The sequence below is a fragment of the Mustela putorius genome, unplaced genomic scaffold, assembly GCF_011764305.1.
Source record: "Mustela putorius furo isolate JIRA1106 unplaced genomic scaffold, ASM1176430v1.1 tig00537227_pilon_pilon_pilon, whole genome shotgun sequence".
NCBI lineage: Eukaryota > Metazoa > Chordata > Mammalia > Carnivora > Mustelidae > Mustela > Mustela putorius.
The window spans coordinates 15663296-15951653 of record NW_025422368.1 but is presented as its reverse complement, the minus strand read 5'-3'; the positions used below and the strand labels follow the sequence as shown (position 1 = coordinate 15951653).

At 36.4% G+C, this 288358-nt stretch overlaps 1 protein-coding gene across 2 annotated transcripts; it reads right to left on the bottom strand.

Annotated features, from left to right (window-relative positions):
- Positions 1-55107: 55107 nt before the first annotated feature.
- Positions 55108-272652, bottom strand: CPNE8 (copine 8). Of its 2 annotated transcripts, XM_004771828.3 has the most exons (20): positions 272497-272652; positions 246495-246535; positions 245147-245193; positions 221361-221464; positions 210795-210834; positions 193590-193666; positions 170907-170970; positions 164554-164657; positions 153828-153932; positions 152460-152501; positions 129849-129924; positions 126194-126247; positions 124885-124946; positions 96942-96988; positions 89536-89717; positions 82690-82817; positions 71832-71934; positions 70242-70299; positions 65059-65132; positions 55108-55591 (listed from the first exon to the last, which is right to left on the bottom strand). In XM_004771828.3, the coding sequence occupies exons 1-20, from the start codon at positions 272631-272633 to the stop codon at positions 55403-55405; spliced, it is 1734 nt and encodes a 577-aa protein (XP_004771885.1). In that variant the 5' UTR covers positions 272634-272652; the 3' UTR covers positions 55108-55402. The 2 variants fall into 2 exon arrangements, with proteins under 2 accessions (XP_004771885.1, XP_004771886.1); XM_004771829.3 differs by lacking the exon at positions 126194-126247.
- Positions 272653-288358: the final 15706 nt, after the last annotated feature.

Sequence of the window (288358 nt, the reverse complement as noted above, 5' to 3'; positions counted from 1 at the left end):
TCAGGGTCCTGGGATCGAGGCCCGCATCGGGCTCTCTGCTCAGCAGGGAGCCTGCTTCCTCCTCTCTCTCTCTGCCTGCCTCTCTGCCTGCTTGTGATCTCTCTCTGTCAAATAAATAAATAAATCTTTAAAAAAATAAAATAAAAAAAAAATAAATTAGGCTCCACATCCAGTGCAGGGCTCAAATTCACAACCCTGAGATCAAGACTTGAGCTGAGACTGAGTCAGCTGTTTAAACCACTCAGGTGCCCCCTCATAAACATTTTCTTATAAAAAATATTGCATTATATTATTTTTATGCATTCTGTGGAAAAAAAATCAAAGGATATACATAAAATAACACCAAAGCTAAAAAGAGCAGAAGGTTCTAAAAGTAACTAATAATAGTCAAGTAAAGAGTTAGTAAATGTGAGAGTACCAGAGTTTTTCTTTCTTTGTAGCAATGTTTTAGGTATATCAAAAGGGTTTGCGTTTGCTTCTTTTTTGTTTGTTTGAAATAGGTTCTTAGTTTGGTTTTGACAACTATGAATGTCCCAGAAAATTAAAAAATCTGGCGATGAGCAAACCAAATTTCTTTGCTGGCACTGTATCTTCAATGAGACCTCTATGCTCTCAGAAAAACACTAATGTGATTCGAACAGATGTCACTTTCTCTTTTACTTGCTGCCATCTTTCTTTTTTGAGGTGTCTAGGGGATAGTAACATATTACACCCTGAAAAACAACACCTTATCAGTCTTAAAGGAGTGTAGCAACTATGATTAGGTTACCTCAGCTGAAACTATAGTAAGCTTTTTGGAACTAATCCCCCAAAGTGGCCCTAATACCATAAAAGTTACAGTTGCTTATCAGACTGAAGCAATCTAGAATTCTTTAAAGCTTCCAGAACTATGTTCCTTCTCAAAGCAATATATTTACATTGAACTGAATAAACAGAGAGATATGCTAAAATGTTACAGAACAGAATTAAATATTTAACCCACTGAACCACCCAGATGCCCCAGAATAAAATATTTTTAAAAAAATAAAACAATAAACTAACTGCAAGGAAGAACACAACACATAAAACCTAACAATATACAAATTTCAAGACAGAAATTGCTAAAAGAGACAAATGAGGGGAGCAATTAGTTTCCTAATCCTAATTTTCCTAGAAAAAAAGGTCAATGATATTCATTACAAAATAAGTCCATTATCTTTATAATAAAGGTTTGTTGTTTGGATTTTTTTTGTTTTTTTTCCTAAGCTGATAGTAAACCCTATTTTTTTGGCCCTAATTTTGTATTTTTTTTTTGCCCCCTACTTTTTAATAGTATTTTCCTTTTGCTCATTGTGATCTATAGAGAAGAGATATTTTAATATATTTTAAGTTGCAGATAATGTATCTTATTTTTTTTATTTGAAAGTCTTATTTTTACTCCCACAGATAATGGAAAGCTAAACTTCCTTATTAATTGACTGACCATCCCACAAAATATTTTTCCTATTTATCTCCACGTTTACTTATGTTCCTCTTAGGGTTACATGAAATGCAGCAGTACTTAATTCGGGTACATATATAATCAAATCAAGGAGAACTGGTCAATAAAGCTCAGATAGTTTAAGTTGCTTGAGTGACAGTCAAGACTGTAGACTGTTCTCCTAGGTTATTTAGGTCCTCATGAGGGAGATAAATCCTGAGTAATTTTGAAACACTAGAGAATATAATTTTAAAAGGAAAACAGAGCATCTTAAAAGGAAGAACTAAAATTTAACACCTCTTCAAAGTCAAGAATTTTTTTTATGTATAATATACAGGGGAAATAACTTTTGCCTAAAGAAAGAAAAAAAAAGCAGAACAAAAGAGACAAGAACAATCTTCTAATCTACAAAATATGTATGTATTTGCATAATCTTAAATTTATAAAAAAGTGTTGGGTATTAAATATTAAATAGAGCTCTTCAATAGGAATATCTGGAAAAAACATGGTAGAAATTTGTAAGTATTATTGGAAGTATGTAGGAGTTGTGTTAATTTCCTATAGATTCTATACCTCTGGAGAAGATGGTAGAGAACTCTAAGCTTACTTGGTCCCATGGATACAACTAGATAACAGCAAAAAGTGTAAGTAATCGATAAAATGACCCAAAGGCTGACAGAATAGACTCCAGGGCTAACAGGAAATGTGGCTGTCTTTCCTAACACATAGAAGCAGACACAGGAGTTAGACAAAATGAGAAGACAAAAGAATATGTCCCAAATGAAATCACAGTAAGAGATCTAAATGAATATAAATAAGTAATAGGCCCAATAAAGAATTTAAAGTAATGATCATATAGATACTCACTGAACTTAAGAAAAGAATGGAGGACCTTTATAAGACCCTTAACAAAGAGACAGAAAGCATAAAAACCAATAAGAGGTGAAGAACTCAATAACTGAAATTAAAAATAGACTAATTAGAATAAATAGTAGAGCAGACAGAGCAGAAGAATGGATCAGTGACCTGGAGTACAAAATAATGGGATACAATCAAGCTGAACAGGAAAGAGAGAAAAGAAAACATGAAAAGACACTTAGGGAACTCAGTGACACCAACAAGTATAATAACATTCACATTATAGGGATCCCAGGAGGTGAAGAGAATGAAAAAGGGGCAGAAATTTTACTTGAAGAAATAATAGCTGAAAACTCCACAAATCTGGGGAAAAAACAGAAATCTAGATCCAGGAATCATGGAGAGCACCCAATAAAATCAACCTAGAAAGTTTACACCAAGACATACTGTAATTAAAATGGCAAAAAAAAAAAAGTGATAAAGAGTATTTTAAAAGCAGCAAGAGAAAAGAAAACCATTACATACAAGAGAAACCCCAAACACCTATTAGCTGATTTTTCAGCAGAAACTTTTCAGGCCAGAAGAAAATGGCATGATATATTCAAAATGCTGAAAGAAAAAAAAAATCTTCTAGCCAAGAAAACTCTATCCAGCAAGGCTATCAATAAGAATAGAAGGAAAACGTTTCTTAGAAAAACAAAAGTTAAAGGAATTCATGACCACTGAACCAGATCTACCAAAAAAAGTTAAAAGGGACACTCAGTAGAAAGGAAACACCATTAACAGGAGTAAAGAAAGTGGGAAGTACTGAAACAGTAAAAAAAGTATCTCTGTAAAAACCAGTTAAAGGACTTACAAAATAAAAGGATGTAAATTATGATCCCATATACCTAAAATTTGGGGAGGAGAAGAGTAAAGAATGTGTTCAAATTTAAGCATCTGGGATGCCTGGATGGCTCAGTCAGTTAAGAATCTGCCTTTGGGCGCCTGGGTGGCTCAGTGGGTTAAGCCGCTGCCTTCGGCTCAGGTCATGATCTCAGGGTCCTGGGATCGAGTCCCGCATCGGGCTCTCTGCTCAGCAGGGAGTCTGCTTCCTCCTCTCTCTCTCTCTGCCTGCCTCTCTGCCTACTTGTGATCTCTCTCTGTCAAATAAATAAATAAAATCTTTAAAAAAAAAAAAAAAAGAATCTGCCTTTGGTTCAGGTCAGGATCCTGGCATCCTGGGATCAACTCCTGCACCAGGCTCCTTGGCTCCTTGCTCAGCAAGGAGTCTGCTTCTCCCTTTGCCTCTGCCTACCCCTCCCCTTGCTTGTACTCTCTCACTGTCTCTCTGGAAAATAAGTAAGAAATAAAATCTATAAATAAAACAAAACAAACTTAAGCAACCATCACCTTAATATAGACTATTCTATACAGATGTTAAATACAAATCAAATGGCAACCACAAATAAAAAAATACTAATAGATATGCAATAAATAGAGAAAGGAATCCAAGTATATTACTGAAGAAAATAACTAATTATGAGAAAAGAGAGCTAGTGAAGAAAGGAATGGAGAAAAACCACAAAAAGAAATATAAAACAAGTAACAAAATGGCAGCAAGTACATACCTATCTGTAATTACTTTGAATGTAAATGGACTAAATGCTCCTATCAAAAGACATAGGGAGATAGAATGGATTTAAAAACAAACAAACAAATAAACAAACAAGACCCATCTATATGCTGCTTATCAGAAATTCATTTCAGACCTAAAGACATCTGCAGATTGAAAGAGAAGGGATGGAGAAACATCTATTGTGCAAATGATGTGAAAAGAACTGGGGTAGCTATAGTTATATTGGAAAAATGGACTTTAAAACAAAGTGTACCAAGAGGTAAAGAAGGACATTATATAATCATTAAGGGTACCAAGCAACAAGAAGATATAACAATTGTAAATATTTATGCAGTCAATGTGGAGCACCTAGATAATTAAAGTAATTAATAAAATATGTACAAAAAGCAATAGATAGTAAATCAATAATAACAGGGGACTTTAACACCCCACTTACATCTGGATGGATAGATCATCCAAACAATATCAACAAGGGAACAATGTCTTTGAAAGATACACTGGACCAGATAGACCTAAAAGATATACTCCAAACATCCCATTCTAAAACAACAGAATACACATTCTTTTCAAGTGAACATGGAATATTCTCCAGGATAGATCACAAAACAAGTCTCAACAAATATAAATAGATCAAAGTCATACAATGCTTCTTTTCTGACCACAATACTATGAAACTAGAACTCAACCACAGGAAAAAGTCTGAAAAGAAAACAAATACACAGAAGTTAAAGAACATGCCACTAAACAATAAATGGGTAAATCAATAACTCAAAGAGGAAATTAAAAATTCATGGAGACAAATGAAAATGAAAACACAATAGTCCAAAACCTTTGGCTTGCAGCAAAAGCTGTTCTTTGAGAAAAATGTATATCAATACAAGTCTACCTCAAGAAGCAAGAAAAATCTCAAATAAACAATTTATCCCTAAATGTAAAGGAGCTATTTAAAGTAGAACAACAAAACCCAAACCCAGTAGAAGGAAGTAAATAATAAACAGAAATAAATGAAAAAGAAACTAAAAAACGCTAGAACAGATTAATTAAACCAGATGCTGCTTCTTTAAAAAGATAAACTGAGAAGGCTAAAGGCCAGACTCATCAAAAAAGAGAAAGAGAAGATTTAGAAAAATAGAAATGAAGCAGAAAAAATAATAACGGACATCACAGAAATACAAAGGATTAGAAGAGAATATTTTGGAAAATTATGTCAATAAATTGGACAATCTAGAAGAAATGGATAAGTCCTAGAAACAATAACTTCCTGAAACTGATTCAGAAGACATAGAAAATTTGAATGAACAGACTATCACCAAGAAAATTGAATCAATAATCAAAAAATTCCCAACAAACAAAAGTGCAGGGCCAAATGGCTTCACAAATGAATTCTACCAAATATTTTAAAAAGAGTTAATACTTATTCTTCTCAAACTTTTCCAAAAAATAGAAGAGGAAGGAGAACTTCAAACTCATTCTGTGAGTTAGCATTGTCCTGTTACCAAAACCAGATAGACACTACAAAAAAAGAAAACAACAGACCAATATCTCTGATGAACACAAATGCTAAAATTCTCAAAAAATACTAGCAAACCAAATTCAACAATACATTAAAAAATTGTTTACCACGGGGAGCCTGGGTGGCTCAATGGGTTAAGCATCTGCCTTCATCTCTGGTCATGATCTCAGGGTTCTGGGATCAAGCCCCACATCGGACTCTCTGCTCAGCAGGGAGCCTGCTTCCTCCCGCTCTGTCTGCCTGCCTCTCTGCCTACTTGTGATCTCTGTCTGTCAAATAAGTAAATAAAATCTAAAAAATAAATAAATAAAAATTGCTCACCACAATCAAGTGGGATTTATTCCCAGGATCCAAGCATGGTTCAACATTTGCAAATCAAACATTGTGATACATCACATCAATAAAAGAAAGGATGAAAACCATATTATCATCTCAATAGATAAAGAAAAAATATTCAACAAAGTACATCATTTATGATAAAACCCTCAAAAAGTAGATTTAAAGGAAGCATACCTCAATGCAATAAAGTCCATATATGAAAAACTAATACCATCCTCACTGAGGAAAAACTGAGAGCTTTTCCCCTCAAGACAGGAAGACAAAGATGTCCACTCACCACTTTTATTCAGCATAGTAATAGAAGTTCAAGCCCCAATAGATCACAAAAAGGAGTAAAAAAGTATTCAAATAAGTAATGAAGAAGTAAAACTTTACTATTTGCAGATAACATGATACTATACACAGAAAACTCTGAAGATTCCAACAAAAAATGATGAATGAATTCAATAACATCAAAGTATACAAAATCAATATACAGAAATTCATTCCATTTCTACAGAGCAATAATGAAGTAGCAGAAAGAGAAATTAAGAAAATAATCTCATTACAACTACATCAAAGATATTAAAATATGTAGGAATAAATTTAACCAAAGAGATGGAAAATCTGTAGACTGAAAACTATAAAACACTGATGAAATAAATTGAAGATGCCACAAACAAATGGAAAGATTTCATGATCAAAATTAGAAGAATACTGTTAAAATATCCATACTACACAATCTCTAGATTCAATGCAATCCCTAGCAAAATACCAATAGCATTTTTCACAAAACTAAAACAAATAATCCTAACTTTCGATGGAACTACAAAAGACCCTGAATAGCCAAGGCAATCTTAAAAAATGAACAAAACTGGGGGTATCACAATCCATAGTAATCAAAACAGTATAAAAACAGACACTAGATCAATAGAACAGAATAGAGAGCCCAGAAATAAACCTATGACTATATTGTCAATTAATCTCTGACAAAGGATGGGGGGGAATATGCAATGGAAGAAAACAGTCTCTTGAACAAACGGTGTTGGGAAAAATGGACAGCTACATGCAAAAGAATGAAACTGAACCACTTTCTTACACAATACACAATAATAAACTCAAAATGGATTAAAATCTAAATGTGAGAACTGAAACTATAAAAATCCTAGATTAGAGCACAGATAGTAATCTCTCTGACATCAGTTATAGCAACTTTTTTCTAGATATGTCTCCTGAAGCAAGGGAAACAAAAACAAAAATAACTATTGGGAGTAAATTTTTTAAAAAAGCTTCTACACAGCAAGGAAACAACCCACAAAACTAAAAGACAACATACTGAATGGGAGAAGATATTTGCAAATGACTTACCTGATAAAGGGCTAATATGTTAAGAACTAATACAACTAAACCATTTAGGTTTGATGCAGAAGAAGAATTGGGAAACCTTTCAATTATGTATTTATTCATTTATATAGTTTCTACTTGATGGGCACTGCTCTGAGTGTCTTGCAAATACTAACATATTTACCTTTCATAAAGCCATATGAAGTAGGTACCATCATTTCCATTTTACAAATAAGACAACTAAGGCAGAGGAAATGACCAAGGCCAACTTTTGAATCCAGATAGTCTAATTGAAATGATCAAAACCACTATTTTTTTGCTCCTTCCTTTGGTGATCCAGGGGACATAAAATAATTTATTATTTGGGGTGCATGGGTGGCTCAGTCAGTTGAGTGTCTGACTCTAGGTTTTGGCTCAGGTCATGATCTCAGGGTCATGAAATAGAGCCCCATGACAGTTTCCATGCCCAGTGTGGATTCTTTCTCTCCCTTTGCCCTTTATCTCCCCTGCTCATGCACATGTACACATTCTCCCCCAAAAAATATTTTTCAATCTATTGAGATACTTAAAGTATCTATGCTATTTTAAACATTTATCCCATAAAATTGTTCTGTATAGAATTTTTTCTCTAAGCATGTTCTAACATAATTACCTTGGATATTGGTTAAAATGTTGACTCCTGGACCACATGCCAAATCAACAGAATGAGTGTCAAAATCTGGAGTCTCAGAGACTGAATAATGACTTTTTAATAAACATATTAATCTGCTCTAATGTTTTCTGAAGTTTGAGATTCCATACTGTCTGGGATGGAATAATTTACCATTATCCTGAAAACTTCACAATCTCCTAAAATGTACTAGTAAGGATATAAAGTTTAGGTCAATAACAATGTCATAGATTCATTGTAGACTTAGTTTAAGCACACCTAGAGAACTGAATTCAAGGCTACACACCATCCTTTAAGCAAAAACAATTAAGCAATATCATAGAAATTTCTGAAAGTGGTCCCCAGGATTATGATAGCTTGAACACTGTACCATATTTGTATTCCTCCTTGTTACTAATATAATAGAAAGACTTCTGGTATTAAGTGTAAAATCTCATCATTAATTTACGCATTCACTTATTCATTCAATTAAGTTTATTGAGTGCTAAGTGCTGGGGATAAATCAGGACATAAATCAAAGTCTCTGCTCTCTGAAGTTAAACTCCTAGTGGGTTGACTATGATTGAATCAGATGTCTTGTACATTAGTTAGCATCAGATTCAGTAGATATTGTCATATACCCTCAATAACAATGGTTTAAGCAACAATGAAGATTATTTTTATCTCACATAAACATTCCAAAAGTTGGTCCAAATAGGTTATGGTTTCAAGGATCCATTATCTTTTATGTTGTTAAAACTGTGCATAGCCTTGACTTCATGGCCCATGATGCGACATCAGTAATTGAAGAAACAGGAGGAAGAAAGAAATGAAGAATAGTGGGTAAAGGGAACACATGCTCTTTCCTTAGGGAAAACACTTACACCTGTGCATCACAGGTTGCATGCCGATACTTAGACAAAAGGGAAACTATGAAACATAGTCTTTAATTTTAATTTTAAGAAACCACAGTTAAAAATTAGAAATTCTAGGAACAAAAGTTAGATAATGAATATTGAGGGACTAATGTTAGATTCTGAAACAATCAGCCTCCTTGCACTCCAAAATACTCAGCAGTACTCCCTCCTTACATAACAGAATAACTTCTTCCTCAATCAAACAAGACGTCTCAATGTCCCACCTTCTCACTGCATCTACCTCCAAACCCAGGATTTGGGGTGATGTACAATTCTCTCTATTTAATTCAATAGTATCTCTTTCTGGCCATCCTTTAAGTTATACTTTGCCTTTTACTTGATATATTAAAGCAGCACAGAAAAGGGCAATAAAAAATTTCATATGGAAAAGAGAAGAATGGGGAATGCATGAAGTCACTAATTCTTAACTGACATTATCAAATTTCTATGGGCAGGCATTACAAAAACTTCCGTCCATGAGGAATAAGCTCCTTGGAGAGCCCATTTAAGAGCTTCTGGCTCATGCTCTGGGTTTAGATTCTTGTTTCTCCATTGACTCCCATAGTCCTTGGACTCGCCTCTGGAAGTTTCTTTGAGATATGCATCCTTTCACCACCCAGTGGTGTTTGGATAGTTGAGGCTTAAGGGATTGCTTTAGGAGTTAACCGACTACTCCAGACCAAAGTTGGATTTCTTTAGCAAAAGAATTCTCTCAAAGAGATAGTAAATAACTGATTTCTTTGTTCCTGTGTGAGTAACTAAATCCAAAGATTCTCCTTAGACATCATTTTTTTAGTCTGGAAATTCTAGCCTCTTACTTGCCAACCACTGGGTTCTGCCCAGTCCCTTCTCTCTCACTTAAGTTGAGCCTATCTTGAGGCCATCTGAAACCACAGATTTGAGCAGGAAGTTTAAATCTTTAATTCACTTTTTTCTTCTTCCATTTTTGGCCAAGAATTAGAGGAAACTACTTTAAAAAGTTGCTTCAGTCTTTATCACCTATTAAAAATTTTCTACCACCACTCTTAACTACTTCAATTTGGAATACAAAGTAGTTGGCTTTTTTAATGGTACACACCCTCAAGTTACAGACTCTCCCTCAACTTAAATGTAGGTCATAGGTAGAAAATGCCTGTTTAGCAAAGCTGTTTTTTCTTTCATCCTTACTTGGTTGAGATCAGAAGAATCCAAGGTAGATGACATATTAAATTTTTCCAATATTTTTCAGTGGGTATGTGGACTGCCTTTCAGGACATTAACAACAACAGTTCACTTTTTTTTTTTTTTTTTTTTTTTTGCCAACTTTCTACTCTGCAATGTCTGTACCTTTCCTTTTTAGTACCTGACAGAACCAATGCCAAATATTTTAGGTTCTGTTGTGTGCTTCAACCCACCTTGTAGTTTGAAGTTGTTGGTTTTGGTTTTTGTTTTAGAATTAAGGTTATACGTGGCAAATAAAAATCAAAATAACATGGAACATATATAATATAGTTTATTTCTCTTCTACATAAAATATCTGGAAGATAATCTAAGACTAATATGGCTCCTCAAGACATCACAGACACCTTACTATCAAGTTACACTTACATACATAGCTTCAATCTCACATACCTATATTCTAGGGAGCAAAATACAGGTTGATTCCAAAAGAAGAGGCAAAAAAAATCAACCTGTAGTCTTTTAAGGGTATATATCTTCACATTTTTGCCTATACACCTTTTGCCAGATCTTGGTTACATGATTATACAAAGCCTGAAGAGATTGAAAATATCAACTTTTGCTTAGGGGGAGACATATCTTCACCTAAAAATCAAAGATTCTACTAACATAGCAAAAGAAGAGGAATATATGCTAAGATTAAATTAGCTATCTGTACCACATGTTCTAAGACCATTAAACTAAGGGTATATGATTTAAAATGCACTCTTTCTTCTGAAAAGATTACTGGATCAAGATTATCAAACACAGGCTAATAATTGTTACTTACTTGGGCCACTCATTCTTTCGGCCAGTTAATAAGTATTATTCACATCCAACCTTATGCTGTTATTTAAAAGAAAATTTAAAAGACAAATACTGACTCAGAAAAAAAAATTAACTTACAGTTTGATTAATAGTATAAGAGAGCTACATAGTTATTAAGGAAACTTAAAGAAAATGTATTTTATCATGAGATTCTGTGGTATATACTCTCAGTTGTAGGAGTCTGAAGAAGTAGGAGATCACAGACTCCAATTTTGGCCATGATTGCATTTGAGAAAATTCTGAAAGTACTCCTACTGTGAAAGAACCCAGAACCCAACTCCCGAGAGCCTGATATGATATGTTTGGGGTCACATATGGACATTGGAATTAAAAAGTAAACAAACATAAAAAAACTCATCAATGATTCTATTGTGCAGCCATTATTAAGAACCATGACTTTTTTCATTACTGAAGACTTTGTTGAGGAAGTATAACTACATCCAACCTATCAAAGATGGATAGAGTTTGAACTGGTAGGTAGCAGAATGGCAGAGTAGTAAGTTAGGCATTTCAGATCAGTACCAGGAAAGTGTCCGTGTCTTTAATGTTTCCTTGTAAAAAGTCATGCCCACTATCCAGGGGTTTAGGAAAAACTATGCCTATTTCATTACCAACACTTCATTTTCATCTTTGACCTTGTTTAGATTTCTTGCTTTCATCTGATGGCTTATATGCAGATTCTCCCTCTTTTTAAGACTTTTTTTAATGGGACAGCCATCTGGACTTCTATTTGATTTCTCCCTGCATCTGTCACAGTGTCTCATATTACACAGACACACACACAAACACAGTCACACACTTACACAGTCAATCCCAAATATTATTAACTTCTGTATCCATCTTACATCCCCATGCTGCTATGACCAGCATCTACCATCCATCTGAATCCAGGAAAATGGAATAGCACAGAAAAAGCTTTCTCAAAAAGAAAAAATCATCCAAAACATGAAGTTCTAATTATAGATTGTGAATCTCCAACTCTGAATCTAATTCAGTTTAAGTACAGATTTTTAAAAATTCCTTTTTGATTCTATTTTGTGGTTCCCCTTCTCCTTAGACATTATTTCACCCTTATCCAGATGACCAATCTCCATACTTTCTGAAGGGTCAGCTCCAAATTCTGCTTCTCAGATAACTAATATAGTGCATGGAGAGCTGATTGGGAGGATGCCAAATTTGACAGAGCAGCACTGTCGATAAACTCTCTAGTTCCCTGGTTGTCACTCAGAAGCATCCTTTCATTCATAGTCTCTTATTTAAGCTCAAAATGACCCCATGACAACACCTACTATTTTCTAAAAGTATTTGGAATTTAGTGAACTACTTATTTGAAGTAACTTGTTTTCAAAATTACCTTTCTAGTAGATTCAGGTCATTTTATATTTATTATTTTCCAAATAAGGTCTACATTAACTCTGAAATCTCTCCTCCAGAGCTTGGCCATATAATTATGTTGATTGCATTCCCACTTCTTTATTTCCAAAGTGTACCAGGTAATTGTAGAAGTGCAGCAGAGTCTATACTAGGTTCAGATTCATTTACTGTGCTAATAGAAGGTTTAACCCTTTGGTATTGGCAGCTTAGTAGCTCTCCGCATATATGTTTAAATTTTGTAGCATAAAAAAAAATCCCCATCATGAGGAACTAAATTAATAATCAAAGCATAATTATTGATGGCATTTTTTAAAGAATAAGTTGTTCAAATTTACTATTGCCTTCTTGTTTGCCACCAGAGATGCAATCATCAAAACAGAAAATAGGTTATTTTATAGGACCTACCAAACACAAAGAAAGTCTCATTTCAAATGCAGAAACTTCTAGAGTCTACTAGAAATGGTAACTATGACACTGAATTTAAGCAAGAAGCTCTTGCAAATTAACCATAGTTAGAAGTGCTGAATACCAGGAGTTATTAAGAAACTAGGCTATGAACTATTTGAACTTTTACATATATGTGCTGTGCCCCTGGAAGCAGATTCAATATACAGATAGGTGTTCACATGATTTAAGGTTTATATTATCATAAGTTTTAGCCAAAGAAGATACAACTCTTTCTGTACTTTATTGGCAGAATCATTCAAAAGTGTGGAAGACAGAAGCTTCAGTATAACCCTTTGCTTCACAAACAACAAATGACAAGTATTACAAAAGAGGCAAATATAGGCATAGAATTTTTGGATTTGCTTCTAGATGCAATCTGCCATTCAGAATCTCAAACTTCTTTTTCTTCTTTTTTTGCAACCATCACATGAGATTTATTTTGTTTAATTGTATCACATTTTAGAACTTTCAAAAGAAGGAATGCATACAGAAAAGTACACATGTAAGTAAAGGGCTTGAATATTGTTCACCCTGTGAGCATAACCATTCAACAAGGACACACATTATCAGCACACTAGATGTTCACATGTTAAATAAATATTTGTTTAAAAAATAAGTGAATGAGTAAAATAAGGATATATGTGTCTAGTAGAACTAATTTTAATACCTATACATATTCAAGCAAAAAGAAATCAAATTCATCTCTGGGATGAATGTCCTTGTTAGTAGGAAAGCCACACTAATGTTTTTATATGTCACTTAGGGGTAAAAAGACAGAGCACCTTATTCTCAAGTAGTCCGGAGGGAAACAAACAAACAAACAAAGCACATTCTTTGTTCTTCCAACTATTCTTCAAACTACTTTCATATGTTTGAGATTATTTTTTTCATTTTAAGTTTTCGTTTAAATTCTAATTAGTTAATGGGGCACCTTAGGGGCTCAGTGGGTTAAGCCTCTGCCTTTGGCTCGGGTCATGATCTCAGAGGTCCTGGGATTGAGCCTTGCATCCTGCTCTCTGCTCAGCAGGGAGCCTGCTTCCCATCCCCCTACCTGCCTACTCAAGATCTCTGTCAAATAAATAAATAAAATCTTTTTAAAAAATTTAAAAATTCTAGTTAGTTAACATACAGTGTAATATTAGTTTCAGGTATTCAATGTAGTAATTCAACACTTCCATAAAACACTTAGTGCTCATTCCAATTGCACTCCTTAACTCCATCAGCTATTTAACCCAGACCCCTACCCACACCCCCTCTGGTAACCATCAATTTTTCCTCTATACTTAAGATTCTCTTTCTTGGTTTGCCTCCCTCTTTTTTTTTTTTTCTCCCTTTGCTCATTTGTTTTGTTTATTAAATTCCATGAGTGAATTTATATGGTATTTGTCTTTCTCTAACTGACTTATTTCACTTGGCATAATACTCTCTAGCTCCATCTGTCATTGTAAATGGCAAGGTTTCATTTTTAGGGCTGAGTAATATTTCATTGTATACTTATACCACATCTTCTTTATACATTCATCAGCCAATGAATATTTGGGCTGTTTCCATAATCTGGCTGTTGTGGATAATGCTGCTATAAACATTAGAATATATATATATATATATATATATATATATATATATATATCCCTTTTTAAAAATTTTATTTATTTATTTGAAACAGAATGAGAGTCAGAGAGAGAGAGAGCACAAGCATGGAGAGCAGCAGGCAGAGGGAGAAGCCAACTATCTGCCAAGCAGGGAGCCTGATGCAGAGCTTGATCCCAGGATCCTGGGACCATGACTTGAGATGAAGGCAAATGCTTAACTGACTGAACCACCCAGGTGCCCCTATATATATCCCTTTGAATTAGTAATTTTATATTCTTTGGATAAATACCTACTAATGCAACTGCTGGGTCATGGTGTAGTTCTATTCTTAACTTTTTAAGGAAAGTCCATACTGTTTTCCAAAGTGGCTGCACCAGTTTGTATGCTCATCAACAGTGCAAGAGGGTTCCCCTTTCTCCACATCTTTACCAACTCCTGTTGTTTCTTGTACTGTTGATTTTCACCATTCTGACAGGTGTGAGGTGATATCTCATTATAGTTTTGATTTGTATTTCCCTGATGATGAGTGATGTTGAGCATATTTTCATGTGTTTGTTGGTCATCTGTATCTCTTCTTTGGGAAAGCACCTATTCATGTCTTCTTTCCATTTTTAATTGGATTATTCATTTTGGGGGTGTTGACTTTGACACTAACCTCTTATTAGCTATGTCATTTACAAATATCTTGTCCCATTCCATGGTTGCCTTTTAGTTCTGTTGATTGTTTCCCTTGCTGTTCTGAAGATTTTTATTTTGATGAAGTCCCAATAGTTTAGTTTTGCTTTTGTTTCTCTTGTCTCTGGAAACATATATAGAAATAAGTTCCTATGACCCTGTCAAAGACAGTATTGCCTTTATTCTCCTCCAGGATTTTTATGGTTTTAAGGCTCACATTTAGGTCTTTAATCCATTTTGAATTTACTTTTGTGTATGGTGTAAGAAAGTGGTCCAGTTTTATTCTTTCACATGTAGACATCCAGTTTGTTGAGGATATTGTTTTTTTCCCATTGGATAGTATTTCCTTTGTTATGGAAGATTGGCTGGCCATATAGTTCCACAACATTCTGTCTATTGATCTATTTGTCTATTTTTGTGCTGTACCATACTGTTTTGATGACTACACCTTTGCTCACGTGAAGTCTGGAATTATGATGCTTCCAGCTTTGATTTTCCTTTTCAAGGTTGCTTAGCCTATGGCATGCCTGAGTGGCTCTGCATTTGGCTCAGGTCATGATCTTGGGGTCCTGGGATCAAGCCCCGCATCTGGCTCTCTGCTCAGCAGGGAGCCTGCTTCCCCCTCTCTCTCTGCCTTCCTCTCTGCCTACTTGTGATCTCTCTGTCTGTCAAATAAATAAATAAAATATTTTTTTTAAAAAAAGATTGCTTAGTCTATTTGGTAGTTTCATACAAATTTTAGGATTGTTTGTTCTAGCTTTGTGAAAAATGCTGTTGGTATTTTGATAGGGATTGCATTAAATGTGTATATTGCTCTGGGAAATATAGACATTTTGACAATATTTGTTCTTCCAATCCATGAGCATGGGATGTTTTTCCATTTTTTGATTCATCTTCAATTTCACTCATTAAGATTTTATAGTTTTCAAAGAACAGCTCTTCACCTTTTTAATTAGGTTTATTTATAGGTATCTTATTTTGGGGGTACACTTTAAATGGGATTGATTCCTTCATTTCTTTTTCCATAGCTTCAGCTTTTAGTATATATTAATGCATTATATATATTTAGTATATATTAATGTATTATATAATCATAAAGTGGACAACCTAACAAGAAGAAGTAACAATTGACAATATTTATGCACTCAACATGGGAGGACCCAGATATATAAAACAATTAATACAACATAAGGGAACTAATTGGCAATAACAGTAAGAATAGGGGACTTTAACACCGTACTCACATCAATAGATAGATAATCTTAACAGAAAATAAACAAGGAAACAATGGCTTTGAATGACACACTGAACCAGATGGACTTAACAGATAAATTCAGAATATTCCATCCTAAAGGAGCAGAATACACATTGGATAATCTCTAAAGTAGATTGCATATTAGGGGGGGAAAAAAAGCTTCAACAAATACAAAAAGATTGAAATCATACTATCCACATTTTCTGACCATAGCACTATGAAACCAGAAGTCAACCTCAAGAAAAAACTTGGAAATGCATGGAGGTGAACAACATGATACTAAACAATGAATAGGTCAACTAGGTAATCAAAGAACAAATAAAGGAAAACATGCAAACAAATGAAAATGAAACATGACAGGGGCGCCTGGGTGGTTCAGTGGGTTGAGCCTCTGCCTTTGACTCAGGTTATGATCCCAGGGTCCTGGGATTGAGCCCCCCATTGGGCTCTCTGCTCAGCAGGGAGCCTGCTTCCCCTCCCCTCTCTTTCTCTGCCTGCCTCTCTGCCTACTTGCAATCTTTCTCTCTGTCAAATAAATAAATAAAATCTTAAAAAAAAAAGAAAATGAAACATGACAGTCTAAAACCTTTGGGATTCAGCAAAATGGTCCTAAGAGGGAAGTATATAGCAATAGAAGTGTACCTCAAAAAGCAAGAAAAATCTCAAATGACCTATAACATTAGACACCTAAAGGAACTACAAAAGAATAACAATTAAAGCTCAAATCCCGAAGAAAAAAGGAAATAATAAAGATTAGAACAGAAATATATGATACAGAACTAAAAAAAGAAAAAAGATCGATGAAACCAAGACCTGTTTTTTTGAAAAAAATAAAATAAAATTAATAAACCTATAGTAAGACTTATCAAAAGAAAAGAGAAAGGATCCAAATAAATAAAATTACAAATAAGAGAGGAGAAATAACCAACACCACAGAAAACAAGCAATTATAAGAAAATGTTATGAAAAACTATATGACAACAAGTTGGACAACCTAGAAAAGTGGATAAATTCCTACAAACACATAAACTACTGAAACTTAAGCAAGAAGAAATAGAAAACTTAAAGGACCATTAACCAGCAAAGAAAGTGAGTAAGTAATCACACACACAAAAAAACCAAAACCAAAACCAAAACCAACAACCAAAAGTCCAAAGCCAAATGGCTTCCCAAGGGAATTCTACCAAACATTTATTTTTTTAAAATATTTTCTTTATTTATTTGACAAAGAGAGAGACAAAACACAAACAGGGGCAGTGGAAGAAGGAGAAACAGACTCCCATGAGCTGAAGGTAGATGGTCAACTGACTGAGCCACCCAGGTGCCCCCTACCAAACATTTAAAGAACAGTCAATAACTTATTCTCAACTTATTTCAAAAAATAGAAAAGGAAGGAAACTTCCAAATTCATTCCATGAGGCCAGCATTATGCTGGCACCAAAACCAGATAAAAACTCCACTAAGAAAGAGAACTACAGGCCAACATCTCTAATGAACGTGGATGCAAAAATTCTCAATAAAATACTAGCAAACCAAATCCAACAATACATTTAAAAAAAATCATTCACCATGATCAAGCGGAATTTATCCCTGGGTTGCCATAGTGGTTCACTATTCACAAATCAATCAACATGATACAACACATTAATAAAAGAAAAGATGGAAATAGATGCAGAAAAAGCATGTGACAAAGTACAACATCCATTCATGATAAAAATCCTCAATGAAGTAGGCATAAAGGGAACATACCTCAACATAATAAAGGCCATATATGAAAAACCTACCATGAATATCATCCTCAATGGGGAAAAACTGAAAGTTTTTCCTCTATGGTCAAAAATATGACAGGAATATCCACAGTAACCACTGTTATTTAGTACCAGAAGTCCTGGCTTCAGCAATCAGAAAACATAAAGAAATAAAAGGCATCCAGATTGGTAAGGAAGAAGTCAAACTTTCACTCTTTGCAGGTGACACGAAATTCTATGAGAAAACCCAAAAGACTCCACCAAAAAACTGCTTGAACTAACTGATAAGTGAATTCAGTAAAGTAGCAGGACAGAAATTAATGTACAGAAATCGGTCACATTTCTATACATCAATAATGGAGTCTCAAACTATAAAAAAGTCCATCTAATGATTCAGTATCAAGATGTCCTATCTTTAACCTTATTTTTTCTATATCAATATTATTTTATGTATTTTTCTTTCTTTTCTGCTTTTTATTGGAGCATAGTTGCTATACAATATTGCATTAGTTTCAGGTGTATAACATAGTGATTCAACAATTCTATGTACTATGCAATGCTCAACACTGTACCTGTGTTACCATCTGTCACCACAGGAAGTTATTACAATGTTATTGACTATATTCCCTATGCTGTACTTTTTTTATTCCCACAAATTTTTTTAATTAAAAAAGAGAAAGAAAAAATGGAATAAAGGTGGAGTGCAATCATTCAAGATACTTGCTCATATTAAAATGCCTCTTCAATTAAAAAGATCAGTACTCATGTAAGGAAATACAGAGAGGAGATAACCAGGAATAGGACTAAAGATACTGTGTATGAAATTTAGTATATAAATGTCAGTTGGAAAAGAAGAAGCTTTCAGTAAATGTTGTTGGGACAAATAGCTAGCTAGTAAATAAACCTAGCTCCTTTTGTCATCTATTAGATCAAAATAAATTTTTACATGGATCAAATATTTAAATCTTAAAAATAAAATAAAGGACTAGAGAAAGCAAAAGCAAAAAAGAAACTGAAGCTATACAGTAAAGGAATAACAATTTTTTACACATATAGTTTTATAGCCAAATACCATGAAGAAAAAAAATTTAATCTAGATAAATTATTTGCAATGTATGTAGACAAAGCACAACTTCACTGCATGTGTAAAGAACTCTTCAAATTAACATAAGTCTACCATTTCAAGTCTAGAGGTTTTTTTATTACATTATGATATAGCCAAGAAAATCTCATATAGGCAAATAAAGTATGGTTCAATAGCAATAAGTAAATAAATAAATAAACTATTTATTTCTATGTGTAGATTAGATGCTCCATATATTCATTAACAAAAGCAAGTTTCAGAACAAGTATAAAATAATCAAATGTGTGTATGTGGAAAGAGAGAATATCATACTTACAGAACAGATTTTGTGAATTGATATGAAAGAAACTACATGTAGTGATTACTCTTGAGGAGTGATACAGGAGAGAGAGATGTATTTTTACTTTAACCTACTTAAACTATTTAATTTTATGCAAATAAAAAGGAATTGAACAACACCAGAAAGCAAATCAACATAATTATCTTTTGCTCTTGTCCAATGCTTCATGCTCAGATATTTTACTTATATCATCCCCCTTAGTTGATAATTTTCTTTGGATTTGGAAATGCTTATAAATTGCATCAATAAAACATGTTTTTGTAGATGCTAACCCTGACTTTTTAAACTCCATTTTTACCTTAATAACTGCAGTCCATACAAACTAATCCAATAGCCCGAGATGAAGGTGACCACAGAGTGAGGCAATTAATTCTTGGCAAGAACAGGTGAATTTACCCTAAGTGCTCAGTACAAGCTACCATTTGCCAAGCATATTACTACTGCCAAAGCTTTGCATGGGCTGCAGATGACAGACTTATTCAGGGATTTCTGTGCCCTTAGCCAAACCAATAGCTTCTTGGTTAGCACCTTCTTGGCTGACATTCAGAATTACAAAATGTTAGACCTGGAAGAAACCTTAAAAATAATTTTGGTCCAGCCCATTCATCTGGTAAATTAGGAGTCCAAGACTCAGTGATAGTCTGCTCACCAAGCAGGGTGAAAGAGAGCTGAAATTAATGTTTCCTAACTCCTAGTTAAATGCTATTAACAACGGGTACAGTGGTATTAGAAATCCAATAATTTTCAAAGATTTCGACAGATAACTATTCTACCTCCTCCTTTTTCAGGTCTTTACTAACAATCTAACTAAATTGTTTGGATAAAATTTTTATTTCACATGATGACTCAACAACTGCATAAGCCCCATGCTTTCAAAGAGCCCACAGATATACGTTCTCTTTGGCAAGGTTTCTTTTGAGGCATAATGGTCGAGAGCAAGTCTTCTAGGATCACAATGTCTAATTTGAATCCTAGTGCCATAACATACCAGCTGTATAAACTCGGGTGTATTACTTAGTCTCTGGGTATCTCAATATCATCATATACAAAATGAGAAAAAAATAATAATATCAAATTCATACGGTGGTTATGATAATTATGTAAAATGATACAGGTAAGGATTTGAAAGGTACCTACTGCATGAAAAATACTCAGTAACTACTAGCTCTTTATACACACTAATACTCTTATTATTACTTGTTCTTAGAATGTTATCTATTCTATTGTAAGTGATCCCGTGTAAAAGTTTTAAAGATATTCACATTTCAGGTTCTTTAGTTATAAAAACTTACATGTCTTTTCATTTAACTTTATTCATTGTGTTTAGATTTGGTGGGTCTTCAGATACTGTACAGTAATTCTAAAATGGTACCATATTTGTTTAGGTAAATTGAACATTTTATAACCTTTTCAATGGTGTCGGAAGCTAATGGTAGCACTGAAAACTCTGGAGAGATGAACCATGAGACTATGGATTCTCAGGAAACAAACTGAGGGGGGTGCGCTTGTGATGAGCACTGGGTGTTATGCGTAACTGATGATGGTGAACACTACATCAAAACTAATGATGAACAATACAGTGGCTAACTGAACATAATAAAAAAATAGAGAAAGAAATTAAAATTTTAAAAAATAGGGATCTAGTCTTCTTTAGTCCAGAACATCCTTCTTGGTACCAGATGTGTGATATGAATGGCCTACTGCACGTGGAGATAAGACAGGTATTTCAAAGTTAGCAATGAAATTCTTGCTTTACCTTCTCCACCCTCTGTCCTGCACCCCCACAAGCAAAAATGTGGATGCCTCTCATGTGCTTTCTTCTCACCCATCTCGAAAACTTGGTCCCAAATTCCTTCCTGATCTCTTTCAAAATTGTTGTCTTCTCCCTCTCAACAATCATTATTCTCATCAGGCCTTTAGGCACTCTTCACTTCTCCTCTGGACAAACACAATGATCTCCCCCCAAATCTCTCTGCCTTTAGATTCATCCCACTTGAGTCTCCAAAAGAAAGCTCATCTCCACAGCTACCAAAAGAAAACATCTAAAATATAAACCTGATCCTTTTGCTTTACTGTTCAAAATCCTTAGTCGTCCTCCCAAAGCTTTAAGATAAATTCAAATTCCTCAATCTTCAGATGTAAGATCTTTCATAAATTTCCTTCCATCTACCTTTTCCGATTTATTCCTGCTTCCTTAAATATGTCCTTTGCTCCGTCCATACGTAAGTACTTGTATTTCCTTGGGTGCTGTGCTGTTTCCTGCCTCTGAATCTCTTTGTTTGAAATGCCTGGATCCTTCTCCCTGCCCTATCTTCCTCATTTGCTTAACTCCTTCCTACACATTTTTAGAAAGTAGCCTCATTTATCCCTCCATCTCTAGGAACCCTTGACATACCTAACTAAAAGATGTTCTGTGCTCTATTAACCCTTCTGTGGATACCCAGTTATAACATGTATCACAGGTGTTTGTTTGTTCGTTTGTTTAATTATCATCCCACTTCTTTCTATCTCCCTCAGGAATACAAGCTCCTTGAGGCTACAAGAGGCCATACAACATTTACGTTTGTACTCTCTAAAGTGTTCACAGTGTCTGACATTTAGTCTGGGAGAAAATCCTAAGTTTAGTATGGTGGTGGCAACAAGACTTAGGGAGTAATTCCCAAAGGAAAGAGAAATATGAGCATTCCTCCAAATTCAGGATGATCTGGACATGACTATTTGAAGGAAAGTAGGGATTTTCCTTATATTGACACTTGTCTCCGTAAATAGACACTCAAGAAATACACGTTGAACGCATGCATTCATGAATGAACGAATAAATGACGAGTGGGAGTTCTACTGGAAAAGCTTCACATCTCTTGCAATAGACCAGCCCTTTCCAGGCTGCATATTTTCAGATTCTGTAAGAAGAAGGACATCCCAGAGGAAGTGTGCAATTCTATATCCATCCTAATGCAGGCTACTGCATCTGTTCATGGCATGTGGAATCAGGTGATTCTAATTACCCATATGGGTACTTCAGAGGCTGCTGAATTGTGAATAGTTTCCTTAGACAATTGTGAGTGAAAAACACTGGATCCTATTGCAATATCAAAGGGAAATGACATTTGTTTTGCAAGAAGATACCGTTTTGTTGAGAGTCTGCTTGTTCTGTGTCAGTGCTTACCTTCCCACACATAGAAAATATCAAAACATGAAAGTTTAAAGATTTTTCTCATTCACCTGAGTTAAATGTGTCCTATTTTTATCCACCTCAGAGGCTTAGGAATGTAAGAGTGCTTTTATAGCTATTACCTAAGCCTTGCTTTAGCACAGAGAGTGGCCCATGGGAAGGAGAAAAAAATTCCAGCTGAGTATTGCATCATAGATTTGCGATACTGGTACTGGTTTCAAAAAGACTTTCGTTTTATGTACATAGATCTCCTCATGTTTGGGAACATGAAGCACTATAACTATTTTGTTCATTCATTTAAAGGAAAAGTAATCTATGTAAAATTTTTGTTACAATGTTAATTCAGAAACGATGTTCTGTTGGACAGATCAAAAGAAAGGTTAAGCCCCTTTAATGTTAAAAATCTATAGCTCCCAAATAAAAGATATTAAGGACATGTTTGCATTTTCCCAGACACTTCTGCTGAATACTCCCAAAAATATCTTAATGAAATTATGCTCATTTAATCTTGCCTGCTTGGACTATGTAATCTATTTCAAAAGACAATCTAAAACCACAACTGTTTAGATATTAGCATATGTAGCACTAGGTGTATTCTGTTTGCTCTCTTATCTATTTACCCTTATTGGATGGGGTAAATAATGGTATAATACCTGTTTAGCTCTTTTGGGTGGGTTGTTCCTTGTCCTCTCCACACCTACACTTTTTATTGAAAAGGGTGCCGTTCATTCACTTCACAAACATTTAAGGAGAACCTACTATTTGCATGAAGCTGTACAAGAAAATGGGACTCCAGCAGTGAACAAAATAACATGCTCCTGCTCTCATGGAACTCGCTTCTTAGTGGGAATGACACAGAACAATAATTAAGTTTAGAAAACTAGTCCCTGACTTGATCCATTCCAAAATATTAGTTGCATATATAGTCATTCCTGCTTGTATAATTAGATTGTCAGAAATGAAGGAATAAACTAGACCAATTTGGAAGGTAAGGAGGAGAGCAAATTTTAAGGAGCTTACCCAGACATACCCATAGCCTTAAAACCTTTTATTTGGGAGCTGTCTGGGATAATATATTTAATGAAAAACCAGGAGCAAGGAATACTTTCCAACAATGGTTTGTGAGATAAAGTGTTCATTTTCGAATGTACCATGGTCTCCAATTCAGTAGGTCTTTGCTGACCAACTACCATGCATGAAGCTAAGTGAGAGCAGAGCCAGGGGAGAGCAACAAAAATGATCATCTATCCTAGCAGTGAGAGCCTCCATTTTTGATTGCACCTCATTAATAGCTTTTTTTATTTCAACTTGGTTAGATTTTAGTTCTTTTATTTCTCCAGAAAGGGCTTTTATATCTCTTGAGAGGGTTTCTCTAATATCTTCCATGCCTTTTTCGAGCCCGGCTAGAACCTTGAGAATTGTCATGAGGAAGTGGTGTTGCAACATGGGGGCTCAAGTGGGTACGAGAAGAATAAATGAAAGAAGATGCGATTGGGAGGGAGACAAACCATAAGTGACTCTTAATCTCACAAAACAAACTGAGGGTTGCTGGGGGGAGGGGTTTTGGGAGAAGGGGGTGGTATTATGGACATTGGGGAGGGTATGTGCTTTGGTGAGTGCTGTGAAGTGTGTAAACCTGGTGATTCACAGACCTGTACCACTGGGGATAAAAATACATGTTTATAAAAAATAAAAAATTATATTAAAAAAAAAAAACTTCCAGTTTAAAAAAAAAAAAAAATGATCATCTACCCATCCCTTCAAGGAGGTTTTTGTTCACCTTCGTTGGATCACCTTTCTTCCCTTAAATTGAAAATGTCTGTTATTTTCTTTTCTTTCTAATTCAACTTTGTCTGGCATATGAAGATGATGCAGGACTTTCTGAAGTCATTCCAGAACTTTATATATTTTTGACTTCTGTGATCAGGACATTATTTAGATAGATCATCATATTTGGAACACTTCCTAAGCAGACTGCATGATATATATGAAAAGTCTGATAGCAAATTGAATTTTAAACTAAAAATATTTAAAGCAGAACTTTTTCTTGAGTGATGGATGTCAGATGTTAATGGAAGTTCTTGTTGATTTCTTCCTCCACAGTAATTTAGGAGTAAGTTTTCTAGATGTGCAGATGAAAAAGTCAGTGCCATGTGACTATAGAGGAGATAAATTTAATTGTTCTATTGGATTCAGGGCACTGTATAAACTATGCCTCATTATGACAAGTCATCTAACCTATATGAATTCTGAACCTTGAATAGAATCAGTTTTAAAATTTCATAGTGACTTGCTGAGTACCTAAGTCAGGACCTGAATTGGGCTCAGTACCTCAGTTAAAGAAAGAAAGAGTGAAAGAGAGAAAGAGAGGGAGGGAGAGAAGGAGAGAGGGAAGAAGGAAGGAAGGAATATTACATTACAATGTAGCAGAGTACTTTGGGAGTATCTAACCAGGTATGGGGTCCAGGGAGATTTCCCAAGAGCAAATATCTGAAAAAGAATAGCCAGGCAAAGGAAGGGGAGATCAAACTGTCACGTTCAAAGAAGTGAAGGTTGAGCGCAGTGCATGTAGCCCATGTGTATCTACGTGTGTCTGAAAAGGAATCAGGGAAGAGAGGAAGGGTACGAAAGATATCAAGCTGGACATGTCAAATGAAACACAAAGGCCATGATAATAAATGCAGACTTTCCCCTAATGGTAATAGAGAACTCTTCATAGATTAATGAGGGAGAGCAATGTCATCAGATTGGTGATGACCCCAGGCTGTGGTGGGAGAAAGTCTTATAACAATTGATACAGAAGGAAGGGGAGCAAGTTAGATGGTTGTTATAGTCATTCAAGTCAGAACAGTGGATTCATATAGAATGCAGGCAGTGGAAAATGACAAAACTGGTGGATTTAAGAGATATTTAAGGTATCATAGTACAGACAAGATAGACAGAGGAGAGAAAGGTTTGAAAGTGATTTCTGGGTTTCTGGCTTGAATATGGGTGTCACTATTTACAGAGCTAGCTAGTAATTATTTCCTTGATTTTTGGCAATGGCAAGAACTGACATTATTGCAACTCCAAAGTCATAGCTAGGCCTTACCCAGAGGGAAGAATGAGCACAAGCAGAGCAGTTTCAGAATATGCCCTTGCCTCTTTTACTAAATTGTCATTCCTGGATAGACAGCACTTCAGAACAGTGCTAGAGTAGGACAAATAGATAATCCGTATTTTGAACAAATAAACCTATGGTAAGATATGTATGAAGAAGTGGAGATGACTAAAACATTAAAAATCAAAGAAGAACATGGGGTGCCTGGGTGGCTCAGTTGGCTAACCATCTGACTCCTGGTTCCCACTCAGGTTGTGATCTCAGGTCTATGAGAATGAGTCCCATGTAGGGCTCCCTGCTCAGTTGGGAGTCTGCTTCTCTCTCTCTCTCTCTCTGTCTCTCTCTGTCTCTCTCTCCCTGTCCCTCTGCCCCTCCCAACCCTGCCTGCATGCTTTCTCTCTTTCTAAAACAAAAATAAATAAATCTTTTAAAATGTCAAAAAAGAACAAAGGAAATTTTGGTGCAAATGCTTTTATAAATAGCTTCTGATTTAACTATGTATTTCAAACTAAAAATGTCTTTGGGGAATCCTTTAAAAAATAAAAATTACATGACTTTGTATAAACTGATGCTTCAGCATCCTTTGTCTGTCTTAGTACCTCAATAAATAATAAAATGAAGTGTTGGCTTGGCACATAACTATTTAACAACTTTTAGTTTACTCAAGGATTCTACAGTTTGAATATTGAGTTTAAAACTAAAACAAAAATTTTCTATGCCTGATAAGAAAGGAGGATATATAAGAGGAAGAAGATTTGAGCTATTGTAATTAGGGAGAGAATGACTAGAGCTATGAAGGCATATGCAAAATGCAGATTTAGTTCATGCCATTAGAATTATTTTCTATGGCTTTAGAATGATTGTCAATATTTTCATCCCATACAATAGCTGATAAACTGTATTTTTATTGTGTTCATGACAGTACATATTCCTTATTAATTCATTCGTTCATTTATCTGACAAACATCCATTGAATACTCAACATGAAGAAACATTGCTAGAATCTGGGGTTTAAAGATGAATAATACTTGGAATTTTCTCTCAAGAAACAGAAGTTTTCTTCTTCTTTTTTTTTAAGATTTTATTTATTTGAGAGAGAGAGAGAGAGAAAGATAGCAAGAGACCATGAGTGGGGAGGAGAGGGAGAAGCAGGCTCTCCGCTGAGCAGGGAGCACAATATGGGGCCCATTCCCAGGACCCTGAGATCATGACCTCAGCGGAAGGCAGATGCTTAACGGACTGAGCCACCCAGGTGCCCCAAAACAGGTTTTTTAAGAAGAGGACAGCCATTAAGTCCACAATGACAGCACTGTGTCGTGAATACTGTGATCAAGAATATATAGAAGAATGGCAGGAACGAAGGCTATATTTTGGTAATAATTAGATGAAGAAGGGAGGCAGTGAGAACAATGAAATTCTAAAGTGAGACAACTGCAGGCCTATAAGCATGGCGACTGAGGGAACTACAGAAAGTTCCAAATGATGAAAACAAAGGTTGTGTGCAGACAATAATGGGCAATGAGCCCGAAGTAGCAGACAGCATGTTATTAAGAGTTCTGCATGCCATGCAAAGGGGTTTGGATTTAGGCCTGAAGGCTTTGGGGAATTATTGAAGGATTTTAACCCAAGCAGTGACACAATCCAATTGGCATTATATTACAAAAGTGGGTGATCAGACACCAACTGTCAGCAGCCAGTTTTGAGAAGATGGAGAATTTTACTTATAAAGATCTATCAAATATAATATGTGGGGGGTCACATTTGATGAATGACAAACCTTAACTAAAGTGAAGAGTATACAAAGCACCAGTAGAATCATTCTGACAGTGGAGCAGATCGCTACTCAGAAGAGGAAAGAAGAGTCTTAGCAATGGGAAAACAAAATGTAAAATATATAAATATAAATATACGTATATAAATATAGTATATAAATGAACATTCTTTGGACTACATCCTAGGGTGTAATAAGTAGTTGATGTAAATGATTTGGAACAGATTTGGCCAGAAATTGCTATTAGATTTTAATCCCCAGCAAGTGCCCTGTGGTCTTATTCATTCCAGATACTGAGAAAAAAATAACTAAAGGTGTATTGATGTTTTACTGGGTCGTTCCAATTAAATTGCCTGTGTGGAACACTTCCAGACATGATTACTTTCTACTATAGCAGTCTCATAACACAAATACCCAAAGTGGTGAGTCCTCAGTTTCATATCTGATCTAGCCAGGAGATAATGACCCTTTAGTAATCACAGAGGAACTTGTGTATTGAAATGATGCTAATCACCTTCATTATAGGTTATATGCTTATTCAAACAATGTTCTTTAGTAATTGCATGCATTTACTCAAACAAATGAAAAATTTAATATTTTATGGAAACATTCTCAAACAACTATAGCAGGAAAATTGACTGAAATGGAATTAGAACAGATAAGGAAATATATGAAAAATTTGTAAGCCCCGTATCTTCTCTTTTATTATTTTTCTTCATTTCATTGTTTTCTATTTAAAAAAAAAAAAAAACAAAAAAAAGAAAAAACAAAGGGACACACTTAAGTTGTTTAAGAAACAAATGAAAAGTCATAAAGAATTACAAAAGGACTGAAATTCCCTGGAGCTAACAACATACCAGTACTGGAAAAATAGTCACCAAGGATGCTCACTGTGGACCAAGCAACAATCCAACTCACTTATGTCAATACACGTTTTAGCATATGTTGTAACTTAATAAATGCTTACCAATATTGTTATGAATTCCACCTTATTCCCTAATTCCTTCTGCTCCTGAACACAGGCCAGCATACAGCTCTCTTTCCCATGGTCCTGCCAAAATACCCCGGCCAATGCTCCTTTTTACAGACTTGTCATAAATTCATCCCATGATTACCCAATTACAAATTGAAGAGGGAGTTTGGTGAGCTTCTATACCTTTTACAAATTTAGTTACCAAAAATTTGTTCTTGAAAGTACTGTGAAAGTGGTCAGGAGCAGATTAGGTGAAGTGTGACTTCTGCAATGACTGGTGTTTTATATCATCTAAAACAATTGAGACTGAATGCAGGCCAAAAAATAAACAAGCAAACAAATAAATAAATAAATAAATAAGGCAATTCTTTTAGAGTAATGACTCTTCAAATGTTGGCTCCTGTCATAATAGGAGATTTTTTTCTGGGCCTTTAAAGAAATAGTTTTGTTGAATTATAATTTATATGCCACGAATTTAACCCATTGTAAATATAAAATTCAGTGATTTTAATAAACGTACAGAGTTGTGTGGCTACCACTATGATCCAGTTTTAGAATATTATCATGTTTTCTTAAGTTCATTATTTAGCAAAATCAATTGTTTTTAGGCCTTTAGTAGCTAGAATAAAGTAAAAGTATATCAGATTATGCCTAGCCAGATCTACCACTGGGCCCAAACAATCTGAAGTTATCTGGTGAATGGGGACACTGAACCACCAAAGTCTAGTTACAGGAGATCTGGTATCTTCTTGGGGAAAATTGCTCTGAGGGAAGAAACAACTAGAAGTAACCGGATTTACCATGCAACAATGTATTAACCAGCATGGGGATCCATGATTCTGATTCCAACCTAGCGCATGTTGCTAGAGATTTGTTGCCTCATCCACTCTTATATTTAGTTCATGCTCAGTAGCTTTTTGCTTGGTGTACATTAAGCTACAGATATTTGTTGACTAAAATATTTATTGAATGAGATCATTTTATTTTTAGGGAGGGACTCAAAGAGCAGGTTTTGAAACAATAGAGAGTGTCACACAATTGAATAAACTACACCATAATAAGGGAAGTGGGCCTTTTTATCCACTCTGCAACAGGACACTGAGATATGACAGTTCCATTAATTGGCTATAGTATGAAACCAGATTACCCACAAAGAGAGTAGTACATGTGGACAAATTTGAACCCAGGTGATGGGGGTTGGTGAAGGATTATAGAGGAGATAAAGAGAATATGACAAAAATTTTTCTGAACATAGCATATGCATGAGGAGTCTCCAAAACTTATGGAGAATAAGAAACCCTGGTCTCCTCCACCTCATTCTGTACTACCCCTGCCCTTGCTTGCTAAGCTTTTGCCACAGTGGCTCTCTTTCTAATCTTCTACCATGACAAACTGTTTCCTCCTCAGGGCCTCTTTGTAGATTGTTCTTTTCTCCCAGATCTTGCGGCTGATTCTTTACCATCAGATTTCAGTTGACCCACTGACTCCTCAATCTAAAATAAGCACTCAAACACTATCACATCACTTGGTTTGTTTTCTTCATTGCACCTAGTATACAGATATATAGATAATATCTATATCTACAGATATATAGATAGTATAAATATATACATATATATGTATATATGTATAATGACTTGAGAGAAATAATAAGAAAGGAACTATATTTGGATTAAAACTTTAAGGTTATCTTATAAAAACTTGTAGGAAAACTTTCTATGACTTCTTCAAGAGGTTGTCTAGCTCTGCTTTTAAAAAGTAGTAATAGAAGATTTTCTTCTAGTTTCAGCCACTTTGTAGTTGAAAGATTCTAATTAAAAAAAAAATTCTCATACTTATATGAAATATGCTTTCTTGTAACTTCATAACTAATCCTATTTTGTTCCCTTTGGAGCTATATAAAACCAATCTACATACCATATTTATACATTAGTTTTTCCCAATATTTGATGTAATATAAGTCATTACAAATTCAATCTTTATTTTTTTAAAGATTTTATTTATTTATTCATGAGAGGCAGAGAGAGAAGTAGGCAGAGGCAGAGGGAGAAGCAGGCTCCCATGGGGCAGGGAGCCCGATGTGGGACTCAATCCCAGAACTGTGGGATCATGACCTGAGCCAAAGGCAGACACTTAACAAACTGAGACACCCAGGTGACCCCAAATTCAACCTTTAAGCAAGAATGAGAACACCATAATATTCTGAAGAGATGGGTTTTTGGGGGGAGTTTATTAAAATATCTAGGAAACAGTAACCAAAGTAATGACATTATAAGACAAAGAGCAAACAAGAATTTACTGAAGTCATTACCACTGTAGGTTGGTCCTTCATATTGCTATCATGGAAAGGGAGAAAAAAGCCTTCAGCCTAAGTCAGTGCAGATGTAAGCTCAAGAAGGTATGTTTGGTCACTGGTAGACAAAAGTGTTCATCTTATAGTTGATTTTAACCAGACAGTGAAGAAACATCAACCACTGAAAACAGTGTGAGGCTTTCAAAGCTATTTTTCTTTGACCTATAATGATACTTTGTGTAAAAAAAAAAAAATTGTTTTACTGGCTTGCCACTTTTCATTGGAATTGGAAGAATGATTCCCATTATATGATAGGGAAAAGAAATAAACTGTGAAGCTATTTGCTATACTAATTATATCAAAAAAAGGTCAGAATAGTATGAAAATCTGGAAAAGTCCATAGCCGATTAAATAATTAAATTAAATTAAAAATTAAGTTAAATTAAATTAAAAATTTCCCTTCTAGTTAAATTCCATGAAAGTGGTTCTGGACTATTTTTATAGTCTCAACCCACTGGTTATTCAATTTGGTTTAGTGTGTATTTATTAAATACTGAATATACATCAGGCCTTGTGCTGGCTATAAATAAAGCAAGGATGAAGTCCCTTTCCTCAGGAAGCTCACAGTTTGGTGAGGAAAATAGATCTGTAAATGAGAAAATATGGGTGTCAAAACTCCAGTGTTGGATAGGAGTACTGAGTACTGGAACCTGTAGAGTAGTCTATGAAGAACAAAATGAACAGATTTTTCTAGAAATTCTATAATGTTTTCAGACACATTTCAGGTATTAAATAAAAATTAATAGATAAACCAAGAAATAGGACAAGAGACAAAACAAAAAATACAAATAGATCCACCAACTTGCCAGATATTGGTTATCAAACATATAATTTAAAATAACTATGGTTAGGGGGTGCCTGGGTAACACAGTTAAATGTCTGATTCTTCATTTTAGCTCAGGTCATGATCTCATTGGGCATTGGGCTCTGTGCTCAGCATGGAGTCTGCTGAAGACTCTCTCTGTTCTTCTCCCTCTGCCCCTCCCCTGTGCCCAATCTCTCTAAAATAAATAAAATAAATCTTTTTAAAAATAAAGTAAAATAACTATGGTTAATATGCTGAAAAAGTAGAAAAGATGATGGCAATTTTCACTAACGAACTAAAATTTATAAAATTAATCAAATGGATATAAGGAACAAAATAATTAAAAATGAGAATTTAATAGATGAGTTTAGCAGTAGATTGGACTCAAGAGAAGATTAGTCAAAGAGAAAAGAGGTTAATGGACAATATCCAGCTGAAGCACATAAAGAAGGACAGATGGGATATACTTTAAAAGTATATAATAATTTATAGGGCCTGTAACTAAAATCCTAGAAGGGGAGAACAAAAGAATGATTGAAGCAATGAGCACTAGATGTTATATGTAACTAATGAATCACTAAAATCTACCTTTAAAACTAATAAGACAGTATATGTTAAATTGAATTTAAATAGAAAAATTTTAAAATTAAATTTAAAAGTTGGATATACTATACCTTGGCTAATTGAATTTAAATAAATAAATAAAGTTGATGAAGTACCCACCCAGGGTTTAAAAAAAAAAAAAAGCAGTATTTAAAAGGATAATAAAGGATAATTTTTCAAAATTATGAAAATAACAATTCACAATTTCAAGAAGCTCTAATAAAGACAAAAACAAGGAAAAGTACATCATAGTAAAAATTGCTGAATACCAAAAACAAAAGATACCTTTTTGTGAGGAGAGAAAGGCACATTATCTTTAAGGATAAACTACAGTCCTACAGTTAATAATGGATGGGAGAAGATAAGGGAATTATAACTTTAAGGCATAGAACAAAAAGTAAATGTCAACCTAAAACTCTTGCACAGAGGAACTATCTTTCAAAAGTGAATGCTAGACAAAGACCCTGCCAGTAAGACAAAAATTGAAAGAATTTGTCACCAGTAGACTCTTAATACAAGGAAAAATAGAGTTTTTAAGTCAAAAGGAAAATTATCTCAGATGGAAATACTGAAATGCAAGATGTAATGAAGAAAAATGGAAAAAAGATGTAAGTATAAATTAGCAAACAATCATGTAGATTAAGATGTACTCCAACAAAATTACAAAATTTCAAAGTGAAAGAGTTTATGATCCTAGCATTTTGGGATGTGGTACAAATATTACTTTCCCTAGAATTTAATAAATTAGGACATACTATAATCTCTAGTAACTCTAAAGGAATAGTAAGAGAATATGTAACTAGGAGGCTAATAGATTGGTAGTTTTATTATGAAATTAAAAAGTCTTGGTTAATAAAAAACAAGAAGAAAAAAAGCAACATAATGGTAAGATGCCTGATATTAACCTAAATGTATCGATAATTACATCAACTGCTAATAGACAAAATACTTATATATGATCATCAGAATGAATGTACCAAAGTTTGCCAGATTTAGCAAGTAAAAATACAGATACCCACTTAAGTAATTTCAGATAAACAATGAATAATGCTTTATTGTGAGTATGTCCCATGCAATATTTAGAATCTACCTAACACTAAAATATTATTCATTGTATACCTTAAATTTAAGTTTAACTGAACATGATGTATTTATCTGGCAACTCTGACTGTACCCTTAGCACTAGCAGAGTCATCAGCCCCATGCTGAGGAATGCAAATTCTGGCAGAAGGGCTCCCTAATATGAAGTCTCAGAATTACACTGATTCACCCATCTACAAGCGCTACCCCCGGGAGGCCTACCCACTGAAAATTCAAAGCCTCTTCCTGGAGAAGCAGAAATACAAACCCAAGTAAATGTTGCTATCAGAAGGGAAATCTTAAACATAAGAATAAAAAAGATTGAAAGTAATATGCTGCAAAAAACAAAAACAAAATATACAATAAAAAACCCACAAAACATACATCAGGAGAATACTAAGCTAAAAAAGCCTATCTTAGCTATACTAGCTTCAGCTCAAATGAACTCTAAGGCAGGAAACATTTCTAGATATATATGCAATAGAAATAGATACACATTTGTGTCAAAAGCCATGTATGATTTTAATCATAAAGCTTTTAAAATACTATTCTTAAACTTAAAATAACATTAAATTCCATTAATAAAGAGATCTAAATTGTGTACACAATGGAATACTATAGGGAATTGAAAAAATTTGCTATGCATAAGTACTTGGATAAATCTCATAAAGGGGTTATTGGATGAAAGAAATTAGACAAAGAATAGAAATTGCATAATTCTGATTATATAAAATTTTGGGGGAAAAAGCCAAAATAACCAAAAGTGGTAAAAGTCAAGATACTGGTTACTTTGAGGAGGAGTTTATGTTTTTAATGGGACCCAGGGAGGGCTACTGGCAATATTTTTTATCTACCTGGGGTTACATAGTTGTGTTCATCTTGGGGAAAACTCATTAAGCAATGTGCTTCGAATTTTTGCATTTTTATCAGATATTATGTTTCAACAAAATAGTTACATTAAATAAGCAAGGTATTTAATGTGCTAAATAACAGGTATTACTACAGTATCGGGAAATAATATAAAGGAAGGAAAGATGAACTTATGTAGAAATACCTAAGTAGAGCTTTGGGAGATGAGTAGGCGTGAGAACATCAAAGCCTCAGCACAGGGAAAAAGCAAGGAGTATGGAATGGAAGGGCGTATTTTTAGAACTGCAGGCACTTTAGTACTAGTTGTCTTTTGAGCAGGCAGGAGCTGGCGGCAGAGTGTGAACATGCAAATACAGGTAATGACTGCTCAAGGTTGAATCTGGAAGGCCCAGTGATTCATGTGCCTTTGATGACCCCATTCTCTTAGCCACGCTTCTAATTTCAGCTGTGGCAGGCTTGATGCAGGCTCCTCACTTTGTATAGACCATGTCTGACCTTAAACCTATACTCCAGGTCTTTGACTTTTCACCCTGGAGAGGCTCCGGGGTCATAGATGCCAGAGGATCCATTTCTCAAGCCTGTGTGAGCATCTCAGAAGTTCAGGCTACTCCAATCAATAGGGAACAGGAGCTTACAGATAAAGCATTCTTCTGGTCGGTCCTTAGGTGGGTGATTTCTGAAAAGCAATCTATGTGATCCTTAGAAGTTTGGAGGCAGGAAGGAGCCTTGCAGCCTTCAGTGACTTTGATAACATACCCAAATAATGGGTATGTTTCCATTCCTCTTTCTATCCCTTTCTTAAATCTCTCACCACCACTCTGGGAGATGACCTCACTAATACACTGCATGCACCCCAATATTTTGGCTGGCTTTCTGCCTCAGGAGAAAACACGAACCAAGAATTGTGGATTCTATCCTGCAAGGTAGGGGGATCCCCAGTCAAGAGTGGCTGCGTAGAGCCATGCAGGAGATTGAGTAATAATGCTGGCAGGGAACTTAATGGGAGACTGTTGGGGTCTTTGAGAGACTGGATAAATCACCCCCTTCTTCTCTGAAGCAGAGAGAAATACAACAAAGAAGTAAAACAGATGGGAGGTAAAGATTCCCTTTATCTCCGACAAAGATCATATTGGAGAATGTGACTCACATCTTTAGGCAGATGGCCTTTCTGTTAAAGAGCTTCAGACTTAGACTGACACCCTAGAGTGTTAGGGCAGTAAGACCTCCCCACTGCAATCAGAGCCTGCCCCTAGAGAGGCAGAGCAGAGTATCTATATACAGGCTGGAGCTAGGGCGGCATTGATTCCTAGGAATCTAGGGAATGCAGAACAGCGTTGGTGAAAAGCAACGTTTGAGCTGAGGCTCTGTGGGTAAGCAGAGTTTTGACAGGTGTGGACAGAGGCTGCATATGAGATAGTGCTATGTAAGTGATTAAATGCTAAACCAAATTCATTACTATGGCTTAGGAAATAGATTATTTAACAGAGGATGCAAGTAGGATTTTGAGTAGTTATTCGTTTCTTCTTAGAAAGTTAAATAGAATTCAATCTTATCGAATGGTGGGTGGAATTCTGAGCTAAGATGCCAATATGTAATAACTATAGTCCGCATTCCTTCCTGACAGCCAAATTCATATTCATTAAGCCCTTTTCCCTTGTTGCTAAGCAGAGGATGCAAGAATACATTACAAATCATAAATATTAGCACAGTAGGATTTGCAAGTCAACCTGTCCTATTATGAATGCAGTTGCAAAGTTCTAACCTTCTGTGCTCTTGTCCACATTCTGTACAGGCTGGGGATACTTCCCCCAGGATAGATAATCAGCACCAGGGAAGGCAGTAAATGCTTGTAAAGCATTGTCATTTTTTTCTATAACAAATGCCCTTGTCTAGGGCCCTCGCATTTACTGTTGCCTACACATATATGCAGATACAAACACGACTGAAGGCATATATTCACAAACATGCATAATCGACTTAGAAATACACAAAGCACAGATAAAATGCAAAAGTGATGATACGGTATAGTTTTCTAACATCTAAAATATAAATTCTTGCCACTTCCATTTTTAAGGTAAGATGTGGGCTTAAAAGTGTCTTTCATTTTGTTTTGTCATCATTTAGCATGCTTGGTCAAAGCAGAAATAATACAGGATCCTGGCATTTTATGAATACCTTCTCCCCAGACTCTCCTGAGTCAGGACCTGTGGCTATCAGATTGTGTCAAAGCTTCATTTATCTCTTCCCTCCTGCTGCCTGCCTGTCTGCCTTTTGACCATTTCCCTGCTAATTAAGCCCGAGAGCAGATGGAGAGAGAGAAGCTGTTAATCTCTATTTATTCCCTTCCACAGGTCAGGTTTAGAGGAGGGATAAATAAATATGGGAAAAGTAAGGTTGGGTGCTGTTTTCAGATTTTTACTGCTCTCTCTCTCTCTCTCTCTGTCTGGATACACTGTGATTCAGGCTTTTCTTAAAATACCAAGTTACTAATGTGACATTCTTAGTGGTCATTCATTTGATTGAATTCACTTGAGTAATTCAGTTGATATCCTACTAAGAGCTAGGCCCTATGTTATATGTGAGGCAAAGAAGAGTGAACAAGACTTACCTGTTTTCTGCTATTATGGAGTTCACAGACGAATCTGAAATAGACCACAAACAAGTAACCGAAAATGTGGTCAATGGCAGGAGATCAGAGCAGGGACCCCGGCATGAGGGCTCATGCACATCAACTGAAAGACATTCACAGAGCAGTGGTACTTAAGCTTTTTCTCTCATCTTTCCTATATACTCCAGATTCCCAGGCAAAGGGAATGGTGAAAAGATGTGACTGACTTAGGTTAATGGTTAAGCTAATTGCCTGTCCTTTTAAATAAGCTGAGCTTTCTTACTTGATGATCAATCTCATCAGAAGACTCTTTGAGAGCTCATTATAGATCAGGTCCATTCAATAAAATCCTCCCATCAGGCTCTTAAAGGGTCAGGTTTCAGGGTGCTCTCCAATTAAAATAACTTCCGTTATTGACAGAACCATGGGAAAGTGCTTTAAGGACCCTTGGAAATATCACATTATATGAATGATACAAATTAAGATTAGATATTTAAGTGATATTTTTCTAAATTCAGATAGCTGAGATAGAAATCCAGATCTTTTGTCTCTAATAGATGGTATGGTAATGAGTTATACTCCTTTTTTTTTTTTAAAGATTTTATTCATTTATTTGACAGAGATCACAAGTAGGCAGAGAGGCAGGCAGAGAGAGAGAGAGGTGGAAGCAGGCTCCCTGCTGAGCAGAGAGCCTGATGCAGGGCTCGGTCCCAGGACCCTGGGATCATGATCTGAGCTGAAGGCAGAGGCTTTAACCTACTGAGCCACCCAGGCGCCCCGACTTATGCTCATTCTGATGAAGCTTCTAACAATTTTTTAAAAGATTTTATTTATTTATTTATCAGAAAGAGAGAGGGAGAGAGAGCACAAGCAGGGGGCAGCAGGCAGAGGGAAAAGCACGGCCCTCCCAGAGCAGGGAGCCTGATGTGGAGCTCAGTCCTAGGACCCTGGGGATCATGACCTAAGCTGAAGGCAGATACTTAACCCACTGAGCCACCCAGGTCTCCTGCTTCTAGCAATTTTATAACAAGCCTAGAGAAGAGGCCAAACACATATATAATTTTTTGGATTTAGATTTCAAATAATTTAAAACTACTATGCAGCCTCAGAAAATAAATGAAAAAGTACAACTAGCTATAATTCCTCAGCTTCTCAGACTGCCATTTGATGATCTAACTCAGGATTTGAAAACGGTATCAGATTTTTAGTTGTTACTGTTATGCCCACATAATTTTAGGGACTTGAAAGTTAATTCTTAATAAAATCAAAGGGGGTTCTAGTAATTGCTGCTTGATTTTCTCAGGGTTCCTGCATTTTCTTTTAAATCTTATGAGACAGAATTTGTGCATGCCAAATTGTCTGTCTCTTTTTTAAATTTTTTTTATTGACATATAATGTATTATGAGCCCCAGGGGTACAGGTCTGTGAATCACCAGGTTTACACACTTCACAGCACTCACCATAGCACATACCTTCCCCAATGTTCATAATCCCACCTCACTCTCCTTACCCCCCTCCACCTGGCAACCCTCAGTTTGTTTTGTGAGATTAAGAGTCTCTTATGGTTTGTTTCCCTCCCAATCCCATCTTGTTTCATTTTTTTCTTTTTCTACCCCCAGCCCCCACTACGTTGCCTCTCAGCTTTCTCTGATTGACTTATTTCGCTAAGCATAATACCCTCTAGTTCCATCCACGTCATCGCAAATGGCAAGATTTCATTTCTTTTGATGCTGCATAGTATTCCATTGTATGTGTATACCACATGTTCTTTTTTTTTTTTTTTCAAAGATTTTATTTATTTATTTGTCAGAGAGAGAGCGAGCGAGAGCGAGCATAGGCAGACAGAGTGGAAGGCAGAGTCAGAGGGAGAAGCAGGCTCCCTACGGAGCAAGGAGCCCGATGTGGGACTCGATCCCAGGACGCTGGGATCATGACCTGAGCCGAAGGCAGCTGCTTAACCAACTGAGCCACCCAGGCGTCCCTACCACATGTTCTTTATCCATTCATCTGTTGATGGACATCTATGTTCTTTCCATAGTTTAAATTGCCCATCTCTTAATTATAGAATATCCCTTTTGTTATTGTTGAAAGTGAAATAGTAAAATAGTTTTGTTAATTTTAGATAAATGCAGATTTAAATAGTTTTTTCAAAAGATTCAATCGATGCCTTATTTAGTGTTTCTTGTCAGCATTATCTTATGGAAATTGTGGGAGTTATCAGACGGGTTCTTTGCTGTCATATTACTAAGCCAGTTTTTTATAACTTCTATTAACTTATTTTGTAAGGGGAGGACAATCTCTGACAGAGGAGTTGTTTTTAAGCCAGCCTTAGCCTTAGCATATTCCTTCCTTCCTCTTTCCTCCTAAGTTCTGAGGTCAATGATATCCACCTCTTTCACTAATAGGAAATCCTATCTGTATGAAATCAGCTCATCTAACTATATTAGAAATGTCCAGCAGTCCTGTTTCATGGAAATTAAATGAGTGAATAACTTTATGATAAGAGTCACAAGGTCATGGCCACTGTTGCTTTAAAACTAAATGAGCAAGGGGCGCCTGAGTGGTTCAGTCATTAAGCTTCTGTCTTCGACTCAGGTCATGATTCTGGGGTCCTAGGATCGAACCCTGAATCAGGCTCCCTGCTCAGCAGGAACCTGCTTCTCCCTCTCTCACTTCTCCTGCTTGTGTTCCCTCTCTCTCTGTCTCTCTCTCTCTCTCAGATAAATACGTCTTTAAAAAAAAAAAAAAGAAAAGAAACTAAACTAAATGAGCAAAAGGGAGGAACAAGATAATGGAGGAGTAGGAGACCTAAACTTCATCTGGTCCCAGGAATTCAACTAGATATCAAACCATTCCAAACATCTACAGACTCAACAGAAGATGGAAGAGGAGAGCAGCAATTCTATGAAAAGAAAAGCGACCACTTTCTGGAAGGTAGGACAGGCAGAGAAGTGAATCTGAGCCATATACCGGCCAATAGACTGCTCTACTGGCAAGCAGTAGAGTAGTGGAACACAAAATCGGAACACAAAAACTTTTAGAAGTCTGCTCCACTGAGGGATGTTGCTCTAGAGGCTAAGCGGGGGGCGGAGTACTCGCAGTGACAGTGTGGTCTCAGGACCTACAGGGTCACAGAAAAACCAGGGGTTTTGGCAGAGCTCGCAGGTATGAGAGCAGGGAAGCCGGCTGCAGAGACAGAGCTGAGAAGGGGAACCTCAGCTTGGGGTTACCTTAAACAATGATCCAAGGCACAGTGGGACCACTGCACCTCGAGCAAGGATGCCACAAGTGGCAGATCCAGGGAAACTCACCTTCCTCCTTTGGGAGAAGTGGCTCAGGAGTGCTGAGTTTGGAGACTCTAAACAGGGCTGGCACCAGAGATAGAAATGCTGGGTCACAGGCCAGGTGAGCACGGAGTACAGCTAGAGACTAGGAAGACAGGTGTGATTGACTGCTTTTCTCTGAGAGTGCACAGCAGAGTGGGGCTGTGAGCTCTCAGCTCCCCTAGCCGGAGATTGGGAGGCTGCCATTTTCATTCCCGTCCTCCAAAGCTGTAAGGAAAGCATTCAGGGAACAAAAGCTACTGAGAACAAAATGGCACAGATTACTTAGCCTGGCCCATGGCAAGGGTGGTGCAATTCCATCTTGGGCAAAAACATTTGAGAATCACTGCAATGGGCCCCTCCCCCAGAAGATCAACAAGAACATCCAGCCAAGACCAAGTTCACCTATCAAAGAGAACTACAAAACTTCAGAACTATGCAAATACAGTACATGGAATTCATGGCTTTTTCCCTATGGTTCCTTAGTCTTTCAAGGTTAAATTTTCAATATTTTCATTATTTTTTCTTTTTCTATTTTTAAAAATTTTTCCTCTTTCCTATTTTAACCTACTTTAACTTTTTTATCTTATCAATTTTTTTAAATAATCTGTTTAAATTTTCATTTATCATTTTCAAAACCTTTAATAAATTTATTCTTTGTACAAAAAAGACAGTTTAAGTATATTATATAGAATTTACAACTTGTTAAAGCTACAGTTCACATCTTGGGAATATTGACTTGTATCATATGACAACAACTATTGGTTAAGTGGAACCAAAATAAATAAAAAGTATTAGAATGCAATTGGTTTTTAATTGAAAATTGTCCTCTGCAAATGTTCACTGAGGACCCCAAAAGATGCCCAGCTTATGTAGCTTACATTCGAGAGTGTGGTTATCTCAGAATGCCACAAATATGTTGCTTTGGTAAGGCATTTCTGCTTACTACTGCATTAGGAAATGTTATTTATTTTGACAATCATTTTCTCAAAGGTCAGTCTCAAATTATTATGTTTTTCTTTTTAAAAATTTTTAATTGAAGTGTAATTGACATTTAATATTATGTTAGTTTCAGGTGTACAATTATATACATCTAAAATACCATGATAAGTGTGATTACTGTCTGTCACCATACAAAGTTACTACAGTATTATCAACTATATTCCCTATGCTGTACATTTCATCCTTTGATTTATGTATTTTTTAATTTATTTTTTAAATTAACATATAATGTATTATTTGCCCCAGGGGTACAGGTCTGTGAATCATCAGTCTTACACAATTCACAGCCCTACATAGCACATGTCCTTCACCCAGCCACCCCATTCCCTACCCCCTAACAGCCCTGTTTTTATCCTGAGATTAAGAGTATCTCTCTCTTTTTTTTTTAATATAATTTTTTATTTTTTATAAACATGTATTTTTATCCCCAGTGGTACAGGTCTGTGAATCACCAGGTTTACACACTTCACAGCACTCACCAAAGCACATACCCTCCCCAATGTCCATAATACCACCCCCTTCTCCCAGACCCCCTCCCCCCAGCAACCCTCAGTTTGTTTTGTGAGATTAAGAGTCACTTATGGTTTGTCTCCCTCCCAATCCCATCTTCTTTCATTTATTCTTCTCGTACCCACTTAAGCCCCCATGTTGCAACACCACTTCCTCATATCAGGGAGATCATATGATAGTTGTCTTTCTCCGCCTGACTTATTTCACTAAGCATGATACGCTCTAGTTCCATCCATGTTGTCGCAAATGGCAAGATTTCATTTCTTTTGATGGCTGCATAGTATTCCATTGTGTATATATACCACATCTTCTTGATCCATTCATCTGTTGATGGACATCTAGGTTCTTTCCATAGTTTGGCTATTGTGGACATTGCTGCTATAAACATTCGAGTACACGTGCCCCTTTGGATCACTACATTTGTATCTTTAGGGTAAATACCCAATAGTGCAATTGCTGGGTCATAGGGCAGTTCTATTTTCAACATTTTGAGGAACCTCCATGCTGTTTTCCAGAGAGGTTGCACCAGCTTGCATTCCCACCAACAGTGGAGGAGGGTTCCCCTTTCTCCGCATCCTCGCCAGCATCTGTCATTTCCTGACTTGTTGATTTTAGCCATTCTGACTGGTGTGAGGAGATATCGCATTGTGGTTTTGATTTGTATTTCCCTGATGCCGAGTGATATGGAGCACTTTTTCATGTGTCTGTTGGCCATCTGGATGTCTTCTTTGCAGAAATGTCTGTTCATGTCCTCTGCCCATTTCTTGATTGGATTATTTGTTTTTTGGGTGTTGAGTTTGCTAAGCTCTTTATAGATTCTGGACACTAGTCCTTTATCTGATATGTCGTTTGCAAATATCTTCTCCCATTCTGTCAGTTGTCTTTTGATTTTGTTAACTGTTTCCTTTGCTGTGCAAAAGCTTTTGATCTTGATGAAGTCCCAATAGTTCATTTTTGCCCTTGCTTCCCTTGCCTTTTGCGTTGTTCCTAGGAAGATGTTGCTGCGGCTGAGGTCGAAGAGGTTGCTGCCTGTGTTCTCCTCAAGGATTTTGATGGATTCCTTTTGCACATTGAGGTCCTTCATCCATTTTGAGTCTATTTTTGTGTGTGGTGGAAGGAAATGGTCCAATTTCATTTTTCTGCATGTGGCTGTCCAATTTTCCCAGCACCATTTATTGAAGAGGCTGTTTTTTTTCCATTGGACATTCTTTCCTGCTTTGTCGAAGATTAGCTGACCATAGAGTTGAGAGTCTATTTCTGGGCTCTCTATTCTGTTCCATTGATCTATGGGTCTGTTTTTGTGCCAGTACCATGCTGTCTTGATGATGACAACTTTGTAATAGAGCTTGAAGTCCGGGATTGTGATGCCACCAACGTTGGCTTTCTTTTTCAATATCCCTTGGCTATTCGAGGTCTTTTCTGGTTCCATATAAATTTTAGAATTATTTGTTCCATTTCTTTGAAAAAGATGGATGGTACTTTGATAGGAATTGCATTAAATGTGTAGATTGCTTTAGGTAGCATAGACATTTTCACAATATTTATTCTTCCAATCCATGAGCATGGAACATTTTTCCATTTATTTGTGTCTTCCTCAATTTCTTTCATGAGTACTTTATAGTTTTCTGAGTATAGATTCTGTGTCTCTTTGGTTAGGTTTATTCCTAGGTATCTTATGGTTTTGGGTGCAATTGTAAATGGGATTGACTCCTTAATTTCCCTTTCTTCTGTCTTGCTGTTGGTGTAGAGAAATGCAACTGATTTCTGTGCATTGATTTTATATCCTGACACTTTACTGAATTCCTGTATAAGTTCTAGCAGTTTTGGAGTGGAGTCTTTTGGGTTTTCCACATATAGTATCCTATCATCTGCGAAGAGTGATAATTTGACTTCTTCTTTGCCGATTTGGATGCCTTTAATTTCCTTTTGTTGTCTGATTGCTGAGGCTAGGACCTCTAGTACTATGTTGAATAGCAGTGGTGATAATGGACATCCCTGCCGTGTTCCTGACCTTAGCAGAAAAGCTTTCAGTTTTTCTCCATTGAGAATGATATTTGTGGTGGGTTTTTCATAGATGGCTTTGATGATATTGAGGTATGTGCCCTCTATCCCTACACTTTGAAGAGTTTTGATCAGGAAGGGATGCTGTACTTTGTCAAATGCTTTTTCAGCATCTATTGAGAGTATCATATGGTTCTTGTTCTTTCTTTTATTGATGTGTTGTATCACATTGACTGATTTGCGGATGTTGAACCAACCTTGCAGCCCCGGAATAAATCCCACTTGGTCGTGGTGAATAATCTTTTTCTCTTTTATTTTAAGATTTTATTTATTTATTTGACAGACAGAGATTACAAGTAGGCAGAGAGGCAGACAGAGAGATTGAGTGGGAAGCAGGCTCCCTGCTGAGCAGGGCTCAATCCCAGGACCCTGGGAGCATCACCTGAGCCAGAGGCAGAGTCTTTAACCCACTGAGCCACCCAGGTGCCCTGAGATTAAGAGTATTTTATGGTAATTTTGGGATACAATTTCTTCTAACAGACCAAAATATACCCTAAACCTAGCATATGGCTTTGTTTTAGTCACAAGTCTGATCACATTCTCTTCTATTTTTTTTCTTTTTTCAACCAACTTCTTATCTTATCCATTTCTTTTTTTAAAATCTTTTTAAATTTTCATCTTTACAGTCATATTCTCTCTCTTCTTCGTGTTTACATATTTATATATATATAGTTTGTTTGTTTGTTTTTGTTTCTTACAAACATAGACTTTATTAAATGCTGTTCAATCTCCTAATGGAGATCTTTCATTACAAAACAGTTATCCACACAACTGCAAGTAAAGAGATTGGAATGGTACTCATAACAAAAGTTGTTAGAAATACTTGACCAAGTGAAAACATACAAGACCTTTCTATAGTCAAGGACTCTACAGGGAAAGCCTACTGCATTTCCTTTAAATAAAGCCAGGCAGTGACAGTGAGTCCTCTCCATTACCACTTTGTGGGACTCAAAGCCTCCTTCCCTGGGCCAGGAGGGACTGAAGGAAGGGCAGGTTGTGAGGACTGGAAATGTCCTGCCTTCAGCCTTTGGGAGGAAGAAGAGGAAATAACTGAGAGGCAGGCTCAGTGTTGACCTGTGCTGCTTCTCTGAATCTGGGTTCATCACTCTGGGAAGTTGCAGATGAAGGGGGATATTCATGAGAAACAATCTAAAGAATTTGGTTTATTTTCCCAGCTTTTATTTATATTTTCTGCTTTAAAAAATTTGGAGATACAAGTTTCTGATCAAATTCCAAAGTGCAGTAATATCTTTAATGTATGTGTGTGTGTGTGTGTGTGTGTGTATGTATATATATATACATATATATATATATATATATATATATATATATATATATATATGTATATATATTATGTCTTTAAAATTTTGGGAGCCACTTTGTTCTAACAGACCAAAATACACCCAAAATCAAATATGTGGCTCTCTTCTATTCACCAGCCTAATCCTATTTTTTCTCTCTTTTTTTCCTATTGTCCCCCTGGTTTAGGGTCTCTTCTGATTTGATTAGTATATATTTTTCTGGGGTTGTTGTTACCCTTTTAACATTTTATTCTCTCATTCGTCTATTCTTCTCTGCACAAATGACAAGGCAGAAAAACACACACACGTACACACACAAAAGAACAAGAGGCAGTACTGACTGCTGGGGACCTAATCAATACGGCATTAGTAATGTGTCAAAACTGGAGTTCAGAATGACGATTATCAATGTGCTAGCTTAGCTTGAAAAAAGCATAGAAGATACTAGAGAATTCCTTTCTGGAGAAATAAAAGAACTAAACTATAACAAAGTTGAAATTAAAAAAAAAACTGTTAATGAGATGCAATAAAAAATGGAGGCTCTTACTGCTAGGATGAATGAGGCAAAAGAGAGAATTAGTGATATAGAAGACCAAATGATGGAGAATAAAGAAGCCGAGAAAAAGAGAGATAAATAATCACTGGATCATGAGGGGAGAATTAAAGAGATAAGACAAAACAATATTAGAATAATTGGGATCCCAGAAGAAGAAGAGAGAGAGGGGGGTGGAAGGTATATTGGAGCAAATTATAGCAGAGAACTTCCCTAATTTGGGGAAGGAACCAAGCCTCAAAGTCCAGGAGACACAGAAAATCCCCCTCAAAATCAATAAAAATAAGTCAGCACCCCATCATATAATAGTAAAATTTACAAGTCTTAGAGACAAAGAGAAAAGCCTGAAAGCAGTTCTAGACAAGAGTTCTGTAACTTAAAAATATTAGAAAAATTAGAATGGTAGCAGATCTATCCACAGAGACCTGGCAGGCCAGAAAGGACTAGCATGGTATATTCAGAGCACTAAATGAGAAAAATATGCAGCCAAGAATATTATATCCAGCTAGGCTGTCATTGAAAATTGAAGGACAGATAAAAAGTTACCAGGACAAACAAAAACTAAAAGAATTTGCAAACACCAAACCAGCCCTACAGGAAATATTAAAATGGGTCCTCTAAGTGAAGAGAGAGCCAAAAAGTAACAGACCACAAAGGAAAAGAGAAAATGTACAGTAACAGTCTCCTTACAGTCAATACAATGGCACTAAATTCATATCTTTGAATATGTGAATGTAAATGGGCCAAATGCCCCATTCAAAAGACAAAGCATATCAGAATGGATTAAAAAGAAAAAAAAAGACTCATTGATATGCTGTCTGGAAGAAACTCATTTTAGACCAAAAGACATGTCAAAATTTAAAGTGAGGGGGTGGAAAATAATTTACTGTGCTATTGGAGATCAATAGGAAGCTGTGGTGCCAATCCTTATATGAGAAAAATTAGATTTTAAGCCATAGACTACAATAAGAGATGAGGAAAGATACTATATCATACTTAAAGGGTCTGTCCAAAAAGAAGATCTAACAATTTTAAATATCTTGTCCCTAATATGGGAGCAGACAACGATATAAACCAATTGAAAACAACATCAAAGAAACACATCAACAATAATACAATAATAATAGGAGACATTAATACCCTCCTCACTGAAATGGACAGATCATCTAAGGAAAAGATAAACAAGGAATAAAGCTTTTTAGTGACACACTGGAACAGATGGCCACCACAGATATATTCAGAATATTCTATCCCAAAACAACACAATGCACATTCTTTTCTAGAGCACATGGAACATTCTCCAGAATAGATCACATTCTGGGTCACAAATCGGGTCTTGGCCAATACCAAAAGACTGGGATCATTCCTTGCATATTTTTAGACCACAATGCTTTGAAACCAGAACTCAACCACAAGAGGAAAGATGGAAAGAACTCAAATACATGGAGGCTAAAGACCATTTTACTTAAGAATGAATGGGTCAACCAGGAAATTAAAGAAGAATTTTAAAAATTCATGGAAACAAATGAAAATGAAAACACAACTGTTCAAAATCTTTGGGATGCAGCAAAGTTGGTCCTGAGAGGAAAGTATATAACAATACAAGCCTTTCCTAAGAAACAAGCAAAGTCTCGAATACACAACCTAACCCTAAATCCAAAGGAGCTGGAGAAAGAATAGCAAAGAAAGCCTAAACCCAGCATGAGAAGAGAAATCATGAAGTTCAGAACATAAATAAATGAAATAGAAACCAAAAGAATGATAGAACAGATCAAAGAAACTAGAAGCTGGTTCTTTGAAAGAATTAATGAGATTGATAAACCCCTGGCCAGACTTATCAAAAAGAAAAGAGAAAGGACCCAAATAAATAAAATCATGAATGAAAGAGGAGAGATCACAACCAACACCAAAGAATAGTAAACAATTATAAGAACATCTTATGAGCAACTATATGCCAGCAAATTTGACAATCTGGAAGAAATGGATGCATTCCTGGAGACATATTAGCTACCAAAACTGAACCAGGAAGAAATAGAAAGCAGACTGAACAGACTCATAAATAGTAAGGAAATTGTAGCAGGAATAAAAAAATCTCCCAACAAACAGGAGCCCAAGGCCAGGTGGCTTTCCAGGGGAATTCTACCAAACATTTAAAAAAGAATTAATTCTATTTTTCTTAAACTGTTCCAAAAAATAGAAATGGAAGGAAAACTTCCAAACTCATTTTATGAGGTCAGCATTACCTTGATCCCCAAACCAGACCAAACCCCATCAAAAATGAGAATTACAGACCAATATCCCTGATGAACATGGATGCGAAAAATTCTCACCAAAATGCTAGCCAATAGGATCCAACAGTACACTAAAAGGATTATGCACAACAAAGTGAGATTTATTCCTGGGCTGGAAACCTGGTTCAACATCCGGAAATCAGCCAATGTGATAATAATACATTAATAAAAGAAGAACAAGAACCATATGATACTCTCAGTAGATGTTGAAAGAACATTTGACAAAGTATAGCATCCTTTCTTGTTCAAAACTCTTCACAGTGTAGTGGCAAAAGGCATATGCCTCAATATCATAAAAACCATCTATGAAAAACCCACAGCAAATATCATTCTCAATGGGAATAACTGAGATCTTTTTTCCTAAGGTCAGGAACATGGCAGGATGTCCACTATCACCACTACTGTGCAACATAGGACTGGAAGTCCTATCCTCAGCAATCAGACAAAAAAAGAATAAAAGGAGGCATCCGAATCAGCAAAGAAGAAGTCCAACTCTCACTCTTTGCAGATGATATGATACTTTATGTAGAAAACCCAAAAGACTTCACTCTAAAACTGCTAGAACTCATACAAGAATTCAGTAAAGTGTCAGTATATAAAATCAATACACAGAAATCTGTTACATTTATATACACCACCAACAAGACAGAAGAAAAAGAATTAAAGAGCTGATCCCGTTTACAATTGTGCCCCAAACCATAAGATACCTAGGAATAAATCTAACTAAAGAGGCAAAGATTCTGTACTCAGAAAACTATAGAGTACTCACAAAAGAAATTGAGGAAGACACAGAGGAATGGAAAGATGTTCCATGCTCATGGATTGGAAGAACAAATATTGTGAAAATGTTTACACTACCTAGAGCAATCTACACATTTATTGCAATCCCCATTATAATACCAACAACTTTTTTCAAAGAAATGGAACAAATAATCCTAAAACTTATATGGAACCAGAAAAGACCCCAAATAGCAGAGGAATGTTTAAAAAGAAAACTAAAGTTAGTATCATAATTCCAGACTTCAAGCTCTATTATAAAGCTGTAATCATGGTAACTGGCACAAAAACAGACACATAGAGCAATAGGACAGAATAAAGATCCCAGAAATGGACCCTCAGCTCTATGGTCAACTAATCTTTGATGAAGCAGGAAAGAATGTCCAATGGAAAAAAGACAATCTCTTCAACAAATGGTGTTGGGAAAATTGGACAGCCACATGCAGAAGAATGAAACTGGACCATTTCCTTACACCATACACAAAAACAGACACAAAAATGGATGAAGGACCTCAATATGGAGACAGGAATCCATCCAAACTTGAGAAGAACACAGGGAGCAACCTCTTCAACCTCGGTTGCAGCAAATTCTTCCTAGGAACATTGCCAAAGGCAAGGGAAGCAAGGGCAAATTGGGACTTCATTAAGATTAAAGCTTTTATACAGCAAAGGGAAGAGTCAACAAAATTAAAAGACAACCGACAGAATGGGAGAAGATACTTGCAAATGACATATCAGATAAAGGGTTATAATCCAAAATCTGTAAAAAACTTATCAAACTCAACACCCAAAGAACGAATGATCCAATCAAAAAATGGGCAGAAGACCTGAACAGACATTTTGGCAAAGAAGACATCCAAATGGCCAACAGACACATGAAAAAGTGTTTGACATCACTCAGCATCAGGGAAATACAAATCAAAACCACAGTGAGATACCACCTCACACCAGTCAGAATGGCTGAAATTAACCACTCAGGAAACGACAGGTGTTGGTGACGATGCAGAGAAAAAGGAACCCTCCTACACTGTTGGTGTGAATACAAGCTGGTGCAGCCACCCTGGAAAACAGTTTTCCTCAAAAAGTCGAAAATAGAGCTACCCTATGTCCCAGCAATTGCCCTGCTGGGTATTTACCCTAAAGATACAAATGTAATGATCCAAAAGGGCATGTGCACCCGAATGTTTATATACCCAAACTATGGAAAGAGCCTTGATCTTGATCTCCATCAACAGATGAATGGATATGAAGAAGTGAGATATATAGATATATCTATATAGCTATATATCGATATATATATATAGATATATATAGATATAGATTATAGATATATAGATCTCTATATATCTCTATATATCGATATATAACTCTAGATATACATATATCTATATATCTCTATATAGATATATAATATATATATTTTTTATTTATATAAAATGCAGCCATCAAAAACCCCAAAATCTTGCCATTTGCAACAATGTGGATGAAACTTGAGGGTATCATGCTAAGCTGAATAAGTCAGAGAAAGACAATTATTATATGATATCAATGATATGAGGAATTTGAGGAACAAGACAGAGGATCATGGGGGAAGGGAGGGAAAAATGAAAGAAGATGTAAACCAGAGAAAAACAAAGCATAAGAGACTCTTAATCTCAGGAACAAACAGGGTTGCTGGAGGGGAGAGGGTGGGAGGGATGGAGTGGCTGGGGGATGGACACTGGGGAGGGTCTGTGCTATGGTGAGTGCTGTGAATTTTGTAAGACTGATGATTCACAGACCTGTACCCCTGAAAACAAATAATTGACTATATGTTAATTAAAAAAATAACTAAATGCGCAAATCTTGGGAACAATTTGCTTTTGTTCTTTCCATGGTAAGAGCTTAGTGGTCATCTTTCTCTTAGATTTTGACCTTCAGAGTATCTCCAAGGCCCAGGCAGTAAGAGTAACAGCAGATGATGGGATTGGGGGTGGTTTGATAAAGTATTAAATAAGCAACAACCCTGCCTTATGACATTTGAAAATGGTTCCTCTAAAAAAACTTCTGAAAGTCTGTTAGGAACCAGAAGTAGTATGCCATCAAGAAATAATCTTAGCAGAATCATTATGTTTGGAGACATCTCTGTATAATGCTATTATGTTGTTTTTATTACAAATAAATATTTCCAAACATTTTAAATAGTGGTTGAGTGTCACATTAACATAAAGAAAAGTGATTTCATTATGGGGCATTTTCTCTACTATCTATAGGGCAAATATTTCTATTTGGTGGCTCCTTACTCTGGTTGGTGAAGCTTGAAATCTTTACTGTGAATGTTGTCAGGATCATCACCGATGAAATAATGATAAACAGAGCCCAGGCTTGTATTGTGGGTTCTCTCATTTCCCCTTTCACATCTTCAAAGAAACCCTTTCAGCATTTGTATGTTCATGATATACCAAGACTTTCCTCATCAAAATCATATCATAAAATCTGATGAAGCCTTTCAGAAAAAAAATCTTGGTACAATTAGGTCAGTACATTTATAAAAAAAGATGTGTTTATTCTCAAAGTTTCCTTGTCTTTCATCTCAGTTATCTTCCTATCTTTTGTGGAATGAATGAAAGGCTTTCCTATTGTTCAATGACTTCTAGGATCTTCAGAGCAAATGGAAGTATGGTGGGATGGTGGGGTGAGGAGCATGGCAATGGTCAGGAGGAGGGGGAGTCAGCTAGAATTTATTCTAAGGGGAAAAAAAACCCAACAATGTTGAATCCCTTTAATTTTATGCTTTGAAGTTTTGTGAGCCATATAATAACACACAGGTTTAGGAACCCACTCTTTGTGTGAGCGGTAGACTGCTTATGCAGTAGATGATTGATAAGGCAAGAAAGTTGTCTTGGAAATTCTATAATTCGGTGTAGAACAAAGTACATGATAAATGTAAACTTGAGAGTCTCATAAGGGCACTCATAGCTTATTTGAGAAATAATCTCTATAATGCAGAGCTTTTCTGTCTTTTTCAGTCAAGATATATTTATTTTTAAAAAGAAGATTTATAAAATATCCTGAGGTTAGCCAGTAAGTATGCTGGAGCCTGGGAGTCCCAATTATCCTAAGCTGTATACCCACACATGTAGCCCATCTGCATGGCATGCACCTGTAAGCTATCTGTGACTCACTGATGGGAAAGCTCTGCACAGTATTAACTTTTTACAAGTAAATTTCCATCCTTTCGATCTTTATTAAGTGATACCACTTGCACTCAAAGGAAATCAATTTGATCGTCAGCTCTGTTTCTTTATTAGGAAGTGTATCTGATTTGTACTAATGATAGAAATTCGTCTTCAAGTGAGTTTTTATTAAGTGCCTTGCCATTTTGTGTCAATTACAGATCCAAGTAACACAGAGATGGAAAATAGTTAAAACACACATAAGCTAAAAGGAAAAAGCATGTTCTGCAGTAAAATGTTTGGTAGTTACAGGTTCTCTAAGAAACAACCACAGCCATCTCATCTTGTGAGAGAAATCTCTTTATGTCCTAAGCAGATGATAAGCTACCCTAATAATAACAAAAAAGTACATGAGCTCACCTACTTATCTTCACTCATTCTGAACAAAACAGCTATCCTCCACCCCTACTTCCAGCTGCCCTCTCCCCTACACATACCGCCATTCAAAGTTGCATCCACCTTTTCTTTTCTCCTCATATTACACGTAGAGAGAATTTTGAAAGTAGTGATTGAGCCATCTGATGTCCTTTGATTGCAGCAGTTACACAACCTAGTTACAGATTACAGTAAACTTGGAAGCTTTTAGAATTTACCTTTATCTGGGTGCCATAAAATCATAGTCTTATGTGTCGGGGAGATGTCAAGATGAACCAAAGTAAAATAGTATATAAATAATGAGGCAATGGATATGCTAAAATGCAATGCATATTTGATTGACAGAAGGTACTGATTACTGTTAGCTGAAGTTTTAAAAAACATGGTTAAGAAGAGTTGGGCCTTGGGCTAGAAGATACAGAGTATTTTAGGTGGAGGCCTCAGGAGACAGCCTGATGGAAGGAAAGAGTAGGAACCATGCCTGAGACTCCAGATGAATCTAGCTTGGTTGGGAAAAGTAATGAGACAAATCTGGATGATTTCAATATTCATTCGGGAAGCAATGGAGTTGATATAACTGGGTGAGAACAGTGTTGGAGATGCTTGAATAGAAGTCTGAGGGTTCATCCTGGAATTAAAATGATTCTCATCAGAAAGGAAAGGAATGGGATTAGAGAACACAATATCCAGAGCCTTTGGTAATAGTCTGCTTTCTGTAGCAAGGTTGATGATTTAGAGCTATCACTCTTCTCTCAATCTATACCTTTCTTTTTTTTTAATTAAGATTTTATTTATTTACTTTGACAGAGAGAGATCACAAGTAGGCAGAGACAGGCAGTGGTGGTGGCGGGGGGGGGGGGAGAGCAGGCTCCTGCTGAGCAAAGAGCCTGATAAAGGGCTTGATTCCAGGACCCTGAGATCATGACCTGAGCTGAAGGCAGAGGCTTAACCCACTGAGCCACCCAGGTGCCCCAATATATACCTTTCTTTTCTCTCATTACCAAATGTTTGCATATCCCTCATACCCAGTGTGTATGAGCAACTATTGGTATGCATTTGCATTTACAGATAATATTTCTGGGATTTTTCATTACAAAGCCTCTTATGGCAGTTCAAAAAATTCAAGTGGTTATTTTTGCAGTGGTATAACCAGCTCTGTTGTAGTTACACAGACTTGGATAAATCACTCAATCCCTTCAGACTTGGTTTCTTCCTTTATGCAGAAATAAGACATGACTGGGTATTTTCTAAAACAAAATATAGAACTAACATCGGAACACCTGGGAGGCTCAGTCGGTTAAGCATCTGACTCTCGATTTGGGCTCAGGTCATGATCACAAGGTTGTTGGATTGAGCCCTGCATTGGGTTCTGTGCTCAGTGCACACTCTGCTTGAGATTCTTTCTCTCCCTTTTCTTTTGCCCTCTCCCTGCTCCCATGCTCTTGAAAGAAAGGAAGGAAGGAAGGAAGGGAGAGAGGGAGGAAGAAGAAACGGAGGGATGGAGGGAGGAAATCTTAGGAAAAAAAAAGGAACTGATATCACATGCATTTCTGATATCACATGACCACTCTGCCGTACAAAGGGCATGGTTTATAACCAAAGATGATTTCTTAGTCATCTGCCCCCACTAGGAGTGGGCACATTATTACATAGATAAGAAAGTGTACATCCTTCATCTTCTCTAATTAGTTCTAAGCAAAATAAATAGTATTTGACAGGGAAGAAAATACCGACCTCATTCACTTTTATTTCTTTGGACTGAATACTGAAGGTAAATTTTAGAAAAATCAGTTGGGTATTAACTATACTGGTGGAAATATTTAAGATCAGTAAGGGAAATCATCACACTCCATTTCACCCACACATAACATAGAGCAAGTAGTTATCCTTTTAAAGATTTTAATACATACTTAAAAATGGACAGTTTGTTATTACATAATTGTATCACATTGATACTGTTATAGATATGTGGGTGTATATATTTTTCTTTTCAATAAAATAGTTTCATGCTTATAAAAGTCACCCTAAGTCAACTTGGACAAAGAGAACATCATACAGTAGAAATAAACCAAGTAGTAAATAGGATATAAGTAAGGAAAAATATTATAAAGCAGTTACATTGTTGACACAAAGGAAAAGAAAATACACTTTTCTATTATTCGAAGGCAATTCACAATCATTTCCAGGAATTCTGTGAGAATTTAAGGCCATTTGTTCTAAAGAAATGCTTTAATTTAGACACAACGTCACAAAACTGTAATTTCTGTAAAAACTGTATGTACATGCAAAAACTCTTTACAAGTCATTGTGGACAGGCAGTTCAGTATGTAGGATTAGGTTATCTCACAAATGTGTTGTGCACTAAGTCACGTGGTTTTGTGTATTTAACTGGGAATTTCACAAAAATCTTCCAGCCTGTGCACCTCGCACGGCAACATGAAAAGGTGATAACAAGAAGTCCAAATCAGGAGAGCCAGTATCCCTTTGAATTAAAATATCTAGACAAGGTATAATGGAGTAAAAAGTTTAAAACTTCTGCTACATGGTTCACAGTTAAATATTCTGGGTTTTAGTCTCTCTAAATAGCATTATAATATAAAGATGCTACTTCGTGCACAAAGTATTTTCTGTGCATTTTACAGTTCACAATGTTTGACTTTTTATTATTTCTACTGAGAATTACAGAACATAAACTGACTGCAGTCTAAATTTAGAACCCAAGCTCCATGAAAAATGCATGTTCCTACAGACTACACATCTGCTAAGCTTAAACCCCCATACCAGGCAAACAGCAGAGGAATCATTACTAAGCAGATGCGGCCTCGTAAGACCATTCACTTACTGAGAAATATGAAAGCATCTCTCCTTTCTCTTATTTGCAATTGTATTTGTCCAGACAGTCATTCAAAGAGATATTGCTCTTGCGATTATAGCTATTGCAATTTAGAAGACAGAGGATTCAATATTCAAAACTCTTATTCTTAAGAACAGTTATAAAAGTATTGAAATTTAAAAAGTAGTAACGTGTAAACATTGATACAGAGAGACTGCTTTCCTATACACACAGCAGTCGAGGACAATATTTGAGTTAAAAACAGTTTGTGCTTTTCCCAACAATACATTGGAAATTAGCTGTTTCTGTCCAAAAAAAAAAAAAAAAAAAAAAAAGAAAGAAAGAAAGAAAGATAGATTCAGAGAAGACATCCATATTTTGCTTCAAGCATTTAAACAATTTTTCTGTTGCTCATGCAACAACCATATTTACAGTTTTGGTTTAGAAAGAGAATTAATTTTGGATCCAAGAAAGCATATTAACCAGGACTGCTGAAATCAAACCGAGAAGAGTATCTCATTCCCTGGTTCGCGACAGAGCACCAGGAGCAAAGCGTTGACTCAGCAGTTCTTCGTGATGGGTAGTTCACGGGGACGGTTGCGAGCACGGTCATATCTGAGTCTGTAACACGTGTGTAGGCGGGGTGTAGGGGGGCGGCGCGGGGGATGGCTTGATTCCGCGGGCCCGCATGTAGGAGAGGAACTGCTCCGGGATCTCAGCGAGGACGTCTTTAGCCAATCTGGCCATGCTCAGTATGTGGTTTCCGCTTCTGTCAATATAATCCCGGAACGGCACGAACTGAAACAGAGGTAGGAGAGTTATTCCAGAGACTTCAGTATGCTGTTTAACAGACACAAAAACCAACACATGGAAACATGTGCTGGAGAATCAGAGCAGCCTGGAGGACTGGTTAGATAGATAAGCATTACTATGCATCTTCAAGAGATTTGATTCATTAGCAACAGCAAGCTACTATAGTGACCGAAACTTTCTATTGTATATGCTTTATCTAAAAAGGGATGCAATTGTTCTCTATTTTTTTTTTTTCTCCCAATAACTTCTGTCTCCTGGTCCCGAAAGGTCCATCATGTTGCTACAGGTATTCTGTGGTTTTGAGTTCTAGATCTCACCTGACTACCAATAGGATAGAGCGTTTACCTCTTCAGGGCTCGGTTTCCTGCCGGTGGAGTTAATACCTGCATAAATCAGCTTTCAGTGCAGAAAGAGTATCCAGCACAGGGGAAAAAGGAAAGTGCATATTGTTGAAGAAGCCTAAACACATGTGAAGTGTTTTTATTTATTACGAAAATATCAAATCACATATCCCCCAATTTTTTTTTTAATCGGTTGTTTGGAATGGAAAAAAAATTATTCAGCCTAAGAATTGATAATACTTCATATTGAAATATCATCATTCTTGTTTTTATGTCATATAAAAATAATTGCTCTGTCTTTACATAAGCAATTATGTGAGAGCCATTATCAGCTGAACATTAAATATTCTGGCAATAAATTGCCTGATTCTATCTTTGCTTACAGTGGTTACTTAAGTTAATAAACATGTGCTATCTGAGGGCACTAGTTCAATTTCCCTTCAGAGATATGATGATTCTTGAAGCAACCTGGAAATGCTTGGAACCATTAATGTTGTGAACCCAGTAATTTAGGTCTTAGAGAAAAGGCACAGTGAAGACATTTGAGAATGTTGAACAATTTCTAAGTGTAAAATTAGGAGTTTGAATTAAATCAATTTTTCCTCCTCTAGAGAGACAGCACCTTCCCATCTCCTACTATACCATAATTGTGTTAAATTTATTTTGAAAAAGTGACTTTTGATTTAAGTAGCTACACAAGATGTGCTTTCAGAAAAAAACTATAATGAGGAAGTAGGCTTTAAGATGGTCAGATTGTTACAGATAAACCAATTTAAAATTTTAAGAAATCAAATAGCAAGTGTAATACTTCTCCTATAGTGAACACAGTCTCTTTTAAGGAAGAGGAGAAAATGACTCTTCTTTTTAAAATACTGTAGGCAGAGGCAACCTATATGACTATAATTTTACCTGTCCTGCTAACCAGGAGGGAAACTCAACGGAGCTTTTAGAAAAAAGTGTAGTAGAAAGGTGACAAAGCTTTCTCTTACACCTGAAGGTAGCTACGCAAGGGTAAGAAAAACTAATAGAGCAAATATAACCTTCAACTGAGAAGAGAGCTAAGGGGACGTGAACTTGTGTGAAGTCAAGTTATCTAACTTTGAACAAGACTTGACATTCTTAACAAAAAATCAGAGGTGCAAAAAAGTTAGGGTTTATTGTTTTTCACTGAAACTATAATTAGAAAAGTGAGAAAACAGGAATCGACAAGACTGAGGATTAATGAGAAAAAGACATCTGACTGCTATAGCTTACTTCATTCTTTTAAAAGACATAGCATGTTAAAAGTAAACATTTAGAATGCTTAGTATACAGCAGTTATCCCTTAAACTTTTTTTTTTTTTTAAGAGTTCAGTTTTTCCGAACTCTGTAGCTAACACATCCATGGAGGGAAGGGATAGCACCTCTGGCAATCAGTTGATCTCACCACCCATTCTGTGTTTACCCCAACTTTGCTCTTGTATTTTTCTTTCCCTCTTTACCTTTCCTTCCACACCATGGACATTAATCTCATTTATCTTTTTACCGCCTATTCTCCCAAACCCTGGAATTAGACTGCCCAGGTTCAAAGGCTGATTCTCCAACTTATTAGCTGCATGATCTTAGACAAATGATTTCCCACTCATTCCGTTTACTCTTCTATAAATAAGGAGGATAATAATATTTATAATACCTGCTTTATTAGGTTGCTATATTAAGTAAGTTAATATGTAAAGTACTTAAAACAGTATTCGACTCATAATATGTATTATATGTGGTAATTGTTGTAATCATCACTACTATTACTATTCAACTTATACAGGTATATATTTCAATATAACCATGAAATTATATTCTTTTTATTATTTTTAAATTTTTTTTTAGTTTACTTTTTGGGTATGTTCCAAAATTCATTGTTTATGCACCACACCCAGTGCTCCATGCAATACGTGCCCTCCTTAATACCCACCATCAGGCCCCTCCCAATCCCGCACCCCCTCCTCTCCAAACCCTGTTTGTTTCTCAAAGTCCACAGTTTCTCATGGTTCCTCTCCCCCTCCAATTTCCCCCAACTCATTTTCCTTCTCCACTTCCCCATGTCCTCTGTGTTATTCCTTATGCTCCATAAGTAAGTGAAACCATATGATAATTGACTCTCTCTGCTTGACTTATTTCACTCAGCATAATCTCTTCCAGTCCCGTCCATGTTGCTACAAAAGTTGGGTATTCATCCTTTCTGATGGAGGTGTAAAACTCCATCGTATATATGTACCACATCTTTATCCATTTGTCTGTTGAAGGGCATCTTGGTTCTTTCCACAGTTTAGCGACTGTGGCCACTGCTGCTATGAACATTTGGGTACAGATGGCCCTTCTTTTCACTACATCTGTATCTTTGGCGTAAATACCCAGCAGTGCAATTGCAGGTCATAGGGTGGCTCTATTTTTAATTTCTTAAGGAATCTCCACACTGTTCTCCAAAGTGGTTGCACCAACTTGCATTCCCACCAACAGTGTAAGAGGGTTCCCCTTTCTCCACATCCTCTCCAACACTTGTTTACTGTCTATGAAACTATATTCTTTTTAAAAAAATTTTTATTACTTTTTTAATTTTTTATTTTTTTTATTAACATATATTGTATTATTAGCCCCCAGGGTACAGGTCTGTGAATCGCCAGGTTTACACACTTCACAGCACTCACCATAGCACATACCTTCCCCAATGTCCATAACCCCACCTCCCTCTCCCTACCTGCCCCCAGCCCCTGACAACCCTCTGTTTTGTGAGATTAAGAGTCTCTTATGGTTTGTCTCTCTCCCGATCCCATCTTGTGAAACTATATTCTTAATAGTTTTCTAGCTACATTCACATCAAAGATTAAATACAAGGAATATCCTTCTTCATTTAGCTCAAACTTAAGAACAGTATCAGTGTTGTCTGCGAAGTAATTCATTTTCATGATTTTTCATTATTTTATAACACCCATTGCTTCATCTTTCCAGAAAATGCTAGGAGATATGCTATTTTTTTTTTTAACTGAAGTAAATTAAAACTCATCTTTAAGAATGCTATGATGCTCTGGGATGTCAAAACTTAGATTCACAACCACCCTTCTCATAATACATGCAGATCTACTCATATTTAAAACATTTTCATAAATAACGGGTAAGAAAGAAATCTTAGTTTTCAACTGAAGAGGAAAGTATATATCACATTTAACATAGGCTTGTTCAGTGGGGCAACAGATTCTGCCTGCCCTTTGAATACTGGGGGACCTTGCCTATAACTTGCCTTGCCTTACCTCTCATTAACATAGAGAGTTCTTGTTATCAACAGAAGTATACCTTATCCCACCTGTGTGCTGGGAGTAGATGAAAAATGTTGAGAACTTTCTAATCACTAACTGAAATTACCTAAACCTTTCCCAAAGGGACATTCAGCTCTTCAATCAGTCACAAGGTACTGTCCTAAGTGAGAGATGAAAATGACAAGTGACTCTTCATTTCCTTTACTTCTTCATGTCATATCTTACAGTTGTCAGGACCTAATGTGCCCTCTGTAACACTGTTGCTCATATCCTCCTACAATCAATTTCCCACTCAACTTCTCAGACTACTCTGATTTTTGTCTTTTTCTTTTTTTAAAATCATTCATTTCTGATCACTGTACCTGGGGACTGCCTGTTCAAAATAATGCTCGCACATTTGTGGATGAGTGTCTTATGGTTTGTCTCCCTGGGTGTGGAGCCTGCCCCCACAAATGAACTCGGACCCTTCAAGTGTTGAGTCGAGAGGAATAAATCAGTTTTAACTTTGCACGAATTTATCACATTCATTCCCCCACAAAAAACCAATAAATGCATTCCATTCTGTAAAAATATACTATATCATTGATACTCTCTATATTTTTTTTTCAGCATCCATCCAGTACAAGGAAAATGTTCCACATGGCTGCTCTAATGGCTGGCTTTGCCTATTTGTGAAAACAAGTTTTGAATCAGTTTGGGCAAATGGACTTTTAGTTGCTGTTCTGCTCAATTTTACTTGATTGTTCCTACTGTGCAGAGCTCCATTAGTGATTTTCAAGTCTACGCCTTCAAGGTTATTATTCTCCTTTTAATGGAAAATATGATTTAAACATAATTTTTAAGGAAATGATAGGCCAACCAACAGCTGTGTGCAGCCAGAAGAAATGACTCTGCATTATACACAATGGCCAATTCATAGCACAAACAAATAGGAAGCCTTTACATATACTGACTTAAGAAAATAACTCTTTGAAGTTTTAGAATAACAACAATAGGATCTCATCTTGCTTACTGTTTGTACTAGAGTCACGAAATTCAATCTTAAGGCAATGAATATAATTACACATAAGGCTGACTACAGTGTCCCTTGTCAAGGTATAGCTACTATGAAATACTGACATAAAAATGAATTTGCACTGGACTATGCCACAGACCATCTAAACACAATAACTAACATTGGCACTAACTAATGCATTTGTTGAGCAACTGGTAGGTAACAGGCCATCTGCTAAAATATTTATACAGTATCTCATTACATTTTTATAAGCATGTTACCCATATTTTGAATTTACAGAAGAGGAAACTGAAACTTGGAAAGTTTAATTAACTTAGATGAGATACTTACCAGTATCAATCATTATTTGAACCTAAATTGATCTAACTCTGAGACATGAACCACTTCAGTAATATGAAAGGGGAATTAGATCCTAATAATCTTCACTAGAATATTGGTTTTTATGAAAGTAGGTGTGTTATAACAGAAAGAACAAAGGTTTTGGAATCAGAACTCTGTTGGAAATTTGGATCTATCAATTTATGACTTAAATAATTTTGTACACGTTGCTACCTGGGTCTCAGTTTTTTTATTCATAAATTACTACAAGGCAAAAAGTGGCCAGTATTTTTAGGAAGATATAAAGTGGTATGTGAATAAATTGATGAAGTGGGGAAGTTAGTTCAGGTGTGCAGAGAGGGCTTTGTGCAAGGCTATATCATGGAACTTCCAAAATGTAAGATATTAATCAGCACAGATAAAGAAGAGTATTCCTGGTGAAATAAGAGGAAATAAAAACAAGAACAATGGAAATGTGTGATGGAAATACAGCTGGTAGTCCTATTTGTCTAGACAAAGTAGTGTGTATGTGTGTGCTCAGCTAAAGAGGAAGATTGGGGTCAAGTCACAGAGATGCTTAAATGCTATGTTTAGGTTTTAAATCAGTGTTATACATGATTTTTGCTAAGAATTTTAGAATCAGACATTTTAAGGTTAAATCTTCACTCTATTTCTTACCAGCTACATGACTGTAGACAAGAAGAATTAAACGTAATTTCTTTTTCTTTCTTTCTTTCTTTTTTTTTTAGGGTAAAAGGTGTTTATTTCCTTTTTGCTTCTTCTTTTTTTTTTTTTTTTTAATTTTTTATTTTTTATAAACATGTTTTTATCCCCGGGGTACAGGTCTGTGAATCACCAGGTTTACACACTTCACAGCACTCACCAAAGCACATACCCTCCCCAATGTCCATAATCCCACCCCCTTCTCCCAAACCCCCTCCCCCCAGCAACCCTCAGTTTGTTTTATGAGATTAAGAGTCACTTATGGTTTGTCTCCCTCCCAATCCCATCTTGTTTCATTGATTCTTCTCCTACCCACTTAAGCCCCCATGTTGCACTAATCAAAATACCTGCATAAGGTCAATTAAAGATTAAGTGAAGCAATACTATAGCTCTTAGTCTTCCCAGCATACAAAAGGAGTTAATAAATGACTCAGTTATTATTATTATATGAAGAAGTTGGAAGCCACTTAAGATTTGACACAGTAATGAGAACTCCATCTTCTATCCTCAACTTTCTGCTAAATCTTGGCTACCTTTGGCTTTTGTTATTATTTGCAGCCTTAAGCTTCTGTTTACCCACTTAAAAAATTTGGGTTCCATTTACAGTGCATTAACCTGCTTTGCTTCAACATATAAGAAATTGGAAGTAATGAAAAGGTAGGAAAGCCTAAATGGATCCTATTTTCTGATAATATTTTAACCAGCAGTATTTACAGCTTCACTTGTGATGGCTTAGATATTTTCTGATGATGGAGATTGACGGTGTTATCCTTCAGGACGGTGGACTCCTGTGACACCACTATTCTAAATATTCAAGAGTATTTCTATTCTTGAAAATAGCTCATTTTAAAAACATTCTAATCGATGGTGGAACCTGGAAAACTGTGATGGCGGAATATTTTTATTTTTATTTCTTTTAGAGTGGGGAGGGGTAGAGGGAAAGAGAGAATCCTAAGCAGGCTCCACACCCAGTGCAGAGTCCAACTTGGGGTTTGGTCTCACCACCCTGAGATCATGACCTAAGCTGAAATCAAGACTTAGATGCTTAACCAACTGAAGCCAGCCTGCGCCCATTGGTGATAGTCGAATGTTTTTAAAACCTCACTTGAAGTGAGAGAGAATGCTAATTCTCCTTCAACACAATGTACTATGTAAACGGTTACCTTGCTTACTATTGTTAAAAGACCAATCACCATTTAGGAACTTCTCCATGAAATTGGAAAAGGGTCTACCAAATCCCCTTAAATGAATGTAGGCATGTAAGTCAAAATGTCACAGTTATTCCAGAGGCTACTAATTCTCTGGGGACGGCTCAGTGGGTTGGAGCCTCTGCCTTCGGCTTGGGTCATAACCCCAGGGTCTGGGATTGATCCCCGGGGGGCTCTCCCATCAGCAGGGAGCCTGCTTCTCCTCCAACCCTCTCTCTGCCTGCCTCTCTGCCTACTTGTGATCTCTGTCTGTCAAAGAAATAAAATCTTTAAAAACAAAAAACATTTTAATTTCCTATTCGGTTATCTATAAGATCCAACAACTCTTTCAGTTCAACTTTATGTGGTAGAATCCCTTGAGTATTTAGCTATATCCACAGGTGTCTTCAGGATTTTGGGGGATCCCAGTGTTACTGTACGGTGGGAGACTGGTCTCAAGGACTCTGACTTTCAAGGAGAAGGAACATGTTATATGAATATATACCTTATACTGAATATATACCTTATACCACTTCATGTGGTACTCCTCTGAGACTCACAACATCATGAAAAGAGCAGAGATGAAAGAATTTAAAGTTCAGAAATAATGAAATGAAGGCTCAAAGAGAGAGCAGAGTGACAATATTATAATTTCACAGATCTGGGTCCAATCTCAATATTCTGCCCAATGTAGTTATCTGCTGAGAGACTAAATACTTTCACAATCAAGGACATTTTTATTTTACAAATGCTAATAGACATGACTGTTGCTTGTCACTAACATAATGGATCATTCCTCTTAAAGGAAACTGTAACGATATGGGCAACTTTAATTATCCCTACAGAAGAAAACAGTAACAAGTTTCCTGTAAGCATTATGATGAAGCTATGAGATATGAGGTTGCCTCTACTGCTTCTATAAAAATGCATTACAAGAGCAACACAACACATTCCAAAGAACTTCAAATTCATGCTTCCCTTCCGTAATTTGATTTTTTGGAAACTGTGAGTCAGACATTATGAAGAGCTTTTAGATAAAGTGTAATTACTTAGACCTATAATTATGCTAATAAGGTTAAGGTGAATAATCATGTGTCTAATTATGAAAACAAAACACCATGGTATACTTAAATAAATGACCACATCATCATGTTCCTTTTCTCAGCTGCTTTTAATCTAATCATTCATGTGTGTGTGCTTTTTACTCTACCAAGAACGTAAGGTTAAAAAGTTTAAATCATACTTAATACTTTTAATTTTTTTCTTTTAAAAAACTGTCATACAGATGTTTCTATTTTAAAATTTAATGTTGCTGCCAAAAAGAACAATGCTTTTTAAAATCTTATTATAGTTATTTACAGATTATTTTATATTTCTCCTGCAAAGTATTTTAATCATTTTTTTGTAGTCTTTTACTGAGTTCTGTTTCAAAAATGTATTTTATCTACATGATCTTACTTAATCTCTACAACAAAGCCAGAGCACAGAAATTTAGAAAGCTCATTCAAGTTTTATCATGGTGAATAATTCAGGATTTGAACTAAATTCTGTAGCATTCCGAATTCTGTGGGATTCTCTTAATGACTTTGGATGAATGTATGGGTTGTTATTAAGAAGATAATACTGAAATCTATTGTTTGCTCCTTTAAAACGTTGATAGCATGTGCTGAGACCTTTGCTTCCCCATTTAAAAAGGTGCACTTCACAGCTGCTTTACCCTTGTAAAAACCTTAAAGATATGGAAACTCTAATATGTAGCCAATTAGTTTCATTAACTGCTTGAACTATACTGATTGTGATAAATTTGAACTATACTGATTGCTGATTTTTTCTCTTCTATTCTCTCTAAGAATAGTAGGTTTTAGTTATGTATTTTTCTCGATTTGAACAAGTATAAATCATATACACATACATTGTTATTATTTTATGTTATTACATATAAAATATTGTAAGTATTATATATCATCTCTATATAATTACATTTAAAGTTATATGTAACTTATATTTTTATATAAATTTCTGTATGTATATATCATTTTAAGATCTATTTCTCCACCTTTGTAACCATAATCTAGGAAGAAATATATAAATATCTAGTTTTGGTTTGTTACCACTGAATTTAATTACATTGAAATGTAATCAGTTGTCTTTCTTTTTCAATTTTTATTTATTTTAAAATTTCTTTTCAGTGTTCCAGAATTCACTGTTGTAATCAGGTGTCTTAAAAATATATTTAGTCTTTGTTGAGGGCTAAACAAAGAATAGATAAGCATCATTAAAAAGTCTGCTATGTTTCTAGCTTCTGATTTTACCAAAGACCTCAATGATATTTTCTGGTAATATTAAAGTAGGAAAAGACATATATTAACATTTCTATTTTATATATAGTGCACCTGAGATACAAGAGAGTCACTGGGTACTTATTCTAGGTCCTACTTGCCATGCATCTCATAGACAATCAACTGACTAAATTAAGGAGAACCCGGGGGTCCTGCTTTCAATGTAATTTGTTTATTTTCAAATCAGAGCTGACAGGTTCCTCACAATGAACTAAACAAATAGTTTCCATTAAATTTCTTACCTGTACAATGTCTCTTTCAGCATATTTTCCCCTGGAGGAAACTCTTACATCATCTCCATCCAATTCAACCATCGCTTGAAAATAAAGTAAGACCATTTATCCAGTGCATTTCAACCATGTACTTAAACACCGTAGGCAATAGGAAATCAAGATGTATGAAGTAGCAACGTGTCCTGTGTCAAGGCAGAAAGCTTGTTGATTCCCCATTCTGCCACAAAACTTAACTGAGTGTAAATTTTATAACTGAAGAAAGCTAGCCAAACTCCCATGTGATCCTTTGAAAGACATGAGCCAGTGTGGGTATAGCTCCCCATCCTAGAGGTTCTCAGTTCTGGTTATGTGCTTATGTGACTGACTGGGCAAGTGATGCTAATCCATTAAATTCTCTTTGTCTTCTCATTTAAGAATCTTGGCGCACTAATCACAGAATTTCCAGTAACAATTTGAACTTTATTCTCATTGAAACTACAACAAAGCTATGTATTCATATCACCCAACTTCTACCTTATTAATGGATTTTAAATCAGAGAGGGATTTGCTCTGCCCTACGTTGTTTGGATAAAGTATGACTTCTTGAACTGTGATTTTTTGTGTGTATAGGTTGAGCAATAATTTCAACATTATATAGACTGATATTTGTGAATGCTGTGATACAAATGGACAGCTGGTAATAAAGTAATGTTATGTTGCAGTTAAGAACATTTTCCAGAGTTTATTAAGTTTTCAGTGAGAATTCTCTAAATAATTAATTACATGAGAAATGCTAATTTGTGTTTAAAGTATAATTCTATTACTGATAATTCATTTTGTATGCACATGACATTCACCAGACTCCAGAGGGCCACTTGCAATTATAATGTTTGCCTCTTTACCCTCCAAAAACTACTGCTCAGTCGGAACACAATCCTCACATTTTCATTGGTTTCTTCATTTGGGTTAAAAAAATTGTTTTAAATTTTACTTTTCTACACATATTCATGAGCCAATGTCTGGGTTGAAATAAGTGCTCATAAATGGTAAAGCCAGCAGTCAATAATTTGCTTAGATATACAAGCCATAATCTAATAAATGTGTATATTATCAATAACAAGGAAATTAACTTATTTAAAATACAAAAGATCCACAAATAAGCAAAGGGGAAAAAAGAGAAAGCGACAAAGCAAGAAACAGACTTTTAATGAAAGAGAACCACCTGATGGTTACCAGAAGGGAGATGGGTGGAGGGTGGGGTGAAATGGGTGATGGGGATTAAGGAGTGCACCTGTCCAGATGAGCATCAGGTGTAACAGGCAAGTTCAATCCCTATATGGTACATCTGAAACTAACAGTACACCTTATCTGAACTACCTGGAATTAAGAGGAAGAGGAGGAAGAGGAAGAGGAGGAACAAGAAGGAAGAGGAGGAGGAAGGGAAGAAGAAGAAGAAAATTACAAAAGATCTGTTCTTCCACACTTATTAGGAATGCAAATAAGGAATGTCATTATGATCAAATACTTTCAATAGTTCATTCCTTCCTTTGGTTTTGTTTTGCTTTCAAAATTTTCACATGATTTAGACATAAATATACAGCAACAGTGAAAAGCCAGCAAGTTCTCCTTTCCTGCAGGAAATTCTCCTTCACTCTAACAGAAAACAAAAATTTGTTGATTATCTGGGTCTCACCTTCCACAATCCCCTATGATCTCCATCAGTCTCTGTGAATGTTTCATTCCAATTAAGAAAAATGACAGTTACCCAGGCAATAATGTATCTGGATATGACCCTATAAAATATGGTCCACTTTTCAGCATGTCCTTTGGGTTAAAAAGTTGCAGGGAGCAAGAATTGGAGGCTAAACTTTTGAAACCACGGAAAAAAGACACGATGTGGAAATGGTGGAAGGGTGAAAAAAAACAAACCATTTATAAGAGAGAGAATTGCACTTCTGTCTATCTGTGGGAGACACCATAAAATTAGAACCTCTTCTCTTTCTCACCTTCTACTAACTCAGATCAATGCAGGTAACCTGATGCTGCTTTGATTTTTTGCCTTTTATGGATAAAGAAATTCTGCCTTGAGAAACCTTTCTTCTCAATGAAAGTGCTTTACGGAGGAGTGACAAATCACTGGGGAAAAATTACACAGAAAGTTTTAAGTTGTTCTTATTAAAATACAGTAACAAGACATCTGAATACTCACTAATCTGTTTATTCCAAATTCCTCTACCTTCAAAGAACGGATGACAAGTCTGCCTTTCTTGCCCAGGCATACAATGTCTTTCTTGTTAAAAGTGTGCAGATGTTGGATTTAGGTGGTTAACTGATAAAATATGCAAGTTTTATCTCAGTCTTTCCTTATGTCGGTTTCTGTGTGTGATATATAAACTTCCTCTATGGTAGATTTGGAAGTACCAAGAGAAAGGCTCTTCTTGACAGAAAAGCACAATCTGAATTTAAGTAACAGATCTTCTACATGAAACATGAGTATTCTGTCCTTTTCTTATTAGCAATGGAGAGAAGAGAGGTATTTTGAGAGGAGAGAGAGAAAAATAGAGAAGCATCTATGTTTCCTCGTGGAACAGTCTACTTTTCTAATACTGTTGTGGAAGAGTTTCCATTCTATTAAAAACTTTAGTCATGGTGAAAACTGAAGGCAGCTGTCGCAGGACCCTAATTCCTTGTCCCCATGTTTGCCAGAGGGAAGTGCCACTCTAATTCTCAGGAAGGGATTCTACTGGGAAGGCAACTTCCCTCTTTGTCTACAATCTTCACTCTCTTTTCCATGTGGAAAAATGACTCATTGATGGGAATACTAAAATGAGAAGGAACTGACTTTGAAATCCCTCTCATTAGGAGCAGCTGATCCTCAGTTTGAACGGAATATTACTCAGCCATCAGAAAGCATGAACACCTAACTTTTGCATCACCACGGATAGGACTGGAGGAGATTATGCTAGTGAAATAAGTTGAGCAGAGAGAGTCAATTACCATACGGTTTCACTTATTTGTGGAACATAAGGAATAGCATGGAGGACATTAGGAGAAGAAAGGGAAAAATGAAGGAGGAGGGAAACCATAGTAGGACATGAACCATGAGAGACTATGGACTCTGGGAAACAAACTGAGCGTTTTAGAGGGGAGGGGGTAAGAGGATGGGTAAGCCTGGGGATTGGTACTGAGGAGGACATGTGTTGCATGGAGCACTGGGTGTTATATGCAAACAATGAACCATGGAACGCTACATCAAAAACAAACGATGTACTGTATGGTTTCTCACATAACAATAATAAATAAATTAATTAATTTAAAAAAATAAATAAATTATCTACCCATAGGAAAAAAAGATGAATGTTAATTTCTCCCTGTGCCATGATTAATAGCCCAGGCTCTGCCCTTGTAGGGAAGAGGCCTGGCGATAAAGCTGATCTCATTCAACTTTGGCAGAGAAATAGTGACAAGTTTGATTCTGTGCAGAGGTTAACTCAAACTCTCAAACACTGCATTGTTAGTAATAACAAGCTTACTGTGGTCTTTGAGTGATTCTTACATATTTTTTTTTTTCCAGTTTGGGAAGTCAGAGAGGAAAAATGATGAATTATACCTTAAACCCCTAGTAAATACTGGGAACCAAAGAAATGAAGAGAATAAATGGCTTTGACAGTTGGATAAGGGTAGTGCCTGCTGCTCTGAATAGAAATATACGAGCAGAAATAGACGCCAGGAAGGGTCAGTGGCTCTGTATTCCTACATGATGTGTGCAGGCTTGAGGAATGAGTGACAGGTTAGGTCATATATCTAACCACAGACTTCCAGGATTTGTGGAGACTAGGAAATACCTAGTGAGAGGTGCATCCTGAGGCAAAAGCAAATTAGTAACCGAAGAAGAAGGCATGAGTCAGTTTACCCTAGCCATCAGTGAAGTTCCAGAATCACGGTCTGTCACTGATCAATGCAGATGATCAAGTACACAAAGCATTAACAAGAAAGATGTCTCTTAGCTTTCCTGACTCCAGAGAGGTTGTCTCAAATCCATGCCTGAAGTACAATGTGAACAATTTGAATATTCAGAGGCTGAGAAAATATTAGCAGAAACAGCAGTAGTCAGTGCTAAATGACTTTTGCTTTAGACATGGGAAGATTCTAATGGTGCAAAGCATGACCAACCAAGCATGGAAGCGAAGGAGAGGATTTCCAGGGTCAGCAATGTAACAATGTAACAACTATGTAACAACTGTCCCTGTGGTGCTGAGATTGGCAGATCTACACTATCCTTATGGAAGAGGAGCTGGTGGTTCAATGAGAATGATCCCAGTGATGATTGTAGTATAATTAACATGTATGTGCCTAAATTAACCTCTAATGTACCAAAGGTTGTTCCAAATATTCTAAAGTTATTCTCATTTCCAAAGCCCCAAGCTAAACGAACTGTCATTGTTAAAGTCAAAACACCTGAAGCAGGTGAATGCTAGGTGATCATGAAGTCACCACAGAGTTCTCTCTTACAGGAATTCACCAGGTGACTGGGAACAGATTATCCTTAAAGAAGTTTACCCAGATCACTAGCTACACAAACACCTGTCACTTAATTGGCATCTGAACGAGGCCTAAGCCCAAACTCAGAACTACCTAGTCACTCAATTTAGCATAATTTTATAAAGTGTCATTAAATCTCAGATGGTCAGTTCCATTTTCATTTTACTTTGCTCTTTCATTTTACAGAACTTATATATTTATAAAGCTAATGTCTATCAACTAGCCAGTGTCTGAAAAACCATTAAAGTAGCACATTATGCTTGTGTGTTAACACCTCTCTTCACAACCTAATGGTTTATAAATTTAGGGTTCATTCTCAAAGGTTTTTAGTGAACCCAGAGTGTACTCTGCCTTGTGAACAACTCAATCTATCACGCTGTCAGCCATAAAACATATTATTTTGAGATGCAAACTATCACAAATGGAACAGAAAGCTACATGTTGAATTAATCTATACCAGATAGATAATGTCCTTGTCAGAAGACAGTATTTTCATTTGCTCAACTTAATAGACTTCATCATGAGATACCTATGTCTATAGGTACATGGACATTATATACATATCCACGTTCATATTCACACTTATATACAAGAAAGAGTGATAGGAATCTTAGAGCATAATGAATCAGAATAAATAAACCAAGGAATACTACTGAAAATCTATTACTCACCATCAAATTCTGCTGGTCCGACACCTACTATAATTATTGACATTGGAAGTTTTGAAGCCTTCAAAGAGAATATACAATTAGTTCACAATTAAGAAATTGAGTTAAGAAATGAGGTTTGAGAAGAAAATAATATACTGCTTTGATATTTTTTCAAGATGTTCACTAAAACAGGTTTGAACATATTTAAAATGTACATAGAATATGCTCGACTCTACTCATTCTTTTTGAACTCTCTAGACACGCTTATTCAGTGGGATGTTCTCCAGGAATGACCAGTCTTGGACAACATAAAAAATAAAAAAGTATTGCTCATTTGCCTTCACTTGCTATTCTCAGCCAACATCTTCCTAAGCTGACTTTGGCTATCTTTGGCCACTTTATTCATGTACTTACTCCTCTCAAAAATCTTTCAGTTGCTAAATGGGGCAAAAAAGGCACTCCAGTTGTGAAACAGTAGTACCCTACTCTATCTCATTTATACCCAATGGTAGGAAAAGCAAAAATTCATAATAAATGAGTGAATACAAATAATAATTACAGGAAGTTATTATTATAATAATTAATTTGTTTTATTAACTAGCCACAAGATTGTGAGGGATAACGAATATTTGATGTAATAGCATGTTTTCCCATCATATCACTCACCCTATGGAATAATTTTAAATAATTTAAAGGTCCGAATGTGAGATCTGGCAATAGAGAGATGGACGGCTGGCATGGCCCCATCTACAGCTATGAAGGCCATCAAATTATGAATCATGGTTCCTTACTACATTATGTCCTACTAGTTTAAGCCTAAATTGTTAAGTTCCTACTTTAAAGTGCACACCAATGCCACTGACCAGAACACAAAGAAAACCAAGATGAATTCTACCCATGTGTCTAGTTAAAAAATAACAAACAAATGAATGTGTAAGCCTTTGGCGCTACTACTTTTTATGCATAGTTTTTCTAAGAATATGTCTATGATTTTTTTTCCACACGCAACTTTTCTCCTCCACCAAACAGCTAATTATATCTTCTCTATGCTATTAATAATAAGATGTGATAAGTAATTCATTCATGCATCCCATTTTCACTAAATGCCAACTTAGTGCCAAACATTGCTAAACTTGGAATAGCAAGATATGCTATAATTCTATAGAGTCTAATATAGATTTTATAGATTAAAGTCTTATAAAGAAGACAAATCAATTAAATAATCTTAAAATAAATAATTAGGAATTCTGACAAGAAGAATGGTTTGTGCGTCTAGTCCAGTCCCTTTCAGTTCTATAGAAAAAAGTTCTATGGAGACAGTTCCATTGGAAAAAAAAAAAACCAGTCAGTACAGTTCTGTAACTAAAATGTAAATATTAAGAAAAACTCTGTACAAATTGTACAATCATCCACACCCCTCAGCTTAGTCCTTAAGGATTAATGGTACATATGTATATGAGTTGTCTGGATACAGTTAAGAATGCAATCAGCTTCAAAGGCATGGGCATATTGTTTCACTATTAAATCAACCTAAGTAAACTCTGCTTATTCAACCTAAAAAAGCACCATGCTGTCACTTAGCCAGCCCCAAACTCAATGACCCCTACTCACATTGACTATGGACTCCTTGGTTTGAGCCATATCCGAGATAACACCATCCGTCACAATCAGGAGCACAAAATACTGGGAACCGTCTTTTACAGAAGAGGCGTATCTAAAGCAATGAAACGATAAAGAATACCACAGAAAATAAAACAGTTCCTCTGTATGCGATGTTTGCTACATATAATCCCAACAGTCAACAAACCTTTAATCTCAAGAAAATATTGAAACGTATGTTAGGAGTCTATATTATCCAAGCTCTCAAATAATGCATTTTTTTTTAAATAGCACACTAGAACAACAGCAACATAGGCGCATGCCAGCACACGGACATGCCTACCTGCCTTAGAAATTCATTCCCTACTAATAGGCAAGCTGGATGCAGGTACATTTAACACAAAAGAATGGATATAGCTTGCAGAAACAGAAATCCTGGCTAAGCAACATTATGTGTATGATCTTCAGTAAATTACTTAAGCTATCTAAATGTTATTTCCTTGCCTTTAAGATCAAGATCACAGCCTTTGTATTGTTCATAAAGAAATTGCACACAGGCTACTCCATCTGTAATACAGTTTATGAATGGTAGCAATAATCATTAAGTGGTTTTTGTTTTGAAATAGACACAGGTGATGGTTGTATAACACTGTGAATGTGCGCAATGTCACTTCAACGTGGTCACTTTTGTTATGTGAATTTCACGTGAATAGAACAAATGCAACATATCCATAGTTCAAGTTCCTAATATTTGTTAAACTGATGAAAGATGGAAAAAAGGACACCAAATAAAGACAAAAATTAGGTATATAACAAGAATATATTCTAGTACTTGAAGTTTATCAGAGTTCTCACCAAATAAAACTCAATAATTTATAGGAGAATTTTATGAATATTATATTTTATTTTATCTATTTTTCCCCATTGTGTTCTACTTCTGAGTACCTAGATTATATTATCAACAATATTATTGTTGTATATAATAATATCTATGTATAATGTATATAATTATATTGTTATATTATCAACAATAATAATTTTGGGGGCACCTGGGTGGCTCAACATTAGCAGCCTTTGGCTGGGGTTGTGATCCCAGGGTCCTGGGATCAAGCCTGGCATCAGGCTCTCTGCTCAGCAGGAAGCCTGCTTCCCCCTCTCTTTGCCTGCCTCTCTGCCTACTTGTGATCTCTGTCTGCCAAATAAATAAATAAAATCTTTAAAAAATAATAATTTTTATGACTTTTAATATATATTAGTATGCAGGTCATATCTAGAAATAAGTAAGCATTATGGTACTCTTAGGAGATAGTAATCAAGACGACTTTGGTTTACTTCTGTAAAAATCATTGAGTATTTATAGATGTATGTATACCTATGTATCTATATCTATATATATCTGTATCTATGTATCATAGAATCATAAAAAATTAGCATCACAGAAAAATTGGGTGCAAGAACAAGTCTACTGATTACCAATAATACTTCTTCATAACCTAAAGTACCCAAAGGGATCAAGTTTGTACAGATCAGGGCAGATCAATAGCATAATATGTCAGGGCAAAACTTAACTTCTTGAAGAGCAGAATTAACACCATAATGGACAAGAAAAATATATACAACTCTGCCATATTAGAGAAACTAATAATTGCTCATGAAGCTAATAAAATTGTGATTTTATAGACTGATCAAGAGAATAGAGTAAGTGGCATGCTCACACCCTACAAAGATAGCATGGCACTGGTTCCACAATGTATAGCCAAAAATACACCCACTACATTCAATAACTGATCTTCAATATCAAGGACTTAAGTTTAATGGTAACACAATCAATGAAAAACAATCCCAACCAGATCTGAGACTATTCTATTTCCTGATTAACTTTTTTTCTTAATAAAAGAACTCAGATAATCTCCTTCAGGTATTCATTTTTAATTTTTAAGTACCCATTTTTTTTTTAAAAGCATTTCTTACTATGCTTCAGAAATACGGGTTTTATATTTCATGTGAATAATGGCAGGCTATAAATAGTAGTGAGCAAAGCTTCTACGAGTACTAGAGTGTGGTTTTTCTGCTTTTCTTACCAAATGATTCTCTTAAAATGGCAAATTTTTACTAGATTTAAAAACAGTACAAAAAGTTTAACATTACACATATTTATTTATAAATATCTCTTCAAGTGGCTTAACTCTCTGGTTTTCTTTGGTGGCGATATTTACTTATTCTCTTTCAACACTTCTGATCATCCATAAAGAAAGTCTCAGTTATTAGTATATTTTTTTCTAGCTTTATTGAGATAAAATTGGTACACCAAAAAACCCACAACTATATAACTGATATATACAGTTTGATGAGTTCAGACATATGTATAAATTCATGTTACCATTAAAACAATCAAGGTAATAAATATACCACTTCCAAATTTTGTGTCCCTTTGTATGTGTGCACATGGTAAAACACACACACACACACACACATACACAACTAAACATGAAATCTATCTTCTTAACAAATTTTTAAGTGCACAGTATCTTATCATTACGCATGGACATATCTTGGCTGTTGTGAATAATGCTGTAGACATCTCTTTGAGATCTGATTTCAATTTTTTTTGGATGTATGCTCAGAAGAGGGATTTTTGGTTGCTTTATTTTTATTTTTTGAGGAATCTCTATGGTTTTTTTTTTTTTTAATAGTGGCTGCACCAATTTAAGATTCCCACCAATTATGCACAAGGGTTCCAATTTCTTCACACTCTGGGCAGCACTTATCTTTTTGACTTTTTAATAATAGCCATGCTAACAAGTGTGCAGTGATAATGATAGTTCGCTGTGGTTTTGATTTGCATTTCCCTGATGATTAGCAATGTTAAGCATTTTGTATATACCTGTTGGCCATCTGTATGCCTTCTTTGAAGAAATGTCTGTGCCAGTCCTTTGCTCATTTTAAAAATCAGATCAGTTGTATGTTTGCGATTGAGTTGTAGGAGTTCCTTATATATTCCGGAAATTAACCCCTTATCAAATACAGTTTCAAATATTTTCTCCCACTTCAAGGTTGCCTTTTCATCTTGCTGATGGTTTCTTTTGCTGTGTAGGAACTTTATAGTTTGATGTAATCCCACTTGTCTATTTTTGCTTTTGCTGCTTGTGCTTCTGGCGTCATACCCAAGAAATCATTGCCAAGACCAATGTCAAGGTTTTCTCTCTGTTTTATTCTAGGAGGTTTATCAGTTTTGGTCTTATGTTTAACCAACTTTGAATTAACTTTTTTGAGTGGTAATTTAAGGATCCAATTTCATTCTTTTTCATGTATATATCCAGTTTTCCCAACACCATTTATTAAAGAGATTATCCTTTCCCTACTGTGCCTACCTAGCACCCTTGTCAAAGGTCAGTTGGCCACATACCTGCAGGCTTTTCTCTGGGCCTGTCTATGCTGTTCTATTAGTATATATACTTGTATTTTATATCAGTGCCTTGCTGTTTTAAGAAATACCATCAAGATTTTGGTAGGGATTGCACCAAATCTGTAGAACACTTTGGGTAGTATGGACATTTAAGCAATATTAATTTTTCAATCCATAAACATGGGATGTCTTTCCATCTGTCTGTGTGCTTTAATTTCTTTCATTGATGTTTCATATTTTTCACTAGAAAAGGCTTTCACTTCCTTGCTTACGTCTATTCTTAAATGTTTTATCTTATTTATTGGTGCTATTATAAATGGGATTCTTAAGTTTCTTTTCAGATAGTTTACTGTTAGTTTATAGAATGCAACTTTTTAATAGGCTGATTATGTGTCCTACAAATACTGAGTTCATTTATCAGTTCTAATAATAATACTTTTTCTCATCCCTTCATTTCTGGTAGATGTCCTTAAATCTAAGTTGAGTCTCTTGCAGACTGCATAGAGTTAGGTTTTGTGATTTTATCCATTCAGCCACTCCATGTCTTTTGATTGCTGTACATTTACATTTTGGTTTTCTTTTGATTCACCAGAAAGTATACTTAAGAGAGAGGAGAATATCCTCATACTGCCGAAAGAGTGGAATAGAGCCTGAAGCAGGTATAGTAAACTTGGAATTATCTCTTAAGTTTGTTTTTTTTTATCTTAAAAATTCTTGAGTTTTATATTTTATTTTATAAAAAATATATTTGTATTAATGCTTTATATTTCTTAACTTTAAATGCCATAGAAAGATACATGAGTTTATTGTGTGACTCTCTCTACATGAATTTGAAAATAAATTTCATTTTAGTCTTTATCCTCAGAAGCACCAAAAATTAATCTTTTAAGACTTTTCATGGTTTCTAGGGCTTTGCAGTATGCACTGGCATATTGTTGCCCTTTGCAAACAAATCTAAGTTTATAACAAAATCATATTTGGGGCGCCTGGGTGGCTCAGTGGGTTAAGCCGCTGCCTTCGGCTCAGGTCATGATCTCAGGGTCCTGGGATTGAGTTCCGCATTGGGCTCTCTGCTCAGTGGGGAGCCTGCTTCCCTCTCTCTTTCTCTGCCTGCCTCTCCGTCAACTTGTGATTTCTCTCTGTCAAATAAATAAATAAAATCTTAAAAAAATCATATTTTATGCTACCACTTCTTCTAATTAAGTCTATTTTAAAGTACTATATATCTGTACTAAAGTAATTAAAATGCTACAGAAATGTGTTAAATAGAAAGTAGAGGCTGATCACATCTCAATCCATCTTCAAGGAGGTAACACTGATATGTAATCTTCAGATTCAAATTATATTTTAAATGTATTAAAGAACCTTGCTGCTTAAAGGGACCTGAGGATGAATCTTTTTGTAACTTGCATAATTAAAACTCTTATTATTAAAAGCCTGTTAAATGTCTTTTGTCAAATATAGGCAATCTATAATTTATATTTTAATATTACTATGGTAAATCTGCGAGAGAGGTGAACTGTTGCAGGGTTTTGGAATTCAAATGCGTTCCCCTGGAGGTCTCGTCAAGGAACTTTCTGGGATGGTGTTTATAAGATTCCTAATAGGTTGGTTCAGATTTGTGGAATATTCTCTCAGCTTATTATTAGTTCATAGGAATAGAGAGGGAAACAAGACAAGGTAGGAAACTGACTCGGGAGTTTTTTATTTGAGTAGTTTAATTTTGATATACATAATGAATTAAATCCTAATACTAAATAAAGGGATACATTTAAATATTCCAATACAACATAACATAGTGATTTTTCTGTTACTAAGCTGTTACCCAAACTACTTTGGACAGTTTAATGAAGTGACTGACTATATCCGCAATCATATGTAGTTTCCTTGCACTTTCTTTTATGTGTGTTTACCTCTGGAATTGAGATAAAAGGGTGTAAGTCTGTAAGGCATCATAACATAGTTACTCCGAGTAAGATTATTCTGCTTGGAATTTTAGCTCCAACACAAATAGCCACTCTTACATATCCATTTTGTCATCAGGAAAATACGAATAATAACACCACTGACACCTCTTAGAGCTGTTGTGAAGATTAAAAGAAATAGTCCAGATGACATCACTGAGCACATTGCCTGGGATGGATTATGGACTCAAAAATAAAACTTAATTTTAGTTGGTTATCTGGGTCTAGCTATGTAGATACAAAAATCTAGTCAATAGGTAGCAACTGATAGAATCCTCTTAAAAAACTGAAATGTGATGGCCTTAAAATAAGTAACTGGTTAGGCACAAGAAACAAATGACTAGTAGTTAGGAAACAAAATATATTATTTAAGTCAAGTGAAGAAAATAGTAAACTTTTCACGACACCTTGAAAGATCATTGATATTTTCATTGGTATATTAGATTATTTTGAAGTAATAAGCTGGTAAAATATACCAATAAAAATATATTGCAAATATGTTTTGAATGACTTGAAGTTACTGAGGTAGAATTCCAGATGAAGAAAAACCTTTGAAAAAGTGATTTAAACAGGAATGTGAAAATAGTAATTGCCGTATCCGAGAGGGCACTGAGGTTAGTCGGGGTTGAGTAAAGCCCACTTTATTACAACCACGTCTATATAAACACATGGTTTCCTTAACATGTTTCTTCCTACCATTATTAATTAATGAGATTTAAGCATAGTGTTATAGACATTAGCTCTCTTAATAAATTCATAGATGGAAAGAATTTCTCTGATTTTAAATTTGTTTTCAATGTATAACATAATGGTGATACCTAGCTTTTGATAGATATGATAGTCTTATGTGTCAACTTGGCTAAGCTATGGCAGCCAGTTGTTTAGTCAAACCCTAATTAAGGTACTCCTGTGAAGGTATTTTGAAGATACAGTTAATATCTACAATTGGATAATTTTACATAAATGAGATTATCCTCAAAAATGTGGGTAGGCCTCATCCAATCAGTTGAAGGCCTTAATTAAAAACTGCCCCCCCAAAAAGGAATTCTTTTTTTTTTTTTAAAGATTTTATTAATTTATTTGACAGGCAGAGACCACAAGTAGGCAGAGAGGCAAGCAGAGAGAGAAAGGGAAGCAGGCTCCCTGCTGAGAAGACAGCTTAATACGGGGCTCGATCCCAAGACCCTGAGATCATGACCTGAGCCGAAGGCAGAGTCTTGAACCCACTGAGCCACCCAGATGCCCCAGAAAAGGAATTCTGACTCAATACTGGAAGGATATAACATCCTTCCTGCGTTTCCACCCTACCAGCTTGCCCTACAAATTTCTGATTTGCCAGTGTCTGCCACTTCATGAGCCAATTCTTTAAAATAAATTTATCTATATATCTATACTTATATATCTTATTCTGTTTCTCCTGAGGACCCTTATTGATACAGTAGTTATCAATCACAATGACATTTTCTATAGGTCATTAACATTGACTAAGCATTATCCTTAATAGCTCCTTTAGATCTCCTCTTATAAACTTACTTATTTTATTTTATTTTTTTTAGAGAGAGAATGCATGCAAATGGCAGTGGATGGACAAAGGTATGAGAGAGAATCTTAAGCAGGCTCCATGCTATCATGGGGCTCAATCTCAACCCTGAGATCATGACCTGAGCTGAAATCAAGAGTTGGGACACTTTACTTAACTAATGGAGCCAAGAGCCCCATTAAAATGTAGTCATAATGCATGGCATACATAAGTTCAATTAAATTAACATGTGGATTTACCAGTGAGTGTGAAGTACTGGGCTTCACGTTGGCTTAAAACATATGTATTATACGTTATATTTTTATCATATTATTACAAATATTAAATATAATTTATAATCTAGTTTAAGTGTAAATTGTAACACTTACATATATAAATTTAGATACTTATATATTTAATTAAGTCATAATCCCTGTCCTTGGTGGGGAATAGATCTACATGCAACAATTGAGTCAGATCAAATTAGTGTTTTTGTTTGTTTGTTTTTGTTTTATTTATCAGAGAGAGAGGGCGAGAGAGCAAGCACAGGCAGACAGAATGGCAGGCAGAGGCAGGGGGAGAAGCAGGCTCCCCGCGGAGCAAGGAGCCTGATGCGGGACTTGATCCCAGGACGCTGGGATCATGACCTGAGCCGAAGGCAGCTGCTTAACCAACTGAGCCACCCAGGCGTCCCCAAATTAGTGTTTTGATAGAGGTATTCATGTACGACAATTCAGAAACCAGATGTAATGACTCTATGACCAGAGTACAGCACATCCAGGAGAATGTGGAGGGAAATGACATTGGATGGGTGGTGGTAGTTGGATATTAAAAGTTCTTAAATACCAAGCTAAAGTGTTTGAACTGAAATTTGTGACAGGGCATCAATGGATATTGAGTGGGATTTTTACGTCTTCTGAAAGGCTGTTCCCCAGACAACTCTATGAAAGAAAACCGGTCGGACAGGAAATTAGAGGCAGGGGGCTGGAAAACCTCAAAATAGCACATAAAACTTTCAAGTGTCCCAAACATGCTGCTTTGGGTCTTAACTAACAGTACTGTTATTTCAATATTATCTTAAAAGTCAATAGTCTTTTTTTTTTTTTTAAAGATTTTATTTATCCATTTGACAGAGAGAGATCACAAGTAGGCAAAGAGGCAGGCAGAGAGAGAGAGGAGGAAGCAGGCTCCCTGCTGAGCAGAGAGCCGGATGCGGGACTCGATCCCAGGACCCTGAGATCATGACCTGAGCCGAAGGCAGTGGCTTAACCCACCGAGCCACCCAGGCGCCCAAAAGTCAATAGTCTTATCACATAGATCTTATCACATAGATTCCAGTTCTAAAATAAGCGTAATTATTATTCTATTTTAATAAAGATTTTTCTTTCTTTATTTATTTGAGAGAGAAACGGGTGAGAGAGCAAGAGAGAGAAACGGGTGAGGGAGCGAGAGAGAGAGCACACGCACATGAGTGGGGAGAAGGGGCAGAAGGAGAGAGACAAACAGAACCCCGCTGAGCAAGAAGCCCGATGTGGGGCTCGATCCCAGGACCCTGGGATCATGACCTGAGCCGAAGGCAAATACTTAACCGACTGAGCCACCCAGGTGTTGGCTTATTATTATTATTATTATTATTGTTAAAAAGAAGAAGAAGCATTCTTTGAAACTTTTATAGAAAACTATTATAAATAACTAAACCTTTATCAACACAGAAAGCACACTTTTTAAGAAGAAAAAAATCAAGCAAATAAAAAAGCAAGGCAATACATTTGTTTTTGACTTTATAAAAATATTTTTTCAATGACCACTATCTTAACATATACGGAATTCATTTATTAGATATTTGTTAAGTACTTACCTCCTATATGATGTGCAGGGTGAAACACTGATAAAATGCATTTAAAAGTAACAAAATGATCAAGGAGTTTTATTTAAACAGGGGTCATACATACTACACTTCTCATGATTTAGAAAAAAACCAATAGCTTGTCTTTTAATAGATAAATATTTTGGATGGTAACTTTGGGTCAGAAAAAAATCACTGGTCTTAATAAAAACCTTAAAAAATAAAGTAAACATTATTCTCAAAGATAAAGTAAAAGAGAAAAGCACTTCTTATAAAGCTTCATAATAAGAGTAGATACATAGAACTTCAGATCATATTGGAAGGAAAGATGATTCCCCAAAAGCTGTATCTTATGTGTTTCTTATTTTTTCTCATTAAAAAATAACAATGAAGAATTATTAGATTACAGATTATTGTCAGAGTCTGAAAGTATTAGCTGGCAACTACCATTATATTTGAGAATTTTTTTTAAATGCTGGACAAGAGATGAAAAACGGTAATCGGACAATGTTGAGCCTATAGTTTTGGATGGTATATAGAAAAGCACCTAGAAATTTTACATCCTGAAGTTTAACTGTAGAGATATCCAGGGTAAAAGGTATAAAATTTACCAGTAAGCACTCATGAAAACATTTATAATAACCAGCATGAGTTTGCACAAAATAAATCCTATCATTTTTCCTCTATCTTTTTATAAAAGACAGTGATCTGTATGGTAGTGTGTGAGAGAAAATGAGAGTCAACTATAATTTATTTTGTGATAATATTATTTTTTAATATTGCTTCATCTGACAACCCTCAAAAAACTAGGAAATAGAATACAAATAAGACTATTTATATAGGCTAATACAATTAGCTAGGATGTGGTTTTCAAATTATAGGTAATGACCCATTAGTGGATTTTGAAATCAATTTTGTGGGTCGAGACCTGTATTAAAAAAAAAAAAAAAAAGTAACAGAAAAGAATTGGACAGCATAGAAATGAAGAGAAAATAAAGATAAGCATAGTTTTACTTCATAAATAATCCTTTTTTTAAGTTGTGTGTGTCCAGGGATGAGACATGAAATTCATAACTTAAAATAGACTGTCGGTGAAAAGGTTTCAAAAACCTGAGACATAGGGTCATACTGAGAGAATGGTCATCACTGTATCACTGTCAACCTGAGATGGACTTCCATGGAAGAGTTCAACTGGGGTCAGCCCTGGGTACAGGGGTATTTTAGTATAATGTCTATGTTCCAGATAATGTAAAGTAGAACACATTTAAGCCACTCGTGATGTCCAATATGGAGATGATATAGTACCAGAAACATTTAAACAGAGGACTGAGGTTTCTTATCTCCTTTAGGCACTGATCAACTTATCCAAACTGAAGTTATCCAAATCAACTTATCCAAAGTATACTTTCAAGTTCTGACTACATATTGGGAAAGATACAAAAGCTACACATTTTTCATTTTCTAAACATAAGGCAGTGTTTCAAAGGATCTGCAACTGGGTCAAACTTTTTAGGGATTTTAAAAGTAGTGTCTAATTTATTTATTTATACACTGGTGAAAAAAAAGATAAGCAAATGTGTATAGATTATTACATTTAAAAACTCTTTCCAGAACATGTAACTGGCGTCATAAGCAATTATATTCTGATCTCAATACTATGTACTATATACAGGTAGAGCTCTGGGAATTTTTAAAATTAGCTATTATATTAATTTCAGTGAGGTTAAAATAATGTGCCCTATATATCACTAAAAGGCTTTAGTTGTCTTCGTAGGTCTCTTATTACTTCCATGCTACTATGGAATGTGATATTAGATTGAAAGATTCACACTGTTGAGATGATAATCGATCTTGTTATTGCTCTCATGGCTGCCTTTTCAAAGAATAAAACTCTTCTTGGTTGAACAAATACAGAGCCTGATATAACTCAGTGTGTATTTTTCACTTGAGATTTTGATGTCAAGTTCTTAGCAACGTGAGCTCAGTGGCGACTCTCTACTGTATCTTTTCCCTCACTTTCTTGGAGGTAAATGAGAAGAAAACACCTTTGATTTGTGGAGTTACAGTAACAATATTACTGTAATTTCACTGCAGTCTGACACACTGGCATAAATCCCTTGTCTACTTCTACTTACCTTGCTACATGATTAATTACAGGAGCAAAGTTGGTTGGCCCATACAGTTGTACAGATTTCAGACTCCGATAATAAGCCTCCATGACCCCCTCAATGCCATCACAGTAGGGGTTTTGAGGGTTCCCATTCTGTAGAATTGACAGGCAAAAAAGGAGTAAAAATTAGCAGTGTCTGTAAAGATCAACTGAAAAAGAGAAAAGATAGGTTGACACTCAAAGATGTTTTGGAAGAATGGTCGTTTACATAAGAATAAAAAATAATAAATTACATGTTCAACAATAGATGACAATGTATTATAAAAATTGTGATATGATGAATCTAATATATAAGCATTAAAAATTGATACCCTCCCGAAGAAGAACCACAGAATACTCTAAATAATCTTGAGAAGCTGAATATCACAACATTCTATAATTAATGTGTTCATTATACACATGTCTATGCACATGTAGAGATGAATGTATAAAAACCCCGATAAGAAACAAATAAAATATTAACAGTGGTTAAATCAGGATGGCTCCATATAACTGGTGACTTTCATTTCATTTTTTAAACTGTTCAATATTTCCCAAGTTTTCTGTAGTGACATCTATTAAAATCAAGAAAAAAAATCACTATCCATTCAGTTCTAAATTATAGATGGAAAATACAAAATATCTGCCACATGCATATTTTCGGGTCACAACTGATAACCCCAAGGAGAGAAGGGGTCTGAGGGAATGTAATTTGGTGTGAAAATTATCAAAACAAGGTAAAAGGAAAAGAATCAAAGAAACATTCATGTTGTCCAAGGCAACTGGAGCTTGCCACTAAGTTCTCATTCTGGAGATGGCACATTGAAGAGCAACTTCATACTTGGAAACCTACACTAGCTTTTTCATACCTCGAATGCTTTATTATTATTGGGTTCAATTCTCCTAGTCCAGATTTTGCAAATTACACAAATAAGATAGTAATTAGTTATCTATTACTTTGTAGCAAATTACCACTAAAGTCAGTGGCTTGAAACAGTAATTATTTATTATCTCAAACATTTTTTTGGTGTCAGCAGCAGCTTAGGAGGTGGTTCTCGAAGCATTTCTCATGAATTTTCAGCCAGTACAACCTGGGCATCTCAGAGCTTGATCAGAGTTACAGGATCTGCTTCCAGGAAGGTTCACCTTATATGACTACTAGCAGAAGGTCAACGTGGTCTCTCTAGAGGGCTGCCAGATTGTTCTTACAACCTGGCAGCTAACGTCCTCAGAATGAATAATCCAAGAAAAACAGCAAAAAAGGAAGCCCCAACAGCTTTTATAAGCTAGTCCCATAAGATGTATACCAAATACTCCTACTTTAAACTCTTTGCTAGAAAGTCATCACTAAGTATAGGCCATGCTCAAGGGAAAGGGAATTAGACTTGACCTCTGAAAGGGAGGAAGGATATAAAAAAAATGTGGATATATTTAAAATACAGTAATTTCAGCATGCATGTTTTTATCTGAACAAACATAAGTGACTGGTAATTTGTAAATAAAATTTGTTGAATTCTGTATACTAAGCTGTACATTAAAATATTTATATATATTAGGCATTTTCTATGACAACCCTAAAAAAAGTAGATAAAATATTGTCATTATTCCCACTTTACAAAAAAAAAAAAATTAAGGCACTGAGAGTTTAGTGTGCCCCCAAATTACATAATACAAATTAGAGGGCCAGTATTTGAACTCATAAAGTCTAAAACTTCAGAGCCTAATTTCTCTTTTTTAAAAAATATTTTATTTATTTATTTAAGAGAGAGAGAGAGCGAGCACAAAAGCACAACTGGGGGGAGGAAGAGGAAGAGAGAAAGGGAGAAGCAGACCTTGCACTGAGCAGGAAGCTCAATGTGGGTGGATCTTAGGCCCCTGGGATCATGACCTGAGCTGAAGGTAGATGCTTAAACGGCTGAGCCATCCAGGCACCCCCAAGAGCCTAATCTCTTAACCACCATTATGCCACCATGTTTTGAAATCCTAAGCATTTTGAAAGACAAGAAATCTCAGGAAACCAAGGCAAATGTTAACAACCACTTCAATTTTGCCATTTGTGTGAGAGGGATATACACCCACTTTTTCCTTTTAATTTTGTCTTTCATTCAATTTTTTAAAAATTAACTCACCATCATATAAATTTTTAAAAACATAAAAATAATAAAAATCTCTTATAATATATAATAAAAGATATTCTTATAGTTTTATATTATAAAATTGGTTACATTGATTGAAATTATGATTTAAAAGTTCAATATTTAGCACAAAGCAGTTAATGAATGCTTTAGATGTTAATCTGAGCTGACCTAACTTTCCTTTAAATAAAATTTTACAGTATTCCTTTCCCTTGATAAGCTATGAAGCTAGTTAAAATTAACAATTATTATTGATTTTGAGCAAGTAAAAATGTATTCTATATATGCCTTAGGGGAAGAATACAAACCAGGATGGTTCTGAGCTACTTTTTCATCATCATTTTACCATTTTTAAGTAAGGGTTTTTATTTCTAGAAATTAATATATTTTCTCTATTCCAATGGAACTGAAATTACAATAAGGTCACCATTTTTCTCACCATATCATTTCTTAGTGGAAAGATAGTCATTGGAATGCTCCATTCATCATTATGGAATATTTAAAGCACTGATTTCTGCATTAGTCCTCATTCCATAATAAATTGCTCTACGAATTCCTCATATGCTTTGGATGATAAGAACATATGACATAGAATTACACATTCTTTTTAATTTATACTTTGCACTGTATCAGGATTATTTAAAATAATTTATAGCTATTAAAATGAGACTTTCCTCTTAATGACAAAGTTGTACTGAGTTATAAAAAGATTTTTTTCAGGTCTGTTTAAAAACTCATTTCACAAAATAATTACATATGTTAGTTACTAATTACTAACAAGCAATTAGTTTTTACTTGTTAAAACAAATTAACATAAGCTTATATATGGCTCTAGAACAAAAGCAAAGAACAGGATATTTCTGAGAATAAGCGCATTTGATTTTGTTGTTTATTAATGAAGCAGATGCCCTATTTTGTATTTCCCTTTTAATTAACAACCGTTCCCATTTATAAAATAATGAATGTTAATTTGTAGAACACATAGAACAGAATGAGAATGAGCACTAATCCCACCACATAGACTTAAATGGGGAGGAATGTCCATCTCTCATCCATTTTCCCCTCTATTTGACTCCCTGAAGCCTTGTACTGAGGATTTAGATTCAGTTCCAAGACAGAAGACTATACAGTCTGTTGCTGTCTAGAGCCCGGAACACTTTTCAGCAGGGCTAACAAGATGACAGAACACTGAGGAGAAGCTCTAAGGAGTGGTCACTTTTCTCTTTGAAATGTATCCCTTGCTACCTAGAGGTTGCTTAGGTGGGGAAAAGCTGCAAGAAGTCTCCCTTTTATTCCATAAGCAAACATCTGTTGAGCTTCTATTTCATGCATACAGTGTTAAGACACTTGGTTGTTCAATCAGCATCCAGATAGAAGAAAAGACATACATATCAATACTAAATTGCGTAGATTTCTATAAATGCCAAAGTAAGGGAAAAGTAGGCCAGCACTTCTAGAGCTCTAGCAGGAGAAATCAATTGGCCAGGTGTAAGCATTTCTCTATTGATCATGGCAGGAGACTTTCTTTAAAGGGTCACTGGCCACATGCCCATTATGAATACCTCCTCTGAAGCTCTACACTATTATATTTCGTTGTAACAACTTACGGAGTCATCAGAATCATAATGGGATGAGAGCAATGACTTCCTTTTACAAGCTTCATGCTCATTTTTTATTTCCTGATCTTTCCACTATGGAATATATGTACATGCTTATTCATATTTCATAGGAAAAGATAGGGTTTATCAGAGACCCTTTTTATTAACAGCAAAGAAAACATTAAAAATTACATTTTCCTGTTCAACTTTCAGCATGTGCACTAGCTGTAAACTCACCAACTAGGGATTATTTTAATATTTTAGAAGGCCTCCCTTGCTATCTGAAAGATTATTTGAACTTGGTGTGATAAATAAATATTTATGAATCTGTATCACAAATTGTTACCATGAAAATATGTGGGTTTGTTAGGATGACAGACTACATTAATTGCCAGACATGGGACTGGTTTTCCTATTTGCCATTTCAGCACCTATAAATCAATATATATTGCAGTTAGCAGAATATATATTGAGGTTAGCAGAATATATATATTGAGGTTAGCAGAATACTGTAGCAAAAAATCAAATCAAATATTCTCTCACTGAAGACCTACTTAACTCCTCTGCCTCACTTACCCCAGAAAACAAAAGTGCTTTGAAAAAAATTAATCGGTCAGTGCAGTTAAAGTTCATTCATTAGCATCATCATTGTTGTCTTAAGCTTCAATTTAAGAGACGATTTTTCATACCCTTAAAGGGGTATGATCTCTACCCTGTAAGTATTTGAACTGGGTTCAAAGAATTGGTTAAGATGCAAATAATAGCAAAAAAATCCTTCCTTGGCAATAGATATTTGCATAGGTTTTTGTTACAAGAAATGAATTTGGAGGTAGGGAAAGCAGAAAAATAGAGGATTAGAGAGAGATAAAAGGAAAAAAAATCACACACAAGGGTGAGAAGAAGTGTATGGAAGGAAAAATTAATAAACCTCATTTAGCTTAACATAATTATTCCTTTTCTTAAGCTTTAAAATAGCTCATGACCTTTTTCCTGAGGCACTTAAGACTTAGCATCACATGAGTGATTCTCATGGTTTTGTAAGTTTCTGGGAGATTTTAATTCTCTAAGACACAACAAAATCCCAATAGATACTCATTTTTATACAACATTGGGAAGGTAGCATGTGGGCTAATTCATGGAAGAAAGAATTACAGCCTCCAGCAACCTTTCTTGCAGTTGCGTGCACAATGGAACAGAAAAGCTGGGAAAAGTATAGAAATAAAAATGTAAAAATACTACTCTGAAAAGATATTTAAGGAAGCTTAATCATATAAAAGTTCTGGATGTGTATGTGTGTGTATCACAATCCATATTATACCCTGGCATAAATAAAGCACTTATCTGAGAAGTGGGATTGATTATAGGCACTATTATAAAATGTGCTTTAGTAGCAGTTAAAGCGCATGTATTCTATAATGAGACTGATCTGGGTTCAAGTCCTGTCCCCGGAATCTCCTGTCTTCTGGAATCCTGGTTCACTCCTGCTAAGCTGCTGACCTGAATTGCACAACACTTGGGCGGGCACTCTTCACTGTATTCAATATGAGCAGCATTGCTAGAGTAGTGCTATGTGGTAGTCAAGACATACCTACCACGTAGAACCTTTATGAAGATTATGTAAGAAAGGGACTGAAAAGTATTTGGCTTCATACTCAGTAACTACTCAATAAATGGTAGTATATTGTTTATTTTTCTGTTTTCCTTGAGAACTTTAAAAAAATCTCTATGATTATGCATTGCTTTTGTAACAAGAATAAAAACAACAAAGGCCTACAAGAATAATGGGGATGGAAGAGGTTACTTCTGAAATGTATAGAGGGTAGGAAGGCACTTACAATAAGAAAAGCTAGAATTTTTCCAAAATGATAGCCAACCATTCCTATATTGATTTTCCCATTCTTTTATCAGAAAGTGCAGGGAGAGTAAGGCTGACCGGATCTGTAAACATTATCTGTCTGGAGTTTATTTTGAGGGTAGGATGTAGTACATTGCTTATCTAAAATGACACAATACGGACTAGATCTCTATAAAGGAAATATTAACTAGGTGACTATTTATTCCAGTCGTATCTACTCCATTATACTGAAATCATAATTAGCTATAGCTATAGCCATAATTACTGTTTCACATTAAAAAATAATTCTAGCCATAACTATTCCTTTATATTTGAAAAGAAATGCCATTTTCTTAGATGGTAGATTAAGAGATGCCATCTTTTTTTTTTTTTTTTAAGATTTTATTTATTTATTTGACAGAGAAAGCAAGAGAGCACAAGCAGGCAGGGCAGTAGAGGGAGAGGGAGAAGCAGGCTCCAGACCAAGCAGGGAGCCCGAGGAGGGGCTCGATCCCAGGACCCTGGGATCATGACCCAAGCCAAAGGCAGATGCTTAATTACTAAGCCACCCAGGCGCCCTCAGGCACACATTCTTTGAGATAGCCTCCCACAGAGAGGTGATGGTTTCTTGGAAACTGGGCTGGCCTTAGTGACTTGCTTGACCAAGAGATATTAGCAAAAACAGCTTTCTGAGATTTCTAATGCTATAGTATAAAGAGCCCTACAGTTTCTGCCTCAGCCTACTAGAGTACTAGGATACTTACTCTGGGGAAGCTGGCTGCCATGTATGAAATCTGACTACCAACTCATGGCCATACTGTGATGAGGTCCATGATAACCACATGGTTGGACAGGTTATAGGTAGAAAAAGGGAGAGATGTCCAGGCAACCCAGCTACTTCAGTCATCCTACCTTTAAGCATCAGGTAAAAGCAAAGAAGTCATCTTAAGGGACATGTTAACCTCCGAGACGTGACATGGAGAAGTACTGAGTCATCTAACCCACAGCAGAATGAAGCTTCTAGTTGAATAATTCCAGCCACCTCTAGCCAATCAAGTCATCTTAGGTAAGGTCCTAGACATCTTGAAGAAATATACCATCTCCCATTGTATTCTGCTTAAATTCCTAACCCCCAAATCATGAACATAATGGCTACATGATTGACTCTAGTGTTGAACTGTAGTCACTACAGTAGTGAACCAATATTAAAAGATCCAACAAATTATTATTTTTCAGGAGATCAAATCCTTGATATGTGTGCTTACCAAAGCAAATTCATGAGATATCCTTCCATCTGGAGGCAGTTTTGCACCAAAGCCTAGAGCTGGGAACATTTTATCACTGTCGTAATCTTGAACGATTTCTCCCACTGCTTTCAGTGCCATTCCATAGGCGTTCAGCTGGTAAGGATTCATGTAGTGGAGAGAAGTGGGCTGGGCAGGGTTGCCTGATGACAGAAAAAATATTTCAAATATGACTGATCAGGCTAAAGATGTCGTTTTTTGGAAAACATTTTTCCTGATGCCTATTTCGGAATGAAATACCTAAAATTATATTTTCTGCCTACATCCATACTGTGTCAAATAATTTCTTTTTGGATGGAGATTAACACAGAAATACTTATTACATTATACGTGACATGCAGAAGGCTTTCCAAAGATATGCCAAAGCATATGCAGATTTTTTCAAAAATTATTCCTCATTGTCAGTGCCACAGGCTATTCCAGAATCTCACTTACAGAAGAAGTATTAAAGTACTTTTGCTCGATTGAATTTAGAGTCATCATTGTTTCAAAAAAATCATGCGCCTTTAGCTTGAACCCTTATGCTTATAATTAGAGAACTATAAAGTCTTCCTGAAGTTCTATTACAAAAATAAATTGAGTATTTGTGAAATATCTCAATTTAATCACTTAAAAAGGAAAGCATAGTGATTTTCAAATTCAAGCTAATTAAATATCTATACCTGAAAAATGATTCAGCGTATCTAACTAGACATTAAAGGAGGAGCCCAGTCCAGTCTTGCCATTTCCAAGGCAACACCTACAAAATGTCTTCAATAAATCCTAACACAGTGTTTACCAGAAGCACAAAATGAGATTATGTGTGTGGAAGTGATTAAAAATAATAAAGCACCATAGAAATGTAAGGTTTAACTGCAACTGTTATTACTGTCTGGGTCAGCCACAAGGTTCTGAAATTTCAATATACTTATACTATAAAGGATGTTGCATTTGAATAGAGATGAATACGAGAGAGAAAGTAATGTTAAGTGCTAGCACTCAAACACATGGAGATTCACATTGAGTTGCCCTAATTACCAGCACAAAGGCTGCTTGAAAGTCCATTTAGTTTCTTAAGTGAAAATGGAAAGTTAAATGGAACTTGTAATAGCATATAAAGCTCAATTCTACATTAAAACATTGCCCGAAGGAGGAAAGCCTCAGGGCACACAGTTCTTTTCTGATAAGAAAAAAATAATAACAATAAGCACTTGAGATCCAGAGAGAAACAAAATTAAGGAGCGATCTCCCCTTGGTGTATAATACATATAATTATACACAGAACATTTCTGGTCTAAAAATAATGCACTGCATAAACGCATTTCTATTTCCAAAGGGTTACCAGCATTCAAGGGTTAGTTCCACATGACAAAATTTCTGAAAAAGTATCTTCTGACCAAATGGCCTTAACATTCATTCCCCTCAATTTGACTGAACTTTGGAAAGGTTTTTTTCGTAACTAGAGGTTCCTGACCTTCCTTCCTTAGAACCTTTGCTTTAGAAAACTTGCAACTGTAAATTCTCTCTCAGCCATCTTTGAGACGTAAATCTACAACCCAGAGGGCGCTCTTTCTCGGGGACGGGAGAGCCATTCTGTTGAAATGTACTTAGGGAGAAAGTGCTAAAGTGGGAGCCCAACTTAAATAAGTGCTAATAAGCAAACGGACCAATGTCCCCTCTAATGTCCCTTAACATTCTTCCATTAGATCATGGCAGTACATAAAATCCCTCTCACCTTTTGTTTTGGAGGCATTGGGTTCAATTTTCCCCTTATATGGCAACAGCCTTGACCTCTGGAAACAGTCCTGAATAAATTCTTCTTTGCCTGTTTAAATTATCTGGTGCAATTTTGCAATGACACTTTCTTCTGAAGTTAGAATTTTTGCACTTGATCAAAAGGCCCACTGCAGCCATGGGGGAGCAACATCATTACTTGACTAAGTCATTGTTTAACGTAACTCTCAAATATAAGAATTTTACCCAATGACTGCAATATGGCAACTAAGTCTATTTTACAAAGAAAAATGTAAGTTAAAATTAAATACAAATATCACTCATACCACAGCATGTCTAAACATTTTTGTGTATCATGCATAGCACGCTGGATCCCACCCATGCAAAGACGTTGCCTGTCTCTTTCCAGCATCTTCATCAGACCATCTCTGCACTATATCACTCATGGTATCTTCCTTCCTATCTCTATCTCTCAAGTTGCCACCCAGTTCTTGAAGTGAATTTACTCCCCTCCAGCTTATGTTTTACTTGCTCCAGAAAGCCTTCCTTGCTTACTCCAACCCTTATTGTCTTTACTTTCTTACTTTTAGGATGCTTATGCTCTGCACCACAAAATATGGCAATTAAAAATCTGCCACATTGACTGTCCATTCCTTGAGTCTGGGACCATGTTTGTGCCACCTCTGTATCTGCAACAATGCTTATGAAGAATGAACTTGTAGTAAGTTGATAACATTGGGAACCAAATAATATCCATGAAAATTATAATAACATGGGATCTAACACACGTATTAAACACTTCACATCTTTCTTAACCTTTCAACAAACCTATGATATAGCTACTTTATTATACCCAATTTTCAGATTAAATAATTTACCCCTAATCACACTGTAAAAGTTGATAAAACCAGAATGTAAGTCTAGGCAATCTGATTCCACAGCCCTTATTCATAACTAGAATCCTATACTTAAGGATTCTATAATATTTTAAACATTGGATATCATCAAACTTATCTCTGCTTTTGTTTTAGAGGTACATTATGCCTTTATTTAAAAAAACACTCGCCTACACTCTTTTTAAAAAGTTGATTTAGATGTAATGAGACATAACTTAGAATTTAACCATTTAAAATGTACAATTCGGTGATTTTTTAATATATTCACAGATAAGTACAACCATCACTCCAATTTTAGAACATTTTTATCACCTCAAAAAGAAACTGTATACCTATTCACTATCCCTCCCTTATCACTCCATCCAGCCCAACCCCTAAAGATGATTAATCTTTCCATTTCTATTAATTTGCTTATTCAGGACATTACATATAACTAGATTCACACAAGATGTATTTTGTGACTAGATTCTTTCACTTAGCATAATGATTTCAAGGATCAATAATGTCATAGCATGTATTGGTACTTCATATTTCATTCGCGTTTGTTGCTGAACAGTATTCTCCTGTCTGAATGTACTACATTTTAAAATCCATTTATTAGTTGAGGAATATTTGGATTGTTCCATAATTATGGCTATTATGTTGCTATCATCTTTTGTGTACAAGTTTTCATATAGACATACGTTTTAATTTTTCTTGTGTATACATCTAGGGGTGGAATTGCTGGGTCATATAGTTACTCTATGTGTAGCAACTTGAGGAACCTCTAATGTGTTCTCTCAGGTGGCTGTATCACTTTACATTCTCACACACAGTGCATGAGGCTTCCAATTTTTCCATATCCTCACCAACATCTGTTATCTTTGGATGATAGTCATTCTCCTGGGTGTGACATAGTATCTCATTATGGTCTTGATTTGCATTTCCTGATTCCTAAATTTACTAAGTTATCTTTTCACGTGCTTACTGATCAATCATTTATACATCTTCTGTGGGGCTATGTCTATTCAGATCCTTTGCCCATTTTGAAATTGGATTGTCTTTTTATTGAATTACGGGTTCTTTATACATTCTAGGATACAAGTCCCCCATGAGATATATGAATTGCTACTATTTTCCCTCACATTCTGGGGTTTGTCATTTCACTTAGTTAATAGTGTTCTATGAAGCATAAAAAGGTCTTGATTTCGACAGAGTTCAATTTATTTATTTTGTTTTGTTGCTTACGTCTTTGTATCATACTTAAGAATCAAGTGTCAAATGAATTTCTGGGGCATCCATTTATGCAAAACAGGTCTTTCAGGTTGTTTGTTTGTTTTGTTTTATCAGGCTATTTTATTTTATCTTATTATTTTTTATTAACATAAAATGTGTTATTTGTTTTAGGGGTACATATCTGTGGATCATCAATCTTACACACTTCACAGCACTCACCATAGCACATACCCTCCCCAAGGTCCATCATCCAGCCACCCCATCCCTCCCATCCCCTCCACACCAGCAACCCCTTTCAGGTTTTGAATGAGATTGCATTGAATCTGCTGACTGCTTTGAGAAATGTTGCCCTCTTAACAGATGAATTTTCCAATCCATGAAAATGGCATATTTTTCCACTTACTTAGATCTTTAATTTCTTTCAATCTTTTTCAGAATACAATTTTTAGAGTATAAAGTTTACACTACTTTGTTAAATTTATTCCTAAGTATTATGTTCTTTTTGATACTTCTGTGAATGAAATTTTCTTTTTCAGTCTCAGATTGTTAACTGGAAGTGTACAGAAAATGACCTGACTTTTATATACTGATATTTTATCCTTCAATCTTGCTAAGTGTATTTGTTAGTTTTAATAGATTTTTAGGGAATTCTTTGGGATTTTTTATATATAAGACTATGTCATCTGCAAATAGAAATAATTTAACTTCCTTCTTTACAATCTGGATATTTTAAATTTCTTTTTCTTTACTAATTGCTAGGGCCACAACTTCCAGTACAATGTTGAATAGAAGTGGAAAAGGAGACATTCTTGCCCTATTTCTCATTTTAGGCTGGATGCATTAAGCTATGTTAGGTACGGGTTTTTTATATTTTTCCCTTCATAAGGCTAAAAAGTAAACTTCTATTCCTAGTTTGTTAAATGTTTTTATCCTGAAAGTGTGCTGGACTTTCCCAAATGCATTTTTCCACACCAACTGACAAGACCATGTGATTTTTACATTTTCTTCTATTGACATGGTAAGTTCTTTGATTTTTTAATATTCAGCCAACCCTGCATTCCTGAGATAAATTTTACTTCCTCAGAGTGTGTAATTTTCTTTATATGTTGCTGGATTCAGATTGGTAGTGTTTTGTTGAGGACTCTTATATTCATATCCATAAAAGAAACTGATCTTCAGTTATTCTTTTCTTTGTTATAGTTTTGGTATCAAGGTAATAGTAACCTCATAGACTGAGTTGGGAAGTATTCTCTCCTCTACTATTTCTTGGAAGAATTTGTGAAGAATTTATATCAATTCTCTTTAAATATTTGAAGAATTCACTAGTGGAGCTTATCTGGACCTGGACCCAAGTAAGTTTCGTGGATAGTTTTTTTATTATGAATTCAATCTCTTATTATAGGCTTTTCAGATTGTCTGTGTCTTCTAAGTCAGTTTCAGAAGTCTGTGTCTTATTATTCCATAGATTCCTGCTCTTCTAGTCGTTGTGCTAATATTCATCAGTGAACAAAAGCTAGTATTTTAAACTTTAGGTTTTTAGACTTTAGGTTTTATTTCTATGTTTTGTATTTTACTGAATAAAATATACGAATAAAAATAATTAACTTGTTCAGGAAATAACAGATGCTGGCGAGGATGCGGAGAAAGGGGAACTCTCCTACACTGTTGGTGGGAATGAAAGCTGGTGCAACCACTCTGGAAAACAGCATGGAGGTTCCTCAAAATGTTGAAAATAGTACTGCCCTATGACCCAGCAATTGCACTACTGGGTATTTGCCTTAGAGATACAAACGTAGTGATCCAAAGGGGCACATGCACCCGAATGTTTATAGCAGCAATGTCCACAATAGCCAAACTATGGAAAGAACCTGGATGTCCATCAACAGATGAATGGATAAAGAAGAGGTGGTATATATATACAATGGAATACTATGCAGCCATCAAAAGAAATGAAATCTTGCCATTTGTGACGATGTGGATGGAACTAGAGGGTATCATGCTTAGCGACATAAGTCAAGCGGAGAAAGACAACTATCATATGATCTCCCTGATATAAGGAAGTGGAGATGCAACATGGGGGGGTTAAGGGGGTAGGAGAAGAATAATGAAACAAGATGGGATTGGGAGGGAGACAAACCATAAGTGACTCTTAATCTCACAAAACAAACTGAGGGTTGCTGGGGGGAGGGGGGTTGGGAGAATGGGTGGGGTTATGGACACTGGGTAGGGTATGTGCTATGGTGAGTGCTGTGAAGTGTGTAAACCTGGCGATTCAAGACCTGTACCCCTGGGGATAAAAATACATTATACGTTTATTAAAATTAAAAAAAAAATAAATTAAAAAAATAATTAACTTGAAATCAGAGTGTTGGAGAATATACTTAACATGTAACCAAAGGTAAGTTAAATTACATTTTAATTTCACCTCTGTTCTTAACTCTAGTATTAACAAGCCAAGATGTAGTTAGTAAAATGATTTTCTGGATCCAAGTTTCCTCATCTGTATAACAGGACAGTTAGAATAAGTAATCTTTAAGATTCTTCCTTAGCTAAAAATGCTATTATTTTGTGAAATGTGACTCAAAGTGCAAGAAATGTGAGGTGAAGAGAAAAATAATGTAAGAGCCATAAGCACAATAAGTAATTTGGGGGGAAAACAACTAGATAAATATAACTGATGGCAAGTTCTGATAAAAATTAAATAATGAGATTCATGTTTTTATGGTATATAGTAATTCAAATTTGTATCATACAAAGTTACTTCAAAATAAAATTTTAAAAGTTCACTATCTTTTCTTTCTTGAAATGTTTGATAAACAAATTATGACTATCTACACAAAAGGTATTATATGATAATTCCCAGAATTAAATATAAATGTGTTAAAATGAGTAATTCTTAAAAATAGTCTAGTAAAAATGAAGTGAGCTGCATGAAGTATATGTATCTTAATTACACTTTTGTATATTAATACACACAAAAGTACTATAAAATAAAGATAATGCAACACACTTCAGCATTACAGTTATGTATAAAGATGAAGGGAGGGTCAAAGAAGTGGGGCCAAAGTACACAGTGGGCTTAGCTAGATCTCAATTTTCTTTTAAAAATTTCTGGGGCGCCTGGGTGGCTCAGTGGGTTAAGCTCAGGTTATGATCTCAGGGTCCTGGGATCGAGTCCCGCATCGGGCTCTCTGCTCAGCAGGGAGCCTGCTTCCTCCTCTCTCTCTCTGCCTGCCTCTCTGCCTACTTGTGATCTGTCTCTGTCAAATAAATAAATAAAATCTTTAAAAAAAAATTTCTGAAAAATTATAATAACTCAATATTTATTAAATTTGAATGGGACTATTAGCTATTTTTCCCCATTTCTTCTAGTTATTTGTATACCTATTTCGTAATAGTGAAAAGAAAGGAAAAATGACCTAAATTTTATATGACACACTTCAGAAATATATAAATATAGGAATAAAATATCTAACCTCATGAAAATAAATATATTTCAATTAATTACTGGTATTTTGTACTAGTGATAGTTATAATACTTACCATTTGATGCTGTAAAATCAATAGCCACTGTGAAATTGATTTGCGTTCTAGAACATAAGTAAATAAGAATCATTAGTAATCAATCTCATAGAAGAGTTTGGTTTCCATTTGTGTTACCAAATTTTTTAACATCATTAAATTTCCTAAATGTTATTATTAACAGGGATATTCAGTACACACTGGATAGCATCAGGATAGGCAGTTTTAGAAGGTAAAAACTGGGTAGGATATCTTTACAATCATACAACTGTAAAATAAGAAAGCGTCAGGAATAAAAAGTGCTCCTATTTGGGAACACAATAACTAAGTGAGGGACTCATAATAAAGAAGTCAAACAGCAAATAATGATTTGCCAGTCTCCAATGTCAGCATTTACTATCAATTTGCTTTTAACCATTCTGCAGTCATTGTTGAATCATTATACCCTTAGAAGTGAGGCACAGCTAAAATCATTTCTAATAATTTCACTTCTTAAACTAATTCTTTTCACAACACTGAACATACAGGATTTTCTTCTGCTTTCTTCAGAAATGAGGTATTTCAGATACTGATCTATCCCTAGTACTCACAGCATTCCTGTGTGTGTGACTTTATAGACATAGATAATTATTTATATAGATGATGTTGACTATATGTAATATAAATTTTCAGCACATGGTAGGTTCCCAAAATTATTTTACTGGGTTAGTTCTTTCATCTTCTTTTTTATTTTAGGATAGAAACTGAAGAGGTGGCATTTGCACAAAAAAAGTAAACTCATTTGGATACATCTCCAATTCCTATATATGTAATTCCACTTCTTTATTACCAAAAAAGGCAAAAACAAAAAACAAAAAAACAAAACAAAAATAAGCAACAATGATATGATTACTGGGATAACCTGCAATCACATCTAATTCAAAAAATAATTTAGGAGGAGGAGTCAAGATGGCGGAGAAGTAGCAAGCTGAGACTGTTTCAGCTAGCCGGAGATCAGCTAGATAGCTTATCTAAAGATTGCAAACACCTGAAAATCCATCGGCAGATCGAAGAGAAGAAAAACAGCAATTCTGGAAACAGAAAAACAACCACTTTCTGAAAGGTAGGACCGGCGGAGAAGTGAATCCAAAGCGACGGGAAGATAGACCCCGGGGGGAGGGGCCGGCTCCCGGCAAGCGGCGGAGCAACCGCGCACAAAATCAGGACTTTTAAAAGTCTGTTCCGCTGAGGGACATCGCTCCAGAGGCTAAACCGGGCGAAGCCCATGCGGGGTCAGCGTGGCCTCAGGTCCCGCAGGGTCACAGAAGGATCGGGGGTGTCTGAGTGTGGCAGAGCTTGCGGGTATTGGAACGGGAAAGCCGGCTACAGAGACAGAGCCGACAGTAAGCTCACAGCTCCGTGTTACCTTGAACCGGTCGCAGGCTCGGTGAGCTCGGAGCGCGGCCGGAGGTCAGGCAGACGGGAGTAACTGGGCGCGGTTCTCTGAGGGCGCACTGAGGAGTGCGGCCCTGGGCTCTCGGCTCCTCCGGGCCGGAGACCAGGAGGCCGCCATTTGTATTCCCGTCCTCTGGAACTCTACGGAAAGCGCTCAGGGAACAAAAGCTCCTGAAAGCAAACCCGAGCGGATTATTCACCCCGGCCCCGGGTAAGGGCGGTGCAATTCCGCCTGGAGCAAAGACACTTGAGAATCACTACAACAGGCCCCTCCCCCAGAAGATCAACAAGAAATCCAGCCAAGACCAAGTTCACCTACCAAGGAGTGCGGTTTCAATACCAAGGAGAGCAGCAGAATTCCAGAGGAGGAGAAAGCCAAGCACGGAACTCATGGCTTTTTTCCTGTGATTTTTTTTAGTCTTGCAGTTAATTTAATTTTTTCTTTTTCATTTTTTTTTTTCCTCGCCTTCGGGTAAAATTTTTTTTAACTGTTACCTTTTTCTTTTTTAACGATTTTATACTAGTTTATCTAATATATATTTTTTCTTTTTTACATTTTTCTTAGGTGTATTCTTTTTTTAAAAATTCTTTTCTTTTCTTTTTTTTTTCTTTTCTTTTTTTTTTTTTTTTCTTTCTTTCTTCCTTTTTGAACCTCTTTTTATCCCCTTTCTCCCCACTCAAGATTTGGGATCTCTTCTAATTTGGTTAAAGCATATTTTCCTGGGGTTGTTGCCACCCTTTTAGTATTTTACTTGCCCCTTCATTTACTCTTATCTGGACAAAATGACAAGACGTAAAAATTCAACACAAAAAAAAGAACAAGAGGCAGTACCGAAGGCTAGGGACCTAATCAATACAGACATCGGTAATATGTCAGATCTAGAGTTCAGAATGACAATTCTCAAGGTTCTAGCCGGGCTCGAAAAAGGCATGGAAGATATTAGAGAAACCCTCTCGAGAGATATAAAAGCCCTTTCTGGAGAAATAAAAGAACTAAAATCTAACCAAGGTGAAATCAAAAAAGCTATTAATGAGGTGCAATCAAAAATGGAGGCTCTAACTGCTAGGATAAATGAGGCAGAAGAAAGAATTAGTGATATAGAAGACCAAATGACAGAGAATAAAGAAGCTGAGCAAAAGAGGGACAAACAGCTACTGGACCATGAGGGGAGAATTCGAGAGATAAGTGACACCATAAGACGAAACAACATTAGAATAATTGGGATTCCAGAAGAAGAAGAAAGTGAGAGGGGAGCAGAAGGTATACTGGAGAGAATTATTGGGGAGAATTTCCCCAATATGGCAAAGGGAACGAGCATCAAAATACAGGAGGTTCAGAGAATGCCCCTCAAAATCAATAAGAATAGGCCCACACCCCCGTCACCTAATAGTAAAATTTACAAGTCTCAATGACAAAGAGAAAATCCTGAAAGCAGCCCGGGAAAAAGAAGTCTGTAACATACAATGGTAAAAAATATTAGATTGGCAGCTGACTTATCCACAGAGACCTGGCAGGCCAGAAAGAGCTGGCATGATATTTTCAGAGCACTAAACGAGAAAAACATGCAGCCAAGAATACTATATCCAGCTAGGCTATCATTGAAAATAGAAGGAGAGATTAAAAGCTTCCAGGACAAACAACAACTGAAAGAATTTGCAAATACCAAACCAGCTCTACAGGAAATATTGAAAGGGGTCCTCTAAGCAAAGAGAGAGCCTACAAGTGGTAGATCAGAAAGGAACAGAGACCATATACAGTAACAGTCACCTTACAGGCAATACAATGGCACTAAATTCATATCTCTCAATAGTTACCCTGAATGTGAATGGGCTAAATGCCCCTGTCAAAAGACACAGGGTATCAGAATGGATAAAAAAACAAAAAACCCATCTATATGTTGCCTCCAAGAAACACATTTTAAGCCCGAAGACACCTCCAGATTTAAAGTGAGGGGGTGGAAAAGAATTTACCATGCTAATGGACATCAGAAGAAAGTAGGAGTGGCAATCCTTATATCAGATCAATTAGATTTTAAGCCAAAGACTATAATAAGAGATGAGGAAGGACACTATATCATACTCAAAGGGTCTGTCCAACAAGAAGATTTAACAATTTTAAATATCTATGCCCCCAATGTGGGAGCAGCCAACTATATAAAAACCATTAATAACAAAATCAAAGAAACACATCAACAATAATACAATGATAGTAGGGGACTTTAACACTCCCCTCACTGAAATGGACAGGTCATCCAAGCAAAAGATCAGCAAGGAAATAAAGGCCTTAAACGACACACTGGACCAGATGGACATCACAGATATATTCAGAATATTTCATCCCAAAGCAACAGAATACACATTCTTCTCTAGTGCACATGGAACATTCTCCAGAATAGATCACATCCTCGGTCCTAAATCAGGACTCAACCGGTATCAAAAGATTGGGATCATTCCCTGCATATTTTCAGACCACAATGCTCTAAAGCTAGAACTCAACCACAAAAGGAAGTTTGGAAAGAACCCAAATACATGGAGACTAAACAGTATCCTTCTAAAGAATGAATGGGTCAATCGAGAAATTAAAGAAGAATTGAAAAAAATCATGGAAACAAATGATAATGAAAATACAACGGTTCAAAATCTGTGGGACACAACAAAGGCAGTCCTGAGAGGAAAATATATAGCGCTACAAGCCTTTCTCAAGAAACAAGAAAGGTCTCAGGTACACAACCTAACCCTACACCTAAAGGAGCTGGAGAAAGAACAAGAAAGAAACCCTAAGCCGAGCAGGAGAAGAGAAATCATAAAGATCAGAGCAGAAATCAATGAAATAGAAACCAAAAAAACAATAGAACAAATCAACGAAACTAGGAGCTGGTTCTTTGAAAGAATTAATAAAATTGATAAACCCCTGGCCCGACTTATCAAAAAGAAAAGAGAAAGGACCCAAATAAATAAAATCATGAATGAAAGAGGAGAGATCACAACTAACACCAAAGAAATACAAACTATTATAAGAACATACTATGAGCAACTCTACGGCAATAAATTTGACAATCTGGAAGAAATGGATGCATTCCTAGAAACATATAAACTACCACAACTGAGCCAGGAAGAAATAGAAAGCCTGAACAGACCCATAACCAGTAAGGAGATTGAAACAGTCATTAAAAATCTCCAAACAAACAAAAGCCCAGGGCCAGACGCTTCCCGGGGGAATTCTACCAAACATTTAAAGAAGAACTAATTCCTATTCTCCTGAAACTGTTCCAAAAAATAGAAATGGAAGGAAAACTTCCAAACTCATTTTATGAGGCCAGCATCACCTTGATTCCAAAACCAGACAAGGATCCCACCAAAAAAGAGAGCTATAGACCGATATCCTTGATGAACACAGATGCGAAAATACTCAACAAAATACTAGCCAATAGGATTCAACAGTACATTAAAAGGATTATTCACCACGACCAAGTGGGATTTATTCCAGGGCTGCAAGGTTGGTTCAACATCCGCAAATCAGTCAATGTGATACAACACATCAATAAAAGAAAGAACAAGAACCATATGATACTCTCAATAGATGCTGAAAAAGCATTTGACAAAGTACAGCATCCCTTCCTGATCAAAACTCTTCAAAGTGTAGGGATAGAGGGCACATACCTCAATATCATCAAAGCCATCTATGAAAAACCCACCGCAAATATCATTCTCAATGGAGAAAAACTGAAAGCTTTTCCGCTAAGGTCAGGAACACGGTAGGGATGTCCATTATCACCACTGCTATTCAACATCGTACTAGAGGTCCTAGCCTCAGCAATCAGACAACAAAAGGAAATTAAAGGCATCCAAATCGGCAAAGAAGAAGTCAAATTATCACTCTTCGCAGATGATATGATACTATATGTGGAAAACCCAAAAGACTCCACTCCAAAACTGCTAGAACTTATACAGGAATTCAGTAAAGTGTCAGGATATAAAATCAATGCACAGAAATCAGTTGCATTTCTCTACACCAACAGCAAGACAGAAGAAAGAGATATTAAGGAGTCAATCCCATTTACAATTGCATCCAAAACCATAAGATACCTAGGAATAAACCTAACCAAAGAGACACAGAATCTATACTCAGAAAACTATAAAGTACTCATGAAAGAAATTGAGGAAGACACAAAGAAATGGAAAAAATGTTCCATGCTCCTGGATTGGAAGAATAAATATTGTGAAAATGTCTATGCTACCTAAAGCAATCTACACATTTAATGCAATTCCTATCAAAGTACCATCCATCTTTTTCAAAGAATTGGAACAAATAATGCTAAAATTTATATGGAACCAGAAAAGACCTCGAATAGCCAAAGGGATATTGAAAAAGAAAGCCAACGTTGGTGGCATCACAATTCCGGACTTCAGGCTCTATTACAAAGCTGTCATCATCAAGACAGCATGGTACTGGCACAAAAAAACAGACACATAGATCAATGGAACAGAATAGAGAGCCCAGAAATAGACCCTCAAATCTATGGTCAACTAATCTTCGACAAAGCAGGAAAGAATGTCCAATGGAAAAAAAAAAAAACAGCCTTTTCAATAAATGGTGCTGGGAAAATTGGACAGCCCACATGCAGAAAAAAAATGAAATTGGACCATTCCCTTACACCACACACAAAAATAGACTCAAAATGGATGAAGGACCTCAATGTACGAAAGGAATCCATCAAAATCCTTGAGGAGAACACGGGCAGCAAACCTCTTCGACCTCTGCCGCAGCAACATCTTCCTAGGAACAACGCAAAAGGCAAGGGAAGCAAGGGAAAAAAAAAACTACTCTACTGGGATTTCATCAAGATCAAAAGCTTTTGCACAGCAAAGGAAACAGTTAACAAAATCAAAAGACAACTGACAGAATGGGAGAAGATATTTGCAAACGACATATCAGATAAAGGACTAGTGTCCAGAATCTATAAAGAACTTAGCAAACTCAACACCCAAAGAATAAATAATCCAATCAAGAAATGGGCAGAGGACATGAACAGACATTTCTGCAAAGAAGACATCCAGATGGCGAACAGACACATGAAAAAGTGCTCCATATCACTCGGCATCAGGGAAATACAAATCAAAACCACAATGAGATATCACCTCACACCAGTCAGAATGGCTAAAATCAACAAGTCAGGAAATGACAGATGCTGGCGAGGATGCGGAGAGAAAGGGGAACCCTCCTACACTGTTGGTGGGAATGCAAGCTGGTGCAGCCACTCTGGAAAACAGCATGGAGGTTCCTCAAAATGTTGAAAATAGAACTGCCCTATGACCCAGCAATTGCACTATTGGGTATTTACCCTAAAGATACAAATGTAGTGATCCAAAGGGGCACATGCACCCGAATGTTTATAGCAGCAATGTCCACAATAGCCAAACTATGGAAAGAACCTAGATGTCCATCAACAGATGAATGGATCAAGAAGATGTGGTATATATACACAATGGAATACTATGCAGCCATCAAAAGAAATGAAATCTTGCCATTTGCAACAACGTGGATGGAACTAGAGCGTATCATGCTTAGCGAAATAAGTCAAGCAGAGAAAGACAACTATCATATGATCTCCCTGATATGAGGAAGTGGTGATACAACATGGAGGCTTAAGTGGGTAGAAGAAGAATAAATGAAACAAGATGGGATTGGGAGGGAGACAAACCATAAGTGACTCTTAATCTCACAAAACAAACTGAGGGTTGCCGGGGGCAGGGGGTTTGGGAGAAGGGGGTGGGATTATGGACATTGGGGAGGGTATGTGATTTGGTGAGTGCTGTGAGGTGTGTAGACCTGGTGATTCACAGACCTGTACCCCTGGGGATAAAAATATATGTTATCAAAAATAAAAAATTAAAAAAAAAAAATTTAAAAAGTCATTTGAAAACACGAGTACTATAGATCACCTTATCTTTAGAAATAAATTACTTTTGGCACATTGCACAACTTAACACTTCATAGTTTGGAACTGCTGTTTACATGGTGTTGATGACGATGAAACAATGATGGGTACTATAGCAATTACCCTTGTAATTCTCTTAGTATAATTTATATTTCCTTCTTTCTCTAGAAATTCAGTTTTAAAATCCCTAAATACTACTCAGATACTGAAACAAATTCTCACACCTTTTTTTTCCCCCTAAGGAATGTACAACCTTTTGTGCTTTATGTTTAATAAAATCTAATATAGATTCTCTTTAGAGCTATAAGGTAATTTTTTTCTCACAATAGAAATTAGGTTTATAGGCTAAGAATAGAGGCTAATTTGGAGCATACCACTACCCAGTATGAACCAAAGGAGTTAAAAACTCTTAGAAAAAGAATATAATGAGACATTTGGGAGAACATTTTGAGATAATCAGTCCCTTTGAGGAACTGAAAAGAACAGTCACCATCAGCACATTGCTTTGTCATCCTACTGCGAGGGAAAGAAGCCACTGTAACAGAGGGTGGTAAGGTGTATCAGAAAAGGTACAGCTTTTGAGTCTGAAAAAACAGGGGTAGAATTACAGCAACTCAGTTGTTGACTGACATTAGCCAAGTTTCCAAAATTCTCAGAGGTCAGGTGCCTGGCACATGACAATAACAAGAACTACAGAAAAACTAAATGAAATATTATACTATATATATTTATATATGTGTATATATGTAACACATTATATAAATTATATATTATAAGCATATAAATTATGCTTTTACATAGCTTTTATCAACTACCTTCATAATAATTTTTAAAGATACTATTATTCTCCTTCTATAGACACTGAAATCTATGCTCACAAAACTTAATTAAGTTTTGACATGAGTAATAAATGCCAGTATTGAAATTTGAATTCACATCTAACCTCCAAGGCCATATTCATAAACTCCATACTACTCTAGTTCTATAATTAAATATCTGTAAGCTGTTTGACTATAATAACATAATAAAAGATAGTAATTATTATGTCACAAACATAAAAATGATACTATACGAATATCCTTAATGATAAGAATGCCAGGGCACAGTCTTGTGCTTGGGCAAATTAGGCCTTGTATCAAGTATGTTGTTACATATATAAATCACAAAATTTTCAGTACAAATGCCTTTTTATATTAATTTTTCCAAATGACACCTCTTTAGAAATGTAAACTCAGGGCTTCAAAAACCTATGTTTTAGCACATTATAAGGTCAATTTAGGAGCTGATTCTTCGGTTCAATCTCCCTTAGGCTGTAGGGATAGATACCTTGTCTTGATTCAACTGTCTCTTGCAACGGGGTCTGCACAATCCTTTGCCAATATTGGAACCTCACTGTATTTACTGGGTGAATCAATGCATTCATTTTATGATTGCTTCTAATATGTTCTCCAGGATAGCCTAAGATGTGCAGCATAACCACCAACTTCTTAGAAGCATTAGTTGCAGATACAAAATTTCAATAATCAGAGATACAATGGTCCTTTCAAAGCCAAAGTTCTGCCTAGCAAAATTATAAGGGAAAGTTATGGCTACCAACTAAAGAACTGTTCTGTACATAAAAATTTAAAAAAAGAGGAGATACTTATTATTAAACTACCTCACTGAAACCTCTAGGTAACAAAATGTCTAGCTAGCTAAATCCTAATGTACAAAACCAAGCAGATTAGGTACCAAAAACTCATGAAGAATTAAAAAGAAGAGAACATTTTAAAACAGGAAAAAAAGAAAAAAGGAAGAAAAAAGGAAGGAAAAATCAAAGAGAGGGGTTCTTATCATACCATTTGTGTTTTTCCATTTAAAACAATTACATTCAACATGTATTGAGCATCTTTTTTAAAAATCTTTTTTTGTCTTAAAGATTTTATTTATTTATTTGAGAGAGAGAGGGAGGGGGAGAGAGCATGAGAGGGGAGAAGGTCAGAGGCAGAAGCAGACTCTCCATAGAGCTGGGAGCCCAATGCCGGACTCAATCCTGGGACTCCGGGATCATGACCTGAGGTGAAGGCAGCAGCTTAACCAACTGAGGTGCCTCTACTGAGCATTTTCTGATTGCCTAGCACTGCAGTAAGAAAATAGGAGCAAAAAATTATTCCTGAACCTCTAGAACTTACAATTCCAGCTTTCTACTATTAAAAGCAATGACAAAAATACCACAGAGGTTTATCATTGAATTCATCATCAATAGTGTAACCTAAAACTCAACTGTGCATTTACTGTGGCTAACAGCTTACTCATTCCCATGATCCCCAAGTTTTCATTCATATTATAATGTGTATTTGCTTTATCAAGTGTCACATTCTATGTTATTCTGAAAATATTAACAAATAAGTCTTTTTGTTGTTGTTGTTCTGTTTTGTTTTTGTTTTTTTTTTGTGAGAGACAGAGAGACAGTGCGCACGCAAGCAGGGGCAGGAGTGGAGTAGGGCAGAGAGAGAATCTGAAGCAGGATCCATACCCAGTGCAGAACCCTACATGGGGCTTATCTCCCAACCCTGAGATCATGACCTGAGCTGAAATCAAGAGTCACTGCTTAACTGACTGAGACACCCAGAGGCCCCACTAACAAAAGTTTTAAAGAAAGTTGCTAGCAATACTATAACTTTAGGCTATGACAGAGTTCTTGTAGATGTGGACAAATGATATGTGTCATAAAAGTAAACAAAATAAAACATTTTCAATGGTAATCCTATTACCCTTTTCATTCTTTAATATTGCACAAAGCCTAATGTTAGAGGGGAAAAAAAAACCAATCATGTGTCAAAGTAAAAGATCTGAATTCACATAAGATCACTGATGGCAGAATATTCATACAATGATCACATATTAAATCCTTGAAACATTCTGCTTAGGAAGTGTTACTTTATTTGTCATTTTGCATTTTAGAAAGCAGACGAGGAGGAGCAGAATTTCAAAAAAAAAAAATCTAGATAGGAGTATTATATTCTAGTGTATAAAAAAGGCACGCCTGCCAAATTTCACAAGTTAGTAGTAACATCTCATGAGAATCCCCGATGCATTATGTCCTAGCATTGCTAAAATTATACTTGGAAAATGTCTTCTTTTACTCTGCCATCTTTCCAAAAGCTACAAATGACAAATCAGATGTCAAGATGGAGGATTTAACTAGCAGAGAAGATCTGTAGAAAACAAGTTTGTATGTCAAAGAATACTATACGCGTGCTGCCTAGCCACATGTGCGTGTGCAGTAATCCCATCTTAGACAACTTTGCTCTGGCTGTCACCACGAATTAATTATTGAGAACTAACAACTGTGATGGGGTGTGCAGAAGGACTGTTTGACTTTCTTCCCAATTTCAAATTCTGTTCAGCTGCATAAACTGAACATTATCAGTACGACAGACCAACTGTCACCATCCTTCTTTAAATTAATCTCGACAAACTCAGACTCAGATCCACTAGCTGTTGGAATTTCGAGCCTTTAGTTGAAATTGTGATGCCCGCTTAGCTCCAAGATTCCTCTTATTCTTGCCACACTGGCACCAAGACTACACTTCTTACTGGATATACTGACATGCGCTCTTGTTCTCACTTTGGTTCTGGAATTTATCCTGAATCCCTGGTTTACTGGCTTCAGGCGCCATTATCCAGCCCGGTCCTTCCTACCCCCAGCTTTCCATGGGCTAACTCTTAAACCCTTTCCTTGCTTACCTTTTCTCTTTTTTCTTAAAGGTAGTTCAAACACAATTGCCTGATTCCAAATTTTGCTGCATCTTCAAAATTCCTGCTTCCCAGGCTCATAAACTACACACAGGATTAACTGTGAGCAGTGAGATCTAGAATAATAGAAAGCTTTCAGCTACACCAATGCAAATCCAAATATAAACACTTTCACCTACTTGCAACGTGATCTTGGAAGAGCTACTGAACCTCCCTGCAGCTCCTTTATAGTAAGTTTAAGATAATAAAATCTTGCTTGGATTGTTGTTTTAAGGACAAGCACCTGTCCTTCAACAGGCACTCAATAAGCAGTTGTTATGCTTGTTATCACCATTACTGATGCTAGACTTTTGGGATCTAAGCTAGCATACTTCTTTGAAAACTGCAGTGCACGGTGCTGATCAAATTTCTAGACCTACCAGACTTTCAGGTTATTTCTGAGAACCTGACCCTCCCATGTCAGATTTCCTTCCCTTCACACCACCTGCTGAGGTCTCAACCTGCCCAACCCAAAACTGCAGCACAAATGATCTAACTTTGTTGGGAGGTGTTATCCAGGTACTTCCTCAAACAAAATCCCTTGGCATGAAGTCATTGTACACTTTGACCTCTACCTTGTTTTTTTTTCCATCCTTCCAAAAACAGTCTGGATTTCTGATGGGTCAGTGAAATGTTAAAAGTCAGAATAAAAAGCAGTAAGACCAACGATGTGGTTCTTAACTATTTACACTAACATTCTTGGTCCTTACTAAATCTAGTTTTCATCAATTACAAAACCTTCATGCTTTCTCTGGACTTTGAAGATTGATTTCAGTATTTTTTTTTTTAACACAATAAGAGTGTTCCAAATTACAACTTCACAAGGCCTTGTAGTTCGAGAGCTTCTTATCAAGGAAGGTATGCAAGGTGACCAACCTTTTTTCAAACCAATGATTTAGAAAATATCTTATAAGTGACATATCAAAATAAACAAATAAAACATCATCTCAAACAAAAAAAAAATATGCAAGCACTATCCAACAGTCCCATTTAAAATGAGGTAGAGGCTAGGGGCACCTGCGTGGCTCAGGGGGTTAAGCTTCTGCCTTCAGCTCAGGTCATGATCCCAGGGTCCTGGGATCGAGCCCCACATCTGGCTCTCTGCCCAGCAGGGAGCCAGCTTCCTCCTCTCTATGCCTACTTGTGATCTCTCTCTCTGTCAAATAAATAAAAATTAAGATTTTTTTAAAAAAATAAATAAAATGAGGTAGAGGCTGAAGAGGTAATAATCCCTAGTAGAAAGATTCTGAACTTTTGAATTACATACTGGAGTTGGAAACCCACCCTAGCTACTTAGCTAGTTGTGAGCCCTCTGCAAAACTTCCAAGCCTCTAAGCCCTAGTTTTCTCAAATAATGCATAGGTAACTGTTACACTGAAGAAGCCCTCTAATTAATAAAAATAAAACCCCCAAGTACCTGCTCGTAACAAATATTCTGCATGCTGGAGGACAGATCTTTTTAGCAATCCATGTCATCCCCTCCTGGTTCAAATTAATCCTTTCCTCTGTTGGGTCAGAGAGACAGTTCTCTCTCAGCATGAACATGTATTTCTCTTCCCTTAATTCTCCCCATAGTATTGGTCAGTGGAATGTCCAGGATGAGGTAATAAACTCCCAACCAGCATAGGCAGGAGGAAGTGTGTTGTCTCTAGATGACCTAAAACCAATAAAGCACTCTTCTAATACTCAGTCTACATTTTATTATAACCATAAGCCAGCAACTCTAAGCAATGTTAAGTGATAAAACTCTCCTGTTCCACCACAACCTGCCCACCGGAGAGAAACTACTATAGAGAGAATGTGGCTGCAAATGCACACTCCAATCAGAAAACATAACCAAGAAACTGCCTGATACAAAACAGACTGTCAATATTTGCACTAAATTAGTGCTAGTTCTGATGATGCAGTCTACATGCAGTTTTCCTGGACTCTGAAATAAATGGCTCTGAAAAAAAGTCATCTGAAAAATAACATCAGCTGTAAGACCACACTTAAAAAGATGGATCTGGACATGTCTAGCCTTTTCAAGCCTGCATTTAAACATGCATAGAAACTTGTATCATGCATTAACCAAAACAAAGTTTATAAGTCTTAATATTTGTAAAAGTTTCCTTTCTAAATCAGTTTAGATGAGTGTAGTTTATATATGATAATACTCTGCGTGAATGTATTTATAGAAGGCAGAATGGCTTTGTTTTTATTAGATTTAGCCCCATTGAGCGCTGCGGGGTTTAGCTCTCCACTGATTTGATGAATACAAAACACTTGGGTGCCACAACAAGAAACCATATAAAAAATCCTAGACATGTATATTCTGTTTTCGAATAAGAAATTGGATTAGGAAAAAAAAATACCTTACAGTGTTGTGTGTTCTGGCAAAATGTTCTCCCTGAGGCAACCTATCTATATAAAGCCACCAATTTTATAAAAGTAAAGCAAACATTTTACAACACCGCTGCACTTGCTTCAAGTATTTTTAAGGGAAAGAAATCCTTACGGAGCTTGTTGATAACAGGACTTACTGATACTCAACTTATCCTTAAAATAACCAGTATCAAGAAGCCCATTTTTGCCTTTAAAATTAGCTTATAATACATAGGCCACCCTCTTTTTCCCCCCTCTCAGACTTCTTACTTCTTTTAAGTGGAATATAAACTTTTTTTATCTATAATTTTTCAAAAGTTGTTGAATCAGGGTGGAGTTTGGGTTGAGACTGGAATGGAAGGAATGTCTTGGCATTCCTCCATAGAGAAGTGAACTATAAGAAAATTACATTTATTGGGCGCCTGGGTGGCTCAGTGGGTTAAGCTGCTGCCTTCGGCTCAGGTCATGATCTCAGGGTCCTGGGATCAAGTCCCGCATCGGGCTCTCTGCTCAGCAGGGAGCCTGCTTTGCCCTCTCTCTCTCTCTCTGCCTGCCTCTCCATCTACTTGTGATTTCTCTCTGTCAAACAAATAAATAAATAAAATCTTAAAAAAAAAAAAAAAGAAAATTACATTTATTGAATTCGTAAATTTTAATATATCTTTTTTTCTCCATGTCTCTGATAACTAGGACACTTACCACCAACAACATTATAAGATCAAATGAGATAAGATACAATGGAACTTTAAACAAACTCAAATTACTCAGAAAAACAGTAGCTAGCATTTATTGAGGGTTAACTCATTTACTCCACATAGCCTATAGGCACTATTAATTTTATTCCTATTTCATATAAATGGAAATCGGTTATGATAGTAAGAGGCAGATGTAGGATTTGAACTAGGCAGTTCATGCCAGAACCCAAATTCTTGTTCACTACTATGCACTGCCTCCATTATCAGCAACTGATTCTTTGCAATTGACTTGACTCTGGCCAAATATTTACCTATTAATTTCCCAGAACTTTCCCACAGAGCAACTCACCTATTAGCCTCTCTCCTGTGGTCCCTTTCTGCTAAGATGTGAGGGGGAAAAAAACCAGTCCCGCGCTGCTGCCTTTTTTTTAAACATTTTATTTATTTTCTTGAGAGAGAGAGAACACGAGAGTGGGGGAGGGCCAGAGGCAGAGGGAGAAGCAGACCTCCTGCTGAGCAGGGAGTCTGCCACAGGGCTCAATCCCAGGACCCTAGTTGGGACTAGAACCTGAGCAGAAGTCAGACACTTAACCGACTGAGCCGCCCATGCACTCCCAGTACCCTGCTTCTAATCTTGATCTAATCTTGATTCTAGTCTTTCCTCCAAGACACTACAAACCCAGATATGAGATAAATGGAGGTAATTTCTGGCAGAGGCAACAGAAAGTCATTTTTTCTTCCCCCAGAAAACATGGTTCATCTGTTTCATTTGGTGACTGTGGTATGCATTGTGAAAAGAGGAATGTCACAAGATGATAAATTCTGAGAGAGACAGAAAGGTGTATTACCTAATTCAATGAATTGTCACTCTCTTTGTTTAAAAGTCCTATTTGTCATAATGTTTCATTATGCTAAGAGATTTGGAGGAAAGGGTGGAAAGTCAGGTTTAAAATGGCTTTCTCATAGGGGCGCCTGGGTGGTTCAGTCATTAAATGTCTGCCTTTGGCTCAGGTCATGATCCAGCCTCCCAAGCACCCCGAGTCAGGTTCCCTGCCCAGGGGGAAGCCTGCTTCTCCCTTCTCCCTCTCTCACTCCCCGTGCTTGTGTTCCATCCTTTGCTGTCTCTCTCTGTCAAATAAACAAAAAATCTTTTTTAAAAATGGCTTTCTCATTAATCTGGATTTATTCAGTGGCTACTTGGTGTCCAACTTTATAAAAATATTTTAAAATTGCCAGTATCTTTGAGAAGACAAGTCATATAAAGTGACAAATTAAAATGACACCAAGGAAACTAGCAACCACTCAGTATAAGTGGTAGGGACTTCTATAGCTCATCGGAATTAGCTGGATGAGAGTTCAGGCTTTCTTTAGAGGAAGAAAATGACAGTCCATAGTCCTGCAAGTTTCTAATACATTCAATAGTCTGATAAAAAGCACAGACTAGGGTTCCATATTGACATGAAATTCTGGTAACGTAGAGGGACTCAGTATGCAGAATTTGCAATCCGTTTCCCCCCTTCATCTGCCACTTAGAGAGATGTGTAAAACTTTACAGATATTTGTTCTTGGTTGTGTTAGTGGTGGAGTAAAGAGTTTCATGAAGACTTAGGACACAGAGAGGACTTAGCCAAATTGATATTTATGATTCTGCCCTGGGATGCTTATAGTGTATCTGTAGAGTCTATAGATATATTGAAAATACAGAAAAATTTTACAAATCTGCTTAAGTCAATAAACCCACTTTATAGATAATAAAAATTATAATAATGATAATGTTACTCTAAAGTAGAATCTTAGATTTCAGAACAGCCTATGACTTCATTTGTATCTGACATGCCCTTACTAATAGTTATTGGGTATTCAAGGCCATATATTAAAGATTACTGAGTAAATACCTTTAGTTCCCAATTATATCAGACTTTTAATATTCAAAATTATTGCTTAATAAGCAAACAGAAATAACATAACCACTAGGATAAATGTACAGAGTGTAATTTTTAAAAAATGACCCCACGGTCAAAAGTCCAACAGGGACAATCAGTTTTTATTACTCTACAGTAGACATCCTTTGTAGATACTATTCTTCTATTTAGAAAATAAAGCTCTTTATAACTTCAAGTCATAAAATACACCTTATGTTCCAGGGAAAGCATAGTACTGCTTAACCAAAAAAAAAAAAAAAAAAAAAAGGAAAAAAGAGAAAGAGAAAGCTCTAAAAATCAGATTTTTATTTCAGAGAATATTTGCATAAAAATTAGAACTTAGCTGATTTAGGATGCATCTGTCTCATCTGCTCACTGTATACCTGAATCCATAAACTTGATGATTGCAGCCAAACAGAGTGTTTTTAGAAACTGAGACTGTGAATGAAAAGTAACAAGCTAACAATACGGTGTCACAAACAATCAGGGTTATATTTTCATGTAAATATCTACATCAATAACAACTACAGTAATGGAAGCCCAGAATATCCAATACTAGAAATTACTCTATAATGTTCCTTCGAATGGGAAGATATTAAAGGACTATGAAAACAATTTTATTTAGTATTTAAATGTGTTCATTCTTAACTCTGCATAATTTCTACTTGGATTCATGGGAAAACAAATAACAACATTTTTATAATTTTCTATTGAATTATTTTTCTGTGAGCTGAAACAAGAAGAGAGATGAAAATCTGAAGGCAACTGAAGAATTTCTTTCTTTTTTCCATTGGACATTCTTTCCTGCTTTGTCGAAGATTAGTTGACCACAGAGTTGAGGGTCTATTTCTGGGCTCTCTATCCTGTTCCATTGATCTATGTGTCTGTTTTTGTGCCAGTACCATGCTGTCTTGATGATGACAGCTTTGTAATAGAGCTTGAAGTCCAGAATTGGGATTCTACCAACTTTGGCTTTCTTTTTCAATATCCCTTTGGCTATTCGAAGTCTTTTCTGGTTCCATATAAATTTTAGAATTATTTGTTCCATTTCTTTGAAAAAGATGGATGGTACTTTGATAGGAATTGCATTAAATGTGTAGATAGCTTTAGGTAGCATAGACATTTTCACAATATTTATTCTTCCAATCCAGGAGCATGGAGGATTTTTCCATTTCTTTGTGTCTTCCTCAATTTCTTTCATGAGTACTTTATAGTTTTCTGAGTATAGATTCTTAGCCTCATTAGTTAGGTTTATTCTTAGGTATCTTATGGTTTTGGGTGCAATTGTAAATGAGATTGACTCCTTAATTTCTCTTTCTTCTGTCTTGTTGTTGGTGTAGAGAAATGCAACGCATTTCTGTGCATTGATTTTTTATCCTGACACTTTACTGAATTCCTGTACAAGTTCTAGCAATCTTGGAGGGGAGTCTTTTGGGTTTTCCACATATAGTATCATATCATCTGCGAAGAGTGATAGTTTGACTTCTTTTTTGCCGATTTGGATGCCTTTAATTTGTTTTGTTGTCTGATTGCTGAGGCTAGGACTTCTAGTACTATGTTGAATAGCAGTGGTGATAATGGACATCCCTGCCATGTTCTGACCTTAGCGGAAAAGCTTTCAGTTTTTCTCCATTGAGAATGATATTTGCGGTGGGTTTTTCATAAATGGCTTTGATAATATTGAGGTATGTGCCCTCTATCCCTACACTTTGAAGAGTTTTGATCAGGAAGGGGTGCTGTACTTTGTCAAATGTCAAGCAGGAAAGAATGTCCAATGGAAAAAAGACAGCCTCTTCAATAAATGGTGTTGGGAAAATTGGACAGCCACATGCATAAAAATGAAATTGGACCATTTCCTTACACCACACACAAAAATAGACTCAAAATGGATGAAGGACCTCAATGTGAGAAAGGAATCCATCAAAATCCTTGAGGAGAACACAGGCAGCAACCTCTTCGACCTCAGCCGCAGCAACATCTTCCTAGGAACAACGCCAAAGGCAAGGGAAGCAAGGGCAAAAATGAACTATTGGGATTTTATCAAGATCAAAAGCTTCTGCACAGCAAAGGAAACAGTTAACAAAACCAAACGACAACTGACAGAATGGGAGAAGATATTTGCAAATGACATATCAGATAAAGAGCTAGTGTCCAAAATCTATAAAGAACTTAGCAAACTCAACACCCAAAGAACAAATAATCCAATCAAGAAATGGGCAGAGGACATGAACAGACATTTCTGCAAAGAAGACATCCAGATGGCCAACAGACACATGAAAAAGTGCTCCATATCACTCGGCATCAGGGAAATACAAATCAAAACCACAATGCGATATCACCTCACACCAGTCAGAATGGCTAAAATCAACAGGTCAGGAAATGACAGATGCTGGCGAGGATGCGGAGAAAGGGGAACCCTCCTACACTGTTGGTGGGAATGCAAGCTGGTGCAACCACTCTGGAAAACAGCATGGAGGTTCCTCAAAATGTTGAAAATAGTACTGCCCTATGACCCAGCAATTGCACTACTGGGTATTTACCCTAAAGATACAAATGTAGCGATCCGAAGGGGCACGTGCACCTGAATGTTTATAGCAGCAATGTCCACAATAGCCAAACTATGGAAAGAACCTAGATGTCCATCAACAGATGAATGGATCAAGAAGATGTGGTATATATACACAATGGAATACTATGCAGCCATCAAAAGAAATGAAATCTTGCCATTTGCGACAACGTAGATGGAACTAGAGCATATCATGCTTAGCGAAATAAGTCAAGCAGAGAAAGACAACTATCATATGATCTCCCTGATATGAGGAAGTGGTGATGCAAAATGGCGGCTTAAGTGGGTAGGCGAAGAATCAATGAAACAAGATGGGATTTGGAGGGAGACAAACCTAAGTGACTCTTAATCTCACAAAACAAACTGAGGGTTGCTGGGGGGACGGGAGTTGGGAGAAGGGGCGTGGTGTTATGGACACTGGGGAGGGTATGTGCTTCTGTGAGTGCTGTGAAGTGTGTAAACCTGGTGATTCACAGACCTGTACCCCTGGGGATAAAAATATATGTTTATAAAAAATTAAAAATTTAAAATTAAAAAAAAAAAGAATTTCTTTCTAAGAGTTTAATCACAAGCTGCTGGTCATACGTATTCCACATCAGTCACCTGTTGCCCCCTTTCTCTTTTCTCATGCTCCCACACATTCGAGTGCAAGGGAAATGTTTTACAAAATGAATGCAGGAAAATCTCAACTAACTTTCTTTTGGAAAGCCCAGAGCTAGTCCAGGGTACCAACTGCTTCTCATATTTTAGAGGTTGACTTTTTTACCCTTTTTGAAGACTTCCACCTACGCGAGCTCAGGTTCAACATGACTGTAAGTTAACAATAGTTTCTCCTAGATTAGAAAGGATATGGTAAATAGGTCCCAGAATTGAAGCCAAATTAACAATAATGATGCTAATCTAAGTTAGCAATGAAATACTCCACAAACATGGGCAACAAATACTTGTACCTTAGTATTTTAGGTTAAAAGTGAGTAGTTACTACAATTTATTAAAAAACAAAATGGAATTGAACACTTTGCTCCAATCACTTCTGAAATACCATACGTATTAGAAATATGGTAGAGCATCTCTTCAGAAAAAGCTAACCTTGATAATCCCACAAATCTTCAACTGTACTAATAGGACCTCTAAAATACCACGTTGGGTTGCTTGGTTGATTGCAGCCTGAAGTGTCAGCTTATTTCATTGTCCCTCTCCAACGTAATCACAGGACAAAAGCAAGAACTGATGGCTAAATTAAGAAGAGTCTCATGAGATGTGAGCTGAAGAGGAGTTCTATCAAAAACCAAGATGTGAATATTGGGGAAGTTTAGCTGAAGTGTGGACTACACTTAAAAGATATAGTTGCCAGCTACCTTTCTGTATTCTGTCCTCACTTAAAAATACTCAGGTCTTTAAGATGGAACTAGGGGAAGAAGAAGCAGAAGAAAAGCAAAAAAAAAAAAAAAAAGTTGCTGAAACCTAGGTTTCCAAAGATATGAGCTTTTACAAAAGATATCACAACAGCTAATAAATAGATGTCTCACAGGTAAAAATTGACAATGCCTTATACCATTTATTAAATTAGCAAACTATATATTATGCAACACTGTATACAGTGTGATCCCAATGTTACAAAAATCATTGTGTGTTTCAGAATAAACAAACAGGTAACTATGATTATCTCTAGAAGATACGATTACAGAGGACCTAGCATAAATTATGTTCTCTTTGCCTAACTCTTCTTTTTCACATTTTATTTATAATGTATAATTTCACATTTTATGTTTATAATGTGAAATTCAAAGATTTTTATGTTTAAAAATTGGAGACATAACACTTCTTTCCCCCAAATGTCAATATAAACCACTAATAAAATAAGATAAAAGTATTTTATTATTTTTGAAAAAAAAAAAAAAAACAATGAAGAATACGAAGTATAACCAAGGTGTTTTAAGAGTTTTCAGAATTTTTTAAGTTTTAAGAGACCAGGAATTCTGATTGCTGTTTTTCACAAGAGTCAGTACCCATTTATGGAAACTATACATAATTATTGTCAATTATTACAATTAATTCTAATTTGAAATAAGAGCAGATTATATTCTATTTTGCTATTATTCAGAAATTTTGTATAATCATGTATCTGCTTTTTATATGATTTTCTACCACTGTAGTGCATTTATCCACCTGGAGGTTGAGATTTCTTTTGTTTATGTGTGTGTGTGTTATGTTAGTCACTCTAGAGTACATCATTAGTTTTTGATGTAGAGTTCCATGATTCATTGTTTGTGTATAACACCTGCTCCATGCAATACGTGTCTTCCTTCATACCCAACACCAGGTTGAGATTTCTTAGTAGCAAGGGCAGAGAGCCCAAAATGTTACAATGTCTAAACAGGTGAAAAAAAAATTGACAGAAAATCTACCAAGAAAAATAAAAATACTGTTCTGATATATTTAGATTAGATGTTTGTACCTACACTTCCACCTTGTTTTCATACTGATATTCTCTTTTCAAATTGCTATAATGTTATTTTTATTACCAATGGAGATTTTTAAGAAAGATAGGAACATGAAACTCTACTCTTCACTTCTTTAACCAGAACCTGTCAAGTATCGTATGAAGTAATTATCTTAATCAATCTCCATAACTCACAGTTAATTAAACTTTAAATCTTCATAAATACCTAATAATAAAATTAATAGATACTCTGCATGCGAGGCTATCTAAATTACTATATATATATATTTTTTTAAACTGTATTTTTGACTGGCACCAGCTAAATGGTAAATATTACATACATAAAGACTAGAATTAACCAAATGAGCTTCTTTTTTATTATTTTTGGAAAAAGAGAAAATTATTGATGAAAATATTACTCATGACAGAAAGGAGAAGGAGAAAATGGGTGAGCACAAAGCGAAAGAGGCCAATGGAGAGATGGGTCGAGTTAATTCCCATGAGTCATTTAGCTCAGGGCCTGACACATAAGTGGTCAGAAGAGGTTAACAGGAGAGGTAACAAATTACATTGTGTGGTAAGTTGATAGGGTAGTCTTTTGTAAGAATATAAATAATTTCAGAATGCTGAAAAATAAGTATCATTAAGGCCATAAAAGAGTTGGAAAATCTAGTTGAATGACATCATTTTTCAGATACACTGTAAAATTACAGAGGTCTGAAATTTAGGTACATGAACTTTTTGGCCTGCCATTATACAGCATGAGGAGTGTCATAAAGCCACCTCATTCTATCATTAATAAAAATCGGAATTTAAATTCTTTCATTCAACTGCTTAATAAGTTCTTAAGAGCAAAGATGCATAAATACACATGCAGAATACAATAATTATTTTGTCTGTCAATTTGCATTTCATTATCAAAAGAAATAGTATATGAGAAACTATATTATACATAGTACAAATAATGGTAATAGGTGAATGTGTAGTTGCATTATATTTAAAAAATATGTTTACTTCATACACCTTTGTATAAAGATAATATATTATAGTTAAATAATATTTTTATGTTCTGTTTAGATACAGGCTCATAGAGAAATTAATATTAAGTCCAGTTAGGTTAATTATATAGTATATATAAAAATGGATTCTTATTAAAATCTTGGGAAGACAAGATTAGACAAAGTATACCTCATAGGTTGGGGCTCCATTTATATACAGACTTCTTTACAGAAGAAGGCACTCGTATTTCTTCCAGTTTAGAGAGTACTAAAGTAGCAAGTGTGTAAGATTAAAAAAAAAAAGTCCTGGAGGTTGTACACAGCAGAAAAATACAGAAGCATGATATAGTCAAGACCATCATTGCTTTAAATATTGTAGAAAACCCATTTGATCTAATTAGCCCTAAAAATCCTCAAAAGGAGAGAATGTGTACAATCAATAAAAGTGACTTATTGGTAAGAGATTCAGAAATGTCCTTTACTAATAGACTCCTATCAAAATATTACAAGATTTGCAGGGCACCTGTTAAGCATTTGACTCTTGATTTTGGCTCACATCATCATCTCCAGGTTGTGAGATTGAGCCCCCAGTCGGGCTCCACACTAGGTGTGGAGCCTGCTTAAGATTCTCCCTCTCTCGGGGTGCCTGGGTGGCTCGTGGGTTAAAGCCTCTGCCTTTGGTTCAAGTCATGATCCCAGGGTCCTGGGATCGAGCCCCACATTGGGCTCTCTGTTCAGCAGGGAGCCTGCTTCCCTTCCTCTCTCTCTCTTCCTGCCTCTGTGCCTACTTGTGATCTCTGTATGTCAAATAAATAAATAAATCTTAAAAAAAAAAAAAAATTCTATCCCTCTTTCTTCTTTCTCTCTCTCCACCCCTCCCCTCTCTTGCTTTCTCTTTTTATCTAAAAAAAAAACTTACTAGATTTGCAGTGCTTAGCAAAACATACAGGGTACTTCTTTCATACACATATATTTTACATGCTCATAATGTAAAACAAAACCAAAACCAAAAGGAAACTTGAACATTTTAAAACTCCAAATAATTATTTCAATGAACAAATTATAGCAAGACATATCAAGCGCTTTTTTTAATCTTATAAAGAGAATGTTAAGCAATGTCCACTTTTTACCATCCTTCTTTATCAACTGAAGAACTTCTTTATCAACTACCACCTATAGTACTAAGATGTTTATTTATGTAGGAATCTACTTTTTTATGGCAAACTCAACTTTCAATTTTTCCGTCTTCTAAGGATAAAAATATGCACAGACATTGGACTACTAAGGTGAGTTGGCAATGAGGAAGAAAAGGGGTCAGGGAGAGGTTGACAACTGTGACTCCATCTTGCAACTGCCACCATTTTGTAGAGTTCCTGGAAGAGCAGCTAGTTCCTGGACTCATAATATGTCTTCAGGTTTAGATACCTGGGAATTTATCTGCCCTGTCCTCAATATTAAGCAAAAGAGGTCAGCTAATCCCCAAGCAATCTATATCAACTGAAATTTCTACACTATTACAAAATATAACAATTTTTATGTTCCCCTACCCTAAAGACCTCTCACAGTGACACTAAATACCTTCTCCAACAATTAGCCAACACAGGACACAAAGTATCTAAAGATTAATTACAATTCGGTTCTGTCGCTTTCAAATTCCTAGTCCATCTTTAACACCAGATGGACTAAAAATAGAACTAAACAGAATTACTACCATTACGCAGCTCCCTCAAGCCTAGATTGACAGACAAAAATGGGTTTCCTGGGCTTCACTGGATACTGTCACCCTTGGATTCCTGAGTATTTCCTCAAAGCTCAACCATTAAGTGTCCCCCCAGCTGCAACCATTCTAGACCTTATGTTATGGCTTCAAGAAACCTAAGAAGACTTCATACCTTTAAAAAACCAGCTTATCTCTTACCTCTAGGACACCCTAATTACCAACTGCCCTTCTTCACCTTTGTGCATGAACTTTCCAGTAACATCTTGGGAATCCTGACACAAAGGTAGGGAGGCCAACAATGCCCCACAGGATATTACAGTCTTCAATTGGACCCTGTGGCGAAAGGTTGGCCTCTCTGCCTCTATGCCCTACCAGCTGCCTCTCTACTCCTTACTGCCACCAAAAACATAGTACCAGACTCTCCCCATGGGTATTAGTCCCACATACAGTTAACTCTCTCTTAGATTCCCAACACACAGAACATCTCATCTGCCAGTCATATCCTTGCCAGTAGTCATTTCACTCTCTTGTCCTCCTCTCAATCTGCTACCTTACTTCCCTTACCCCTCAACTTTTTTTTTCAGTTAATACTACAGAGTATCCTGCACCATATTTTCCTTGATCATTTCTAATGCAACATCATCAATAAACCCAGTACAGTGTAGATTTGGCCAGACAGATTTATGAAGGTCTAATTGAGGGATAAATAATGAGTCAGTTAAAAGGATGCAACCCCCTCTGATGGGAATACCAACTCCATTGTTAAGCTGTCCCAAACTATAGCCCAGGGGATTCCCCCTAAAATATTGCTGGGTATGTAATAACCCACATACATTCCAACAAAGTACAAAATACTCCCTCTTAACTCCTCTCAGTTTAGGATATTAAGATCATTTACATCATGCCCAATGCCTTGAGTCATATATCATTGCTCCTCCCCACTCCTTCAAAGGTGACGCAACCCCATTTGCTTTAATCTCCTTTCCTTGTTTTGAAGTTACTCCTGTCCTCAATTTCTCTTCTTGCATAAGATATGTCCACCTGGGACCTAGTCTGGTTTCTACAGATGTCAATCTCACTTTTGCATTAGCTGATCATTATAATCTATCAAGCTGCAATTCTATTTCATCCACATACCCTAATGCTACTGCCCTTTGCCAGGTCATCAAGAACAGAAGACAAATGATGAAACTTACTATCAATACTTGAGGGTCCAGTGATTTTCTGGGGAATGATATATAGAAAGTCTCATCAAAGGAATATTTGTAAGAGGTTTTGCTATGATCAAACTAATCCCAAATTCTATCCTTTATTTTTTTTTTGAAAGACTTGTTTATTTTAGCAAAAGAGAGAGAGAGAGAGTGGGGGTAGGGGGCAGAGGGAGAGGGAGAGAGAGAATACTAAGCAGGCTCCACACCCACACAGAGCCCAATACAGGGCTCTATCTCAGGACGATGAGATCATGACCTAAAGACCTAAAACCAAGAGTCAGGTGCTTAAGCAGCTGAGCCACCCAGGTGCCACCCCCCAATTCTATCCTTACTGTAATCTCAATAAACCTTATATTGTAGGACCCCTACCTCCTTTCTATACCAACTTTTCCTTTCTCCTCATCAACAGCACCACTCTGAACAATAAAACAAGAGCAACTGAATCTTGGTGTGCTTCTGAAGGATATGTATTTATCAGTAGCAGCCCATTTAATTATCTTTCCTATATGGGCAATCCTTATGCAAGAATAACTAACAAAACCTTAGCCTTCAAAAGTGTTAAAACAATGCTTGGATCACTGGACAATGTACCCTAGGATTCATATAATCTAATCTGCCTATCCTATCCACTGCCTCTCATAGAACCCAAAGGGCTGTAGGTATAATAATTATTAGAACTGGTCTGGCCATAGGTATGTTGGCCCCTTGGGGAAGATTTGCTTATCATAAAGCCACCCTGTGTAATCTAACAAACATTCTAGAGGAATTATCCCACTATACTGCTTCAGCCCTATAAAACTCACAATTATCCTTGGACTCCCCTGCTTCAGTGGTCCTAGACAATTAAACTGCATTCGACTACTGGCTGGTAGAACTAGGAGGTGTCTGTGCTCTTGCTAATATCTCTTGTTGCACCTGGATAAACACTTCCTCCAAAGTGGAATTAGAAATTAAAAAAAAAAATCATACAGGCCTCTTGGCTTCACGATATCAACAATCCCATCTTTAGTGAAATTTGGAATGATATTAAAATTATATACCACCCATCCAATGTCTTTAGTTGGTCACCTGAAAAAACAGGAAACATCCTTCAATTGGGACTACAATTGGGATTAAGTATCTTCTTGCTATTCAAATACTCTTTTGCTTGTTTCCAGAAGTGCCTTTTTCTCCTCTTCAGCTCCCAAGCTTCTGGGTCTACTGCTCCAACCCTATGTTGTTATACCCCTTATCTATAAGAGCAGGATGGACCGCAAGCAGCAGCTAAGCACTTGGGCAACAAGGGACTCTACCATAATGAGTTTGCTCACCATAATGGGCCATCTTGATGACTCACACACCAATGATCAGAAAGAGGAAATGAAGAGGAAAAGGAGGGGAGGAACAACAATTCTGACTCCATCTTGCAACTGCCACAGTTGTGTGGAGTTCAGAGAAGAACAGTTACTTCTTGGAATCGTGATAATCATCTTGAGATTTAGACATCTGGAAAATTCCCCCCTGTCCCCCCACCCCACCCCGGGACCCACAACCCTGAGCAACTAATCCCTGAGCACAATGTACCAACTGAAATTTCTCCTCTGCTGTGGTTTAAAAAAAACAAAAAAACAAAAAAACACCATTTTCTCTCACCCTTTTTGGACAAGCACATGGATTGAGTTGGGTTGTCCTGCCTGGTTTTTAACCCTAAATAAAGATTTGTCTCTTTTTTCCTCACTCAGAGGCTCACTGCTGAAGTTTTTCCTGAGCAGCAAACATTTTTTCCCCTTTAATACGTTTCCCTTTACCTTTACTGAAACAATCACTGGAGTTTCTGTGTCTGGATAGCTAGGTGGCCGGTTTCAAGATTGCCCATATATAGCACTGATTCTCCATTTAAGCAAGTATCATTTTGGGGTTTGTTTTTTGTTTCCTTAACTAAGAGCAAACAGGTTGAGCTCTCTGGTTTTTGGTAAACTTTCTTTGCTCCTTAAGCCTCCCCATTCTTTCATCCCTTTCTTCTGCTTCATGACACCAGTGAACTAATACTGGGGAAAAAAATTGCTAAATCATAATTAGGAAGAGGTTTACTTGAGTGTTGTCTCTGGCTGCTATTAACTGTCATGAAGTTACTAACCACATTCAAATTTACCTCTCACCCTTTTTGGATATTGTAAATATAGGTAATAACACATAAATTAGAATATGTGGACATTTTAGATGGTATAGTAGTGAATGACTGTTTTCAATCTCTGGGGATGCTTGGTGATAAAAAAAAAATAGGGACAACCAGGTTAAAAATAGGAATAAAACTGAAACAAAACAAAACAAAAACCTCTCTGTTTACTTGGGTATAAGAATCCATAACACATTACCAAGACAAGCTCTGTCTGGACTCTGGAAAATTTCAAGAACGGCTACAACAACCCATTTTCTCCTGAAAATATATTCCTGCCTAGAAGCATAGGGAGCAAGAAAATGACTATTCACCATCTTTCTGCATGGTGATTTTATGACAAGATATGTTCTTTAATATTCTGGAGCTCAAATGTACATTTACAACAAGCCCTCAAGCTTTTCTTCTATTTCAAAAATAATGAAAAGTGCCTATAAAAAGTCCCATATGTTAGGCAACTGAAAATATTCTCCAAAAGTGCAGAGAACAGCTTTATCTGCAACTATTATTAACACAATAATGTCTTTTTTCTTGGTCAAAGAAAAGTTGCAATTTTCCTCAAAGTAATAGCTCTTTGTGTTTAAGTTTATCTCCTTAAGTCTGTAACAAAAGTGCAAAAGGTCTATCACCAAACCATAATAAAGTTGATCATTTCAGCTGCCTATTACCTAGTGGTAGCAGTCACTAGACACATTGAAAGAAACATTTAAGCAAGGAAACAATTTCAGAGAATGACTTACCCTCCTTTAATATAATCAAGGAATGAAACTTCTGTTTCTACCAAAAAAGAGAGTAAGGTTACCTGAAAAAGAAAAGAAAAACAAGGTAGAATTACCTACTAGTACTAATTGCAACCCAAATGGACTTCATTCTAAGTATTAGAGAGGAACTCATATTTCATATTAGAGAGAAATATCACATTCTGAAAATCAATAACAATATTATTCTTTATTAAAATCTGCCAGGAATGATTGCTCTTATATTTAAAATGATCAGAATAAAAGGGACCCCCAAAATTAACTAACTCCTTTCTATGACCAGTTTCCTTCCTTTGAAGAAGAGCATGAAAATTGTCCACAAGGACACTGTGTTACTTCTCATTTTAGATAAAAGGAAAGATGAAAGGAGCTGAAAAATGGTTAAAACTAAAAAATCAGAATCAGTGAGTTAAGTCTTATAAGGGGAAATGTATGTTTTTGTCATGGTCCTGTAATGGGGCTATCTAATATTTTAAGTGTCTTGCAGTATAGAAATCTTTAAAAGAAAATTGGGGAGATCTTAGATTTTGCTTCTCCTAAGAAAATTTAATCTCACAATAAAATCTTCAGTGTATTATAGAAGAATTGTCATGGAGATGAAAAGTACATCATAGGTAGTACAGTCAATAATACTGGAATAACATTGTATGGTGACATTTGGTGACTACACTTACTGTGATGAATGTGGAGTAATGTACAGAATTGTTAAATCAGTATGTTGTACTCTTGAAACTGTAACATTGTTTTTAGTTACACACCAATTAAAAAAAAGGTACACCTGAATTCTCCAAAAAAAAAAAAGGACTAGGATGATTTTAAGTTTTTCACATATTCAAGATACATTCATCTTTGTACCTTTGGGTACTGATTTAGCCCAGCATCCTACAAGGCTATAAATTTGAACACACTATGAATAAGTGCTTTCCCATGCCATGAGTTTTAATAGGTAAGTGTGGCCTATAAAGAGTCTAGTATTTCTTCCTGACACTTAAACATTTTCATGACTAGTTAATTCTCTCTGGTGTGATTCCACTGAATAAGGATTTCACGAGAAAACTTCAGCTTCCCTCAGAGGCCACATGGTCCCATGGACAACTTGCAAGAAGCTGGGTAACTACTTTTCATAGGGTATTTTCCATTTCAACCATCCCACAGCAAGTTCAGTTTTCTATTATACCCCTTTATATTCAAATCTTAATTTAAAGAGCCTCATCTTAGGTTCTAGCCTGTGTAAATACATTTTTCATTTGTTTATTTGACTCCTTAGTGAATAGCATAAAATTTGACTTACTGTTCCTGAATTAGTATATTTTTTCTTTTTTCCTTTTTTTTTGGGATTCACCACCTTGAAAAGCAGATAAAACAAATACACTGTGTTAGGTTTTACACAAAAATTTTTATAAAATGTGTAGTTCAAACTGCTGCCTTCACTCCTGATGCATTTGCTCATTTATAATTGCCTTTAGTATGATTGCTGGACAGTCCTTCAACCAAAACTTCTCTACAAAATTTACCGGTGACCTTCTTTGTGTGTGTGTGACCATCTTTTTTAAAAATACATTTTTTTCAGTACTATTCTTCTCAATTATTTTTTGCATTGATTATCTTTATCCATCTGTATCTTCTTTTTTTTTTAAATATTTTATTTATTTATTTGACAGAGAGAGATCACAAGTAGGCGGAGAGGCAGGCAAAGAGAGAGAGAGAGAGAGGAGGAAGCAGGCTCCCTGCCGAGCAGAGAGCCCGATGCGGGACTCGATCCCAGGACCCTGAGATCATGACCTGAGCTGAAGGCAGCAGCTCAACCCACTGAGCCACCCAGGTGCCCCCATCTGTATCTTCTTGATGTGAGAGAGAATTTAACAACCTAGGTAATAAGTAATAATGACTGCTTTGTAGTAAACTATAAACAGGTAAAGAAAAGTATAGCCAAGATACATAACTTTTTTGTTATTAGGTTAAAAACACGAACATAGCAAATCACCCAAATTATGTACATACATTAAGGACTCTGTTACTCTATTGCTGTCAGGGGTAATAATTTCCACCAGATACTGAGGCTAGGTAGTAATTAGTAAAAGTCTGGTTTGTGGACCAAGATTTAATTTCTGACCATTTATTCCATTAGGAAATACTACTGCACTCCTATATTGTACAAGACACTGAAGAATATAGGGAATGTAAAGATGAGTAAGACCTGTCAATCTAACAGGATAAATAAAAATATATAAAGGAGAAAATCCTTTAGCACATCCTAAAACAAAACACACATGGAAGCATTTAGACAGGCAAAAAAAAGTTAAAAGAATTTATGGCAAGTATTATTTGAACAAAACATTATTAATTTAAGCAAAGGCTACAATAAAAAGGGACGGACATAACCGTCTAGAAAGAGGAAAAAGTAACTGGCCCAAGGTGGCTGGAGCAGAGAGCAAACACATACTATTTCAATGAATCCGAAGGACTGCAGGTACGTGGAGCCAGCAGGAGACACTCCTGTCTCCATGCCTGGGAGCTTGTGCAAGCTTAGAGATCCCACAAGGGCCCTGTATGCTGCTCCAGCCCCCTCATAGCTGCAGTCCACCAATAGTCCTATGGGTCCAGGGTCCCAGGAGTAAACAATCCTGTCTGCAATCATCTAAATCCTAAAAGGGCCTAATACTTACTTAATTCCAGCTCCTTCCAGCCAGTTTGTGAGTAATCCTGCTGACACAAAGACCCACCAAGAGATGTTCATGTCTGCACCTTAGGAGACCATGAAATATCCTTATATTTATTTGGTCCCAGCCCCTCGGACCATGGTACAAAGCAATCTAGCCCACCCAGGGACCTAGTGGGGTCATGCCCGTCTGTGCCTCCAGAGCCAGTACAGACCAAAGTCTTAAGTATGGTACCCAATACAGCCCTGGGACTCGGGGCTGACTCTTCTAGGTATGGTCCAGAGCCAGTCCTGCCTACTTAGAGACCCACACAGGGATCAGAGAGGAGTCCTCCAAGACACTTGGCAGGAGCCACACATGCCTTCACACTTAATAAGAGGACATCTGGCTGAGGACCTAGCTGTGCAGCCTGAAAAGCAACCCTGGTTCAGAGTCACCCTCCTGAATAAAGTGCTGGAGCCAGTCTCATGCACAGGGGCCGGACAGAGTCCATGCCCGCTCCAGCTGCTGGTAACAAGCACCCCCAACCATGGATGCTACTACAGACCTACTAGCCTCAAAAGCAGCTCTAGTCCAGCATGAGTGCAGGACTCTGCAGGTCTGGAGGTCATCTCGTCAGCTCAGGAACTGACAGGAGAAGGTCTTTGTCTGCCAAAACCAGTCTGTAAAGCTGCAGGGTTTTTTTTTTTTAAAGTTCAGGTATAATGCTGGAAATCTAGAAGCCCAAAGGTGGGCAGAGAAAGCAGGCATCCATACAAGGATAAGCTATCTTATATTATTTTCATTGCCTGTTTAGAGCCTTAATAGTCATTCCTTGGAAAACCCAGACAGAAAATTGATCCATTACTCCATCTTTGTTGCAGCCTGGGAAGTTCAATCTGCAATATCTCATACTCTACTAAGTAAAATACTATATGTAGCCATTATCATGACACACTAAACATATTTCATGGGTTTGTCTCCCGTTAGACATGGAGGTTTTGTTTTTTGTTTTTTTTTTTTGAGGGAGAGAGAAAATCTTAAGCAGGCTCCACGACTACTGCAGAGCCCAATGTGGGGCTCGATCTCACAGCCCTTAGACCATGCCTGAGCTGAAATCAAGAGTCACATGCTTGACTGACTGAGCCACCAAGGTGCCCATAGGCACTGAAATTTTTAACCATCTATGTATCCCCAGGGCCTTAACAGAGAACATGGAATGTAAAATCCATGTAATAAATAGTTTATTTCCAGTGAATGAATGAATGAGGGAATGAATGGAATGTTACTGCTTTAGCTTAGTAAGAAGATGTTAGAAGATGGAAAGTGTTCCACTCCTAACTTAAATGAGGTCAATATTAGTGTCAACCTGGCAGGGAAAGAGTTACTATTATTAACTGACACTGAGATATTCTCCGTTGCCTTTGATGTTTGTTAAATAAAAACATTAAAGAGAATGTACGGTAACTTAGCCCAAGTATTAACAGTGCCAGAACATACCATGTGCTCAATACATATCTGGTAGTTAACTGGCAAGGTAGGTTTAAGGCAGAAAGGGCTACTGTACTTTCTTTAATAACCTGGATTTCTTTAATGACTGAATTATATTTTGTCATTCCATTCAGTCTTCAAGTAAACTACAATGAAGGTGCTCAAACATATGAAGCAGACCACAGTTCATTTTTAAAACACCAAGCTGACGTAATGAAAATGCACTGTTCTTCTCTTTTTACTAAAAAGGTGTTGGGGAGGAGGTTGGTAGAAAGGCAAAAAGACAAAAACAACAACAACAACAACAACAAAAAACCCCGTGAGGTTTGTGAAAAAAAAAAAAAAAAAAAAAAAAAAAAAAAAAAAAAACAAAGTTTTGGGAGGCCTGGTGGCTCAGTGGGTTAAAGCCTCTGCCTTCGGTTCAGGTCATGATCCCAGAGTCCTGGGATCGAGCCCCGCATTGGGCTCTCTGCTCGGTGGGGAGCCTGCCTCCCCTTCTCTCTGTGCCTGCCTCTCTGCCTACTTGTGATTTCTGTCTGTCAAATAAATAAATAAAATCTTTTTTAAAAAATAAAAATAAGTTTTATAGGCAAGAATTTTTAGATTTCTCAAAATAGAGTTAAAAGACCATGAGACTTGAAAAGAAATAATACAATACCATTCAGTCTCAGAAACAAGTCTGTTCAATAAATTGGAAGATTTTTACGTGTATTGGTAGTTGGTTATATTTTGACAATTACCCTTTGCAAAATCTACACTTTTAAAGCATACATTTACTTATTCCAGAGGAAAATAATAAAATATAATTCCTCTTACCTCATATACGTTGAATTGCGATTGTCCTCTAGAAAGTTCCCTATAGCTTGTGGTAAATTCTCCAATGAAATCATGACTAAATTTAAGGGGGAAAATATATAGTATTAGCTTTCATACATTTGCCAAATATACTTTTAAGTTTTCTACAAATGCATGGTTTAATTGTGAAAAAAATGCTTAATATTACTATGAGCATAACTTAATAACATATTTTAAGAGACTCATACATAACTTCATTGTTCTTTAACCCCAAATTATATACACTCAAAAATTATATTTTGTTAGCATTCCAATAATTTTTAATTTATCCCACCAATATTAATATTTCAAACCAGTATTTTAGTTTTAATCACTCATATCTAAAAACACTGTATCATCTATGCTACCAAAATGACTAACAGTTTCTTAGGATGAAAGTTTAAGACACTCAAAAACTTATTACTTATATCAATAATTACAAATACAGTATATAGAATTCTCCTAACTTTGTTATGACCAAGATGTAATAGGACATTATTTTTTAACATGGGATTAATAGTCACCAAGCTTTATTTTTGATAATAGCTTCAAAGTACATTGCTAATACCAACATGGTTATTCCGAATTTTCTTCACATTAAAGCAATCATAATAGTCTTCTCAGAAAGCAGACCTTCTACAGATGCCTTCTTAGTTTAGATGGGGAGGGATAAGGACTGTGTAAGCATGCATTAGTGCTCACTATAAAAACCTTGTCAATGTGATTACTGAAGTTTACCTAAGGAAGTTTACAGAGGAAGAAGATAAAGCAGATAAAGACTCTAGGAACTAAAGTGGTAAATACACCATAAGGGATGTCTCTGTTGTTTATATCATAGAATTTAAGCTTGGCCCATACACTTTGCAAACACAAGGTGTTTGTTACCATTAAATAAACACACACACACACACACACACATAAATGTGTATTATAAATAAATAAATATAAATATATAGAAATGTATTTATATGTATTTTATAATTTTTAATTTATAATTTTATAGTTAAAAAATATATATGTATATGTTTAATGCTTAGTTGTAAAGACCTGATGACCAGAGACAAGCAACAAAAAAACCGTTATCTAGCCAACCAAAACAATAATTTCTAAAGATGGGATTTGGAAGGAAAAACGAGCTGCCATTAATTTCAGTAGAGATTTTGCAGTAAGAAAGGTATTTATTACATTATTTAAAACACACCTCACTTAGATTTCCAGCCTCCTAGTTCTCCACTATCTCAAAGATCTTGTACATACATCATAATATTCTAAATGATACATCCCTCTACACCAGTGTCACCTTGACCTCTAACTTCCAGAAGCAGATCTACATGTATGAAAATGTGAAAGGAAAGGGGACTAAAACCAATGGTAAATATATTTGTATGTATGAACCCAATCCACTAGGACTCAATCATTGAAGTTACATGGGGAAAAGTACAAAATAGTACTTTAGCACTATACATTTTTAATTAAGTGAAATAATTTTCTTTGACCTTCAGAATCCCAAGCTCATAATCTTGGTATCTTTCACTGCGATCTTAAAAACTGAGTTTTGGAGATTATGTTTAGAAGCTATCCTCCTCCACTGCTGTGTGTGTTTCAAATATCTTAAGTAACAGTCATGGAAACAAAACATTTCTATCAGAGCACTTCAAGCACAATGATTTGGTAATGGTAAAAGTGTGGCAGGACTTAGGTAACAGAGCTCACCACACTAGTGGTGAGAACTTCATATAGAGGACTTAAACAAAACCTTGAATCACTTAAGCCCTTCTGGCAGTTTTCTAACTATGCTAATCCTCATCTGGTTGATTCTTTCAATTCAACGTTGAGCTATTACTATCAACATTAAATTCCCACCACTCAACACGCATCAAAAACTTAGTAGAGAGAAGCAATATTACTGATCTCAAGTAGACACAATTACTCAGTAAGTTGCAAGAACATGTAATACCCATCCAGATAAAGAAAGTACAGCAGAGTGGCAAATCTGGATGCAATGGCAATAGTCAGGTTTATCATACACCACACAGATGTGCCCCTGTTGAAGTCATTCTGGAACTCCCTAAAAAGCAATTCTCTGATATTTGGTTCTGTTTTGTTTTGGTAGATTTGTTACTCTCTACAGAACTGAGTGAGGACCAGTGAGGTACAATTCTGAGCGGGTCCTATTTATCATGAAATGGAGCCTTCTTTTCCCCCTTCTGAGTTAGTTGTTAGAGAGGGCTTATGGCCAAATCTGCGGCCCATTTCTTGCAGGATAGGTCTTCATGACATGCTGTCCTCTGCAGACTTTTCAGGCTTCTTACCTGTATTTCCCCTTTCCTTCAATTTCCTCACCTAGTTTATAGTTCACCATGTCTCTTTACATGGGTTTCTATAAATTATCTTGGATCCTTTCCAGAATGAGACAGGATATAAATAAAAGAATGAATAAAATACTTGTGCCTCCCCTTCTGAGTCTTGTCTAAGATTATTATTTTGAATAAAACACTAAATTTGCATGTCATATAAATGCAATACTATCCTGTGTTGTAAAGGAGAAAATGTACTGAGTCACAAACTGCATTTCAGCCTCTACAACAACAATTCTGTGAGATAAAGAAAATACATCATTGTATATTCAGAGCCAGAGAAACAGATGATCATGAAGTGAGGATGTGTCAAAAGGTCATCAACGTAAGGCAGTTAAAGAGGAGGTGGCGGTAAACTTGTCAACCCTCGATACAAGGTGCTTTGTCTCCAGAATAAATCTGAAGAATTTGGGTGGATAAGTGGATTGACTCCCAGGTGATTTTATCATCAATCTTTTGGAATACAGGAGAATTTTTATAGTTTCCTTTGCAACCTGTCCTACTTCAAAAATTGCTTAGATAAATACTTTAAAGATTTAAATGTAATTTTCATGGACTTATAATTATCTTTTTCCCCCCATCATCAACTATTCCTAGATTTTATGGAGATTAAAAGGCAAATTTAATTTACCTTAATATTTTTAACTGTTCCTGATTTTCAATACTATAATATTGAAACAATTATCACTATACAGAGAGATATGATGGGAAGACTTTCATTATAAATCACAACCAATAATTTCCTTGTGATTCAATAATACTGCTTTGCTATTTCCTGTTAATTTAATTGCAACTAAAATAATGATTCTATGTAATGTCTCTCTGACTGCATTTATAAAATAAAGTCTACTCCAGGGCTGTTTATCCCATTTGTGTCTATTTACATCTCCAATTTGTTCTCCTTACTTTTTATAATAGATATATGCTACTGAGGAAAAAAAAAACAAAGGACATTTAAAGCAAATTGATTACTATTATATAGCTATATAGACGGTAGTCTGGCTCTAAAAGCTTTGTTTGAGGAAATTTATTAAATTGTTAAATAAAATCTATATACTATTTCTATGCTCTATTAATAGTGAAAAAATAGATACTATGCACATTCACATTTATATTTGAAATCTCTAGGATAGTCCTTACTTATCAAACATGTCTAACCCCCCTCTTCCATTTTTGGCCCCTTCTTTCCCAGCATCACCAACGTTTATAGCCTATTATGTCCTCTAAGAAACCTTTCCTGCTTCATGCCGTTCCCCATTTGCTCTTAAAGAAGTCAGTTATCTACCATCACAGATCCTGTTATTGTATTATACCTGTTGTTTATTTAGTTCCCCTTTCAGCCTTCATCATACTTGAAGGTAAGAAAGGTGATAAACTCATCTCCATGTTTTCGGCATCTACCTCACTGCCTGGTACACAATGGGCACTGTTGAAAGTTGGAAATAGATTCAAGTTAATATCACAGTCATTCTGTGATCTGATTTTGCCAGTAATATTAACAAAGTTGCCTCAGATTATATTCAGTCTCAGAGAACGTCACGGGTGTGATTCCCATTAACCACTGTTACCCTCTCCACCTCCTTAAAACAACTCTGAGAGCAAAGCAAACAACTGTTCTTTTCCCACAGGAGTATAACCACGCAATCACACCAAACAAAGGCAGAGAAAAGAGAGGCAGGCAATATTAATATTGCCTTTTGCTGGCATTTCTGATGATCCTCATGAAGACCACCCTGTCTTGAGAATAACAGAAGATTCTCACTTTCTTGACTGCCAGCAAACTAGTTTTGCACAAAACATATACAAATGACATGCGTGTACCGAACTCGTCTCATCCCTTTCTCGATCACTGTGTGATCTGGAGTCAGTCAGCCAACTTCAGGGTCCTTATGCCTTCACTTAAAAATTGGGGGCAATGCCTACTTATTGTTTTGAAAATAAACTCAGAGAACTCATTTGATTCTTTCTGTGAAAGTTGCTTAACTCCTTGAAAAATACACTATATTTTTCCAATTACGAAGAATATGATTCTAGATATATAGAGATATGTAGATATAAAATTATATGTACAATTTTAAGAAAGCTTTAATAAAAATAACTTGTGAGGATGTAGTAGGCTTATGAATTGATAAATGCTGTGCTGAGCTATTTGGGAGTTACACACACTCCTGTGGCTTGTACTGTTCTAGTGCAACTCCTCTGCCTTGTAGTACACCTATGTGCCATGTTTCAGGTGTGTGTTGAAGGATCTCTCTAACAGGGATTTGTAAACATATAGTATATTAAAGACAATTTCTCTAGGATGTTGAAAATATTTTGGCTCAAACGCTGGCATGATCCTTCCCACGGAAACAACAGTCCCGGATATCACTGTCTCCTCCGTTTGCATGCAACATAGTGATTTTCTATGTCCCTCTATCTTGTCTAATCTGGGCCAGTCCTAGCAAGCAGAGCAGTATTTTTGAAAATAGCTAGAGATTAAGCAGTCACAGAATGAGACACTTTTAATTGAAGTGCAGTTATGGTGACCCTAATTCAACTCACAGGTTGTAAACATTCCTGTTTAATATTTATAGGAAAAGAGCAGCAGTGTTCTTCTAGAGATGACTAAAACCAAACCACTGACTCCATGACAAGTAAAATATGCCATAGGATTTGTGAATTCCCATGATCAACACAAAAGCTCATCTTTATGAGTCCAGATAACAATATATCAGCTATCCCTAATTTTGCTAATTTTCTTTATTTTTACTGTAGTCAAGGCCTTTGACTTTGACAAGGCTTTTCAGTACCTAAGAATGTTCTGTTGGTTTTGTTTAAACAAAAGAATACCAGCCTCCACTGATTAATTATTTATTTATTTGAGAGAAAGAGAGTGAGCACAAACAGGGGGAGGGGCAGAGGAAGAGGGAAAAGCAGATTCCCTGCTGAGCAGGGAGCCCAACATAGAGCTCAATCCCAGAACCCTGAGATCACGACTTGAACCTAAGTAGACACTTAACAAACTGAGCCACTCGGGAACCCCTAGACTCCACTGATTCTTAAAGGAGGTATCTCTAATTCAAAATTTCAAAAGAATCAAGTCTCTTTTCCCATGTAACTTACTCAAATCCTGAGGGAGAATCTACTTTACCTTAAAAAAAAAAAAAATCCAGAAATATGACCTGTAAGCATTCTTAAGATTATGAGCTCATCTGTATGTAAATTTGCCAAACTATTATGATTCTTAATTAATTGTGCTAGTAAATGCAAGTTATAAACACATCCTTACAAAAGCACTATTTTTTCTTTTGTAAAGTACTGGTTTATGTTTTATATTGTAGAAATTATTATATATAAATTTATATGAATGTATTCAATGTACAAGTGATCATATCTCTAGCTTTGTTGGAATTTTAAATAATTTCAAGAGGTTTCCATTATTTTTCTTCCCTCCATAGGTTACAATATTATTTCTGGGCCTTCAAGAGGAAAACAGATATAATCACTCTCAAATATTAACAATTCAGCAGGAAAAATGGGCTAATTTTATCAGTCTTATCCACACCTGCTCTTTGATCCATTTTTAATATAGATAGAAATTTAAAAAGATATAAATAACACATATGTATAAAATAAGTCAGCCCTATTGTCATTTTGGGTATAAATATATATATATAAAATGTAATCTAGTAATACATAATAGTATATTTTAATATGTTTGTGTTTTATCTATTATTTAATATTAATATTTCATTTATTAACTTTATTTCCACTTATTTATTATATCTATACAAAGGGATAAACAACACTTTTTAAGACAAGACAATGTATTTTTTTTTAAAGATTTTATTTATTTGAGAGAGCCTGAGCCTGACCTGAGCCAAAGGCAGACATTTACATGACTGAGCCACTGAGGGGCCCTGACAATATTTTTAATGTGGTTTACATTGATGCACAAAATGATACATACCATACTAAAGAAAATGTTATATGTGATGATTTACAACATTTAAGTCCAAACTGTTTGCCCACATAGCCACTCCATTTTTTTAAATACAGGATATAGACATATTTTTAAAGTATATTTATAAATGTTACATTGTTTAAATTCCATGCGTATGTATTGACATTATATCAATTTTAACTACACATGAAGTCTAACTTTTTTTTACATCATTACCTTTAATTCTTTTCCATTTCCTGTAATAAGCTTAATGCATCGAAACATCATCAAGCAAATTTTCTCACTCAAATTAAAATTTACTGAAAGAGGAAACAAATTGTATATAGCCCCAAATTCTTAATATAAAATCATTTCTACCTAGCAATAGTTTTACAAATGCAATTTAATTCGTTGAAAGGTAGGATGAAATTTCTTTAGCTAGCCAGGATCTTTGGATATTTTTCTAGGAGTATATAAATTAAAAAGTGAATTGAGAGGGGCACCTGGGTGGCACAGCTGGTTAAGTATCTGCCTTGGGCTCAGGTCATGATCCCAGGGTACTGGGATCTACCCCTGCATAGAGCTCCCTGCTCAGCGGGGAACCTGCTTCTCCCTCTCTGCCACTCCCCCTACTTGTGTGAGTGCTCTCTCTCTCTCTCTCTCTAATAAAGAAAATCTTTAAAAAAAGTTAACTGAGATAATGTCTGAAGTCAGGATATCCTCTAATTTCATGAACTATGAAACATTTGTCATCCATGTCACATACTTTTCCCTCTATACTTTCAAAGTGATTGAATTCTAGTTCTTACCTTAAGTATTAATCTCTAGAAAGATAGATCTGTGTGATGCACTAACCTATTTCTGAAATTTAAACTATCAGCCAATGAGTATTATTTTTTCACACTAATGAGAATAATAAAAAATTAGTATTATACTAAGCAAAACAACAACAAAATACCAGAAGCAGGATTAGCATAAAACAATGGCCAAAAGATCAGTTTCATATTTTTTTAATTTTTAAAAATTTTTCAAAAGATTTAAGTTTTAAAAAATGAGATATTAAATCTCTATTCTTGTACCTTTTTAATCTTTTGCTGTCATTGGCCTATAGCCATATAAATGCAATTCAAAGTAATTACTCCCTTTCCAACAGATTGATAACGGATACCTTCATTCAAGAGTATATATACTTTATTTATACTATATTATTTATATTCAAGTATATATACTTTAGTTATGAGAAGATAAATTTAATTCATAGCTCTAAGAAAATTTGAGTAAAGCATCAGATGCTTTTATAAATTGTTCATTTATATACCATTTATATACATGGTATATTTCTGGGCTAGCCACTGAATATAGATTAGTACTTGTTTATATTTTACTTTTCACTCAAAAGTTGCCCCGGTTCATAGATAAATCTATCTGTTCATCTATCTAGATTTCATATTATATTGCTAGTTTTGCTCATTCTCTGTAAGCCTTGAATACCATTATATGTTTTTAAGACATAATAGTTTCATTGTTTCTTGCTTTTTCACAATGATGAAGACTGGAACACAGGAATTCTATCATTTCTCTACAAAGTTTGTTTTTTTAATAAAAAGCACGAGGAAAAAATTCTGACAGTAGTTATACACACACACCACACACTCTGTCTCTCTCATACACACACACACACACACCACTGTCTCCCTCTCTCTTTCATGCACACACACACACACTTATACAACATACAACTCCCACCCCTAAGTAGCAAAAGTTGGCAAGTTGAATACTACAGTCCACTGCTACCCAGGGTTGGGTTCTTTTCATTGGCAAACAATCCCTTCTTTTCCTCTGGCATATCCTGTCTACTCTGTGTGCTGGGGCACCACTTCCCACTGTCAAGCCAGAGATGCCAAAAGACATCATAAATGTCCTAGCTCTCTTGCCAACCTGGCTTGTAAAGCAGTCTACCAGTTTCCATACTCTCTAGCCACCAGTCCCCACACTGTCCATTATCTTCCAGACAAACTGAGGGACTCCAGAAGGGCAGCTAGGATCAACTCCCAAGGGTGAAGCCCAAATAGAAGGAGATGAAAATACATTTGCTATTGAAATTCTTTCAAACCTCTAGTTAAAATGGAGAGCTTTCTTTGGTCAGTTTCAAGGTTTTAGATTTAGGAGACCTACAAGGAAAGAAAAAGTCTGTATCCAGTAAAAAGCTATGTGAATTACTATGGTTGTAGTTTTTAATTAACATGTATAGACAATTCAGATCATTCAGGTCCAAAAAGCAGTAATTCCAGCTCCCACCAAATTGCCTAGAATATTTATCTCAAATAAATACTTTGTGCTGTGTATACCAGCAGCATTGTTAGTAAAAAAATGCACATCTTGTAAATTTTAAAAAATAATTACTCCACTGTGGTGAAATTGCACATTTAGAACTGACAGAGTTTACTGTAATCTCTGACTTAGATCTCATTTGGTGTCTCTGAACTTTCAGATAAGAAAGAATTCCTCCACATTGGAGACTGTGTGCTTATTTTTACATTAATACAATAGTAACTACTTATTGCCATTCAAGATTTATAAGATTTTCTTTGACTTTCTACATTTTTACCCTTTCACTTCTCAAAATGAAAATTATTTTCTTAAACTATGGAGAAAAAAACTTTTTAGGTAAAAGTTTTAGGCTTTAATAACTTTATGTGTTTTTAAGGCATGTTCATTTTATAATAATGGTTTTAACAATGTGAATATAGGCACACCTGGGTGGCTCAGTCGGTTAAGCATCTGCCTTCCGCTGAGGTCATTGCTCCAGGCTCCTGGGATTGAGCCTGGCATCTTCTCCCTCTGCCTCTGCCTGCCACTCCCCCTACTTGTATGCTGGCATGTGCTTTCTCTTTCTCTCTCTCTCACCAAATAAATAAAATCTTTACCAAAGCAACAATAAAAAACAATGTGATTATCTTCAAAGTACTAAAATACAGAAATAGAATAATCTACCTCATAAAATATTTTTTGTGTGTTTTAGAAGCTTGAATAAATTATTTTTTAACCAAATAAGACTCCAGGGGACTATGAAGCAAAATTTCAGAATCACTGAGTTCCTAAGAGAGAGATCTCAGACATTAATCAAAGAATTAAAAGTACTCAGTGAATTGGTGTTTGGGTTGCTTAGATAGGATAATATTTATGTATAGGAGCTCTTTCTTATTATAAGCGTAACAGAAACTTTGTCCTTAAAATACAGTATAAGTATCTGTGCATTTTCTAGCGGAAATGAAAGAAATATCTATGCAACACCATAAAAATAATGTCTGCCTACAAGTTTTACCTTTGGAATCTACTGACTTTGGGTAAATCAGCAGGCTTTCTAGTAAAATTTTTTCATCCCTCAAAACCATAAAATACATTTTCCTATTCATTTCCCCAAGAAAGTTTAGTTGATTAACTTGAACTATTCTGAACAGAACACCAGAAATTTGTTTTGGGTTCTTGCAAGAAAAATATCTTAGAAAATGGCTTGATGGGGAGCAGCAAATCAAACTTTTGAACCATAAAATATCAATTAGGGAACTCAGCTCTTACAGCAGTCAGTCATTTGGTCAAAAATTTAAAAAAAATACGTGAACATCAAGCACTCAAATATATATGAATATTTACCAAAGCTAAATTGTTATTGGGAGTGACAATATTCTATTTGTCTTAATTTTTTCCAGATTAGCAACTATGAAATTTTCCTTTCTAAACATGGTATGAATGTAACATGAATAAATGGCTATAATATATTTTTACCTTGTTTCAATTCCCTCAGGTTACGTCTACAAGGGTCATCATCAAATGCTAAAGGTATGAACTTATGTTTCAAAGAAAGATCTGGAACTCTGACTATCATGTTCCATTTATCCTATACTAGCAGTACCTGGAAAGATAATTAAAGCAATAAGCAGTAGTTTGGTTTGAAAACCAGTGACTCCCTAATAGTCATGTAAAATGGACAAATCATTTCCACATTTTAAACTCGAACTTTCATATCTGGGAAAAGAACAATAATACTTCCTACTGGAATATCTTTTTCTTTAAGAATTGAGAAGAAATATGTAAAACTGCTTGGGATACCAAATTAAATTTAAAACTCTCATAATGAATGATCTTGAAATTGAATTACCAAGCTATTCCATAAGAGCAATTTATGTAACAAAAAGATTGCACACACCACATTGTCTCTTTCTTATTCATTTTCACTCTCTCTGACTAGCCAATTTCAATGAAATATTAAAATTGTTAAAAAGTAAAGGTAAAGCAAATTCATGTCCGTAGTGAACTTCTCATTTGCTAAGTTTTAACAAACTGTTTTTTCTAGGACTTAGTTGTCACTAAGTTTAGTTTTATACGTATTTGGAATTCTAGCAGGTAATTAATAAACACAATACAGTTATACAATATCTACGGGTTACACAAAATCTCAAATTGTCTTGGTGTTCAAAATCACAGAGAAAATAATAGGTGATGATTGCCTATCAATATATCTTATTGCATAAATGATCAGCATCCTTATTATCTGACAACTCTTAAGTTTCATTTAATTGGAAGACTTTTATCACCAGCTCTGTAGAATTTTCCCCCAAAACTCCCAGTGAGCAATCCTATATACTTCTATTGTGTCAAAGAGATCTTTTAATTAGAAGATCCTCCAATTTATGCTTCTGATTTATATTCCAGCATCTCTCCAATTCCTAGCCTCATATTTCTAATAGCCTGATACGCATTCTCTACTGTGATATGTAACTTTAAAAAGAGAAATTGGGGCAAAAAAAAGAAAAGGAAATACAGTGAATGACCAAAGTAATCTTGGGGGAGATAAATAGAAGCAGGGTAAAACCTAGACAGGTATGGAAAACATCTCTATCAGTTAGAAAGATAGCATTAGCTGGGTTTTGTAGAAGAAAGCACAACAGACTTAGACTGATGTGATCTGAGATTTTTTGTTCCTCTAGCATGAAGTCATCATGTGTTTTAGCACTGTCTGATTGAAACCATTCACTAGGTTTAAATTTGGGAGTCTCTCAACAGAACTAAGAAACTTCTACACAGCAAAGGAAACAACAAAATTAAAAGGCAACTATGGAATGAGAGGTATCTGAGAAAGGGTTAATATCCAAAATATATAAGGAACTTAAAAAACTCAACACCCAAAAAGTGAATAATCCAATTAAAATATGGGCAGAAGCTATGAATAAATGTTTTGCCAAAGAAGATATACAGATAACCAACAGACTCAAGAAAAGATGCTCAACATCATTCATCATAGAGGAAATACAAATCAAAATTACAATGAAATATCTCCTCACACCTGTCAGAATAGCTAACATCAACAACACAAGAAACAATAGGTGTTGATGAGGATGTGGAGAAAGGGGAACCCTTCTGCACTGCTGGTGAGCATGCAAACCCGAGCAGCCACTTTGGAAAACAGTATGGCGTTTCCTCAAAAAGTTAAGAATAGACTATCCTATTACCCAGCAACTGCACTAGTAGATATTTACCCAAAGAATACAAAAATATTAATCAAAGGGATACATGGACCCAGATGTTTATAGCACCGTTGTCTACAATAATGCACAAACCATGAAGACAATCCGGAGCAAGACACTTAACCTTCATTTATCAGCAAAATGAGGAAGATAACAGATAATTAATACCTACAGGATTCTAGAGTGAGTTTCTAACAATTGTTCTCAACCCAAATCTGCATTAGGATGACCTGGGGAGTTTTTTCCCAAATTTTCCAATTTTTTCAAATTTTCAAACAATTCCCATTTAGACTGTATCCCAAGCCCACTTAAGCAGTATCTGGAGAGGTATTATAGTAAGAAAAGGGCCGCAAGTATTTCTCATGGAGACACGCAGTTGCAAATGGTCCACAAGGTTTCTGGCAGTAAGTGAAAAAAATATGTATTTTATTCTTGATTATACAAAAAGGTTAAGGTTTTCTATTTCATAGAATGGAGATGACACAAAATCATTATAGAGATGTGGCAAAATATTCCTCAACATAAGCAAAGGGAAAACCCTTTTAAACATGAATACAATTGATAAAACTATGTGAAGTCACAAATATGTTAATCAAGACTACATTTTATCCAGTACTTTAGTGGCTAAAAACAATCACCATGAATGGGGAAAGAGGTTAAGCCTTTGTGTTTTTCTCTTGGAAAAATCAACACATTTCTCATCCATGTTATAATATAAATAAACTGTATTTTTTTTCCAGACTATAATTACAAACTGAAATAGTCTGAAGGGTGGCATGAAATGATAATAAAAATAATCAAAATAAGTAATGTGTTGCTTCAGAGTTGAATGACTGTCTTGTCTACACAAGTGTCCATCTCTCAAAATGGTTTTTAAAACTCTGCTTCCATGGGGCGCCTGGGTGGCTCAGTGGTTGAGCCGCTGCCTTCGGCTCGGGTCATGATCTCAGGGTCCTGGGATCGAGTCCCGCATCGGGCTCTCTGCTCAGCGGGGAGCCTGCTTCCTCCTCTCTCTCTGCCTGCCTCTGCCTACTTGTGATCTCTCTCTGTCAAATAAATAAATAAAATCTTAAAAAAGAAAAATCATAAAACTCTGCTTCCTTTCATTAGGAGACTGTTCTTTGGTGAAAAATCTTCTTTATATGAAATTATTCTTGAATGCTTTGAATATAATAGAAATAGAAATGTTTTCATCTTAGGACAAAAACTAAGGACCCATGGAGATGTTAACAGGGACTTGAATCAAAACCATCAGCCGTAAGGCAGATGGTATCTTAATTTTTTTGGAAAATAAAGTACAATTAAAACTTTCCTTTTTGTTATTGCTCAACATTAAAATAGGATCTAGAACCCTACATATGGAAAATACAGATGGAATTTGCTTATGATTTAGATGTTTCCATCTCTGAAGTTAATAAGGCAAGAGTGACTATATATTAATGAAATGAGTAAGAAAAAAATTAAGATGTTGTTTCTATAAAAAATCAATGGGAAACTTGGAATAAATGGGTGATCTGTGAGCCAGTTTAACTTTGCCACCTCATTCACACAGCACCATATGACGCTTTCCTAGGTATATAAGCAACTGGATTGAATTTCACAATGTATAACCAAAAAGTACACACAAATATGTCCATGAAGCACTAATCATATTAATAACTGAAAAGTCTCTCAGTAGTAGAATGAACAAATCACATGTAACATGAACAAATTTCACAAATTTTTTTTTTCAAGATTTTATTTATTTATTTGACAGAGAGAAATCACAAGTAGACGGAGAGGCAGGCAGAGAGAGAGGGAAGCAGGCTCCTTGTTGAGCAAAGCCCGATGCGGGGCTCGATCCCAGGACCCTGAGATCATGACCTGAGCTGAAGGCAGCGGCTTAACCCACTGAGCCACCCAGGCGCCCCAAATTTCACAAATTTAATGTTAAGGAAAGGCAGACAAAAAAAGAGAACCTACTATGCAATTCCATTTATATAAAATTCAAAAACGGGCAACACTAAGCCATGCTAATGAAAGTCTGGAAAAGTGGTTACTGGGCAAGAGGTGCAAAAAATGAATGGAAGAGGGAGGAGGCAGCTTCTGCAGTGCTTGGTAAAGTCATATTTTTGATGTGGGTGCTAAATATATACAAGGTAAATTCCATCTATGAAATTTCAGGGAGCTATGTATTTATGACTTCTGCACTTTTCTATGTGACATTAGTATTCACTTAAAAAGCTCATTTTAGGGGTGCCTGGGTGGCTCAGTGGATTAAGCCGCTGCCTTCGGCTCAGGTCATGATCTCGGGGTCCTGGGATCGAGTCCCGCATCGGGCTCTCTGCTCAGCAGGGAGCCTGCTTCTCTCTCTCTCTCTTTCTGGCTGCCTCTCTGTCTACTTGTGATTTCTCTCTGTCAAATAAATAAATCTTTAAAAAAAAAAAAGAAAAGCTCATTTTAGGGGCACCTGGGTGGCTCAGTGGATTAAAGCCTCTGCCTTCCACACAGGTCATGGTCCTGGGGGCCTGAGATCGAGCCCCGTGATGGGCTCTCTGTTCAGTAGGGAGCCTGCTTCCCCTCTCTCTCTCTGACTACTTGTGATCTCTGTCAAATAAATGAATAAAATCTTAAAAAAAAAAAAAAGCTCATTTTAACAAAAGATGCTTTTTGCTCTATCTCCTACTACATTTAGAAAGACTTTCAAATTCAGAGATTATTTCATGGTGTTATATTTTCTTTTCTTTGTGTACACTTTCCATTTAGGTGGCAATGTTTTGGTCAATGGTATTTAGATTTTAAAATTTAGATCTGAATACTAAATCATGTCTACAGGCCAAATAAAAAGTAACATTTTCAGGTAATTTGAGTTCTTTTTCTATGCTACAGGGGAACAGCTCATGCCACCTGAAAGACATCTCTTTAGCATGTGCATTATTGTAGGCTGATTATTTTTAAGAAACAGAAGGCTCAGGAGGAACCTCTGACCTTCCACCTAACTGCCCGAGAGACTTTAGGTAGAGGACCTGCTCCAGGAAGGGAGCTGTCACTATAGATTACTATATTATAATATTATCTGGGTATGAAAAACAGGGAGGAACTCAGCAAAGTCTGTTAAAATTCCTCCTGTGTCTCAACTGCTTCTGCAGGGCTAGCAAACATACATATTACCACTTTTAGCCTAGTAAAAACATTTATACCCTTTTCATAAATATCCATACTTATTTCCTCTTTTAACCATGTGGAACCTGTAAATAAGAATTAACTTTGGAAATGTCAAAATTCATACCAGTGACAGTAGTGGCATTATTTATTCCTTAGAGATGCTGAAGTTGGCAACTGACAGGATGTGGTAGCTGAGAGCAAGGGAAGGGTCGATATAATTTTGATCTTTCAAGTCTGCAAACCTGGGATTATGGTAACTCCTAGAGATAATACTTAGGGGTGTAAATCCAGTAGAGTCAAAGTCATTGTAGAGACACAAAAACATTTGTCTACTCACCCACTGTTCAGAGTGAGTCTGCTCTAAACCCATTGTCTACTCTTCACTGTTCAGTCTCTGGTGTGCCTTCCTACTACCCCAGTTCCCAAGGACTTTCCCCAAGGCTCTCCAAGCCACGCTGCATCCAACAATGAAAAGGCTGACCCTGGGCGCCTGGGTGGCTCAGTGGTTAAGCCGCTGCCTTCGGCTCAGGTCATGATCTCAGGGTCCTGGGATCGAGTCCCACATCCGGCTCTCTGCTCAGCAGGGAGCCTGCTTCCTCCTCTCTCTCTCTGCCTGCCTCTCTGCCTACTTGTGTTCTCTCTGTGTCAAATAAATAAATAAAATCTTTAAAAAAAAAAAAAAAAAAAAAAAAAAAAAAAAAAAAAAAAAGAAAGAAAAGGCTGACCCTGGCAAAGAAAAGGGATTTCTAGGACTCTACTTTCATTATATAGCTCTCATCTATTCTGATGGTTGATAAACATTTTGAGTATCATCCCTGGTAATCTCATGATAGAATAAAACCTATGAGAGGAAAGGCAGATTTAGTGATGAAACTGATGACTAATTCAAATTGGATATAATTAAATAGGCTCAGTCTCTTCTTTGTAAAATAAAGAATTAACACTAAGAGCCCTAAGGACTCTAATAGTACCTTATGTAAAAAACTAGAAATTAATTTACATTCTGAATTTGACTGTTTATATTCTAAATAATAAGCTGATCATAAATCAAAATTCAGTGTAAAGTGTGTTTGTGATTTGAATTTGGCAATTCTGCTGTTTACTCAGTGAAAATCACCCGTATTTGAACATGGAATAAAGTAGAAAAATTAATGTGTACAATAAGATCATAGATATGTGAATATAAAATCCTAGATATCTGAAAATGGTTAAAAAAAAAAGAGAGAGAGAGAGAGAGAGAGAAAATGACAGCTGAATTAATTACTCATTGCCTGAAGTTTCACTAGAGAAATATAATCACTAATATTATTCAAGACCATGTTATAATTTCAAGTAGGGTAGAAAGGAGAAGATAAGTAACAAGCACTGACGGAGAACAGTGTGTTCATCAGAAAAACAACAGAGTTATTTCAAATTCTCTTTCTGTAATATTGAAATAACACAGCAAGAAGTTAATACATTAAAGGACATTAATAATGTAATACTATAGTTTACAGCGTGAGAAATAATAAGACAAAACAAAGTCCTTGGCCTCCAAGAGTTTAGCTTTAATACGAAAGATAAGGCAGAAACAAAATTTCAACCGAAGTCTTAACATACAGATACGCTAATAAATATTCCTAAATGGTAAACACAGGATCCAAGAGAGAGAGGGAGCAAATGAATTCACATGTACAGGGAAAGCTTTCAGACAACTGATAGCATTTAAATTGGGCCTGGACAGAAAAATCAACAGACAAAAATTAACACAAAAGTGGAAGGATATAGAAAATGCATTAAAGATAATTAAAATATCACTGTATAAAAATTAGAGATGTGTATTGTCACTAGCCTGACAACCTGTTTAGCACATGAGGAACAATTTCTTATAACAATTATATATAAACGATTTCAATAACAATTTCTTCCATAACTAATCAAGTTTCTACTAGAACATAGAGACATACAAATATAAAAATTTGATTAGCACTTTAGGTATCAATACATAAATAATTAAATCAGTCTTTAATGAGGGTTAAGAATTGTAGACTGAAGAGAAAAGTGGACAAAACCCTCAAAAACTGCATATGAGAAAAATCATTACCTAGATTTGTAGGAGGTGTGTGTGTGTGGGGAAGTAGTATGTCAGTAAATATCATGTCAATTAGGAAATTCCGTTTATCAACATTTTTTAAAAGTCTCAAAGGAAGTGGTAAGTGGTGGAAAAATAAAAGAGGCTGAACACTGTCTACTGAATACACATTTAGAACATTCAGGGTTAACTGCAAACAGAGGCTAATTGTTAAGGGAAGATCAATTAGAATAAGTGAGGGAATTTAAAATAAATGAGACAAATAAAAAAAGGTTTTGCACGTGTCTCTCCTAAATGAGTCATAAATGTCTTAGACAACTTATAAATAAGTTTTTGAGTGAAGCTCTGGACCAAGAATCACTGTTCTTTCCCACCGTGATGATGCAGTAATTGCAGAAATAAAACATCAAGCGTGTTTATCAAACATCTTCAAAGGTAACATACAAGAAAATGATAGCATTTATCTGGCATTTCACAGATCAATGGAGTTTGTGCTTTCTTGTCATAAGTGTCACTCACTATTTAAAAAGACTACATTCGATACAGAGCAGAGTGCTAATAAGAAAACTTCTCTCCTTTCTCAGCAGACTTCAAGAGCCAAATTTTATGACTGGCAGTTCACTAGTTCAGCCTTTCCATGAAATCACGTTCCAGGAGATGGAGATCTACTCGGTGGCCCATTTACAATCAGTCCCACATTAGAGCCACATGGTTTTAATGCAGAGCTGTTCTGCTAATGCTCCCTGAATTTTAAATTAAGCTACAAAGTCAGCTGAAGCTACTTCAAGCAATTGAAGCTTTTCAAAGATACCACTACTGATTGCTTTGTAACCCAGACAAGTCAGTTTCTCAGCACTTCAGCTTTGCAATTGTTAAAATGAGGTTTAAATAGTCTTTCTTCATATCCCTTGAAGAAATGGTGGGAGTTATGGAGATGATTTTAGTAAAGTGGTTTAACTTGTTGAAAATTGGTGCATTTACACTGATTATTCATGCCAAGGTCAAGCAATGTCTCCACACTCTCTGACCACTGCCAGTGTGTTTAAATAAAAAAGGACAAATAACTATGTCTCTTCGGTTCCAAACTAGCTCAGGATACTCATTTTTTTTTTCTTTTTAAGATTTTATTTATTATTTATTTGACAGATAGAGATCACAAGTAGGGCAGAGAGGCAGGCAGAGAGAGAGAAAGGAGGAAGCAGGCACCCCACCGAGTGGAGAGCCCGATGCGGGGCTCGATCCCAGGACCCTGGGACCATGACCAGCTCAGGATACTCATTTTAATGTCAACTGGTTACCTGAGCAACAGCATTACCACACTTCTGTATGCTTCATGGATGCACAAGATGTTTGTTCCAGCATTGATTTCAAGTTGATGAACTCAGCTCAACATACCCTTAGAATTCTGACCCAAGATAACACCACTTCCTGAAGTTCCTAATCTGTGAATATAATTATCACCTCCACTGTCGGAAGTACCCTAGCTAATATAACAAAATGGGATGGTAAGCAAATAACCCTGTCAAGCATTGTTCACTTGAATTTTTGACTGAAATAATCTCCCTAGGCTGAAAGATCAGATTATCTGTTGGGTTTCCTATGGTCAAATTTATACATAAAATAATACAGATATCTGACCAGTTTTTTCCCCACTTTATAAGGGGACACCTCTAAACTTCTGTGAAATACAGACAAAAATGGAGTTAAAAGTTTTAAAACAAATACCTGATACAAAGTCACTTATGATATATACTGTATGGATTTAATGGGGCTACATGATGCTATCAACTATCATCACTGCCAAACCAGATGCTGCAACAGGGCCAGCTTGAATGCAGTATGCCGCAAGCAAGAGTACATACCAGGATTCAAAGACCTAGCATAAAACAATGTAAAGTGTCTCATTAATAATTTCATAATGGGGCACCTGTGTGACTCAGTCAGTGAAGCGTCTGCCTTTGGCTCCGGTCATGATCCCAGGGCCCTGGGATCAAGTCCCAAGTTGGGATCCCTGCTCGGTGGGTAGCCTGCTTCTCCCTCTCTTGCCTGCTCTTTCTGTCTCTCCTTATCTCTGTTGCTATCTCTGTCTCTTTCTCAAATAATTAAATCTTAAAAAAAAAAAATAACTTTGTATTGATTCCATATTAAAATAACATTTTGCACATACAGAGTTAAATAAAATATATTATTACATCAGTTTCACTGGTTTTAGTTTTTAATGCTGCTACCAGAAAATTTAAATTACATATAGAATTTGCACTGTATTTATACTGGACAATGCTGTTATAGCTGTCAAAAAAAGGCAGGAGGAACCCACTGAGTAAATAATCTTTTCTAAATAGAGGAAACGAAAGTTCTCAATCTAGACAGAGAATTTAAAAACTGATATATGTACAAGATTTATGACAAGTACTAAAAAGGACAGGATGACAAAGAATAGGAAACAGCTTCTGCTGATAATTACATTGTATCATGAAAATAATGAGTGTCAAATCATGTTCATCTGATTTAAGGAAAGAACATTTACAATGGGAAATCCTGTCAGATAAACTAAAATGCATGTAAAAAGTATAACCATATGTTATTATAAGCACATGTAAGCCCATACTGGAATATCAACTTATGTAACAATCCAGTGACTAGTAGTATTGCATTATAAAACTAGTATCTGGATTTTATGGCATTTGCACATCACTGTTATCAGAGACCAATGTGCCTTTCAAATTTCATAAATTACATTATTTAGTAAAAGGGTTATCAAAAATTATTTAATCATGATTTTAATTTTTCTTTTTATATGTCATTCTCAACTGTAATTTTGCTAACACTGAAAAGGCTAATAAGCACACACAGATTATACAGATTTATATGCTGAAATTTCTAATATCAAAATATGGACCTATGGGGCACCTGGGTGGCTCAGTCATTAAGCATCTACCTTCGACTCAGGTCATGATCTTATTCTCATAATCCAAGACAGCTCTCTTCTACAATGCACTGGCCCTTTCAATAGCTACCAGGATTTTCTTTCAAAATCTGTAATACTCATTTCTCTCTATGTACCTTCCCATTACATACTCTTGCTACCTAGTAATGCTTCCTCCACTTCTTTGGGTAATAGAAAATGTTAGGTAGTGACATACTTATGTTAAAAGGTTTCTTGGGGTGCCTGGGTGGCTCAGTGGGTTAAGCCTCTGCCTTCGGCTCAGGTCATGATCCCAGGGTCCTGGGATCGAGCTCAAGCCCCGAATAGGGCTCTCTGCTCAGCGGGGAGCCTGCATCTCCCCCCACCCCCACCTGCCTGCCTCTCTGCCTACTTGTGATTTCTGTCTGTAAAATAAATAAATAAAATCTTTAAAAACAAAACAAAACAAAAAAGGTTTCTTAAGTACTCTCTTCATTCTTCCTAGTGACCATATTATCAACAACTACCAAAGCATCATAGAGTTAAGACCATTGCCCAGGTTGAAGGCTTTTACCTAATTGCCACAATTTACAGTTCTATTTTTATGGAAATATAGCATATTAGTCATGAGTGAATTGTTGAAGCCTACTGTCAGGGTTCAAGTTCTGGCTGCACCATTTGTTAGTTGTGTGACTTTGCCTTGATTTCTCTATCTGTAAAATGGTATTAATATAGTTCCTATTTCTTATTGTGAAAATTACAAAAGGAATAACATGAAAAATGCTTAAAGAATAACTGGCACATTAAAAACAATCAATAAATCATCCTGGTTAGGAATGCTCAAAACTCCAATATCAAAAAAGAAAAAATAATAATTAAATTCCAAGATAATTCTGATCTCCAAAACAATTCAAACTTTTTGTGGCTCAGAAGTAAACTGGAGACAGAAGGAGAGTCATAAAATCTCACTTTTCAAACCAGGACAATAAAATATCTACAATGTCTGCAAATTTAGGATTAAAAGTCATGGATGCAAATCAAATCTGAATTTGAACACTTCATTTCATAGTGTTCAGATCGAAACCATTTCCCCAATTTCCCAAAAATACTAGGAAAAAGCTGCCACTTTTGCCCACTCTCAATTAAAATTTAAAACAGGGTACATGATACAAGGCATAAAGTCCTACTTTACTCAGAAGAGCAGTATTTCTTTTTCTATTTATTCAGAGATGCAAAACTCATTTTCTCAATGAATAAAGTTTAATGGAGCGTTAAGTACTATGGAAATGCTTTCTCCTAGGAGAAAACATAATTTTTTCTACTTAGATTTCTCAAGAATCCATGTAGAATTCTTGTAAAGAAGACCTATATAAATTATCAATTAAATACATAAGCTGACAGAAATATAAAGATCTGTGGTATAACGTGGATTGTCTTTAAGAGTAACTACAACTGGTGTTAGGAAGTTTACCCGAGTCATGCTTGGGATATCACATGAAGACAGAAACCAGTTATCTGGTGAGAACTGAAGTATGGGATAGTGTCTTTACCTCTTTCTCTATCCTTCCTTTTCATTCCATGAAAAGGAGAAAAAACTAGCTGGGCCAAATTCCAGGGCACAAATTAGACCATGTGTGCAAATGAATGCAGGTCCAATGTCACCAACATGCAGGGTGTGGCTCTCCAGTCAGCTATTTTCCTAATCTATGTAGCAGAAGGGATGTCTCCTCAGGACAGCCCAGACTTTTCAGCTGAACTTGTTCCTCCATTACCAGGAATGCTCAAGTATCCAGACACCCTCAACCCTTTGGGCTAGGCTGTTGACTTCTATAAAATGTGGTGGGACAGGTGTTGCTTAGATCTTGGGCTTCAACTGCACACTTCAGTTCTATTTTTCAGAGAACTTTGGGTTGGAGTGTAGGGCATTAGCCAAGCAAAATTAAGTGTGTCCTTTGCTTTTGCACTTGCCATTCTCCCCTGACATCTGTGTATTTCTATCCCTTCAGGAAGACCTGCAGAGGCAGCTCTGTAGGGCAAGGTGAGATGTGAGCATTTCTGGGTTCCTTGGCTTAACATCATTTAACAACACCTCAAAAACAGTGGAAAACTAAAGAAGAAAGAGAAAAAGTAGTGAGTCCCCTCTCTTTCAGGATTTAACATGTGTGACATGCAGAGGGATACCATGATTTTGGAGTTCTGAACATCTATTTGCATTGTGAATCACCAGACATAATTCTAGTTTAGTTTGTTTTTTGTTTGTGTCTTTTTTTAGGGGGGAAGGGTACTCAGGTACCCATTTGGGTTCCTACAAATGACATGGATAGAAAGGTTTTAGGAACCTTCAGAGAGATTTATGAGACCCACGCATTTGAGAATCAGTACCATGAAAGTATAACACAAGACATCTGTAAGGTGTACAATAAAAAATCAAGTCCTAGTTGAAAATCTTTACTACAATACTGGCAACGAGGAAGACCTCTATCTTATTCTCCAAGTTGAAAAATTACACAAATTCTTAAAATTTCATGTAAGCACCTCACTAACATTTAGAAAAATAAGACAAAAATCTGAAATCTGCAGATTAATATTTTAAAAATGTGTTCACTTCAATATACTACTTAAAGCATATTAAGTTTCAAGAGCCAGAATAAAAGACATTGTCTTACCTCCCATCTCGATCCCAGTCATACACTTCTACTTTGATTGTTCTGTTCATGGGGAAAACATTCACATAAAGTTACTTAGTACAATTAAAAAATATCATTGAGAATTAAAAAATCAGTTATAGATTTTTTTAGATGAAATGTATGCTTACAGGTTTTTACAAATACTTTGAAATAGATTTTACTGATTTTATTACTCTTTTTTGATTTATATCTTAAAATAGGTTTTTCAAATCTTATTGCTTCTTTAAAGGGAGTAGGGAAAGTATATGTATAATCTGACATGGCTCCTCAACAGGAAGGTAGGCAGCTACTTCTCTAGAAAACTACTGTGTTAGAGCAAGATTTCTCAATCTCAGCATGGATCACAATCACATGAGGGCTTCTCAAAACTTGAGTGGTTAGACTTCATGCGCAGAGTTCCTGGTTCACTGGGTTTCAGTTGGGGCCTGAGAATCTGAATTTCTACAAAGTTAACCAGGTGATGCTAATCATGAACCACATTACAAGAACCACTTTCTAAAGAATGAGTGAAGTTAAATAAAGTTATGATCTATTTAAATGCATAAAATGACAGTCGAGTTTTAAAGTAAATTTAATGGCATGCTGCTAACAATGCTTTCTATGATATCAGTTATTGGAATAAATTTGCATTTTTCTAATATTCCAGTAACAAGATAATAAAGAGACTGTATTTTTACCTTCTATTTATTTGCTTTTCTTTTCGGGTAAGGGCTTTTATATTATAACCTTATAATCAACTCTCAAATGAAAAAGAAGAAAAGAAATTTTGATATTAAGGAACCTTTAGGTATATTGCAGGAGTATCTTCAGGGCCACCCCACCCACCTACTCATAAAACACCAGCATCTCCCTGTTCTACATCTAATAGATAGAAGAACTTCTGTGATTCAATGACCATGAGAACAGTGATACCAAGTAACATTTTCAAGAGTGCATCAAAGTTGATAATATACCTAGTCATAGCCTTGTAGCTTCCATTTTTACTTATCCCTCTCTAGAAAGATAATACCAAATGAAAGCATTGAGGCAATGAAAATTTTAGGGTAATGTTTGAATAGTATGTTAAAACAAACTAATATTTAATATATTTTTAGCATTTTGTACATTACTGGTCTTGGCAAATCAGTCAGTTTTACCAAACTTGAGTCAAATTATCTCTCTTCCCCAAATCATCATGGATTAAAAAAAACATTATTCAGAAAATTCTGAACAAATCATCTATGCTTGTTAAATACACTTTTACATATGTAAAGAAGACACCTTAATTTTTAAAAATTTGGCTTAGATTATTAGATACAAAGTCTGTAGGAAATATTCCAAAGTCTCAGAAAAGCTGTCATTTATTACCTGTCATAATCACCATTACATAATGCTCTGACTGAGATCTTGAATGCTTGCCATACAGGATTTAGAGTGTTTTTGACGACTTCTGTTTTATGACAAATTGTAAAACTGTGAAAAACAAAAGAAAAGGTTCCACTTATTTTCATAATTTGATTATGATATATTGCTTTAGTAGGCATTCTTCTCTTTCTTCTTTGTGTAGAACAAATGTCAATCTTCCTGCAGATGGTATATGACTTAGTAAAAAGAGATTTGTGGTTTTAGAACTTTAAAGATAAGTTCACTACAATATAAAGCAATGAGATTTTGCAGTAAGTTTAAGAAAAATAATCTTTTGCAGATTCAATAAATTCTAAAGCTGCTCTGTAAATAAGCTCTATAAAAATTGTGAGGACATACTGAAAGAGTGAAAAATATCTATGGCTAAGAACATGAAGGTCATCAGTATTCCCCCAAAATATTAGCTTCTTGTAGTGTTGGGGACAAAAACCTGGTGGGGATGGATTTAAGACAGAGAAGAGAAACAGACACATGTGTAGAGAATATATTTGAGGTGTTTAGCCGTAAACAGAAATTGGGGTTAGCTTCAGGGATAGATTAATCCACAGAAAGGTTTGTGGTTTTTGTTACTTTTCAATTTTTCTCCGTGGGAAGGAAGAAATAACAGCAAGGTTGTATGCTAAATGGAAGATCCAACAGAGGGGCACCTGGGTAGCTCAGTCAGTTAACCGTCTGCCTTCCACTCAGGTCACGCTCTCAGAGTCCTCCATGCTTAGTGGGGAGTCCGCTTCTCCCTCATGCTTGTGTGCCCCCCCAAATAAATAATAAAAATAAAAATTTTAAGAAAAAAAAAAAAGGGATGGATCCAACAAATAGGAAACAATTTACTATGCATAAGAGAAAGACTGGAGCAATGTGCTTAAGTAGATGAGAGTGGCTGGGATCCAGGGCATCTATGAAGGAGTTGTGGTCTTGGGATCACAGATAGCCATTTTGCAGGAACCTTCAGGAAGGTAGAGTGCACTGCAGATGTTGTGATGAGAAAGTTCTCCAATTGCATCGATTTTCGTATGAAATAAGAAGGATGAACCTCAGTAAAGAAAAGTGGGCGGAAGTGCTGAACTCTCTGGGAGAGAGGGAAACTTGGTGGATCAAGCAAAAAAGTAGGATTCTTGGAGAGACCCAAGGGCCTTCATTAAGATAAACATCATGACCTTAAAGTGAGACACTAAGTTTATGGTTCTTTCTTTATCTAAACCATTGGCTCTACAGACCTAAAGAATACACAATAAGAGGTAAGATCCATGTAGCATTAAAGCTGGTTTTTCTGATTCAAACTCCAGCATTGTTTCCATCAGACCATTCAATTTCCATACATGAATCAGGTCCTAGAAATGCTCTTGCCTAATGTAAATACATGCAGCAGTTCATGAGATATAAAATGATCTTGGTCAGAATGATACCCAAACCCAGTCCTAACTAAGACCTTCGTAATGAAGTTTTCCAAATACTGGGATGCCTGTAACAGTCATGAACATGAGAATATTACCTAAGCACCATACTGAACATGCTGCACCTAACCCACACAAGAAAATACTCTCACTTTGAAAAGCCTCGGAGTCCATTTCCCTCCTCTCAGGTAAGAGGAGTCTCCTTCCATTACGAGACCAAATAGAAACATAAAAGGATCAAGTATTCATCACAAGACTGGTGTCATTAGTGCCATCCCCTTCCCTGGTTGTATCCTCACCCAGTTAAACAGACTCCTGCTACCAAACTGACAGAGCTCAAGAGAATATATTGTGGTCAAATGCTCTCAGACTTGACTCACTGAAAACAATTTAGGGGCAAAAGCCACGGAAAGAAAGATTGAGGATAGACTGTGCAAACTCAAAAAGGGTCACTGAGATGTCTAAAACCGAGGAAAAAAAAGGAGATAAGGGAAGACTAGACAGGGAACAGAGAGAAAAGACAGTATACAAAAATGGTTAAGAAAAGCTCATGGGGACAAAATTACATACATAACTGACCCATTCTTGAATAATACAGGGGTCAGGGGCATGGACCTACCAGTCAAAAATCTGCACATAACTTTTGACTCCCTCAAAAATGAACTAATAGTCTACTGTGACTGGAAGCCTTCTGATAATATAAACAGTTAACTAACACACATTTTGTTTGTTATAGGTATTATACACTGTGTTCTCGCAGTAACATAAGCTAGAGAAAAGAAAATGTTATTTTTAAAAATCTTCAGAGGAAATGTATATACAGTTGTTATCAAAAAAAAAATCCATGTGTAATAGGAGTTGTGGAGTTTAAACCCATTTTGTACAGGGTCAAGTGTACTGTTTTGCTTTAGAAATAGGCTTCTGCCTCTCTTTAAAATACAACACATCCTTAAAGATCTAAAAAGGAGCTTTCTCTTCTCTTGAATCAGATTCTTATATATATCAAGCCTTTGGTATGGTGGTAGATGCAATTGGATAGCTACACAGATGATATCTAGATCCAAGGATCCACAGGTAGTGACAGAGGTAGATAATAGAGCAAGCAACTGAACATCTTGAAACAAGCATGTTCAACAAACACGCTACGGACTTTTTGGCCTTTTTGTTTATGGCAAAATCAAAATTCTATGACATTTCTAGTATCACCAGCCATAATAATTAAATATGTTGACACTTGGAACTTTTGCTCTTAAGAAAGTGGTTCATCTCAGTGAGCTATTTATTTATTGCTGCCTAAATATAACTGCACATATATTAAAAATAGTATTTAAAATTATTTTTATTAAACAGCCTTATGAAAAAATGTCAAATGAAGCCTTATTAAAGTACTTGACATGAAACCATTTGCAAAACAAAAACTATAACAAAAACCCAGCTATTCCAAAGGAAAATTATTACCTAATGATGAATACAGTTTAAGTTACTAAATAAATGTGACAGCAAGAAAGTAAGAATTTATAATCATATATTGTTAAGGATTTTTATTAATGCTTCCAGTTAAAACGAAGTTTTACTCTGTCTTATAAAATGAGCCTCAAACACACAAGGCAACAGGTAATTTTTAAAATAGCCTCATATTCAAATAAATGTTAAAAATAAAGCTAAAAATCTTTGCAGTTAAAAAAAAGAGGTTTACACATAAAAAGTGTGGAGAAAGTCACTCTTACTCATTCAAAACTCATCAAAACAAAACGTAAATATATAAATATATATATACTAATACATAGGCTTTAAAATATATGTTTAGGTATAGATGGTGACCCAATTTTCTGTGTGTAAAGGTAAGTGGAAAGTCTTCTGAAGTAAGATCCACCAAATTTTAGCAACAGTTGTTTTTAAATGACTTTTTTGATTAACCATACTCTTCTTAATAATTACATTTCATTTAATGAATAAATCACTATCATTTTTACATAAGCATAATAAATTTCCATAATATAACACTCATGAGTAGTATTAAATGTGTGAGAGATGGAAATTCTATAATCGTACAACAAATCTTTGTAAAGAAAACTGGTAAAAATAAAAATAGCAAATTCAGAAAACAAGTAGTTCAGACAGGACAACATTGTCACAAAGAAATCCCTGAACCATTCTTTAGTTTTTCTCTTCCCTTGAAATGACTGCCAAATGACTGGTTCCTTCATTGCCCATATTTTCCACATGGGTGCAAGCAGTATCCAGATGCAAATACTACTCTGTCATTTTTTACCACCAAGATAGAAGGGAAGTAGAAAAGTGTAATAATGTGACACCATAACACAATAACCAACAGTTGACCAGGACTTGGTCAACAACAATCATACAATAAAGTAAAACATCATTTTATACTGCCCAGTGTATTCACTTTAAATTGCAAACTTTCTATTTTTACGTACATTTTATATACTTACTATATAACATTAACATGTCTAGTTTCATTTGCAAGTGTGGCAGTTGTGATGGGTTTTTTTTTTTTTATTCTCTTCCCTTCTTTTTTCCTCTTAAAATAACATTTTTCCTTTAGCTAATATTTTATTCCATACAGTTAAGGAAAACTTATACATTAAGATCAGTAATAATAACACCTAACATTTGCATTTTATGTATTAAGCAAGCTTCTGCTTTTTTGTGCTGTAACTCATTTAATACTGTCAACAACACTGTGAAGAAGCTATGACTATTAGCCCATTTCATAGATGAGAAAACAGAGTCTCAAATGGGTTGAAAAGATTACCTATGGTCTCATAGCTACTAAGTAGGATAGTCATGATTTAAACTGAGGCAGTAGAACCTTGGCCCATAATATGACCACTAAACTTTCCCACAGATACTGACATTACAGTATGAATCACAGAAACATTAAATATATTTAATGGTAGAATAGTACATATTAAATTATATTTTATAACCCATGGGTACAATTTTAAACCGATTAAAGCCAGTCTAATCATGACTGCTAAAAACATTCAAATTACAAAAAGGCAATAAAAAATGTTATTTCATGTTAGACAAATATTACTGGAGAAAAACATCCTAAAACACCGAAGTATAAAAAAGAACCCATAAAATCCTAATCCTTCTCCAAGAAAATGGTTTAAGACTTCAATTTTATAACAAGAAGCATTAGCTTTAGCATCTTAGATTCACAAAAATATAATTGTTCCATACTATTAAGGCACTGTTATAATTTTAGGTAAAGTACAGAGGAAATGTTTCTTTATTTTTTTTTTTAAATAAACATATAATGTATTTTTATCCCCTGGGGTACAGGTCTGTGAATCACCAGGTTTACACACTTGACAGCACTACATACCCTCCCCAATGTCCATAAACCTACCACCCTTCTTCTAACCCCACTCCCTCCAGCAACCCTCAGTTTGTTTTGTGAGATTAAGAGTCACTTGGGCGCCTGGGTGGCTCAGTGGGTTAAGCCGCTGCCTTCGGCTCAGGTCATGATCTCAGAGTCCTGGGATCGAGTCCCACATCGGGCTCTCTGCTCAGCGGAGAGCCTGCTTCCCTCTCTCTCTCTCTGCCTGCCTCTCTGCCTACTTGTGATTTCTCTCTGTCAAATAAATAAATAAAATCTTTAAAAAAAAAAAAAAAAAAAAGATTAAGAGTCACTTATGGTTTGTCTCCCTCCCAATCCCATCTTGTTTCATTGATTCTTCGCCTACCCACTTAAGCCGCCATTTTGCATCACCACTTCCTCATATCAGGGAGATCATATGATAGTTGTCTTTCTCTGCTTGACTTATTTCGCTAAGCATGATATGCTCTAGTTCCATCCACGTTGTAACAAATGGCAAGATTTCATTTCTTTTGATGGCTGCATAGTATTCCATTGTGTATATATACAACTTCTTCTTGATCCATTCATCTGTTGATGGACATCTAGGTTCTTTCCATAGTTTGGCTCTTGTGGACATTGCTGCTTTTAACATTCGGGTGCACGTGCCCCTTCGGATCACTACGTTTGTATCTTTAGGGCAAATACCCAGTAGTGCAATTGCTGGGTCATAGGACAGTACTATTTTCAACATTTTGAGGAACCTCCATGCTGTTTTCCAGAATGGTTGCAACATCTTGCATTCCCACCAACAGTGTAAAAGGTTCCCCTTTCTCCGCATCTTCGCCAGCATCTGTCATTTCCTGACTTGTTGATTTTAGCCATCCTGACTGGTGTGAGGTGGTATCTCATTGTGGTTTTGAGTTGTATTTCCCTGATACCGAGTGATGTGGAGCACTTTTTCATGTGTCTGTTGGCCACATGGATGTCTTCTTTGCAGAAATATCTGTTCATGTCTTCTGCCCATTTCTTGATTAGATTATCTGTTCTTTGGGTGTTGAGTTTGCAAAGCTCTTTATAAATTTTGGCACTAGCCCTTTATCTGATATGTCGTTTGCAAATATCTTCTCCCATTCTTTCAGTTGTCGTTTGGTTTTGTTAACTGTTCCTTTGCTGTGCAAAACCTTTTGATCTTGATAAAATTCCAATAGTTCATTTTGGCCCTTGCTTCCCTTGCCTTTGGTGATGTTCCTAGGAAGATGTTGCTGCGGCTAAGGTCAAAGAGGTGGCTGCCTGTGTTCTCCTCAAGGATTTTGATGGATTCCTTTCTCACATGGAGGTCCTTCATCAATTCTGAGTCTATTTTTCATGTGTGGTGTAAGGAAATGGTCTAATTTCATTTTTCTGCATGTGGCTGTCCAAGTTTTCCAACACCATTTATTGAAGAGACTGTCTTTTTTCCATTGGATGAAGATTAGTTGACCATAGAGTTGAGGGTCTATTTCTGGGCTCTCTATTTTGCTCCATTGATCTATGTGTTTGTTTTTGTGCCAATACCATGCTGTCTTGATGATGACAGCTTTGTAACAGAGCTTAAAGTCTAGAATTGTGATGCAAACAACTTTGGCTTTCTTTTTCAATACTCTTTTGGCTATTCGAGATCTTTTCTGGGTCCATATAAATTTTAGGATTATTTGTTCCTTTTCGTTGAAAAAAATGATTGGTATTTTCATAGGAACTGCATTAAATGTGTAGATTGCTTTAGGTAGCATAGACATTTTCACAATATTTATTCTTCCAATCCAGGAGCATGGAACATTTTTCCATTTCTTTGTGTCTTCCTCAATTTCTTTCATGAGTACCTTATAGTTTTCTGAGTATAGATTCTTAGCACCTTTGGTTAGGTTTATTCCTAGGTAGCTTATAGTTTTGGGTGCAACTGTAAATGGGATTGACTCCTTAATTTCTGTTTCTTCTGTCTTGTTGTTGGTGTAGAGAAATGCAACTCATTTCTGTGCATTGATTTTGTATCCTGACACATTACTGAATTCCTGTACAAGTTCTAGCAGCTTTGGAGGGGAGTCTTTTGGGTTTTCCACATATAGTATCATATCACCTGAGAAGAGTGCTAGTTTGACTTCCTCTTTGCCGATTTGGATGCCTTTAATTTCTTTTTGTTGTCCGATTGCTGAGGCAAGGACTTCTAGTACTATGTTGAATAGCAGTGGTGATAATGGACATCCCTACCGTGCTCCTGACCTTAGCGGAAAAGCTTTCAGTTTTTCTCCATTGAGAATGATATTTGCGGTGGGTTTTTCATAGATGGCTTTGATGATATTGAGGTATGTGCCCTCTATCCCTACACTTTGAAGAGTTTTGATCAGGAAGGGATGCTGTACTTTGTCAAATGCTTTTTCAGCATCTATTGAGAGTATCATATGGTTCTGGTTCTTTCTTTTATTGATGTGTTGTATCACATTGACTGATTTGCAGATGTTGAACCAACCTTGCAGCCCTGGAATAAATCCCACTTGGTCGTGGTGAATAATCCTTTTAATGTGCTGTTGAATCCTATTGGCTTGTATTTTGGTGAGAATTTTCGCATCTGTGTTCATCAAGGATATTGGTCTATAGCTCTCTTTTTTGATGGGATCCTTGTCTGGTTTTGGGATCAAGGTGATGCTGGCCTCATAAAATGAGTTTGGAAGTTTTCCTTCCATTTCTATTTTTTGGAACAGTTTCAGGAGAATAGGAATTAGTTCTTCTTTAAATGTTTGGTAGAATTCCCCCGGGAAGCCGTCTGGCCCTGGGCTTTTGTTTGTTTGGAGATTTTTAATGACTGTTTCAATCTCCTTACTGGTTATGGGTCTGTTCAGGCTTTCTATTTCTTCCTGGTTCAGTTGTGGTAGTTTATATGTTTCTAGGAATGCATCCATTTCTTCCAGATTGTCAAATTTGTTGGCGTAGAGTTGCTTATAGTATGTTCTTATAATAGTTTGTATTTCTTTGGTGTTAGTTGTGATCTCTCCTCTTTCATTCATGATTTTATTTATTTGGGTCCTTTCTCTTTGCTTTTTGATAAGTCGGGCCAGGGGTTTATCAATTTTATTAATTCTTTTAAAGAACCAGCTCCTAGTTTTGTTGATTTGTTCTATTGTTTTTTTTTTTGGTTTCTATTTCATTGATTTCTGCTCTGATCTTTATGATTTCTCTTCTCCTGCTGGGATTAGGGTTTCTTTCTTGTTCTTTCTCCAGCTCCTTTAGGTGTAGGGTTAGGTTGTGCACCTGAGACCTTTCTTGTTTCTTGAGAAAGGCTTGTACCGCTACATATTTTCCTCTAAGGACTGCTTTTGTTGTGTCCCACAGATTTTGAACCGTTGTATTTTCATTATCATTTGTTTCCATGATTTTTTTCAATTCTTCTTTAATTTCCCAGTTGACCCATTCATTCTTTAGAAGGATGCTGTTTAGTCTCCATGTATATGGGTTCTTTCCAAACTTCCTCTTGTGGTTGAGTTCTAGCTTCAGAGTATTGTGTTCTGAAAATATGCAGGGAATGATCCCAATCTTTTGATACCGGTTGAGTCCTGATTTAGGACCGAGGATGTGATCTATTCTGGAGAATGTTCCATGTGCACTAGAGAAGAATGTGTATTCTGTTGCTTTGGGATGAAATGTTCTGAATATATCTGTGATGTCCATCTGGTCCAGTGTGTCATTTAAGGCCTTTATTTCCTTGTTGATCTTTTGCTTGGATGATCTGTCCATTTCAGTGAGGGGAGTGTTAAAGTCCCCTACTGTTATTGTATTATTGTCGACGTGTTTCTTTGATTTGTTATTAATTGGTTTATATAGTTGGCTGCTCCCACATTGGGGGCATAGATATTTAAAATTGTTAAATCTTCTTGTTGGACAGACCCTTTGAGTATGACATAGTGTCCTTCCTCATCTCTTATTATAGTCTTTGGCTTAAAATCTAATTGATCTGATATCATAAGGATTGCCACTCCTGCTTTCTTCTGATGTCCATTAGCATGGTAAATTCTTTTCCACCCCCTCACTTTAAATCTGGAGGTGTCTTCGGGCTTAAAATGAGTTTCTTGGAGGCAACATATAGATGGGTTTTGTTTTTTTATCCATTCTGATACCCTGTGTCTATTGATTGGGGGCATTCAGCCTATTAACATTCAGGGTAACTATTGAGAACTATAAATTTAATGCCATTGTATTGCCTGTAAGGTGACTGTTACTGTGTATTGTCTCTGTTCCTTTCTTATCTACTACTTTTAGTCCTTCTCTTTGCTTAGAGGACCCCTTTCAATATTTCCTGTAGAGCTGGTTTGGTGTTTGCAAATTCTTTCAGGTTTTGTTTGTCCTGGAAACTTTTAATCTCTCCTTCTATTTACAATGATAGCCTAGCTGGATATAGTATTCTTGGCTGCATGTTTTTCTCATTTAGTGCTCTGAATATACTATGCCAGCTCTTTCTGGCCTGCCACGTCTCTGTGGATAAGTCTGCTGCCAATCTAATATTTTTACCATTGTATGTTACAGACTTCTTTTCCCGGGCTGCTTTCAGGATTTTCTCTTTGTCACTAAGACTTGTAAATTTTCCTATTAGGTGATGGGGTGTGGACCTGTTCTTACTGATTTTGAGGGGCGTTCTCTGCACCTCCTGAATTTTGATGCTTGTTCCCTTTGCCATATTGGGGAAATTCTCTCCAATAATTCTCTCCAATATACCTTCTGCTCCCCTCTCTCTTTCTTCTTCTGGAATCCCAATTATTCTAATGTTGTTTTGTCTTATGGTGTCACTTATCTCTCAAACTCTGCCCTTGTGGTCCAGTAGCTGTTGGTCCCTCTTTTGCTCAGCCTCTTTATTCTCTGTCATTTGGTCTTCTATATCAGTAATTCTTTCTTCTGCCTCATTTATCCTAGCAGTCAGAGCCTCCATTTTTGATTGCACCTCATTAATAGCTTTTTTGATTTCAAGTTGGTTAGATTTTAGTTCTTTTATTTCTCCAGAAAGGGCTTTTATATCTCCCGAGAGGATTTCTCTAATATCTTCCATGCCTTTTTCGAGCCTGTCTAGAACCTTGAGAATCATCATTCTGAACTCTAGATCTGACATATTACCAATGTCTGTATTGATTTGGACCCTAGCCTTCGGTTCTGCCTCTTGTTCTTTTCTTTGTGGTGAATTTTTCCATCTTGTCATTTTTTCCAGATAAGAGTATATGAAGGAGCAAGTAAAATACTAAAAGGGTGGCAAAGACTCCAGCAAAATATGCTTTCAGAAAGTGGTTGATTTTCTGTTTCTAGAATTACTGTTCTTCTTCTCTTCGATCTCTCGTTGGATTTGTAGGTGTTTGCAATCTTTAGATAAGCTATCTAGCTGATCTCCTGCTACCTGAAGTAATCTCAGCCTGCTACTTCTCCGCCATCTTGACTCCTCCCATTTTCAAAGACATTTTGTAGAAGTTATCAGCATTTTAATCTGCATACCCCTCAAGCCACCTATGGCATCTATCCTATGGAAATACACGCACATATGGACCAAGATATATGCAAAGGATGTTCATTACATCAATCCGGAGAAGAGACAGTTCAACCGGCCTCCTCTTTCAACTGGATGACTCGGGAAGTACCACAACAGCAGGGCCTGGAATCCAGGACAGGTAGGAATTCGAAAGACTTTATTCCTGTGTTGCGGAGCGCACCAGGAAATGTTTCTTTGAAGTTGAAAATCAATCATTTTTAATATCATACAAAACATATAAAGTACTTATAAAATTACACATTGTTATTGAAATGCAAAAATCAAATCAATTTTTAAAATACCAAAATATTTTACTGTTTATCAATTCACTGAGCTTCTCTGAGGAAAAAAAAATAATAGTTCAAGTATCATTCTTACTATAGAGTTAAAATGCATAAAAGATAAATCTACCTGCCATCTTCATTACTTCGATAAAAAACAAGAAAAGGATCTGATTTTCCAAAGAAGTCCTTCTTGTCCAATTTGTTCGCACAAAATTGCATCAGAACAGCATCCTACAAACAAAATTAATAAAATATCTCAAAACCTCAGTTATAAATAACTAGAAACTGCAGATCACAAGCAAGACTTGACAAGAAAACAAATATACCATCTTAATGCAAATGGCCAAGTGTGCAAGAATCCCAGACAACATGAAATTACTTTGTAAAGGATTGTGAGACTAAGAAATTGACTCTGGAAGTTTCTGCTCTAGTCACAGAACTATTGCTTTTTCAAGACCTCTCACATTTCTCTGTGGAAAAAATGACATTTAGTAGATGACTATAGGTATTCAAAATTATTTAATACAAGATCTTCATTCCTATCTTCAGCTATTCAAGTATACATTTTTAGAGCACAACTCTTTGTTAATTTCTCCAGAAATAATTACTAAGCATCTATTACATATCTATCATGTATTAGATGTTAAGATATCTTTGCTCACTAGATAAGGTACAAGACAGATCCAGAATGACCATATAGCTTGCAATCTAGTTGGGGGCGGGAAGGGTTCCTTTTTAACTATATACAAGTGCATCACAAAGTCTTAATAATTCTATCACATTGGCTTCAAGGAAAGTAAAACCCTTCCCTGCTTATCTGTAGTGTAATTACATATTTGGATGTTAATAATTATGCCAAATCCATCAATTTGTGGATGTATATATTTAAGCACTCATAAGCTACAGAGTTAGCTTATAAGTAAACAAGTTGGAGTATCATAAATTAAGCAGTTAAATATTATTCAATTACATAGGATGAGCACCTTTAAAAAGTAGGAAATATCTTTAAAAGTAGGAAATAAAAAGTTTAACAATTAAAATCAGTATGGGAAGTTAAAATTGGGGGGTCAAAGTAATTCAGAGTCAATTAAGAGCTTGCAGTTTTCAATGCTATTTGATGAAACTGTTAAGAATACTAAAAAAAGCACTCTCTTAATCACCACTTTTTTTTTAATTTTGGAGAGTCCGGCAGTACTTAAAAATCCAACTAAAGTTTTTCATTATTTCCTTTTAGCATTTCTGGAACACAGCACAAGAGAACACTATTTCTCTTTTTCATGCATTCTTTTGTATACTTATTTAGCAAACATTTCTGAAGCAATACTCAGGCTAGAATCTGGGAATAGAGAGATGAAGAAGACATCTCTGCCCTTGGAGAGGTTCACAGGTCTAGATTTCTGGTTTTCAAAGCACTGGTATAGTATAATTTACTTTTGTTTTTAGCTATAAAGATGTAGTGTATTGTCATTGTGTTACTACACAGATGGAGTAACTTCTGCCAGAGGAACACTCATTATAGACTTCACTTTCTGAACAGGCATAGCGACCAATATACATTTTAAAGAAAATTAAAAGAACAGAGGCAAGAAAAACATGGACCCCACTATCACCTCAAACTTTTCAATCCTGATCACTTTTTAAATCTGAGGTTGAAAGATAATAAATTCCTATACTATTTTTTAAGGAAGCAGTGAGAAAATCACCCTAACAAACTATAAAATCAGAGCAAAACTGAGAGAGAAGTACTAGTTTTGATTTCTTTGTTTTGTTTTGGTTTGAATGCCCTTTCACCTTCACATTTATTAAAATGGCCTTAAGAGAGAATAGTTTTCTAAGAACACGGAAGAAGGACATTGTCTTTGCTACAGAAAAATCACTACTGTAAGACTTTTTCCCAAAGTACATGGACCAAAACACAAACTACAAAAAATACTCTGATATATTCAAAGTACATAATAGATTATTGAAATGTACATATTTCAAATTGATTGTGAGTAAATCTTCACAAAGTAAATATTATTAAAACAAATTTTCATCACTGGTAAACATAGTACCTAGTTGTAATTTTTCAAATTATATTCCTTAAGACTTACAAAACAAGTAATTAATTAAAAATAAAAAATAAAGATTGCTTTCAGTGTACTAAATTATACAAACCTAGGGGAAATATTTTTTGCAATCATCCAAGTTAGGAACTTAGCAGGAATTCCATCTCTTTCTAGCACAAATGAAATCTACTTTCTGTGGAGGAAAGACAAGCATTTACCTACTTTTAGAAATGCATAAGCATCACTGTGAAGATTTTTTTTTTTTTAAACTTCTTGTGCTTAACGCCACCTGAGAGAATTTTAAGATCTTTCTTCAATACTCCACACCAGTATTACAAACTTGCCATGGTAGAAATCTGCTCAAATGCTTCACAGGCACTTCTAACTAATTCAAATCCAACTTGATTCTCTTACAATTTTCCCAGCTCCATTAGTGATACTCATCTACCCAAAGTGCTTAAGGAAGCAGTCCTTGACTCCTTTCTTTTCTTGACCCTTTATCTAAACCTAGTCGCACCACTGCACCTCTAAGATAGTTCTCCATTCTTCACTCTGGCTACACTGCATCACCTAGTCCAACCTCCCTCTCCCTCACAGTAGCACAGATTTCTTTCTCCTCCTTCTACCCTTGCAATTATCCAACTAACTTTCCATTCAACAGACACTGTAATGTTCTCAAAACATAAAAGAAATAATACTGTTCATAATTAAAATGCTTCTAGTCTTCTTCTTGTCTTTAGGATAAACACAGAATCATTAATGTGATCTACAAAGTTCAGCACCAAATGAGCTCTAAGCAGCCTTTTCCACCTTTATCTTGCCAAGTTTTTTCTCAATCATCTCTTCTTCTTAGCCCTTGGCCACCACACACCAGACACAATTCTTCCCTCCTCACATTCCAATGGAATTCTTTCATTTAACTGGAAAAACATTCCTTAGGCTTCAGCTTAAATGTTATTTTCTTAGAGATCTGCAGTGACTCCCTCCCCAATATAAACTGGATTCTCCATTATACTCTCTTATATTTGATCACTTAGTATATATCATGACATATTTACCTACACAGTCATCTAATTAATGTCTGTCCTTCCCACAAACTACTTGTTCATTAAAGACAAGGACCAGGGTTATTTTTTGTTGTTTTTTCTCACCATTGTATTCCAAGCATCCATTTCAGGGACTAGCACTTTGTATGTTTTACGAATATTGTGGAATCAATCAAACAAAAGAAAAATATTTGTGGATAATCTCAAGCTACTTTTTAAAATACCAAGTGAACAAACAAACCTGATATAACTTCAAAATAACATTAATTCATATTCTGGCATTTGACTAGATACATTACAGAAGTTACAATTGAAATAAACGATGTAATACTAGGTTGAGATTATTAAAATTATTACACTAAAAATTAATATTTGTACAAATTTATAATTTACATATCTCTCCAATGCTGCCCCTTTTTTTATTCTGCAAAGTCATGATCTGGGGAATATATGAAGACTTCTAGCATTTTACAAATGCAGAAATTAAAGCTCCAAGACTATAACCTCACTCAGCTGAATATTGAAAGAGATAAGACTGAAATTTAGGTGTCCTGATTTTAAAAAGCTTATGCTCAAGTTAATAACAATGTATTTTAAAGAAAGAAAAAAAAAAAACCCATCAAGCTGTATGATGTCAAATGTGAAGTAAAATTATTTCATTCAAGATTCTAAATAATAATGCCTGATATTTTCAAGGTACCCTTAAATGTGCATTTAAAAGGCACTGCTTCAGGATGCCTGGGTGGCTCAGTGGGTTAAAGCCTCTGCCTTCAGCTCAGGTCATGATCCTGGGGTCCTGGGATTGAGCCCCACATCGGACTCTCTGCTCAGCAGAGAGCCTGCTTCTTCCTCTCTCTCTCAGCCTGCCTCTCTGCCTACTTGTGATCTGTCAAATAAATAAATGAAATATTTAAAAAAAATAAAAGGCACTATCTCTTCCAAAGTAACTACGAACATTGCTTTGAATACACTTGTTTCTTCTGCTATACTAGCATCATAATTTTATTTCAAGGTCTCTTAATGATGCTCGTTATCAATAGGCTGTAGCTAAGAAGAGAACATACTACACCTAAGTGAAGTTAAGTCATGATTTAAACCATATTTTAAAAATATTAGATGTGTAATTGTTAAGTATAATAAATATGTATTTACTTATTAAATGATAATTCCAGATATTCTAAAAGCTTTAGTAGTATAAAGAGTGGTAAGTAATTATTAAGTAACAGATTCTACTTCATTCTCATGGAAACATTCCTGTTCTTTCCTGTTCTTCTGAGCAAAACAGCAGAATTCAAAGTGGAAGATATTTAAGATGCAACCTAGCCATACTCAATCTATGCCCTTGGTATCTTGGTTCTACTTTGAAATAGAACTAAAAATAATGTGTTCATTGGCATATTTACATAAAATCACCTGAGTGTCAAGAGTCTGACAAAACAGCATTGTTAATGTCAACACAAGGAACATGTATCTTATTGACCTTGAACTTCTTTTTCTCTTCCTTCACCCTTCCCTCACTATATTAAACACATATTTTATATATATATATATATATAAATTTAGAGACACAAAGTACAAAAGATGATTAGATGATATAATGCTAAGAAATCACTGTGCCATTTTAACAACAAAAAAGGATGGTAGGTAGTATTTCTGTACTATGTTGTATTTCTTGTAATGTATCCTTAATATATATAAGGTGCTTTCATATACACTATATTTTCAGATTTAATGTTATGGTGCTTAATTAGCAGACCTGGGAGAATTTTTTCAAGTATTCTAGGGACTGATTCACATGTCGTTCTTTTCTTCCCCTTGCAAATATGGAAAGTAAAACATAAGGGTCAAGTGATTTGGTAAGACAAACTACAAATTCATAGCAAATCCCAAACTCAACTCTGCTTAATGGCACTCTAACTGTAAGTAGGTTCTGGGCATTTTACACAGGAGAACACTGAGACTGAGGTGGCCAGACCTGCCCATAGGTGCATAGACAATGGAGGAAGAAGAAGGGCATCAATTTAAATGCATTTTAACTACTTAAATTCTAGTATCTTTGCTTAATCATCTTCACAACACTGTTAACTATACTTTCCTTTTGTTATCTCACTGATCACCCCCTACCCCACAGAAATCCCAGTTTCCATCATTTGCGGGCAAGTAGTATCAGGCAGACTCCTGTCCATAGTATCCTAGAAATACATGTATAGAAAGCCATAGTAACTGTCCTTAAAGAAAATACTCTAGAGATTCAAGTTACATACTCAGATTTTAAATAACTGTTCTCCAAATGAAAACTATAGCCAATGTCACAGTATTAAGTTTTAGTATCTTCAGGAACTTCTGTTCTTAAAATCATGATGCAGAAATTGTAAATAAAGACCCTTAGAGATTTAACCCAGGGAAAACTTCTTTTTTCCCCCCCTAAAAAATAACAGTTCCCAGGGATCTGCTGGACCACATTAAATAAACAATATCGACTTCAGATTCAGAGAGCTATCACTACTTCCAGTGTGGAGTGTCACAGCTATCATCTCATTTCTTGATGACAGTAAAATCACTGAACATGAGTCAATGGCTGTATCAGCAAATCACGACTAAAAATAGCCATCTTTTAAAAATACTGAGTATCACTCTATGTCATCATATTCCTAGCTGGAGTGGTAGCTGGTCCTTGACTCAAATGTGAGCCTCCTGAGCTAACAAAAGATGGGAGCTTATATAAATCCTGAATTAATTCAATTAGAACTATAAAAACAAGTATACTAGGCAAAAGGACTTCAGTTAGGTGACTAGAAGTACTCCTAGAAAATCACACTTCATCTTCAAAATTTTGCAAGAACTTAACTGATTGGTACAACTGATAATTCCTAGTATTAAAGCCCCCTCCCAAATAATACTGACATTAGGTTCTATTTTAATAATTTCTATTCCTTAAAAAGACTGTTAAAATAACTGATATCCTTTTTGGACTACAAATGTAGTCTCTATATCTAAAGTAACTAAGTATCTACAATGATATTTTATAGATTAGAAAATTATATAATAGTCTTAATTATTTTTTTGCCAAAATTACTCAAGAATCAATCATTTAAGAATAGTTTCAGAAATATCTTTTTAAAAGGTTGTAAATAGGGACGCCTGGGTGGCTCAGTTGGTTAAGCAGCTGCCTTCAGCTCAGGTCATGATCCCAGGGTCCTGGGATCGAGTCCCATATCGGGCTCCTTGCTTGGCAGGGAGCCTGCTTCTCCCTCTGCCTCTGCCTGCCACTCTGTCTGCCTGTGCTCACTCTCACTCGCCTCTCTCTGACAAATAAATAAATAAAATCTTAAAAAAAAAAAAAAAAGGTTGTAAATACTTTTCAAATCAAAGAAATATTTACTTACCCTACAACAGTTTAACTCCTCTGCTGTAAGTATGATCGTACCACATTTCCTCCCTGGAATTCCTCTATAATAAAAATATATTAATATATATTAATAATTTATATGAATATTTATAATATAAACTAGTATTATACATTTCATTTTTATGGAACCAAATAAAGAGCATACTGCTATTTGGTGGGTTCTTTCCTAACAAAATATATTCCTAGTTTCAACCTTGAGTTTATCCTATGGACCCACATTTCCTAATAAAGTTAAACTTTGATAATTTTCAACATGTCAGGCCTCTGTCCAAGAACTGTCAAGAGCTTCATATTGTTTAACATATGTAATGTGTATAATATTATATAATATCTATAATATAATAAAATTTTCTCCATGGGTTCTAAAATTTCCATTATGCGATTAAAACCTATTCCTAATCTTGGTTTCCAACAGTTCTTTCTCCTTTCATCAACATGGTTACTTATTTGTGCTTATTTCTTTTTTGTGGCCATTCCCATTCACTGATATACCTCAGCACACTAACTGTTCCCTATCTCACCTCAAACCTTCCATATCTCCAGATAACATTCCATTTGTTCCAAGAAACTTCATCCTGGTCAACCTCATGTAAAGTTCAGACTTCACTGCATTCTTATGACACTAAGCATGTAATTACCCCTAACTTGTTATAATCACATATTTTTTTCCCTTTCTTTTTTCAAGTTGATTATAACCTCTGTAAAGGTAAAATTCACAACATAGACCTCTTGTGAGCCAACAGAGTTAAATATCTACACACAGCAGGTGCTGCAAATATAATGAAAATATATAATACATAAGAAAAAATTGAAGAAAGTAAAACTCCCACACATTCTTCTTTTTACATGTGTTTGGTGTACTTATGCTCATAGAGTATCCAACTGACACCAAGGGCGAAGTCCACCAGGAAAATACAAAGTTTATGTATATGGTTCCCAGCTTTACATGAAGGACTACAGAGACAAGTCCATGAGAATCTTCCAAAGAAAATCCCAATGTTCTCACAGTACACGTCATGCTTCTTTTTTCCTGTTTTAAGTCCCAATTCACAGATCCTTCAGTTCATCCTGAGAGCTACAAATTGTGGAATTAAGAGCCCAACAAGTGCGTTTGTCCTCAAAAATATAACTCATTTCTGACAATCTATGTCAGTGTGCATGCATCAAAACATAACCCCTATTCTCCATGGGTAAAGGGACTGGACTCTTTAGCTATCATGACTGGGAAGAAGGTAAAAGAATGAAAAATTAAAATATCTGAGCTATAAATGTATCAATGTAAAATTATAATTATTGTAAAACTCCACAATCCTTTCTTTCTTTCTATTATAATATTTTCTTCTGAAGAGCACCATTGGGACTTGAGATAAAAATGTCATCTCATAGCTTATGCAGGAAACTTCCTAAAACAAAGTTTTGTTTTCTATGTATTTTTGCTCCCTGCTAGGGTAACCGTACATGTCAGGATCTTCTATTTTCTCTAGGTCTTTACAACTAAAAGGCCAAGTAATTTATCCTTGCATGTTTTCCTTTGGAATATTATATATACCATTTTTGGCATCCTTGCAGCAATCTTAATCACTCTAATCTACCTATACCTTTTATTTTCTTCTTTCTATTTGACAATCTCAAGATTTACATTTTTAATCTTATGACAAACTAAACACCCTGAATAAACATGTACTTTCAGTACTTTAAAATGCTGAATAAAATTTGCCAAAATGTCTTAATAAATGTTCTAATTACTGGGCAACAAAGTAAGGACCAATCTAAAGCTTAAAATGGAAAATCAGAAAGACAAGAAGGGGTAACCCTGCAGAATTTGATTTTGGGATTTTTTTTAAGGCCACCTTAGGACATAAAAATGAGAGACCAATAAAAGGAGGGGAGGGAGAGACTCACAAGGTAGAGAATTCAATAAATGACTAATACACAACATGACGGTTGCGTCACAATGACTACATTACTTGATTATAGCATGAATTCGAAATAAACATTCACTTTGGTGAGACATACAAGTCATCCATGTGCTATTTACAATAAACATCAAAATTTAAGGACTTAGAAAGTTCAAAAGAAAAGAATGCAAAGATACATGAAGGGGGAAAAAACTAAACCCACTGCAAACCAGTGGACTTACAATAATAGCAAACATACAGATTTTAAATTTTAAAAGACTGCTAGAAATTTTAAAAGACTGTTTATGTAATTAAGAAAAAGTTTCAATTAATTAGGAAGATATAATCTCAGGACTCTATGCATTTGACATTATAGCTCTAAAACATAAAAAACTCACAATACTACAAAAGGATATGTGTAGCATATACTGACCATTTTAACCTGGCTAACACTACCCTGGCCAGTTAGTACAGTTAACACCACTACCTATGAGTCATGCTGATTTCATGTACCATTGATATAATGTAATGAGGATACTTCACCTTTGTGGCCTTTCCCTCCAAACCTACAACTCCAATCTAATCATGACAAAAACATTAGAAAAACAATCCCAAACTAAGGGGCATTCTACAAAATATCTGCTAATACTTCCCAAAACTGTTAACGTCATCCCAAACATGGAAAGACTAAGAAATTTGGCACAAAATAAAAGATACTGAGAGACAAGATGACTAAATGCAATGTGGTATCCTGAATAGAAATGTGTAAGAAGAAAGGGTACACTAATGGGGAAATTAAAAAAAAAAAAAAGTCTAAAATTCAAATACAGTCTGGAGTTAGTTAACTGTAATATATCAATTTTGGTTTACTAGTCGTGACAAATGTACATTGGGAATGTAAGACATTAATGTTAGGAGAAACTGGGTAAGGAATATGTAAGAGCTCCCTGTAATACCTCTGTAACTTTTCTTTAAATCTAAAGCTATTCTAAAGTAAAAAGATTATTAAAAACAATGTGAGGAAAGAAAAGACAGGCTACAGAACTGTTTCAGGTTAAAAGACACTAAAATCAGGACAACTAAGTTCAATGTATGATTCTTGACTAAATTTTAGACTGGGGTAAAACAGCTACAATGGATATTACTGGGACAATTGTTGAAATTTTAATATGGAGTATGGATTAGATAACATCGGGGTATCATCGTGAAGTTTCCCGATTTTGATCATCAACTCCTTGGTAAGAAATACACACTCAAGAAATTAGAGGAAAGGGGACACAGTGTCTCCAACTTCTCTCAGAACTCGTGTATGTGAGAGGGGAATGAGAGGGGAAAAAAGTGGGGGAGAAAATGATAAAGCACTTGGGACAAAGTCAATATCCATTGAAAGTAAAAATTCTGGGTTAAAGGGTATCTGGGAGTTTCTGGTACTATTCTAGTCAATTTTCTATATAACTGAAATAATCCCAAAAAAGAAAGTTACCCAAAAAAGCCAATTTTGAAAATAGTTTCACAGACTCATATTATTCTTTTTTTTTTTTTTAAGATTTATTTATTTGACAGAGAGAAATCACAAGCAGACAGAGAGGCAGCCAGAGAGAGAGAGAGAGAGGGAAGCAGGCTCCCTGCTGAGCAGAGAGCCCGATGCAGGACTCGATCCCAGGACCCCGAGATCATGACCTGAGCTGAAGGCAGCGGCTTAATCCACTGAGCCACCCAGGCGCCCCGACTCATATTCTTCTATTATATTTTGCAACCCATAATAAGAATAGAACTCATCACCAAGAAGCTGAAGATACATCTCAAGAGAATTATTAAAGATGAATAATTATTTCTAAAACTGACACATAAAGAATAAATGGCCTCTGGAGAGACTAGGTGGTTTAATTTTATTTGATTTGATTTTGTGTTTTGTTGATGCAGTCAGGGTTTTGTTTGTTTTTTAATTGTTTTTTCCCTAACTGTAACATTTTCCCATTATCTCTTAATACTTCTCCATTACCTCTAGCACTGCCTCATACCTTTACACTTTTGCTTGGATTTCTCATTTCTAACTGGCCTCAATCTAGTATTCCTTTAATTTATACCCTGTATCGATGCAAGACTGATTTGATCATGAAATCTAATCATGCAGCCTTCCATCTTCCAGATCCTATGATAATTTCAAACTGATTAAGACATAATATCCTTTATAAAATACAGCCACAGTAAAATCTCTAATTTCATCTTTTCTGCCATTTTTCAACAGAGCCATGCTTTTTCTTCCTTGAATCCAAAACAGATGTCTCATTTCTCCCTGACTTAACCTGGAATACTCACCCTACCAACCCCTCAAGGCCACTTTTTTATCTCAGCAATTTCTATTCATTCTCCAAATCTTTCTTAAATTTAGGGAACTTTTACTAAAATTGACCATGTACTATGTCATAGAATATTTACTAAAGTATTTCACATTTATTGACCAAAAAAAAAATAAAGTTAGAAATTAATGATGGGGGCACCTGGGTGACTCAGTGGGTTAAGCCTCTGCCTTCGGTTCAGGTCATGATGTCAGGGTCCTGGGATCAAGTCCCGCATTGGTCTCTCTGCTCAGCAGGGAGCCTGCTTCCTCCTCTCTCTCTTTCTCTCTCTCTATTTGTGATCTCTCTGTGTCAAATAAATAAATAAAATATTTAAAAAAAAAGAAATTAATGATGAAAGGTAATTTTTTAAAAAGATTTTATTTATTTATTTGAGAGAGAAAACACATGAGCAGGGAGAAAGGCAGAGAAAGAGGTAGAAGCAGACTCCCACTGAGCAGAGAGCCTGATGCCGGGCTCTGTCCCAGGACTCTGATATCATGATCTGAGCCAAAGGCAGACGCTTAACCAACTGATCCACCCGGGTACCCTGACAATATGTAATTTTTAAGACATTTCTGAAAACTCACTATTAAAAGAAGGAATAGCAGGCAAAAAAGAATACTTAGAATTGCACAATAAAAAAACAAACCTGTGGTATTCTACTAGTTTAGTATTCTGCATGCAAAAAATAAATAAATAAAAATCATATTAAACAAAAATCCAGCAGTGTGTTAATAAAATATAATGCAACAGCAATTATATTATATATTATATATATATAATATATATATATTATATATCCTAATAGTAGGACACTTGAACACTCCACTTCTGATAATGGATAGAACAACTAGGCCAACAATCAATAAAGAAATAGAGGACCTGAACAACATTACAGACCAATTGGACCTAATGTACCTAAAGGGCACACTCCATCCAATTAACAACAGAACAGACTTCTTCTCAAGTGCACATGGAACATTCTCCAGGAGACACTAAGTATTAGGTCACAAAACAAGCCTTAACAAATTCAAGCAGCTTGAAATTATACAACATAGATTTTCTAATGACAATGGAATGAAATTAAAAAAACAGTGGAAGGAAAATTGGAAAATAAACTAATATACAGAAATTAAACAACATATCCTTAAACAACTAATGGGTCAAAAAAAAAAAAAATGTCTCGAGGGGCGCCTGGGTGGCTCAGTGGAGTAAGCCGCTGCTTTCGGTTCAGGTCATGATCTCAGTGTCCTGGGATCGAGCCCCGCATCGGGCTCTTTGCTCAGCGGGAGCCTGCTTCTCTCTCTCTCTCTCTCAATCTGCCTGACTCTCCGCCTACTTGTGATCTCTCTGTCAAATAAATAAATAAAAATCTTTAAAAAAATAAATAAATAAAATTTTTTAAAAAGTCTCTAAAGAAATTAGAAAATACCCTGAAATAATGAAAATGAAAATACAACAAACTATAATATATGGGACAGAATGAAGGCAGTGCCAAGAGGGAGTTTATAATTGTAAATGCAGGGGCGCCTGGGTGGCTCAGTGGGTTGAGCCGCTGCCTTTGGCTCGGGTCATGGTCATGGGGTCCTGGGATCGAGTCCCACATCAGGCTCTCTGCTCGGCGGGGAGCCTGCTTCCTCCTCTCTCTCTGCCTGCCTCTCTGCCTACTTGTGATCTCTGTCTGTCAAATGGATTAATAAAATCTTTAAAAATAATAATAATAATAATTGTAAATGTATAGATTAAAAAAAAAGTGAACAACATGACTTTAATCCTCAAGAACTAGAAAAACAAGAACAGAGTAAACTCCAAGGTACCAGAAGTAAGGAACTATAAAGATTAGATCAGAGATAAAGAAAATGGAGAATAGAAAAAAGACATACACACAAAAACAGCTGCTTTTTTTTTTGTAGTTCAATAACTCCCATCAGCTGCATCTGTTATTTCCTGTTCTGAATTTTGCTTTGTTTTTACATTTTTACTTCTATTTTTGCCTTTTTTTTTTTTTGCTTCTGTTGTTAAAGGCACATGTGGTTACAATGACCCTACTTAGATAATTCATGATAATCTTCATATCTTAAGGTCAGCTGATTAGTAATTTTAACTACATCTGCAAAATTCCTCTTGCCACATAAGTAACATGACCACAGGTGTGACACTAGACAGCAAGGTCATGGGGCCAAAATTCTCCCTTCCATACTGTAGCTACCTTATGACCCCAGAATTTCATTCCTAGGCATAGAGTAAGAAGACAAAAAATAACTTTTATATGCAAATAATTTTATATTTTATATACTATTAGGAGTCATAATTTTTATTGTAGCACTGCTTATATTAAAAAAAAAAACAAACTAGAAGCTACAAAAAAGTCCAGTGACTTAATACTAGGTAAATCTGTTTGTAATTCACAAAACTGATACAGTAATGAAATAAATGAGTCAAGGACAGCATCATACATTCACAAATTACACAATACATAGATGGTTATCACAAACAATTTCAAGCAAAAAATCAAGTCCTAGGAAAATATACACAGTATAATTTCAGTTATAATAGTTGAAAACCTGAAAAATGAAACTTCACATTTAATGACATTATGAAGGAGTTCCTATCAGGCTTAATATTTTTTCTGAAAATTAATCTGCTTGTGCTGAGCTGAAAGTAATAAGTCATATCACTAAAGAGATATGTCTTTAGTAATTTAAAATGCTTCCTGCCTTAAGAGATCTCCTTCATCAGCCTTTCTCAATGTTTAAAATTTTTAGGATCTCTTATTCATTTTTAGACTGCTTACCTGGTGAACATTTCATTTTTCAAAGCCCAACTCAAATGCTGCTTCTCTGACTCCCATAACTAGAGTTGATTTCTCCTGTCTCTGCCTTTAGATACTCCTTCTGGGATACAATAAGACCTAGACAAAGGCACTAAATCTGAAGAGTAACACAAAGCTGAGTTTACATCCCAGGTATATCAGTTAATGACTGCGACCTTGAGCAAGTTATTCAATCTTTTTGAAACTCAGTCTCCTTATCTGAGAAATCAATGTAATAAAGCAATTAATATATGTGTCTAAACATAGCACAGAGCAAGTATTCAATGCATTATAGTTATGACTATGTGCTTACAGGTATTACGCACAAAAGCAGAGAGTCTCCGAAGGGGAAGGATTATGCATGGCCATCTTTCCAGGTCTGTATCTAAAGACATGTGATACTGACATTCTCTAAGCATTTGCTGAACTGCATTTCATTTGATTTAAGAGAGTTATTTCAGAAGCCCCCAGCTAAATAATATAACTGAATGTGGTTGTACAACAGACTAACAAATTAAACCAGTGGCATGCCTTCTCTTCAAACTTAGTACTGATTTGGTATTTATTCTAGCTCTTTGGTAAGTGGGGGGGAGATAACAGGATGCATCACGTTCACTGAAGGGAGAGCAGGGAAAGGGAAGGAGGTGATAAAATATGAAAAAATTGTCCATGATACAAGTGTTGGGCAGCTGAAAGGGCAGAATGGAAACTCTAAGTGTTTCACCTGTGAGGGTAATGGAATTAGGAGATAATCCTCAGTACAAATATGCCAGCTTCACAAATGGGCTATTTTGATGTTGGGTTTTATTTCCATGTATGGAGTAGTCTTTTTTTTTTTTTTTTTACGATTTTATTTATTTATTTGACACAGAGAGAGAGAGAGAGAGCACAAGCAGAGGGAGCGGCAGGCAGAGGGAGAAGGCGGCTCCATTCTGCACAAGGAGCCTGATGTGGAACTCGACCCCCGGACTCTGGGATCATGACCTGACCCAAAGGCGGACGCTTAATGGAATGAACCACCCAGGCATCCCCGTATAGACTAATCTTAACTGCGATAATAAATCCCCAAATTCAAAGGGGCTGGAGAAAGGACACAGGCTCTAATAAGAACTAGTTCCTGGGGGAAGGTGTGTAGGAAGTGTCCATAACCCCACCAGGGTAGTTCCTGGTGGGGTTATGGACACTGGGGATGGTATGTGCTATGGTGAGCGCCGTGAAGTGTGTAAACCTGGCGATTCACAGGCCTGTACCCCTGGGGCTAATAATACATTATGTGTTTATAAAAAAAAAATTAAAAAAAAAACTTGTTCCTAACTGGATAAAGGGTAAATCAACACCTCTTTCCATGTTAAGCCAATATATTTCAATTGGAGCAAGAGCAACTCAAAACAAACTGAATTAACTCTTTTAAAAATTAAATTAAAAAAATTAATATAATACTTGAAGTTACCCAGTGGCACAATGAGGTATTTATGTGATATTACACTAAAATTTGGTAACACTTAAGTTATTCATCTATGAGAGTTTTGTTCACACCTGAATTGTGAGGAAGAAATGACTCAGAGCTTGGCGGGGAGGAAATTATACAAATAACTGACTGCCACTTGCCCCTGTAGTGAAATGCAAAAGATATATGATGCAGAAATAAACATGTAAAAATTCATTTGTTATTCATCAACATTAATGGTTTTAATATAGGAAGTCAACCTAACATGAAACTGTTTTCTTCTTTATTACTAGATGAGTAATTCCTTAATCCCAAAATGAATTATTCATATGATCATATTTCTTAATCTTATGGTACTAATATATGAAAATGTTAGTCAAATTGGCCTCTTGACTATGAAATACTAATGAAAATAAAATTTTGCATTTCATATTATTTATAGGTCCAAAGAGCAAGATAACTATAGATAGATCATTTATTTAGCTCTGCAAAACAGAATTGCAAACAGAATCGCATTATAAACAGAGTATCATTGATTTGCTTACTTATGCAACAAATATTTGTAGTTACCTACTTACATGCAAGCCATGGCAACTAGGACTCTCTAGGGTTTTGCAATATTATCATTGTAAAAAGATGTGTTAAGGGACACCTGGGTGGCTCAGTTGGTTGGACGACTGCCTTCGGCTCAGGTCATGATCCCAGAGTCCTGGGATCGAGTCCCGCATCGGGCTCCCAGCTCCATGGGGAGTCTGCGTCTCCCTCTGACCTTCTCCTCACACATGCTCTCTCTCACTGTCTCTCTCTCAAATAAATAAATAAAATATTTTTAAAAAAAGGATGTATTAAGTACTTATCCTTTTACAGACATTGTGCTATGCAGTCAAGACACAGATACAGCTGAAGTAGATATAGTCCCTAGCCTAGAGGGAGGGATTCAGTAGAAAGAAAGAGTAAAGAAGCCAGAACTGATACAGATACTGATGTAGTAACAATAAGGGGTGGTGAATATTATAAGCAGGTGGTCCAATCACAATGGGTACCAATGCAAGTCTGGCAGAGATCAGAGAGATTTCACAGAGAAGGTGACAGGAACTGTGTCCAACAAGGTGTGTACAAATTGGCAAGTGAGGCCAATTGCATAAATGCCTTCCAGACACAGGGATCAGACATAGTGAGGGAAGAATACAGTCTACTGAAGACATGCTCAGAGCATAATGTGTGTTTAGGAATATTCAAGTACATGGCTGGGTCTCAAGTGTCATTGTGGACTTGAATTTTCTCCCCCAAAGGTTATGGGAAAGAACTGAGGAAGGGGCCGAGTTTTAGACCTAACTCCCAAAAAGGTCAGGAGGAGCTACTATAGGCAGACGGGACTGAAGCACACAGTAGTTACAGAAATCAAGGCCAGTCAGGAAGCATTGTCCGATTAAGAAGGGCTGCGGCAAAATAGTGGAAGTGTAGATGGACAGCATGGCTGCTGAGAAAAGAAGGAGAGAGGGAGAAAGAATAAAAGGACGCCCACTGGCCTGCTTAGAAAACTACCTAGTGGTGCTATCACAGAGAGAGGACACAGAAGGAGGAGTTCTGGTATATTAAACGATAACCTAGCTTTGGGCGCATATTAAGCTTGAGGCTTCTTGGAGACATCTGTGTTCAACAGGCAGTTGTACATGGGCATCGAGAGCCAACAAAAGAAACATGACTGATAGAAGATGTAGGCATCAGTGGTACAGAGGTGACAGCTGAAATCAGGACCATCGAAGACATCATCCAGAGTAACATACCTGCAGGGTATTGGTCTTAAACTTTGCTGAGTCACAGACACATGTGAGACTCTAATAAAAGCCAGAGACAGTTTTAGGAGAAAAATGTTACCCAGCATTTTGTGTACAATTTGAGGTCATTCCTGGGCCTGTGAAGCAGGGTAAGAGGACTACCCAGGGAGTCACAAGGGGAAACTAGGAGAGATGGTGTCAAGAAAGCAAAGGGAGAGGAGTTTTCACAAAGCGGTCAACAGCACCAAAGAGGCCAGCTAAGATAGAAACTGCGAGTCCCTGTAGATTGGGCACAGAGGAGGTACCTGGGACCCCAAGCAAGCCAGTTAAGGAGAATCATGAAGAGTGGGTTGAAGAGGTAGTGCTAGTTGAGAAGCTGTACAAGAAGAGTCTTTGAAGATTATGTGCCGTGATGGGAAGAATGGAGACAGAGCCACAGGGCAGACAGAGGCAGAGTTGTGTGTCTGAGGGCTGGCGGGGAGGATGCAGAAGTTATGAGCATGGTCTCTAAGGAAGTCTGGGTGGAGTGCAATCCAGGGCTCAGATGGAGGCAGCTGTTCAGGTAGAAAAAAGAAACATATGCTCAATCAATAGTGCTCAAACATATGCACAATCAATAGTGTGATATACAGTTCAGTTTTTCAGTAACATATGCTCAACTAAACCAAGAGGGTTAGAAGTGAACTAAATCCCTCCCTCTTCTTCAGTGAACTAAAAGCCAAAAGATGATAAAGAGGTCCGACCTGATTTTTAAAAAGCAGTTCAGCTCCCGGGCAAAATATTTGGCTTATCTAAGCCTCATTTGTTCATCTGCAAAATGTAACTGATAATCTATCTTTTGCTAGGATGAAGAAAGATAAGTGCTATAATACATGGAAAGCTTTGGGTGCAGGCTGATAGAATGTTAACTAGCAAACACAGCAACTAACGTGATTTGTGGCATTATTTTCTCTGAGAGTAAAAAGGTAAAGTTGTGAAAGAAAAAGGCTGGGAGGGAGGAGGAGAAAGGTTACTTGACAGAGGACTTGAAGCAAGTTATTTATAGCTTTTGGAAAAACTGCTAAGGAGAAAGGGAAAATGTACCCAAAAAAGTCACAAAGCACTGGAGGTTGAAGCCAGGCTGGAGGTCAGGAGTCAGTGGTGTTACTAGACCATTTGGTTCTGTGACACTGAGGGGCTCAGACCACAGGGGTAGGGATGGGGAGAAGGCTGATGACATAAGACACCAGATGTTTCTTGTTAAACAAAGAAAAATCAAAACCATATAAATAGCTCGATAAATGAAAACTTTAACACAAATGTTCAAGTAGAAAGAAACATAATTTTAGTTTATTAGTTTTCTTTTGAAATCTAATTACATAAGGAAATTATGTCATTTCCAAAGGCAAAAACAAAAGATCCATGCAGGTAGTTTTTCAAAACTAATGATTCATTTAATTTAAATCTCATGCATTTATCTTTCAATGCAATATGCTTTGTCTCTAAAATATTTCACAAGATGTCATTTCTAAGATTTTACTATATCAATTATCACAAAACTTACTACTTTCACTGTTAAAATATGTCAAATTCCAGAAACTTTTAACATCTGAACAGTGTGCTCAAGAAATCCATCTGCTCCCCTGTAATTTGTTAACATTATAATTAAATTAAATGTGATCTCATTTTATACTCAGAATGCAAATGTTGACATTAAAAGAAAAGCAAGACAATCATTCTCATGGTAGAGAATCATGAGTACACAATCAACAGTGTGATATACAGTTCCATTTTTCAGTAATAAGAACAAAGTAAACTGTTCATAATGTCTGGAGACTAAGATTTTTTTAAAAGTAATTATTGATAAGAATGATGTGATCCTAGCACTTAAATATCATATATGTCAAAAATATTTTAAGCAACTACTTTACCTGGGCTGTGATAAACTAGATCTATCCATCTATCTACAGAAATATTAGGTTGCTTATGTTACTGAGAGCACATTTTGCATTTGTAATGTAGTCAAATACATACGTAGCAAACATTATTATAATCTCAAACTCTGTTCCAAGCCCTGACATGCAAAAATTATAATGTGCAGGAGAGACATTTAGTGTACTTAACAAAAAAGAAAAAATTATAAATGTGACTATTATTCTGCAAAATTCAGTTCAATAAACATTTACTGAATCTTACTATTTGCAAAGCACATCAACAGGTCTCCACAATGCAGAGGATATAATGGTTTCTTTCTAAGTCCTTTTACAATTGTTAAAAGAAGAAAGGATGGAGGAAAAGCATTCAGTATCTCGACTGAATTTTAGATGGGCCGTTCAGGTGCTTTGCTCCTGCATGTTGTGGAACCCACGTACGTTGTGGTAAGCAGAAGAATTAATAAGAACACGCAGGAACATCTACTGTGTATTCCTTTGATTATTTTTTAAGTGGACCTGCTTAAGAAAGGAAAATCGGGAACTTAAAAAAACAAAAATAGTATGAAAGGAAGAGGTTAAGAAACTTTAATGAAATGGTGGGCGAAGCTAACAATTCAGTTAGCTAGAAGTGGTACGTTTATACTAAAGAAATGGAACACGTCCATGAAAATAACTAAAGATCTATGTTGGAATCCAGATGTATTTGAAAATGTCAGGTAACTAAATTGTCTTCCATGTTTAGAGTCTTTCATCAGAGTTAACTCAAATCAGGAAAGGGTTAAGATTCAATCAATCTAGCTCCATAATACCTGGGAGGGTCTAATCAATACTGATATCAAAGCAGGCAGTGAGTTGCAAATATTATTGAGGTTTTTCACTTACTAGACTTTATTCTCAAAGCAGCCTGTATTGCCAAGATTCCGCATTACAAGAATCTGCCTGTATCTGAAATGGCACTATGGGCCATCAAGGCGGATTATTCAGAAAGGCTTTTTAAATACATACATACTTACATACATAGATACATAGATACATCATTAAAACCGCTAAGAATATGTTTAATCGCTCCTCCCTGAACTTTGAAGGAGAAGAAAGCAGCAGAAAAGCTCATTGTTTTTTGAAATGGAAGTACACCATCCTGCATTACCCAATGGAGGAAATGACCAGAAAAGATGAGTACATGGTGCTCTTTACCTGTCAGAACTATGAATTCAGAATGATGATTTTCTAGAAGATGAGGGGGAAAAAAAATCTCATGTACTTATTTACCTCTTTCTAATACTAGATATGGATTTATTTTTAAAATTCCTTCCAAAAGTCTTCCTATTTAGACCATGTTGGTTCTAGAAAATTTAACGGTACCCTTGGAGAAGAGTGCTGTCATCCTCGTTGACCACAAAGAGAGTGGGTGCACTCCCCCTAGAATGAGACCGGCTAGCACAGGAAAGCCATACTTCTCCTCACTTCCAGGGCTACCATTTTCCTTTTAGTAATCACAGGGAACAGAAGAGGTAAGAGCACACCCTACAGAAGCCTAGTGTAGTCCAAAGAGGCGAAGTCTTCATGACTCAAGGTGAAAGCAAGAAACAGAAACTTTTCTGGAGACGACCCTATATACTTTAGCAAGAAAGTTTTACCTTGAACTGTGCTTGCATAAGACGTGTGGCTAAAAGATAGTGCAGAGGAACTGCATCCTTGAAATGACCTAGGTCAAGATGGACCTCTTGAAAGCTCTTCTTATCCTCCAGAGATGTTCTTGACTTTTAAGTAAATACTTTTTTAAATGAAATAAAATTTAAAAATTAAATTTCATTCAAAGCCATATACAAATCTATTCATTTGGGAAGGCAATATAATGTTTGTCTCCTTGTCTCAGTTTCATTCTCTGATGAATGGAGATTATTTCAATAACTATCTGCCTCATAATGGTGCTATAAAGATTAAAGAAATCATTAGGTATAAAGCAGGTATTCTAGTGACTGACACATTATAAGAATTCAGTCAAGTTAGCCACTGGAATCATTTTTTAAAAGTTCACTGCTCCCTTTCAATTGTTTTGAAGACGAACTAACTGAGGGCACATCCAGGAGCAGAGACAATCCCCAAATGTTTGTTCCAAATGTTCATCTCATCGGGGGTCAGAGCTCTACCAAGCCGCTTATTCCAAGGTTGGCCCATAGATCTTTCTTCACCTACTAGTTTGCTTAACTATAGAACTAATATTCCTAGCCTGCATCTTGACTCCCAGAATCAGCAAATTATGCTATACCTAAGAAAGAAGAAAGGAACAATGAATTTCACTGTGGAGGAACCTATAATTTCTCTGAAAGATTTCATCCAATATAATTTCTAAACATTGTCTATATAAAGGGAAACCCTTTAGAAACTTATGTGATATTAAAACTATGTGAAACTAGGAATGTTGATTCAACAAAGGTAGGTATTATTTAATTTAGATACCATCCTGCAAAATAACACAGACCGTATCTCATCACTTCCTTCCTTCAGTTCAGATTTTCCATCAGTTTTCAATCCAACTCAATGAGGTTAGACAAACCTAAATAAAAATACTGTTGCAAATTTTTATACTTAGCAATACAAGGATAGAATGACTCATCTCTTCTGAAAACACCGCTCACTTATGGAAAACCCAGAAATGGATGATCTTCTCCTTGTCAGAAAATGATAAACCTATCCATTCAGTTAGTTGTGCAAGAAATCTGAAGGTCTTCCTTGAAATCTTTTTCATCAAGACAATTCGCTTATCACTGATCCCTGTGAAATGAATCTTAAAAACATATTTTAATCAGGTTACTCCTCCTCATCTTCTTAGTCCAAATTCCAGTCTTCTCTGAACTACATTATTTCAACAGTAATTAACTTACTAATCTTTCTGTTAACTACCCACAACCATTCTGCACACAGAAGCGAAAGAACCTCTCTGAACAAAAAGCGTGACTTTTCCCACTGCATTTATGCTAAAATTCCAAAACTAACATGACCTATACATTCTGGTCTAAGTCAGTACTCTAATTTCCAAAGAGCTTATATCAATATGCAATTCTATTTATTTATGTGATTATTCATTTAATGAAAAGATTATTAATTCCATGAGGACAGAACAATTCTGTGTTTTCGTAATTGTATGCTTAGTCTTTAATCTTTTCTGCTCCATTATGGAGTCTCAGTAAAGATTTGTGGACTAAATGAATTAAAAGAAGAAAGAAAAAAGAATCCCTAAGACCTCTACTACACAGAAGTTGTGTCTAATAGAAAAATAAGCAAATCCAGTCGATAAATGTACTCTACAGAAAAAGCACTGACATAAAATCAGAACGACAGATCAACCATTCTGGGGCTTATCTCTGGTGATGATATTAAGGACTATTTTGAGAAAAAATGTATTTATCTTATCCATATCTCTCCTGACTGGCCATATCCTTTGCAAGCCTATTTATCCAGATTAGTCTTTACCTATATAAAGGTATGTTTACATGTCTTTACCTATAACACTGGAATTTTTGAGTAGAGCAGAGAATTATGAGAACTTGTAGCTATATACAGTCTGCTGTTTTGGGTTAAACAATTACATCTCTGCAGATTTTTCCAGAGCATGAGCTCAGATCCACAAATGAATGTAAGAAAGTGGACCTTTCTGTTATACAGTTTCTGTTATACAGAAGACTCATAATCTTGTACAAGATATATAACGAAATGTACTAAAACTGCTCTACTTTTGGTCTTTAAACACACAATTTTTCATATGAACTCTCCCAGAGGTTGGTAAGTGCTGTACACCAAACCCATGAAGCATTCAACATCTCTCTAAGATGCAATCAGTGGTTCAATTTTTAACGTGTTGCAAGCATATAAAAATTACTAATATGTATACACATCAGTGGAATCTTCGTAAATGAGAGAAAAATGATGTTTAATTGATATTGTACTCTAGATTACATTTTGCAATTACATATGAACATGGGCAATGCTCTAAAAACTCTGGACATTTCCAGCAAAATAACACTATCCTATAAAAACCCAAACTAATATAAAGCAGAAATTTAATTCCCCCACAATTTGACTTTTCAGCTCTATACAGAGAATAGACAAAATCATTTTTAATATTTATAATAGGATGACATTTAACAATTTATATAAATGCAGTCAAGTTTGGGTCAAAATTGTCCTTTATCTGATCTTGCTAAATGCTTCTATAAGGAAAATAAATTCACAGCAAAAAGACAGAAAATAGGAAAGAAGAAAGGAAAGGAAGGAAAAAAGAGAGGGAGGGAGAGATTATTCAGTGATTCAATTTAAGAAGTCTTTCCTAAAAGACACTGGTTTTTTTAGTAACAACAATAATAACCACAGTTTGGGTGATTATTAAATTCTGGTGTCCTCCATGACAAAAATACTATATAAGGCATTTCTATTTCTTACAACAACTCTCTCAAAAGTATATTATCTATATTTCAGATGAGGAAACTAGAGTTCAGGAATTTAAGCCATTTGCTCAAATTCTTTACCCAATAAACTGTGATCCCAGATTTGACTGCCCTCAAAGCCCACGTACTGTCAGCTCTGTTCCAGTGACTATTCATCTCTAGAGCAAGTTCTTCATACTACAGATAGAAAAATATAATACAGATGTACAAATTTTGTCATGTTACCCAGCAAGTTAGCAGCAGAGATGGTACTAAAAACATCATATTCTGATTCCCAGCCCAGTGGACTTTCCAGTAAAATAAATCAGGGAGTATAACAACATCAATCTAATTTGCAAGGAAGTTAACAAAGTCGAGATGACTTTGAAGCTCAAAATTTCCCTCAAAGTTTACTATATTTTCATATACAAAAAGTTGCACAGTAAAGACATGCTCTGTTTAATTCTAAGTTTATGTTTCTCACCTTCAGGACTAAGCATTTCCCTATTCTTCTTCCTCTCCGTCCTTCTCTCACTGACTTATCTACATGCACCCACAGCCAGAGCACAGCTTTCAGAATCAGGTCATATTTGAATCAGATCTTTAAGGCAAACCTTCAAGGCTCTGACTCAAGTCCCATACAAGCCCTTGGCTGCTTCTGCCTTACTCCCCAGATTCCTTTCTGCTCTGTTCTTCTCCCCACATTTCTCTTGATGTACTTCAGCACCCACTATGCAAGTGTCTTTGAACCCTATGTCAGAGCTGGGATCCTGGTGTCCATCAGTCAACGGCAAGCTGGTCTTCCGTTTCTCACCTGCCTCTTGAGTCCTGGTCCCTGTACTCTTTCCACTGAACTGCTCACTAATCTCTCTGGGGTCTCTCCCTTTATCCTCTATCCACTACTGACTGCCTAGATCACAAGCTGTTATACCCACCCCACAAAGAACATAATCTTTTCCCTTAGCCAATACAGCTGTCGGTTTAGTTATCCATGGTGGTCCCCCGCGCCCCCGCCCTGGGGTAAGAATCTTCCTTCTAATCACAACCAGTCCCTGCCTCCTCACCCCATCCTTTTATACAGAACCAGTCATGCCTGGATGTGCAATACAGGAACAAACGGGTCTATTACTTGATGAACATAATAAATGCTTTCCTCCCAGAGGAAAGAATGGCAATCTTTCTTAAACTGGTGCTGATTCTAGCATTTTGGAAGGCTTTACTGAATCCATCACTAAGCTCCCTAAAGATAGAAGAAGTAAGACTCTCTGACAGCATCACGCAGAAAATTGGATACAATCTCCCAGCATGAGAAAACACACTGCTGTGTGGGTATAATGGTAAATAATAATGGGACGATCTAAAGAGAGGAGCCGATGAGTCATAGGAAGACACAGTAAATGTTGCAGACAAATTAAGTAGCACAAAACTCATTTTAGGAGGGTTCAGGGAAAAGACCAAAATGTTGGATGGAATTAAGATATGAAAAATGTGGTTGCTCAAAATCGGAATCCAAATTTGCTCAGAACTTGAATTTGACAGAACAGACTGCTGGAAATTATGAAAATCTTAAGCTGCTATTAAAAAATAAATTAAAGATTCTTGAATATCGGTTCCAAAAAAAGTCACCTAAGTTCCTATGAAATATTAAAAAATAATTTTTATTCTCGTAATAAAATAAAATCTATTTTTTAAGTGACAATAACTGAAGCACAGAAAATAAAAGGACTTGATTTTACATTCAAATTCCTTATTTTATGGCTCACGAGGCTATTTACTAGAAATCCACTTTTCCTTTGTAATAAATATTACTTAGCCTTCAAAGGCTGGTTAGTAATAAATAATTTAAAGCTCTAGTGTATCTGCTTTAAATTTCCAAATTTTGCCATTAGCATCATTTTTAAAAGCCTACCTCTGAGGAGATATTATGGCACAACTGCAATTAAAAAGCTAAAAGAAATTATTCTTACTACCTTAACAGAACATAATTTAAATTAGGTCTTTTTTAAGGGAAGAAAACAATGGAATCTTTTGAATAACTTAAAATTTAAATGGAAAACTATTGGAAAATAAATCTCTAACCTAAAACAAATTGGTAAATAAGCCCTAAATCACTTGGATAATGCTATTTAAGATAAATAACATTTGGGACACAGGGAGACTTTTAAAATACAGGATGAGTCAATTTTGTTAATTGCAGTTGGATTATCTGCCTCAGGAGGTGTCCTGTGCTCCAATTCCAAAGCCTATATCCATCCAGATAGGAAAAATCCTCCAGCTCCTTAAGAACATTGGCTAAAGTGATGGCTGCAACAGGAGAGTGTACAAATTCTGTCTCCAACCATGAGGAACTAACCGAGGAAAATAGTGAGATGTTTAGTGACCAACTTACAATGTTATCTTTAACTAGATAGCTATGCCCTGACCCTGACTGGGGTAGGTTTACCAGGTGGGAGTGGGGGAGGGGGTGGGGCAGGAGGAGGCAGAGGGGACTGAGGAATAGTTTTAAGAGCTAGCTGTTAAACGCATATTATTTCCCAACGTGAAGTTCACTGTTTCTGCCATGCTTTAATATATTCCACTATATTAAAAACAAAACAAAAAATAATCCACTATATTTACATATTATGTGGCAAAACATGGTATCTTCCTTTATAAGTTATTTTTGTCATCAAGTTTCCTGTGAGAAAACACTTCCCTAGCCTTGTATCATTTCTGATATTCTCCCTGGCTCTGTCCTTTCTTCCAAAACCATTCTTTCCTCCACTAAAGTATCCCTTTCAACCTCCCCAACTCTCCCCACCATCTGTCCATTAGATTGGTTTGAAAAATCAAGTACAGGAAAAAAGTGTCAGTGAACAGGGATGAGTGTGGAATCTGAAAGTATCTATCTAGCAAACCAGCTGGTTTGAAAGGCAACTCTGACATGATGGGCAGATAAAACTTCAATGCAAACATTTCACTCTCTTCCTCCACCAAACTACCCTTCTAAACAAAATGATAAATGAGTTTCATTTGCTTTTCATTTGAAGTTTAGGTAGGGGAGTAAAAGGCCATTTGAACAGAAGATGTATCCTCTCTCTGAGCACTTGAACTTCCAAGAGCCCAAGACAGCATTCTTAGCCCAATGGACTTTGTTCTTTCATCTACATGTTCTCCCTTCTCTAGACACTTGACTCTCTCATAGTTAGTGTTTTTAATAAAAGATAGTATTTTCTCAAACAAGATGGTGGGTGGGTTACAACAAAATATGTATTTTTCCCCATTGTTCACCTGGGATGGATGCTCATGTGAGAGCACATGAGTATATTTTGGATGCTTATTGATTTTCTGCTTCGATGATCTGTCTCCTACGATTAGTGTATTCATATCAATATGACTCTTTATCTTGATTAACAGTTTTCTTAAGTAATTGGCTGCTCCCATATTGGGAGCATAGATATTTATAATTGTTAGATCATCTTGGTGGATAGTCCCTTTAAGGATTATGTAGTGTCCTTCTGTATCTCTGACTACAGTCTTTAGTTTAAAGTCTAATTTATCTGATATGAGAATCGCTACTCCAGCCTTCTTTTGAGGCCCATTGGCATGAAAGATGCTTCTCCATCCCTTCACTTTCAGTCTGGGTGTATCTTGAGGTTCAAAATGGGTCTTTTGTAGACAACATATGGATGGGTCCTGTCGTTTTATCCAATCTGCAACCCTGTGCCGTTTTAGGGCACATTTAGGCCATTCACATTGAGAGTGATTATTGATAGATACGTTTTTATTGACATCGAGTTACCTTTGAAGTCTTTCTTTCCGTAGACTGTCTCTATATTTCTGTTCAATGCTATTCTTAGGATTTTTCCTCTTTTATAGAACCCCCCTTAATATTTCCTGCAGTGTCGGCTTGGTGGTCGCATAGTCTTTTAAGCCTTGCCGGTCTTGGAAACTCTTTATCTCTCCATCCATTTTGAATGTCAGTCTTGCTGGATAAAGTATTCTTGGCTGCATGTTCTTCTCATTCAGTGCCCTGAATATATCTTGCCAGCCTTTTCTGGCTTGCTTAAATAAACAAATCAAAATATCATTCTACTAGCAAGCTTGTTATATTTAATTTTACTTTGCTATTTTTTATTTCTCTTGCCCATTTGATTTCCCTCTCTCATCTCTTTCCTTTTTTCTCTTCATCTCAAGCATCTAATTGGGCTTCCCTCATGTAATATGCTACCACACTGCAGTTCTTATAGTTTTATTCTTTGTTTCTTTCTTCTCTCTTTTGTAGCCAATCTCTTTGCTACATTCAAGCTCTACATGTCATTTCCCATTTAATACTAACACACTGCCTAATTAAATTTACTTTAAAATTAAAACAACAACAACAAACCCTCTCACTGCTCAAACAGTAAGCCTACCTTTTAACCCTTTTCTTAATATTTATTTGCCAGAGAGGATTGCCCAGTAGGCCGAAGGTTGAGGAAAACATTAGTTACAGGGGTGCCTGGGTGGCTCAGTGAGTTAAGCCACTGCCTTTGGCTCAGGTCATGATCTCAGGGTCCTGGGATCGAGTCCCGCATCGGGCTCTCTGCTCAGCAGGGAGCCTGCTACCCCCCCCCACCCCGCGCCTGCCCCTCCATCTACTTGGGATCTCTGTCAAATAAATAAATAAATTCTTTAAAAAAAAAAAAAAAAGCAAAAACAAAAACAAACAAAAAAGAAAACATTAGTTACATATAATTTAAAAGACTGAATGAATTCTACCTTTGTCAGTCAGACAGATATAGCAGCTACACTTTCAATAAACTTGCTTAAATTACAAAAGACCCTATAGATGAAGCAAAGTGGGTAGTTAGAATAGCTTCATGTAGCCTAAACAGGTTTCCAGTGCTTTGCCTCAATTATGCCACCCCATTCTCAGCAGGAGTGAGGAAAAACCTAAAGGGCATCTCATCTTTCCTGGTTATGTGAGATGATCATAAATCAACTGCCAGCAAATACTCCAAATGTTTCCATCGTCACTCCTCACCCTGAGTGTGCTTTTGTTGGTCTTGCCTAAGTGAGAATTGTTGAATCAGCTGAACAACCACCACATCTCACACTATATTTGACCTACCACATACTCCAACCAAAATAATCCCAACTTTTTAACATGTTTCAAGACATGTTTCAAGTGAGCATAAACTTATCTGAAACATAAGCTTACAAATTCTGCAATGTTTTGAAAACAAATTATACATGAAAGAAATGTTAAAAGGCACTGATATGCAAAGGTCTTCAAACTGGTTAATAAATCAAGTTAAATCAAGTTAAATAAAAGAAGTGAGAATTCACAGACTTCTTATTAGCCTAAGAAAAACGCTCTAAGCGTAAAGTTCAATTTTATACAGATAATGTGAGAGCGATGCCTTGGACATTTCAAGTATTTGAATGTCAGAGGTGAACAGACTTGGAAAGTTTTGACACAGGAGGACAGTGAGTGGGAAGATTTAGGAAAAAATATCTGGAATTCATTTTCTGTCTTATTTGGAACTGGAGAAAATAGGATCACCGCACACAACTGATCTGAAAATGAAACATGATCCCAGTGATTGAAAGTGAAAAGAGAATACATAATTCTGTGATAGCGCCTTCTCTTAACATTTATATACTTACTTTCTTTTTTTACATGCCAACTTTGTAGTAAAAATCATTAAAATCTCAATCACTAAAAATCCATTTATTGAGCATATGCTATAAAGAATGGCACTCCATATAGTCCCTGGCCCAAAGGAGGAAAGTTTCTTTTTCAAACCATTTAGTTCTTAAAACCTAAGAATACATACTACACTCAAAAGGAAAACTATACATTTGCTTTTTTGAATCTCCTCATTTCATCTTGTGAACATTTTGTAACATGGCATATGAAGGCTAAAATATAAACATGTCAACACTATTTGTTAGAAGAAAAAAAACTCAGTAAGATTTTTAAACCCACTTTTGGTCTCCAACCACATATTCATCAATTCCAAACTACCAAAATGAAAACCGAAGAGTTAACATTTCTTTGTCTGGATTAAAAAATACTTACACTATTGGCTTTTCCAGGCGACTTCCCTGAGAACCAACAATCTCCCCCAATGTACAAAACACTTGTCCCAGAAAGTCCTAAAATAGATAAGAGGAATAAAGCTCGTAAGTTCTCAGACTGTCTTTACACTACTACATATTTTGTACATCATATTTGCATTGGTTTCATTGCTGAAATACCAAATTCTCTAACCTCCAATAGTAAAATAAGCTCCATATGCATTCATTTAAGCATGTGATTTTCCTGCAAGTATGCAAAGCCCTTTGTCCTTTTTATCACAGCAGGTCTGTTATTTGCAAGTAAGCAAGACACGGCTTTTCTTTCTGAAATTACAACAAACTTGGAGAAACGTTGCAGGAATTGAATTCACAACTAGCTTGATTTTAGATGCTTCTGAACCTAGTAAACTTGGGGCTGAGGAGGCAGACTGAAAGCACAGAGCAGCTGTGGTTAGCCAATACCAAACTAGCTACGTAAGATAAGTTGTGAGATGTGGGTATGATGCTGGGGTTGGAGGAGGGATTCCTAAGCCACACCATCAGGGGTCAATTCCTTGATTGCTACTGATTACCTGGGACTGGGCAATTAATTAAACTCTCCTGTTTCTAACATGTACTAGTGCCCCTCACAGAGTTGTTTTGAGGATGAATGAGTTACTGCATTAGTTAATATTAGCATATATTAAGCACCTAAAAATAGGTTAAATATATTAGATTATAAAGTTCATGAATATACAGCTAGATGAATCTTATTTTCAAGTACAATCTTTTACTTATTTTCAGGATTCAGAATAACCTTGCAAAATGAAAGGTCGGTTGTTAATCTCTGCTTCACATATAAAGAAACTCTTAATCATACAGGAGGTTGATCTTTTCATGTTTTAAGCAGTCAGTAAGTAGCAGAGTCAAGACTAACCCAGATGGGGGCGCCTGGGTGGCTCAGTGGGTTAAGCCTCTGCCTTCAGCTCCCGTCATGATCCCAGGGTCCTGGGATGGAGCCCCATATCGGGCTCTCTGCTCAGCAGGGAGCCTGCTTCCCCCACTCTCTGCCAGCCTCTCTGCCTACTTGTGATCTCTGTCTGTGACAAATAAATAAATAAAATCTTAAAAAAAAAAAAAAAAGACTAACCCAGATGTTCCAATTCTAGATTAGTATGCTCCCTAAGAATTTAATATAAATACAATGCAATCTCACAGGCCAATAAAAGAAGAGTCCCGACATCATCTGGATACAGGAGTCAAGAAGATATGTTAGTATTCCAGAGAGAGACACACCCTCTAATTTAGTCTGTATATGATTTGAATCCCTTAAAGGAGAAGGTGAAAGATCTCCCTAAATTGAACAGTGAACCAGTCCAGGAGAAGCCCTAAGAAGGATGGACAGAAATGAAGCCAAATTAAATGTTGTTTGAAGTTTTTAATAAATAAAAATTTTAAATGTCTAACAAGCCACAGAAGTAAAAACTGTGTATCCCATTTAAAATAAATAAATGGGGAGAGTGCTCTAAGTCTCATGAAGGAAACAAAGTCCACACTGGAGACTAGGATAGTCAGGGTAACATGTCCCAAAGCTGGTAAGCCTTGGGAGCCATGTAAGAACCCGATCGTGGACAGAAGAGAGTTGGACATTCTGTTAACTAGGGTGCGAATGAGAAGTTACTCAGATCTGAGGACTTAAAGCGATGAGGAGTTGGAAGTGGGGAAAAGGACAAAAGCCGGGAGGAATGTGTTTTGTTTTGCAAAAACCATCCATTCCATCAAAAAAGACACCCAACTTGTAGAGGCCACTTTTAGGCAAACAGACTTGGGAGCAATGGAATGTGAAAAAGGCCCTCGGATACCACCAGGCTGAACAGACAGGCCCATCAGGTCTCAGACCCACCTCCAAACAACCACAGGCCCTAAATGACCAGTGGGTTTACAACCAGGCACAGTCGCCTAAAAAGGCAGAATTCTGTGTGTCGCTCTACCTCCTCATTTCCCCCCTTTAAAAACAGCCTCACTGCCTCATTGCGGACGATCTCTCTTCTATCTGGCCGCTGCTCCCTAACAATGTAGTCCATAAACTTTTATCTCTTTGTTCTGCTTCAGGTTAATTCTTCTACCTCCCGATTCACCAGCTTCCACCAGATAGTCAGCCCCCATTTGGGCCCCCCGCTCCAATAAAGAGACACTCCCTTCAGACATCACCTCACCTAGAGGTTTCATCTTTTAGGCCCTTGGTAGGTGTTTCTTTCACCTGAAGGGAGCCAGTTTGGGCCGGCTTGAGCCCTTTTGGAGCTGAGGACCTGCAGAAGCCCCCCAAAGTTGTCCTGTAGCTACCTTTAGCTCATTATAAAACTCAGATCTCCTCCTATAGGTGGGGTTTTTCTGCTAGTTTTTGAACACAGATGCATGTATTAGCGCACTGACATGCTAGGCATGTGCAACTGAACCAAAGTGCCTAAATAATAGAATATGTGTAACTCCTTAATTTGTATGTAGCACATATGCAAGCCCCCCCCCACCATACACCAAATAAAAGCTTCCAGTACTCACCCCAGGGGGATACAGTGCTTTGACAGCTGCCTCCAGCTCCTCACTTGTAAAAAGTAATAAAAAGTTCGCTTTCAACATTTCCTTGGATTGTGTTCAACTTAATGCACCCCAGGCAGTGAGCCCCTTGAGTTCAGCTACAATTCCAGGTAAAGGAGAACAGAATTGGCTACCCCATAATACGCCTCTTTGGCAGAAGGATTATTTTAAGAGAAGCAGCAAACACAGGAGAAACTCAGAAAACCAGGTTAGAAGTGCCCCTTTTGTAGGAGATATTTGCATTTATTAAAAAAAAAAATTCCATTTGTAAGGGTGTTTCCCTCTTAGTACCCCCCTGTTTAGGAAGTAGGGGGTACTAAATCTCTAGGATTTCTTCATAGTGGAGAAGGCAAGAGATTTCAATCTGCATAAACCATGCCCTCTTCAATATGCTTTGCCTGAAAACCTCCTATAACGGATTCCCCACTCACCAGCATCCTTTGTCTTTGGCTAGAGATGGTATAAGGTTTGGAGAGTTACTCCGTTTTTTCTGGAATTTTACAGGAGGTATACCATGTTATTAAATTTTCATTTGTTTTTCATTACAGAAATCTTTTTCATTACAGAGGGTTGTCAGCTAAGAACCTAGAAGGGTAGAAGGAGAATTATTTTTTACTCCCTGACAAAGTCCTAGAGAACAGATCAGGCAAGAATGTAATGAGAAAAGAGTGGGCCTCAAGTAAAAGGCAGAACTGAAGATGAAGAGCCAGAAAGGTCCGGTCGGCTGGGCAAAAACAAACACACACAAGAGTTGCCTTACGATAATGAGAAGCAACTGGAAGCCTTACAGCAATGCAGGGATACCACTGCAATGGTACATTCATGAATAGGTAAAGGACAGGACTTTAGGTAGGGAAAGAATGGGGGCTCCAACTAGCTCTGAAGGTATCTGAGGCATGCAGACATCGAAACAGAACAAAGACAGAGATCAGGAAAATTTAGACCACTCTATCTTAGCTGCTAGGGCTAAAACGTTTTCCTAATAATTACACTGTAACCACAGAAAATAAAAAATAACCACAAAAACGAATCAGGCCTCAAAGGAAAAGTTCACTATAAAGATTAACCAGACCTAGCAATATGTTACCTATAGATCATGGAGGTCGCAAAAACAAAAACTCTCACATGATGTGCAAGTATCATGTCTGTTTCCAGGCCATCGACTTAACCACCAGCAAGTTTCCTAAAGTCCTAATAAAAGGCTAGAGATGAAAAGCCCTTACTGGCAACCCGGTGGGGACCCCTCTCACTCCTGAGAGCTTTTTCCTGTATCCTTGCTTAATAAAATCATCAGTTTTGCTCACTCTCCTTTGCCCGCGAGATTCATTCTTTGATTCCGTTAGACAAGAACCTCGCTCCCTTGTTTCATTCAGAAGATTACTCAGGTACTAGTGTGCAAAATGGATGAGGGAAAATCTGGAAGCTGGATGGATCAGAAGACTCTAATTGTTATTAAAGAAGCCAAGTGTTAAGGCCCAAACTACAGTTGTAGGAAACCTTGCAGAGAAAAGTGACAGGATTTGGTGTAAACTATACTTGCACATGGAGGTGATGCGGAAAACAAAGGCAAAAGAAAAATTATTGAAGTTCTTTCTACTAACAGCCCCACTGACAAGTCCTTAAAACAGGCAGAGTGACATTCCTCTAGGGACTCAGCTGCCTCGATGTTAAGACTCTGTTAAGGGCAAAGGGCAACCTCAGCCAGACCCCAGGATCCTACAAATCTACTTTTAATATGTACAAATTTCTTTGGAAACTTCCTTTATCTACCTCCAAGATACATGTTGGCAGTCACTTGCCAAGCATATGACCCAATGATATACATCTGAAGGGTCTCATGACTCAGGTTTTAATAGACAGCAATAAATGACCTTTCCCCAATAATGGCCAGCCTCCTCAAGGTCCTGGAAACCTTGCTTCCAAAATTCCTTAGAGACTTGTGCTATCTCTGATCCCCTCCCATTTTGAAAAGACGTAATGGGCCACTGTTCATGACCCCAGTGCAGCTCTTTCTGCCCAAGGTCCTGTCCGTGTGCTTCAATAAAACCACCTTTCTGCACCAAAGACATCTCAAGAATTCCTTCTTGGCTGCCAGCTTCGAACACTAACGTCTTCCCTACATCAGCAGGGAGTGTACAGGGAGTACAGTGGAGATAGGAAGAGACAGACAGAAAATTACTCTAGATCTGAAAAGTGATGGCTTACAGAATGACGTCACCAGCTAAACCCAGGACCTGACCTTTACCGCTCACCTGCTTGTACTCGTTGAGCTTTGTCCCACATTTTTCCTTAAATTCTTTCTAGCTTATCTCTTACTTAGTGCAAGCCAAAAAGACCCAACAGGCATAGCATCCCCTGATGGAAATCGAAACTACTCCTCAAGCTTTAATGACTGCCCTGGTGAAGAGCTCTGGAGGCCCAGACCACCCAGACCAGCTTGAGCTTAACCAGGGACTCACACATGTGCAAATGGACCATGTAGTGAAGGACAGTAACCTCTCCATCATTATCATGCTGAAATACCCCCAAGGAAGAGCCCAAGCCTCACTAACATAACATACAATGTATGTATAGGCATGTTTCCTTAAGGTGCATATGCAACCCTAAGCCCTCCTCTATATATGATGACAAGGTTCCCCTTTCTAAATATTCACCAGAACCCTAAATAAAAGGAACCCATTCACCCTTGCTCTTGCTTGGAGAGATATGGCTTTAGAAGTCACTCCCTATGATCTCCTCATTTGCTGCAAATAAAATTTCCTTTCTGGGACAACTCCACTTGGTGTATCTGTGACTCACCAAAGAGCGAACTCACATTAGTTCAGTTACAACATCGTCATGAAAGTGCAAAATCATTTTCAATTTTTGCTTCCAAGTAGGTAAAAAGTACTTTAGGCAAAGCCTTGATATATTTAAATTCCTTAATATTTAAAATCCTTAATAACTTCCCAATTTCAAAACGGACTTTACAGATATGTTCATGGGTTTAAAAACCTAAATTTTCTCTAAGTCTCATGCCAGAAAGTCAGTGCTGAATACTAAAGATCTGGAATAGATCATTGTTCTTCTGAATCAGCAGAAAAATACACGGGGGATTCTAGAATTCTTCTATATAGATACTGGTATGTAGCTGTGCATGCTATAAGCTGTTCTGTGTCGTCATTCCTCAAGAAAACAATACTAGATATTGAGCATATCCACAAAAGGATAGAAATACTAGCAAACAGAGAGCACACAAATATCATCACTGCTGAACAAAAGGGAAAATAAAATAATAAAATCAATAAAATGTGTACCGAAAAGATATGGTATGCATCTCTATATATTATCTCTAGAGTTATTGCATACTTTGCCCCTAAATATTTAAGGCATTTATGTAGTTGTTTTATTCCATCTGTGTTTATATGTTCCCTAGCGAGCAACACATTTACCACTCACAGTGGAAAAATTGGCATACAGAGATTGGTAACTACGCCTTTCACTGGAAATTTCTACTGATCTCTTTTTTAGTTATCTCAATGTCTCACATTTTCTACTCATTTTACCCAATCAGTAATAGAATACATGTCCTTTAATGCATATTTTTAGATATTTTCATCTGTAGTTAAAGACAGAAATAAAAGTTACACTTGAACACAAACTACTTTATTGTTTCTTACTGTGATGGTGTGTTCCAGTTAATGAGTCATTATAATTACGCCATAAAAGAATTTCCAGTAATAAATCCAGGGGTGTTTCCACAGGTTTCACCCACACATAGACCAAATCTAGTTTATAGTATCTGGCAGTTGAGAAATGTTTCAATTCATTCAATTGCATTCATAATTGGGCTTTCCCCAAAATGACCAAGAGATTAATAAATATTTGCCAAATCAGTTAATAATTATTTTATAATCTACATAATACACAGATAGAACCTAGTTTTGAAATGTACTTAAATGTACATAAACCATGTTGTTAGTATGTAGTGTTAAGTTCTACCATATCCAGATATGACCTTGAAGGCCGTATGCTGTTGTTAAATCTGAAGGATCTAGCAATACAAAGTAAAGGGGACAAGAAAAGAGCAGAAAGCATAGCACACAGGCCTTATAACAATAATATGACTTTTGCCTTGCATAGGAAGTTCAAAAAAGTTACCAATCCATCAAAGGGAGTTTATGGATTATTCCCATTAACTACCTAAATCTAATTTTATTACTAATAAATTCAGCTCAAAACCCAAGGAAGCAGGGGAACCTGGGTGGCTCAGTGGGTTGAAGCCTCTGCCTTCGGCTCAAGTCATGATCCCAGGACCCTAAGCCTGAGCTATGCATCGGGCTCTCTGCTCAGCAGGGAGCCTGCTTCCTCCTCTCTCTCTGCCTGCCTCTCTGCCTGCTTGTGATCTCTGTCTGTCAAATAAATAAATAAAATCTTTAAAAAAAGAACAAAAACAAGGAAGCATTGCTCTATCATCAGATTCTAGCTGATTATTATACAAAAATACAGTTGATTCTTGAATAACACGGGTTTAAACCATGCTTTGGATTTTTTCAATAAACACAGTATAGTACTATAAATTTATTTTCTTTCTTATGATTTGCTTAATAACATATTCTTTTCTCTAGCCTACTTTATTGTGAGAACACAATATATAATGAATATAATCTACAAAATTACTATTAATTGATTATGTTATCAGTAGGGCTTCCCATCAACAGAAGGTTATTAAGCCGTTAAGTTTTGGGGGAAGTTAAAAGTTATACACAGATTTTCAACTGTGTGGGGATTGGCACTTCTAACGCCCATGTTGTTCAAGGGTCAACTGTATTTCTCTTATTTTTCTTTTTAATATTCAGGAGAATGTCATCTTTAACTGCACACTTGAGCATAATACTCTAACTCCTTCAAACTTACTACTTCATTATTTCTTCAGACCATTTTTTACTGCTCAATTCCTCTATCTACATTTTGTATTATATTGTGGCTAGCTACTTATTTACATTCATAAAAGTTACATTAATGCTATGTACTTTAATAATTTACAAATATTAATAAGGTAGTTTGCTTTGCAATAAAGGAACTGGTTTTGTTTGTTGGCTTATTTGTTTGCTTGCTAGGTACCAGTATTAACTCTGATATAGCCTTTTTAAAAGACCTTTTACATACAAGTATACATGCATACATTTACTTAATTTGTTTAGCAAAGCGGTATAACATATTCCTTAAGAGTGAGAACTATGACTGTCTATACTGCTTATGTTTCTGTTCTGGCTGAACTGCTTCCTAATGTAAGTCTTACAAATGACCACTGACTAATATAAGTCTTACTAACGACTCTATGTCTCGGTATCTTGATCTATAAAATTGACATAATAAGTAATGCCTACCTATTAAGTTGTTGAAAGGACCAAATGAGACAATCTATGCAAAGCATTTAATAAGATAGTATATGCAGATAATGTATGCGAAGCACTTAGAACAGATGCTGGGAACATGGTAAGCATTTAATAAAGATATGCTTTTCTTCTCCTCTCTACTTCCCTGGGGTTAAAAGGATATTACTATATACTCAAAATTTATCCCTTGCCACTAGATTTGCAGATACTATAATTACTTGCATAAATTATTTCATATCCCCTTTACACTCATGGCCAATTCAAATGCTCATTCTAAGCATCACTATAAAATACAAAAGCATCTTATATACCAACTCATCTTAACATGTTAAGTAGTATGCACATAAACATACATATATAAAAGAACATTTTTAAAACAATGGTATAATGACCAGGAGGCATTAAAGGTAAGTGAAATTTTTCATTTCTATATTCTCATAAAGCAAATCAACCATAGTTGATCATTAGCTTCATCATAAACAATTTCATAAGCATTCAAGAGTGTGGAGTATTTCCCCTCAGAAGTCTAAAAAGGTAATCTATAAATGTTTTATGAAGTGATCAAGAAGGATCTGAAAATATGATATCTCTAATTAATAGATAATTTAGATTAAAAGACATTAAACAGACTTACTGACAGCTAAGTTATGACAACTATAATTGAGTGCAGTCAACTGTTCAGTAGCTAATCATTCTATTTCTTGATAAGACAGACTCATTATTTACCTCCTTTTATTGCTTGTACCCATTTTGTGATCATTTAACTGATTTAGGCATATTCATTATTCATATACACTAACTAAATGTGTAAGAGCAATTTTTTGCTTTTACAATATTGTGACTATTGTAAAAAAAATTGATGAGGAAACATATATTACCTGTGAAATTTTATAGTCAGCATTACCTAGTTTATTGCTGGTACTCCCTCTGTTAATATTACTGACTTCCTTCATATTTAATTAATTCATACTAATCACATCCACTATAAAGACTGGGGTATGACTTCGTTATGTCATGCACTATATTCTAATATGGCAACCATTTATAATAATCCAACATGGTGCTTCTGCGCTCCAATAATGACTTCCACTTTCTTTATGGTTGTTAGCACATCTCTATGCTATTTTGGAAATAAGGCAAACTCAATATGAAACAACTGGACTCAATATTTTAGTGGAAACAATGTATCAAATTTTAACATAATAATACTACTTGTTTTAAGCAGGGATTTTTTTTTTTTTAATGGATGGATCCATCTACAAATCAAAAATACTAATCTGCCTCCAAGAGATTAATAAAATTCCTAAACTTATACATCAGTGGTTAAGCCACAAATATAATTTCAAAATTATACTTGAAAGCTCAATGTATTATTTCTCCCCTCACCCCGCACAAAGGCTTTTTTTCAAAATAGTCTTGTTTGCTAAGAGTCCAAATGAAAGCAGCTGTAAGTCACTGAATGAAAATAAAAGTTTTCAATGATGAGTGGATGGTTTTTGATCTAAATTAACCAATTTTTAAAAGTCATCCACAACATATATTATTTAGTCACTGCAAACCATATTATACAGAGATTAAAAAGTAAAGCTATACTATTCAAAGAAAAAACAAACCTATGGAAAATACTTACCTTTTGGAAAATATTTACCTTTTGGGAGCACATCAGTTTACACAGAATATTAATTCTCATCAACAAAGAAGTGAGAAATGTAATATGTTTACAGAAAATAAGTTAAATATTCCCACTGCCAGTAATCATGGTGAGACAATTGACAGGCCAAATAATGAGAAAACTTACTACATATTGCTATTAAATAATAAACAATATGCTATTAAAGCATATTATAGCATTATTAGAGAATTAGATATTAGATAACAGTATTAAATGTAATGTAATACTATCAGTCAACATCATTATTAAATACTGGATCCTGCCCGAATAAGGGCCAGTTTAACAATGCCAACAATCACAACTAATATAAGTTAATGAGTGCTAAAGATATTATCATCAAACCTACCTCAAGCATTATCCTTATCTCTGTCTTTAAGTCTAAGATTCACAAGACCTACTGAAAATGCAAATAGAAACACAATCCATTTATAAAACATCAGTCATAAATACTTCAGCTTGAATATGCTTATAAGGCTATTTCTCATCATCTACTGAGGACTGGAAAGTATGTTTACATAGAAAAAGAAAGTTATTATTGAGAAGGCTTCTCAGTAGGTGACAATTTAGTAGAAATCTAAATAATGTGAGAAAAAGAACCACACTGAGTTTGGCACGAAAGCATTCAAGGCTGGAGAAAAGGCAAAAACAAAATCTCGGACAAGAATATGCTTGGGGCATTCAAAGAAAAGCAAGATGGCCAGGGGGGCTGGTGCAGAATGAGCAAGGAAGAGAATGCAAAAAGAGAGGAGGGAATCAGGGGCCCCTAAAGGACTGTGAATTCCATCATGAGTATAGAGCGTAGATAACCTTTTGGAGGGTTTGAATTGGAAAGTGACATGTCCTAACTAGCTTCTAAAAATGGTAATTCTGGCTAATGTTCTTCCCCTAAGTTTCTAAATGCTTCAGTTCACCTAAGTTTCTAGTTTCTATTCTGTTCTCTTCTCCATTTATATGTTTTTTCAAATATAGACAGATAGGTAGGTAGATACAATATATAATTTAATTATGTATATTAATTTGTACATATTAATACATATTAATATAATATAATAGGTAAATTTACTGAGTTTTAACTCCATAGGCCAATGGTTCCCAAAGCTACCTATTTTCCAGACACAGCCTAGTCAGTATTTCCAGCTGGATGCTTACTGGGGTCTCAAAAAACATAATCCAGCTCCGACAGCTGAGTTCTTTATCTTCACCCCACAACCTCATCTCTTCCTTCCCAGTCTGCTCCTTGCAATAAATTAAATACCATTTATCCTGTGGCTCTCGCCAATAACCTAGGAGTCATTCTAACTTCTTCTCTTAAATTCTTGCTGCACCTACAATTCAGCAGCAATCATATCACCAAAATCTGACCACCTCTTAGCCCTTGAAGTGTTACACCCACCAAATACTGTTCATCTAGTCAAATTATAGCAGCCTTACAAGTCCTTTTTGGTTTACAATCAGGGGGATTCCCCAAGTGAAATCTAAAACTGGCCCCCATACATGGAGATCAAGGAAAGACTGAAGAAAAAGGGAGGCCACTTCAGACTAGGAGGTGGCAAGTTTAATAACCAAGGGATTATGAGGCTTATCTTGGGTGGCTCCAAAGCGAATGTATCTTCACTATCTCCAAGGTGATCTCTAAGGTGAGGAGATCTCCACAATCTCCTGCCTGACAGAATCTTAAGACTTTTTTATAGAGGCCTTAATACGGTTCAGTCATATATTCAGTCCAGATGGTCTCAACAATACATTACTCTCTCAAGGCTACATCCTTGCAACAGGACAGTGCACAGGTCAGGGGAGGGAGGAATCAGGTAGAGCCCATGGGTCAAACAGTGTTCATGTCCTCTCAACGACCTCCTCTAAAGTCTCCTTAATTCCAATCTTACCTCCTAACCCCATCTTCCACTTTAGCTGCCATCTTATTTAAATATATAAATCAGATTACATCATTCTTCAGCAAAATCCATTAAAAAAAATTTTTTTTTTTGCAAGCCTTGGCCTTCAGCTCTCTGCCTCATCTAAATTCTGTGTACTTTTTCTAACAATTTCATTCCACTCTCATTATTCACAGTACTCTACAGATGATAGCTCTCATTCAGTCACATCAACATTCCAAGTTCTTCCCTGACTTAAGGTTCTTGCACTACTCTTCCTTTTGCCTAGAATGCTCTTCCTCAAGATTTTCAATAGTTCCCTCCTTCTCTTTCTGAAGTATGCCCAGGATGAGAACTGGTCCAAATTCTCACTGCCTGGATGAGGGAAACCAAAGTTTCTAGGTAGCGTTCTTCATTGGCCACTCTCTCTCAGTATTAAGAGCTTACAGTGTATAAAGATATCTTAATCATTTTGCATTTGTTTCTATTAAACAAATCTGCCCACTCCACTTCCCCAGTTGCAAAGTGTAAGCTGTTTTAGGACAGGGACCTTGTTTGTCTTATACACTGCAACATTCCTCAGCACTTGAACAGCACATGAAACACATTCATAACTCGCCAGATTTTATGACAATACATTAGAATTCGGTTCAGTTATATATGGGTTAAATTAGCTTTTCTTCTAATGAAAAAAAAAACCATGACCCGTTTATAAATCTCTTCCTATGAGAAAATGCACTTCTTGGTTCAAACAACTATCTTTCAAATGAAATATTCAAATATAATTCATCTACATTTAGAAGCTTCTATAGATGATCCTTCGAAAATGTATTAAAGAAGATACACATCTTCACTAAAGGCTGGTATTTTGTAGCCAAAATAATCCAGTGACCAATTAACATGTCTAAAACAAAAATTTTAGTGCGTACCTTCTGAAATCAACCAAATGAATACATACATTTTGGATTGCCTGGTGGGTATGAAAATTTAGTATACGAAGTACAGTTTTGATGTCATCTGGCCTAGAACACCAAGCAGAATCCTAGACTCACCAATTATGGCCCTGTTATTAATCTTTTCATTAATCATTTGGCTGGTGCAATTAAATTATGCAAATGAAAGTATGCTACGTAGTTCTGCTAATAGCATTAAGATGAGTGGGTTCAACAGCACTCAGAGAACAAAGCTGGAATTCAAAATGCCAGATTCTGTTCACAGGATCTAACACTTCAGGGGTGATAATATTTCAGTAATTTTCTTAGAGGATCATAAAGTGGATAAATCCTGCATAGGAAACTGTCCCTGGTTTCCATAAGTCAGCCTGGAGCATAATGTTTCTCCACTAAGAAGTTTTTCTCCACTAGTAAAATCAGTTAAAAGGATACTGATCCTTTATCCACTCACTTTGTGTTCATTTGCAAAGTTAGAAATCTAAGGTAAAATTCTGTATTATATCTCCATTTTCCCCACTAGTTTCAAAAATTTAAGAATTTGATCTAAGATCCTTATGTACTGAAATCAAATAAAGTCATCCTGGAGGGGGTTTCTGCCAAACTTATCAGATATAAGAATGGAAAAAAAAAAAAAAAAAGATTTTCTTATTGTTGACTCAAGGAGTCTCTCTTGCTACCAAATGCCCTTTGTGAAAGGTGTGTCTGTTCTCCACATGCAAGTCCAGGCACTTTGCAGTCTCTCCTAAAAGGTTCCAGTTTTTATTTCACTTTGCAGAACTGGCAGGTAGACAACCACACTTTGAAACAATTGTATCCTCAGGGAGTAGACCTAGTTTGTTTATTGGCTCCTCTGATCTAAATGCCTCCTGAACTCTTTTGGGGTTGAATGAGTTATATGCTCTTCCACCTAAAATCTGTCCTTGGATGCTTTTAAATTAGAAAGGGCTTTTGTTGTTAATTTTTAACAGAAATTCAAGACAGTAATCTCCAACAGTTCTTGTAACAATTCAAAAACACATTTCCTCCCTCTTCTAACATGCTTCATCTATTTACAAGCTCACACAATTATTAACAAATTTGTATTGCTTACTAAATATATTTAAGATATATAGCATAGGGAGTAATGTAAAGGATACATTAAAATGTGAGGTAATACAAAACACGAGAACTATAGGACGCCATGCAATAGATTAAGAGAAAGGTGATGAGTCTGGAATAAGTAATATTAAGAAAGGAAGAAGACAAAAGAGAAATCATACTTCATCAGAATGAACAGGATTTGGTCACCCACAGGATGTCATATGTGAGACAGAAAGCGATGAACACACAATCAAGTTTCCTAAGCAGTACACTGTTGATAATTCTGGCAATAGATAATACAAGCAGAGGAGCAAACCTGGAAAAGATCATACATTTTTGTTGTATCTGAGTTTTAGGCTTCTGCAGAATATCTACCAGGCAATATCTAACAAGCAGCTGGAAACTTGTATTTGCTGAGGTATGCAGAGGGACAGACACTTGAGAATTACCGGGGTAAGGCATGGAAATGGTTGAGATCTCCCAAGGAGAGCTGATACAGTAAGAGATGAAAGCTAGGAGCGCCTGGGTGGCTCAGTGGGTTAAAGCCTCTGCCTCCGGTTCAGGTCATGATCCCAGGGTCCTAGGATCGAGCCCCACATCGGCCTCTCTGCTCAGCAGGAAGCCTGCTTCCTCTCTGCCTACTTGTGATCTTTCTCTGTCAAATAAATAAATAAAATCTTAAAAAAAAAAAAAAAAAAGCTAAAAACCAAACCAGGAAAAATACTAGTATTAGAGGACAGGAAGAGGAAGAGAAACTAAAAAAAGATCATGAGTAACACTGAGGTAGGAAAAGAAGCAAGAGAGACATTTACTTTACCTTTTTTTTTTTTTTTTTTAAGATTTATTTGAGAGAGAGAACTTGTACAGAAGGAGGAGGAGAGAGAAAGGGAAAAAGAGAGAAGGAGACTCCCCACTAAGCAGAGAGCCCAACACAGGGCTCCATCTCACAACCCCGAGATAATGACCTGAGCCAAATCAAGAGTTGGATGCTCAACCAACTGAGCCATCCAGGCATCTACGCAAAGGAGGCACTTGTGTGGAAGTCAGAGGAGATGAGGATTTCCAGAACAGGGCAGTCAATTTTGTCCCAAAATAATGGGGAATTCAAAGTAAAGTAGAAAGTGAAGCCACAAAACTTTCCTCTAACCTATGTCAGAATAGTTCAAGCAGAAATGAAAACCAGAACACAGTAAAGGAAGATGGTAAAAACCTAGGCTGTTTTGAAAAGAACTACAGTGATAAGAAGGTGGTAGAGGAGAGAGCACGAGGGTCAAGCACAGTCAAGATATCAGGAGGAAGATATGAAGTGTTTTGTGTGGGCAAATATAAAAAGCTATTCTGCAAAAGCAACATTTTAAGATAGAAATATATATGTAGTATATATCTCATATAATAATAATTGCAGATTATTTAAGGAAAATGCAATCATGTTTGAGGTACTCTACTATCCTACATACTACTCTCTGCTCTGGACTCAAAGCAGTGACACTGATAAGGACGACATTTACCACCTTCCCACTTACCCTCAAAATATCCAACCCCATGGGAATGTCCTGAATTGCCCAGTTATCATGCCCTCTAAAAAAGTAGTCTGAACTGAGAAACATAAAAATTGCATTCAGGGAGAGTGGGCCCTTAAAAGTCTATGTCCGCTCAGGGTTTAGGGAGTTAATTTTTCTTATGTACACGAAGATGAATAATCAGAGAGATTTGGTCTTCAGAGAGAAACGGAAGCTCAGAGAAGAACTATAATGGAAAAAATATGTGGCCTCAGAGGGAGAGAAATCGAGAAAACAGCTGTTTCAGTCCCCATCCACACACCTGTTTCCAGCTGCATCTCCTGTAAGGGCAAGTACATCACATTTATGAGTCGCTCTTAAATTTCTTTAATACTAACCACCTCTATGTGAGGTAAATGAATGCATTTTCTTTCCTTGCAATGAAACTTTGACTAGGAAATGGAATTCTTTTTCTGATTCTTCCAGTGAAATTTGGAAAACTTCCAATACAAATTCCAATTTGCTATGCAAATAAGTTTTAAATGTCCAGCCACAATGCTATAAATCTTTGAGGGGCAGGAAAGCGGCATGGGAACTGCAGTGAACTGTACTCATGGGGAGTAATGAGCTTACTACATACAGTATTTGTTTTCAATTTCTAGAAAAGTCAGTTGGAAAGAGTATTCTTTAGGGGCGCCTGAGTGGCTCAGCGAGTTAAGTATCTGCTTTTGGCTCAGGTCATGATCTCCAGGACCTGGGACAGAGGCCCCCATCAACCAGACTTCCTGCTCAGTGGGGAGAATGCTTCTCCCTCTCCTGCCGCCCCTCCCCCACAATGTGTGGGCTTGCGTGCGCGTGCTCTCTTGCGCGCGCTCTCAAATTAAAAAAATAAATAAATAAAATCTTTTTTAAAAAGTAAAGACTGTTCTCTGAATGCTTCTTCAGTGATTCTGCTTTATGCTTCGTAACAAAATAAATATCATAGCTTCCTTACAACAAAGGACAAGAACAGTAAATTGTGATTTTTACCACTATCTTTACCAGCTTTCCAGTTTCCCTAAATCATCCTCTTTGCCCGTGATAACCTCTCATGTGTCTTCTCTTCTGTAAATCATGACATTATCCCTCTCCAAATTATACTGGAAATCATATATATATATATGTATATACATATATATATATATATATAATCTCCATATATTCTAATCCATAGGCTCCAACAATGGAGACATAAAAATTAACTCCCTGACCCTCTGGGCACAACTATGACCCTAACCCTAACCCTAACCCTTTCACCTCTTAACCCTGACATGGCTGCCAGTTCCACATCCATGTACTCAGATTCCACTTGAAACCTGGTTAAACTCTTCAGAATGCTGTTTTCAGATCCTGTACAGCCCTTCCTCCTAGTTTGGCCTAACTCCATTCCCACAGTTCAATAAACAGGATGATCAGATCATCAATGCTTGACCAGAGAATCTCGCCCTCATCCCTCCCTCCAGACCTCTGCCTCCTTCTGATCCCTTTGCTGCTCCTGGACCTGGGAATGTTCCCAGGGAACAGTTGTAGCCCGAGTGTAGAGCTCTTGAGATAAGAGCAGCAGATAGATGGAGGGATAATCAGGACCCAAAAGGAAAAAAAGGAGACTGTAGGAGACCTTGAGGAGGACTCTATATGTCTATCTTGTTCGTACTATACCCTGAGAAACTGACATGATGTCAACATGAGGAGGCACTTAGAAAATATCATTGAACGAATGGACCACAAGGACAGCAGAATTAGCAAATCACTCTGCCTATACCCAAGAACTTGTCATTGTTCCAGAATTGAAGCCTCTCCAAATGACACAGGCTCATTATTTCATCTTAACCTGATCCAACTCCAAGTTGGATCCAACTCCAGTTCCAGGGAACTGGTGACATTTTTTTAAAAAATAGATAAGTAAATAATAAACAAGACTAATTCATTTTACCTATGAAAGGTATCTTTGCTTTAATATGTTCCTCCAAATGTTATTCTAGAATCCTTGAAAAATGTTATTTATTTTCTATGACAATTATTACATGAAGTTAGGACACATACCTTTAATATTAATGTAACAACATAAATATTAATCATAAATAATGATATTGTAATTTCTATTATGGAATCATCATAAAGACATAAAGTATAAACTTACATGTTTGGACAGGTTGGGGCTCTTGGAATCAACGTCATACCTAAAAGATTAAAACAGAAAACTCAAATTATTTCCACAAAAGAGAGCTACAGAAAAATATTGGTATTTTACCCCCCCAAAAATAAATAAATAATATAAATCATATCAATCAAAGCAATCATGAAAAACTAGCAAATTTAGAAGTTTCTTTTAATCTGTCACAGATATGTCAGTGGTAGAATTTACAAACTCTGGGTCTTTTAATTTCCACAACCTAAGTAGAAGTCCTGGTTATTTTTAATCAACAATTCTGCTGCTTGATAAGAAAGTTTAAAACTTCTCTTTTGGGGCACCTGGGTGGCTCAGTGGATTAAGCCTCTCCCTTCAGCTCAGGTCGTGATCTCAGGGTCCTGGGATAGAGCCCCACAGCAGGCTCTCTGCTCAGCGGGGAGCCTGCTCCCCAGGCCCACCGCCCCACCTCTCTGCCTACCTGTGATCTCTCTCTCTCTGTCAAATAAAAAATTAAAAAATAAGTTTAAGAAACCTCTCTTTTATACCATTGTTTAAAAAGTTTAAAAAGTAAAAACAAAATAAAACAAAACAAAAAGACTTCTTTTGTGTGTGAATCAACAGAATTCTAACACTGCTCAAAATTCCCCAACTGCAATTCCTCTCCCCCGGATACCATTAAAAAATAAGCAGGTACTGGTTAACAGGCTGACTTTTTGGGGTTTTTTTATTTAGTATTTTAAATACTACCATTAACTGAAATTCAGCTAAAGTAATAAGACATTACTTTTCCCCACTCAGTGGACTTAGGGAAACCACGTATTTTACAGAAATAGAAATACATTCATATGGGACTATTTTCTGTCCTGTTTTTGACCAGTTGGTACTGGAAATAAATGATTTCCTAGAAAGAGCCTAGGAAAACATCACTCACTATCACTTTAGCTCCTCATTTTAGAGAATTTGTAGAAAAAGTAAGATCGCTAACAGTCAAGACAACCTTAAGTCACTGAAGTCTTAAGTAGGAAAATATTTGTATTGGCTCCAGAGTTTCTCCCAAAACATATTCTTCTCACACTCCTTTGTACACAGCCTCCTACCAAAATTTAACTGCCCTTTTTTTAAAGGTTAATTAAAGTCTTCACTCTCACATAACAAGAATGTTTTTAGAGAGAAACAAGGCATCTCAATCAATACAAGGCTCAGAAAGAGTTCACAGAATGTGCCAATCCTGGGCAGAGGTTCACAGACTCCTTAGCAAAGTATGCTCGCCACAGACTGGCTTCTTAACTGTGTGACACAAAAATACCTGCCTGGGAAGAATGACAGATTACTCTCCTTCCCATCAGGGCACTCTGATCACCCTGAACAGCTGTAACCTAGAAGTTTCAATCAGCTAATTGACCAACATCTACTGAAAACCTACAGATGTTAACACAAAAAATATTTTTTATTCAAGACAATTTTTTAAGAGTAAGATTGAAATCACCAACTACAGCCATATCAAAGGTGAAAATAACCGTGCTGGCTTCTTCCCAAAAATCGGAAACTGTTTTCTCTAAAGGGTATACTGTGGACCTGGGAGAAATAACATGCTGTGTTCAGTTATGTTAAAAGAAGGGAAAAGAAAAGGAGTTTATGTTTTCATCACAAAGCACTTAAGCATCTGCAAATACAATCCCTATTCATTGCCTTTAACAAAGCTTTTTTAATGCTAATATCTCAAAAATATGCAATTTACAGCATACTGCTGAGGGCTTTAGGTTAATACACTGGATTATAATGCATCTGAAATTATCATGAGTTTTTCCTTTCATGGAATTTTCCTTCTAACTTTTCTAAAAGTATCCAGACCACTCTGGGCCTCACCCAGAGGGGTCACATGTAAACACTATGTCCTAAATAGTTAAAATGTGTGTGTGTGCGTATGTGTAGAGTGCCATACTTTCACTAAAGAGAAGAGATTTATGGAAAGCAGGAAGCTAAGTAGTTTACCCCTAAGAAGGTGCCTCCCACCGCCTAAATTTACTCATGCCAATTTTGCAAACTCGAAGCTGGTACTGAAATATTATTACCAGAGTACTGAAGCGGATCCTAAGGATCACGTTTGCAATTAGAGGTAAACAGATGTTGACTGGAGTCTTTCCCGTACTTCTGAAATTCCAATGAAGGCCCCAACTGAAAACCAAAGATGCTAAGTATATCCCTTTATGCTTGCCTCAGAGGTGCTCAAGAGTCACTCTCATTAGAGTCAGACCCTTCTCTACAAAGTGACTCGTGAAAGTGACAGGCTAGGATCCTACTTCTCAAGCAGCAAGAGGAGGTTCCTTCCACTCCCGAAAGCCAAAAAGAGGAACTCTAATGTCTGAGGTGCCTGAAGGAGTAGACAGCCCCATCCAGTTTCCCAGTCAGAGGCTGCTGAGCTACAGAACCTGCCCACAAGTCCAGCCTGTGGCTGCCAATAAAAGAAGATGTCAGGTGACAGCCCTAAGAAATACCTTCTGAGAACTGAGGAACAAGCAGAATGTGCGGCTTGTGCTACCTTTAGGTCTGGATTCTTCCAAATTCTTCCAGATAAGAAGCCCATACCCCCCCTCCCAGCTTATCAACCCTTCCCCCTTCAGCCCCTGCTCTCCTGCAAGAAGCTAAAACAAGAGCTCTGAGGAAAGAGGAAGTAAAGAGTTTTGAAGTAAGTTTGAGATTAAAGTTTTTTTTTAAAAGATTTTATTTATTCACTTGACAGAGATTACAAGTAGGCAGGCAGAGAGAGAGAGAGGGAAGCAGGGTCCCTGCTGAGCAGAGAGTCCGATGTGGGTCTCCATTCCTGAACCCTGGGATCATGACCTGAACCGAAGGCAGAGGCTTAACCCTCTGAGCCACCCAGGGGCCCCGAGATTAAAGTTTTAAGGTGAAAAGTACGTATGATCTACAAAATAAGGTGGTTCTAGTGAACAAAAGTGACTGCAAACTCTCAAAATCAGACCTCGACATTGTGAAGGGAGTCCTTAACCAATGGGAAAAACTGGAATTAACAGTATTGGGAAGAAATTTTTGAAAGCTTACTTCCCTCAAATAACATTATACATTCCACAATTATCACCATTTGATTTATCAAGAAGAAAAATAACTTGCTAGGTAAGTCAAATCTAGACTCCTAACTACCTTGTTGCTGTTGCAGTCTAAGTGGAAAAGCAAGAGTGAAAACGATTCTATCTCATTTCTCCTATTCTCCAGCTCATGTTACAGAATGATGGGACTACCCACACCGCTTGCTCAAAGACATTTTTGTGCAGCTGTTCTGCCAATCATAGTTTTCAACTGTGACCAAAAAAGGTGATTTATGAGGTACTGATACTATTATCAATGTGATAATCATAACAAAATAAATAGATGCCAACGTTTATGACCTTATCTGTGATCCATACGTAGCATGATGACAGAGACCATGTCTCTTAAATGAAGAGGTACACATCAAATCAAAAAGGCAGGAGAATTTTAAAATTCATAGTTGATAAGCTAATCTTAAATATGTATTTCAGGCATACTACAGTAACAATAATTATTATGGATTCATCAGGACTTAAAGGAATTTGGCCCAGTTGTGACAGAAGACATATTTATTCTGTCTTTCCCTCTCTTTCTCTGTCATTACAATTTTCTATCAGCATTAAAAATTAAAAAGGGAGCCTGAAAACCATTTTTCAAACCTTCCATAATAGGCAATTCTTTACATCACACACTTTCAGTTTCTTTTCAATTTTTTCTTAGAATTTTATTAAATCAATGGGCAGATTAAATAAAACAATTCTGAAAAACATTTACAATCTGTCTGTTGGACAATTTGGACTACTGTATTCTTCAGCATCATTGTCCCCTCAAGCAGACATATTGTCATAAATGCACTGGAGTATCGCTTTAGCTCTCTGGCAGATGCAGGTTGGGGTTACAAATGGTTTTATTGCCTATTTTATCCTGTTTTTACTTTCCAAATATCCTACAATCAATACTTCTTCCTAGGGATAACACAATGCTAAGACAAAATTTAAAAACCAATTATAATTGGGTATACTAATGGATAAATAGATACATGTAACTAGTAAGCAAATACAGTGTTTTCCATACTTATTTGGGTAGAAATGCTGGAAAAATCACACAGTGAAAGAAAGAAAGAAAGAAAGAAGAAAAGAAAAAGAAAAAGAAAAGAAAAGGAAAAAAGAAAATCTGGTGTCACAGGTTAAAGGTGTTATGTGAGATAGTCTAATACATGGTAAATCAAAAGGAATTAACTAAAGCGATATAAAAAATACTACATGAACTAAGAATATACTTGCTGCTTTTCTTGATAATCAGTTATCCCTTTCTCTGGCCCTAATTGTTTGGATTTCTCAGAAATGCTATACAATTGAAATAAAGCTCTTTGAATCAAATTGCTGAAATCAGCCAAATGCATTCAAAGGATAAAACGATACATAATTCAATTTTGCAATACACTTTCACATTTTGAACACTACATAATTTCTGTGAAAATCACTATAATTTTTAGAAGAAAAGAGAAAGCTGAAGAAGTTAAAACATATCAATCTACCTACACTAACTTCTGTTACTCTATTTCTTCTTGTCACACTGAGATGAAATAATGTAACATGCTCCCATTCCTATCAAACATAGCAATTTCCTAACAGTCTTACTTTTATTTATTTAGATAGATAAAATATATTCTACCATATTATTATATTCAAAGTGCAGCAGAATACTTTAAACATACACTTTCATCAGTATTACATAACCAAGGCAAACATAAAAAATCCCAGTTTAGACATAATTTTTAGACTTCATAAAATTTTAGAAATTCCAGTTTTCTAGCATTTAATTATAAAGTATTTTAGGCAAAATCTGATCCTTTGAACATATAACACTTTCTGGGCCTCGGTTTTCTCATTTACAAAAGTGGATTAATTCCACCTCAGAAATTTGTTGGGTGGGTTAAAATTATATATGCATATGATCCTATTACAAACTGTGAATAATAGTAGTAGTAGTACTAACGAAAATAACCTCTTTTGTCTGCACCTGCAAACTTATATACTAACTTTCAAACTCCATGAGCTTCGGTAACTACTTCACTGAGTTTACAAGTAACTGGAAGATATTAGTAACAAACATATTAAACCATCTTATCATTTCTTTCCTCTGTATTTTTTCCAGTAAATGTGTTAATTTTGTTTTCCTTTTTTTTTTTAATTCCCCGAAACACTTACAGCAAAGGTAAACAATATTACTGACTTAGCATCCAATACTAGATAAGTATGCGACATACCAGCAATGCCCTAACTTCCTCCTACCTTTAAGTCTTCCCTTGCTCAAGCTAAGCATACCTAGAAAGCTTACGAACATGACATAAGTATCAGATGCCTCCCTAACTTAATATATTCTCATTTGGACTCACCAGTTTGTCAGAGTGATTGCTGAAACACTACCCATTTGAACATTAACCAGCACTGAGTTCAGTGGAATTATATTCCTTGCACCAGACACTTTTTAAAACCAATTAGTTTCCATAGCCTCATCTTCAGTAGAGATGAGAACATGATCACTAGCCTCTGTGTACAGGTAAATCATTCTTTACCTTCTTTTCCTCTCTAGAATGTTAGCCCAGCTCTCAGTTTTTGCTCCTTGGTCTACTGACTAAGAAACATTTAATCGGTGTCATCCTTCTAAAGCACCTTTCTTTTCATTCCACTTGTGAAATTCTGGAATAGCAACAATTACAACATAGATGAGAAAAGGATGAGTAGGACGTAGGCTTAAGGAACCAGGGCCAAGTAGGGACATGGTGATACAGTCACCTGGCAGCAGCTGCTTGTGACAGGGGCCTTTGGGCAGACAGCAACCAGCACAAAACAGAAAGGGCTCTGAATATCAGAGCTAAAACACAGGCAACAAGTTCAGAGAACAAAGCACATAGGATCTTGGCTTTACAGGAGAATTCTACCAAACTTTAAAGAAGAATGAACACCTATACTTCTTAAACTATTTCAAAAAACAGAAGGGGAAGGAAAACTTCCAAATTCATTCTGAGGCCACCATTACCCTGATATCAAAACCAGATAGACACCAAACCCAAAAAGAGAACTACAGGCTAAAATCCCTGATGAACATAGATGCAAAAATTCTCAACAAAATACTAGCAAACTTAATTCAACAATACATTAAAAAAACCACGATCAAGTGGAATTTACTCCTGGGTTTCAAGAGTGGTTCAACATTTGCAAATGTATCAATGTGATATATCACATCAATAAGAGAAAAGGATAAGAAGTTACATGATCATTTCAACAGATGACAAAAAACATTGGACAAAGTACAATATCCATTCATGATTAAAAAAAGCCCTCAACAAAGTAGAGTTAGAGGGAATATACCTCAACATAATAGAGGCTATACATGAAAAAACAGCTATCATCCTTAATGGAGAAAAACTGAGAGCTTTTCCCCTAAGGTCAGGAACAAGACAAGGATGTCCACTCTCACCACTTTTATTCAACACAGTACTGGAAGGCCTAGCCACAACAGTCAAATTGGTAAGGAAGAAGTAAAACTTAACACTATTTGCAGATGACATGATATTCTATATGCAGAAAACCCAAAAGGCTCCACCAAAGAACTGCTAGAATTGATTAACGAATTCAGTAAAGTCGCAGGATACAAAAATCAATGTGCAGAAATTTTGCATTTTTATACAACAAGAATGAAGCAGCCAAAAAAGAAATTAAGAAAACAATCCCATTTATAACTGCACCCGAAATAATAAGATGCCTACAAATAAACCTAACCAAAGAGGCAGAAGACCTGTACTTTGAAAACTATAAAATACTGATGGAAGAAATTGAAGATGACACAAAGAAATGCAAAGATATTTCATGCTCATGGACTGGAAAAACAAGTATTACTAAAATGTCTCTACTACCCAAAGCAGTCTACGTATTTAATGTAATCCTTATCAGAATATAGCACTTTTCACAAACTAGAACAAAGAATCCTAAAATATTTATGGAACCACAAAGACCCTACACAGACAAAGCAATCTTCAAAAGGAAAAATAAAACTGGAGGCATCATAATGCTGTCCTTCAAGCTATATTATAAAGACGTAGTAATCAAAACAGTATGGAACTGGCACAAAAACTGACACATAAATCGATGTTAACAGAACAGAAAACCCAGAAACAAACCCATAATTTTATGGTCAATTGATCTTTGACAAAACAGGAAAGAATATCCACTGGAAAAAAGAAGTTTCTTCAACAAATGGTGTTGGGAAAACTGGACAGCCACATCCAAAATAATGAAAATGGACTGCTTTCTTACACCATACACAAAAATAAATTCAAAATGAATTAAAGACCTAAGGTGAGACCTGAAACCATAAAGATCTAGAAGAGAACACAGGCAGTAATTTCTTTAACATCGGACTCTGACATAGCAACTTCTTTCTAGGTAAGTCTCCTGAGGCAAGGGAAACAAAAACAAAAATAAACTATTGGGACTACATCAAAATAAAAAGCTTCTGCACAGCAAAGGAAACAACAAAACTAAAAGGTAACCTATTAAATAAGAGAAGTATTTTCAAATGAAATATCTGATAAAGGGTTAATATGCAAAATAAGTAAAGAACTTATAAAACTCAACACCCCCCTACAAATAATCCAATTAAAAGTGGGCAGAAGACAGGAAGAAGAGGCATTTCTCCAAAAAGACAACCTGATGGCCAACAAACACATGAAAAGATGTTGTTCATAATCACTTATCATCAGGAAAATGCGTATCAAAATTACAATGAGAGGGCGCCTGGTGGCTCAGTGGTTAAAGCCTCTGCCTTCAGCTCAGGTCATGATCCCAGTGTCCTGGGATCAAGCCCAGCATGGGGCTATCTGCTCAGCGGAGAGCCTGCTTCCTCCTCTCTCTCTCTGCCTCCCTCTCTGCCTACTTGTGATCTCTGCCAAATAAATAAATAAAATCTTTAAAAAAAAAAAAACTACAATGAGGTACCACCTCACTCTTGTCATCATGGCTAAAATCAACAATACAAGTAACGGGTTGTGAAGAAAAGGAACCCTCATGCACTGTTGGTAGGAATGCTAACTGGTACAGTCACTGGAGAAAACAGTATGGAGGTTCCCAAAAAGTTAAAAATAGAACGACCTTATGATCCAGCAATCCCACTTCTGGGTATTTACCCAAGAACACAAGGAACATGGATTCAAAGAGATACATGCACCCCTGTGTTTATAGCAGCATTACTTACAATAGCTAAATTCTGGAAGCAACCCAAGTGTCCATCAACTGATAGATGGATAAAGAAGTGGTATATATATATATATATATATAGAAGTGGTATATATGTGTGTGTGTGTGTGTGTGTGCATACACACATAGATATCTATCTATCTTTATGCACACACACACACACACATAACATTATATTATTCAGCCATGATAAAGAATGAAATCTTGCCATTTGCAACGACATGGCTGGTGCTAGAGAGCATAACGCCAAGTGAAATAAGCCAAGTCAGAGAAAGGCAAATACCATGTGATTTCACTTATATGCAGAATTTAAGAAACAATACAAATGAGCTAAGGGAAAAAAATAAGAGAGAGAGGGAGACAAATAAAAAAACAGACTCTTAATTATAGAGAACAAACTGATGGTTACCAGAGGAGAGGTCACCTCCCAGACCGGGAGGATGGGATGAACAGATAATGGGGAGTACGGACAGATAACGGAGCGTACTGGTTGTGTTGAGCACAAGTAATAGGAAAATATTTGTGGTTTTCAAAATATTAAGACTCCCATATGTTTATGTATCTTTAAAAAAAAAAAGATCTGCAGGTATGTACGTCAAGTCATTTACATTTTTAGTTATTGGTGGGTTGACGGGTTTTGACGGGGGTGGGGAGGGCATTGAACTAACTGGAAACTTTCACTTTTAAATGCCTACATAACTTAAAGTTTATTATAAATATTTACTACTTTCAAATGAGAGGAAACAATATAGATAAACAAACAATACAAATGGCTGGTTTTAGGATAAAGTTAAATCTAAAAGCAGAGGGAAAAAATTAAGCAGGTACCATTCTGTGTGAGAGAGAATTCTTAAGAACAGCAGCTATGAAGGCCTGAACAACGGGAGAACCACATTCGTCATGATTTATATGTCGCTTTTAAGTAACAACACTATGAGCAATCTCCATGATAAACATGGTCAAGAAATCATTATATTATACTTCAGGATTTTTTCTCAGACATATCATTTTTAGTATTCAAAATGGGGTTTCAAGGACATAAAAAAGCAAATAGGCATAATAAATTTTGCCTGATAAATATAATGAATATTTAGAACTCCTATAACTCTTGAAGGAAAGGGCCTGGTATAATATTCTCCTTTTTTAAACAGAAGGTTATTTTACTGCACACATTTTAGAGGAAAATGAGAAAGGCTGGTCATGGTAGATAACTTTCTTTTTACATTAGAAAGTAATCTAGCACTTTTTCAAATATGATATTGATAGCTTTTATTTTAAAAAATTTATAAATTGTGACAGCCTGATACATTTTATTGTTTCCAGCTATTTAAAGGCATTTCTATTTTTAAAGACTTATAATGTTCATAAACTATTTTAATTTATTAAGTACATACTATGTTATAGTTTTCCCTCTCACCAGACTTCCTTTGAACAATATCCAGATATTTCAATAATCACCTTTACATCTGTGAAACAAAAATTGAGTAACAAATACTATCTTACAAACAAACTGACTCTAGATTCTCTGCAGACAAGAAGCTGAACTTAATGATATTTTGATATGACTATTTCAACATCAAAGTAACAAGAATGTTAAAAGAATCAAAAATTCTGGCTCCAGTATCCTGGGTCTTGGTAATAGCAGGCCATGAAGAGATAAAAGGAAGCAAAGTTTAGATAGTGATCCATATACTATACAAAGAGGGAGCTGAGAGAAACTTCACCATCTGGGGGACATGAGGAGTAAGATCACCTTGGAGTATATGTGGAACTTGTAAAGAAATCACCGAGGCCAAAGATGGTTTGAAAGGATGTCCATATATATCATGCAGCATTTCAGCATAGTTAAAATGCTCACTAATTTTTTCAATAAACATATAGCCAAAAACCTATAAAATGCAAAGTAACGCTAGGGATAGTGCTCTGGCCATACTCTAAGTAGAATTAATCTACTTTCCTGCCAATATAACCTAGTATTTGTACAACCATACCCAAATTTTGTATGTCACAAAATTTGCCTTTAAAAATCTATTTTTGGGTACACCTGGGTGGCTCAGTGGGCTAAAGCCTCTGCCTTCAGCTCGGGTCATGATCTCAGGGTCCTGGGATCGAGCCCCACGTCGTCGGGCCGTCTGATCAGCAGGGAGTCTGCTTCCCTTCCTCTCTGCCTCCCTCTCTGCCCGCTTGTGATCTCTGTCTGTCAAATAAATAAATAAAATCTTTAAAAAAAAAAAATCTATTTTTTAACAATGCGAGTTATACCAGAACTTACAAGTCAAAACGAAGGTTCTCCCTTTCTTCAAAAAAGTAGTCCAGGATAAATTTTCGTACAAAATCAGGATTTAAAGTATTATCAATCACTTCAGTCCTTCCAAACTGTAGAGAAAGAGAGAGAGAGGTTAAAATCAAGCCTTGCATGGTTACTGATTACAGCATAGCACCTAGTATTAATATAGTTCCTTGAAAACATAAACAATAAATATCCTAATGATTAGAAAAGTAAAGCCATGCAGGAAAGTTTTTTGAGACAAAAATTATTCATTCTTACTCACCCAGGGAAATTTGAAAATGAGCACTGAGTTCGTTCAAATTATTAGAACAGCAGCTTCTGAAAATTCATCTAACAAGCTGTAACACTTTCTCCCCTCTTATCCCCACTTCAAAGCCAAATCCATGCTAGTCAAAGGAAGTTATTTCTCCCTTCAATTTTAGTGCATCACAAATATTTTTCTTAACCTAGTGTAGAACTAGGCTAAGCAACATATATTGTTAACAACTGGAGGGGTCCCAATATTCATAATCAGGAAGTCCTCTGCATGAAACAGTTTATTAGCTGTGTTTTGGGGAGAAATTTCCTATATTCTATTACATACTTCAATAATTTGGGTTTTCTTTTGTTTTGCTTTGCTTTGCTTTAATTCTTATGGTCTAGACAGGGTAAAATGAGATCTTTAATATTTACTGGTTTTAAGCTAGTAAGGTGCACTTTTGCTTTAAAAAAGTAAATTTCTCCCCCTTAGGGGAAGTAGAAAACAAAAACAAAAACTTTCTAGTTGTTCAATGTGAAAGAAGGTCACCAGGCTCTGCTTCCAAAGTCAGACCAGAAATATAAATTTAACAACTCTCTCTCTTTTTTTATTCAGCTTATATTCTTCTCCTTCTACTCCCATGGAATTCTAATAAGGGAATTTTAACCTTTAGTTCTGAACAGATTTATGCATGCCATCTTATCAGAGAACAAACTTTTATTAAAGTTCAAAGAAATACTATTTTTAATAGGAATAAGAGAACTGTGCTAATCCACTAAAAAGTGAAGGTCATGCTTACATAAATTTTGATAATAAAACTATGGTAGAAAATACTCATGACAAAGGAATTACCATGGCTATTGCTAACTAATTATACACACACACACACACACACACACAAAAAAAACAGTTTATAGAGGCTTATGTATCTGACAATGTTTATATCATGAACCAGTATCATACAGACAAACCACAACTGAGGTCATTCATTCAACATTTCCAAAATATTAAACAGTTTCTTTGAATAATAATAATTATTATAGCCATTTATTGAGTACTTACTTGGTTTCAAGTACTTCTCACACATTACTTTAAATCTTTAGCTTAACCATGAAAGGTAGGTGTTATTAGTCCCAATTTAAGGATGAGAAATCTTTAAAAATAAATCAATAAATAAAGATGAGAAAATTGAGGCAGAGAGGATTCACAACCTTTGGCTACAAAATCTTTCTAGGACTCTCCTTTATTTCAGAATAGAACATGTGAGGCCCTAAGAAGATCCAATAATGAGCCTATCCATGATTCCTAATTTTTAAAAAGTGAGAATGTACCAAAGAACCATGTGCTGGCCGTACCCATACACCCCAAAAGAGCAGTGCAGAGGTCAAGAAGTTTGTCTGGACCCGACACAGCCTGGGCCCCCCAGCCTTTCCACTGCCTGGAAGCTCCCCAGGCCACAGTTGGGAGCACTAAACCAGCAAACACACAACACTCTCAAACAGAAATTTCAGCCAGGATCCATATTCCCCAGCACCCAAATCCCTCTTGTAGATTTGAACCCAAACTCACACTCAGAGGAAAGAAGACAGAGTGAAATTTCCCAGTGTGGGCCTCACAGAGCTACAAGCCAACAATTTTCCAGGGTCCATGAGCCATGAACACACTTACAAGCCTGTTTGCTGGGGACAGCGGGCTTGTCAGCAATATGGGTAGCTGCATATACTCTGCTAACTTAAGTGCAGATTAATAGGCAGCCATTAAAATTTTAGCTCATCATTGTAAGGACCTATTTAGAAACTGTCCCTGCTCCCCTTCCCCCAGGGGATTTACAGGTAACAAAGCCCAGATACAAGGGTGGGTCAGGCCAGGTGGAGACATTGATCAGTGGGGGGGGATGCATACTGTCTCCCCAGTTACCAAGGAGTATGGGCCCCGCCCTTTGGGAGCCCTTTTGGGCACCAAACCCAATCAAAGTGTGATAGGCTGGTTCAAATGTCTACTAGGGTAAATTGTAACTCAACTGGTCGTCTAGCATCACTGTGGAGTTTCCTGTGTGTGTTACAATCTCATTGGGACCTGTGCGTGACCAGGCCGGACCGCATGGCCTTTGTCCTTAAAAGCTAGTCTGTGAAACAGAGAAGGGTCGCCCTCTCTTGTAAAAGGTGCTGCCCCAAACGTTTGGTTAGATTCTTGATGCTTGGCACGAAATATAGCTTTGCTTGACCTTCGCTTTGTATCAGCCTCACTCCTTTAATCACGGACCCATTATTGGGGCATAACAATCATCTCTACATTACAAACACTTGTTACAGTAGGCCTTCCCACACACAGCCCTGAAACTGCTTTCCATGATCTCGCCAGTAACCTCCACATCGCACAATCCGGCAGTCACTCCTCGGCAGCATGGGACGTGGCTGTCTCCGCTTTCCTTCCTGAAGCAGTCTTTTCTTGCTTTTGACACCACACTCCGGTTTCTCTTCCCCTCCTAGACTCTCAGGCATGCAATCTCTCATTGTCAGAACCCAGTTCCAGGCCCCCTTCATCTGCCTATCTTCACTCTTCTGTTATTTTATCTGTTCCTTTGGCTTTAAATCCCACCTACACAATGGTAATGTCCAAAAGCAAGCATCAGCCCACACTCACCTCTGAGTTCGCTCATGCACACAACTGCCTTCTCGCCTGCACATGTGGTTGTCTAACGCGTCCCGCAGAATTACTATCGAACTTTGAATACTGATTTTTATACCACAACCAGTACCCCAACCCTGTCCTTCCCAAATCTACCCCTTGGCAGTAAATGACACTATCATCTTCTCGGTTCTTTTTGCCATAAACGGGAGTCAAACTTCTGAACTCCTTCCTTTTAACCCACCAACTCCTCTTCATCACCACCTCGTAAACTGGCAATTCCAACCTCAAACACATCTCCCAACCATCTCCTTCTCTCGGGATCTCATGTCCACAGCTTACGTCAAGCTTTTCAGCTTTCTCATGGACCACCTCCGGCCCCCCATCTCACACCTATGTGTACTCTTGCTCTCCCTCCAATTCTTCCCCCATATAACTTTCAAAATAAATATTTTGAAAAAGTTTAAACACAGCCATGCAATTTCAGCTCCCCAATAGTCTCTAATGGCTTCGCATAATACTTCAAACAAAACCTCTTTTCTTTTGTCTGCAGGACTGACTCATTTCTACCTCTTGGTTTCATCATGGGCTAGTATCTCCTCTTTCTCTTCTCCCTGGCCAGCTGGTCTTCTTTTAGAGCCCTTTACTCACCAAATCCTTTTAATCCCATGGCCTTTGCACCTATGTGAGTAACTCCACTCTTCGATGGCTGACTTTTTCTCACCTTTTAAGCCTCTATTTAAATGTCAGTCTTCCGGCTCTAAATACGCATGCTAATGTTGGCTCCTTACCCCTAAAATTATTCTCCTTCATAGCACCTGTTTCTTTCCTTTATAAAACTTATATTTTGTAATTATACTTTTATTTATTTGTTTTATAGTCCCCTTACTAGACAGTATGTTCCATGAAGGCACAAGACATACACAACTTTGATTTACACTGGTACAAAAATGAACAAATGATTAGTTAAAGGAGATCTATATTGTTCAAAGAGAAAAGAATCAAAGATCCTGTTTAGTATAACACCAATTTTGATGAAAATATATGTTTATATAGAGAGATAAAAATAGAGGAAAGTATACCAGAATATAGAAATTATCTTCTAATTTTTTTTTCATTATGTATTTCTGGGCTTTCTTAATTTCTTGCAATGAGTATTTTCTACTTTCAAAATCAGAAACAGGAGCGCCTGGGTAGCTCAGCTGGTTGAGCGTCTCACTCTTGGTTTTGGTTGGGGTCATGATCGCAGGATCATGGGATGAGGCTCTCTGTGCCCACTGCAGAGTTTGCTCGAGATTCTCTCTCGCTCTCGATCTCCCTCCTGCCTGTGCACTGTCTCTCTCTTTCTCTCTTAAATAAATAAAATCTTTAAAAAAATTAAAAATATAAAACTTTTAATTGGTGTTATTGTTTTTTTAATTCTTTTTACTATGAAAAGTGAAAACTGGCAGTAATAAGAAAGCACAGATACATTATGACTAGTAGTTTAGCTCACGGGAAATGTGTTAGTTCTTTCCCAGAGGCTGGATTATATTAGCTATCAACCAAGTGATTAATCTTTTTGACTTGAAATGAAATTTGTCTCAGCTAATGCCTCATACTACCAAATCAGAAATTTCTAATTCCTTAGAAAATGTACAGTTGCATATTAATTCTACGTAGATCAGAGGGGACTAAAATTTGAAGGAAAGACTATTATTAATAACCTTTATCGATGGTATACAACCAGAAACAGCTACATTTAATAAAACTGCAACTTGTACCCTACAAAGTCTTCTGAGTATCAACTATCCTGGATTGTCAGAAGTACCTACAGAGCTGATTACCATAATCTCTGACACAATGAACATATTTAAATATGCAGACAGTCAAGTCCTTTTACATAATTACACAGCATTATGTTTCATCATCCCACAATAAGAAAAATGTGAGAAAAATGCTTTTACTCAACAAGTGTAAAAATTTTCAGTCATTTGAAAGAAGTATGTAAACTGTTAATTTTATTGGAACATAAAACACTACTTCTTATAAAACTTTAAGCAAAAAAAAAAAGAAAGAAAGAAACAAAGAATTTGCAATCAAGTCTTTGAAAGTTTTCCTTTGTTTTATGCTTGAGCTAATGGGATAAATACCTACTTTTCCAATTTAGAAACAAATCCTGCAGAAAATGATAGAATGGAAATATTCCTGATTTCTAAATCAACTTAATTGTTAGACTGCTTCAGAGGAGCATTCCTAGAAGAACATGCATCTATTTATGGCATCAAGCAGATGAACTCTGTTTTGATAAAAATGTTCAGAAAGGTCTAATATATTGTGAAGGCCCAGAACAGCCACCCAGGTCATATTCATGTGTCAGCGGAAGTGGAAATGATGAAGAAAAATGTCATCTGCATGAGTGCATATTTGTAATTTGGTTATCATAAAAGAATTAAATCTTACTGGTGATGAGCATGGTCTCAGAAAGTAGACAGGAAGGCCAGATAAACTGAGTATTACAAAAAGAATATTAAGATAAATTCAATAAAAATGCTCAGTTTAGGACTATACATATCAATTTGCATAAAGGATGCAAACTGCAAGCACACAGCCACCCACATCAACACTACACTATTTGAACATACTTCCTCTTAAAAGTGAAACACTTGGATTACCAGAAAATCCATGGACCTCCTTGTCTGAGGGAGATACAGTTTGTCATGTAACTCATTATCTAAAGCTTTTCTTTCTTTCTTTCTTTTTTTTAATGTAGCAAAGATCTGAAATTTCCTTAATTATATAAAGACACTGGAAAATCTGAAGGCTTTATCTAGGTCCTCCACTGTTACAGATGACGGAGATGTCGTTCTAGATTTAGATGGGAATATAAATTCACACACAGAAAGAAAAAGCATTATATTTCACATAAGTGGTTTTTATTCACTTTTTAGGATCTTCTATTTTTAGGAATGAACATAAATTATTAACCAACAAAAAAAGAAAACCCTGACCACAACCCTATAATGGTCACACATAAAATGCAGAAAGGACTGGGATGCCTCAGTCGGTTAAGCATCTGCCTTCGGCTCTCGGTCATGATCCTAGAGTCCTGGGATCGAGTCTCACATCCAGCTCCTTGCTCAGTGGGAAGCCTGCTTCTCCCTCTGCCTCTGCCACTCGCCCTGCTTGTGCTCGCTCTCTTGCGCACTCTCTCTCTGACAAATTTTTTAAAATCTTTTAAAAATTTTAAAAAGAAAAAGAAAATACAGAGAAGACTAAACCCCACCAGTTTTTAAAATTATAATGCTTTAAAACCTTGATTAAACATTTTAATATAATATCATACTCTAAAAAACAACGTTTTAAGAAACTGTTAATCGTGTCATGGCTTGCTATTAATTCTGTGATTAATGACATGTTTTACCATCTGAAGAGAAAAAAAGAAAATGGACTCAATTTATCAGGGAGGTCCTTATTGGGGAATATGGGTTAATTTTCATCATGTATCAGTTAGGTTTTCATTTATGTAACACAAAATATTTTTTAAATGAATTGAGTAGATTATTATTTTCCTCTACCCTATTATTTTAAATTAGACTGTTTTACTTAGCTATTATTTAAATTCAATTGAAAATAAACTTAAAAATGGATTCACATCAACCCTGAAGTCTCTCTGAATAGTTAAAAGCAGTTCTATCCACAGATGCATAATAAATATTGTTGATGCACATTCACTAGAAAGTGGGCAATTATTAATTTCACATACTCAAAACTAACTTTTGACAATTATCTTTAAAATCCTCCAAAGGAATAATTCCTAGATTTCTTTTTAAGAATTATTACATTCTAGGGGCATCTGTGGGTGCCTCAGTAGCTCAGTCGTTAAGCATCTGCCTTCAGCTGAGGTCATATCCCAGGCTTCTGGGATAGAGCCCAGCATCAGGCTCCCTGCTCAGAGGAAAGCCTGCTTCTCCTTCTCCCACTCCCCCAACTCGTGTTCCCTGTCTTGCTGTGTCTCTCTCTGTCAAATAAATAAATAAAATCTTTAAAAAAAAAAAAAAAAAGGAATTATGACATTCTTTAACTGTCTTTCATTAAGACTTCACAACACACTTTGTCCCCTTCCTAAAATTATTCTATAAATAGACCTTTAGGCATTGTTTGACACTGAGATTCTTTAATTTTCAATGTTTGTTTTTGTGAGTTTCATTCACCTTTTTTTTTTTTCCTTTAAACTTGGCAGGGAAACAAAAAAACCGCAAAGCTAAGTTTGGGAATTAGTTTCATTCAAAAATGATCAGAACAAACTTTTGCTTCTGCCAATGACAAATTAAGTTGTTTCAGACAAACTTTTCCCCTGAGAACAGCTAGAAAAATCTGAAAAATATAAAATAATCTTTTTTGGAGGCACCAGAGAGCTAACAAAATGTTATACGTGTGAAACCAAAAACCTGGAGAAAAGAGAAGCCAAAAGAGGGGCCCTGTGTTTGAAAAAGAAGCAAACCAAACTCACTTCAACGATCTCATCAAACTGGGGGTGGGGTGGGGGAACAACAGAGTTTTTAAAAATCATCAAAGGGTTTTTAATTGAGGGACTAAAAAAATACGGTAGAGTTGGGACCCTAAGAGGCTACTCCAGATGAATCAGAAGAACAATCCTCAAGAAGCATAAAGCTCAGCTCAGAGGGAGTCAAATCTTTAACTGACTAAAGATAAACTTTTCCTAGCCTAGTTATTTCCTAGCCTAGTTATTTCCCCAGAAGCAAAAGGAAACCCACTCTGGGGAAATATTAAATCATCCAATGCCTCAAGTATATTGCTAAATTTTCTTATACAATATTCAGCAATAAGTAACAGGCATGAGGCTTTCTGCCTCCAGCCCCAATGCAGTTAGTTACTTGCAAAAGACAAACATTCTAGTGGAGAACCAGAAAAGGTAGTGGATAAAAAACAAAACTTGATTGTTTGATACTATCGTAGAGGTGCAAAGGCACCTCTGAAGAGCTGAAAGGCCCAAGGCTAGAGAGAAGGGAAGCTAATTAATATGAGCCAAACTTTTGCCTGGAACAAGCAGTGACAAAGAAAAAAAGGAAGCCCACGTAAAAATAGAGAGAGAAGCAAAGCCAGGAAATCGCGGAAACAATGAGCCGTACTTTCGAAGACTACGCAATCGAACAGAAGTAGTAGTTCAGTGAAGTTAGAAAAGTTATCTGAACCTGGATTTCATTAAAATTTCAGGAAAACTAAAGGTGCCAAGGTCTAATTACATACAAAGTTACCATTTAAAAAAGAGAGATTAGAGAGCAGAATAGTATCTCTACAGGACATGAAAGTATGCCAAAAGATACAATCAAATACCAAACTAAAACTGTATTATTTCAGACAGAGCCAAAACACATGCAGACATGAGAGAATGACATAAATCAGAATTAGCAATACAGAGAAAGGAGGTGATATAAATCAAAGAGGAAATAGAGGCAAAATAAATAAAATGGCATCTTAGCAATGGAATAAACTAGTAAGGACACAAGAATAATCACCATAGATAAAGCCTTAACAGAAATTGGAAAGAAATATTTTTGCATTTAAGAATCAAAAAGAAATTTAAAAAAAAAAAAAAAGGAGAGAAAGTAGCAAAATATTCAATACGGGCAAAACGGATCCATCATATAGTAAAAGAAGTCCACAAAGAAGAAAATCACAACAAAGACAGACAAGTATTAAAAACTACAATTCATTAGCTCACGACTTAAAGAAAGATAAAATTAGATTTTCTTCAGAGTTTTTGACAGAAATGTTTTATGACAAAACAAATGAACAACATTTAATATACCTAAGGAAATAAAATGTAATCAAGAGATTTTATAGTCTTCATATTCAAAGGGCACAAATTGTTGGTGACATTAAAAAAAAAAAAGATGAATACTGTTACCCATGAGCTCTTCTAAAAAATCTAGTAGCAACTGAGCTTTAGATAATCAAAATTACTACAGAAATATTGACATATAGAGTGGTGGTGACCATTACCTATAGAACTAAGACTCAATTAGGTCTAAGAGAGAGAAAATAAGGCATTCAATGTCAATATGATCTGATAATGTTGACAGAATGCAATATTATTCCAACCAACAAGTAGGAAAAACCCCAAAGATCCAGGCACTAAGCATCAATGAGTGCTAAGACCAAAAAAGAGGGAAAACAAGACTTCATTTGCCTCCTACTGAACGTTCACACCATCACCAACAGATTTGCCAAAGGAACTGAACCCATGTCTTATCAACCTTCTGATACAATCTGTCAAATTGTAGAAATACAAAGAACAGAAAAAAACATGATGAGCCGCACCTTAAGCATATAGTCAGTCAATAAGATCCCGACTGTAGAACTGTAGACTGTAGAACATATGTCAAATGGTCCAGTTATGTAAGATAAGTTGTAAGAAAAACAAAGGAATAAAGGGAAAGCTATAGACTAAAAGAAACAGAAAATACATATAGCATTTTTTTGAAGTGTGCAAGACTAAACTATAATGTTAAAAAGTGCACACTTAGGTAATAAAACCATAAACCCACCCCTCACACAGACATATCATTACTCTTGGAAAAGAGAGTTCTCTGATTGGGAAGGTCCATGGAAACAAATTCCGGGATGCTGGCAAAGTTCTACTTCTTGACCTTGTTAATAATTATATGGGTGTCTGCCTTCTAAAAATTCACCAAGGTTTTCATTTTTGTATTTGTTTCCAATAAACAAATAAGTGAATGCCAAACGAGAGCATCTCCCTATAAAAACAATTGAGACATTTATTGACAACATAACAGCAAAATTGCAACAACATAAATTTTAAAGGGGATTCTTCATACAGAATTAAAATGCATATAACATACAAATGCACAATGAAATGAAAAGCAACTAATAGAGTAAATATATGGAAGAGAAAAAAGAATACTGGTAATATAAAATAATAGTAAACAGTTTTGTGTGTTTATATTATATACAAAATTAACATTCATTAACAATGACACCGAACATGTGAACATTGCTGCTATAAACACTGGACTGCATATGCCCCTTAGAGTCACTATGTTTGTATCCTTTGGAAAAATACCAATGCAATTGCTGGGTCATAGGGTCACCACTCTATTTTCAATTTCTCGAGGAACCTCCATACTCTTTTCCAGAGTGGCTGCACCAGTTTGCATTCCCACTAACAGTGGACAGAAAGGGTTCCCCTTTCTCTGTATCCTCTCCAACACCTGTTGTTTCCTGAGTTGTTAATTTTAGCCATTCTAACCAGTGTGAGGTGGTAGTTTCTATTCGTATTTTAACAGAGGCACTTTTAAAAGACACAGAAGCCAACTTGAAGGTGCTCCTATTTGTCAAATTTGTGAAAATCTGAGCCCCAAAATAAACAACAGTAACATAAAAATCCACTGAAAAAGAAGAAACTATGAGTCCACACTTATAAAATAAAGGAATAAATTAAAAGTCTAGTGAGAAAAGAGATATTTATATACCTTCAAAGCATCTCCTCACACACTCATAAACTACTTTCCCAACATAATTCCCAGAGTCTCTTCCCAAAATATTAACTACAAAAAAAAAAAAAAAAAGAGTGTAACTTTTTGTTGAAGATTAGCAGACATTACTTTAATCAAGTGATCAAAATCAATCTAAACAAAAGTGGAACAAATCAAAACCCTGTGCTACCAGATGGGATACAATAAGAGGAACACACAATATCACCTCTGTGATATTTCATCCAAAGCTGCACATGAGGGAAAATATCACACAAAATCAAAATGAGAGAAATTCTATAGTGTAGCTGACATTTCATTTTCAAAAAAAAAGTGTCAAGGTCATCAAAGTTAAGAAAAGACTGAGGAACTATTCAAGATCAAAAGAGACCACAGAGGAGATAAACCATAAGAGACTCTTAATCTCACAAACAAACTGAAGTTGCCAGGGAAAGGGGGGTAGGGAGAGGGTGGTTGGGTTATAGACATTGGGGAAGGTATGTGCTATGATGAGTGCTGTGAAGTGTGTAAACCTAGCAATTCTCAGACCTGTACCTCTGGGACTAATAATACATTATATGTTAATTTAAAAAAAAAAGAGAGAGAAACCACAAGAAATGGCAACTAAAGCAATACATAATTCTGAATGGAATCCATTTGCTTTAAAATATGTAATTGGGACAACTAGTGAAAACTGAATAGGGTCTTAGGATTTGATAGTAGGAACACATCAATGTTAATTCCCTAAGCCTCAGTATCATATTACGGCTACGTAGAATGTCCTTTGTGTAATAAAGTATTCAAGTGCTATGGGTCATCATGTTGGCAACTTTTTCTCAAATGGTTCAAAGGAAAAACATTCCTTCTATATATGCAACTTTTCTGTAAACATATTTTCAAAATTTAAAAAAATACTTTTTTTATCTCAAAGCTAACAAAAGTACAACATATCAAAACTTGTTGGATACAGTTAAAGCTCCTCTTAAAAAAATACTGTAGACTAAAATGCATATAGTAGAAAAGACAAATGACTAAAAATAAATGTTGTTGTCATCTAACTCAAGAATTTAGAAACAGAACAAATTAAGCCCCCAAAGCATGGGGGGAAAGTAACAAATAATTATAATAATAACATTTTTAAAAACTAAATTAAGTAACCAACAAAGGCAAATATGCATTCTTTGAGACTAATAAATCTGATAAACCTTTACCAAGATGGAACACGGGGAAAAAAAGACAGAAAATGCAAATTATTAATATCAGAAAGTAAAAAGAGCATCATTAGGGATCACACAGAAATTAAACATATCATAAAAGTATATTCCAAGAAAATTTATGCGAATAAATGAGAATTTGGGCAAAGCTAATAAATTTTTGGAAGAATGTAGCACACAAAATTGACAGAGAAGAAATTGAAATCTTGAGTAAACATACATGTAAGAAAGGAAATGAATGTGAAATTAAAATATCCCACGAAGAAACGTCCAGGCTAAGAATGCTTTAGCAGCAAAATTTTCTTAACATTTTAATTAAGATATGACATTAAACTTTCATATACTCTCTCAGAAAACAGAAAAAGTGGAAATACTTTCAAGCATATTTATTGAGGCCTGCCTAACCTAAACAACAAAATCTGAAGTCTATGACAAGAAAGGAAATTTGTAGATCAATATCACTTATAACATAAATACAAAATTCTAATAAATATTGGCAAAGCATACCAACCAATATATTTAAAAGATACTACATTATGAATCAGTTGGTTTTATTCCAGAAATAAATAAAACATGTAATTCACCACATTCACAATATAAGGAAAAATAATATAATCATCTCAATATGTATACGTGAAAACTTTACCATTAAGACCAGGAACAAAACAAGGATGCTTCCTATTACCACCTTTATTCTACACTGTACAAGAAGTACTTGTCAGCACAATAAATATCATGATTAGATGGGAAAAAATAAAACTGTAATGCGCAGATCAGCATAGTTTATGCAGAAAATTTTTTAAATGCCATAAACCATTATTAGTAAGTTGAGCAATGTCACTTCAGAGCTATTATCCAAAAACTAAATTATATTTTATATATCGCAATAAAAAATAAAAATGAAAAATGATGAGTTAACATTAAGATCAAAAATATTAAATCACTAAAGTTAAATCCAACTAAAAATATGCAAGAGCTCTACATAAAAACTGTAACATCTTAAAAGAAACCACAGAAAACTTAAATAATTAGAGGGTACCCATATTCATATATTGTAAGGCATACTATTTTATATATTTCAATTCTCTGATATTGATATACAGTTTCAACACCATCTCAGATGTCATAGTGTGTCTCTGTGTGTGTGCATGTGAATATATATGTATGTGCATAAAGTAGCAAATAAATTCCAAAATTTCTCTGGAAAAGTAAAAACCTAAGAATATTCTAGAACAGGGTTCAGAAAATTACAGCTTCTGAGCCAAATATGGCCTGCTGCTTATTTCATTAATTAAGATTCACTGGAGCATAGCCATCATCAAGCGTTCATGTATTGTCCGTGGCTGCTTTCATGCTATAATGTCTAGAGAGACCAGAGGGCCTCTTAGCTTAAAATATTTATGCAGCCCTTGGGGCACCTGGGTGGCTCAGAGGGTTAAGCCTCTGCCTTCGGCTCAGGTCATGAACTCAGGGTCCTGGGATGGAGCCCCACATCAGGCTCTCTGCTCGGCGGGGAGCCTGCTTCCCTTCCACTCTCTCTGCCTGCCTCTCTGCCTACTTGTAATCTCTCTCTCTGTCCAATAAATAAATAAAATCTTTAAAAATATATATATTTATGCAGCCCTTATTTATATCTTGTCCTTTACAAGGAAAGAAAAATGCTAACCTTTGGCCTTGAAAATCTTGAAGGAAAAAAAAAAAACTGCCAAGCACAAACAACCAGATTTAGTTATTAAAACAAAGTATACCACAGTAGAAACCTATAACACTCTCACATAGATAGTTATTTCATCTATGATGATGGTGATATGACTATGCAGTGGAGAAATGAAATCTCTTTAATAAATCATCCTGGGTCAATTAGATACCATATGGCATCAAAGTAAATTTCACCTCAAGTCATATCCAAAAATTAATCTCAGAGGAAGTGTAAATCTAAAACAAGTGTAAAATTTAAAACAATAAAACTTCTAGGATATAACCCTGGGGAAGGGAACATCTTCATGACCTTTAAATAAGAAAGTTTTCTCCAACAAAACAAAAGCATAGTTCATAAAGGAATTGACTGCTATGTCGACCTAAATTAAAACTAAGAACTTCTGTTCACCAAAATATACAGTTCAGAGGGTTAAAAACCATGCTACAAAAGGACACAAGGTATTTGCAAGACATATAAGCAACAAAACTTCCCATCCTTAAGATACAAGTAACTCCTAAAAATCAATAGCAGGAGAAACAGCCAAACATGCACATCGTAAAAGATAGGCAAATGGTCGTTAGGCCTGCCAAAGGATGTTCAGCCACACTATCAGGAAGTTAAAATCTAAACCAGATACCTTTGCACACTAACCAGAATGGAAAACATTTAAGAGACTTATAATAGAAAACATCAGCAAGAATGCTCTGCAATAAGAATGGCAGATGGAAAATTCTGGAAAATGATTTGGCAGTATGGACTGAAAATGAAAATATGCACACTAATGGAGGCATCACAAACCCTCATTTCAAACTGTATTACCAAGCTACATTAATTAAAACAGTATACTACTGGCATAAAAACAGATACAGAAATCAATAGATCAGAATAAAGAGCCTGGGAATAAACCTGTGCATTATCAATTAATTTACAACAAAAGAGCCAAGAATAAACAATGGGGAAAGGACTGCCTCTCCAGTAAACCGTGGGAAAACTGGACTGCCAAATGCAAAAGAAGGAAACTGTTAAACCATATGCAAAAACTAATTCAAATTGGATTAAAGACTTGAATGTAAGACCTGAAACCATAAAATTTCTAAAAAAAAAGAAAATATAGGGCCATAAGCAACTGAACATAGGTCTTGATGATAATTTTTTCAATCCAACATCAAAACTAAAAGCAACAAAATCAATAATGCATCAAACTTAAAAGCCTCTGCACAGCAAAGGAAACCATTAAGAAAAAGAAGAGGCAACTTAGTGAATGGGAGAAAGTATTTTCAAATCATATATCTGATAAGGGTTAGTATCCAACATATATAAAGAACTCATTTAACTCAAGAGTTTAAAAAGAATCCAATTAAACAAAAGGGAGAGGATTTAATGAGGATTTGATAAACATTTTTCCAAAAGAGACACACAGATGGCCAACAGGTGCATGAAAGGTGCCCAACACCACGAATCATCAGAGAGATGCAAATAGAAGCTACCCTGGGATATCACCTGTTAGGATGGCTTTTAAAAGAAAGACAAGAAATTACTAGTGCTGGGAGGATGTGGAAAAAGAGGAACCCTTGCGCACTGTTGGTAGGAATGTAAACTGGTGCAGCCACTGTGGAAAACAGTGTAGAGGATCCTCAAGAAATTAAAAATAGAGCCCATCATATGATGTAGCAATTCCATTTCTGGGTATTGACCCAAGGAAGACAAAAATGCTAATTCAAAAAGATAGATACCCCCCATGTTCACTGCAACATTATTTACAATAGCTAAGATATGGAAACAACCTAGGTGTCCATCAGTGAATGAATGCATGAATAAGAGATTATATATATATATATATATACACATACATATATATATATTCTAATAATCTATAAATAATATTCTAGACCTAATATCCTAATGTTCTATATAAATAGGTATATATCTATAGCTATGTATCTATATATATTCTAATATATATGTATTCAAATATTATTCAGCCACAAAAAGAGAAGGAAATCCTGCCATTTGTCACAACATGAGTGGACCATGAGGGCATTGTGCTAAGTAAAATAAGTCAGACAAAGACAAATACTGTAACATCTCACTTCTATGCAGAATTTTTTTTTTAAGATTTTATTTATTTATTTGACAGACAGAGATCACAAATAGGTAGAGAAGCCGGCAGAGAAGCAGGCGGAGAGAGCGGAGGAAGCAGGCTCCCTGATCCCAGGACCCTGGGATCATGACCTAAGCCGAAGACAGAGGCTTTAACCCACTGAGCCACCCAGACCCCTTCTATGTAGAATATTAAAAAATAAATAAGAAATAAATTTAAAAGACTCACAGGTCCAGAGAAGACATTGGTGGTTGCCACCAGAGGCAAACGTGGGGAGTGAAAAATGTGGATGAAGAGATCAAAAGGTACAAACTTCCAGTTATAAAATAAATCTATCAAGGGTATAATGCACAGCATGGTGACTATAGTTAGTAACAATAGAAGATATATTTGAAAATTGCTAAAAGAATTAAGCTTAAAAGGCCTTATCACCAAGGGAAAAAACTTTTTATGTAGCGATAGGTGTTAATGAGATTTATCATGATAATCATTTTACAGTATATGTGAATATAGAATCATTATGTTGTATCTGAAACAAATATAATGTTATGTGTCAATTATATCTCAATTTTTTAAAAATGAAAATATGTATAACTTATGGTTTAGAAATCTTACTCCTATGTATACAAATTTCAATCCTATATATAAAAACAATAAGAATAATAAATATATAATGATAAGTACAAGAATGTTCTAACCAGTTAATCATAATATTCAACAACTGGGAACAACCCAAATGTCTATCCAGACTAGCATGGGTTATATTCATAAATAAAAAGCCATACAGAAAAAATATGAACTATTACCACACACATGGACAGACTTCCACAGCATAACTGGGAGTTATGAAACTTGATACAAATAAACATATGCTATATCATTCCATTTACATAAGGCTTAGGAATAGAAAAAATGATCCCATAGTGCTAGAAATCAAGATAGTGGTTTGATTTGGGAGGAGAGAGGGGTGCAATCAGAATTGCTGGATTATAGTACGTTCTATTTCTGATGCAGGTGGTGGTTACCTGGTTGATGTGTTCACATCCATAAATTATTGTGCTGTATTATTTTCCCCTTTATTCGGCTATGTTTTATTTCAATAAAAGGGTATATTAAAAACAGAAGAGAAATTCAGCCATTATAAAAAGGAAATTAACTCTGCCATTTGCAAGACAACATAGATGAAATTTGAGGGCATTATGCTAAGTAATAAGTAAATAAGTCAGTCAGAAAAAGATAAATACTATGTGATCTCATTTTTATGTGGAATCTAAAAAAAACAAACTCATAGAAACAGAAGAGACTAGTGGTTGTCAAGGGTGGTGGAAATGGGCAAAAGTGGTCACTGGATACAAACTTCAAGTCCAAAGATGAATAAGTTCTGAAGATGTGATGTACAACATAGTGACTATTGTTAACAATACTATACTATATATCTGAAATCTGCTAAAAGAGTAGATTTTTAAAGTTCTCACCATAACACATACACACACACACACACAATCATATGGAGATGATAGGTGTGTTAACTCGCCTATTTTGGTAATCATTCTGCAATATATACATATATCAAATTACATTGTATGCTCTAAACTTACATAATGTTATATATATATATATATATATATATATATATATATCACTTAGATCTCAATAAAGCTGGAAAAAATAAAAAATAAATAAGAACAAGAAAAATTAACTCAAGGGACCAAAATTACTCTGGCTTTGTTTTTCTTTTCTTTTTTTTTTTTTTTTAAGATTTTATTTATTTATTTGACAAGACAAAGATTACAAGTAGGCAGAGAGGCAGGCAGAGAGAGAGGGAGAAGCAGGCTCCCTGCTGAGCAGAGAGCCCAACGCGGGGCTCGATCCCAGGACCCTGGGATCATGACCTGAGCCGAAGGCAGAGGCTTTAACCCACTGAGCCACCCCGGCACCCCTGGATTTGTTTTTCAAGTAATAATCAGCAAAATTCTATTGAAAGCATGATTCTTGTTCAATTGGTCACAGAATATTCAGAGTTAAAAGACTTTTAACTGAGCCATATAAAGAAAGGACAACTTAAATTAAGCCATAGCTTCTAATCATCTGTACCCAGGAATATTTGCAAAATTACTTCATGTCCTTTCCTAAACAAAAAAATTTCAAGGCTCACAGGTCTCTTTCGAAAACCGGTATGGCTGACCTTGGGAATTCAAATATATACAGTATTATCCTGAGGGGCACACAAAATATTTTTGCTAAGATAGTAATGCCTTAAGACTGACTACATATACCACAGAAGATACTGAAAGAAGATTCTTCCCACCACATACTGCACAAGTGTTCTTCTAATAGAACTTCAGTGTCTTCTGTTACAACCCCTCAATGAACCACATTGGAGAAGTAATGATACACATTGTGAGACCCCTTCAAATGTCTGAGAAGAATATAATGTCTGCAGACTGAATGTTTAGCAGTATTCTGTCATTAAGGTCTTTTTTAAAAAATAGAAAAAAAAACAGACAAAACAGAAATGTTCCACTGCTCGACAGCTTGAGTTCAATAGTGAAGGCGCTATCAGCAGCCATACAGGATCTGCTCAGGGCCTCAGCAATGGGGTCTGCCTAAGGATTGGGGGGAGCTTCCCATCCTGTATCAATAACTTTTCCTGGTTCACTCTAGTATTTTCTTTTTTTTTTTTTTTATTAACATACAATGTATTATTTGCCCCGGGGTACAGGTCTGTGAATCATCAGTCTTAACACAATTCACAGCACTCACCAGAGCACATACCCACCCCAAAGTCCATCTAGTATTTCTACAGGACAAAAAGGAGAGAATGGTTTCATTCTCTCATTAGTATCCCCTAAGCTTCAAGAAACATTTATGTTTTCAAGTGATGCTGTAATTCCAATTCCAAAATCTGTAGTTCAAGTTATGATAGGGTGTAGCAGAACAAGCACTGGGCTCTCACAACTGGTTAGTATACCACTCCTATGTTCTCATTTGAAAAATGTGACCTTCATACTAAACGATCTAAGGGGGTTCTCAGTTTTGAAACCATGAGAGTCAAGTGTGTGCCTCTATTTGAGGGTATCCTCAAGTTTAACCTTTCAGCAAATATTAACTCTAAGAACAAAGCCCCAGCCTAAGTGCTGTAGTGTAGGAGGCTGACCTTTAAGGAGCACTGAGTTGAAAAGTGAAGCTTAGACATACTTGTAAGAGAGTAAGTTCACAAAAAAGACCGTGATGTTTGTTGAATGGTTATCATACAACCATATCATACAACCATTGAAGGTGACAAGGACCATGAGAAAGATAAAGAAATTATGGGATTTTTAATGGTGCAAGATGGAAATTCTAGGTATTAAGTTCAGAAAAGTCTGTTGGGTCAGGTATGATTTAAGCTGGACTATGAACAATATTCTCAACTTTTCTGAATATGTTTGTGTGTTTATGTATTATACATATATGATTCAATGTGGAGATGAATAAACGTTAAAGTAGCTCCATGTCAGAGGAATGGTTCAGAAGCAGAGACAACAGACTATAGTAATCAACATGTGGCAGCAGATTACTGTCAAACTAGGATCGCTGTGGATTATATAAACTTCAGTTCGCTTTCTTTCAGCCCATACTAACTTAGAGAATCTAAAACCAACTCTATAATTTTAAATGCTTAAGAGGAATTCACAAAGGAGATTACCTATGAATAACTAAAATTTAACTCAGATAAGTTAATTGCAACATTTTCAGAACCCCTCAAAGTTAAGTGTACATCCTCAGGGATAATACTTTGCCATTTCCACTTGCCACTAAGAGGTTTTCATATTTTCATCATTCATGACACTTAAGTATCATTTCTAACTCCAAACTATTATGCACTGAAATAATTTTAGTTTAAAAATATCTATTACTTCAAGAGCTTTTGATAATTTGCAATCATCAGAATTTATAGAAGACATGCAGGTAATTCTAACAGTGTCATATATGATTTTTAAATTGCAGACTTCAACTACAGATCAATTTTAAATATTTTTTCTCTCTTTAGTTAGAGCATTTGTTTCAACATGGTTTGAACTCTTTTTCTTTTTTTTATTACTTTTAACTATCTAAAGGTAATTCATCCCAGAACATAGAATCATATAGCTAATTACTACATACTTCTCCAGAATACAACTAAATTCAAAAACAAAGACAACCACTATACTACTGATACAGTGTTGGTACCTAAGTCAGTACACAGGACACACTGGAATTGCCAATAAAATTCTCCAACTATATTGTATGCTCCTTGAAGCAGAATACTATTTTAAAATCTTATCCACCACTGCAGCTACAAAACAGGCACTCAAACATATGTCAAATGGATAAATGGGTGGATATATTTAAAGTTATCAATGAAGTAGCAATAATACTGTTCTACTTGTCTGATTTCAAATATCCTAAGAGTAGTTACCAGAGTGGTTTTTGCTGTTATCTTGTAAAATAATATTCAATACTTAGAAGATACTTGGAAGAGCTGAAAAAAATGACTAGACAACTTTTGAATTCTCTCGTCTCATAAAAAAGAAGACTTGTAAGGAAACTAGAACTGAGTCCAATTTCACTCCTGATAAACTAGTCCACCCCGGTTTAAATGCTTCCAGAAACAGGACATCCACTAGAGTGCCAGCATACAGTTCTAGGAAACCCACTCCACCATGGGATACTCTTAAGTATTACAAAGGTCTTCCTCACAGGAGCACCTGGGTGGCTCAGCTGAGCGTCTGCCTTCAGCTCAGGTCACGAGCTAGAAGTCCCAATAGCAAGCCCCAGGATGGGCTCCCTAGTCGGCAAGGAGTCTGCTTCTCCCTCTCCCTCTGCCCCTCCCACTGCTTGTATACTCGCGTTCTCTCTCTCTCTCTCTCTCTCAAATAAATAAATAAGAACTTAAAAAAAGAAAAAAAAAAGTCTTCCTCACAGTGGCTTAAACAACATCTCTGTCACTCCATCCTCTGAGCTAAATTTTTTGTTTCCTTTTTTGTTTCAATATCAAGTACCTTTACTACCGTTTCTAACTGAAAATACTTTCAAGAGTTTGAGGACATTTATTATGACTTTTATTCATACAGCATAGCTTCTATCCCTTTCTTCAAGATGGCAGCCCTCCTAAAATATGGAGTTGGCATTCTGACAGTCTCAGATGGAGAACAGAAAAGTAACACTCCAGATTTGCTCCCACCAGAGCAAAATACAATAGTATTTGATTGAATCACATAAAATTGCCAACACTCAACCATTGACCTACAAAAATGACAATTTCATGTAGTTCAACATAATAGCATTATCTTCTTTGATGTAAGCATGGCACATCCATCAATGTGTCCTCGGATTGCATTAGCTTTTTAGCAGCTGTGTAACACAACTGCTTCATATTAGGTTTAAGGCCAAGTAAATCCCATAGGTCATTTTCCCATCAACTGCTGGGCTTATGCAATGAATCTTACAGAATTTTATAATGTGGGAATTTACTTACCTGCCATTTACTAGTTTTGTTATCCTTATAGAAATGCTTTGATCTCTTAGGGTCCCAATGTATCCTGAATCATATAATGTTTCCTACATGCCAGACACAGTTATCAGTCATTCACATTTGATCTTCCTCACCACTATATGAGCTAGAATCATCAGTTCCCACATTACAGATGAGGAAACAGACACTGAGTGGTCAAGTGCATACCCTAAACCACTACATCACCTGACTCTCAAAATAAGGAAACTGTCTTTCTCAAATGGTTTTGTGGTGATTTAATAATATACATATAAAGTATTTAATTTTTTCACACCTTTCCTTTATCTAGCAAGTTCAAATAGCTGCCAAATACAATGGATTTCAGCTCCTAAATGTTTCTTTCTTGCATCTGGCACTTCCTTTCTATTCTTCCAGACTATTCTCCAGTTACTAACACTTTTAATTCTTCTGAAATGCTGTTTATTGAAATTACCTCTTAACTGGTTTCTCTTCCTCTCCATCCATCTGTTCCTATCCACACTATGTAACTCTGGGTCCTATTTCTCATCACTCTCTAAATTTCTACTTTGTTTTTATACTCCCTTTGAGTATTAGTTCCTCTTACTAACTCTTCTTACTCCTTCAAGGAGAAAAAATAAACAAGTAGAATTTTGTTTTCTGTCTTATTTTCTTATTATGCTATTTTCCCTGAAGAATAGGCCTTCTTTCCTATTTGTCTCTCATTCAGAGGCAAGCTGAAATAAATAAGAATAAAGCCCAAAAATCAATTTATAGAACTTCCTCCCATTAACAAAACCAGAAGGTGAATGCTGGGACCAGATCAGGATTCTGCAAAGCAAGGTGGTCTAAAACAAAGGCTCTGGACCCAATGGCCAGGGCTGAAATCCTCACTCTGTGATTTATATTTGGATAACTTTCATCCTGTCACTTAAGCTTTCTGTGCTTTAGTTTCCTTGTGTGTAAAATAAGGATTATGATAGCATCACTTCTTAAGGTTATTGTACAAACAATAAATGAGCGAATATATCTAAAGGGCTGAGAACAGTAGTTAGTAGGAAAGATCTTGTATAGGCAATAAGAAAGCTTCATCACTAGAGATCTGCATTGGCCCAGATGCCTGGTCCAGTACCTTGTGAATATTTATCTCAGTTCCTTTACTGGTCCCTCAAGTAATGTTATTTTTTTTTCTTTTTCTTTTTCTTTTTTTTTTTAAGATTTTATTTATTTATTTGACAGAGAGAGAGAGAGATCACAAGTACTCAGAGAGGCAGGCAGAAAGAGGGAGTAAGCAGGCTCCCCGCAAAGCAGAGAGGCCGATGCTGGGCTCGATCCCAGGACCCTAAGATCATGACCTGAGCCAAAGGCAGAGGCTTAACCCACTGAGCCACCCAGGTGCCCCACAATGTTATTTTCTGAACACTCCTGGTAAGTGCCCGACCCCAGCTAGCTTGACTCTTAATGGGCAGTCAGCAGATCCATTGGATTGCCTCAGGCCTTTAAACAAAGGAACTCTAGAGCAAATGACAAGAGACAGCAAATCTTTTTGGAACATAATCAAAGGAATAATTAGATAGAAGAACAAGAAAGAGGAGCATGGATTCAGGAGAATGTCCTAACAGAGAAGACAAAAGAGAACATAGTTCTGCTGAAGGAAGTGGCTCATTTGAGCTTCTTTTTTTTAACAAAAAAGAATTCATGCCACTGGGTAACTGACAAATAAAGAAGGTGTGGGAAGGAAAGTTAGGATGGCTACAAAAATCGCAGTTTGATATTTCGGCTGATGATGTTATTAGCTCTATGTAGAGCAAAGGCAGCAGCCATAGGGTATAGGTGATGAATTTACATTCATGTATGTAGAGTTTGAGATGAGGCTCAAATAACTACATGGAAAGGTCTATAAGCAGTTAAATATGAGAAACTGGTGCTCAGTATCCCACTGACCCATTATCTGTGGGAACAATTTTTGAATTGGTTTATTCTGCCAGTTTTGAGAATAAATGACCATGACCTACAGTCTTATTTTCTATCTCACAGCTGAGACACACTAGTAAAATGGCTGGGCAACAAGGCAATCTATGGCAACAAATAACAGAAATCTCCCTCAGGAATCTCACCAGAAACTGCAACCCTATTAAAACAATGCACTGACTTCCTAGGATAGGAAGCAGATAGAAATGAGTGAACTACAAGCAGAGAGAAATGCCTTTTATTTTAATAGACTCCCTCCCCTCTAGTGATCATCCTTCCACAGGAACATGGAGATGCTCTCAATACAAATTAACCAAAATAATAATTCTGCCTCTCAGCTTTTATTTCATTAACAAAGTATGTTGTGATGAGCACTGGGTGATGTACACAACTAATGATTCACTGAATGCTACATCAAAAACTAATGATGTACTATATACTGGCTAAATGAACATAATAAAAAACAAATAAATAAATAACAAAGTATGCCTGTATTAGGAAATGGAGTTTTTACTTTATTTTCAAATAATAAATTACTAACTAGCAAAAAGTAAGTGACAGTTGATATCAAGCATCACATTTAAACCCTTTAAAGCAATATTTTATAAAAATCAGCGGTTGACTTCTAAAAGTGAGACTAAATCTAGCCTTCAATTATGTAAGGATTGCAACACATTAAATTTACTTTACACTGAGGAAAATACAAGTTTCCAGGCTAGAATATTCTACAGGAAGGTCATAAATCAGACAAACATTGAGGATTAATAAAAACAAACACAAAGATTACGCTCATAAATTTAAAAAATGCAATCTTTGGGTTGAAAAGGACTTAAAATAACTAAAATCAGGGAAGTATCACCTTGACCAAACTATAACTTCGACCATATTTTCCAGCACAATGATATTCAAAAAATTTCTAATGCTTACCTCTCTCCATTCTTTATTTCCAACTCCTTGTACATATAAGACACAAACTATAAAAGAAGAAAAAGTAAATATATAAATGTCTTTTTATAGATATAAGATATGAATGTATATAATTTATGCTTTAGCTGTCCAAAAGCTACATCAAAGTGATTTCGTAATTCCTGGGCTTATTCCTCCTCTAAGAAAATTGCTAGTAAAACATTAAATGACTAAAAACTTTTGTGAAGAAACAAGAAACTGTATCAGATCTTTAGAACCTAACATGCATAGACCTAAACACAAAAATATACAATAATTATTTGCTAATGTCTACATAATACATAATGTCTACACGAACTTTGCTTCACATAACTTTACAGTATGCTACAGAGACACATAAATTTTTAAACTATAGTTTAACAGTTTGAGATATTTCATGTTACTAAAGATTAGTCAAGCTCTTCCTAAGATACCCATAATGCTCAAAGCCATCACAAGAAGGACAATCTGGAGCATATCATCTTCTGTATTTAACATTTGCAACTCCCACCCTCAATAGCTACAAACAGGTAAGCAATCTTGTCAACCACAAAAGGAAGTCACAAAAAGAGAAATGAAGGCTTTGGAGTAAAGATTAGGGATTAAAAAAAAAGTCCCACTCATCTGTCAAGTGAGCCCTAGGAACTTTTAATACCCACATTGTAATGCCTTTTCCCCAATGACTACTTGAAAAATCCTAACATCTCACAAAACCTCCCCCTAAATCACAATCATCCTGTACTTGTAGAGATGGAGAGGTATGGGATATACATTTCTAACTATTTCAAGATTTGGAAACACTTGCTGATTTATATAGTAATGTTGCTGTTTTCTAATTTAAACTGTCTTTTTCATTGTACAAGTTATCTCCAATTTTTTTAATATACATTATTAGCAATCAAAATTTCAGTTCATACAAGATGATGTTGTATGTTTCACTTGGTTAAGCATGCCTTTACATACTTCTTTTATTTATAAAAAAAAAAGGAAAAGTATTACTGTGGGAAAACCACTTAAAATTATGGTTCATTATGGTCACCTTTCAAACACAATTTCTATCATATAGCCATACCATGAGGTTTTAATTTCAAAGTGAATTGTCTTATATCTGCATTTTCATCTTACTCTCCAAAGTGCTAAGCAACTCCTTCTCTTTAGCCAGACTACTGCCCAGGTAGATGAGAATGCAAGGCTTGACACCATCCCCTGTCTTTCTTTCTGTGCTTTAAAACAATTATTTAAACAAGAACTGTAAGTTTCATACAATTTTTACAAAATCAAGTAAGAAAAATAAGTAGACTGCTTCAAAAAGAAAATAACAGATACTTACTTGGATCAGATTTAGAGAATGTGTCTCTGTCAAGAAGATTTCTGTTGAATGAAAGAACATGTCAGATGAATATAAGGCCAAAATATTTATATAAATACATAAATGTAAACAAATATATAAATTTTTACATATCATATATGTAACATATATGTACACATATATTGTATCTGTGGTATGTGTCTGCATTGTGTATTATATGTGTTATATATGTATATTATGTATATATGTACATGACTAAATGAAAATTTGCTAAATATGTGCTTGTACTTTTTTTTGCAGTTTTTTATAAAAAATTATTATTAATTTTATTTTTTCAGTGTTCCAAGAGTCATTGTTTATGCACCACACCCAGTGCTCCATGCAATCTGTGCCCTCCTGAATACCCACCACCAGGCTCACCCATCCCCTCTACAAGCCCCCCCACCAAAACTCTCAGTTTGTGTCTTCAAAGTTCAGGATGCAGGGGTGAGGGAGGCCTATTTGCTTAGCCTTGTACTATAGCTGGTCAATGACAAGAGTCTCCACATTCGAAGATAAAAATCTGAGAGATGTAACTGTTCCAAGTTTCCTTCTATCATTCCATTAATCAGCATACAGATGGTCAGAAATGCTTCCTAAATTGAATCGTGAGTTGTGACTGATGCAAAATTGTTTGGGATTCAGAGCACGTGATCACATGAGAACACAAAATTAGAAGGCAACAGTGAAGCACCACCTATTGACACCGTCACCTTGTCACAGCAAATTGGAGGAGCTTTATGTTGCTACTCTGGTCTGGGAATTTAAGATGAATGTCCAGATCTCTACCAAAGAATTTTTCAGTGGAAGAAAAATATTAAAAGGTGGACAAGGCCATTATTAGCATCTATTTATTCTTCCTTACAGATATTTCCATATCTAAACCAGAATAAAATGGAAAATCAGAAACTGTGGAAGTCTGGATCCCTCTGGTATTGGGCTATCCTGTCTATCTTCAGTGGTAGTAATGCAGTCCCATACTTTATGCTCATAACAATAACCCTTAGTAATCAAAAAAAATTAATTCAGTATGCCCTGATTAATAAGACAAATTGGAAAAATTCCCATATAAAATAGATTATTTTCCTAAAAATGGTAATTTGAAGCTATATTCTTGTATGAAAAAAATGTGACTACCTAGAATGATGACTTGAATGTACCAAAAGTTAAATTTGTCCTTTTTATTCTTCCTTTCTTAATTGGTAATAACTGTAAGAACAAATTACATTTTTATGCTTAATACTTATACTAAAAATCTCATGTTTAAACTGTCTTATTCTTCCACCCAGGACCACTACTTCTGTGCATTTATCCGTACTGCCCATGGTATCTGAAAGGCCATCTTAAATATCAATGTGATATCCTCTCTTATTTCAGATATCCCCTCTTATTTCTCAAAAGTTACTGCTTCCATGGAATCACTGTACAATAAGAAAATAAAAACAGAGTCAACAGAAGAGCGCAGCACAGACCAAAAAAAAAAAAAAAAAAAAAAAAAAAAAAACCCAAAACAAAAATGACATTATGTCTTCAAATAGTCCTAAAAAGAAGAGAAAATATCAGACATATTTAGATTTGGAATTAAGTCAGCTTCAAAGACCACTAGTCAGAAATCAAATTAAAATAATCCTTCTGTGCCGTAAGCAGACATCATGACTGCAGCAATGGTTAGCAAATAGTAAATTAAAACATCTCCACTTGAAAAATCACTATGATACATATTTACAAAGGTGGTTCTCCACTTAGGTGGAAGTTCCTCAGCCATTTCCGTATCTCCAGCCTTTTGCTCATTAGTGTCCTTAAAAAACATAATTCAGTTCTTTCTTTCAGAGTTCATGATAATGTAAGAGAATTGACAGTGCAAAATAGCGCAAGGTGGCTGGGACTCAAGAACCATGTCATTCACATAGTTAAAAGAAGATAATGTGATTTCAGTGCCTTTTTGTCTCTTAAAAAACAAAACAAAACAAAAACAAACAAAAAACAAACAGAACAACTACAACCTTTAGCCCCCATATAAAATAATGGATACCTAGCAACTAAAAAATTAATATTTTTAACCCTAGACTTTACAAGTCACATTGTTTCTTCTGACCATTATGACCCATAATATATATAATATACATGGTAAGGTAAAAAATAAACAGAGAAACAAAAAAATCTTGGATCCTTTACATGATAAGAAATAAAACTCCACGATCTCTTTAAAATTAGCCCCTTAAATTAGCAATTTAACTTTCCCAATGCTCTTTGACAATAAATTTCATCAATAAAATTCAAACATATACAATTTCAAAAGTTTGGAAAAGTTTCGAAAGCCAAGTATACTTAAATTGTGTGTGTGTGTGTGTGTGTGTGTGTATAAAAGACCACTGATTATCAAAATTCATCATAAAGTTTGGGTTGGTGATAGAAATAAAGGTTTTTACCTTTTTAACATTCAATTAGAAATAAAGCACATTCACATTAAGTTAAAACAAGACAGGTCTTATTGTGAAGGCTGTTTTATAAACAAGAAACTAAGCTGAGGCTCGGAGAGACTGAATGAACGCGTAAGAACACACAGAGCCCCGTATCATCCAGTGGAATCAGCCCTTCTGAATTTGACTTCTCTGTTCTTCACAAAATGCTGGAGATACACTCCAGCTGGAGAAATTCTCCAGACATAGTGTCAGGAGAAGTCCAGAAGAAACAACGTATTTACCTCTAATTGTTGGAAATATGGAAGGCCCCCACATTGTACCTACTGGTTAAGCCACTAGAGCATAAAATAAAATAAGTTTCTGTCCCAAGACCAGTATGAAGAGAAATCCTGACTATAGAATGGAGACAAATAGAATGGAGACCAAGCATAACTGTATTTATTCACAGAAAAATATCTTTGTTTCCTATATGAGGCACTGTAAAAAATAATAATAATACACACACACATGCACAAACACATACCACTAATTAGCTTTCATGTGGGAAACTGACACTTCTTTCCATAGAGGTGTCATTTCCTTGAGCCAGGATGCCTGTAATTTTATGCCTGTAAGTTTATAATGTGAGGCTGCACTTCAACAGTGGGTTAAAAATCCTGAATATATTTTTCAATTCTGTAAATCCAGATGTAGCCAAAACAAGGAAGAGAGCAAAGTCCTGAAAAGAAATTATGGCAAAATAGAATATATGAGTAAGAAAACTTCCATGAAGAAGTAACTTAATCAAAATTATAATCTGTGAATTGCCGGAGTTATTCTAGTAACCACTCACCCTCAAATTTCAATTAAAATTCCTGGACTTAAAAGAATACAATTGAAATAGCATCACTAAAGCTGAGGCCCAATCAATTAAATGCTAAGTACCGGGTTAATGGAAGAGGCCTATTTTGCAGGAAACCTGACGTAGGAGACTAGATAAAGCAAGAATTAGTAACACCCTTCCAGGACCAGCCAGGAGAAAGGCTTCCTTGACTTCCCCCTTAACCATTTAATCCTCATAGGTATTGATCCCTTGTAACACTTATAATAGACCAATGCATCAAGCTACCCTCCCTTGATGACAATAGTCCCTTAGCTCATCCTTTAACCCTGCATATTCTGATTTTATGCCAAGGTACCTTCTGATTTTAAGATAGTTCTCATACCATTATTAGCACAGAACTATACTGAATGGCCCACATGAATATTAGTTTTCTTGGTCATTGTAGACTTAATTCCCATTGCAAGACCCATATGGAACAGTCAGTTCGCCCTTAAAATGACCTCTCAGCTAAAGACTCACCTTTCTCTAACTGGAAAAGAGCAATTCCCTTTTAACTTCAGTGTAATTCTGCAAGTATTTTTTAAGCAAATACTCTATGCCCAAGACCTATTTAAACACTACCAAAGACAGAATAAATACCAAAGACATGCTCCCTTACTTGAAGAAGCCTGAATTGTACTAGGTAGAAAAAGTCACAAAAAGTCACAAAAAAAACTAAATAACAGGGGCACCTGGGTGGCTCAAGCCAGTTAAGTGTCTAACTTGATTTCAGCCCAGGTCATGATCTCATGGTTGTGAGATCAAGCCTGGAGTTAGGCTTCACACTAGGCATGGAGTCTGCTTAAGATTCTCTCTCTCTCTCTCTCTCTCCTTCTCAAAAACAAAAACAGAAACAAAAAACCTAAATAGCAATATTGGACTGTATATAAAACAGCTGTTATGGGGAGAAAGAACAGTAACCTAAAAACAGAGTCGGATTAATTAAGATACAATGTTTAAAAAGATCAGGTACAATGGTTAGCTCTTATCCAAACTATTTTTTAAATTATACTAGAGAGAGAAAAAAAAACAATGTATAGGTGGTATATATAATTAAAACTTAACAAATGAATATTAAATAAGTAACTTATTTTTAAAAAGTTCAAGTATTCTTCTTCATTGTATTTATATACAATGAAGCTTTATGAGTGGACTACTAAAGCTTCTCACTCTTCATGTCTACGGTGAGCATACAATAACATGACCTATGAAGGTAAAAGTGATCTGTTAAGTGAGTTAACCTAAGAGTTTTGAGCCTGCTGTCTTCCCGCTCCTTAAATGAAATCACCAAATAAATATTCCTCTTCAAAAGCGTGGTAAATATTGAATTTTTTTTTAATTCTTTAAAAGGGAAACAAATACCATTATCCTCACACAAATGCAATTGGGAGAAGAAAACCTACTTGATATGTATTATGAATTTTTTTAATAGTTTCACAGTAAAAACAATGTTATTATCTGTGACCTTTTAAAGTGCTAATTAAACAAAACAAACACTAGAGTTGTTTTAGGGAACAAATCTTCAAATTAAAGACCTGAGTGAGTTCTAAAAAGCACCTTTACCTGTGGCCAGTGCCCGTGGGAACAGTTTGATTTCATGTTTCATAAGAACAAAAAAAGGTTACAAATCGAGCCAAATAAGATACGGTCCCATTTCATTTTCCACAGGAGCAAAAACAGAGCCTACAGAGCTGAAGAATGCATCACCATTTTACAGAGCGCAGCATAAACTGTCCACAAGTGGACAGAGAACCTTACCCCTGTACCATACAGTCTCCCCCTCAAAGTTGTTCTGTATCTACCAACAGAATGATTCTGGGTTTGACTAAAATCTAAGAAACTATTGGGAGCCTTTTATTTACTGTTCTTCAGCATAGTCTGGGCATTGCTGACTTTCTGCGAGGGCTCTATGAAGCAGGGCTGAGGCTGGCGGGAACCCAGCACAGAAGAAGGCTCAAGCAGCAGCCTCTGGAAGAACGAATGGCTTTAGTATCCAGTCAGAAGCACCGGCTTTTTTCATTGTAGATATGGTGAGGTGTCTTATTATGAAAAGAAGAACAGAAGAGGTGGCATTTTGAGCCCTTGCACTAATAAGTAATCCATTAACTGAAAAAACACAGAGTGACTCCTTTCCTAGCATCATAAATATGCCCCATGTTACTACACCAGGGCCCTTCCTTTGAGCATTATTTTGTCTTATAGACTAGAATGAGGAAGTTCTGGGGGATATATATATACACATATTTTTTTTAATGCACATACACACAAAATGGTTTTCAGAGGTTTATATATATATCTATATATAAAGACAAGGAAATCAAACCTTTTTGAGCAACTGAAAGGAAATTTATCCCATATTTGAAGTGATTTGAATGTAATATTTAATCACCTTTGATTCGTGTATTCAAACTTTTTTATTATTATCATTCACTGAATAAATATTATCTCTGGGAATTTAGCACAGAAATTTAAGGGGAAAAAAAACCCATTTTACCTGAAACTGCAATTTCTGTAACAAGGGGAAACAGATTACACATAGGCAAAAAGTAAAGCTTTCAGAAATGAAAAAATGAAGTATTTTGAAACTGAAGCTTACTGAAAAGTCAAAGTCAGCTAGAATCTAAGATACCAAGTAATTCTGAAGGATAGGGTCATTGGAAAGTACTTAACAAGATTATCTGGCTTTCAAGAAAATAAGAATAGACTTTCAGGTTTGAAGTTGTGCAAATAGACTACAAATTCAGCTCCATAGATGCCTCTCGTAGCCTGAGCAACCAAGGAGAACTCTGTCATATGTGACACACATTACCCCACAAAAACTGGAAATAAACTTTTTAGCTTGTTTTTCAGTTTTGCCAAAATTGCCTGTTCAGAGTATTTATACATTAGCACTGAAGAGCTGGAAGTATCGGTGATAAAAAATATATATATATATTTTTTAAGATTTTATTTATTTATTTGAAAGAGAGCGCAGGAACAGGGTGGGGGTGGCAGGGAGAAGAAGAAGGAGAGGCACACTCCCCGTTCAGGAGGAAGCCTGCTTCAGGGCTCCATCTCAGGACCCCAGGATCGGGACCCCAGCCAAAGGCAGCTGCTCAACCCACCGAACCACCCAGGTGCCCCAGAAACACATTTTCAATCCTTGCATGGGTTGAACTCAGTTTAGATATTAAAAGAAATTATAGGGGCAGATCTTTAACACTGAAAACCTTTATGGTTCTCTGAAGGCATTCAGTATGATTGATATTCTTGGAAATTACTTAAAAGAAAACCAAGGATTTTTCAGAACATGACTCGTCAGAGCTCTGGTTTGCCTGAGCCAAGGTAAATAGAAGAACCCACTGGTTTGCAGTAATGTAAGGTTAATCCAGGGTAATAGCAAGCTTTCAGAAAAAGGTACAAAACCCAATCCCTGCTTTAAGCTGCAAAGAGATATGTAACATTTAACAAAAATGGACAGGATAAAAAGACACTGAGAACAGGATATAGGGCTTCTTAAAAACCAAAAACTCATGTACAAAACTAATCTCATTACAGACTCCCCAATCTTGCAGCTCCATTCAGTATCTCAGTAAATGGCAACCACAGAAGGCAGAATAATGTCCTCTCCCAAACGTATCAGGCAAGTCCTCATCCCTAGAACTTAAATGTGACCTTATTAGGGGGGAAAAAAGTTCTGTGCAGATGTGATTAAATTATGGATCCTAAGATGAGGGCATTATCCTGGATTATGTGGGGAGCCCCAAACCCAATCATATATATCCTTATAAGAAGCAGCCAGAGGCAGATTTGACACAGACTAGAGACAACGACGTGAACAAAGCAGATCGAAATGAGAAGATTCTGGCCTTGGAGACCGAAGGGATGCAGCCACAAGCCAAGGCATTCCGGCAGCCACCAGAAGTTGGAAAAGGCAAGCAACACATTCTCCATCACAGCCCCAGAGGGAGAGCAGCCTGGCCAGCAGCTCGGTTTCTGCTACTGACTTCACTCTTCTGGCCTCCAGAGCTGTGAGAGAATAAACTTCTGTTGTTACAAGCCAACAAGTTGGTGGTCATTTGTTACTACAGCTGTGAGATCCACGCACAGCAACATGGTCTAACCCACCCCCTCTCTCTTCCAAGCCAGACTCCAACAGAATCATCCTGCCCAATCCCTCATCTCCCTATTCCTCTCTCCTCTGACGCTTCCCTCCACCTTTGCTTCTGTGTCCATGTCCCAACTACTTCCCAGACTTTGAGCTCTTAAGTGACCCTCCTGCTTCCTGTGTCCCAGTTCATTCAAGATGCCTCCAAGAGCAGTACATATACTGTAGAGATGTAGGAAAACCTAAGCAAATGGCCCCGTTGCGTAAAACTCATGACCTACAGAAATTCCAAACTCCTTAATGGAGCACTAAATACCGGCGCATTCTGACTAGCTTTACCTCCAGCCACGCCTCTATCCATCTTCCACACCATAGACTCTGCTCCGGACATTTCAGACTTTTTACCTCACATTTCTGTACTCATGTTTTAACCACAGCATCCCCTTTCCCAGAATTTCCTCACCGACTTCCTTCCTGTTGGGGCATGTCAACTCCTCTTCCAGGCTCTTCCCACTGCTGTGCTCTGGGAAGGTAGCACTGATTACTCCCTCCTGTGGGCCCTATCATACCCAGCTTGAACCTGTATCACAAATTCTGCACCTGTCGTTTATTTAAGGAGCAAGGTGCCAGGCTCTATGCTGAGCATTTTAAATAAATCATTTCATTTAACCCTCAACACAATCCTAAAAAAGTAGCAATTATTCTCAGGCTCCATACTGCAGAGGAGATAACAATATTCAGAGATGTTAAATAAAGTGCTGAAAGTCACAAGAAAGTAAGTGCTTACGGAACATTTTTGTAAATTTTTCATTGACTTACAATTTTGATTTTGATTTTTGATTTTTGTATTGGTTATACTGACTGTCTCTATTCCTGAGAACAAAATGAAATAAACGGCAACTACTGTTATCATTCATCACTTTAGAAGCTCTCGGGAATATGAGACAAAGTGACAATGTGACATGGTATTGTAAATTATTATTACGTGCAGATTTAATTTGGTACCTAGGAAAAAAAACAAGAGAATTAATTAATAAAATCTTTCAAAATTAATAAGATAATTCAGTAAAGCAATTGGGGGCATGATGAATACATAAAAGTCAATAATTGTCCCAGGTATCAACTGTTAATAATTCTCCTATCCCTTGTGGACTTTTTGGTAGTTACTTGTTGCCTTTAGTTACTGAAGTAACGGGCAGTGCTTTACAGCTCTTACAGTATACTATAACCTGGCTACCAAGTCTCAGACCAAATTATGCCCCAAAAACACTTGTTACCAAGTGGGACTCAAAGCAATCCCACAATATGCTTTACACGTTTACAAGTTCTGGCTCTCTGCCACTTTCAGGCATTCCAAACAGTGCCCTAAGGCATATGTGATAATATCCCGGTAGCAAGATTCATCTACGCTCTGGTCAAATCTGTCTAGAGAATCCTTTAGACATTCTGAGCCCATGACCAAGGAAGTTGTTAGGCCTAGAGCACCACTACAAATGGCAGAATCACAGGATTTACCAGGTATGTATGACCTCTTCACTTGTGTAATATTTCTAGCTAATATACGTATCTTTCTTTTATAACAGCTTTACTCAGATGGAATTCCCATACTGAAAGTGTCACCATTTCAAAGTGTACTCTTCAGTGGTTTCTAGTATAGTTCACAGAGTTGTGCAATCATCATTACTGTCTAATGTCAAAACACTGACACCTCTCCCCAAGTCCCCCCAAAAAACCTCTACCCATTAGTAGTCAGTCCCTATTCCACCTTCCACAGCCCCTGGTAACCACTAATCCACTTTCTGTCTCCAAGTGGACATTTCATATAAATGGAATCATATAATATATGGTCTTTTGTGACTAGTTTATTTCACTCAGCCTAATGTTTCTAAGGCTCATCCATATTGTAGCAAGTGTCAGTGCTTTATTCCTTTTTAATGTCAAACTATATTCCATTGTACAGATATACCACATGGGCCCATTAGACAACACACATTTGGGATGTTTCCACTTTTGGCTATTAACAATAATGCTGCCATGAACACTTGCATTTGAGTTTTTGTGTGGACACATGATTTCATTTCTCATGACTACATACTGAGGAGTGGAATTTCTAGTTTAGAGAGTAACTCAATTTTTAACATTTGGAGAACTGCCAAGCTATTTTTTAAAGTGGCCGTACCACTTTACATTCCCACCAGCAATGAATGGAGGTTCCAGTTTCTCCATATGCTCTCCAGTGCTTACTACTGTCTTTTTTATTATAATTATCTTCCAGCATAAAGTGGTCAGTCCACAAATCTGATCACCATACACTTCTCCAGCAAATAAGTAAATAATAAAAAGCCATTTCTGTCAACCATAGTAATTACAAAATCCTCTGGTGTTGACCAGATAAAGATAGTATGACAGTCCAGAGTAGACACTTCTGGAGTGTGGACTTACGATTAATTTCAAATACTAATGAATCCCATCCAAATATGTACTTCTAACTAAGATATTTTAGATTTAACTCTACAATGTAACACACACTATGGTACTGTCTCTGCTGAAATATTTTAAAGTAAATCATGGAAAATAAAACATCAGCCAGAATCAATTAGAAAAGATGGGGGAAAAAATGTAACACACTATTTTTTAAATCTTGGCATGAAGAATACTTTCTAAGTTTTACACAAAGCTCAGAGAATGGATTAACTTATTTGATAATGAATGCATTTTAAACTTCCATACAGAGATGATACAGTAATTAAAATACATTTGTTACATATATATTGGATAAAATGTTAAAGCTATAAATATGCAAAGCATTCTCTAAGTAATGGACTAAAGAAGGGAACAGGAATTTACTCACTCAATAGTAATGAGTGACACAAATAAAATAAATAAGATATTGTTCTGTGATACAGATAAATATTCACTGCATGAATTATGGCTCATTTAGTTCTAAGTGACACAAAAGAGGGAAATGTATGATGAAAATATAGAGATGTTTTGTGGAACCCAGAGTTAAGAACGTAACAGACCCTTTGTAAAGAACTGAAACAAGAACAGAACAACAAAGCCTGACAAATCAACGGAGTCCAGCACCATTAGCCAAGGAGCAGGACTCCAGGGTCAAATAGGCAGCAAGACCACACCCAGGTCCTGCAGCAAAAAGCACACTGTAACCTCCCGTGGTCCGTTAACAACAGAATTATAATAGCAGAGAAGACTCTGTGCAGGTGGCAGAGAAGGAAAAGGGGTCAACTGAGGTCATTCACTTAGAAATGCATGCTCTGAGCTCCTGCTCTCTAGGCAGGGGGCGCCATGCTCATAGGAAGGAAGTCAGCTTCAAATATTTATATCCGGAAGGGAAAATCCAAGAACAAACTGAGACACTATCTTGTCAAAGTCATCATAACATGAATATTAATGGATACATGCCTTAAATATGTCTTTTTTTTAAAGATTTTATTTATTTCACAGAGAAAGAGATCACAAGTAAGCAGAGAGGCAGGCAGAGAGAGCAGGGGAAGCAGGTTCCCTGCTCAGCAGAAAGCCTGATGCCCGGGCTCCATCCCAAGACCCTGAGATCATGACCTGAGCCAAACACAGAGGCTTATTTAGCCCACTGAGCCACCCAGGCGCCCCGTAAATACATCGTAATAAAGGCACAAAGAAATACGCTCTGGCTGATATGCTTTAGCATGGAGTAGAACTGGGGTGAATTGTGCATTCTTTGTTCTTTCCAATGCTGTTTGGTTGTGTGTGTGTGTGTGTGTGTGCGCGCGCGCGCGCGCGCGCGCACGCACGTGCGCATGCGCACCTGCGCGTGCACACACCTATGTGTAAGTGTGTTTTTACATGAGCATGTAGCACTTTTCTAAAACTTAAGTTTTTGTTTTGTTTTTTTAGAGCGCCTTTGCTATTTTCATGAGGTAATCCACTGTTTTCCAACTATTCCTACTGAATGCCAGAATAAAAATAAGAGTTCCTTGGGGTGCCTGGGTGGCTCGGTCGGTTAAGCATCTGCCTTCTGCTCAAGTCATGATTCCAGGGTTCTGGGATGGAGCCCCACATACGGCTCCCTGCTCAGGGTAAGTCTGTTTCTCCCTCTCCCTCTGCCTGCTGTTCCCCCTGCTTGTGCTCTCTCTGACAATTAAATAAATAAAATAAAAATTTTTTTTAAAAAAGAGTTCCTTGCTAAGTGATAAGAACTTTCTATATACTTGAATGATTTTATCCCATACAATCTTCATAGCAACTATACAAAAAAGAACTTCTCTCATTTATAAACCAAAGCAGAGAGAGATTAATTTATCTAAACTTAGTTGACAATATATGGAGCTGCAGTAAATCCAGATATTTCAGTCTCTAAACTTGTGCTCTGCTCTTTATTCCACCATTTCCCTTACTACTTTACAACACTTGAAACTATGTATCACCATTTTCCTCAATCCCTCCTGGCGCCTGCTCTAAAAGTAATAGCTGCTTTCAGCTAACTTGCAAACAGCTAGATGGGAAATGACCTTGCACACATTTTAAATAATTTTCAGGGTTTATTACTTCTCCCAGAGTCATTGCATGAAGCATGTTTGCAGGTGACAATCACTTGTTCAAACACCAAAAGCTAGTGACCGAGAGAGGTCCACAAATCACCACCAAGTAGAAAGCTGAAGGCTAACCTACTCTGTCAACATCAGCTCAGAGGTAGCTGCCTTCCACACAGCTTCAAAAATATATTGGTCACATGACTAGGTTTTCTCACTCTCTGTGTCCTTGTCTATAAGTTGTTGAGCAACATATTGCTTCTATGTGTTTTAATAAGTAATATGTCTTCAGGCTCAACATTGAAAAAAAAAAAAAATCTTGCAAGGGTACCTTGTCAGCTCTCTTTAAGACTTGAGCAACCAATGCACAGACTATGCCAGTGAGAAAAGCATCACGTGCTTATGAAGGTAAGGTTAGGCTGGCTGGGTTTTGTTTTGACTGGTCCTCCAGATTTTAAGGAACATCTTCTGTAATTTCTTTGGATCACTGATCATAGAACAATTGAGAGGTCCTTAAGAACAATCTGAAAATCAGCAACAGAGTTTAAAGAGACAGAATTAATCTGCAAAGGAAATTTGTTTGTAAACATAAATGACCAGGCGAACAGGGAGACTGAGAATAATTTTCTAATATGCATCTGTTACCTTTGTCACAAATGATTAGACTAGGAATTTGCCCCTGACTCAAAACACTCATCTAGGGTCCAGAAAATAAATAAACAAACAAATAAACCTCATTAGCAACTATGAAGCCATGCTGCTTACAGTATTTTATAAATCCTATAAAATAATGGAATGAAACAGGTATAGGCAATTGTTCACCCATGTCTCCTTGTACCTGCCTTTATACAACTGATTTTTTTCTCAAATCAATTGATGTTACACTCTCCCCTGTACCTATGCCTTCCAGTCATGGTTCCCATTCATTTGGGATGCTCTACTTTCCTCTCTTCAACTATACATTGAATAAATAATTATCAAATACTATCCAAATGCAAAACATTGGTCTAGATACTAAATAGATACAAAGGTAAGAGGGGTGCCTGGGTGGCTCATTCAGTTAAGGGTCTGCCTTTGGTTCAGGTCATGATCCCAGAGTCCTAGGATCATGCCCCACATGGGGCTCCCTGCTCAGCAGGAAGCCTGCTTCTCCCTCTCCCTCTGCCTACTGTTCCCCTTCTTTGTGTTCTTTCTCTGTCAACTAAATAAATAAAATCCTTAAAAAAAAAAAAAAAAAAAGGTGAGTAAGACTCAATTCGTGTCCTATAGGAATTTATAATTTAATAGTTGTCTGATACTCTTTCAAATGTTTATTCAACAAGGACCAAGTTACTGAGTGACAGAAATAGGATTTGGTATTGGAGACTGATATGAACACATGGGCTCCTGACCCTAGGTCATGTATACTCTAATAAGGGGACAAATTTGTAAACAAACATATGCAGCAGAATGTGGAATGTGTGTAATAAATTCATTACAGATGACAGAAAGGGAGGGACAGTCAATTCGATCCGAAGGATCAGGGAAAGTAGAGTCTACGGAGTCTACGGAGTCTATCGAGTGACATAACAAACTGAGGCAAAACTATCCCCCCGAGAACCAAGGTTTCAACATCTAGTTCTCTCAGGAAATGCAGGTGGTCTGAAATGACTTAGAGTTTAGGAGAGAGTTTTTTAGAAGTCAGTAGGGAGAAAGAGGGTGGCAGTACATGGAGAGAGAGAGAGAGAGATGAGGCTGAAAAGCTAGGTCAGGGTTTGTGAAGTTCTCATGGACTTAATACATAGGCAATTGGGTTTTCTTTTTTTTTTTTTAAGATTTTATTTATTTATTTGACAGACAGAGATCACAAGTAGGCAGAGAGGCAGGCAGAGAGAGAGAGAGGAGAAAGCAGGCTCCCTGCTGAGCAGAGAGCCCGATGCGGGACTCGATCCCGGGACCCCAAGATCAAGACCTGAGCCGAAGGCAGTGGCTTAACCCACTGAGCCACCCAGGTGCCCCCAGGCAATTGGGTTTTTAAACAAGAGAGTAAAAGTATGATAATATTTGCTTTCTGAACAGGCCTCTAGCAGGTCAATGTACAGGATTAATGGCAGGAAGGAAGAGGGTGGCCATAGCTGGATGTGAGGTGGGGAGAGGCGAGGAACGTCTGCCATGGCACCTACAGGAGTCAAACAGGTCTGGACACAGTCAGAAGCAGAGAAGTCAGCCCTATTAAAGAGGCAAGATCAAGGCTTGAGGCTCAACTGGCAGAAACTCTACAGGGCTTGGGGGGATAGAGAAAATGGTGGGGAGGACTTAGTCCCTTGAGGGAAGCAAACTGGAATTCTCAGGAGTCCCCATACATCCTTTGAAAAATCTCTGAAGCAATTCTGATGATGATAAACCCTTGTTTAGAATAGCTGGTGGAAATCATGCTCCCAAAATGAAAGTGATACAACCACCTGGTAATTTCATTTTTTTAAACCACAGCTTTTTATGCATGTGCTAGAAATGTTCCTCAATTGTCATCATATCATCTTTCATTAAAGTAATTCATCCATTTACTGTCCTCACTGAAACAAAGTAGCTTTAATTTTTTTTTTCTTCCTAGTAAGAACCACTATTAAAGTCAGTGTCTCCGGAAAGATTCAATGTAATCAGGTGGGATATAACATTTTAGGCAAAATACAATCAACTGAACACTGAGATATCACAAGTACTTCAAAAATTCTTTAGCCCATCCAACAAAACTTTATAACCAGACAAGTGCAGGGAACAACATGGCTTACAGATAGTAACTTAAGTAAATATGCTCATTTTTTACTTGTGCACATAAAAAGAAGTTCTGTAGGTTTTTCTCCCCCTTTTCTATAGAAAGTACTATTTCCTCTTCCATCTTCCTGTGAACACTTTTTTTAGTTGAATTTAGACTTTTCTAAAATTCTGTTTACCCCTTTATGACACAAATTTAAAACTGGTAGGAAAAAAAAAACAGGGTCTGGCAGAAAGTATAGTAGCAGGTATGAAACTTATTGCTTCCTGAAGAGGCCAAGCCACCAAACAGTTCTTCTTACGATTCTACCCAAGTGAAACCATCGTGGGCTGCTCTACTTTATCAGTTCACCACATAACTTACTAGAAACATCTCTCTCCAAGACAAAAATCTTCCCTTGGTCAAAGATATGTTCATTTTCTTATTAAGATATGTTATATAGGATCTCATCATACATACAAATTCTATTATTTCTCTATTTTGCATATTTTCCATCCCATATTAAATAAGCAAGTCAGCTGCTACTGTTTAAAAGTATTAAGTGTCTACTTCTAAAACTAGTTTTGTTATTCAGAGGCAAAGTCAGTTCATTTAAAATTTTTGTCTCTCATTTGTTCACAAATAAAACTTTATGGGATGTTTTATATACACTAAGTAATACTGAGCAACTATATGCTTTTATTAAATTGTACTGGTAAAATGAGCCATTTAAATGTTCTTACTATATACAGAAACCAATATTTTAAAAAATATAGACATAGACAAATGCATGTGTGTCCAGATTCATTCTTCCAATCTGTCCATAAGGCAGCAAATATCTATTAACAATCTTCTAACGTGCAGAGCAAACAGGTTTTTGAAAATCAAAAATAAGACAAATATGCACTCAAAGTTGCATAGAGGTAGAGGAGACAAACATGCAAAAAACCTAAATAATTACATCAAAATAAAAGTGCAAGAAATGCAGTATAGGAACTCAAAAGAAGAAATGATTAATTCCAGTTCAGGAATCTAATAAAACATTATGGGGTTGCTACAAGTGAGGTATACAGGCATAGCAAACTTCATTTGGATTTGCTTTACTGTGATTCACAGATACTGTATTTTTTTTACAAACTTAAGGTTGTAGCAGCCCCATGTTGAGCAAGTCAATCAGTGCTATTTTCCCAGCATCATTTTCACACTTTGTGTCCATGTCACATTTTGGTAATTCTCGTAATATTTCAAACATTTTCATTATTAGTATATTTTATTTGTTAGAGTGATCAGTGAACTTTGATGTTACACAAGGGATCTGGAGATTGGCAAGTACTCCACTTTGGCTAGAGCCCCTATCTGAGATGTGACTGGCAGGGGATGGAAATCTGTCCAGGATGAGGGCAGACACTCAACACCATGTTAAAGCTGCTTGGATTCTCTTTTGTGAGAAAAAGAGAAAGACTGAAAGTTTCTGCAAAAGGAAAATCACACAATTCATTTATTTAATAGGAATTTAATAGAAAGCTAACTACACAACATCTGAAGAATAGACCAAAAATGTGAATTCTGGAGTCACAGAGAATAGTTCAGAGGATATTTTAATATTCTGGGGGGAAATACAGCTTCCTGAACAAGAAGGTTGGCAGCAGGAATGAAAAGGAAGCGCCAAATACTTTGGCGAGCTGAGCCAAATAGGAAGTTACAGTGATTGATCAGACACTGGTAAGTAGGTTCAAGATTGTAACAATAGGTAACTAATAGTATACATGTCACTTGGTATCAGTTGACTTTTATTTAAAAAATCAAATACAGCATGTTTTCCCACAAAACTGAGATTTTCCTTAAGAATCTTTCCAGGTGCTACTTCAGGCAGTCAGCACTTCGTAACAAGTAATCAGTCAACAAAAAATTGAATCCACTTGCCATTTCCACTAGAAGCTCTGTATTTGCCAAGATATAAATGGTGGTGGGTGGGGGGAGTGACGTATTACAAAAGTCAATTGGAAGAAAGGCATGAATATTTTTAATATCTAACATTATTCATTTGCAAGATAAAGAAAGCCAGCTATAGATCTCTACTGAGAGGAAAAACTAGAACAGCAATAGTAGAGCCTGGCATCCCTTTGGGACAATATTAAGTGAAATGAGGACTATGAAGTAGGAAGTGGTTGGCATTAGAAATAGTCTACCTTAATCCCTTTGAAAACTCAAACACTAGCATTAGGATCCAAGTTTTCAAATGGGGACTGACAATCCTAACATTCCCTTAAATCTAAGCATGTTTATATTGTATTTCAAGGTCCTATTTCCAGTGTCATTGAATTAACAAGCTCTGAGTGACACCCCAGGTCATTTAGACCAGGGACTCAAACTTTCATAGAAGGTGATGCCCAGAGAACTGGTAAAGTTGTCAAAGTCACGGAGCCAGTGTCAGGAACAGAATGAAAACTTGGAGATTTCCACTATACTTGACTGGCACATTCCACAAGGAAGAAAGAAGTCACATGAATGACATTCAAATGACAAATGACCTAAGCAACGGCAAAGAAATGACAACCATTTAACTTAAATTGTGAGACAAATCTTGAGATGAAAATCAATTATCTTTTTGCTAGTATATTTCAAACTTCTCTCCAAAAATTTAATTTAATTTAAATTTAAATTACCAATTAAGAGAAACATTCACTATCAGTTTAATATTGATTATGCCTCCTTTTTCCCAATGCCTACAAAGAGGCTTTAGATGAAACCTCTAACATAAAATCAATGGCAATCAACTTTCTAGTATTTCTGCTTCCACAATTAATTTGAAAGTTAAGATATCCAAGTAAGTCAGACAATGAGCCATGTCCAAAACTTGCTCACTCTCTCTCTCTTATTCTTTGCTTTATAGCTGGGAAACATGAAAACCTACTGAAGACATTAAAGAAGAATGATCGAGGTTTCAATTACCTAGAAAACCACAAATAATGTGATATTACCTTTAGGGGAGTACATTTAGATTAAAAAAAAAAAAAAGATTTGTAAGCATGCCCACATTATTATACATATTGAAAGGACACAATAATAAGGATCTGCTGGCAATGAGAAACAAATTTCTCAAAATGATTCTAAAACTACTATTATACTAACTAAGGCTGAGATATGCATTGGTTTCAACCAGGTACTACAACTATAATCATACCTTGTTGATTGCACTCTCTAACAGTTGAGATTATTGCTAATAAAATTAATGTGTCACTTGCGATACATATATATAGATACATGTATGAAAAGACAGAGAACAGCTAATTAGCAATGTAGAAAACAACGACTTTTACGAAGTCACATCACAGTTCAGTCAGTCAGAATACTGTGCTGACATTTTCAATATCTAAATAACTATTTTGTTTATATGGAATTCTGAAGAGCATATTTGCCATGAAAGGAGACCCCAGAATTTATTACTGGCAAGTTAAGTGGTGACTTCCTCATTATTAAGAAAGCAGAGGACTGACATGACAGAGCTTGCAGTCAGTTCTCAACCCCAGTGGTAAGTATGAATGTCACATCGTCAATTCAATTAATTTCCCTCTACTTTTCATTTGGCTGGTTTGTCACCTTTGTCCAGCGTTTAGCTTTCATCTCACCCTGCCTGCTGATTTCTAGTTAAACAGTCCCCTCATTACTTAATCTCCCACAGCTTCATTAGGTAACTCAGCAGCAGAAAAGAGGTAAGAATCAATACTTGGAAATTAAATATCAAATGGTTAAGGTTTACATCACTCATCTAAACTGTTCTACCCAAGCTCTCACCAATAGGGGACAGAAAAGGCACAGTATTCTATATCCCCTTTGTGATGGTATAGATATCATGTGTTATAATTATGTCTCTCAGCTTTGTCATTTCTCTTCAGCCACCAACACATCAATACGGAGAGAAAAGAATCCCACCTACCCTTAAAGCCTAAAATATATAACTTACGGAAGAATGCCAGACTATGTCTGGTGGACAGAAGCTTATACCTAAGAATTAGACATATATGCATTGGGAACTCAAGCTTGCCACCTCCTAGGTGTGTGACTTAGGCCAAATTACTTACATTCTCTCTGAACCTCAATCTCCTCACCTGTAAAATAGGACATAAACCACCTGTTTCGCAGAATTGTTACGAAGACAGAGTGAATTAGAATATGTTAAATGTTTTCCACAGTCTCATGCAGATTTAGATTTTGACTTTAAGTAAAATATATAGCAAATGTCGACAGTTTTCTTGTTTCCTGATGTCATTAGTGCAGCTTATAACTGCATACTTATAATAAAGAGAAGTACTTACTTCCCAGGGACTGTCGCTGATATTTTGATTCTTCAGAGTTTCACAAAGTTAACTGATAATTCCCTCAATGTTTGGAGTATTATTCTTTGTAGAATAAACTTGACAAAATGTCTCATAACTAGAACAAGAATACCCGAGAGCCAACCTCCCTGCTGAAGAGGCATTAACATGGATGGTTGTCATACGTTTGGAAACATTTAAGGTATTACATGTCAGGGAGTGAACAATGGCTTTTGGGGCAAGGCACCTTTTAAATACATCTCACTTTATTATTGATGATCAAAGCTTCATCCTCCTTCAGACTGTGTTGTCATCTACTCGGATGTTTTATCTCGTGTCCAACACAAAAGAACTGTCTAAGTGTCAGTCTACTGATTTTATTGGTAGGATACCAGAATGTGCTAGAATGTGCTTCCATTCTAAAACTTTGTTGTTAAGCACTACTTCCTATCTGTCGAATCCCACTGGGTCCACACGTCTAATTGCATGTGTGGGTGTAGGGAAGCCATGGAGTACAATCCGTAGACATGCCCTATGCACTTCCAAATGCATACTCTTCTGACCACTTTTCCTCTGTATATCCTCTACATTTAGGTGTATGAGATGGGCTATCATTATCATCTTAAACATGAAGCTTTATGTCACCTTGCATTGCATGTTTCTATGACTCCCCCAGTTGAATATAAATTTGTCCAAAATACAGGTACCCTGTCATCTATGTTGCTTATATGCTACCTAGTAACATAGTCATAAGAAAATGAGAGACTTAAGAGACTAACAGCTCTTACGTGCTTTTCTTGTGAAAGGCACAATCCTGGGCACTTTACAGATTTATTTCATTTACCTCTCCAATAATACTATAAATTTGGTTTTTAAATCATTTCTGTATTACTGATTAGGAAATGAGATTCCAAAAGTTGAAATAAGTTACCCAAAATAGCATTCAAAAGGGATAAAAATGGGATTTAAAGACATCTGTCTGACTCCTAATTCCATTTTCTTGCTGCTACACTCTGCTGCCCCAAATTCTCATTAATCTTTCAATGCAACTTTCTCATGAGAATAAAAGTATTTAGAAAGGTGCAGCCAGTAGTTTAGACTTGAGTCTACTTATTTAAAGAGGAATATGGGGGAAACAACCAAAATAAGCTATTAAAATCCCCTTGAGAAGACAGCTTATTAATAACTTCAGCTCTAGAAAACTATCCCAGGGAAAAAAAATAATCATAGCTGTTTTCAAGTGTTCATGAATAAGAATGCTCATTAGCATTATTCTGAATAGTAACTTTCTGAAATAAATTTTGGAACATAAGAGATAAGTTAAATAAATACACTAAGTCCATAAAACAGATTACTTCACAAACATGGAGGATTATTTTTCTCAAAACCTAATGATAGTAACATATACATGATACAAAACAAACAGAAGTACAGAACATAAATTGTATAGAATATAGTACGATCCCTTTATATAATGTGTGCATATCAATTTTTCAGTTAACATCATTTGAAACCTATTTACACACTAATTTCAACTTCTTGTGTTTTTAAAGAAGGGTAGAATATGTCTAAGAGATAAACTAAAGGGACTGTGGTGGAAACCTCCATTGCTGTGTTTGAACTCTTTCCTTCTTTCACCATAGATAATAAGAACAGTGAACGCATCTGCCTCAAACTGGGCCAATCCCCGCTGGACCAAGCAGATTCTCTCTCTTGCAATACCCATTTGCTTTCCCAGGTGGTCTGGAACTGTAACTGTAACATAAAAACTTGCAAAGCATATGCCACCAGTGGACAGAGAAACAGAAAACAAAGTCTCCAAATTGAGACAGAATAGGGAAATGGAAAGAAACATGTGAAAAGGAGAAGAAAGGAAAAAGCGTACAGAGCTTCAATTACCTTCCTATTTCATTCACAATACACATACACAATACAAAGCAAGCTGTTACAACCGTCCATGGATTATGAAACCAGACCGCCTCACTTATTCCACGTAGAGAAGCAAGACCACAACAGTGCCGACCTTGACACTGTTATTTCTAACAGTGACAGTCCAACAGCAGCAAAATTTTTTTTCCTTTGTATAATCTTACAAAAGGCCTAAAAACAGTGATGTGTATATAAGCAACTTGTTTAACTGTGAGCTCTCCAAAAAAAAAAACACTGAATGCAGAGAAGTGTGTGTGTGCATGTGTGTATTTACATAATTTATTATAAATTTTACTGATATAAAATATGTGTAGCTGAGCACACATCTTTTAGACAATAAGAGTATATATGGTATTTTCACTGTAAATTCCAGAGGGCCAATTGATTCCCACAGAACATCTTAAGTGCAGACAACAACAAAACAAGCCCTGATCTGCAGTATTTACCAGTTTCCATGGTATAAATACTCCCACCACAGCCAACTTCACCCTACCAATGTGACATCACTGAACAGGGACGGAAGAGATGAGCAGCAGCACCTGACACATAATACTGTCACCTCGCCGATCAAAAAGATAGAGCACAGGTGACAGGAAAGAGTATAGATAATAGTAAATTGTAGTAAAATCTTTAGGAAGTGATAGCTTTTGAGTATGTCTTAACTTTGTTTTAAAATATAATGTATTTCATTTTAGGTTTATATGATTTTAATGTTTAATAATTGCCATATTTAACAACTGGTGCACAGATTCCGGTCTCAATCCAATTCAGACCAGCTCCAGCACACATGCCTGAAAAGTATCTCCAAATATCTGAGGACAGGTACTGCTAATCCAGACCAAGGGACTACAGTCAGTCATTTGCTCATCAAACATTTTAATGTGCATTATCAGCACATGTGAAAAGTCCAGATTCCTGGGCCCCAGTCTGAGAGATTTTGAGAGTATATCCAGCGCAGGGACCCAGAAGTCTGTGTTTTAACAGGCAAGCAACCATCTCCGTGCCAGACCATTACCCAGAAAACGTCCGCATCCAGAATTTGTTCACTACATATTCTGTGCCCGGCTCAGAACCCATGGACATGAAAGAAACAAAACTTGTCCTCAAGGTGAATACAGAAACCAAGAATCATAATGTAACTCTAATACTGGTACCTACCAGCTGCTTTGGGAAAATAAAATCCACTTTGGGAGAGGAGTCCTGAGAGAAATGTTGTTTGACCTGCGTCTTAAAGGAGCACCAGCTAATCAAAACGACAAGGGGGCAGGGAGGAAGGGGTGTTCGGGGCAGAGAGATGGGGGGCAGGTGCATAGCCACACAGGTGAAGAGGACTCCGTCCACTAGATACCAGCACATTCTTTGGGGCTGTAAGACTGATTTTGCAGCCACATTTCATCTGTCATCAGCTTTAGCGCATATTAGACTAGTTAAATCATGGTGTTCCTGTGAGGAGTGGTGGTAGTTTAGGCAGAAAAGTCATGGCCAGGTCGGGTGGAACTTTACAGAATGCCTAGCACAAAGTAGGTGCTCCTATTCTGTATTCCTCCTTCAACATGAGTGTTTAAAATTGGTTTTTATCACCATAGATTATCACTGCCAAAGAAGTTACAAGTGGCGGCTAACTTACAAAGTCTACAACACAGAACGCTCTCACAGTTTTTTAAATAGACAAGCTATCTCCTCAATCAGAGAAAATGACCAAAATTATGTGTTAAAAATAGTTCCCCAAACCTAAGTTCCAGGGAAATGAGTGATTGCTACATTATATTTTTCTCACTGGTTTTGTCTCATCCTAATTAAGCTGTTTTCCAAATCCAATGTGAATGTTATAGATGTTATTTTATGTTTCTGAGGTTGTATCTTTTCGGCTATTGGCACTTTAATTAGGTAACCCAATTAACTTTAAAAATCTATGAAGTAACATAATGAAGAAAAACGACTCCAAGAACCACACGATGGGTTGAAGGGAAGTCATAGAGTAGGAGTGTGTCTCTACCTAAACAGCTAGAAGAGTGGACTTGTCACCCTAACACAGCAAGTCTGTGGCCTCCTCCTTGTCATGCTATCCCTTCTCTAATGCAAACCATGCACATTAATCTCACCTCCCCTCAAGCCCCATCTCCTCCTTGTAGAACATTCCAAGCACTCCACTGCACAGTGATCTCGTCCCTCTCCATGCATGATCCTCATCTCTGGATTTAGTCCTATGTGATCACATATTACAGAATACTCATCTCCCAACCAGACTTTACATTTTCAGAGAACTTCCCTTGCCATATGTCATGGAACAGGGCATAACGCTAAACATACAAAAGACGTTAAACATTTGGTTAGTAAATAGACAAAATGATCTCCATGAATTATATTTAGCTTCAAGCTTCAATTGCTGATTTCTTCACCTCCCCCCAAATGAAGATGAAAATGTCATAAAGACTTTTAAAGGTCTCAGATTGGGGACAAAGAAAGGAGGTTATCAAAAGGGATTCTAATACTGGGTGCCTTTTTAAGCATCAACAAATCATCAGACGTCTCTAACACAGAAAAAGAAGGGAATTCCTGGCTTTGCTTGCCCACAGTAAGACTGAGGGGTCTACAACTGAGCCTCGTTGCTAAGTGAAAATCCCCCCCCTCAAAACATCCTAGAATATAAGCTCTTATACTCATCAAAGAAGAGAGAGCGAACAGGTATCCCAAGGCTGCCTCTATCCTGTATTCTTTAACAATTTACTAAAATACAAAAGAAAAAGACAATTTACAGAATTCCAAACTGAATTATATATAATACATTTATTCAGTAAATACTATTTCCAGTATCATAATAGCTAACATTTTTTAACACTTTTGTGTCCTACAGTATTTAAGACATCATCTTATCAAACTCTGATGTCATTCTATATGAGATAAACACCATAATTTTACTCATTTTAGAGATGAGGAAGCTCAGCTTAAGTACTAACTCCAAGGTAACAACATTGTTAAGTCACAGAGCCAGAATCTGTAATCAGGTCTCTTATCCCAAAGCCGAAAGGATACCATCTCTGTTTACAAGATTGAATTCCCAACAATGTTAAGTACTCTACATACTTGGGTTCTATTCAGGACTTTTTTTTTTTAATGTGAAAACTTAAAAATTAAAAAAGCAGGACACCAAATCAGTGGTATGAAGAAAAGGCCAAACAAGGGTATGTCCAGGGTCTGAGGTACCAAGTTTAAACAAACTGGCTTAAAGCCAATTAACTATAGGATTCCACTGGCAGAAATACCAGTGAAGGTATTATTTCCCCATCAGTCCTAAAGAGTACTTGGGAAATTAGGATTTAATTTATAACACTTTTTTTTTAAGATTTATTTATTTATTTATTTATTTGACAGACAGAGATCACAAGTTGGCAGAGAGGCAGGCAGAGAAAGAGGAAGGGAAGCAGGCGCCTTGCTAAACAGAGAACAGGATGCGGGACTGGATCCCAGGATCCTGAGATCTCGATCTGAACCAAAGGCAGAGGGTAATTTAACCCACTGAGCCACTCAGGTGCCTCCTTATTTTATAACACTTTTATATTCATGTCAGGTACAGGCTACATGCCATTCAGGCTTCATAGAATGTTCAGCAAAGAAGAACTCTAGAAAATGCTTTTACTGTAGGACTTTTGGCCTTGCATTATGTGTGTATACTAATGACTTCCCTTGGGCATCCAAAGGCAGCTTCAGAATAAAGAAAAAGGCCTAGAAATTAATGTCTGAAAAGAGTTTTCCATATAGCCTCACCTGTTCAATTGACAGGAAGAAATCTCAGGCAGCCCTTAAAGCAAGAAACACAGTAGTAAGGGAAGAGTGCAAGCTTAGCTACCATTATCAGCATTGTTCCCACAGTCTGAGGTCAGCCTTAAGAGGAAGCGAGCAATCATGGGAAATAGTCTCAGGGATAGCTAAAGGTTATCCCCTATCCCCTAATTAACACCTCTACTGGTTTGTTGGTGCTTGAATTTCTACAAAAAGTGAAAATCCATTTCTTTGGCTTTCGACTCAATCTTGTGAAAATGCAAAATCAAATACTACTAGGGGGAACAGCATTTTAAGTTTCAGGGTTTATTTACATCTAAGATTCCCCAAGTTTGTTAGATTCCTTCAAGGCAAATTTTGCTAAGGAAAGGAATGCGAGGGTACTGAAAACAACCTTAGGGCCAAAGTGATTAGGACGTTAGTTTTTTCCAATGAGAGAGATCCTAGTATGCAAACAAGGGAGTGGGCTTCAGAGTCAATCTGATGCAAATTCTCCCTCTCCCGGCGGCCCTTATCAATTTATTATAGTCCGCCCCACCTCTTCTCAAAATCTACCGAGATACAGCAATTATGATGTTTTATTTACAGGAAAACTGACCCAAACAACGTCAGGCAAAGGAGTTGAAATTTACAGTCCTTGGGCAGAATGTCAGTTGTTATAAGCACTCCAACTGTGTCTACTTGCAGGAAGAAAGTCGTGACTTCCCAGATTTTGGGTAAGGCACACATTCGTCGGCAAAGAAAGCTGGAGCCGAAATCTCTACCTATCAGGCATAAAGCAAGAAGCCAGGAGGGGGGGGGGGGGTGGGGGGGAAGCAAGCTGGATGGCTCCAGGAAGTGGGTGGGGAGGAAGCGGCGAGATTTGGAGCCAACTGTAGCAATAGCAGGTTTGCACACGCCTAGCGAACGGAGTCCCGGGCCACTGCGTGCAGCGGTCACAAGCGCTCTTGGCAATGCTGTCCCCTTTGATTCCCGTATCACCCAAACACAACAGCTCGGGTTTGGGACGTAAAAAGGGCTTGCAAAGTGGGCGGCGGCCGGGATTCCCGCCGCTGAGTCACAGCCCAGCCAACTTTTACAGCATTTCCCAGAAAGAAAATTAAGTCTCAGTTCCGTAGCCCACTACTCGCTTCCAGTTCGTGCTCTCCGCTCTGTCACTGCAGCTGGGGGGGGGGGGGGGTGACTCAGACCCCAACTGGGGTGTTTCCCACTCGTCTCGCAACTTCTCACCCCAGCAAAGCCTCGGGGTGCCCCGAGCGCTTGGCAAGCGCTACCCACCAGGCAGATGAGAGAGCAGGAGGAGGGAGGGGAAGGGCTGCGTCCTCACCTGCAGGACACGGACACCTCCACCCGCGTGGCCGGGATGGCCGCGCTCAGCTGGTTCAAGTCCCCGATGCCCGCAGTGCTGGTGTAGCGGCTGTCCATCTTGGGGGGAGGCGCCGTGGACTTGTCCGGCGCCCACATCCAGAGCTCGGGCAGACTAAGGGCTCGGAGCCCAGCTCCCGACAGACGGGGATGGGGGTTGAGGGTGGAGGCAGAGGAAGGAGGGCGGAGGCAGCTCGCGGGAAGGGGGAGGGAGGGGGAGGCGGACCCGAGCAAAGCCGCGAGGGAACCGCGAGCCAGTCCTGGCCCAGGCCGAGGCTGCCGGCGAAGTGGCGCACGGGGCTCCCGGCTTCCCTGCCCCCTCCTTGCAGGCAGCAGCCCCAGCGGGAGACACTTCGTGATCCTTGCCAGGCTCCGAGTGCCAGGCTCTGAGGAGCCACCGGGCCGCCTGAGGAGGTAGGAGGCACTAGACCCAGACCCCAACCGTCTAGGAGAGCAAGCCCCGGCCGGCTGGGCGCGCGGCTGGGGTGTTGACTCCGCCTCTACACTCCCACTCCCGCCTCCTGGGCTGCGACTCCCTCCTGTCAATCAGGTGTGGACGGGAAGGTCACGCAGTTCGCCTGCCTGGGCTGGAAGCTGGAGGTGTGGGCGCCTCTGCCTGTTCCAAACTCCCCCCTCGCAGGCGCGCCCCTCCTCACCCCGCGCTGGTCCTCACCGAAGCCCATGGAGGTCCTTCCCACTTTGCCTTCGGGCAGGTGAGCCAGGTCTCGGCTTCTGGACTGCCCACTCTCGGCCACTTGGGGGTTGGGGACAGTGGGACATGAGGACGATTTCCAATGTTCTGTATGCGGTTATAAAGTGACAGATCAAGATCTGGGACAAGTCTGGAACAGGATGAACTCTTGGGAGGGGTACTATTTGAGATTTAAGGGGACAGGTTTCCCTCCTCCCTCAGTTCCTCGAAACGTGGGGGTCAATTGTGACAGTCTTCCTATAATCAGGACTCTCCTGCGGCCCCCTCGCTTCCAAATGCTTGGAAGTTCGGACCTGAAACCTGGAGGTCACAACCGTTTAACGCAGCTTCCTTATCCCGACTCCCACCTACAAGATCCGAATGAAACTGGACGGACGGAAGCAGAGGGGAGCTGGAGTGAGCTCCGCATTTGGGAAACTGGAATCTGGGGCAGCCATACAGGTGCAAGAATGCCGAGGCATCCAACGTGTGGGGAAATTCGCGCGAGTCCCCTCCATCGCCCAGACCTTATTGGCGGCACCTTGCCTCCTGCCTCGCCCGTGCGCCTGCGGGTCCCCAGAGGTTAGCCAGCAGGGGGCGACCGAGGACGGGACGCGGCTTTCTGGGAAGAAGCGCGGAGACCCGACCCTTGTGCGCCTCCTCTTATCGCGCCCGGCACGGAGTTTGCGGCTGGAAGGACGAACTCAGAGAAGAACTCTTTTCGCGACTGAGAACTTGACATACGTTGTTAACATTTTAATCCATTTGGAGCCACCTGCCTAGAGAATCTGTAGAGTTGCCGGTGAGGACCTGTAGGCACTGTCTTGCCCCTTCCCCCTGCCAAGATCCTCCCCGCATTTCATCCTTGGTTTCTTTTCTTGATCTCCCAGCCCACCCCTTGTCATACCTTAAATCCAGAAGAAACTGTTTCTCTTTTTCCGTCTCTGATTAACCTGTAATCAGGTTAATTGGAAATGTCCTAAAGCTCCAGACATTTCTTATGCTGCCCAAAATTAATTTGGGGGACTAGACTTACGTGTGTTGTTGTTTTTAAAGATTTTATTTATTCATTTGACAGACAGAAATCACAAGTAGGCAGAGAAGCAGGCGGGGGGGGGGGCGGGGAGCCCCTGCTGAGCAGAGAACCTGATGCGGGGCTTGATAACAGGACCCTAATATCATGACCAAAGACAGAGGCTTAACCCACTGAGCCACCCAGGCGCCCTTACGTGTGTTTTTTTAAGGTAACCAGACTTATTTCATAGAAGTCTACTGAAGAAATAAAAGGTGAGAACTTTAAAACAGTACCCAGCCTATAATCCTTTCCGTTTTAGTGAGCTATAACTGACATGTAATAAATTGCACATATTTAAAGCGTGCCATTTAATAAATTTCGATACATATATATTCCTGTGAAACCATCACCGTAATCAAAATAATGAGCCATTCCATCACCCCAAGTTTTCTCAGCCCTTCCTTTCACGACTAAAAACAATCCTCCAGACAAACCACTGGTCTATTTTATATCACTATAGGGAAGTTTGCATTTTCTGTAATTACATATGTATGGAATCATATAACATGTACTTTTTTGTGCGCGGCTTCTTCCACTAAGCAAAATTCTTTTGAGATATGTCCCCACATTGCTAAGTGCATCAATAGTGCATTTCTTTTTTGTTGTTGACTAACATTCCATTGTATAGATGTGCCACAAATTGTTTACCTATTGGCATGTTAGTGGACATTCAGTTTCTTCCAGGTTTGAGCTATTACAAATAAAACAGCTATGAACATTTATGCATCTTTATGCATCTTTATGTGGACATATGCTCATTACTTTTGGGTAAATACCTAGAAGTGGAATAGCTGGGCCATAAGGAGAGTGATTATTTAACTTTTTAAGCAACCATTAAACTATTTTCCAAAATAGTTTTACTATTTTCCATTCCCACAGCATTATATGAGTTTTGATTCTTCATACCCTTATCAGCACCTATTACTGTTACTCTTTTAAACTTTAGCCAATCCAATAGTTGTTTTAGGAGGTTAATGACTAATAATATTATTATTATGGGTCTCAGTGTGGATTAATGCCATTTTTATGTGCTAATTTGCGATCTGTATATATTCTTTGGTAAAGTTTCTATTCAATCTTTTGCCCATTTTTATTGTGTTATTAGTTGTTTTATTCTTGAGTTTGGTAAAGTTTCTATTCAATCTTTTGCCCATTTTTATTGTGTTATTAGTTGTTTTATTCTTGAGTTTGGGGAGTTCTTTATATGTTCTGTATATAAGTCCTTTGTCACATACAATTTATAAAATAAGTTCTGCCAGCCTGTGGCTTGTATTTTCATTTTTGTAATAGTCTATCAGAGATTTGGAGTTCCAAGTTTTGATGAATCATTATTGAACTTTGCCCATTATTGATTATAATGTTGGTGTTGAATCAAAAAAGTCTTTGCCTAATCTGAGGTCACAAAAATGATCTTATATGTTTTCTTCTAGAAGTTTTATACTTTCAGGTTTTGCATTTAATATGATTAATTTGGTTTTTTAAATCAAAGTTCTCTTTTTTGCACATCAACATCAAGTTTTTTCTAGCATCTTTGTTAAAAAGACCACGTTTTCTCCATTGACTGATCTTTGTACTTTTGTCAAAAAACAATAGATCGTAAATGAGTCCATTTTTTCCCCTCTATCCTATTCCATTGATCTAGCTGTGTTTCCTTAAACCAATACCACAGTCTTAATTACTACAGCTTTTAAAATAACTTCTGAAATCAGGTAGTGTAACTTCTCCAACTTTGATCTTTTTAAAAATCCTTTTGTGGTTTTTGATTCTGGTCATTTTTGATTCTTTGCATTTCCATGTAAATTTTAGAATTGGCTGGGCAATGTCTACAAAAAAAAAATCTTATCAAGACTTTGATTGGGATCTCATTGATTCTATAGACCACTTAAAGAAGAATAGATAAAATGAGTCTTCTGATCCATGAACATTATATGTCTTTCCATTTATTTAGGTCTTCTTTAATGTCGATCAGTAATGGACTGGTATCCTTAAAAGAGAAAGATTTGGAGAAACACAGCCACACAAGGAAGAAAGGCATGTAAAGACAGAGACAGAGATTGGAATTATGCTGCCACAAACCAAGAAATGTCAAGGATTGTGGTAGCCGCCAGAAGCTAAAAGAGTTAAGGAAGGAATTTTCCCTAGAGCCTTTGGGAAGACCATGTTCCTGCCATTACCTTGATCCCAAAACCACGAGAGAAAAAATTTCTGTTGTGTTAAGCCAACCGATTTGTGGTAATTTGTTACATCAGCCCTAAGAAAACTAATGCATGATGATAACACTAATTATTTCAATTGTGCTAATTTTTTCAAGTTCAGTCCTTGTAAATTCATCATACTGAAGTAAGCCTTAGATAACAAAACTTTTAGAGTATATTCAAGCTCGCTCTTAGTATAGTCAGCACAGTGCATAGAGAACTACTATTTTTAAAAAATAATTTTAATAACCCAATAAATATCAAGAATTAAGACATGTCTATTTCCTTAAACTTTTATTTTGGAGAATTTTTAATAAAAAGTTTATATATATTGAAATGCATTTAAATAACATGAATGATTTTAGAATTGCTAAAAGCCAAAGGTAAATTTCATTTGCTAAAATTTATAAGCAGCCATTATTCCCCAAGTCAGTGATTCAGTAAACATTAGTTGAATGTTTACTATGTGCTAGGCACTGGGCTAGATCTAGGAGATAAAGCCTGCTCTGGTAAAGAGATGCATGACTGCCTAGAGATGTTACTAAATGAATCATTAAGTTCTTTTCATTTCTGGGATTTCATTATTCCACAAAACTAGGAAAGACCTCAGTTTGTAAATTGTTATTGTACCTTATTTTTAAGAAGCAGTTATTTGTAAAATGGCCCAAAAAAGTCAACTAGCCTGAAAGAGACTATTTTTATAAATAAAAGACAAAGTTCATTTACCTCATCCGTCAAGTGGTGTACTTGACGGATGAGGTAAATGAACTTTGTCTTATATTTTGTATAAGCAGTTCTTGAGACAATAGCTACATCCATGGAAAATTTGCCCCATCAGACCCAACAAACTATTCCACCCCAGGCTAAGTCGGAAATAACAGCATTAATGGGGAGCCTGGGTGGCTCAGTCAGTTAAGTGTCCAATTCTTGATTCTGGCTCAGGTCATGAGCTCAGGGTCGTGGGATGGAGCCCCATGCTGGGCTCTGAGGTCAGCGAGGAGTCTGCTTGTCCCTCTCTCTCTACTCCTCCCCCACGTAATGCTCTCTCTTGCTCTCTAACTCTCTCTCAAATAAGTGAATAGAACCTTAAAAGAAAAAAAAAAGGAAAAAAATAACAGCATTACCACTTGCTACCTTCAAAATGTCCTTGGGAAATTGAAGAAAACAGATTGTCATCACTTCACCTACATGCATAGCTGTGTAATCACTCTGGCCACTTGACCTGCTCTATGAAAGTACAGCTTAAAAAATAATCATAGAAGAGCAAAGAATTAATTAACTAATTATGGAAAAATGGCAGCTCAGGGAAGACATGATGATGAGTGGCCAAAGAGTGTTCTCTGAGTACCTTCCTTTTCTCTGACCTGCTAACCATTTGAAGATGATTTCCTCAAGGTGATTCAAATCTGCAGATAATTCAAATTACTTCAGACATTACCATCTTTAGCTTGAAGTCATCTTTGTGACTAAAGATCAGTATCTCACTAATTTATAAATATCACCATTTCACTGGTTAAGGAACATAGAAAAATATCACTTTTATAATCTTACAAATAATACAAAATTAAGATATGTCATGAATAAGCATCCAGAAACATTAAACCCAGTATTTCAGTCAAGTAACATTTTTATAAGGGATCTTGGATTATTATTTAGGTAAACCTATTCTCAAGCAAAAAAAAAAAAAAAAAAAAAACCATACAAACAAACAAACAAACACCTTTAAGATTTTATTTATTTGAGAGAGAGAGCACATACAAGCAGGGGGAGGGGGGAGGGGCAAAGGGAGAGGAAGAAGCAAACTCCCTACTAAGCAGGGAACCCCATGTGGGCCTCCTCAATCCCAGAACCCTAGGATCATGACCTAAGCCAAAGGCAGAAGTTTAACCAACTGAGTCACCCAGGTGCTCCTGAAGCAAAAATTTTTCCCTGTGTTTGATAAATAAATTTTACACTCAAGAGAACACTTAGAATACAGAATATACTTTCCCTTTCAGAATTTCACAGTTAATATTTTTTTCTTTATTTAAATTCAGTTAGCCAATATATAGTGCATACTTAGTTTTCAATGTAGTGTTCTATGATTTATCAGTTGTGTATAATACCCAGTGCTCATCCCATCACATGACCTCCTTAATGCTCATCACACCCAATTGCACCACACCCTATTCCCATCCCCTCTAGCAACCCTCCATTTATTTCCTATAGTTAAGAGTCTCTCATGGTTTGTCTCCCTCTCTGATGACTTCCCAGTCAGTTTTCCCTCCCTTCCCCTGTGATCCTCTGTGCTGTTTCTTATATTCCACATGAGTGAAACCATGTGATAATTGTCTTTCTCTGACTGACTTCCCTCCAGTTCCATCCACATCAATGTAAATAGTAGGTATTCATCCTTTCTGATGAGTAATATTCCATCGTATATATGAACCACATTTCTTTATCCATTTACCAACTGTTGAAGAGCATCTCGGCTCCTTCCACAGCTTGACTATTGTGGACATTGCTGCTATGAACATTGAGGGGCAGGTGTCCCTTCAGATCACTGTATTTATATCTTTGGGGTAAATACCTAGTAGTGCAATTTCTGCGCCATAGGATAGCTCTGTTTTTAACTTCTTGAGGAAACTCCACACTGTTTTCAGAGTGGCTGCACCAGCTTGCTGTCCCACCAAAAGTCACACTTAATATTTAAACACACAGAAGAACATATTTCAAATTCCATGTTGAAAGTCTCAGGTTGGTTTGGATAAATTTGGTTTTCCATTACCACAGGGTAATTTGACTCATACTTTGCCTAGCCCTTAAAGAGACACCCTAAACTTGGGGTGAGGGGAGGGTTGGATCAGGAAAGTGATCAAAGTGGGGTTAGTTTTTTTATTACGACGGAATCTTCTATTTTTTAAATAGTATTTCAGTTACTTATTACCATGTAACAAGCCAGTCCAAAACTCAACCACTCAAAACAACAGTTGGTTGTACTAGTTTTCATGCTTCTGTGTGTCCCACTGTTCGGGGAGGCCTCAGCCAGGCAGTTCTGTTCCATGTAGTGTCACTTTGGGTCATGCACAGGGAGCGCATTCAGCTAGAGGCCGGCCGGCCTGGAAAATCCAAGAAGGCTTCATTACCATGCCTGGCAGCTCAGTGCCCTTCCTCTGTGCGGCGGCTCTGTGGTTTTTCCTCATTCAGTCGTCTAGCCCAAACTGCACAGCATGGTGACTGGCTTTCCTACAGCCAAAGCGGAAGCTGCCAGGGCCCTGCAAGGCTAGGCCTAGACTGGCACAGTATCACTTGCACTGGTTTTTATTTGCAAAAGCAAGTCCTGAGGACCGCCCAGGTTCAAAGGAAGCAGGGGAGGTAGCTGAGCGACATAAAGGGTGGAGCGGCCCGCACATACTGGAAGGGAAGGAATTGCCAGCAGTTATCTTTGGGGACTACCCACTCAAAACAGTCAGTTCAGATAAGGCTTAAACAACCATCTTACTCCTTTTTAGAAAAAACAAACACTGATCTAGTTTTTTCACCACTTTAAATTTGTTTTGTTTGAAAAAAATAAATCTATATAAGGAATCCTACTTGTAACAAATAGGAACACAGTAGTAAGCAAGGATTTGTCTTCAAGAAGGACTTTGAGGGGCACCTGGGTGACTCAGTTGGTTAAGCATCCGACTCTTAATTTCAGCTCCGGTGTCGATCACAGGATGGTGAGATCGAGTCCCACGTCAGGCTCTGCACTGGAGGAGGAAAAAAAAAAAAAAAAAAGAAAGAAAGAAGAAGAAGAAGAATGCCTTTGCTAACTACATAGGAAATAGGTAGAGAAAGAAATATAGGAAATATGAAGAATATGTTTCCTGCTTTCAGGCATCTTTGCTTAATATGAGATCAGCATCACCTTATCACATCAAAAAAATATGAAAAAGCCAGAAATGAACCATGACTTGTCGTGTGATCATGTGGTATAGGCCAATATAACTGATGTTCAAGGGCAGACATATTAATGAGAAAGAATAACCATTAAAACTTCCCTGGAGGGCGCCTGGGTGGCTCAGTGGGTTAAGCCGCTGCCTTTGGCTCAGGTCATGATCTCAGGGTCCTGGGATCGAGTCCCGCATCAGGCTCTCTGCTCAGCAGGGAGCCTGCTTCCCTTCCTCTCTCTCTGCCTGCCTCTCCATCTACTTGTGATTTCTCTCTGTCAAATAAATAAATAAAATCTTAAAAAAAAAAATTAAAAAAAAATTAAACTTCCCTGGAAAAATGGGACTTGAAAAGAAGACAGAGCAATATAGGTGAGGGTGGAAATATGAGCAACTCTAAAAGTAAAAATAAATATCACATAAGTTTTTGGGTAGTGAGAAGACCCAAAAACTCAGAGAGGAAGTGTGGAAATTTAGATAGACAGAGTGAGGTTATCTGAAAAGATCTTGTAATTAGAGGATATGTAAAAGGATAGGAAGCTAAAGTTATCTAATCCTGCCCTGTCCAAGAGAGTAGCTTCAAGTCACAAGTGGCTGAAGTTAATTAATATTAAATAAAATTTAAAATGTATTTCCTCAGTTGCATTAGCTCCATTTCAAAAGCTCAGTGGCCACATCTATTGGTTAGTGCAAATGTTAGAACATTTCCTTCGTACCACAGGAGTCTATGGGACAGTGTTAACAACATATTGTATTTCCTCGTATTTCTGAAATCCTTTCAACTTTTAGCTTCCTTCTGCCGTTGTGGGTAGTTCAGTTTACTATCTATCCTCTTCTACCCAGGATGACCCAGCACTCTCCCACCTTGTCTCCCTATTTCCAGTCATGCCCCATTCTGAAGCTAAAATGCACTTTATAAAACATTAATCTGGTCCAGTGAAATTCCTACCCAAACCACTCGTGCCATTCTCTTTGCCTGGAATGTTCCTCTGTGCCTTTTCCCTTAGCTCACACTTAGTCTGAAAAAGCTAAGTGAGATGTCACTTCCTCAACCAGGCCTTTTCAAATACCTCTGAGTGTCAGTATTCTTATCTTTAAAATGACACTTTGATCTATGATACATGGTTGGTGAAAATCAAAGATAATGTATGTAATGTAGTGCTCAGCCCTCAAAATGAACATACTGATAATGCTTGTGGTGATGATAATAATTTGGTGCTGATGGTTTAAAGCTCTCTAGTTCTATTTTCTCACGTCAGCTACCCAGAGTAGCATTCCAAAAGGTGCCTCCCATCTGTCCAGTAATAATTTAAATTTACTTACATAGCTCATATGATTAATGGGGATCCACACTCACTATAATTGAAACATATGGCCTTTCCTAAACCATCCTAACCCACTATGCTCTTCTCCTCCTTGAAGTTTTTTATTATATATACACATATATCTTCTTAACTTCATCTTTACTTGGTCAAACTCTTATTCATCGCTCATGGCCTGTCTGAAATGCCACTTCCTCATGGAAGTATCCTCATGGAAATACCTTTGTACTGCTTTTAGATAACTATTCTAGGGATGACTGGGTGGCTCAGTTGGTTGAGCATCAGCTCTTAGTTTCAGCTCAGGTCATGATCTCATGGGTCATGAGATTGAGCACTGCATTGGGCTCTGCACTTAGGATAGAATCTGCTGAAGATTCTCTCCCTCCGCCCCTCCCCCCTGCTCTCTCTCAAATAAATAAATCTTAAAATAAATAAAGAATAAATAAGTAAATATTCTAATAGGACTTTATGCACAGAGAACAAAGATGAAGTTTTAAGATTCTTTTATCTAATAAAGAAAATGGTAGTTTACATTTCTTCTAGAGTTCCAGGGGTTCATTTGAATATGATTTTCTAATGATAACCAGTTAACATTAAGAACTCTCATAGAATAAACCTTACAACTCCTTGAAATACAGATATGTTTAAAGGAAGTCTGTTGTTAGACTCTTACAAGAACATATTTTCATGGTTACTGAACACAGAACAGGTCTTACTTTTTATAAATGCTTTCAGCCTCCAAATTTAAAGTTTCTTCCAAGAGGCTTTTCACTAAATCTGCTAATTCAGAGAGTTTGATTTTTCAAGGCTGCAGGAAGAAATCCATTTGTAAGAATGAATCCGAAAGGGCAACCCTAAAGCGTTCTGAAACATATCAAAAGAATATAAGGCAGCAAACCTTCTTATAAAAGGTCTATAAAACCTGAAATATTCTGCTCCTACAGGAGCTTCCCCAAATCCCCCAAGTAGGCTAGGTCATACCACCTTTACCTTTAACTATCACAATTAGAGTAATTATTGGGTGATAACTTGTTCAATACCTGTTTCTCCTGCTAGAGGCTGAGCTTCAAGAGCTTAAGCTGGCATCCACCTTCCCCACTGACTATCCTCTGCACCCAGCATGCAGACTTAAGTAAGACAGGTGCTGTGTGGCTGTGACTATTGAAAAGTGTCTACATTTGTCTTGATGTGTTGAGTTCAAGTAGAGAGCTGGGCTCCCTGGTGCAATGGCCAACAGGCATTTGGGGCTCTGGTGAGGAGACAGGATTGTCAGGTTGAAATCAATAGCTTAGAGTTAGCAATCCAAGCCAAGCATTTGCATAAACACTCCAGGGAAAAAGGAATAAAAGTTAAGAACCAAGTCTGATGAGTCTCTGTCCTGTGGAAAAGTATACAGAAACAAAGGGTCCCACTAAAGAAACAGGTGGGAAAGAATCACTTGGACAGTAGGGGAGAAAATCCCCAGGATCTAGATACTAAGGACAAAGAAGAAAAGGCTTTAAAGGGGAAAGAGGCCAGTGGGATTGCTGCAGCCCATGCTGCAGAGACCACAAGCCTGCCTTGTTTGTGGTCTCTGTGACTTGTCTAACTCTTTCTTGGACAGTTACCAACATTACAGAAACCCCTAAAGATTTGCAGTTACCATTCCAGGTCTCTCTCAGATTCTTCTGCGGAAATGCCCCCGGCAGGTCCCACCTAGCCCCACTTTACTACCTTGAGTGTGGAGCCCTCCATTCTCCAGAAACCATGCTTGCCAAAAACAGGTCTCCAGCCAGCAACTACTTCATGCAGGAACACTTCTGCAGGCATTTTGTGGCCACGAAGTGTGAAGAATTAATGCCTCATTTCCAAACCTGATTTAGATCACCCTTTGGGCAGGGCACATAAGTATTAATTAATATGTGGTCAGAGTCGACTCTGGTTTCTTTCCTGCTTGGACAATTAAAATGTGCAGCCATGCAAAAGAATAAAAGTTTGTTGGAAACTAGAGAGTCATACACAGAGAAAAGAAGGTAAATGTTGAGTATCTAATAATTTGGCAAAATTAACGTTCTTCGGGGGATAGCCCAGCCTTTGGGTACATCTGAAAATAGCTATTTGAATGTGAAAATGCTAAAATTTTGCAGGCCCTGTCTCTAACTAGCCAAGAGATTCAGGCAGAACTTTGTAAGTCAAAAACTGTTTTTCATAACCATGATAATTGCTGTTAAATTTACCATGATTTGTCACAGTAGATGGAGTATTTCTATTCATGCTCAAATAATTAAATCATTGTTTCTCAAGTGAGTCCCTTGGAATATTGGTGGGTTTATAGAAATAAATTCAGTTTTGGCAGTGCGGGTAGGGGTTGTTTTTGTTTTTCTGGTTTTTAGATGTTGAGGAAAGTTTACACAGTCACCCAGAGTAGTAACTTTGGTTTAGAAGAAAGGACCTCTGTTATTTATTCTTACAAAATCTGTTGAGGTTTAGTATCTGCTTTAATAAAAGGCCAATTTATGGTCTTTTATTAAGCTCTCCTTTAGTTAAAATTCACCCACCGACAGCTGTCCAAGGAACAATTATCTTTAAGATTCAATATCATAAATCTTTCTATTTTTGTCTGTGGATGTTGAGAGATCAAATCCCCATAGAAGATACTTTTGCTAAATAGCACTGATGTTGCCAATGAAAGCCACTGTAGGAAATTCTTCTGTTGAAGACAGAATGTTTTATTGACTGAAGCCAAATTTTTGTATTATGTGGTCTTATTTTGCAAAAATAGTGAAAGAAAATAAAACATTTAGTCTATTTAAGTCAAAACAGCTTATTTACATGGCCTCACCATGTCTCCAGACTTTCCAAATGCTGATCTAGTCAGTGTGTATGATTAAAAGTTATCTTTGGTGAATTAGTCAACTTAAAGTCCTACATTTGACACAGCAATAGTTTTCTAATGGAGTATTAAGAAATTTAGCCTTAAACACACTATTTTGTTGTGTTAAAAATTCAATTTTTTTATAAACTCAGTGTTCCTGGGTATTTTTAAATTTTTTAAAAAGATTTTATTTATTTATTTGACAGACAGAGATTACAAGTAGGCAGAGAGGCAGGCAGAAAGAAAAAGGGGAAGCAGGCTCCCTGCTGAGCAGCAAGCTCTATGCATGGGCTCCATCCCAGGATCCTGGGATCATGACCTGAGCCGAAGGCAGAGGCTTTAACCTGCTGAGCCACCCAGGCTCCCTTTCAAAGGTATTTTTTAAAGCAATCAAATAGAATTCAACTTTTTAAATTAATTTTCCAAAATAGAAAAATGACCAACAGCCCAATGGAAAATAAAAGACAGAGGAATTCGTTCACAGAAATGCAAATAGCCCCAAAATATATGATATGGGGGCTCCTGGCAGGCTCAGTTGGTTGAGCAAGTGACTCTTGATCTCAGGGTCATGAGTTCAGCATTAGGCATAGAAATTACTTTAAAAATATATGAAATGATGCTTAATCTCACTTATAATTTTAAAAAGCAATTTTGCAGTAGATGAAGATACCATTTTTCCCAGTAGGTAAGTGTTACATGAGACTGTAAGAGTCACGTTCATACATTGCTCCTAGATGTGTAAAATTGTATACCCTTACAAAGAACAATCTGGTAATATTTATCAAAGTTATAAACAGTTCTGTTGGATATCCATTTAAAATGAAGTTTCACCCATATCTTATACCATATACAAAAATTCACTCCAAATATGTCATAAACCTCAATGTAAAGTCTAAAATTATAAAACTTAGAGAAGAAAATATAGGAGAAAAATTTTATGACCTTGGGATAGGCAAAGATTTCATGCATATGAAACCAAAAGAATGATTCAAAAAAGAACAAATTGACACATTGAACTTCATCAAAATTAAAATTTTCTATTGTTTTTAAAAAAATATTGTACAGAAAATTAAAAAAAAAACAAAAGTACTTGCTAAAGGAAATATTTTGCAAAACATGTATCTGACCAATGACTTGTGTCTGGTGTATATAAAGAATACTCAAGGGGCTCCTGCATGGTTCTGTCAGTTATGCATCTGACTCTTGATTTCAGTTCAGGTCATGATCTCTGGGTTATGAGAATGATCCCCAGCTCAGGCTCGGCTGGGCATGGGGCTTGCTTAAGATTCTATCTCTCCTTCTCCTTCTGTTCTTCCCTCCCTGCCTCCTTATCTAAAGAAAAAGAAAGAAAGAAAAAAAAAAGACTACTCAAAACTCAGTAAGAAAACTAACAACTTTACCAAAGAAGATCTATAAATAACAAATACATGAAAAATGCTCAACACCATTAACTATTAGAAAAGTATAGATTAAAACCATAATGAAATAGGACTACATATTTATTAGGATGGCTGAAATTAGAGATTGACCATATCAAATGTTGACAAGGATCTAGAGCACCCAGAACTCTCATATACTGCTGGTGAGGATATGAAGTGACAAAGCCACTTTGGAAAACAGTTTGGCAGTTTCTTAAAAGTTATATATACTCTGACCATATGACCCAGCTGTTCTACTAGTGGGTATTTTCCCAAGATAAATAAAGCATGTATCAGTATAAAGATGTATATGTGGTGATTCATACCAGTTTTATTTGTAAGAGCCAAAAATCAGAAACAAAAGCTAGATGGATAAACAAATCACGATATATCTACACAATGAAATACTAGTCTACAAAAATGAAATGAACAAATACACCTTGTCTTCCATTTCAGATCTCACTCAAGAGTTCTTCTATATCCATAAGACTTATTTTCAGTCTAAGATGAATAATTTTCAGTAGTTCTGTTGAACATCCATTTCTCATGCAAGTATTTCTATAATTATCCTGTTTCAGTTATAATATAGTAGGACGTTAATTGTATTGCCAGATCTGTTATAACAGAGGTATTTTTTACAGATAATTATGCTGGAGCCACTCTTAGAATTCTGAAGTTTTTGTTTCAGATTGCCCACAGGAAGGAAATTCCTTCTCCCAAGTAGTTCTTACTTTAATACTGCTCTGGATTTGGGAGGGTTTTTTGAAATTTTGGTCTCTTTGAAATTTTGTTCAATGGCAGAATATTTTCTTTGGCTACAAAGAGAGTGGTAGTTAAAAATCATCCATGGTATCTGTTTGTTAGCTGATAGCACACGTAATAAAACAAAAATTTTAAATAATTATATTGATAAAAACAACAGCTTGGATGAATCTCAAAATAATTATGCTTAGTAAAAAAAAGTCAGACAAAAATAGTACATACTATGTGATTCCATTTGTATAACATTTTAGAAAATGTAAACTAACCCTAGTGAAATACAGCAGATCGTTACCTAGAAATCAAGAGGTAGGATAGGGATAAGAGAGGCAAGAAGGAAAGATTACAAAGGGGCACAAAGAAATTTGGGGTGGTGATAGATATGTTTGTAAACTTGATTGTGGTAATGATTTCATAGTAATATACATATCTCAAAACTTATCAAATTGAACATTCTAATTATGTGAAGTTTATTGTATGTCAATCATATTTTAATAAAGCTGTCTTAAAAATGCACATACCATTTGGCTTGATAATTTCAATTCAGGAATTTTTTTCCTTAGAAATATTTGCAAGTGTGTAAAATTATATTTGCCCACAATTATTTACCGCACCACAATTAATAATAGCAAAGAACTAGAATATTCATCAGTAGGGAACTTGATAAATAAATTGTACTTCACAAATGAATATTTAGGCAGGCATGATAAAAAATAAGCTAGGGGAATATCTAATATACTGAGTAATAAAAAGCAGGTGCTGAACAATGTATATCATGCTAACTTTTGTATTTAAAAAATTAAGCATGTGTTTTTATATTTGCATGTATGTATACATATATTTATATTTTTAAAAATTCCTAGGAGAGGGGCGCCTGGGTGGCTCAGTGGGTTAAGCCCCTGCCTTTGGCTCAGTTTGTGATCCCAGGGTCCTGGGATCGAGCCCGGCGTCAGGCTCCCTGCTAAGAGTGGAACCTGTTTCTCCCCTCCCACTCCCCCTGTTTGTGTTCCCTCTCTCATGGTCTCTCTCTGTCAAATAAATAAATAAAATCTTAAAAAAAAAAATACCTAGGAGAGGGTCCAGATAAAATTGATACTAGTCATTTGTGCCTAGTCCAGAATGTGGTTGGTTTGGAGACAGAAGTACGAAAGAGACAAGAAGATTTAGACCTCTTAACAACTCAGTAAAATGGAGAAAGACTTTATGGCATCAGGAAATTACATCCTCCAAGGCTTAAATATAGTAATGGCTATTACGTGACCTTGTCACTCAATTAAAGGAAGACAGCTTTTAGCCCCAAATCTTTACTGTGAAACACATGTTTAGCTAAAACTTCTGATTCTTTAAATATTTAGTAAATATTTCTTAGATCTTTGGGAATATTGTAACAATTCAACTGTACCAACTATTACTCATTTTCCACTCTTAGCTGACATCCTTTCCAACTCTGCTGACCACAGACGAACCACAAAAGCAAGTTGCTTGGGTTATGTGCTCTCTAATTTCCCTTCTAGCCATTCCTTTCTTTCTGCCTCCTCCTGTTTGATTTTCATAAATAATTACTGCTACACTTTGCCACAGGAATTTTAGTGGCCTGTA

Coding starts and splice junctions, on each gene's coding strand:
- CPNE8 (XM_004771828.3), bottom strand. CDS start 272,633: ATGTGGGCGCCGGACAAGTCCACGGCGCCTCCCCCCAAGATGGACAGC. Junction 246,536..272,496: donor GAGGTGTCCGTGTCCTGCAG/GTGAGGACGCAG, acceptor TTCATTCAACAG/AAATCTTCTTGACAGAGACA. Junction 245,194..246,494: donor ATTCTCTAAATCTGATCCAA/GTAAGTATCTGT, acceptor CTTCTTTTATAG/TTTGTGTCTTATATGTACAA.